The sequence below is a fragment of the Rutilus rutilus genome (genome assembly GCF_951802725.1).
Source record: "Rutilus rutilus genome assembly, chromosome: 12".
In the NCBI taxonomy this organism is placed as follows: Eukaryota; Metazoa; Chordata; class Actinopteri; order Cypriniformes; family Leuciscidae; genus Rutilus; species Rutilus rutilus.
In genome coordinates, this window is record NC_140217.1 from 11,874,648 (window position 1) to 12,116,989 (window position 242,342).

Below are 242,342 nucleotides of genomic sequence, written 5' to 3' on the forward strand. Positions count from 1 at the left end.
ACATATTTATCTTATACATTGAATACATGGGAGTACACATAATATTAACAATTATTTTCATGTATTCAAACATTTTTCATGTATTTTGTTATAAATTTTAATAATTAACTTTGAGCTAACTTAGTCTTGTAATAAAAAGGACAAATGATTTATATTAAAAGACTGCAGGGGGTTTTGCACGTTGGTTGCAACACATGACTTTGAGGACGCACCACATGATTTTGCAAATATTAATACACAGTTTTGTTGATTTCATAATATATATTTTTTTTATTATGTCAAAAAAACATAAGGATTATCCAAAAAAATAATAATAATTCCGTTTTTTTCTTCATTATGATATCAGAACAGCTGCATCACTCTGCCATATTTTATGCACCCTGCATTTTAATGCATTTTTGAATAAAATAATAAAAAAGATAGATATGACAAAAAACGAGTCACATACTATTCGTCTGACAAACTGCTTTTTACATACCATATAGTAAGGAAGTGCACAGTCATATGTATACTCATACATACTATACATATTTAGATGCAGGGATAAAAACAAGAATGTTTAACAATTGCAGAATCAAGAAACAGAGCGGGATGCTCTGAAAGAGAAAGAGAAAAAATGTAAAGCGAGACAGAAAGCACCCCAACAGCAGGTTAAGTGTCGGCAGACCCCTGCTGAGGTCTCAGGCCAAACCTTGACTCACAGATTAATGAAATAATTATACAAAACTTTAATTGCTCTGAATCCGGGAAACATTATCAATTTTACTGCACGCTGCATACATAATGAGAAGTGTACACACAGACACACTTGCATTGTGTGGGTGAGGGTCGGGCCCATATCCTGAGGGCAGCTTGTGTTTAAGAAGTGTGCGGCAGTGGGGGGAGGTGTGCGTGTCTGACGGTGGGTTAACGAGAGACTGACGATGACAAATAGTCACTGGCTTCTCCCCTCTCTTCTCATAAATGGCATCAAACCCATAACCACTCATTCATTCATCCCCCTCTCCCCCTCAAACCTTGCTGGCTGCTATTCATTTCTCATTGTGCTCTCAGCAGAAGGGTTACAAGAGATCACAGTTGTTTATACACAAGTCAAAACGCAATTTTACTTGAATATGTGAATAATAATCATCCTCGACCATATATGCAAATAAGCAACTACCTTCTTCACGCATACACAATTAAGCTTCCCCCACATTAAATGGTGTCGCCACCGACACTCTTCGAACAAAGAGCCCAAAAATTAGTTTCAATCAGAGCAATTAAGGTCAACTTCATCATCTCAATGAAAGTGTTACCAGTGTCTTCACAGTCAATACTCATAATCCTGTTCAGAGGGAGGATGTTTTCAATTTCAACAAGACTACAGATAGTGCCCAAGTAACTCGTCTGACTGGTTATTTTACATAGTCTCCAAGATAAACATCAGAACATTTGGGGGAAACCCCTCAGAAACTTGCAATATCCTGTGAACAGGCCATTCGTTTTTTCTATGGTCCATGAAAGCTAAAAGAAATGCATTTTATACAATTAATATCCGAACATTCTGTTGAAAATCTGTCGACGAATGACAACTTCCATGTACGACGACAAATGGTGGAAGAAAACACTATGAATATTCATGTTTGCTTAAAAAGCCCCGCCCTACACACATGCGCCACACGCCATAGTTCCGGCTGACTTCTTGTTCCACAGTGTCTCCCGAAAGCGAGACCTATCGCCATGAATAGCTTTCATCAGTTAGCCGCCTGCAGCTGTTGATCCGGCCTATTGTCAGCTAAACAATAGCCAAACAAACAGTGGATATCGCCAGCCTCAAGGGTCACTCTGCAGCACCCGGAGGAGAGAAGGGAGCCAGGGCAATCCGTCAGTTAATTGTAAGCCCCAACCAGAGAGAAAATGGTAACGGGTCATTGAAACTGCACTGGACCACCACCCAGAATTACCCCATCCCCCACATTTCTGTTATCGGGTCCCGTCATTATCCAGCCTCTTTCCATCTGAGTTGAGTGTGGGACGTTTTTCTTCTAATGCTGGGCAAAATCATGTTTCTAAATGTTTGTAAATTCATCCTCATCAATCAGTCACACAGAGTGTTTGCGTTCGCCAGCTGTTTGCTATCAATTGTGGCGAGTGCGGTTTTGCACAGGCTGTTGATTGACAGCTCATGGAGGGCAACCAGGGTAGCAATCAGCCAGCTGTATCTAAAATCTCGGCAATACCGCGGAACCCTTTCATTGGTTGCTCCTGCAAGTCTTGTTTACCACCAAGGTCAAAACTGAACCAGTGGTTGGGGCAAAAATGCCACACAAAAATGACAAACTAGCTATCTAATATGACAAACCTGATAACTTATTCTAGGCCTATCTACTTGTAATTTAGTATGGGTTTAGTATGTCTGCAGAGACCATAGAGACCTAAAGTGGCTTTCAGATATCGTCTATTTGCTGTCTCAGAGGCAAGTATTGTATACATAAGAGTGTGTGTACACTGTGTGAATTCCTACAGTCGAGAGTCACAAAACATACAGAAGCAGTGGTACACGGATTGACTGTACGACCAGGTGAGTTCCAATGGCAATCACAATAACTTTTGTGCAATTGTTCGAGGCAGATCGCAAACAATTCAGAGTTCAAACACTCTGAAATACATGCCGTCGGTACCTGAAACATTAGAGAATGTTTAAAAATGATCAGAAGCTTGTAAGTGACTTGGCTCTGCTAGCAATAACACTGCGAGTCAGGATCATATGAAATTCAACACATTTTTCACATGATTTCCAGCAGAAAAATAGAGCAGGCTAAACTAACTTGTACATAAGTCATTTGTAATTAAAAGATGCATAAAACACTCCCAACGCATTGATTATATCAATCAACTGTGACAGTAACCAGAAGAGTGCTGAGATTTGAGATCAAAATAATTTTATTTGTTAGGATACCTTAGGAATTATTTACAGTTGTTACAATTATTTAATTGATGTTATCGATAACCGCCATAATTATTTAAATATAATGTGATTATTGACTGAAGTATTTTTTTCTTAAAAAAAATCAATTACAAGTGAAGAAATGAACCTAAAAAGACTTCGGTAACACTTTATTTTACAGTGTCCTTGTTACATATGTTACGTGTACTTACCGTAGTAATAACAGTAAATTATGCATAATTACATGCAATTGACCCTCAACCAAAACCTAACCCTATAGTAAGTACAGTACTAATTACTCAGTACTTAAATATATAAATACACTGTAACAATGACACCTTAAAATAAAGTGTAACCAAGATTTCCATGTCAATGAAGGTGGAGCCCCAGAGTACAATTTACACAATCGCCATGGACAGTCTGAACTCTGAAGGTGTTTAACAGTCAGCTTAAGTTTTCTAAAAAGTTTGCAATGGCAAAACAACCTTCGTTTTGGCCAGATTTTGTTTGAAATTACCTCATACGTGTTAGTTGTTCGATTCCACTCTAAAGGGTCAATGAGGACATTTGTTCTGTACCAGCACATTACAAAAAAGGTCTTCATGCAGGCCATGTTCTCTTGGGCTGGCAAAAGGAACACTGCAAAGATGCTTCTGAAAAAGCAAGTGAATCATTCATGAGAGTCATAAAGGCAGGCACTCTAAAAGTCATCCACTGGAAATGCTCCTTGTACAGTAGAGCCATTGTGACCGCTGATAGTGAACAGGCAGACATCAAGACATCTGCTAGTGGCCAATCAGGGTCAATGCGACCATAATCTACCAGGCACAGATCCAGATCCAAGCATGGAAAGCTTGCAGATAGATACAGCAGCCAAAGACAGGAAGAACGGGACCAAGAGAATGAGAAAACAGAGTTGCAGGATGGATAATGGCAGAAATGCTTGGCTCAGTGGAAAGCCAGTGGCTCTTTGGGAAGGAATGTGTAGAAAATGAGCTCATTGGCAGGATTAGAAGGGACACGCTGACAGAGAAGGGAGAATTAACACACATAACACTCACCTGTACAAGCAGTAATAACCTGACTGCAGCTTAAAAGAGGATGTGACCTCTTCAGAAGGTGAACAAAAACATGAAGAAAGCAATATCTACCTAGATGCACACAAAAAAAGGCTGCAGGCTGCACACAAAACAATCATACAACGCAACCAGCGTAGTCTGGTTGACGGGTAATAAAAACTATTCCTGATTTCCAAAACAATTGACTCATGAACATTCTTTTAATAAAACGTTAGAAATACGAGTCATTTATTACAGTACCATAGAATTTCTTTCATCGGTAAGCAAAATGGACATTATAATTGAAATATGAATCAGAATCAAGTCAAACTTAATTAGAAAGCCTGAATCGATACCCAGCCCTATGACCTCCTCATATTGTTGCTTCCACCTTTGTCTTCTGCCTTTTTGGAAAACGCACGGTTACAAAAACTGGGCTGCACGTGCACAGTCCACACACACGCACACCTATTGGTGACAAAATTAGAACCAAACAGAAAACCAGGTATACTTTGGCTTCAACCTGCTTCAATGAATGTTTTGAGCTGTTGGGCAATCTGGGTTCAAACTTTTGATATCATTTTTACAGGGTTTTGCTTTAGGGAACCCTTTGGTTGCAATTCATTAATCACTTCTTGTAGGGTCAAGTCTAGACTTTTTGACCACCTGGGAGCATCTCATCCCCTTATAAAGACGCTGTTTCTACAATACAAAAAAATCAACAAAACTGACCGGAAGTCCACTTCAGTGAGATAAGTAGAGGTCAAAAGCAGTCTGACCACTAAGTACACCTGTGCACAAAATCGAAAGGCAAGACAGGACACTGATTAAGCAAAAGACATGGAGACAAACAGAAAACTCTACACTAAGCTCACGTCTCGTCCTCTCCTTCGATCATCTTGCTCGTCGACAACCTGAACAGGTGACACCTGCAGCAAAGCAAAGATATGCCAACTGCTCTCCCACACACAGAACCATGAATTCTTAAAGCCACACAAGATGCTGTGAACCCACATCTGAATGCAAGCCACAGAAATGCTTTGGTGTTGCTATCTGTACTGTGCAGCTGCAACACACACTGGGAAAACATGCAGATGTGGCCTAATTCCTTGGCACAAGTGTCCTGGCAGGCACTTACAGGGATGCAGAACATGAGCCTGAGAGGTGGCAGACCACAGCTGTCCTTCTCTGCAGAGGTGACAGACACAGCACTGAGTAGCCGTGGTGAGATCAGAAAAGAGACAGAGCTTAAAAGTATGCAGCTAGAGCTTGTGCACAATAATGCAGTGACTAAATAAAATGATGATTATAATATAATAAAGGCCAAACATATCAACTTATCTGGTCATAAATGTCAGAACATTCCACTTTCTATGGATTTATCACAAACAAAAATTAACTGGGTTCTAGTAACCAAAATAACCTATATTTTAATCAGTTAAAAGCAATAAAAAAACATTTTTGATAAATAACTTTATATAAAAACAAATACATAAATAAAATGCAAAAGAATGCAAATAAATAAATAATTAAATAAAAAAAATAAATAATTGGATTATTTACTGATACGTTTATTGGTTATTTTTAATTTCAGAATATTACATATTTATCATTCACATTCGCTCATTAATTAATTTATTCTTATATATGGTCTTCAATATTTATGCATTTGGCACACACTCAACAACAGTGCATTTGGTCAGCATTTAGGTACATAAGGTATTCATCTTTTGTTTCTGAGGAAACCAGTGATCTTGGCTTTGATAGTGAAATGCTCACGACTGCTACAATAAACAAAGATTTTTCTGCTGGGAACAAGATGTGAACAGCTGTCTTTTTCTCTATCTCTCCTCACCTCTACATCTATTTTCCAAACTCTTGGGCAGCCAAATCTCAGCTGGCACACCCAGGCGGGCTTCCCCCACCTCCAGTTTCACATTCCCAGGCAAAATCTCACCGCTCCGTCCCTCTCTTCCTTTATTTTCCATTTCAGGCCCAGATAACAGGACAGAGAACAACCAAACAACCATGGAAAAAACTTAGTGGAAAACTCTTGTATTTTGTTTTTTTGCTATGACCCCTCATAACACCCACACACGCGACAGACAGATAGGCAAAAACTCCTATAGGTTCCTATGCAAAACAGCAACTGAAAAGGGCTCTGTCTGTGAGGGACATTTTCTTACTACAGGTCAAGTCTTGCAGTTTAACACAAATGAAATGGACCTTATCCTACATTTCAATAGCAAATTAACGTTAGTCCATTTTCTTTTCATCCAATATTGTTTTGTCAGACAATAACAGATTTTGTCTGAGTATACAGTATTATGAGTATTCAATAACCAATACACAGAACAGAATTTTAATTGTTTAATTTCTTCTATTTGCCGCAATATTGACTAAATGATCATAATAATGCGATAAAAACATAAATATATCAAATGCGCCGAACAGTTCGATGACTAAGACCGGGAACCTGCAGAGAAACCGTATCAGTGGAAAAGGAGAATGCCTTTCCGATCTTAAGAAGAGGAGTATAAGTGCTAACCGTGAACTAAAGTGTTGTGAGGTCAGGTGGGGGACAAGGAACTAATGTCTGCCTGATTCATCCAGTATGGGAACTGAGCTCTGTGATCAACACGATCACATTCATCTGTACACACACAGCTGTCTAACCACATCTAATAACAGCTACTGAAGGTCTCACACACGCACAACATAACCCCCAATATAAAATTCTAGCTAATGATCACGACAATGGTCACAAACAGTGCTGCAAACGGAGGCGAAAACTCCCTCCCGCTGTTTAGCATCTGGTTTCCTCCGAGCATGTGGCACAGCTCTGATTTATCCTCTCTCTCTCAGACACAAACACACACACACTGACCTTAATACCAGCTTGGATCACATCAGAGTCTATAAGAGTATCAACACTCAGAGAGAAGACGACATGTAATCTGCTTCCGGACACTCAGTAGTCATCATAAAGCTGTAAGGATGCTTGCTCTTCCTTCACACAGATCTCTCTGTGTTGTGGCTCACACACACAAGCAGGTGTGTATTCAGACACAGCATGTGTTTAATGGGATCGTGCTGTGGTGTCTAAGGGTAATGAACCTTAGAATGGGATGCATTAACGACAGAGAGAGAGAGAGAGAGAGAGAGAGAGAGAGAGAGAGAGAGAGAGAGAGAGAGAGAGAGAGAGAGAGAGAGAGAGAGAGAGAGAGAGAGAGAGAGAGAGAGAGAGAGAGAGAGAGAGAGAGAGAGAGAGAGAGAGAGAAACACTGCTGTACATATTGCTGCATGCAAAAACACAGAACAACCAGAGTAGTCTGATTCACAAGCACATGACTCATGAACTCAGGAGTAAGGGGCTTAAATTAATCCGACATTTCTTTTCTTTATTGCCCATCCATAATATTAACACTACAAATTCCATGATTCGTCTGTGACTTTGATTTTAATCCCTCTATTCAAGGCCAATATATTACCAATATCTGCCATTTTTTTATTATCAGCATCAGCCTTTTATTAGGACAGTGCTGAAAACTCACAGGAGCTCCCATTCTGAGTCAAGTTCATTTGTTTACTGTCTTTGTTAAACAGTTTTGTCTAATAATTGAAACGCAAATGCTATAATATTCTTTTTTCATATATTGTCGACATTAAGTAAAAACACATTTGTAAGCAAGTCTTTGAATTTCTATTAAATATTTAATGCCATGAACCAGGCAAACTTCAGCACACAAACTCACCAGGTTACGGAGTACACTGTTGGCTACAGTTTACTTTATTTGAGAAAAAATACAATAGGCTTACAGAATCAAGAAGATTTCACAGATTGATCTACCATGTTCAAATTAATTTACACATTTTCTAACTATTATGTAAAATAAATACAAAATGATAACACATATCGTTGCATGTGTTAACTAATTTTAAATTAGTAATAGAAATAATATGATATTATATAGGACTATATCAGTTTTTTATCAATGCCATCCTGCTCTCCAAGATATAGGCTTCAGCCATTAAAAAAATACATATCAGTCAACCACAAATTAATTCCCATGACTTTTCAGGCCTGTAAATCACATTTTTAAAATTCCATGATATTTATCAATGAACATCCATGAAGCTATAAGTGAACATAAGAAAACGGATTATTGTACATACTCATTATTTGTTAATATTACCTTTTGAAAGTGTTATTTTAGTTCATATTACTCTGCACTTATTTGCATTTCATGCAGCAACCTTTCGGCAATACAAAATGTAAAGTTGTCTGTCATACAAATAAAGCACAACAAACTGAATTTGACATGAAAAAAAAAAAGCAAGATGGGGAAAAAAAGTATGCATTGCTTCAGGTATCTATTTTTGTGTTCTCTTCATCCCTCATCAGAGAAAACAGCATATAGTTAGTGAAGGCACATGTGCGTGTGAGTATTTGTGTAGTGTCCATGCTCCACTGGTCAGGTCAGTATTAATGCCTACAGCTATAACAGTCTTTCTCCCTCTGTCACAAACACAATACACACACTGACACTACTACCATTTGAATGTGCATCACTAAAACGCACAGAAGCAACACTCATTTTGTAAACCTTGTTCCTTTCCGTGACCCCCGTCAAATATGGGGAATTTGAAATGTAAGAGGCATTAAACTACTTCATTAAACTTTAAGGATTCTGCGCATAACAACGGCAGCTCTAACTACCACATTGCGGATGCAGGCAGAGACTGACCTACAAAACACAGACTGCAGGATGAGTGCATCTGAGTTTCAGACGCGGTCCACTCCACCCCCCCATCCCTGCTCACTCGGTTAGGGCTTGTTATTTTTACACAGCACTGCTTCCGTAGTGGTACGAAGTCAGGAGTAGCCACAAAGGACTACTGCAAAAATGTATACGCACACTTGCACGGGTGTCCTAGCCAGATGTGATGCGATAAGATTCCAGCGACAAGCAATTTGTCTGGCCACACCAGATGCAACACGACTAGGAGATCAATCGAAAATCAAAGCCAATCAGAAGAGAGTGTGGGTGGGATCTCTTTGCAAGCGCACTGCAATCACAACAACATGGATAAGTAAGTACCATAATTCATAGAAACTACACCATTTAAACATTATTCAAAATACATAGTGAGTGACTGAAACAATCTTGTAAATAAACCCTTTAATTTATTTAAGAACTAAGGTGAATTATCTGTTATACTTTCAGTATGGCAATAAACGCAAGATATTCAAACTCACATTCAATTATTTTAACATAAAGACCCCTGTAGTCAATAATTGTATCCCTTAAAACTAATCTTTGATCACCAAAATGACATTTAAAGTTTTTCCTTGAAAAATAAAATAAATTCTTCATGCCTTAAAATAGCGTGATTTTCACCACAAGGGGACTTTAAATAAAGTACATAATCAATATCCTTCAATACTTTGTATGTTGTTGTACCAACCATTGCAGGAATAGAAACGAAAACAGCCGTTGTGGCTGGTTAGGACAAAAACTTTGATTAACATGGAAAAGACACCTTTAACATGTTTCACAGCATCGTGTCCAGTTAGGACACGGTGTTAGTGCAACTTTCTAAAGTTGCTCCAGATGATGCAGGTTTGAGTCTGGCCTGCAGTGAGTCCCTCCCTGCTTTTCCAAGTTGCTCTCTGCTATGTCTATATGCCTGTCCAAATCATGTGTCAACACTCCACCTTCTAAGAACACAGACCCTCTCACACACAATAATTCACTACTTTAGCCCAATCCTTCTCCTTTACTTCCTACTCCCGTGCCGCATGGGAAACAAAAGCCACATTTAGTGTGTCCCTGCCGTGTCTTTGTTCTGGAGTGGATGTTCTACAGCACACTGCATTGATGACAGCTGCATGGATACAGTACAACTCAACAATCCATCGCTGGCTGCAATCCACAGTTAGCTACATTTCTTTCACATTATGTATTTCTCTTTATTAGAACTATGCACCATTAAAAAGGAACCAGAGCCAAAGGATTTTCATGACTTTTGGCTCTTCTAATGATTCCTGAATGTGGATTCTTCCACTGATGAGGACAGATCACGGTACAGAAATAGTTTAACTGTTTCTTGCACTACAATTCAGCAGCACCACGAATTGCATTTATTTTATATATTCATCAAAAAAAAAAAGATACATTAATGGATTCATTACATTCCTTATGATTCCCATCCTTACACAAAAGTCTTTTTTGTATGTGAAAGTGTGTGAGGCACGGCATAATGTAGAAAAAGGAAAAAGGTGGCAATATGATATCAACAGAATAAAGAGATGTTCACACAGAAAGCTCTTTTCTGTTTTTTTAAGTAAAAACGCACTAGACGGACCTCTTTGACTTTTGCGCTCATGTCTCGCATCTTTCGTATCATCTTGCGATGAGCACTGTGTTGTTAGAATGCCGTGCCAAGTCAAAAGTAGTTCAACTTGTCTCAAGACTTTGCATTTTCTTTTTATTCCACTGCCCCATTTTTAAATGCAAAAACTCTTTCTGTGTAAATGGCCCGTAAGAATATAAAAGTGAATATTCATACAATATTTAAACACTTCTTTAAAAAAAAATCAGAGCAGTGTCTGACTCAGTCAGACAATGACTGTCTGAAAAAAGACGTTCCAACTTCTGTCTATGAGTGAGTGTTTAAGACAGTCTGCTTCCATTCCACTGTCAGACACTAGTCCCATGAGAAGCTCCAGCTATGCTCTTATCACATCCAGCATGTCACAGTTCCACATGCAACCGGCATTACTTCTGCATGGCTGTAGATGTAGGTCACACACACGCACAACCCCACCCACTCATACCTGACACCAATAGATGGCTCATGTTGAGGGTGGAGCAGTGGGGCAGATAGTCACAGTTCAGACCCTCCAGCCATCCCATATAATACAAATCTAATAACATACAATATTATTCACTCTACCAACAGTGAATACCTGAGCAGAACACTGAAACAGACACCATAGTGATCACACTGTTCCAGAGGAAACTGAGAGTGACTTCTATTTTAAAAAACTGTCGTCCATTACTTCCTCTAGCCACTTCAACATGGGAGCATCAATGATATGGGGTAATACAACTTCTGCTTTTCATAAGCATTAGATTAAGAGTTCTGTGAACAGAGGTCTGAGATCTTAAAGTCCCCCTGTGGTGAAAATCAAGTTTTTAATGTTGTTTATATGTCTATGTGGTGTTTTTAATGTGCAAATTCATAAGTCAATACCATTGCTGAGTATTTTCTCCTTAAAACTGCAGTGAACCAAAGACAGTCTCAAAAACACGGTTTGAAATCAATGGTGTTTCTGAACGTCGCAAACTACTTTGTAACCAATCACGTCAACGTGTGATCATCAACGAGTGGATCTCTCAGCTGGTGTGAGTGAGTGGAGGTGGGGCAAATTTGCATATTCATAGAACGTGTATAATAAATGATGTACGGGTTAGTGCTGCACGATTAATCGTATCGCAATCGCAATCGCGATGTCAAGCCTACGCGATTATATGACGCAAAATGCTGCGATTTTATATTAAATAAACAAATTAGCGCTGTTAACGCACTTATTAATGCAAATGCTTTTAAACCATTCATGCGCGATAAGACATAAAAGAACGAGCTGCCTGTGAATGTCCTCCTGACACACACACACACACACAGATAGACGCGCGCCAGTATCAAGTTCTCTTTCGCGGTAGAACGTTCAACACACATGTATGCCAAAATGAACGCGCTGCCTGTGAATGTCCTGACTGTAACAGACAGAAAGACTCGCGCTAATATCGTGCGTGCGCACAAAACAGCATGACAGTTCTCTTTCGAGCTTGAACGAACAATAACACACACAATTATGCAAAAATGTCTTTTTGTCGAGTGTCTTCATAACATAAGAGTAGTCTTATGATGAACATGAAGAGTTGTGATGACTCGTGAAAGAATGAGGCGCGTGTGAGATCCGTGTCTCTGACAGCGGCTGGTCTTAAAGGGACATACAGTAGCCACAAATGTCGCTAAAGTTATTCTTTGTTTATTTTTTTTATTTTTTTATTTTTTATTATTATTTTTCTTTACCCCTGACATGTATGGTTATATGTACTCTTGTATGTAAATTATGTTTTGTTATTGTTAAAATGCAATAAAAAAAATAAAAATCTGTCCTAAAGTTAATCAAAGAACAAAGGGAACAGAGAAAAACACTCACTGCTCTTGACTAAAGATCTTTTTTCTTTAGGCTGATTATCACTAATCTGTGTGTGCATTTATTTTCCTTGAGAACCAAGCAAGTTGACTCATGAAACCATTTGTTTATTATATCGCATATCGCAATCGTAATCGCAATATTGACCTCAATTATCGCAATATGACATTTTCCCCAAATCGTGCAGCCCTAGTACGGGTGTAGAGTAACATTCATACTATTTTAAAGCATGAAGAATTTTTTTCAAGCAAAAAACTTTGTCATTTTGGTGATGAAAGATGAGTTTTAAGGAATAAAATTATTGGGGACTTTAAAGGGTTAGTTCACCCAAAACGCACGCGCTGCGCAAAAACACTACGTGAACCAACTCGAGGCCCAGATAGAAGGAAATGAATAGTGGAATAAAGTCGTTATTTTTGTCGTTTTTTGCGCACAAAAAGTATTCTCGTCGCTTGATAAACTTAAGATTGAGCCACTGTAGTCACTTGGACTATATTAACGATCTCTTTAATACATTTTCTGGGCCAGCAAGTTTCGGTCACCTAGAAGTCTATGGAGGAGTGAGCCAGCGCTCAGATTTCATCAAAAATATCTTAATTTGTGTTCCGAAGATGAACGAAGGTCTTATGGGGTTGGAACAACATGAGGGTGAGTAATTACTGACAGAATTTTCATTTTTGGGTGAACTAACCCTTTAAAGTTGCAATAAAAAAACAAAACTGCCCCTTTTTACTTCATTAATACACATTCACACTCTTATTATGAATGACTGAACGCTGTACCATTCAAGCTATAGGACAATAAGTGTTGTATGAGGGCAACAGTCGCCTATAAATTTATCCATATGCAGGGCCCATCTGGGAATATCCCCTGCAGGACTATATAACGCTGACATTGCAGTGCCATCTCACATCCTGCTCACCAGAGCCAAAAGAATGAAAGTCATACTCCATCCGGCTGCAAGCTAACACAGCAATGCTAACTGAACTGAAATTAACTAATGACCCCAAGGTTGCATGCCGAGGAAACGTCAGAGCTACGTCCACACACGCTGAGTCATGAAACAAGCAACTGACTAAAAATAAACCTCAAAGGAGGCAGGTGTGTTCTAATGCGTCACATAGTTTTGCTAAATGAAAATGAAAAAAATGAAAAACATTCTACAAATGCAATCAATCAGAAATCTTGACTTTGATTTGATTCCTGTCATTAATTTGAACAAAAATCACAAACAATCAACTAATTTCACAAAAAAGGTGATACTGTAAAATAAACCTATTTCAATTAACATACATTGCTGGTAAGCCCTCAGAAACACCCAAAAATGTAATAACTGTCATTACTTAGTTCCCTTGTGTCATTCCAAACCTGCAATTCCTATTATGTGGAAAACAAAAGATTTGATCTGGATTCTCAAAGACAGAACTTTAAAGAATTCTGGCCACTCACTTCATCATAATTAAAGAGAATAAGTATTGGTACATAATTCAAAGGGTTCTGAGAACATACTGAAATGGTTATTATTATTATTATTATTATTCATAACCATTCCCACCACATGTATACATTTTGTATGAAGCCATTTAAAATATCAACCCTGAAGTCTCTGCTTAAGACAAATATTAGTCAACAACAATTGATGGATCGGTGCATCATTGAACAGTTCTAGGTAAAGCTGCTCATTTAAAAGGAAACATGACACTGTTCTAATGTCAGATTATTATCTAAATGGCAAGAATGTATTTCTTCTAAAGAGTCCGCGACGCCTCTGGAATGTGAGGAATGTGGAAACGGGTAATCAGCTAAGGTGCTGTCTCACTAAAGACACTAAAGGTTTTACTACATGCCGTGTTACGGGCATTAGCGCTGACCTGATCATTAACACTGTCCTGAAATAACTCCCTCTCTGACACAAATGTAAAAAAAATATATATTTCCAATTTAATTCAAACCTGCATCAGCATCATCTTACATATTTCAAAATGTAATACTTTACAAACAGAGAGGAACTGTCCAAAACCCTTTTCCTTTGGGTTTAATATCCTGTCTAAGTTTGACCATTCATTAAATCTCCACAGGAACTGACACTATGACAAAGATGACAAGGTTTTCAAAAAGTGCAGTATTTTTGGGGTTGTCAAAGTAACAATCTTAAGACTTCAATTAAATTGGTTTTAAATTACTTCAAAATCATGAGTTGTATTCTACTGACAACTCTAGTTTTAACAGGTAAGAAATATGTGATTTTATTATTATTATTAAGGATTATCTAACATTATTCTAATAGTGGTTTAAAAAAAAAAAAAAAACAGTGTCTTTATAGTATGACTGTTAACAACTGTATAATTCAGTCTTTTTGGTTTGATTTCATAGCTGCAATTATATTTTAGGAAGGGGGTCCATTGCAAGGGGATCAATGTTAAGGGATGAAAAGATTGAAACCTCTTAACCAAAAGGCCTGTTTTACAGAGAGTGGCGATCTGTCTCTCAGCAGGATCTGTTCACCTCACATACATTAGATGGTGAGGTAATTCATTAAAATCTCTATGAAACAGTATCTACCAGCAGCTCTACATTACCATATTAGTGACAGGAGAGGGTGGTGGCCTTCTATCTCCAGTAACACGGAGAGTGAGATAATGCCTTCAGAACAATAGAGAAGAAGGTGTAAATGTGAATAGTGCAATCCCCTTATATTAACTCCAACCATTAAAAAGAAAAGACAAATGGGAGAAACGGTCACTCTGACATTGTGCATTGCCAGCAAAATGAACAGAGCAGGCGAACAGAACCGATACAGCACTAAATTAAAAGAATTCAAGAATGTAAACACACACCGTTGCAAACAAGGCTCGGGATCTCGGAGTAAGCTGCAAGCATGCAGCATAATGAAACACAAACACAGGCGGCCGGCAAAGTGCCAGCTAAACATCACCTTCCTGGCCAAAACAAACATGCATCCCTCTAGCCTGTCCTAGGACCACAAAAGCAAACAGAGCATCCTCCTGCCTAATAACATGTGAAGTAGAAGAAGAAAAACAGCTATTACCGTCCGGTTGGCATCCATTAACACTCTCACTGCTGGACTGCGAGTAGCCCATTTCAGATCTGCGCTGAGTTCCCAGCAGGCCGTTCTTCCGGAGAGCTCGATTACCGGGGCTGCTAAGCGGCGTGGACGTCCCATCTCGCTTTGAGAAGATACCGCTGAAAAATCGAATAAGTTTCCGTTCCTGCCCGCTGGAACGGGAGCCCGTCCCTCTAATAAATCCCTCCTTGTCCACCAAAGATTTATCCGACATCTTGAGAAGATCACTGTTGTCCAATGTGCGATTCTTGCCCTTCATCCTCTCCCTGCGGCCCGGCTCCATCATAGAGTCAGTTTTGCTCAGAACCTCACCCACATCCAAAGTGTTTCGCTTCTCAGAGGACTCTGACTCTGCGAATGCCATGTTTTGCAGAACCACGCCGGTTTGGGCCTGACTCTCCTCTCCGTTACGGCCGATGCAGCCCGAGCTGCTGTGGTGCTTCTCTTTGGAGAGCGCCCGTATGCGGATCAACTCTCCACCCGTCCAGTGGCGAAAGCTGAAACTTCTCCGCAGCAGGCTTGGGTGCTTCTTCGCCGGAGGGGTTTGAGGCGCAGGCTTGGGTGACTTCCCATTCCCTTTAGCCAGCAACGAGATGCAGCTCTCCTTGGCCGTCCTGCCACCCTTCGCCTCCTCAGAGGTCTCATCTGACCACGTACTGACCGTCTCCTCTGTGCTCCGGGAGGTCTTGAGGACTTTCTTTTTAATGCCTGTGTTTTCTCCATTAGCAGCAGTAGTGCTGCAGATTTCTCCACGCTCTGCATCACGTTTCAATCTGTCACTTTCATCTATATCTTCTGCCCTTTTCTGCACTGGTGCCCCATTTTCCTTCCTCTGTCCATTCTCTGGCAGGATGCACGTTTCATTTAATTCTCTGTCTTTAAGTGAATGCTGCGCCCTCCTTGAGATTTTCAACCTGCCCAACTCCAGATGTCCAGTACTAAAGGTCCTGAAGTTCCTCATGTATGAGTGTGTAGAAAAATCGTCCGTCTCGTCCTCCACTTCTTTGAGTTCTTCCAGAGCAGAGCTCCGCTGAGGCTCAGAGACCCCCTCCCGCCGGTACGCGCTCACTTTAGGGTTCTCCAGCCGCCGGTGCGCCGAACCTCCGCCATCCTGCAGGTTTTCTTTCTTCACTAATGTCAAAGATATCCGGTACACGGTTTTTCTTTGTGGCGTACCCCGCTCCATCCTTTCCGGGTAATTAGAATCAAGTAAGTACATTCTTCAGAAACCAAATCCAAATAAATGAATTAACGTCAAATACGTTTCTAGTGTGATTCCACCCACAGTTGGTGATTACCAGAGCACATAATAATAATAATAATAATAACAGCAACAACAAAACAATAATCTTAGCTCTCTGTTGAAAAAGTTGCTTTTTACAAAATCCAAATAAATGTCCCTTTGCTGTGCCGGTGCGTTCTGACTACTTGAGCGTTAAAAAAAAAGGATCCCCGTCAAGTCACCTAAACGTCCAACGCAAAGCCCGTCATCATGTTCACAGAAAAGTAAAGTCCGGCTTCAAATTCCTGCTTCCCGCTGCGAGGCTTGTCTGTCTGGGGGGAAATGTTATTGCAACACCGTCCTCCTAAAGCAGAAGAGTGTGGTCTTCCCTATTGTGCCCGTGCATCCCCCGCCGCGCAGCCAGCTTGCACCCTTTACACAGGACCGGTCGCGCCTTTGTTTCCCGCCGCGGTGTGTTCCTACTCTCATTCAAATGTAACATGCACGAGCACGACCCGAAGCTCGCAGAACGAGAGTCCCGGGAAACGAGACAGACAGCCGCAACAGCCACGGATCCATACCCGTCTCTCTCCTCTATCAGCCCCGTGTGCTCCGTATCCACACAAATCATCCAGTTAGAGCCGAAGGAAAACCCGGAACGGATTACTCCAAAACGCATTCCACACTAGTGCTGTTACATGCGACTTGCATCATTTAATTGTCATACGGAGAAAAGGCAATAAATCAATATAAAATACAAGCATTATACATTAAATCACCATGCTAAAAACTCATCTTACCCAATATTGTGTAGCTACCTGTAATGTTTATTATCGGTGCCCAAGACTAGAGCAATATCAAACACAGGATTATCCTGCACGCATAAATGTGTTACATAGCAGTAAACCTATCCAGAGACAAAAAGTTGTGATTCAAATAAATGTAACTGCTATGCAAGCGTGTGTATTTGCTTTGGTGTGTCAAGAAAACCCGTAAATATGAGTTTGAAGTGAATCTTCTGCGTTGGATGATCCACTCCGGGACACCGCGTTATCTTGCGCACGCGCGGGGGTGGGGTTTCTACTTCTCTGTCCATCAAAACCTTTAAACCCACCCGGGCTCACAGAAGAAAGAAGAAGCGTGATACAGTGCCCAAAGTAGTTTTCTGTGCAGATGTTATCGCTTTAATTCACGAATATCGTTAGCAAAAGTTGTTTTTTTATTATTATTATTGATGCTTTGACACTAAATTAGGGTAAAAAGTATCACTGCATGAAAGGAAGTGGGAACATTTTCATTTAAATAATTTATTTGGTTTACTTATACAATTATTAATATTTATTCAAACGGTTCACTGCACTTCCACATACTTAAAAATCCATATATTCTCTCAATGCATATAGTATGATGTGACAGTATAAAACAGAGTATTAGTATATATGGACTAATCACGTTTCATAAGCAGTCAGAGCACACTTGAGGTCGAGGAGCGCTTTCATCTGCCCTCGGGCCACCTCTCCATCACCCCCCTTGTCTCTCTCTGAGGAGGGAGGTGTGGATGTGGAAGATTACCCCTCTTATCTCGCCGCTCAAATCCCTGTGTCTTCCTTTCGCCTTCAATCCAGGCCTGACATTTGTGGAATCTTCACAGAGATTTAGGAGGATTAGAAGCAGCTCATTAGGATCACTTCTGTACAGCTTTTCTCACCATCACCTCTCCCCTGTCCTCCCCATAACTCAGCAATGGAGCTCCACCAGCCTATGCGAGGCTTCCATCTATACTCCAGCAGTCTTCATCTACTCACCTGTCCAAAGACCGAATTTTGTTCATCTTAATAATACAAGATACAGAGATACACGTTGTGAAACCTGTTTTGTCAAAACCATAAAAGTTATTAAAGCTACAATATGTAATTTTTTTGCCGCCAGGGGTCACATTTTCAAAACAACAACAAAGACGAAGCTTGATGACGCTATGAAGAACAGTGGAACTATGGGAGATGTATAGAATTCACGAATCATAAATTATATATCAGCTAATAAATTAGTTTTTGTATTACCTGTAAGTTTGATCACACTATGTTATGTCATCGTAATGAATTAGCTGCCAGGAACGTGAAATGTAATGCTATATTAGCCTGTTACTAATATGGGACTATTTGTCAAATTATTGTGTGGGTTAATGCTGCGGATAATAAGCGGAAACCGAGGATAACGCGGATATTACGTCATTGATAGGCGAGACAATGACCAGGGATGAGCCATTATTAAAAACTGGAATTTCTCTGGATTTACAAATCCTTGGGAACTTTTGAGATAATGTAAGTACACAACTGCATTAAATATATCACACTGTGAAAGTGTTTTTTGAATATTTTATTAAATTTTTTACATTTTGTACCTTTAACATTAATCCAATGACTGGAATAGTTTCAATTTCAAATAAATGTAAGTGTAGACATCTTAATCATGTATAATACAAATATATATATATATATATATATATATATATATATATATATATCTATATATATATATCTTTCTCTCTCTATGGTATATATATATATAAAAATATAAGCTTTGGGGAGTTGCACCACATGACACTTTACAACTACTGTGAACTTATCTTGTCATAAAAGGTCACATTTTTCTTCTTTCTTTTTAACTTATTGACTTTGAAACATAAATCATAAGACTATGAAATAATTTCTTTTTTTCTGCACGTTGGTTTTACCAAATTTTTTTGGTTGCACCATATCATTTTGATTTAGCGGACAAAAGGTTTTGAAATATGAATACAAGTTGTGACACACTCAAATATTAATATTTAAGTAGTGAAAGTCTTGTTAAAATTTTTTAAGAAATAATAATAAAAGACGTGTCAAAATAGTTTTCTTTTGTAGTACTTACTTCTTGTAACGCAATGTTTTTCTTCATTAAGATATCAGGACAGTTGTATCACACTGACCTTTTTTATGCCCCCCAAAAAATAACAAAATAATTTAACTTCAGAAATTAAAAACATGATCATCTTAGAAGAGGCGTATTCAAGTCAGTACATGTATGAATAGCATTTTGAATATATTTTTGAATAAATTGATCTACAAGACATGTCAGCTTCAGCTTCATGGACATAGAACCACACACCAAACGTGATCCAGTTCCTTCAATATTGCTCTGATCGTAGGACTTCAAAACTCTGCACTAGCGAGGCTATAGAAAATCAGTTTAGGCAAATTATACACTCTACAAGAAGTCCAACTTCAAACAAGCCTCGTCCTTTCATCACATCCACAGGACTGTCATAAAGAGACGCAAGCTTAAAAGCCTAGCTATGCACTTATACGCTCTTGATGCAACATCGCCCTTCACGTGTTCAATCGTCAATGTGACTGCATGACTTCATACCTCCTGAATACTTTAACACAGAGAATGGAATATAAAACAGGCACATATGAAATATATAACAGAGGTGAACATCAAGCATGTTTCTATCTTCACCATCATATGCAGTTGAATAAAAATGACGATGGGGTACAGTTATTTGGAAAGGCATGTGGCACCGCTGGCGACCCAGGAGCTTGACTGATTGCAGAAAAATTCTCCAGTGTAGGATTTCCCACTGTATGCCATGAAATAAAAGGAGCACTGCTTGCCTAAACACAGACAATTTGCCTAACGCGTCTTCAAAACATGCATAATTCAACTGCACCAAATCAATGATTTCAAAATCAGTTTCTTATCTGAATGCGCAAACCGTAATATCCTAAAATAACACAATTAGACATCATGCTTGCAAATGTAGAGCATTGGCAAAAAGAGTTGGATATCTACTTCAAAGCCAACATTGTCTAGAGTATTCTGGATCTCATTCTCTTTCTTCATTCTCATTCTTTTTTTCTTCATGGCCAAGAAAAACACAGGCTTCAGATAATTGCTGTGCAGACCATGAAAGCTGCTTTAATGAAATTATGTTGGAGATCCCTGGCCTGAAGAGGATGTTCCGTGAAGAACCACCTGTCTTCTCAGGAGGCCCAAAAGAGCCCACACTGTTTTAGTGAGCTCTGCGAGTGCCTTGGGCTTCAAATGTACTACACAAGTAAATCTCCCACATTCACCATAAAACCGCAAACCAGAATGCTTTGTATAGCAAAAACCATAGAGAGTATTAAATGTGTGAAATTTCAATTTTACAATGTAAAAATTGTGGCTATGGCAAATATGATAAACCAATAATTACTTTCATATTCTGGTCGATAACCAATACATTGTTAATATTACAATTTCACACCATTTTAATAAATATTAATAATAAAAACACAAACTCAAAATCAAGCTTTAAAAGTCAAAACTAAAACCAATGTTGATTTTAAGTAAATTTAGGCATTGCAACTGTACAGATTGAAAAATTGAGTTATTATGATTATTTACTAAAGAATACTTGAAGGTGTTATCATAAATGGGTACTTCACTGCTAGCAAAACTGACTTTCAATAAAACTTGGCTGCTTATACAGTAAAAATTTGGTGATAACTATTGGTGACAACAAGCTGTTGTCTTCTGTTTAGCTGAAAAGGCAGGAAAAATTCAACACCCATAATGCAAAGGGCATGTTGCTGTCCGACCAGTCTGCTACGGATTACCAAATACTGCTTTGCTTTAGTAGTAAAATACTTCTTAGCAAACTTTTAGTCATAATATTGTCGACCCTGGTGCAAGTAAACGTTTAGTGGGACTGAGTTACTTCCAGAGCCCTGTAGGCAGACGCTAAAGGCTGCAAACAATCGGAAACATGGAGAAAACAGTGACGAAGATAATATTTCAAACTGGATGACCACGACCAGTGGCCAAATGGAGGGAAAAAAAACTGAAAGAAACTGCCATTCTTACAGTTCCGCTCAACCCCCCGAAGCAAAATGGCGTCACAAACAGGTAAGAAAGCTGTTGCCATAGTATTAAATTCTTTCCATAATGTTGTTTAAAAAGTAGACAATGTACAATACATTTTTTTGTGTTAAAGCTACTCTTACAATAACTGTTCTGTTAACAACCCTCTGTCAATCTGACTGTCCGTGGGCGGGAATACAAAAATGAGGATGTAAATCTGTAGTTTTCACGAAGTTTTTTTTTCTGACTTTGACAAATAAATGTGAATATCTCGGTCCAGATAACACGGAGAATGAGTAAACATTCTTCATTTACATATACCAACATTGTAACAATACAAAGCGGGTTGAAAATCAGGGAAGGTAAACTTTAAATTATTAGAGTTTTTAAAGATTAACTTTAAGTGAGCTTTAGATGATGGCAAAGGTATTCAAAAGTTTAGGGTTGATTTGATCAAAAATCCAGTAAAATATTATTACAATTTAGAATAACTTTAAAATGCATTGTTTCCCTGTGATGGCAAAGTTGAATTTTCAGCAGCCAATACTCCAGTCTTCAGTGTTTAACACAACTCATTGGAAAAACATTTGTGCAAAATTATATAAAGTTATGTCTTGCACGTTCTGCAACATTTTCACAGCTAAAAGTGTTTTCAGTTTTATCTGAAACAGAGGAGCGTGATACGTGAATCTGGCACCATTTTATTATGTTTGCTTTTCTACGTATCGTGGCAGTTCTGGAATTAAATGTCTGGTAAGAGGAGCTCATAGGCTAATGCTCTATAACGTTTGAAAATCATGTACCACTCTGTTCCAACTCGGGTTCTGTTCTTAACCAGTATTCACATAATCAGTGTTCAACTTGTGGACTGCACTTTACTTTCTATTAGTTGAAACATGATGATTTCTCTTTCTCTCACTGTCATTCTCTAAGTGTTTCTTGATGGTAAAACAGTGATAAAGACATGGACCAGATCCTTGTTCTCTCGCTCATTCCCATTGAGAGCTGTGGTTCTTTTCCTTTTAAGCTTTAGCTCAGGGGTTTTCAAAGTATAAGACAGTGGGACCCTTTTGACACAACTTACCCACTAGCAATGTCAGACTCTTAATTCCTCACTTTTATCATTGTTTGTGTTAACATGAAAAGTGCAGGCCTCGTTTACACTGTCAGTGAAATGTGACCCAATTCAGATTTTTTGCTCATATGTGGCACAGATCGGATGTGTTCTATGAACGTGTAAACAGAAAAAAAATGCATGCATTAGGATATTTCGAGATCGGTTTCAGGCCTCATTCATATGTGGAAATAAATCAGATATAAATCATATATGTGCCAATGTGACTGTCATGTAAACAGGCAGATCGGATTTTCTGAGGCATTAGTCAACGTCTCCGCGGTGTAATGACGAAAGAAACCCCGACGTGCTTCTGCAAAGGGACGGATGGACCGACGAAACGTTGTGTCGTCGTAGGAGAGGAATGTGGACAAACGTTGACACAACGGGTGCTTCTCAATATCCCTCCTCGTCTCCTCTCTCCTCCGTCCTCCATCCTATGACCCGGAAACCGATCGAGCACAGCCATCTTGAAGGACATCTCAATTCTCTAATTGCACCGCGAGGAGTCGAGGATCGAGGAGTGAGGAGGCTTCCAGAGGAGTCATGAGCGAGGATACACGGGTGTATCCTATGCGGAAGAGTTTTATCGACTAAAACGTGACGCACGTATAAATTCTCCTCCCCCATTCACATCGGTCACAATAATTTTGATTTATACTTTACTTTTGCAGTTTATATAAACCACACACCTCACATATTTCAACAGGGTATCTTTCTTTATTTTTATTTATTATGAATTTCTTAAATAAACAAATTTCAACAACATGAGGGCAGATCCTCTGAGCGCTGCTGATGACGCGATGAAGTGACGCTCGAGTGATCAAGGATTCCAATGTATAAAAAAAGCTTTCATTCGATCCCTCCGTCCTCGCGTCTTTTCCTTGCAGCCTTCCCTCGCATCCTACAGGGGGCGGAGCTGAGGCGCGAGGAAAGGAAGCGAGGAGAGGAAACGAGGATGCACAAATAAGAATTGAGAAGCACCCAACATATCAAAGGTTGGCTTCCTCAAATTTCGGACCCACTGCTCCTCATTAAAGCAACACTATGGAACTTTTCCTCTGCGGTCCCCCTACAGGTTGGAAGCAGAATTGTCCATTACCGCTGTCGTAAGTAATTTAGCCGCACGCACGCCCACTGTTTATCCAGCACCGGCTTTGGAATGAACGATGTCCACAGACAAGGTAGAGTATGATGCATGATTTTATGAAAGTATGATGTATTGCGACATCAGAAACGAAGAAAAACAAAATAATGACTATTGTAACGCTTGCCGTAAAGCAAGTCAAATTTGTAGTTTTCTTATGTCTCATTAGAACTACAGAAACGCAACCCGATCTGGCAATCTTACATTGTGTGGTTATAGCAGATAAAGGACCGCAAAGCGGAGGCATAAGTGCCTTTCACCCTGTTACGATTTTGGAAACATTATTTTAAGGTAAGCATAGTGTTGCTTTAAAGCCAATATTTAAACACAATATGCTCCCACCAGTCCTGAGATCTCTCTCACACACAATAACTGAAGCATATGCGCAGGCTGCAATGATGGCACTTTTCGTCGTCCTCCGCCTCAAAATCATGGTGATGTTTGGCAAACTTTGCATTTATCGCAGAGCTAGCATCAAGCATATTTTGCGTTCGTCCATCTGTGCAAGAGAATTTAACCCTTTAAGCACGCGCGATGGAAAGTGTAAACATGAATCGGATATGGGTCACAGTTGAAAGAACGTGTAAACGGACGATCAAAAAAATCGGATAAAGGTAACAAATCAGAAATGGGCATCACGACCTGCAGTGTAAACGAAGCCTTATTTTCAGAATAATAACAATTTAACTTTTTTAATTTATTAATTTAAACTAATTATTAGGCTATAGTTTTTACCACTCTCCACACCTCCCCTGGCATGCTCTGGCGCCCCCGTGGGGAGGCGCGACCCACACTTTGAAAACCGCTGCTTTAGCTAATAACATGGACCAGAGATTCTGTGCGGGCTGCACCTGTGAAGCTCTGTGGTCTGTATTCGGGATCTTACATGATGCAGGAGTGATGAAACCCTCCAATCATGGGGCCTGTCGACACCCTGCCACTGGAGCGCAGCAATAAACATGGCTCTTTTCCACCTCAGCCTTTTATCTCAGATGAAAGTCTCTCCCCTGTGAGTCTTGCCAACCCTTCCAAGTGCAGCAAATGGGCCAGAGAACACCTGCTAAAGTCAGCATGTTTTTCACATCCCTCACTGTTCCTTCCATCTCGATTTCTTTTTATTTTCTTTCTGTCTGTCCACCCAACTTACTCCTGTTTCTGGGATCCTGTTTTCTCTCAGGCCTGAGCCTTCATTGAGAATGTTAAGTTGGCACTGGGCATCTGCGTCATAGGTCTGTCATAACACAAATAAGAATTGGACATTCTTTTCAGTTCCACTGTTGTGGTTTGTTGGTTGTTTTATGAGCTCCTTGTGAAACTGCTTCTGCGGTGCCAAAATATGCAAAACAGTTAAATGCTATTTGCCTTTGTTTCTATACTATACATAACTCTGCCGTTTAAATTAGGTGTTTTGTAGGGTTTGTAGATGATTTTAGAATTTTATTTTATTTTAATCCATTGATAATGGTTAATATTGTATATTTAAATATGTATGCTAATTTCACCTATTTTTACATTTCAAAAATACTACAAAAATGATTTTTTGGAACAAGTTTAATTCTTAAAAAATGGGGTCAAATATTTTTTCCCCCAAAAAATAAAAATTCATGCTATAGGGTTAATGCATCCTTAAATTGATCAGTAATGACAGTAAAGACTACAACAAATTACAAAAGATTCAAATAAATGCTGTTCTTTTGAATGCTGTTCTTTTCTTCAAATAATCCTGAAGAAATGCTTTTTATCTCACATTTGCTTTTGTGAACACTATCGGATAGGTTTAGAGTTGGGTTTGGTGTGGGTTAACCCAGTGTGAACCTCAATTTGATTGTTTTTACATGATACTAGCAAATATGATATTACTAAACCGTTTTGAATGATCTTGTAATGGAACATGTTTCTAACTGTGATCAAAAAACAGCAAAATAAGCAGATGATACGCTTAAATTCAAGAAACTGTTCAGGTTCTTTGTCAAATAAGTTTTCTAATTAACTGAAATTTTATTTATGCAAAATAAAATAAAAATCAATATTTGTTACATTTGTTAATATGCAACATTACTATTCAAAATAATAATAAATTATATACATAAGTAATATTAAAAACTATATTAAATATAAATATATAAAATGTACAATTATTTTAGTTATTAAATTGTTCACAAAAGTTTTCTAATAAACTGAAATTTTACCTCTGCAATAAAGTTATGTTATTTTTATAATAAATAAGATTTATTAATATTTGTTAAAAGGAAACATACACACATACAATACACACATACATATGTGTGTGTGTGTGTGTGTTTCCTATTAACACATATTAATAAATATTTATTTAAAAATAACATATATTATAATTATACATAATATTAAATTAATGGTATATTAAAATATGATATAATAAATAATAAAATAAACATTAAATACAAATATATTAAAAGTCCAATTATATTATTTAAAAATTATTTTTAATTTGTTAATAAATAAAGTTAAAATGTGTTACATGTGTCAATAGGAAACATAAATAAGTATACACATTTAATTTATTAATAAAATGTAATATAATAAATACACTATATAATATTCAATATAAATATAAAAAGTAAAATTATGTCAATTAAATTACCTGGTTACAGACTGTGAATGTTAATCCAAGAAAAGAAAACAAATTAATACCAACTATTATTTTATTTATTGCCAAGTCAGTTGTCAAGAGAAATCCTTGTAGGTGCACACCACCTGCTGGCTCAGTGAGGAAAGCCTTTGAGAAACCTCTTCTGTAATGTAATATGTGTCATGACCTGATTAACACATAATCTACTGTTTACATTTTATAAAAAGGAGAATGAAACCACCCACAGTGTTCAGTGGCTGCGGATGAGAAACAGTGTTTATTTGCCATGGAAAAACAATCAAAACTTGACAGTGTATCTGTGTTTTTTGCAGAAAAAGCTAATAAAGAGCTAATTCCATAGAAAACAGAAGAAATCCACTGCCCCATGGTCTGCTTTCATGCTGTAGTTCTGAACTATAATAGGCTTGTCATGAACATGAAACCACTAGAAGCTGTTTATTACAATAAAATCAATAGTAGTTCCAGACTGAGTTCAGAAGACTTACAGCACACACAAGTCAATTGAAACCGTGTCCACAGCAGACACAAGAAGAAAAAAATAAGCAGCCTGAGGGCAGATTTTACTTTCAGGACTTGACACTACAGTTCAGGAACTGAAACAAAATGGTGGTGAGAGACTCGTTCTATGTTAGCATTTTTGCAGGTCACTGCTAAAATGGAGATCAGAAAACTAGCAAAGCCAAAAGGGAATTGACACTGCAGTGGAATATAAAAGACATTTAAAAAAAAAAAAAAGCGTACCCTCAGTTGCAGCTTCCCTCCTACGCATCGACACACACACTCACACACTCTCCGCATTGCATTAAATATGAATCGCAGCCCTGCAACACAGCAGAAACGCTTGGCTTTTCAGTGTCAGCTCACGCAAACCCGTTAAAAAACTTTAAACGGTGGTTGTTTAGACATTAAAAGACAGTTATGAAGCCACCAACAGAGCTGTGCTGGAGCTGATGTGGGGATGCTGGGATAGAGGGGTTTGAACAGTGAATAAGGTGCGTTTGAGCAGCTCTCATTCTCTCTCTTTGATGCAGAGAGAGATTGAAAGAGCGAAGCACCGCGCTGCCTTTCATCCCCCCCATGAGGCTGTGGAAAATGGGTCAGTTAGCAGAGAGTACAGACCCCTGCTGGAATACACACACGCACACATACACACACTGGCATATGGGCATGAATGTAGGTACACAATTCACACAAAAGCACAATTTAAAAAAAAAAATACAAAAGGGATTAAGATTCGTGCAATGCCTCGGCAAGCTATAAATAGTCAAAGAACAGATCAGAACATGATACTAAACTAAAGGAAATGCAGATAATACTATACATTACATATACTGTATGAACATCAGATAATGCTAAGAATGACAGATAATATTAAAAACACAGGAAAATCAGATAACACTAAGCATAGGAATAGAAGCTCATACCAGGAAGAGGCAGCATAATGCTAAACATATGAACATCAGATTATACTAGAAGAACAGCAGAAATTACTAACAATCCCACAACGTTACAGACACTTAGTTTCGTAATTATTGCTCAACAATTTGGAGGTTACGTTCGCACCGTCAGTCCAAATCTGATTATTTGTGTAGCCGATTGGAATCTGATCTGAATGACTGAGTCTCACAATGTGTCTCGCAAATGCTCAGATCTGATTTGTGTATCCTGTGGTGCTCTGGAAAAAATCTTAATTGGTTTTTAATGGCGTCACAATGACGTTGTGTTGGTATACCTATGGCAAAAAACAACAGCAACAACATGGATGGTTTTACATGTTTTCTTACAACATGACAATGTTATTCCCTGGTGCTGGCTCTGCCGGTCTCAGAATTCAAAGAGCTGTGTAGACCAGGCCGACTAATAGTATTTTTGCTCGACCTGCACTTTGCAACAACACAGCCTTGTTTCTGCATTTATTTTCCTACAACATTGTCTGACATGTTTGGGCCGTGACACACCAAGCCGGCGGTGAGCCTCTGTCGTGCTAGTTTCTGCGGTGTGTTCCACGCGTCGGCGGCGGGTTCACCCAATAAACCATGTTGAATCAGCGTCGGGGCCGTCAGTGAGAGAGATCACTTTTGATTGGCTGTTCAGTTAAGCGAACGAGTCAGTTCATGAGAATAAAAGTGACGAAATTGAGCAAAGAGGTCAAGACGGCACAGACAGAAGGCTGTTCTAATTTTACGTCATCTTACCTTAGCATTCTAATACGCTAATGGTGTCATAACAACATGAGCCACATGGAATGAAGAAAGTGATGAACATGAGTTATAGTGAAAATGGTAAGCAAGCGCTGATTTGTTTATGGTTTGTATATCTGCACTATTTTCAGTTTCCTTTTTGAAAGATAAATTTAGACTATTGATACCTGCTGATATAAACAGTAATTTACTTACATGCAGGCATAGAACACAGATGCTAGTTGGCAGTCTGCTGTAGTCTTTGCGGTGTGTTCAAGCGCAGATTTTTGGCCCAGACGCAGCTGACGTGAGGCGACAACAGTCTGCTGTGTTACAGCCTTTTATGTTTTACGTAGCTTAAAAAAAAAAGTGACTTAGAAAGAAAAGCTACACAAATTCAGATCAGAGCTGATCAGAAAAACGGATTTCCAGAAATGTGATTTTAATAGGACTGCAAACCACATATGAACGTAGCTTGAAACTAATTTGTGACATTCACACTTGCTAAATATAATCAGATTCCAATCGGATATGCACAAAAATCTGATTAAGACTGACTGGAACATTTTTTACATTGTGTCGTAAGCAGTCATCACAAAACAAGATTTCAGCACTAGAAATTTGTTTGCCCACACTGAATAATAAATAGTGTGATAATCAAGCATAATTCACAACAAATGAGAAAATAATAATAATAACTTTATAAACTTTAAAATCACTAGCTTCCGGTAATGTCCGTCTGTCTGAGAGAGTTGAGTTCTGGCGTATGACGTAGGCATAGCGTAAGCTTAGGTGAGAGTAGACGCGGTTCAAACAAATAGGGTTGGGCAACAAACTCAAGGCCCTCCGACATTTCTCTTTAAAAATTCTCATTTTAGACTTCTTATTCGCGACTGGCGTTTTGTTTTGCTCCATCCTCTGTGCATCTGCATTCGTCAGTACGTCCTGTGTCGGGTCTGAGGTCACTCTTCTGCCGGAACTAGACTCGCGTAGGGAAGCCAGTGATTCTAGTTTATAAAGTTGTAAATATGGAAATTTTTCTAACAAAAACGCATTGCTTCGCTTCAAAAGGCCTTTATTAACCTCCTGGAGCCGTATGGATTACTTTAATGATGGATGGATGCACTTTTATTTGGGCTTCATTACTATTCACTCCCATAAAGCTTGGAAGAGCAAAGATAGCCTATTATATTTAGTATAACTCCGATTGTGTTCAGCTGAAAGAAAAAACTCATATACATCTAGGATGGATTGAGGGCGAGTAAATTATGGGATAATTTTCATTTTTGGGTGAACTAACCCTTTAAGTCACCCTGCAGCCTCCCTGGAAGTTTTCCGGGGCTCTTTCTGAGAATCATAGCTCAAAGAGAGAATATATTTGATTGATTTAAACAAATAAAACATCTCTTACCTGTGAGGATCACGACAAGGAAGCCAAGATTACATAAAAGAGAAAGAAAAACATTCATTAGTGTACGATATTTATACTGTACACAAAACATTTATAAAACAACTTTTAAGACACAATTTTCTTGCTAGGCAAGGCTAAAAGTCAAACTAGGTCTTAATATAGTGATCAAAAGTAGCTATGTTTCCATTCACCTATTTTTATGCACATTTTGGGATATTACATAAAAAACACTGGATAGAAACACTAAGATACACAAATTCTAAAAATGTATGTGCTCAACTGAGTATAACTAAGAAAACACGCACATAAACTACGATGGAACCATGTTTATCGAATAAATTCATTGATGCGGATCAAAAAAGACATACAGGACCAACCAGAGGACCGATCTCGTTGCCACTGAAACGCTGTGTTGGTCATTCTGAAATGCCTAAAACAAAGTCAAAGTTTGGTATAATTCCCTCCCAGAACTGTCTTACACGACTATGTTGCACTTGCATCCGCCTCAGAAAGCAAGTTTACTTTGCAATAGTGTTGTCACGATACCAAAATTATTGTTTCGATACCGATACCAAGTCAAGTATTGCGATTTCGATACTTTTTCGATACTTTTCCTGAAAAGGGAGAAACACTCTCAAATATCATTGCTGTGCTTTATTTTAAAAACGGGACAACATTCTAATCATATAACACACTAATAAATGAACATATGTACAGCAGATATATTAAACATTTGAACAAAATATGAAATATAAAAATATAAAAAAATAGAGCAATGACATTCAAGGTAAAAAATAATAATACATTTAGCAGCATTATCTCATTTATCATAAGAAACATAAGAGTTACCAGTAATAACTTTATCTTGATTCTGAACTTTGAATAAAAATATGAACAGCGATTATATTAAACAATGTTTAATATTGGTAACATGATAAGCCTCATTGGTGATATATTTGACATATGGGGAGAGAGTTGTGGAAGGCCTATACTTCATGTTAAACATAAATATATAGCAGCAAAGACAACGTCGGCAGTGTTGACGGCAAAATAGGCTACAGAATATTTCGTTCTGTATTGAGAGGTGCAATATTTGAAAATCGATATTATTTTTTTAAATTACATTTATATTGTATTTATGTCAAAAACTAGAGACTTTCAAACATCAAAATGTCATTTATTAATATGTATTCGTGTCAAAATGACATAGAAACATCTTTTCATATTCTATTTTGCCTGGAAACGCTTCCAACACGCTTGCGTGACGCGTGAAAAATAGGCGTCGGTTCTATTTCTAGCATGCACGCGTTTTCCGCGCGTCTCGAGCTGTGCCTGAGACTCGTGTGTCACGCAGGCAGTTAACATGGGAGCCGAAATAAAAACGGACACGACACGCAGCCAGTGTGTCGCCGGCCTTACAAATCTGGAACGCGGTCATTCTTAGAAGTATCGATACTAATAAATTTAGGAATCGTGACGTTTTTAATTTCCGATTTAATTTTGAAGTATCGGTGCACCGTGCAACAGAGCAAGGTAGGCAAAGTACTTCCATATGTCACTCCTCGCGTCATCTTTTTCTACAATGTGGACCACTTGTGCTCTCACATGCAGCCATCTCGCTGTAGTGTTTTGTCACATGACACTGACAGCGGCAGCTTCTTTGGTGCGTGCGTCAGGAAAAAAAACACAGACGTCCATAGGGAGGCGTTTTTTTTATTTTTTTTTAAGTATCGATACTGATAAATTTAGGTATCGTGACGTTTTTAATTTCCGAGTATCGCGATACTTTTGAAGTATCGGTACACCGTGCAACACTACTTTGCAAGTTTATTGCATTTCATTTGCACGCTCTGGGGGGGGTAATATATAACATTATTATATAGTGGCTTCTCCAACTGCATCAATTTCCATCTTTCTTAGTTTATCAGGAAGTAACGATTTTGTTCGCTTTGAATGACTGGATGGAAACGGTGCTTTATTCGCAAATGTTATGCGATATTCCAATTCTGCACATAAGTTAAATTCACAATTTGTGTCTGTTTATAGGAGCTTTGAGGTCAGCTCAAGGTCTTCAGACTAGCATTTGAATCATGTTGTTACATTGATGCATTAATTATTCATGAGCCATGTAGTTTCAATGTGGCATTTAGCACACACATTACATATTCATGAGCAGGTGGAGGAAGGGCTTGAGTACAGAGGCCAAGTTCACAAACACACTTCTGCCCGTGAGTAAAAGAGCATATCACAGTGCATGATCTGATCCTGCTCTGCTTATCCAACAAAGTTGAATCAGACTGTAAATGTGTGCGTTTCTCTCTAATATTGGTAATCTTATCAGAACTGAACAGCCGCAATGCCAACCAAAAAGTGGGGCAGGAACAGAATGCCATTTCCTGTCAGAGTGGCAGTACAGGCAGCAGCTGAGCAAAGACCCCCTGGGCATCCCTGCAGTGCTCCTGCCTTCATCCAGCCTTAATCACCCTTCACAGATCACACCATATGCTCATTCTGCCTTTCAAAGCCACCTTCCAAGAACAACCTGCCTAAAAAAACATCCTGAACTCACTCATGGTTCACGTTCACCCTCAGCTGTACACTGCCAAAATACTGACTCAGCTCTCACACTCTAGAAATGTAATCGTGTGCAAGTTTACACATAAGAAGGTATGGTATAAGGAATGTAATCGGCCTAATAATTAAAGGGCTGCACAATTAATCAAAATATAATCGAAATTGCTGTATGACCTTGTTCAATTATTAAGTCCAGTTGACACCAAGACAAATATTTTGTGCAAAAAAATTGAACGACTTTTTGGCATTCACGAACAGTAGTGTTGTAGTCAAGACCCACAAATTTTGACACAATTCCCCTTTTAATTTCTGACCCGGCACAAAAGAAACCAAATTAGAAATAAGTTATTGTATTAGAAGCAGGAAGCTTTATATCCAATCATTGGTAATGATGTTAGCAAATAAATCAGACAATGCACCGGCAATTTAGTGATATCCCCGCAGTTGTGGTCTTGAAATAAAATCCTAAAATCCTGAGTCCTCTTAGGGGCCATTTAACATTTTCAACTAAAAGCAGAAAAAAAAAATTTGGCCGTTCATTTACATGACAACAGCGAAAGTGCACGTTTTTTTTTAACCATACCATTATGGTCTCGCTTATAACCTTATATACAGTGACGTCATGCACATGCGTATGCGTATTACGTGTTGTTCAGTCTATAGGTGCGTAGTGTTTCTTTACAAAGTGACATCGCCAACTACTGGCCTGGCAGCATAATACAACGGTTTTAGTCATTTTCGCAGATCCGAGTGAACGGAGATCGCATTGTCATGTTATGTACCCTTAGTCTGTGACCAAGACCTTTGAAAAAATACCAGTCTCGAGTACAACAACACAAACAAACAGACTATTTTGCTAAGCGACAATGAACAGCAGAGAAAGAAACCGGAACTGGCTCTCATCTCTGTAATCTTGCATTTGATAAACACCACAGATATAAAAATTCGTAATGACTGTTTGAAAACATTTAAATACTGTTTGACTTCCTTTCTCCTCCGTGACAAGCTGGTGTCAGAAAAAAACAAACAAAAAAAAAGTTATATAGTGCCTTGTCTCTAGGAGTAACCAGGATATTTCTGCTTTTCTAAAACCAGTGTGCTTTTAGAAAAGCAGAAATACTCGGTTCCTCCAGGAGACAAAGCAATATAACTTTTTCGTTTGTCAGAAATTGAATTTGCATGTTCATTTAGCCCACCTGACTTACGCATTGCACATTTACGCATTGGTCTGAATAGACAAATCACATGCAAAAATCTGACAAAATTTTCATGTCAAACATTCGTGTCCGTGTGAACTGCCCTTTAAACTGAATAAATATGTAGTCCTTACAGAATTACTATTCCATGTATTGTGATGCTTATATCCTGTTTGTTGTTTTTTAACACGTCTCGGAGCAATGTGCCACAGTGTCACAAATGGTATAACATTGTAAATGGGAAGCTATCAGATCCACTTAATTTTACAATTTGCATAATTACTAAAACATTTAATAAATACAAAAGAAAAAATGTAAAAAAAAACGTATTGATAGTTATTGATTTGAGACAGAAAAGGATATAACAGCGTGTAGCCAGATTTGGAATAATGGTTATAATAGCCGCTTTCCGACCAAGTAGTTACAGGAACTTAGTTCTAGGAACTGTCCACTTCTAAACAGTTCGAAGAACTAACTTACTCTCCCCCAAACTCAGTTTTGCTGTTTGCGGTCACACTGGCCAAGTGGCCATAGGAACTGGTAGGAGGGGTAAGGGCGTGACGCAAGCACGGTGACTTTTATTTTGACGGCGCGACGGACCTTTATTTTGGCGGCGCTGAGAACGCCAGAGCAAACAATGCTCGCATTCTCTGTGTTTATTAGTTAGCGATCTGTCTAACAGTACTGTTTAATATGTTATTAGATAGAACTGTTATAGAAAGTAGACAGTATATGAAAAAAAGGTTATTAGCCTATGCCGTGTGGTTGATGTCCAGTGTTGCTAGCTGGGCAGATACACATAATCATGTTTGGCTTGGTCCCCTCAAAGTTGCGTTGGATTTTCTCTTCAGCATAAAGGTTTAGAGACCCATCTATCACTGTTTTCCATGTTTGTGTAGTTAGTTTCTGGAGTAAATATATAGGCTATAATCTGTGTGTTTACATTCTAGCTGTTTTAAAAATGGCGGGTACTGGTGTTCCGCGTGCGTTCGGTCAATCAGCGTACACTAACGTCACGGGTAGTTCCTATAGTGCTGGTTTAGACCCTACTCTGAAGTAGGACCTAAATTAGTTCCTCCAAATGGAGTTCCTAGAACTAAAATCGTTCCTAGTTCCTGCGGTGCGAACACGCCGACATCCGGGTACTTTAGCCAATAGTTCTAGGAACTGTGAAAAGGTTCCTCCGGTCGGAAAGCAGCTATGATTTACAAACACTGAAATGAAATGCCTTTCAATGATTTAGTCAAAAAAGCCTAGAGGTTTTTAGAATAACACCTTAAAAAACTTTCAATGTACTTGCAGTGTACTTACCCACAAAACTAGTGTAAGTACATGGGTTAAGTTAAGGTTTAGCGGTTCAGGGTTAGTAGGCCTACCTAGTTATTACCCAGTTAGTGTCATTACTAGTACTTAGTATGTTAATGCGAAACATAAAATGTATTGTTTAAAATAACATTGTAAAATAAAGTGCAACGGACCGTTATTATTGTTGTTGTTATTATCATTGTATGAGAAAATTAGCAAATGTATAGTAGTTTTTACATCTGATTCAACATAGCTGATGTCTGCGTAGTAGCAATATTAGATAAAAAAATAAAAATAAAAAAAAGTTATCCTATTGCAGGTCAGATTCCATATTTGTCGAAATTAAGGTTGTTGTTTTTTGCCAAATGATGCATATTATAAATCTGTTTGTTTGCCATAAACAACAATGTTAAAATGGCTTGTTATACCAGATTCTAGTCTAATTCAAATGGTTTTGCTTAAAAAAATAAAAAAGAACCTTTCAAAACACTCTAACAGTGGATAAAGTGTTACAGATGCCACCCTGGCCTGGCAACGGAGAGGACGCGGGGCTGATGAGGTGATGCAGGAAGTAGGATTAAGCCTCTTGACGTGATCACAATTTAAAGAGGATTTGGCCAGCTGTACAGCGCACAGCTGATCTGACATTGAGCATTAGATTTAGACCAGATAACCTAAGCTACAGCCCAAATCCCTGACAAGAAACCATCCTCAGGATCTGAAGTGGAAGTGCTTCCTTCTAGGAATGGAACTGAAAAGTAATATGCATTTAGCAGACATTTCTAAATTGAAATCACTTCAATTATATTGAACAATATTAGGCTAAATATGAATTGAATTAGAACATCCATGTCAGTAATGGCAGGGTGAATCTGTGAAACCGGCCACTCTGAACAAACAAAGCCCCACAGTCCAGCCTGCTGCAGGTCACTCAATATGCTGATGCCATCTAGCTGTCGCTACACAACACAGCTCCGTCACAGATGTTAGGGACAAAAGCCAAGCTTCAATTCATCTCCTTTAAATCCATCTGCACACCAGTTGCCAGACTTCCTTCTGTCAACAGATAGATGGCAAGCATTACCAATCTAACAATAATGTTTCAAATTCAGGATTGCATATAAACAAAAATGGCTGTTTGAGTGAGTTTGGAGCCTATAATTACACTGCGTCCTGCGGCATTGCTGCTTATTACGTTACTGAGAAAACAACTTGCTCCGTTCCATTTTTTGAAGACAAAATAGTTTTGACTAAATCTCTTTGGTATTTGTTGCTAAATCAGAAAAGCTTTACAGAACATTGCATAGCAATTAACAGTAGATTTCTATAAATAGCATGATTTTCAGTAAACGCTGTTCATAAAGTGGTCAAATTAATTGGACAGGAAAGAAGAGACATTGCAAAATGGGAAATGCAGGATTAAATAAAGGGATTAAAAACAATAAATAGTTATAATAAGTAATAAATTGTTCTTACATATTAAATGTGTGTACACATTAAATATCTGAAATTTGAAACATTTGAAATTGTTAAAATTAAGTAAAAAAGTGTTATAAATCATAAATATAACATTTTTGGGAGGTTGCACCTAATGACATCTGATATTTTAAAATGAGCGCCACATAATTGACCCACTATCTAGACTATCTACCCACAACTGCTAGAATGATTTGTATCAATACAAAAATGTACCATTCATTTATCTTGTTGCAAAGTAGCTATTTTTACTGATAGATGTTTATTTGGGATTGATTTTATGTTTTTAATTTGGGATACTTTAATCCGTAATAATTATTTAAAGAGTTGGAAGAACAAAATATTGCTTATATCCTCTCTCTCTGTGTACCTTGTGTCAGTATTATCCATCCACATTATTTTGAACGCGGAATGAATGTGCACAACTTCCGATTCATTAGCCATTGATGAACCCTTGGTTAACGTTTGAAAAAGAATGTCTGAGAAAATGGAGGGACCGCGTTGCTAAGGTAGGACTGGTGAGTAACGTTTTAAATGCAGGGTTTAGCGAAGGGTCAGTTGGCTAATGGTTTGAATCAGGTGTATTATATTACAGAGACATCTAAAATTTGGTAAACACTGGTCTAAATTATTTACGCAGGGAGGAGAAAATCCAATTCTTCTTGTACAAAAGTCAACAGTGTTGGCTATGCAATCGCAGTTGAATTATTCAAATGTTCTAGATAAGAGAGAGCACAAAAACCATGGAGGCGGCGAGAGGAAGTGCTTGGTGTTCAGAAAAACAGGACATTAAGTTGGCTGAACTCCATCAGATTCCTTTAGAACACAGGAAGCCTTTCAAGATGTCAGCGATGCAAGCTGGCAGACGGTTTTTCCTCAAAATATATCTATAAATCACATGAAATGAAACATCATAGAACAAAAAAGATATTTTTAAACAGACCGCTCACCCCTCATGCACACCTGGACAAGGTGCTGTTCATATTTAAGTGTATCAGAAATTAGCGGTCTTGTAGCTTGTTTTCTTAATTGTTTTTAACTTGTCACTACATCTTAAAAATCACTACACTCATAGCATAAGACACAATGTGTGTATAGACCAACAGTTGTGTAATGTTGACTAAAAAGATCACTAAGAATCTGGGGCCGGTTGCACCAACTTAACCTAGTTGTTGCATAAATGAGCACTCTGCAAACTAATGCACATCTAATCATTTGACTTTTCTACAGTCATTTACACATAAGAGTGAGACCATTGTGAATACCGGACTCCTCAGTACAAAACTGATAAAAGGTGTGACTAAATAGTGTGTGCATCACCCTGTGTAACTCCTTATGCATGTCAAAACAAAACAATTTTAATAAAAATACATGTACATTTTAATTCTCATAGTTTGTTCATTAGTTTATGCAATTCCATTCAAAAATGTTTTTGAAAGAAGCCTCTGATACTCACCAAGGCTGAATATAAAAAAAATACAATAAAAATATTGTGAAATATAATTACAAATATTTTGAAAATGTCATTTATAAGCCAATACTCCAGTATTCAGTGTCACATAACTCTTCAGAAATCATTGTAATATGCTGATTTGGTGCTCAATAAACCATACTTAATTTTTCTGAATTATTTTCTGAATAGAAAGTTAAAAAGAACAGCACTTTTTTTGAAAGACACTTTTAGTAATGATGTAAGTCTTTACTGTCACAATTTTAGGTTTCTTAATATTTACTTATTTTATTTCATGATTGCTTATATAACTTTTGCAAGGCTTCTGTTTGGATCAGTATAAGTTAAGTCATAGGCGACTATATTTTACTTTATGGAGATAGTTACTAACTAACTAACTAACAAACAAACAAACAGTCACTAAGTCGCTAATCTGCACTTTATTTCCCAACTTAAGAAAGACCTTATAGACGGCTGGTGCGACCTTTCCCTTGTGTCCATGCGTGTTCCATTTTATGAAAGCAGAGATTTATGTCATGAAGAGTTTAAAAGAAAATGTCCTGGACTCATCTCAAAGAGCTGCTTATCTCAAAGTCCTTTCCACATTCTTTTGGGAAAAAACAGCAAACAAAACAATGACATCCACTGTGTTAAGACCCCTCCACATCAGCCGTCACGGAAGCCCAACACCCACAAAGAGTAAAGGCTTTATTGAAGTGACTTTCACTCTCATTAAGCAGCTGTCAGTCTTGTGTCTGGCCCTCCCATTAAACAAAGCCCCTCACACACACTCAAGAACCAGACGTTCTGAATGTTAACAGAATTCCACCACTGTCACCTACATAAACACACCCAACGAATGCAGAACGGGACGCCGACAGTACCTGACACAGGCAATGGTGTGCTTGCTAAAGGAGACCGCTGCAGGAAGAACAAGGGTGAGTAATGGAAAGCACGGTTGGAGAGAATGAGAGGGCAAGGAAGGATAAAAAAAAAAAAAAAAAAAAAAAAAAGTTAGATATTCTATTTGTCAAAGAGAGAGAAAGAATGTAATAAAGAAGGAGCTGTCAGTGAGAGGAAGAACAGCATCCTATGTAAACACACACATTCTCCTGCCCTCGAGACATCATTAGGGAGCTAGGAGACAATATTGTGTGTGTGTGTGTGTGTGTGTGTGTGTGTGTGTGTGTGTGTGTGTGTGTGTGTGTGTGTGTGTGTGTGTGTGTGTGTGTGTGTGTGTGTGTGTGTGTGTGTGTGTGTGTGTGTGTGTGTGTGTGTCTGTCTCTCTCTTTACAGGGTTAGTTCACCCAAAAAAGAACATACAAATACACACAAATGAAGTTATTTTTAATGAAATTGTAGCGATTTTATGTCTCTCCGTTGACAGCCTACGCAACTACTCTTTACTACTTTTCTGGGGCTTGAAAGTGGCACTTGCGTAGGCAGTCAATGGAGGGACATTAAGGTCTAAAATTTCATTGAAAATAACTTGTTTTCCGAAGATGAACGAAAGTCTTATGGGTTTGGAATGACACGAGGGTGAACTAACCCTTTAAACTCAAGATTATGATAAGCAACGTTAAATTTCAGACACATGCTTGAGGTGTCTGGCCAATCACAACACACTGGGTTAGCTGGCCAATCAGAGCACTCTGGGCTTTCTGGAAGGAGGGTCTGTGTAGAACCCGGAAACCCAGAGCGTTTCAGACAGACTAATAGAGGTGCTGAAATAATTGTAGAAAATGTGAAAAATATTTTTTTTTTCTCTTAAAAAAATAAATCACCACAATTCATTTTGTGATTCCAGAAGTTTCAAAAACTGTATGTCCTTGTGGTGTTTTTAATGTGCTTTAACACAAACCATGTACAAATGCATAAGTCAACACTATTGCTGAGTATTTTCTCTTTAAAACTGCAGTGAACCAAAGACAGTCTCAAAAACACGGTTTGAAATCACTGGTGTTTCTGACGTCACAAACTGCCTTGTAACCAATCACGTCAACGTGCCGGCGGGCTTTAGCATATCATTAACTGCGAAGCAGGGGAGTCTCAAGAGAAGCCAGGTTATCCTTATCCCAGTATAATTTTTTCTTTTAATATGAAAAGTCGGGTAGCAATATAGCAGGTGAATTATGAATATGATGTATATTATGATATTATTATGAATTAAATGACTTTCTCGACTGACGTTCTAAGTTGTTTAAAGCATTTCTAGGATGTTGATTTTTAGAAGGCAGCTGTCTGACTGAGATGGCGAACGGGAACATGGTTTGTGTAACATTAGCAACACATTATTAGCGATTTGATAAAGATAGTCAAGCAAAAGGCTAATCATATTAATTACCGTTATGTGTCCAACGTTGTAGAGAGCGATACATAAAACGCATTACCATTCTGATACATCGACTAGTAGACGATCCTGAATGAGTGAGTGGAGGCAGGGCTCATTTGCATATTCATGAATCCATGTATACTAAATGAAGCAAGGGTGCAGTAGAGTAACATTCAAGCTATTTTAAGGCATGAATAATATAATTAAATAATTAAATATGTCATTTTGAAGAGATTAGTTAAGGGATTTATTGGCTACAGGGGGACTTTAAATAATACTTATTGAGGGGAAAATATAATTTGCTTTATGTTTTATGCAAGTTAGTAATATAATATTATTAATATAATCAAATAACAATTCCCCTAAGGCACCCAAGTTGTGAACCACACAGCTTTTCATGTTAATTGTATGTTAGATTACAGATCTCACACCAAAAAACATGAGATTTATTTCATTGTACCATATTAATATATGTATTACAGAAAAAAAATATCTCTTTTGAAGATCAGTATCTTCAACATGATTATTTATAAGAACACTAAGTGATTCATAAACAATTAAACATTAATGCTATGGGGATCAAACAACCTAACATACACACACACAGATTTTTTCAGTGCACCAACAAATTTAGGCTAATAACTGTAAATTGGCCGGGCCCCACGCTCCACAGTAGAACCCCTGGTGCAGCGGTGTATCAACATGGGAGATGTGGCGCCGTCTTTTAGCATGCACAAATAATGGGAGACGGGAGCCTGCAGCCAAACTGAGACCCACTGATTCACTCAGCATGTGTAAACAGGCAAAACAACCACGCATCACAGAAAAAGAAAGGGTCAGATTCCACATCAAAACAACCACATGCACTTTGTGTTTTATAAAACAGTATTTGTGAACACAAGAAGCCTTAAATGTATGCAAACTTGCAAACTCAAAGGACAAAGAGCAGAGGCTGATTGGATGCCAAGACAAATAAACTGAGAAAAAAATGAATACAGTGAAGTGTATATCTATAGGTTTTCATACTTGTGCATGAATCTATACTGCTGAGTGCAAACAAAGCTCACTGCCGCCGCATAGTGGTGTGAATTTGCTACTACACATCAGAACAGAGGCTGCTTTTGTGCTGCATATTTTGAAGGCCACATATCTAATTTGTATTCATACTAACAGTGTGTCCTTACAAGTCTATAAATAAACCCATGAAGACACACACAGGAATGAGACGGTTTTGATTTCATATTATGAGGCATTTGGAGGAAAAATGGGAAGCAGGCAGTAATAGACTTATTGCAGTAAGGGATCTTACTCTTTGAACACTATGTCTGTACCTAACATACAGCTTAGCTTTTCGAGTCACCAAAAAAAAAAAAAATCCAATACACCCATAGAAATGTATTTTGCATCTGACGTACAACAGCGGCCCAAACCTACTGTAGCGTGTGCATTGGGGTATGGGGTATTCTTAGCAATTATCAGAATAATGAAAATTGCATGAACGGGAGTGAAGAGGTTTGCTCGTGTCATGTAAACATCTTACTGCAATTAAGCCCTTACTCTGAATTTTGGAGAGAGAGAAAAAACTGACATGAACTGAAATTTCCAACACATTGACAAACAGAACAAATCTAACTCCCTGACTCCCTGAACAAAGGGGGGTTCACTATAAAAGTAGCAGTCAGTCTCTGCCTCCCTATCAGTCCTCATGCCTCTACAGCAGGTCTATGGCATGTTCACACAAGTGATCAGGGACCCTGGACATTTCTCCTGGTGTTTTTCAAAATTAGTAGAAAAGACTCTTTAGTGTCCTAAGTGCTCCACAGGTGCATGTGCAGTAATTGTTTATGGTTCACTGAACAGCCATGAAAAACACTATTTAAACCCTTTCCAATTTTCGGATTTTACACAATTATCTTTAAAATAAAGAATCCTGAAATCTTTTTTGCTGATATACAGTATAGTTTCTTTTTTGGGTTAATTACACTTAAGTAGGGCTGGGCATTGACACAAATTTCACAATTCGATTCCGATTCATAATCTTGCGATTAGATTTGATTCCGATTCCATTCGATTTCGATCATTTTGTATATATACCAGGTGCAGTACATGGCAAATTTTCTACTAATGCTGTAAACCAGTGGTTCCCAATTCCAGTCCTCGTGACCCACTGCTCTGCACATTTTGTAGGTCTCTCTTATCTGACACACTCAGTTCAGTTCATGGAGTCTCTCCTAATGAGCTGATGATCTGGTTCAGGTGTGTTAAATAAGGGAGACATACAAAATGTGCAGAGCAGTGGGTCACGAGGACTGGAATTGGGAACCACTGCTGTAAACTATACAGGAAGTCAGTTGGTAGAACTTTTTATAATGAAGTTTTTATAATAATAAAGTTAATACTAACTATATATAAATTACATAATTATGTTTCTACTCCAATTCATTTTTGAAATATAAACATTTCAATGTTGACTGTCATAACTTCATTACTTATATTTTTTCAAACATCAAATATTGAAGAACAGTAAAAATTATAATGAATATGTAATATGGTGCATATATTTGGCAAAATGCTCCTCTCTAGAGTTAACTTTTCCAATTGTATGGTTTATGGTTACTGAATGGCTTTTCTGAGGTAAATGTAACATTATATGACAGACATAGCTGTTTTATTTACATCTTTCCAATGATTGAGCGATTACATGTGACATAAGAATTTTGGAAAGTTGTACTGTATCTTTTAACATACCTTCTGATGTTCATTCAAGTTCATCTTGCACTGTAACTAGTAGTAAAGCGGAAGAGATGATCAGTTTCAGTATTTTGTTACAAAATTGACAGAATTTGAAATCTGAGACTTTGTTTCATATAAAAAAAAGTAACACATACTTACTGCAATTTATTGGATAGGAGAGACACTACAATGTTCCGTTCATTCATCAACTGAAAATAGCATTGACTAAAAGATACATTTTTGGGATTTTGCGATATTGGTTCATAAAAATAAGAATCAATTAATATTGAGAAATCAATGTTTTTACCCAGCCCTACTTTTAAGGATATAGAAATTTTTTAATTTTTAGACAAACAAAAACATCATGACGACACAAATAACGGCTTCACAGAGCACAAATAGCATGAGGTTGCAAGAGGCCGTCTTTACTCTCATTTCTATTCCAAGCGATGGATGGCATGATGGACAGACACAGGCATGCATGAAAACAAGCGTGCACAGGCCAGAAAAATTCAAAATGACACAGGTCAGGCAGGCAAGGCAGAGAGCTCCAGGCTGCCTGAAGGTGATAGACACTGACATAAATGCTTCACACAGACTGCAGACTCACAAGAAAGGAAGGTTGATGCCACTGTGGTCAAGTCAATGAGTATGAGAGAGCATGTGAATCTGTGTGAATGAGTATAAGTGGGCTTCCACACTGGGTACATTTGCTGCAATCAAATCTGAGAACAACTGTTCCCGGTGTCCCCCTGCAGCGTTGGTCTGGTTTCACACTAAACTTGATTCTATCGAACCCCTGGCTCGTCTGCATTCATCTTACGCAGGGGTGTGAAGTAGCGAATTACAAATACTCATGTTACTTAATTTTTAAGTAGTTTAAAAATTGTGTACATTTTAAGTAATGTGTACTTTTACTCCGCTATTTTCCCTCCATTTGTTGTCGTTACATACTTGTTTTTATTTTTATCCATCAATGTGATTGGATAGAGAGAGAGTATTTAGTCTCGAGACTCCGCCAAATCAAATCGCGCATAGAAAGCTTCATATAAAAAAAAATATATTATATATATATATAAAAAGAAAGAAAAAAAAATCATGCTTGCTGGTGAAATCCATGTCTATATAATTTCTACTGCATTTTATTTCTGGCATTAAACATTATAAATTAATTTAAAATCAGTTTTTAAGCCATTTAAATAATTTTCAGTCTGATAAAAATATTGCCATAATAGTCTAACATACTATTATGGAACACCCACTTTTCAAAATCCAACACATTTCCAATGGATGAATTCAAGTCCCGCCTCTGCATTCCCTCTCATTGAATAGGCTCATAGACGTCACAATATGGAATTAAAAATGGTCCCTGGACACATAACATGACCTTAACATGACCCCGTTAACCAGATGCCAGATGTTGTCACAACATCATTCCCCATTTGGTTATTCAAAATCAACCATGTATTCTGACTATCAAAAGTTTTTAAGCAACATGTATATTGCTAATTTGTGATCAAAGTATACTTTATAGTTATATATACACACTATAGTGATATATATATTATGTGACACCAGCTTTTTGGACTATTTTCCTGTCTGCTGCCTTTGACATAGCTCAGGATAGTCACTACTAGTGAAAGGTTTGGGAATATGTGAGTTTTTGTGGTGTCATGAGCGAGTCAGCGTTGTCATAACATCATTTCCCTGCAGTTCCACAGTGATTCGTCATATGGTGATTTAAAAAAAAAAAAAAAAAACTTAAATTAAGCAAAGATATAGCCAGTATAGATTTTCTTGGTCGCGAACAGCATTTTATCTAGAGTCTATACATGTATTTGCAAGATTACAAGATTACAATATAGCAAGTAACATGTTCAATTAATATTTGATAATTGTTTCAATATTTAACCTCCAGGTCAAGTCAGCGTGGTACGTCCTGTAAACCTTTCAACAAACCACACCCTAATTAATATGAACTTCCAAATTAATAAATTGATTAAATGAATAAAATTAATAAAGTTATAATCATAATTTAAAATAACTCTAAACTAAATGAAAAAGCTAGAAACAAACAAAAAGACGTAAACTAAAATAATATTTATTTCCCCTTCAATAGAACAGTTCAATACATTTCTGTTTCAGTAATAACACAATAATTATATTTATAAAAAGGATTTAATAATTATATAATAAAAAGAGTGAGAACCACTGCTCTACACTGAAAGTAGATATTTGTGAATTGCAGAGAAGCAGCACAGGGTTCTGCGAGCCTGAAAGGAGAATAATCACGGGTCTGTGCGCACAGCTAACCTACGTCTCCTGGGAGGAAGAACAGCCAGATGCGATTTACAGCATAATTCAATTGCATACTGTATTTTAGGTCACAAAGGGCGACTAAACTCATTCCTCTACACAGATCTCCAAAGCACTCAAGACAGCCATCTAATGTCTCGCCCCCTCCTGCGCACGTCCTTCTCAATTTTACTCCACTGCTTTGGCTCTATCCCTTTCTAAAAGTGAAACTGTGATGTGCATCTAGCAAACAATGTACCATTTCACCGTTTTCCTCAGACAGAGAGAGTGGGAGAGATAGGGGTAAAGAGAAGTGTCACAGCAACAATAGCCCCATTCGCACTGGATTAGTATTATCTGGGGACCACGTGTGATTTAGAAATTACCCACCCACATCTGAATTTCGTGTGGTGCATTCGCACGGGATAAGCGAAGCCTGTGAGTTTACTCGAGTTTACTGACTTATCTCCTGGATATGATGTCAATAGGCTATTGCTTGGAAATGTCTAGTCGTTATAGGTCTAACTGTATCATATAACAAACAGAAGAATGTTCCTTACCGCATGATACATGTCATTCATTTCCATAATCATTCTTTTTGTTTTTGCTCTTCTGAAGGTTTTCTGCAAATAGTTGTATGGTGTATACAACGCAGCCTCCATTCTTCAAGAAAGATGGATAAAAAAAAAAGCACACAGGAAACAAAACCTTGAAAAAAATTTATATACGACCCCACCAAATCACAGAGATGCCAATTCGCACGGGACTAATAAAAACTGGTAGGTCATTTGCGGGGGAATTTTTACTTTACAAATGACAGACATGGCCGATTCGCATGGGTTAAGATCACAGACAACCTCCGCAATTATTACAAATGACTAGAGGTCATCAGGTAATACTTGTATGTCTGAACACACAGACACCACGCCACCTGCGAGTCCATTCAGTTTCCTAACAAAGATCAGAGAGAAAAAAAAAAAAAACTAGGATCCTCTAAGAAAATCCCAGGATAAAATCACATCTCAGTCTTTTCCCTCCACTCATGTTCAGACAAGAATGATGCAAGCAGAATTCAATTATTCACTGGTCAGCAAATTGAGTTAAGAAACATGATGTATGTGACGCAAGCACTATTTTAAATGTGCCTCTGTGAGAGAGGCAGGGAACTGGACTGCACCAGAGATTTTATTCCGAGGAGGAGGAGGAGGAGGAGGAGGAGATGTCAACCTCCTCCGTCTGTATCGCTGGAAAAGAAGTCAACAAGGCTCAAATTGGATAAAATCATATAATGGCATCACTGAAATGCTTTCTTTCAAATGGCCTCTGGTCTCCCTGCTAACTATTAAGGCCCTTTCATAGCAAACGCAATGTGAAAAAAGTTAAAAGAATCAGATGTATGGTCTATTTACACCTAAAGCAAAAGAAATTTAACACCTAAAAAAAGAAAAAATGCACACGGTAAAACAGATGGAGCAATGCACTCTGCTCTACCACACAGCTATCAGAAGCAAGTTTAACGCTCTAATTTAATAAATAAAACCAATTATAATAAAAATTTAAAATAGAAAACAGACATGACCTTGTACTAAAGCCATTAGTATAGTGAATTTTAATCATCAAGGTCAGCAGCAAAAACATTGTCTTTCAGTGAAGCTGTCTTCTGGTAGCAGTGCACTGATGCCAGCATTTAATTTACCGACGTCGATATCAGTGGTCCATAAAGACCATTCCTCCATACAGATATGGTCTACGATACCATATATATGAAGCAGAAGCATAAAGGAGGAGCAACGACAGTGAAGATCGAGAGGACAGGCCTGGACTTGTGTTGTGTTTGTTTTATTATATGTGACAGTAGTCATCCGTGAGGGACTGCTGTCTTTTAGTATTTCGTTTTGTATTTGTTTATTTTATTATTAAACTGTGTGTTGAATGTTCGCCGGTTCCCGCCACCTCCTTCCCACAACATCTAACTGCATTACAGTTACGAATCTGCCGGGAAGAGGACATGTGTCTATATTGTCTTAATGCACAGTGAGGATGAAAGTTTGAGTGGCCAAAGACTCACAGATGGAGAATTGCAGAGATTACTTGAGACTTGAGGGTCAGAAAGCCCAAAAAAAATAATTAACTCCAGCATATTTATTTGTCAGACACGAATGGAACTTCAAATGGGACCGGCTTCTATGGTTAGATGATATAAAAAAAATATATATATAAAAAAAAAAAGAGCTTTTTGCCAGCAAACCCACCAGATGTGTTTGGTGCAAACAAGGATAAAAAGTACCCCATGCCTACGGTTAAATATATTGCTGGATCTTTAATGTTGTGGGCCTATTTTTTTTTTTCTGGAGGTCCTGGACATCTTGTTCAGATACATGACATCATGGATTCTAGCAAATACCAACAGATAAAAAAAATCTAAACCAGACCACTTCTGCTAGAAATGTTATAATGGGTTGGATCTTCCATCAGGACAATGATCCAAAACAAACATCAAAATCACCAAAAATGTGTCGCTGAGAACAAAATGAAGCTTCTGCCATGGCCATCTCAGTTCCATGACCTGAACCCAAAAGAAAATGACTGAGGTCAACTGAGGAGAAGAAGCATCAACATGGAATCTGAAGGATCTGGAGAGATTCTGTATGGAGGAATGGTCTCTGATCTCTTGTCAGGTGTTCTCCAAACTCATCAGGCATTAAAGAAGAAGACTCAGAGCTGTTATCTTGGCAAAAGGAGGTTGCAAAAAGTATTTAATAAAAGGGCGCCAATAATTATGGCCAACGTGTTTTGGAGAAAAGCATTTATTTCATAATGTGATTTACCCCCCACTTTCAATTATTTGACTTCAACGAAAGGCTAGATTTTTGCAAATTTTTTGAATGAAAGATCAAAAGGATAAACAATGCAGATTTATTTTTACAGCCATATTTGATTATATTTACCATGGGTGCCAATAATTCTGACCACAACTCACAATAGGGAAGAAAAAACTCTCTCAACACAGAAGTGCTGGGAAACGGTCGGATACCATGTGACAGGCATCAGAGTCAAAGTTATGGCTGCCACTGCGTGTGTATAATTTATAGTCACAGTTTGTCCCCCTTGATCACCGTTCCAGTCTCTGAGTCGAGCGCAGTGCTGCAGTATGACAGACAGGTGGCGGACAGAAAGACTGACGGGCGATTGGGAGACGCCATCAACGTACTGACAGTCATATCACAGATGAAAGTGCAGCGAGCAAGAGATGTAACCTCAACACACAAAGATGACAGACACACTCGCTCTCAAACAAGCACAACTGGATGACTGACTCGAGAGGGGAGATGGCGTCAATCCTGCGTCACCAGACCACTCACACACCCCCTCCCTCAAAAGTGAGTCACTGTTGTTCCTGAGAAAACTCTCGCTAAGTCAGCAAAGTGATAGCAGCCAGCAAAGTGGAGGGGGAGAGGAGAGCAAGGGGAGTTTTGGACCTTCAAATTGCAGAGCACTGAGGAATTTACAGAGCCAGTTTTGGCTGTCAGAAAAGAGAACAGGGGCCTGAAACCCTGAAATGCAGTTCTGAAAGTGGGGGCAGATCTCCTCCTTAAATGCCTCATATGGAGGGGACCAGTAGTTTTAATGGCATCCTAAATGTTATAATTAACCTAAATGATTGTATATCTCATGCAGACCTGCTTTAGTCAGTTCTTGCCTGTAATTTTACTCAAGTGAAAGAGCTGAAACTTTCTTCTCCTTTTGAGTTCTGCAAAAGAAACAAAATACATACAGGTTTGTGTCTGCGAGTGCTCACGTCTGCATTTGCATAATTTCGTTATGTTTCTGGCCTTAAGATTAAGCACGGGCGGGTTGTGTTTTAGTTTTTTTACTCGTTTTTTTCAATATGTCAGTGATCCTGTTGTGTGTTCCAGATGTTCTGTCGATGGTTTGGAATCTAAACTAGCAATGAGCACCAGGTAAATGATTCTCTCAAGTCGGTTTCATCCAATAAACTATAAGCGAAACGGTCTAACTCAGTTCATGATTTAAACATCATTTAGTCCGTGTATGCTCTGAACCATTTGGCATGACAAAACTACAACACAATAAAATGCTGGATGAAGTGAAATATTTACCTAAAATCTATTGAAATCTAACCTGAAATGCATCTGAACGTTTGCCATTGATGAGACCATTTTCATTAAGATCAATGCCTGCATGCATGGCTTCTGAACGACTTTGGTAAAGGCATTTTCCAAACAAAATAATTAAAATACTAAACGAAATAGCACTTAATACCGCAAAATAATTACTACTTTTATTTGGACATAGCACACACACAGTGTACATACCATTTGGTACTTGAATCTGATAATCAGAAGTACCACGTTTCTTTTTTTTTTGTAAATACCATGGTACATGAATATGGTCAATTTAATTAAGTAAACACACATTAGGGTATTTTTTGAAAAGCAGAGAAAATTCAGTACATGGTATAATTTTTTGTATATGTTTTGTCTTGACAGTAGGCTATATGCATATTGTATCTGGTTCATTCATTGTTAACCACTAACAGTCTTTGCTCATTATACACAACCATTTTTGTTGTTGATTTTTTTATTTCCTAATTTTATAGTAATCATGTATTTATTCTAATTACAGCTGCTTGCCTTCATATTTATAAAAAATAAAATGGCTTAAATGTAGCAAAAATAATAAGTTGTTATCTCTGAAGCCATTTTTTTGGACTAGCCACATGACGTGCACAGTAAGATTTAATGACTTTTGTTATTTTTCTGCTCAAAATATAGTTCAAAATAATCCTTTTCCTGATTTTCTTTAACTCATTTTAAACCTTGTCACTTAGGGAAGACTGGCTGAGTTGTCACAAGGTCTAGTTCTATTTATACAATTAATGCCATTTCATGGTAATGTGGTGTAATGAAAATAAATAAAAAAAATATGCAAGTTTTGATTAAAAATGTGTTTTCTAGATATTACCAACTATCATCCGAACGTGTGTTGTGGCTTGTTTTCGTTGTGTTGTGAACTTATGTTTGCTTTTTACATTTTGTTGTGTTGTGCACTACTGAGCCACCGTAGTTTAACACCATACCAACACACACTGCAAGTAAGCAGTGTGATGTAACGATAAAACTAGACAGTTCTGACATTGTAATAAGAGCGTGCCCTAGTTTTGCCACACCTTGCCTGTTTCTTCATGTAAGACACACCATTTGCGTGTCTAATTAATATTTATCTCTTGTTCCATTAGTTGTTACATATACACTAAAGAACACTTCGCAAACTGAGCAGCTTATTATTGATTTCCATGAGTATATTAGTGCGTTTAGTTAAGGCACTTCCTGTAGTATGGGAATAATAATAATAGCATAAAACAGGATACTGCACATTCACACTGAACTCATCAAGCATCCAATGAGCTGTTTTTGCGCAAATACCCACAATACTGTGCAGACATGCAGACCCTGGAGGGAGAGGCTCTACTCCCAGAACACCACTTTTGAACGTACAGCTTATCTACCACAGAGAGCTTTGAGAACAGCTTCAACTCACAATGAGATATAACTGCTAGCAGGCAGCGCTAAATAGGGGTGTAACAATACATTTATGGCACGATTTGGTTCGATACATGATACTGATCTTACGATGCAATACTCTCATGATATGCCAAAAGAGTTCAAATGGTAAGTGTTTTTTAATTACTACTAAGCAGTTAACAAAAAAGTACAGTTCTTAAAATGATAAATTTGGTATTTCATCAGGAATGTATTTGAATAGGATCCGCATGCACAGGGTAATAGTGACACCAGAATAGAAATAGCCCTATTCATGATTCGGCTTAGCTAAAAATATAGAATTATGTTAAAACATATGCTTGCACTCTGTCCTTGACTACATTTAAAATGTTTGAAATATTGTATTTTATTCATTAATGTGTTTTATTTTAAATGTATTAATAATAATGAATAAACATAGAAGCTCAAATGTGTGACCTTCTGGGTTTTCCATATTTGATGCTAAATTCAAAAATGTTTGGCAACTATATATAGGCCTAATGTATTGTTGCAATCAAACCCTCAACAATGCGAGTAAATTACTCTCATATGAGACCAAATTTCATGCTAGGCAGCTAAAAAAATATCTTTATTAGCCAATGGCTAGTAAACCGTACAATTTCACATAGAGGTCGACCGATTCATCGTTTTTGCCGATATATCGGTACCGATAGTTGGTTGGTGGAACTCTCGTTATCGGCAAAAATCCATACCGATAGTTTTTCCGGGTTGCGTCCGTTGCTGGAGCGGCTGAGAAGGGTGCGTTGTCATTACACAGTACGAGAGCACTGAGAAGAGACTGCTGGCATTATACAGAGTGAGAGCGGCCTCTACAGGACAAATAAACCATCACTGGCACCACGTGTTGTTTATTGTAACACGTGAGGCTACGCGCAGCACAGAGAGATCACAAGCTGCACATGAGAGCGCTGACACTTCAGATGCGCATTTAAAACACAGACAGTGAAACGTTATAATCATTATAAAGTAATTAATTTGTTGACTAGATGTTGCATTAGCAGAGAAAGAATAGCAGTATGCATGCCGTCGAGTCTGAGAAGAATACAATTAGTATGGCTACCTCAAGCGGTTAAAACAATGTGACAAAAACACACGCAAACCTCACCCAAATGTTTAATGTCGCTATTGTTACCATCTATTTCCATTAGTTTATATCCAGCTGGTCACTTTTATGCATTCGTTAGCCGGCGAAGCTGCATATTTAAAACTAGTGACGTGATTGCTTTCTCAACATTGATATGTTCATGTAGCCGACAGAAACAAACAAATCAGAAACACATCCGATTTAAATTCTTTTTTACCACTACAATACATATTGTTATTTTGATTAGATAATCATCAAGTGTTCTAAAATAGAAGCAAAATAAAGTGAGAGACTATACATGTAATAAAGGCTTACATTTATGTAATTTTAATGTTCTGGCCTTTGCATATATTTAAAGGTGCTCTAAGCAATGTCACGTGTTTTTTAGGCCAACATTTTTTTTTGTCACATACAGCACACATCTCCTCACCATCCGCTAGCTGCCTGTCCCCTGAACACACTGTAAAAAATGCGGTCTCTGTAGACACCACAGGCTCCACAAACTGCAAGAAAAACAAACTGGGCTCACCCGCACCACGAAACATAAACTGTTCCAGCCAATAACCGACAAGAATGATTTGGGGGTGGGGTTTGGGGGGTTAGTGCGCGGATGAGGAGGGGGGAGGGTCTAGCTAGCCTCCGTTTTGTTTGACAATACTTTGAACGTCAACAAGAAGTGACGTCACCCAACATCACTTAGAGCACCTTTAAAGATGGCCATCTTTAAGAAATACTTTCGATTTATATGAAATGGTAACTTTAGAATAAGATTCTATTTTATGCATAACTAATTATAGTTAATAAATGTTAACATTTACTAATACATTTTAAATTGAGTTTTAATTTTTATTTTATCTTTTAACGAATGATCAAGGTACAATTGTATTGCTTAAATATTAATACATGCTGTAAAAATGTATATTGCATAATGCATATAGTTTATGAAAGCTAGCTAATACATCCTTGTTAACAAATAGGACTTGCAAAGTGTTACCTATGAAATTTACGTATGTTTCTAGCTTATAGCTAAAGAAACACACATTTGACCTGTAATATTTTAATGTTTAAATTATTTTCTGTAGAATTCGTTTTGTAGAACTTGTTCATATTTATACATTTATTTCATTTAGCACATCTAGTTCAGCACTGGTTTACTTGGTGTTATGTTTTTTTTTTTGTTTATCCAGTATCCATTAAAAAAATATATCGGTTGATTAATCGGTTATCTGCAAGTATGGTCAAACCTAGTTATCGGTATCGGTAAAATCCACTACCGGTCGACCTCTAATTTCACTTGCCTGTGATTGATTAAGAGGCCAAAAATAAATTTAGCTCAGATATAAATTTCATTGCCTGCTGAGCACCATCGCTTGGCTGAGAGCGCCCTCTGTCGCTTTCACTCACACGTGCACTCAACACGACAGAAAGAGAGAGGCTTATAGAATTGACATGCTAGATATAAATGCAGGACTGCCCAATGGCCAAGAGTTGACAGAACTGTCACTGTCCCGATCGGGCCAGTGCTGCATCGTCATGAAAGCCATTCCAATTTAAACATTCAAGCACAAGAAGATACAAAAGAGAACTTAATGCAGTACTCAGAAATGTTGTCCTCAGAAATTTTGTCAGCACGCGAATACTGAATTGAGTTCTCTTTCACGTCTTCCTGCACTTGAACTGACAACATCACAAAATGATGTCAAAATGCCCGTCTTGGCGAGTATCCTATACATAGCCAGTTATGTCTTAAGTGAACATAAACAGTTGAGAAAGACAACGGATGTGTAACAGTATCAGTGTACTGGATTCGAGCATTATGACTTAAAGTGACAGCAGCCTAATATTCCTACTGCTGTCTGTATTTTTTAAATGTTAATTAAACAAAAAATAAAACAAATTACTCACTGCTCTTGATTGAATAACTTTTGTGGCGTTAATTATAATAATTCATCTATATTTAATTTATACAGTGAAGACTATGGAGTGTTATTTTACATTTGATTACTCAATTTCTGTACCTAATCTAATCTGCATGTAACTACTGTTAGATCTACCTGAAAAAAAAACTGAGAAGCAGTTTATTTCATTTGTATCTTTGTTCTATTGTGTTGTATTGCTTGTAGTTTAAAGGTGCAATGTGTAATATTTGTGAGGATCTATTGACAGAAATGCAATATAAGATCCATAACTATGTTTTCAGTGGTGTATAAAGACCTTACTTAATGAACCGTTATGTTTTTATTACCTTAGAATGAGTCATTTATATCTACATAACCGCGGGCACCCCCCTTCTATGAAGGTCGACATATTGTGACGTCATGTTTCTACCGTAGCCGACAGCGAACTAACAGCGCTATAGAGCGCGTTTCGTCACTAACTTGAATGAGAAGCAGCAGAAAAAGACGCAGCAGAATACTCAGGTTGTCCCTGACTCTGCAAACGTGGAGAAAAACATGCTGTCTGAACGACGCCTCGGACATCGTAACGTTAGCTATTTCCCCTTACCTAGCTGCTTTGATGCTCTTATCTTATACTAACTAGAATGGAAACAAGCTATGGTAAAGTCAGTGAATAAAAGACTACACAATGATGAACAAGTAAAAATAACAATCGCAATAACATGTGGTTTTACTTAATAATTAAGTAAATATAATTGAATATAAAATATAATATAAAGAAACCTCATTGCTTGACTTGACTTGCTCAGACGACGGCATCTTCCGATCCTACGTCGGCCACCGTAGCTTCTCCTTCGAGTTTGCAATTTGAGGGATAGGCCGTGAGTGACTAACTGTTTGCAATTCGCAAACCTCACCACTAGATGCCGCTAAAAATTACACACTGCACCTTTAATTATTTGTTTAATAATAACTGTTTACTTCTCTTTAATAATGTTAAATATTTTTCCATTTGTTTTATTCTTGCATTCCATGTAAAAAGTCTGGCGAGTAAAATACAAAATTTACTAGCCAATGGCGACTTGAGCTTCAGTGTGTAGAGGGTTGCTATCCACTCTATTGTTGCATTTTTTGTAAGGCAATATATTGTGACAATATATTGTTACACCCCTAAGTGCTAATGTCATCCTGAGAAACTCTACAAATAGAATCAAATTCTTAATGCAATCATTTTCACCATACAACAAGGAAACTGTTGTTTTACACTCAACATCACAATTTAGGTGACAGTGAATTAAAGGGATACTCCACTTTTTTCGGAAATATGCTCATTTTACAACTCCCCCAGAGTTAAACAGATGAGTTTTACCGTTTTAGAATCCATTCAGCCGAACTCCGGGTCTGACGGTACCACTTTTAGCATAGCTTAGCATAGATCATTGATTCAGACGAGTCCAGTAGCATTTCTTTCAAAATGACCAAAGAGTTTCAATATTTTTCCTATTTAAAACTTGACTCTTCTGTAGTTAAACCGTGTACTAAGATCGACGGAAAATGAAAAGTTGCGATTTTCTAAGCCTATATGGCTAGGAACTACTCTCATTCCGGCGTAATAATCAAGGAACTGTGTGGCCGTAGTACCATGGGTGCAGCAGGCGTAGTGATATGACGCAGCGCCTGAAAATAGGTCTAATAGGTTAGACAAACTTAGTCCCGGTCACGTTGGAAGAAGTTACCGAGCTGGGGACTATTTTTAGGCGCTGCGTCATATCACTACGCCTGCTGCACCCATGGTACGGCCGCACAGTTCCTTGATTATTACGCCGGAATGAGAGTAGTTCCTAGCCATATAGGCTTAGAAAATCGCAACTTTTCATTTTCCGTCGATCTTAGTAGAGTTCTCAACGGGCCTGAAAATAACAACCCGACCCGACCCGGCCCGTGGCTTTTAAAGCCCGGACCCGATGTAACCCGACACATCGACATGAATTATCTGCCCGAACCCGGCCCGCGGCCCGACGCCGCGTCGGATTTATTTTTTTCTCATACACGTATTATCATGACCAGCAGACGGAAATTCAAATCAACCTTTAATGTTCACGCCTTTTAACAATACAAACAACTGAAACAATAAACTTTAAATATATAAATAGGCTGTAGTAGCGACGGTGAATTCACCTGAGGCAAGTTTACTTTTCACCAACTCCATCTTCTTCTCCAGGCTAAAGGCGTGCACGCAGCGGCGTCAGGTCTGCCCCCGCCCCTCTCCGTGATGCGCTTGCACGCAGCAGCCAGACTTTCTTTACGGTGAACAGCAGCGATGATTAATAAATGTTTGTTTTTTTTCACTGACTGGAAAAGATTAAGCCCGAGGTCCGACCCGACCCGAGTCATTTGATTATATTTTCGACCCGAACCCGCGGGTCCCATCGGGTTTGTCGGGCCGACCCGACCCGTTGAGAACTCTAGATCTTAGTACACGGTTTAACTACAGAAGAGTCAAGTTTTAAATAGGAAAAATATTGAAACTCTTTGGTTATTTTGAAAGAAATGCTACTGGACTCGTCTGAATCAATGATCTATGCTAAGCTATGCTAAAAGTGGTACCGTCAGACCCGGAGTTCGGCTGAATGGATTCTAAAACGGTAAAACTCATCTGTTTAACTCTGGGGGAGTTGTAAAATGAGCATATTTCCGAAAAAAGTGGAGTATCCCTTTAACCTTTGATTAACTCGATGTATCAAACAGGCAAGTTTTTGGTTAGTAGTCACTAGGCTACACCACCCACATATTCAAAACAGTACTATAATGTAGGGCTGGGCGATATATCGCATGACATTGTTATGCGCATCTCGTCAGTAAAGCCGGTTCCTTGATTAGTAGTAAATCGCCATCACCTGCTTTCAGATGGAGCGGCATTTACTACACAGAGCCGTAGTTCACTGACAAGCTGAGCCATATCGCATTAATTATCGCAGGCGACCATTACAATGTCATGCGATATATCGCCCAGCCCCACTATAATGTACTGAATATACATAGTACTACTATAAATAATAATCACACCATAACTTTTGATCATTTTTAAAAGATGAAATCAAAATTGAAGGATTAGTCCATGTCTGTTAATGTAGTCCTACAAGATCACTAAAACTTTTAGTAATTTGCAAGGGGAGTATCTAAGTTAATGCAAAGTTAAATATACATAACATTTTATATTTATAATATTGGAATTACATCACACTGTGCATGCAAAATTAGACAAATTATAACCTGAATTTGCAAGTGCGTTTGAATTTTGACCACAGCAGGCACATGAGTCTCAACTTTAACACAAGCTCTTTCTGGCAATATATCACCATCAATCAGTGTTTCCATAATTAAACCTGGATCATTTCACATGCAAGCTGCTTTTCTCCATATCAAAACTTTGGTTATCAGAGCATCCCAATATCAAACCATTTCATGGAATCTAGTAAATAGGCCTATATAATGTACACAAGCTACATTGTACACCTTCAGGCCTTTCTTATCATAATTACGTGCTGTTACTACATCTCTCGCTCTGTGAGAAAATGGCTATCATTACATGGCACGTCTTTCACTTCATTACTAGCTACACATTAAACAGCCTCAACAAAAACCCAGATATGCAATTGAAATATCTAGCTTCCCCCTCTGGCCTCCCACGCATAATAAACAATTGCGGCAGATTTTTTGGCACGCAACTTATGTATTGTTAAAACGTCTGCGGGAAGTTGTGATACTGTGATAATGTCACACCGCTGGATCTCTTTTCAACAAGACCGCCATTGCTGCACCAAATCATAATGTGACCCTTTTATATGAAAACTCCTCAAGTACACTTGACAAGAGCTGGAACAAGTGAAGTAAAAGGAGGACTGGAGTGTTTTGGTGCAATTCCCAGTCAGCAAAGATGACCTAGAACACCACCACCGCCGCCCGCAGGCAGATGCATCCACAGGGGTTAATTAGCCCAGCTCGAGCACCATGGCAACCCCAGCACACCTGAGCACTGTGTGTGTGTGTGTGTGTGTGTGTGTGTGTGTGTGTGTGTGTGTGTGTGTGTGTGTTTTGCACACTCATCCCTCTCAGTGCCAGCTTGTCCACGCTAAACAGCTTAAATAGAAATTCTATATTCTGATGCCAGGGGAGCAAGTCTACAGCTGACTAAACATCAGTGGTGAATTTCCAGAGACGGAATCTCTAACTACAGATGAGATGGATCAGTGCAGGCTTTTGCCTCACATTACATTATTTACATTGTTTACCTGAGAACGCATAACCTACTGAACCCAACGACTTAATCGCACTGATGGATAACGCAAGCCTCTGCCAGCGGTTCCCTTACCTTTGTAATCCAGATGCCAGCAACATGCCAAGACAAAAGCATGACCTCTGCAGCTCACTAGTATTTTTTTTCTTTTATTTTTTGGTGAGGGCAGATCTCTCCACAATTTTTCAAATTTTAAATGCTGTCTATAAAGGGAGGGGTTAGGTGTTGTGTTAGGAACTAAGAAAATAAAGGTGTAGTGAAGCTTAATTAGGGTAGAGAAAAGTTTAATTTATTGTATTAATTATTTATTTTAAAAAAATGTATAGTTTAATTATAAATTATAATTTGTTAAATTTAGCGCTTTTCTTTGCACTCAAATGCTTTACATGGAAGGGGGGGATCTCCTCAACCACCAGCAATGTGCAGCATCCAACTGGATGATGCGACGACAGCCATATTGCGCCAGAACGCTCACCACACACCAGCTTATTGGTGAAGAGGAGACAGAGTGATGAAGCCAATCAGCATATGTGGGGATGATTAGGAGGCCATGATGGACAGAAGCCAAAGGCCAAATTTGGTCAGGATACAGGGTTTACACCCCTACTCTACTTTTTTCAAAAAACATCCTGGGATTTTTAATTACCACAGAGACTCAGGACCTCGGTTTAAAGTCTCATCCGAAGGACAGCGCTCTTTGACAGTATAGTGTCCCCATCACTACACTGGGGCGTTAGGACCCACACAGACCACAGGGTGAGCACCCCCTGCTGGCCTCACAAACACCTCTTCCAGCAGCAACCTAGTTTTCTCAGGAGGTCTCCCATCCAGGTCCTGACCAGGCTCAGCCCTGCTTAGCTTCAGTGGGCAACCAGTCTTGGGCTACAGGGTGATATGGCTGCTGACTTATTCACAATAGGAGACTGGCAGGTTCTCGGTAGGTGTACACATGTGCAAAAACATGGATGGATATATGGATGGACGGACAGACAAAACAATGCAGCACCAGAAGTCGTGCTAATGTTAAGTAGTGGTCAATTTACACTGAGACAAACCGTTTCACAAATACAAATTCTTCTGTCCATTGGAGTTGACTAAAGAATGATACTCGTCTTTTTTTTAGCCATTTCACTTTGTTAAAAAAATGAAGACAGTGGCTGTATAGTTTTAAACTGATTTGTGAAAAAGACCAGGAAATTACCACTTCACATTTTCCAATGAAATTTGAGCTTTTCGTACCACATCGCAATTGATTTGTGTATTATACGTGACAAACATCCATCAATTAATTATGTAACATTGTCATGGTAACGTCAATATAAATAAACAAGAATTTGAGATTTGCTATATAGTATGTATTGCCATGTATTAATGTATAAATGCATTATGTATTAATCAATGCTGATCAAAACTTGATTAACCCGACACCACAGAAAAGCCACGAATCTCCTCTTTATAAAGCATACAGATTGGATTAGCGGTTCAAAAGTTATTAAACATTTAAGAACAATGTTTTTTTTTAGCTGCCGGTGGCTGTATAGGTCTTTAAGGGTTAAGTGAGTCTGTACGCACTGTATTGTGCTGGTGCCAGGCTGCTAAAGATTCCCAATGGAAACTGTATTGAAACTTTAAGTAAAGAACAGTTCCTTTAGACTGAATGTTCCAGTAGTACAGGTTGCAGGAAGGTTGAAATGAAGTCAAGACATATTAAACTGTTTATCTACACAAACTATGCAAACATCTTGGTCGACGCTCACAGGCTGTGTTAGCACACACACTCTCGAGGTGTAGCAGAAGACATTAATTACTCCACTAACACTGAAAGCGGAGTCTAGAACTGGCAGATGGTGACCTAACACAAGAGGACGGTCCTGAAGGAAAGTGCCATTGATTTTCCGCTTCCCTTCTAAGCAGGGGCCAGATGGGAACAGTGCCTCTTATTGACGCAACACTTCCACTTTCAATGCCAATTCAGCCAGTGAGCTTCACCCATTGTAAGGAGGCAACCCTAAGATGTAGTGACAGAGGCTCAACTAATCCGTTTGTTTTCCATACAAAGTTGGGGGTTGGGTGGTTGCAGATGGCCTGATTGCGGATACAAATGTTTAACTTTAAAAGACCAGGTAACGTGCTTCCACCATTCTACAGGAATTAAGAGCAGGCGTAGCAAGTGTGCAACTGGAGTATTCCCTACTCTGACTGAGACTTCCTCACAAACCACTGCATCACCAACAAATGATGCCCGACAACACGGATAGTCAGACAAAACAAATGTACCCTAGGCAGTTATGATGAATGAATGACAGAACAATTTTAATATTGTATCAGCGAATATAGGACACAACATACATTGACCCCATTATGTGAATTTCTACAGAAGAAACAAACCATCATTTTTCAACAATGTCTTTAAGCTAGAAAGTTATTTTTAAATGTACATCATATGGAGAATTGTAATTATTTTAAGGCCAAGTGACAAAAAAAGATTAATGGGAATTACAGTAAAAAAAAAAAACAACAACAACAAACTGGAAAAAAGACAGACTCAAACTAATGGCTTACATACATTCTAAAATGAGATTATTTCTGCATTAAAATTCATTTTGATGTTCATAAATGTAAGGGTGTCCTGATGTCATAATGAAGAAAACTTATTTTTTTAAACTCTTTGACAAGAAAACATTAAGAAAACAATATATTTTAATAATAATATTATTCATAATATTTTAAACTATTATTTAGAAATATAAACATACAAATCTGCTTCAATACTTCACTACAACATTCAGAAACCTTTTTATGACAAGGTAAGGTTAAGTCAGGTGGTAAAATGTCATTTGGTGTGACTCCACAAAGAATGATATTTACTTGCAAATTATGTATAATATATTTTTTTAACTGTATGTGATTAAGATGTGTACACTCACATGTATTCAAGGTGTAAGGTAAACAGTATTACATTTTACTTAATGGTTACACCGCATAACATTTCTATAGTCAATAAATTCTGAAAAAGAATGTATTGGTCTAATGTGACTAAGACAAAGTGACTGACAGCAAAGCCACCGGGACAGGTTGCAGCTGGAGGACATCCACCCGACCCACAACAGAGCGATCGATGCTGAGGAAGTGACATCACTCCCCTGGAGACATTAATGGGGGGAAGCAGCACAGTGAGCAGCAGGAAGGCCACAGCTCAGGAGGCTATTTCTGCCTCCCTGAGATCTGAATCAGAGCACCGCTATTGTTTGGGTTGGTGTCTGCCCCCTGACCAGTAAGATGAGCGATATCAGGAGAACGAGGGCCAGAAGGTGCTGCTACTTCTGCTGTGCTCAAGCTCTGACTGTCTTCAAATACAGAAACACAAAGTCCTGCCTCCCTCCAGTCATGCGAAGGAGCCTTTTCAAACTTTATGCTGCTCTAAATGTTGAGAAGTGACCCCATTAAACTTTTCCTTCTGGATAAGGCTGATAGTAAATCAAAGATTAAATTGAAACCTCAAACACACATGATATGTTCTGCAAAAAAATACAATTAAAATGACAATAATAACCATGTGAAAAGTTTTAATGTAAATGTTTTATATTTGATTAAGTAAGAATTCGATTTTGATTCATATTTGAATTACCAGCTAAAATAAGTCTGTTTTGCCTGGCTGTCTACAGTGTTCTGCTCTGAGCACAGACAATTCATTAATGCTTTGTATATGAGGTTCTGGGTGTTTTTAGTTTAGTGGACTTTTTAGGAACAATAGGAATGAATGAAGCCATTAATATAATATAAAGTTATAATATAAAGTTATTATTATTATTATTATTATTATTATTATTATTATTATTATGTGAAATTGTACTGGTATTGGTACCGACTACAGGAATTTTGGTATAAAACAAACATATTTTGTCCTGTAAAAAACAATCTTTCTCATGTTTTGTCTTTTTTATATTTCAAAATAAAACAAATGCAATGCCGTTCAGACATTTGAAATCATAAAGATCTTTTGTTTTCAATAGACGCAGATGCTTCTGTTTGCCAAAGTAGCATTTTATTGATAAAAAGCATAGAATGAAACTTTACCTGCATGTTTAAATCTAGAATGCCCAGGTCGAAAAAGCTGTCAGTGCTGCAAGAGGAGAATCAATTGATGAATAGAGAATGTGAAGAATACAGCATTTATTTGAATCAAATAGAAAGTCCTTTGTAACATTATAAATGCCTTTTTGATAATATATCAAACATAATGCATTCTTATTGAGTAAAAGGCTCAGCTACTTTAAATTCACCATGAAAAACTGACTAGTCTTATTTTTATGGAATATTACAGTTATCATCATCCATTATTTATCAGTGCACAATTATTTTTTTATTCATGTGCCCTCATAATCTTTAAACAAAACAACTTCCCCTCCATCTAGCAGAACACAGCAACAGCAAACCACAAGAATCCAACGATCCAATCAATTACCAATGGACAAAATCATGTCCCGCCCAACATTGTTTTCTTGTTCAAGAAGCCGCTTCACTTGGATATACATCACGACAGAGAAGAAAAGACTATCGCAACTTTCGTTTCATCAAGGTTCATTGTGATTTCAAACATATGAATGGTAATGTATGTGCACTTCCCCTACAGTCACAGGAGAGAGTCCTGGCTACATTGGTTTCTGTTTGCTGTTCCATAATCACTGACAGCAGACTCACCCACAAAACACTGCACCACACTGACACTGTAAGATCTAAATCACTAACTTACAAATGAGGTCATGTCAAAACAACATGTGAATGACATCTGGGGGGAAAAAAACACCCGTTTACAACCATTCCAGTCCAATAAAGAAAAGAAGAGGACAGGGGAATTAAGCAATTGTATCGCCGTGTGAGGTCATCAAACAGGTAAATCACATGGTGTGGTATTACAAACAGAATTCAGCTTTAGCTGTCTGGATGAGCTGCTTTTATGACAAGAGATACAAACCCAACCCATCAGCAGAGTGCGTAGGCACGCAGAGGACAAAATGACAACAAAGCCCTGTGTCTCTAGAGACATTACATCACCAGCGTCCCCATATTACACTCACTGCGACGGTCTGGTATTTCCTCTATGATGATCTTCAAAGACAGTAGTGACACAAGGTTTCACATTGGCTCCAATTCTCTAGTGTAACCAATATCACTGGCAAACTAGATCTACAACATCATTGCAGATCAGTCAACAATATGAACTGAATCTGAGGAATTTCTGCAAAGGACTAAATCAGCCAACAAACTGCTTCATGGTCCTTCATCGGTCTTAAGATAATGTCAGAGAAAAGAATGGCTTATGAACCCACTGGAAAAAAAACCTTCCTTAAATTATCAGGTTTACTCTTAAAAATAAATAAATAACGTTTCAAAAGTTTTTTTTATTATTATTGTTAAATAATTGAGTTTGTAATACAGTGTAGCCATCAAGCCATCTTTGTTTGTTTTTTTTACAAATGCCATGATTTAATAATTCATAAATATGTTTTTGGGGAGTCGCACCACAATACATTTTACAATCCGAATCATGTCATGATAAAAATATCAAATAATGTAATATTTTAAGACAATTACTGATCTTTAAACATCATGAGGGTCTGTGGGGTATCATGTTCTTGTTTTTGCATCACATTACTTTGTTGGTCACACAACATTATTTTGATATGGCAATTATATATATATGATATGAAATATCATTTGATATGAAAACTATATATAGCCAAGTGGTTTTGTTGATAGTAATAATGGACGATTAAGCTAAACTAAAGTGGGGTTTTAAGAATGTCATTCTTTTAATACGATTTTTTTCTTCATTATGATTTCAGAACAGTTGTATCAGCCGGGACATGAACATAAATACTTCTCTGTGAAGTGCATGTTTTTTAATTCAAGTTCAGGCCATTGAAATTATTGTAAGAATTGCATTTTATAGGGCAGCACTATAATGGTTAAACTGATGATTACGATTATTTTGTTAAAAAAAATTTATATATAAATATATAAAAAGGGGTAACGGTAAATTGAACATTACTTAACTTGCAATTGCATTACTTGCAATTCAGTTGCAAATGAGACAAACCTCAGATTCAAATTGCCCCATAAACGCACATTCTACAGACAGACCACAAAGATGCTTTTTTCCTCTCTTTCTTTCAGCCATGTTCATCTTTGAAGTGGCTAAACACTGCAAACTGATGGTGGCTATGTAGTTTCCAACTGCTTTAGATCATCTCAAAAGCTAAAACATGAAAAAGTGAAATTCCTAATATTAATTCCAAATTGTTTTACATTTTTACTTTGTATTGTTCACCAACCATGATCACAAACAATATGGTCAAGAATCATGTTTGGATTTATTAAAGTTTGTCACAGAGAAGTTTCAGATTTAGTAGCAGCAAATGGCAAACGTGGTCTCGTGAAGGAACAAAGAGTGGCTGTATGGCGCTGTCATTCAAGCAGAATTGCACAATGGAGTGTGTGCATGGTTGCTAGATTGAGAAAATGAAGTAAAACACTGGTTAGCAATGCAAGATAATAAAAAATAAAAAGTTTTCAGGACAAATAAATCAGCAGGGAAAATATTGTGACGATTATTTTTAATTAAAGCAGAAATCGCTATCACTATTATACTAAAATACGATTAATCGTGCAGCCCTAGTATTTTATGTACAGTATTTTTGCACAAATCATTACAGTCATATATAATTGACTCAATTATGATCATGAGGTGCATTGAGTAATGAAATTCATAGACATACAATAAACAGCAAGGTGGAACAAAAATGTGATGATCAGCATAACCACATTATACATTAAAAGCAAAAGAGGAAGCAAGTGACTTCCATCTAGAGTGCCTGCTGAGGGATTTCCCCACAAAACTGGACAAACAGGTGGATCTTCCTCCAGCTCATCTGAATACATCAGTTTTAAACAACCTAACAACTGACTCTTTTAATCAGAAACGCTCTAACACCTGACACTTCCTCCAGTGTCAAATGTCCTTTGAGAACTAGGTTAGTCTATACGAGGAGGATGGGCTAAAAGAGTTTCCCATTACTGCACAGTAAGAGGTGAATATTTTCCACTTCCAGTTTCACAAGGATAGACAAAAAAAAACTTGAGTGTTGCCCTAGAGAACACCACTGCAGAAAAGATTGTTGGCTATTTATGAGGAATGCATTTCTGGATAATGCAGATGGCAGTGGAGTTACTAATTACATGTAACAATACTTGAATATCTTGTCATTTAAATTCCCACATCTTGATCTTTCTTATTATCTGGCATCTGGTCTATTATCCGAGAAAAATGCAGAAACAGATTCAAGGCTCAAACAGGAATGAGACAACCATTGTGAATCACCCAGCACATTTTTTCAGAGGGCACGGGTGCACAGGTCTGCTGAAAGGATGACAATGTGGAGTGATAAAAGCAGTAAGAGAGGGATGAGGGTGTTGTTTTCGCTTTAGACTGGAAAGAACAAATCGCTATTCAGCTGAGAACTTTTGCTCACTCACCACCCACACTGAGAAAGAAAATGATAAACCGAGGGAGTGAGAGGGAAAGGGATGGAGAGAGAGCTGATCTCGACTCGAGACTCTTTACAGCTTTGCCTGTGGCAGTGTTTCATCTCTTTCCTTTGAAAGTGACTTAGAAGAGCTCAACTTCCTCTACTGCCTTCTACTATCACCAAAGAAAAAAAAAGGCCCTTGGGACTGACCCATCATGCTACTGATGTTTTGTCCCACTTACTGCAAGAGAACCAAAACCCCAAAAGATGTAACATCTTGGTTTTGAGAACAGCAAATAAACACCTTGAAAAATCAGCTCTATATTAATCCAGATACATTTGAAAATGCGTATTTTTCTCTGCATTTCCTGTTTGTCCTGCAAAATCAGAGCTTTCGGAAGATGCGCTCCAAAATGGATACACTTAAAAATGCCATTTTCACATTATAGTGTGGACCGTGAAAACAAAGGTATTCTAAAACGTTTCTTCATGTGACGCATATTCTACCAACACTCTCAGAAAAAAAAAGAAAAAAAAAATGCAAAAAACAGCTTGCCCCCCATTAAAGTGGAAATCAAGCAGTCAGTCAATTTAACATTATTTATATTCAGTAAATGGATTTCCACCTAATCAAAAATTGTCTAAACTAAAAAGATATTGTTATAGCTTTTGTAACAATGGCGCCATAAATTGTAACAATTAATGAGTATCATTAGTTTCGATTCTGTTCTTTGATTTTTCTGCTTAGTTGCTATAATCGTTACTAGTAATAGACAAAACTCATAATATCCGTCACCAAGTAGATAACCAAAAGAGGGCTCCAGTGCTATTTGCAAGACAATTCCAGTCTGATATAAAAAAGAAATTATAATAATTCAGGACTCCAGCAGTGAAGGAAATGTTGGTTCAAAACTTTATTGCACAAAATGCTAAAGAATCAAAAAAGATGGCAAGGAAGATGACGGGATTATGAATAATGTTTGGAGATTATCCAACGTGTGGAGTCCTGATGATTGGTAAACGTGGAATCACGATAAGAAATATTATTGCGGTTTGTATCAGCTTTGATCTCTGCATGTTGTGGAATGACAAACGGGTGTTTATAATGGTTGTGGTTCATTTTAATTTATGACAGTCATTTTGGCTACATATTGTATAGCCAAGTATAACTATGGAAATCTTGAGGCAGTGGGTCTTGTGCTGGAATGTGTATCGGGAGGCGAAGTAGTAATGTTCTCCGTTTCAGCTGCAATTTATGCAAACAGATTCTTAATTGTCCTTTGCTTTAACACCGTAAAACTTATTTTTACATCCAGGAGCAATTCAATAGTAGCCTCCCTTTTGTCTTCTGATGCCCTGTAGCTTTCCAGTTTCCATCTTTCACTGTCCTTATCTTTCACTGTCCTCTGCAGTCGGCCTTTAACGTTCTCTCTACCGTCGAGTCTGTTGAACTCAGGCAAAACAACCAACCCAGTGACGTCACAGGTCATAGTACTGCAAGATGGCAGCGCCCTTGCTACAGAAACTATACCAAAAGAGCTGTAACAAAAGAAAAAAAAAAAATAAACAAAAAAAAATATCTGCCACCCTACCCCCCAACAGTAAGGGAGAATAACAGATCAGAACATAACTTACATTTAAATAAACAAATTTTTTTTGTCAGCAACGCCTCACAAGCTTACGGTTTGTGCCCACTGGCGCAGGGTGAGCAGAGCAGAGTGAGCTTTTTCAATTCATTCCTATGGAAGTTGAGCTTCATGCTCACGTGGTGCATTGTGGGATTGACAGCAGACCAGAGAAAGCGTTGAGAGCGTTGTCAAAAGGTTGGGCAGTTCTTTCGTTCTTCGACTTTATGCAAATATCAAGCGAAAAATGCGGTCGGCGGCCAATCGCTGTGAGGTTCAGGTAGTGACGTCTGTCTTGAGCGTTTAAAAATAAGCAGGTTGTGCCGGAGTTGCTAGATTTAGAGCGCAAATTATATTGTTTACAGATTGGACACTTTGCAGTTGTTATATATTTACATATGTTAAATATCGCAGTTTGGATGATTTCATTGATTATACTGATCAGTAGTGATCTACTGATAGTAGTGGAAAAAACCGTTAGCTTCTTGTACGTCTTCTCGTTGGAACACGGCAGCTGAGCGGCATATTAACCATAGAAGCTTGTGATGCCGTCTGCAGAAGAGGTGCTTTTCTATGGCGAGGAACTTTATTTGCCCCCTCCCCCTGCATGGCACGGCTCGGTAGGGCTCGCTTTGGCTCGCTTTAAATGGTACCACCTCTGTTGAGGTTCCAAGCGTGCCGTACCGATACTAAAATTGGACGTCACTACCAGCGTCATTGGATTTGCAACACGAGACACAAAACCCGCTAGATTTAAATAGTGAACAACAGCCACCACAGTAAAAAAAAAATTAATCGACTTGTTTGAAAAAAGAAAAAAATAAACTTGAAAAAAGAAATGGCTGAATCGTGGTCAGTAGACGAGGAGCAGACGTTCCTCTTGTTGGTAGCCAATCAGCGGATCCAGCGAGAGCTGGATGTGGCGACCAGGAATGAAAACGTTTTTCAGCAACTCTAACGATCAGTCTTAAAATCTAAAGTCTTTAAAAAAAAAAAAAAAAGTCTATAATCCCATCCACTTTAAAGCGGTACTAAACTGCAGTGGAAAACCAAAGCGAGCCGAGCCGATACCACGCAGTGGAAAAGCGAAGCAAGCCGAGCCGTACCATGCAGTGGAAAAGCGTTTTTTGTAAAATCTTCATATTACATTCCTGTAAAAATGACAGAAAATTTGCTTGCAATTTCTGTCCTGTGTCAAAAACAGAGTAATTGCATTTTAGCCCATACGAGGAATGGTGATTGAGCTCGACCTGGATGCACCAATAAGTGGTGGGATATTTTGCTATTAAAATTATCATGCCAGAAGAATAACATAAGAACTTTATTATGTCTGGTCATCTCAGTGAGCTTTTGTTAAGTTTTACACATGCACAGTAAGATGATTTTTATTTTCAGTGTAGACAAGAGACTTTTGGAAAACACTGGTGTGGACAGAGTTTTGAAATGAAAATCCATGTAGACGTAGCCTATGTGTGAACCAGTGAAGGTCAAGTAATCTACTTTCTCTCATAACTAGAAGAGACAGTTACTGCCCCTAATCTGCCTCTTTATTGTTTGTGTTCAGAACCCCACTGAGCCATTTAATTCAACTGTACTGGTAGCTTGTTAATACCTGAAACCAGTCTAGACTTTGCACGCTTTTCAACATATGGCCCCCCCATATGCTGCCCCGTTCCTCTCTCCTGGCTATACGGCCGTGCTTCAGGGCCTCCTAATTAAATATAAACAGATATATGGTCTCCTTGCAGCCATTGCTCTGGTTAGCATTCTACTGCACCAATGCTTAGTTCAATTTGAGTAAAATGCTGACCACAGTGGCTGACAGCTCTGAGAAATGCCAAAGAGATGGCCAAAATCTTTAACGTGCCAGACAGACGGGCCATAAAAGCAGAGTATGACTCAGCAGTAGGATGTGAGATGTAATTTTAAGGATGGACCAATTTGACAGTCCAACCTTGTTGCCATTCTCGGGTGACGCATGCTCCTCTGTACGCATTTAACGAACTTTATGGATGGCTGTGAGTGACTACATCTCCCTAATGGTGCCCTCAACACAGATTGGATGGGAGGGGCTGTGTTTCTGACATCTGCATGATGCTGCGACCTCTCATTTGGAGGGGGTGTGTTGAGAAGCACTGTTGCCCTAGCACAATAACCCCAGCCATTAGATCTGCCAGATATTTCCTAGCTAACAATCACAACAGGGAACCTGTCCTGCATTGCAAAAATGGACAGGCAAAATTTAACCAGACACACAATGAGCTTCTCAGAGTGCAACAGAACTATGAGTCCGCTTACAATCAAATATTTTCTGGCTTTTTTAGCTACTTTTATTGGCAAATTAGGAGGGACAAAATGTCTGCAAACAGCAATTATGGGGCCAAGCACCGGTGCCGAGAGACATCCTCCTTTTTGACGTTTTGCTATCATATTTACCGCTGTGTTATATGAAAACAGCTGCGATAAACAACTACAGGAGTGAAATTCAAACCGGCTTGACAACAGACCAAATTGGTAACCTCAGCGTTTTATGACAAAATTAATAACTGAGGAACACTGGGTATCTATCAACTTTGTGTGGCCAATAAAGTATGAAATTAGGTAGAAGTTTTCGAAAGTTATATAAAATTCAAAATATATGCGGCAGAAATTGATGCAATTCACACTAAAAAGAATATGAGGAATAAGTATTTGTAGTGCTGGGCGGTATGACCAAAAATTTTGGTGTTCAGTATTTTAAAAAAGTATTCCGTTTTCGCGGTTTATGACGGTATTTTTTTTCCCCCACGCATGACTGGGTGTTAATCACATTTTCTACTGATTGAGAGAGGAAATACTGCAGTAGATTGACTTCTGTTTTACTGTCATGAGTGAATATTGTAGAAAAATTCCACACTAGTATTAATACAGGTTTGCAAGGCCCCACAAAATGATGCTGTTTACAAAGAGGTGCCAGCATGAGGCACTTTAGGAGCGCAGAAACAGCGGTTTCCCTGGTAACGGCTGTACACAAATCAGCGCAGCGCGTTATCAGGAAAGATTCAATGAAAATGGCAGCGAAACTTTTCTAGAGACAGTCAGTTCCCTTCAAAAATACATTCATATAAAAACACCCGCGAAGCGTTTTGACTTTGAAACGTGCAGTGCTCATGTTTATTCAACGATGTCAAAGCCTTTTGGAAAATCTATTTGTGGCGGGCAGTGTTGATATTGTGAACCAATGTATGGGAAACACAAATATAATTTGACAGCTATCAATTATAGTTTAACCTATCCATCTTTACCGTCACGCTTAGTAACACATACAGCTGTGCCCTCACCACAGTGCAAGTGAAAAGGGACCCTCTCAAACAGTGTCGCGCCGCGTTCTGAACGTTGTTTAAGCGACATACACCGGTATAGCGGTATATAAAGAAAATTCATATCATAACAAAAACAAACACCGGTATTCGGTATGAACCGGTATACCGCCCAGCACTAATTATTTCTAGGCTATTCAGTTCACAAGTTACCAGCAAATGAAAGGTCAAATTTCAACTGTTGGTGGCAATATAGAGTAGAAATGACAGATTCAAAACTTGGTCCGGACACTTGTCATACTTTCCCCAAGCAATATACCACATTTCACAACATTACTCCAAATTTGCATAAGACATTTTTCATTTTATTTTTATGCACATTTTTGGGGCATTACATCACAAATGCTGGATAAAACATTTGCAAATAAAATGCTCACAAAAGCACATACGCTCACGTTTGCCTTGACCGAGTATAAAATCAATATGAAATCAAACCTGACCACCATTTACTTTAATACTTGTATATGATTGTGCATGATAGCTTTCTGAATTTTAGATTCTCAGAAGGTCTGTTTTATCCAACATTCATACAACTCTTCTTTTCTATGCACAAGCTACACTATTCATTCTTATAAATGTCATGCCCTTTATGCAAGAAACAGGGAGGCCAGAGTGTCACAAACATGCCTTGCATAGAGAGCGATCTGCTTAGGCTCAGACCAACCCGTCCCTGATGTGTCAGCGGGCATTTGTGTAAAATGAAGTAAAGTGCACACCAATGTAAATGCAACACCAGTCTAATATCTGAAGACAGACAAGCTTCAGATCACAGGGCGTGTTAAGTATCGCTTTTCAGCTCAGATTTGCCATCTGTTAAACTAGAGGGTCAGTGAGTAGTTAATGAAAGTGGCATCAAAGTAGACATTTAATCCACCATTACACATTCAATTCCTAAATCCTGATTATTCTGCACTGCAGATTGTTTTTGGAATATTCAGATTTTTTGCATTAAATTCACTACCAAGAACACATAGCTAGTAATGACAGCAGTTAGTTAACACTTAGCTAACATGATTAGTAAAACACTGCAACGCCAGAAGTCAACCAGTTTTGACAACAAAACAAACATAACTTCTGTCAAGTTCTGCTTTTAGAATGCCAACTTTGACTCATGACCACATGCAACATAACACGCAGGCCTATGATGCCTTTAAATTTAAGGGATTATAAGTAAAGTAACTATTCACTTTTGATTCCACTAAGCAAGTAAACGCTCCATTCTCAAGTCTGTCTTGGTTCTTAAGGAATTAGACAGGCCGGGGTCTGTCGAGGGGGTGTGCTAAGGGAGTGACAGGTTTGTCTATGTCAGGCTGATCCATGTGCATGTCTCAGCAAGTCAAGAACCATTTTACTTTCATTGAAAGGGGTCAAAGATTCATACATCAGCTTTGACAGAGACATGTCACTGACCACACACAGCCGAGAGCCCACTTATTCATTATCAAAACACTCACTGCAATCTAGTGGAACATTGAGTTTCATTTCAAGCACAATGCAGTTTCTCATTTTGCCATTATATAACCTACTGGTAAAACTGACAGCATTTGCATTTGTGTGTAAAAACCATGATGATGATCTCTTAACTACAGTATTATATTAAAACAATGACAAGGCATTAAACCTCACAGGCCATGACAGCCACTCTCCCACCACCCTGCAAAGAAATCTTCATTGCAAACCATACATAAACACTACCTTCAATCCTCTACAAGGAGCAAGAATGAAATCTGCATCTGACACAAACCATCAACAATTCCTTGTGACAGTACGGATCTTATTCAGAGTAAATTACATTAAGGTTTCATGAATTAACTGAGGCTGTGACTGGCAGATCAAAGGGTTGTACTGCCTAAGTATCAATCAAATACTATACAACCTATCGAACAGACTGTAAATCTATGGTTATATAATGAAAAATTACTTATGGGAAAGATCTGGCAGACTAAAATCGAAACTTCTCTGTTTAAAGTTTGACTCAAACCTCTCTCACGCTTACAATGACTAAATCTGAAATCTCAGATGTCTTGAAGACAAGTAAATGGTTTAAAAAACAACTACAATAACCAATAAAACATTGGAAATAAGATTTACTACCTCTCATTTCTAGAAGCCAAAGGTCCAAAACTTTTTCTCAGATTGAAAAGAAAGTGCACTCGTCACGTGAAGAGAGAGAACTAATAAATCACCCTTTGGAGTGGCTTGATTTGTAATGGCATTATTCATTATGTAATATAATACTCATTGTGTATTTTTTAATGACACTGGGAGGGAGTGGACACAGATTTCATAAAAGTGGCATGCTATAATTTAGGTTTGTCGTACCATCCCATTTTCGTTGCCACCAAATATACAATTAAAGATTCTGAAAACTGGCTCTTGAAGGAGACTCAAATGCCCTTGTTGCCCTTACCTTCGATGGCAATGACGTGCTCTCGGATCTGGTTCTGCAGCAGTGGATCCTCCACCCGCTCCAGCAGCTCGTAGATGGAGTAGATGTTCGGATGGACGGACTCGAACCTCTGGATCTCAGCTCTGATCGCAGCTGAGTTCGCCAGGTGCTGCTGATAATTCATGTTTGCAATGTGATCTCTTACAATGGAACCCGATATGCAATTATCTAAAGAGTGTTTGCAGGTGATTTAGGGACAGTGATGTGCTGCAAACACAGCAGTGAGATCAGATGTCCACATGAGGTCTGAGGTCAGCTCTTAACGATTTTGGTCAAAACCAAAACAAAAACTATATATCCCAAATGTACACTGTATATATACACCATAGGATGCAATCACAGATGGCAGCAAAACGAACTAATGATTAGGCGTTAAACCACCTAACACTTCATGCGAGACTGACTATCAGCGGCTTTGATATCAGTGCATGTAATATTTGAGTATGTGTGTAGGCTACTACAACAGAAGTCCAGACGCTGGAGGGAGAGCTGCAGCTGTCCGGATTGGAAATCCCAGGATACAGTCATATGCCCCATATCCTCGTAAATACAGCATAAAAACAAAGAAGCTCCACCAAATCACCACGCATCGTCATTACGGACTATAATAGGCAAGTGAAGGCCATCTCAGGTCTACAGTCCGAGGCGAGGAGAGTCCACATGGTCGACTCCGGCTGTGTGCTTCATACACACTGACCAGTTTCAGCGGCAAAAAGGGGTGAGACGAAGATAAATTATTCAAACTCAAACTCGCCGAGAAACTACAGTTCGCACAGACGAGCTGGACACGGTATGTCTGCTGTGTTCCCAGCACAGTCAACTCGCTCTCTCCTGTTGTTCACTTCGGCTCATGCTGACATTACAACCAATGAAACACTTTCTGCGGTCTCGATGCGAAACCACAAAACCATAGAGGGGCGCCAACCGCAACGAGATACTATCGCCGGGGTTTTCGGGTATCTCTCTTGTTTTATCCGCAAAGATGGGTGCATTCCCTTTTCTCCCGCACTGAGGTCCGTCCCGTCTGTATCCTCTCAAACATCATTGCGCCTGCTCCTTCCTTTGGACGCTTCCTACTGGAAAAAACGTCGGCGCTTCGGAGCCGTCGTCAAGGTCGTAGCTGCGCTAATTCTGCGCAGTCCGTTGTTATAAAAACGCATACAGGTCGCCACACACTGGATGGGGGCGCTATAGGGTGCACTTATCTTACCCTGAACACATGTGTCGTTTGATTAGACCCTGTAAACCATAAGAATGACTTGTTGGTCTCAGTTCTGTGACACACTCTGATATGACCTCAGAATCTTATGCTAACATGGGTGTGTGACCATCCAATAAAGGTTAAACATGCTGGTTTGGTTTTACTGGTGAACTGACATGGGTTTAAAGGGTAGATGCAACCCCTTTAAGTGTGTGTGTGTGTGTGTGTGTGTGTGTGTGTGGGTGTGATAGAAGTTGTTGGGTCAAAATGTCCCCATAAGATGGCAATATCCAAAATCCCTGTCCTTGTTGGTAAACAGCTTATAAATTATACTAAGTGATGTTTTTTGAAAATGTAAAAATGCAGGAAGTTTTCTGTGGGTAGGTTTAGGCTTAGAGGATAGAATATACAGTTTGTACAGTAAAAATCTGGAATGCCCCCGTAAAACAGTAAAACTCAATGTGTGCGCTAAATCAACTAAATTGTGTTTTTGATCATTTAGATCAATAATTGAATAACCAATAACAGACAAAGCAGAATTCCAGTATAAGACATTCATCTGAAAAGTACATTTATTCTAAGGCTTGGGCATATAAATATACATATTTAATTTCCCATATTTTAATTGAAGATATGTCATAGTAATCAAACTGGATGATTTCACTCATTTAACCTAGTTTTAATGAATAGTGAAGACATCTAAAATATATCTAACTCATGGATTTACTGAATAATAACCCTATTAATTACAGTAAATATAAAAAATAAAAATAAAAATCCAGACACACAATACAGAAATCTCTCGTCTCAGGGGGACATGAGGGAGGGAAGCACGGTCATTCGAAAATACTACCGGGTTTCTACTGATACAAAGCTTAATGCTAATCGGTGAAGTATCCCTTTAAGGTGGGGATGGGTGTCATCTTGCCTCAAGGTCATCTTACCCCCATCTTACCCTGGTCTTGATAATAAATAAATTAATTCTCATTTTCACAAAATGTGTAATTTATTTACATTAAATGGGATTGATTGTGCTTTTAACGATACCTAAGATCTTTAACAACTTTAAATGTTCCTGTCCATACTCTGAACAAATGCCAACATACTGGATTTATTGAACAGAAAGAAAAAAAAAACTTTTCAGTGCCATCTGTATCTAATTCTGATAAAGTAGACTGTTGGTAAATGTCTGGCACATCTGAATTCTATTAGCCTCCATTTTACTCAATGGCCTCTTCTATCCTGATTCCATCCACCAGTAGGGAGTGAACTATTCCATTCCGTTTCCTTCCACTAGTTGTTGCTTTTATGCAGCATTCACGGTTCCCCACTGCAAAGTGTGTCTCGGTTCCATTCTCCGTAAACTCCCCCTGCACACAGAAATCAATATAAACATAGGCTTGTAACTAAATAAGCACAAGCCATGGGAATGCTGTGCAACGATTAAGATGGTGTTTCATATTTCCACAGTGTTCACTGGTCACACAACTGCTCCATTAGCTGACGCCACTCAGACTTAACGGACCAAAGTGTATCTTTCACACATCTAAAGGCCTGTGCCAGTGTGAACTGCAATATTAAAAGTTCTCACCATGGTCTCCATTTTCTGTCCATTGCACCATACATCCATAGTGTCTTTCTCTAGTGAAACAGAAAAAAAAAACACATAATGGTTTGCTAATGTTGTCTTAATTGTCTTAACTTCAGAGATTACAGTTAAACTGTCTGATGCCTGCCAAATCAAACAAGCAAATTAGAGGATCACTTTTCCGGTCTCTTAGTACTGCATGCGCACTGTATAATTTAGTCTATAAGGGTTTTCAAACTGATGCTTCAGACCCCCACGGTTTTCATGTAAAAAAGCCCTATTTGTACTGTCCAATAAGTTGACCTTTTTATCTGCTGACCCCCTAATTTGAAAACCCTGATAGTCATTATCTTCATACACTGTGGCTATAAATGACCTTGAGAAGAATAAGGGCTTTCAGAAAAACTTAAAGAACATCATTTTGCATCATAAATCAAGAGGGATGTTTTCACTGTGAATCTTACCTAGAACTATCCTGTAATCAGCATCATCCAGTTTCAGCACCCATGTTTTGGAAATCTTTGATCGGTTGTCCAAAAATGTTTTGAGACTTTTTCCATTGATCTCCAGTGTGTACTCATAGGAAAACCCAGTGACCGCCTCAATAAGTATGGTTGCTTTTGTGTCTGTATTTCCAACAGGGAATGTTTCTTTGCCCACCAGTTTGAACAGCCAATCCCTCCTCAACACCTCCTTAAAAACAAGACTTGATAAGACTTATTATAATTATTTGATATGATCTCATTCATCTTTATATTAGATATTATCTTATAGTATTATCTAAATGAATAAATTCAAGATAAAAATATTATACAGAAATATAAAAACTTGAATCAAAATGAAAATAAAGAAAACATTAATAGGGCTACATGTTCTGCTTCTGGTTTTATATACTCATATTCTGTGTATTCTATAAAATAAAATAAATTCATTCAAGTTTTTTTTCATTTATGTATTTATATACTTTTTGTGTAATATATATATATATAGGCTATATATATATACACACACTCACACATATCATTATGAAAATAATATAACACAATGCTATAGCCTATACTATAGTATAATAATAAATAAATAAATAATTGACTAGATCTCACCTTCCCATTAATGTAAATGACCCGTTTTCCTGTTGTTGTTCCATGTTCAAACTCAATTCGGTAAAACCCATCACTTAGCGACACATCCCACGTTCCCACAATGTCTCCGGACATTATTCTGTAGGCCTTGATCCACACAACCCAAGCACTCTATACTATGTTTATTTCTCTGTAATATTTTAGCCTGAGCCTGGTAATAATAGCCATCGTCATGTGTAATGGCTGATTAGATCTCTGTATATTCTTGAGGAGGTTGCCATCCTGTGCTCGCTCAGCAACGAGTGCATTAGTGTAAGAGGCTTAACTCAAGCAGAGAGTGCCTAGTTGTGTGTGCGAAGACGGGTTTTTTTTTTATTTTTGTTTTTTTTATTATTATTATTTAAAGCACATTTAAATAGACATTAGGTTTAAGAGTTAAAAAAAAAAATGAAATGAAATGTTAAAGAGCGTAGATTCTTCCCCCTTTTTTGGATCCTCTCTGGTACCAATAGATGGCAGTCCTCTCTCTCTCTCTCTCTCTCTCGCCTTTATAAAATATTCTTGATCCAGAAATATTTTCTAAAGATGGTAAAAATAAATAAAATAAATACAGTTTTTGTTTTTTTCGGCCTACGTTAAAACCAGAAGCAGCTGATTACATGGCAAGAATACATAGTAGGCTATTACGTAGGCTATGTGATCAATAAAGTTTAGTATTTCATCTTTAAAAAAATGACATATAAATCCCTTCACAACCCTATTTTATCCAATGTTGTGCAATATGATGTTATGCTAATTTGATGTAGAACACATTAGCAAGGCAGGCACGCTATTAACATATCAAAAGAGAGTGGGCGTGGTCAATCTGGCTGCGAGCCCCGCTTGTTGAGAACTTTCTTCCAGATCTCAGTAAAAGTGCCGGAGCTCAGAGAGCAGTGAGAAGTATTGGACACGAGGCTCTTTTCACGCCATTCTTCAAAGGATACAGAAATTTGACAAAGTGTGGTGGAGTTCTGCCTGTCTTTCTTGGAAACTACTTGACGTAACTGAATATTATAATGAGGGAATGCATACGGAATTATGCATTTCTCGCAATCATTTGACAAACTCATTCGCTTTGGATTATGACATTATATTTTTCCCTCGAAGACGAGTCGGAATAACTTTTAGTTGTTTTCTTTATATCTATTTTACGCAGTTTTTCTAAGTATTAATCTGTCTTTTGTTTACTATTAATGTAACACGATTGAGCAGGAATGCAGGGTTAGTTTGTGTCTCGCTGCTGTTGGATCAAATTACCCAAACCTTTTGCCTATTCAATGTCATCATTTTTGGATTGATTTGTATTTATGCTGTAGTCATATTAGCAGTATTATTGCAATGAAAAATCATCAGGTACATGCCATTTTGTTTACTCTGACGTGGATTCAAGCATCAGAATTGGTCCTGGATTACACAGGATCAGAAGGAGGAAATGCACAATTAGAATCAAACACTTTTGTCAAAAAGTACACAGATGATGTGCAATCTAGTAGAAGATTTGCACAGTTATCCACCTCTGGAAACACACGTATACTCAGGAAACGTCAAAATGATCAGAATGTGGAGTCCTCACGACCCCCAGCCAGGAGGGTCCTGAAAGGTCAAAGACAAGTTCCATACAGGAAACCCAGTGTGACTTACAGCATTCCTGCTCAAGAACCTATTTTTCAATCTACTCCATTGGGCACAACTAGCTCCATAAACATCCTGGCTGGTTTTGCAGGTAAAAAACGTGTTCTGGTCATTTCAGCTCCCAACAACTCTGATGGCTATTACAGGTTAATGATGAACTTGCTCAGGCCGGACGTGTACTGTGAGATGGCGGACAGACACATGCAGCAGATTATAATGTTCCATGAAAAGGGGAAGATGGGAGGCAAGGTGAGCCGTGTTAACAATCAGGGATCTCTGGTGGAGGAGCCGTTGGATCCAGCCCTGGTGCCCAGACTGATGGGCTTCCTGAAGCTGGAGGATGGTAAGTTTGGGATGGTGCTTCTAAGAAAGACCCTTCAGGTAGAGGAAAGATACCCATACCCTGTTCAGCTGGAGGCAATTTATGAAGCGATAGACCAGACTCCTATGCGTAGACTGGAGAAGGCCAGGCAAAAGGGCTTTGTGCAAAAGTGCAAGACCGCTGGAGTTGAGGGCCAGGTGCAGTCTGTTGGCTCAAATGCAGTTGGTTTGCAGCCGCAGGTGAACACGACAAAAAATACTGGGCGACACAGGGTGAGACCAGTCCCTCAGCCCACCCAGATAACTCGGGCACAAATATCAACTACCATCAGTACCACTACAATGACTACAACCAAAAAACTTACAACAATGACTACCTTGAAAACTACAACCACAACACCTCCAACTACAACTACTATAACAACAACAACAGCACCTACTACCAACTTTTTTCCCTCAACAACGACTACTATGACCACAAATGCACCCTCCACAGTGGTGCAAACGCATCCACACACAACCGTACCCTGGAACACAGCTGTGCCCAATACCTCTGAGCGGGTCTACCGGCCCTCACTACCAAACCGTCTGAGGGACACAGATACTCGTCTCGCTGTTACTTCTAACTTCTACAAACAACATAAAGGAAAACACCTAGATCACACACAAAAGATTTCAACTGCAATCTCACCAACACAAGCATCCACACAGAAGGGCAAACTGCCTGTGGTAAAACATGAATGGAGTGAAAAGCTTAGTCAGCACACAAGAGAACGAGACACACAGAGGCCCACTGCTAATAAACCAGAGACAGAACTTATTACCACTCAAAAGGGCAAAACTAAAGCTGACAGTGCCGACCGGAGGAAGAAGGTGGATAGACCTGAAAAGCCTTTAAAGAAGATACCTGGAGGGGAAAAAGGCCCAAAAGTGACCAATGTCAGTGGTCAAATAAAAAATGCTGTGCAAAAGCCAAATGTCTTTGAAGAAAGGGCTGTTGTGGACCAGGCAGCCAATGCCAAGAAATCGTTAGAAACTTTTTTGAGTTACTTTCAGAGAAGACGACGGCTCATAGTACGTATTGTATCTATGAGACACATGGAAACAGTTACATAGAGATATAGGTTAGGGCTCAACAATAAGGATGACCCGTTGTGAGAGAGTTTCGGGCCTGTTGTCGAAACTGTCACATGCCCAATGCGTCATCGCTATATCTTACATTTTTTATTACACATTACTCATCACCAAACTTTTTCTGAAATTTGGTGACATGGAATTCTGTTTATCGACTTTTTATACTCATCAGATAGATATATAAATATATATATAATGTATCATTTTTATCTATTACTGCAATGTGTGAACACTTTTAATAAGGTCAGTGAAAATGTGTGAACATTTGTAATCATTTTCAAATGAATATTAAATAATAAATGTAAATATTATACATTTAAAATGAAAAATAGATAAATGTATACATTTAAATGAATAATTTTCCATTTATTTAAGAAACCTTTGGAAAAATCCTTACTGTTGAGCCCTCTTAAAAATAAAGGTTCTCTATGGCATCTATAATTCCAATATCTATTGAACTTTTCTATGCACAAAAGGTTCTATATGTTGCAAAAAGGTTATTAAAATGTTCTTCATATTAAGAAAAAAATCATACCAAAATGTGAACCCTCCATTTTGAAAACTTTGTTTGCTCATTATGTTCCTGAAAATTAAGAAGCATTTTGGCACTGAATCAATGTCTAAAAATGTTGGGTGTTTTATTAATCGTCTGCAGGTAATAACTGCTCCAGATGAGCAGAATCATATGTACAGTGAACAGAGGGATGAGTACCTGGAGCAAGTGTGTGATATGGCCCTGCGTAAAATTTCCATCATCAGTATCTTTGGGCCCCTCACAAACAGTACCATGAAGATTGAACACTACCAGACAGGTCAGTGCTGCTTACAGTCTTTGTGTGTTTGTAACATGTCCTATCAAAATGTCCCCATTCTTTTTTTAACAGAACAGGATAAGCCCTTACGAGGCCTGCCGGACAGTGATCTCATCAACCAGGACCTCATCACTGCATTTCGGAAACATTTCGGGATGATTTATAATGATTTCAACATGTTGCTGACTGATTTTGACATGAAAGTCAAGGTGTGGCGTAAAAAAACTTTTGTTTGTGTATATGAGATGTAGATGTAATCATTTCTGACCTAAAATTATGCATTCCTTGTTTTCACAGCAACGATATGAAGTCCCGATTGTTATGCAAGCAGTGTTTGATTACATTGACACATTGTCAACTCGCATTAAAGAGATAGAACAGCAGAGGCAACTTGCGGTTATGTGCAAGAAAGAAGACAAATCAAGATCTCTAGAGGACTTCCTATCTAGGTTCGAAATAACCACTGTCGGTGTCTGAATTTATAATTTATATAATGCATTAACGTAAGGAATGTGCTCATCTGCATGCTTTCTCATGTCATTGTCTTTTAAGATTCCGTTGGAGGCGGAGACTGTTTGTAATATCCACCCCTAATGATGAAGAATGGGCCTATCAGCAACAACTCTACGTCGTTAATAGCCAAGCTTGTAATCTAGGTGAGATCATTTGGATAAACCTTAGTGACATTTTTATCTTCCACTGTGAAATAAACATGTGCTTTTAAATGTGAACGTAGGCCTACTACTAGCACTACTTACAATAGACTACAAAATGCTATAGACAAATCCAGAAGCATGCAAAATGAGAAATGTTCAATTTCACTATCTCTAGTGTATGGTCAGTGTTTTTCAACTCCAATCCTCAGGACCTACGCCCAAAAATGTGTCTCCCTGTTTAAAACACTAAGCAACAAAAACGCAATTTTGTGAAAATAGTGACGTCTTGCGTATTACGTGTTCAGTCTATAGGTGCTTAGTAGTGTTTCTTTACAAAATGATATCGCCAACTACTGTCCTGGCAGCATAATACAACGTTTGTAGTTGTTTTGGCTGATCTGTGTGAACAAGGATTGTTTTATCAACGTTATCGTCTGTACGTGAAGAACACAAAGGAATTCGTTTCTGTTTTTAGTAGCCTACATCATTGTCTTGTAAACGTACCCTAAGAAGCTGATGAGCTGAATCAGGTGTTTTAATGTGTGAGATATCTAAAACATTCTAGTACATATGTGCGTCCCCAGGACTGAGAAACACTGTTGTAGGTAATATACACTATTACAGGTGTCCAAGAACGTTTTGGTCTGCCAAACCTCTTGGAGGCAAAATATTTACTTGGAGTAGCCTACCCATCAGATTTTAGCTCAAATTCGCATATTCACGGGTTTCTGATGTTGGTTAATGGTCAAATGACATGCAGATTAAATAACAGATAAAATATGTGAAAATCTTTCAGAAAAAAACATTTATTTGAACATTTTTATTTCTATTTTAAGTGTCAGCGAGTGATTACAAATTATAAAAATAAAGTGCAGGATTTAGTCACGGCAGTTAGTTTTATTTAAAAAATTGAAAAGAAAAAGTGCTCAGGCAAAATCTTCAAAAACAGAAACAGAACAATCAACGTAACTAAGGGTCTGTTTACATGACACCGGTTTAAACTAAAACCGTAAAACTTTTTATCCATTTTGGCCGTTTTTTTACACGACAACAGCGTTTTGGTTTTGGTTGGCTGAAAATGCAAACTTTTGAAACCGGGTTTCAAAGTGTAAGTTTTTGAAAACAGTCTCAGAGTAAACAACAAAAACCTGAATCTCTGAAGACGATGACGTCATGCACATGCATATTACGTGTTCAGTCTATGGTGTTTCATTGCCATCTAACGGCCTGGCAGCAGAATGCAGCAGAATACAGCATTTTTTGTTGTTTTTGTGGATCCGTGTGAATGGGGATCGTTCTGACAACGGTGTCGTCTGTACGCGGAAACCTCAAAGGAAAAACCTCTCCGTTTTAAGCATATCGTTGTCGTGTAAACACCCCCAAATGAGAACAGACAATGAACTGAACAAAGACAGAGTTTAAATGCACAAGGCAAACTAATCAACTAAATGAATAACAGGTGCACATGTTAATCAAATCAAAGAGAAGCCATGGACTGTGTCCTAAATCGCCCCCTATACCCTTAAATAGGGCACTATTTGAAGGGACAGCCATTTGTAGTGGTGTCGAAACCATAGTGGACGATATTGAGTGCACTCATTCAATCCCACAATGCACCGCAATAACGAGTGTACAACTGATGAACGCTCAACGGTTAGAGAATACCCATAAAGCACTGTGAAGGAATTCCTGCGTCTCGCCAGGAGATGGCGCCGCAGCTAAATCAATCATCCATCCATTTTCCAAACCCTGTAATATCACACAGGTAGAAATTCCTTTTTAATTGATTATTAAATTGTTTAATTACGGTTTATACATGCTAGTTTCCATAGCAGAGTGCAGGATAAATATTTTCATTACTACTGGAGCTACTGGAGCAGTTTGCTACGTTTCAATTAATTATTAAACAGCAAGCACAAACTGCAAAAGCGGCAGCCCTTCCTGCCCACTCAGTGTCCGAATTCACTCACTCGTTTTCATTCACTCCTTCAAGTGGGACTATATTAGTGGACTAATGTAGGGAATAGTGAATGAGGGTATAGGGGGCGATTTCGAACACAGCATTGGTAACACAGAAAACTCAAACATGTGACAAACCCACCCAAAATAGAAACTGACACAGATACCCGTAACCACAGGTTACCAATATTTAAATGTTTTAAATGCTTCACTTTCAAACATTCAAGTCCTCAAACTTTATGTCTAGGCTAAATAAAGTGAACCAAGAGCACACAGCATCCTCAAAATGCACATAAAACAGAACCAAACCGCTTTAAGATACTGATACAGCTCATCAAAGCTACTTGAGTGTAGAAAACTGCTGCTCTTCACTCTAAAACACGCAACTCAACAGACTATATTTATTTAAACAACACCTCTGATAAGCTATATCGCAATTTCTGTTTTATTTTGATTCATTGTGAATCCCCATTTAATAATAAAAATTTGACAATTGATTTAATTAATTATTAGATTTTCATCAACTCAAGAACCCCCAGGGGTTTGCGAACCCCCTGATTTGGGAAACCCTGTACTATTATATCTAACCTATAATGTAAAAAACCTTAAAGGTATAGCGGAGGATTTTCTTTTTCCGGGTGGATCATCAAGACTATTGGTCCTCCTAAGTGTCAATCATTCTGGTGATATGTTTACGTAAGGCCGTCGTACGTGCTCGTGCACACGATTCACACGATGGCGTGCGCTCAAAACACAGGTTGGGCTTTCCACTGATGCCTCAGTCGCGAAGTTTCTACTTGACAGGTAAAGTTTGGCATGCTATTTGGAGAAATCCATTTAAAATCACTGCTAGTAAAAATTAATGTAAGCTATGATGATTAGCTCGTGCATGCTCTCTCGTGCACACGTTTAATAGGCGTTCCCTGTCGGGAGCAGGTAGAGTGCTGCGCATGTGCATTTTTTCAAAAAGTGGAGAGGGCGGTTCTTTTCTAAAATGCGGGAAAATCCTCCGCTATACCTTTAATGGTCATAATATAGTTCAGGCAACATACACCATAAAATGATTTCTAGGATTTCTAATAAGCCAGTGGAATCATTTAATTTTTCATTAGTAGAATTGTTCATGACACAGTTGTGTAAAACCAGCCAATCTGAGAATTTACTAGATTAAGAAAAAACAAGAAAGTTGAGACTATATGACACCGCACTCAAACTTTCAATAGTAGTACTTTTTTGTGAACTGTAGCTTTGCTGTATCAACAATCACTCCTACTTGTTTATGTAAGTCAGAAAATAGACACTTTTTGTTTTCTGAAATTCCATGTTAAGCATTTGTAAACAAATTTTGGGGTCCGGCCCGGTCATCACCCTATGCGATAATGTCAACAGCTGTGATTTGTTTGGACGTTCCAATCAAAAATGCGTGGCTTAAGTGCATTCTACACTCTGGATGTCTTAACCTTCAAACAACCCCATAATTCCAATTTGACAACTAACATCAAGGAAATCATCAAGTCAGATGCCAGAGGATTCCCCAGAGAGCTGCCCGCTTATAGAAATGCACATATGGTATTGATACTTGTCTTTTAATTGGAACCAGCTCTCATCTGCACAAGAGCCCTCAATCACAAATGGCTCTGAGGAATGGCACTAATAAAAATAGGATGACGCAGTCCATTTACAGCTATTTTGTTAGCTATTTTGGCGGTAGGAACATTTTTAGGAATCTTTCTGTGCATTCTTTACAATCCAGCAGGACCTGTGGATGTTTGAGTCGTGCGTAGCGATCCAACAGAGACCACTTCCTCTCTGGGGCATGACAGCTTGATTGATGCCTTCATAAACGAAGGCCCGTTTTAGAACAAAAAAACAACACATTTTCAATGCAAATCACATGCATGTTTCAGAGAACATCTCTGCGAAAATTCTGTTGAATCCATGAGTTCACCTTTTGCAGTTTATGTTTAGTCTTTCTTTTTCCCCCAAATTCACAGGGCTGCGTCACATATCTGTACTGAAAATTACTGGAAAAACGCTGGATGACATGAGTGGAGTCCTGGAGCTTTACCCCATAAATGGTGAGATTAGTGACTTGTTTCGCAGTGAACAAAACTCACTCACTTTTATTGCTGGAATGCAGATGTACTAGTGCTGTTTTATTCTTCAAAGAAAACGAGGAAACTGTGGTTCGTATTGCAGGAAGTGCATCAGTGGACCGTGAGGACCTGTCTGCCTCGCTGGTGCAGGACATCAGAAACTACTTCCAGATCAGCCACGAGTATTTCTCCATGCTGCTTGTTGGGAAAGACGGCAATGTGAAATCCTGGTACCCCTCGCCTATGTGGTCCATGTCAATCATTTACGAGCTGGTGGACTCCATGCAGCTTCGCAGGCAGGAGATGGCCATCCAGCAGTCTCTCGGCATGCGTTGCCCAGACGACGACTACAGTCACCACGATGGTTACCATGAGGGCTATCATCGGGGTTACGGTTATTAAGAACAGTGGGAGATGTCTTTGATCCTGTGCACTCCCTACAGGGAAAAGTGTGAATAGTTTCAAATGTCAGAACAGAAGACTTTGCCTTTGCAGTTTTCTTACTAAACAGTACCATGAGCTCCTCATTTTATGTACCGTTTTGTGGAAGCTGATATTTAGATTTGCTCTTGTCATGAATGATTTGGTAACACTTTACAATAAGGTTCATTAGTTAACAATACTTCTACAGCATTTATTAATCTTAGTTAATATCAGTTTCAACATTTACTTATACATTATTAAAATCAGAGGTTGTATTTGTTAACATTAATTAATGCACTGTGAACTAATATGAACAGCTTTATTTTTTATTAATTAAAGATTAATAAATACTGTAACATGTTTTGTTCATTGTTAGTTCATGTTACTTAATGCATTAACTAACGAACCTTATTGTAACGTATTGCCAATTATTTTAAAGTGCTGTTAATGTTTTTGATTCATGTTTTACAATTTGAATGTACTTGTATGCAGTTTCTTTTAGCTATACATTTATGAATTTAACATAATAAATATTCATTGCTAATAAGGAAAAAAAATCGAAGTTATTTGTTTGTGTGTATTTTGTTCCACAATTAATTATCTATATATTTTGTTGATAAATTGAGTCACAAGCAAACATTTTTTATTCTGGGAACATTTTGTATGGGCCATTTTATCTGGAATTTCTCTACTGCCCTCTACTGGGCATTAAGGGGTAATAAAATATGCACTAAGACATTTAGTAAATTAACATTATTTTCATACATTGCCTAATGACATGGATGATTTCAAATTTATATATATATATATATATATACAGTTGTGTTCAAAATAATAGCAGTCCAACATCACTAACCAGATCAATCACTATTTTTGGTAGAAATTATATTTCTACATGGCAAATAATTTACTAGTAGGTGTAGTAGAATAATAGAAAAACAACAGACCCAACAGTCATGACATGTATGCTGCTAATTCTATATAATTGAATCATTAATTGAAAGGGGTGTGTTCAAAATAATAGCAGTGTGGAGTTCAATTAGTGAGGTTAATTATTCTGTGAAAAAACTAGTGTCAATAAGTGGCCCTTATTTAAGAACGAAGGCAGTACTGGACTGTACATGGTGATTATAGTGCATTTCTCTCTGAAGATCTGAATAAAATGGGCCGTTCCAAACATTGTTCAGAAGAACAGCGTACTTTGATTAAAAAGTTGATTGGAGAGGGGAAAACTTATAAAGAAGTGCAGAAAATGATAGGCTGCTCAGCTAAAATGATATCAAATGCTTTAAAATGGCAACCAAAACCAGAAAGACGTGGAAGAAAACGGAAAACTACCATTCGAATGGATCGAAGAATAGCCAAAATGGCAAAGACTCAGCCAATGATCAGCTCCAGGGTGATCAAAGAAGATCTAAAGTTACCCGTGAGTACTGCAACAATTAGAAGACGCCTATGTGAAGCCAAGCTATCAGCAAGAAGCCCCCGGAAAGTCCCATTGTTGAAAAAAAGACATGTGCTAAAGAGAATACAATTTGCCAAAGACCACATTGACTGGCCTAAAGAGAAATGGCGCAATATTTTGTGGACTGATGAAAGTAAGATTGTTCTTTTTGGGTCTAGGGGCCGCAGACAGTTTGTCAGACGACCCCCAAACACTGAATTCAAGCCACAGTACACTGTGAAGACTGTGAAGCATGGTGGCACAAGCATCATGATATGGGGATGTTTCTCATACCATGGTGTTGGGCCTATTTATCGTATACCACGGATCATGGATCAGTTTGAGTACATCAAAATACTTAAAGAGGTCATGTTGCCTTATGCCGAAGAGGAAATGCCCTTGAAATGGGTGTTTCAACAAGACAACGACCCGAAACACACCAGTAAGCGAGCAGCATCTTGGTTCCAGACCAACAAGATTAACGTAATGGAGTGGCCAGCCCAATCCCCGGACCTTAATCCAATAGAAAACCTGTGGGGTGACATCAAAAATGCTGTTTTTGAGGCAAAACCAAGAAATGCAGAAGAACTGTGGTCTATAGTGCGATCGTCCTGGGCTGGAATACCTGTTCACAGGTGCCAGAAGTTGGTCGACTCCATGCAACACAGATGTGAAGCAGTTCTCAGAAACCGTGGTTATACAACTAAATATTAGTTCAGTGATTCACAAGAAAGCTAAATCTTCAAGCATTTTTCAGTTTATACAGTAAATGTTTGACTTTGTTAAGAAAAATGCAGACACTGCTATTTTTTTGAACAGCCTAATATTCCCTTTTCTTCACTTTCTATAAAGTAATAACAAATTTGATAAAAAAAAATTCTTGTTTTGATCTTGAATAGAATGTGCAGTGTTCCCAATGCATTTTTGTGTATTTAAATAAAAGTTATTATTAGGATTTTGAGCTTTACTCACTTTTTTAAACACACTGCTATTATTTTGAACACAACTGTATATATATATATATATATATATATAAAAAGGCTAAATGTTAAATGTGTTAGTATATGCAATTATGCAATGTGAAAACATTAAAATGAATAATTTGTACAAATCTTAAATATTTCATACCAAAAGAAATGCACAGATCCACAAAATGTGAACAGGTTATTTTGATTTTATTTGAGAAAACCTCTACAGAAAAATACTTGTAAAAGCAAAAAATAGCAGCACTAGAAGATCATACTTATTCAGTATCCAACATCAGAGCACACAACATCTAAAACCAAATATAAAACATATACCTTAAAGATGTTAATTCCACACACAAAATACTCGCACAACCCTGTTTTGATTTCAAATTTCCACAATACTATACAACAAGACTGAAAATAAACAAAAAATAAATAAAAAACAACTTAAAAGTACATTTGTTACAATGTTCGCACAATCATGACTGAATTTTTTAGTCCATCAAGACAATCGTATGTTATTGCTTTAACATTTAATATGTTATTTTTAAAAGAAGGCTGAATAGGTATGAAAATATTTCTAATGACAGTGTTACTGCATGTAACTTATGCACTGCATATTTCTAAAATATCTTTCTACTGTATAATTTTTCTGTAAAGCTAGACCCTAGATAAAGATTTATAGATCTTTGCCGGTATTTGCAAATACGGTACAATGGATGGTGCATGGTCATGGTAAATGATGTCGCTGTTTAGTGTAGTCAATTGAATATTGTATATATACAAATTGTTAAAACTGAATCTTTTCAAACGATCTGATCTTGAAACAATCTGGTGTTCAAACGAAATGAAAATGAATCTGTAAATGAAGAAATGTTTTTTAAAAAATAGTGTATTAAACAAAACATAGATGGGATGTTCAACAAAACGTGTAGTTTTTGTATGGAGAAACGTAATAATTTAAGTCTAGCAGCATACATTGATAAACTGTTGCAATATTATACAACAGTTAGTGTTCCAGTCCTCAAATGATTAATCAAGTGACTGTTTTTGATTGAGTCCTTGAATCATTCTCTCTTTTCAATGGTTCAGTCCAGAACAAAACACAACCACTGAGTTGCACAAAGATGTGCACAGGATAATTCTGCTGTGGCTTCATTTGGAATGATTTTCCTAGAATAGACAAAAAGTAACTAAAACGTTACATCTCTCTTTCTTTACAAAAACAATCTGAATCAAAAAGGCTTTGGGTGCTTTTCCTTTTTTTTTGTGCATCCTCCCTTTCTTTCCTCATGTCCCAGCTCCACCCCACTTAGGATCCAAGGGAACGAAACAAGAAAAGAGGACGAAGAATCGAAGGAAATATTTCAAATTGGAATATTCTTGATCCCTCGAGGGTCACCAGCTGCGCTTAAGGGATCTGCCCTCATGCTGTTGAAGTTTGGTTTTTTCAGAAATTCATTAAGAAATAATCATAATAATAATAATAATAATAATAATAATAATAATAATAAAGTAAGATGCCTTGTAGAAATATGTGAGATGTATGGTTTGTTTAAACTGCAAAGTCGACATGAAATCAAAATGGACCCTATTTACTTTGTTAGCGCATATTACTAGTCTTGTGGTGAACAATTAATCGGTGCAAGTTAATACGCAGAAAAAAATTGTTTGCAGTGGTAATCTTTAATCAAAATCTGAAAAGTTACTTCCGATCTGGAATGGCGTTCCTTTTCTGATGACGTCACTTTGACGGCTTGGGTTGAAAACGCTTAACCACTCCCCTCAAACCTTTAGCCTGCTATGAGCGAGACATGGAGAGGAGGAGCGCTGAAGTAAAACCCTGCCCTCTGTTCAATATTATGTTTCACTTGGAAATACGTCACAACACTGGAGAAAAGTTTCAGCATAGGATAGACCGGACAACAGCAGGCTGACAAAAGAGCTGTCTGTGCGCCAGCTTGATGTGATGTGATGTGATGTGATGACAAAGAAACATTTTATACAGTCAATGAAGGCCAAATAGTGGTTTTTTGATGGTAGGCAAAAACTGGGTATAATTGTTCAAAATCTTGTTTGAGCCAAACATTTTATGAATTTGCAGTGAACGTGAATTAATTCTGCACACGTGTAAGAAAGTTGAGATGGCAGATTCAAACTTGTGCTTGCATCCATAACGTGATTGTATGCGCTGCGCTAACAGTCTGACTAGTATTAGCCCAAATCTTGTGACTAAAGCCGGGTTTTCACCGCAGGAACTAGGGTCTAAATGAAGTTCTGGGTAAAAGTTTCCGCACAGAAACTTGCTTGCGAGGTAGTACTTTTTCAAAGTTCCGGGGCCTCATTTATAACCGTTGCGTACACACAAAACAGGCCCTGAAAGAGGCGTACGCCGTAAGTTGTGATTTATAAAAACAAACTTGACGGGAAAATGTACGCACCTGCACGCAAACTCTGACCCATGCGTACGAACGTTTTGGAGATTGAGCAGTTTGGCGACACCGATGGTGAGCTGGAGTTAAATGTCTTTTTGGTCACTTTTAGACAGAAAATCTAAAGAAAATTAAACATATACAGAAAGATAATACAAATATAATTTCACTCACCAAGCCTGTCACTTGAAGCAAATATCCATCCCTTCTTAAATGTCCGCGCCAGCGAGCGCGTTGGGCCGTTTAGTGAAACTGACGCAAATAACAGTTTAAATAAATAAAATAATGATTTAAACTATGTTTTACTTCTGATATAAACATTTTGATTAAATATGCCATTCAAATTAATGGAGTTAAACACTTAAACATGAAATCCTTACTGAGAAGTTACAACATTTTTTATATTCAATCAATAGAAATATTTGTTGTGGATGCGATTGTTTTTGAACACTTTTCCTGTGGCGTGCTTTAATGTTTTAACCACAGAGATAATTGCTTATCATGATAATACCAGATTGTCTGAGAAAATAGTTTCGTGCAAATAATGCCCAAGGCCTATCTGTTTCCATTAAAAATATAAATCAATTAAAAATACAATTCGGCCAGTGGAAAAGATTGAGAAAAACTTTCTCTGAAATGTATTTTACACTATTTGATTTATGTAGGCTATTCAAAAACAAGGCAAGGATAGGCAACTACTTGATTTTTATTAATGTAATGTGTCTTGTACCGTTAAACGTTATCACGCGGATGAATAATCATATGCAAATAATATGCAGATGAGGATCTGCATAGTAAAACTAGGCGTTGTAAGCTCCATATATGGTTATTTCGGGGAGGAGACGCATGTGCGCACAATCTTCCGCTGAATGGGATTTATAAAGTGAATTCTGAGCAGGTTCTGGCGTACGAACGGTTTTATAAGTCTGAATATTTTTTTGCGTACGCCATTTTTGGCTTTCGGGCGCACGTACACTTTTAGTAAGGTTCCTACGCACAGTTTTGTAAATGAGACCCCAGGTACTTTCGGAGATGGGTCTTGGGCACTGAACATGCTGATTGGTTGAGTTCATGCCGCATTTGGATTGGTTGACTCCACGCACCATTTCATTTCAACCACCATTTTTAAAAATCTGTTGCGGTGCGCGCAGTCACCGGACTAATTTGCCTAATCTTCACGGTACTTAACCGTGGTGGAAATGCAGATAGCAGCAGGTCTGGGGGGAAAAAGTTAATGGGACACATTGTTCCGGGTAAATTCGGTGGAAACGCGGCTTAAAATGATAATTCATTACAGCCATTCTGGACTAGAAATTCAATTGTAAAACGGATAGTTCTGGTCCTTGATTCTGATTGGTTGAGCCGCGTTTGAAGTCGTTGTAAATAGGCCTGTCGGTACACGATCCGTTCCACCTGCACGATCCGTTCTACGCATGCGTATAATGGGATTTTAGCAATATTGCGATTATGCTTTACCTCATGTAAACACAATACTTAATAATGTGATAAGCTCATAATGGCATTAACTATAATCGTATTAAAACAGGTGGCGTACGCCGTGTTTAACCATGTAAACACTTGAATCGCACTAACTGAAGTGCGCGTGTTTTTGTCACGCACCTTAAGCGCGTATTCATTTTAAACTTGACATTAGGAAGTTTTCCCTGAACTCTGTCAACATGACTCACTGTCAGCAGTCTGCCTTCATCCAGAAACAGCTCAAATAAAGTGACAGCAGTGTATAAAACTGTTACAGGCACCGACATAATATTTCTGTCTTCATCACGGCACAGAATAACAAAATACGTCCATAATAACCCGTTTGTTATTTAACGTACGTAATTACGCGCATGCGTGAAACCAGAGCCCGTCTACGGAGAGCCTGCCCACTCCCTATTAAGCCCTATTGTACCAAATTTGGTTGTAGTACCACCAGAGTTCCACTGGGGGGCGATCGCCATGAGTGCAAAATGAATGGGAGTCAATGGGGCTAGACAGCTAAATTTGTCTCTTTCACCCGATTGCCGTTGAGAAATCTCAGATCTGATTGTAGATTTTGCAAGTTCAACATGGGTTTTAGGTCGAAAGTTGAATGAACGAGTACTTATGTCCTTTCGATTTCTTACAGGTTGAGTTGTTGTTGCCCATAACACGCTAGCATTCTGCTAATGACGTCAGCATTCTGACGTCATTGACATTTTGAAAGACTTTTTAAAGCAAATAAGTGACTCTAAAAAATCTAACACCCAGCAATGTGTAATTTCTTTGCATCTCCTTTCGAATACAACATTCAAATTACTAGACAAAAAATTATATCCTGAGAAAAGTGGATTTTGAGGGGTATACCGCCATTGACCTCCATTCATTCTGCACTCGTCCTGTGAGCGCCCTCATATGGAATCAGAGTGGAACTGCAACCAGTTCAGAAGCCGGAAGTGTAGTGAGAGTGAAACTTCTCGTCATATTAGACATTCTCTGGTGAAACGGATCGTGCAGGTGGAACGTCACGAAAAAATTGAAGACCGGAAGTACGTCTTTTAGTAGGGATACGGCTCTTCCGGTTAGCTTTTTACAATGGTGGAGTCCGATAGATACCGCTGGACCAAATCTCTCCGCAACCTGCCTGAAGTCAAATATGACGATGTGGTTCGGATGGTAAATGAAAACTCTCAAGTGGAAAAAGCGTGTAAGCTGAGGTATGGCTGTCTACGTCCTGACGCAGAGCAACCCGGTACACTACAACAACAGCAGCGGGCCATTCGCCAGTAAGGTAAACGTTTCTATGGTAACAGCGAGTTGGACCAATCAGCAGACGTTGCTGCTACGCTTAGGATTGTGGGTAGTGTATTTTTTTTTTTTTCATAAGATCGCGGATAAAACATGTTTTTCTTAAAACAAGGTTGATTTCATACGAACTTATAGCTTCTACAAGAGCAAAAACCTTCGTTTCACAACCTCATAGCTTGTGGTCAGTCTACCTCGGCTGGTTTAGACATTATGGCTGATCATCTAAATCCTTATCGAGAAATAGGCCTACTGTTGACCAGAAGTTCTGAATCCCTACTCCACGTTCAGGAAGCAGGAAGTGTGACATAGGCCTATTACTCAAACATACACCTCTGACCGCATTACATAGTATTACTGCGTGTCGCTACTCGATCCGTACCGGTAACACGATCTGTAATGCGCATGTGCGAGAACGAAGTTTTTCTGCCACTTCCTGTCATCGTGAATGTTTTTACGACAACGTCTCTGTCACTACTCGATCCGTACTTTACTGTCACGATTTGTACTGTACTGTCCTGCATGTGCGAAATAAACATAAATAAAAAGGATAAATAAAAGTAATAAAAGTCAGTTAAGGGGCTTCAGTTACGATACGGATCGTGTAGTGTCGAACAACAACTGCCGTAAATGGTTTCGACATCAGACAGGAAGGAGACGCGTTCTCGCACATGCGCAGTACAGATCGTGTTTCCGGTACGGATCGAGTAGTGACACTGCGCATTGCACAACTGCCGTTTGTGATTCTTTGTTGCTGCATGTGTTGCTTGGCAACCTCTTTGGAACTACATAGAGATAGAGCGCATTTAGGCCACTACATTTCCCCCTTGGTGGGCGTGGTCTTCAGATTATGACGCGTTGCGCTCTGTCTCTATTGCTTGGCGGAGGAATAAATGTGCTATAACGTTATATTTGTTGTTGCTGGTGCTTATTTTATGAATAAAATAAATATTTCATTTCATGTAACAGCCATAAAATAAGGCATCATAATGGTTTCCTTTAAATAAGTGCATTTTCTTCTACACAATCTGTGACTGACAATGGCCACTTACAGTGTATAATTGTGAACTAAGTAATAAGAATCATAATTATCAGTGATTATAATCTAGAAAGCTGGATCAATCAAGTATGACTGATTTGGAAATGCTGCTAATCTTTTTTTTTTATCAATTTTTTTCTGTTCAGTTGGACAGAGGTTTATTCCATAACCTTGCGTTTCATCCCACTGGAACGGACTCTGTTGTGGGTAATTCATTCTGTCCTCCAGATCTCCTTCTTTTGAACAGTTTATACAGCCCAGCAATGAAGAATATCACTGCTACTGCAGCAAAGTAACTGGCATAGATCATAAACTGTGGAAAACAGAAAATTGCACAGGATATTAGCAGCTTTCATTAGTGATGCAAAAGCATTATTACTCGCTCGGCTGGATTCATGTTGTACTTTACCTGTAGAAAAACGTCCAGGCCCAGTCCGGCAGAATCTACTACAATCACTGTAAGAAGCGTCTGCAGTAAGAGTGCAATGAAAGTGTTTACTCCAAAAACCAAAGCATATCGTTTCATGCTTAAGTTAGCAGCAATCTGATACCTGCAATATAAAAAAGACAAATTAATTTGATCTTTCCCAACATCGATTTGAAGTGTTATGCATTTAAATATTTTACAAGGATTTTTTTTAAAGAGTAGACTTTTAAAGAAAAGAAAGTATTGTCAGGGTCCAAGTGCACATGGACAACTCGACTGAAACAGCCAAACGAATTTCAGATAAATGAGCGGAAAGACTACAGTTTAGAAGGTAACATCGCTAATTCAAAACTCACTTCAGATTTAAACATGATTATTTGGAGTACTGCAGCAACAAGATTGTGCACAAATTTAACAAACACTGACAAAATATAGATGGAAATGGAACCAATGAATGAGTTTGGGCTCTCTGTGATTTAGGAATGCAGAAACAGTGTTTATTCATTTAGCCCATCTTCCAGAGAGTAAATATGCACTTGCTTTGTAATTAATTCTTTCAATCATGCAATCAAATGAATCAAGAGTTTTGGAGTTTTTGTTCATTTTGCTGTTGTTACGCCCAGAGCCGTAAGGGTTTGTTGTTGTGCCCAGGCTGTGCTCTGTATTCTCTCTTTGACTGTTTAACTCCACTCTAACTTCCCTAAGTACTTCCCCTCAGAAGAATCCTCAACGGCATTTTGAAGTGTGTTAAACTTCGTAAAGTGGCTGAGGGACGTTTATATGGACACACTCGACCCTTTGATTTTGACAGAGGTTGCGAGTCTACTCAATGTACACTTTAAGCAGAACCATAGACCACAATGCACCATGGTTGGGACATCACAGCAGATCGCGCTTAAATTTACCACCACCCCACACAACTCTAGTGTATTGACATTCTATTGTATTGACAGTTATTTTGACATTTAACCGCATTTCATACTTGTAGCTACCTTAGGCTGACTCTTTTTTTTACACAATTATAGTTCGTTTTAATCTTCGATTTTCGATTATATAAATATATTGAATCCATATCTCCACAGCAGATTCCAAGTGATCAAGGGCTTAAGAGCGTTACATTAAAAACCCATTGCAAGGGTTCAGCCTGTAGTGGACACACATGTAACGCAAGCAATGACGTACATCCAAGTGAACGTAATATTGTGATATTGTGTGATATTTTGAAGAATATGGGTAACCAAACAGTTAATGGGGCCTCATTGACTTCAATAGTAGGGAAAAAAAATACTATGAAAGTCAATGGTGCCCATCAACTGTTTGGTTACTGGCATTCTTAAAAATATCTTCTTTTGTGTTCAACAGAAAAAAGAAATTCATACAGGTTTGGAACAAATTGAGGGTGAGTAAATGACAGAATTTTAAATTTTGGGTGAACTATCCCTTTAAATTTACTCACCCCAATGCCATCCAAGATGTCCATGTCTTTCTTTCTTCAGTGGAAAAGAAATTAAGTTTTTTGAGGAAAATATTTCAATGGCAACCAGAATGTTGAAGTTTAAATCAATGTCGTTTCAAAGGGCTCTGCACGATCCCAGTCGAGAAATAAGGGTCTTATCTAGCGAAACGATCTGTCATTTAAAAAAAAAAAAAACTTTTTAACCACAATTGTTCATCTTGTTTTTTTTTTTGTTTTTTTTTACGAACTTTATTATGAGCAATACACAGTACAATAGGTACAGAGACAATTGTTCATCTTGTGCTGGTCTGTGATACACCACATATTACGTCATCACGTTGGAAAGGTCACGAGTCACGTCATCTTACTAAGTTATTTGTCTGTGTACTCCGGTTCAAAAAGGTAGGGCGAAAAATTCCATCTCATTTTCTCCTCCAACTTCAAAATCGTCCAACATCTTCGTTTTAATTTATTATTATTTTCTTCTTTTTTTTGTGACCTTTCCAACGTGATGACGTAATACGTGGTGCGTCGCAGACCAGCAGAAGACGAACAATTGTGGTTAAAAAGTATATACATTTTTATTTTTTTTAGAAAATGACCGAACGTTTCGCTAGATAACACCCTTATTTCTCGACTGGGATCATGCAGAGCCCTTTGAAGCACTTACGAGCCCTTTGAAACGGCATTAATTTGAACTTCAACATTTTGGTTGCCATTTAAGTGTGTAGAAAAATCCTGAAATGTTTTCCGCAAAATACTATGGGTGGAGTAAATTATCAGGAAATTTTCCTTTTGCGGTGAACTAATCCTTTAACAGACAGCTCTGTTGCTTAGTTGCATGCATTCTGTCACTGTTTAAACTGCCCAGTCAATCATCTTGACAGTTAAAATCCTCCACATTAAAATACATTTAATTTCCTCCTGTTTAGGAGAGAAATGTTGTAGCACGTTGATCTACCAACCATGGGTCTTTCATGCAGACTCTCCTCATGTGTTTTCATAATGATGCATTTAAAAGTTAACGACTAAACACATTCTTTACAAAAGATCACAATGCTGTTGCAAATGTGGATAACATTAAGCAAACATCTTTTCGTCAGGTTAGATACTGATTATTAAAGGGATAGTTCATCAAAGGTCTTACGGGTTTGGAACGACATGAGGGTGAGTAATTAATGACAGAATTTTCATTTTTGGGTGAACTGACCCTTTAAACACTCAAACCCCTTTATCTAAACCTCTCTACTTAACTAACAACACGCAATGGGGTTGTGGGCAATATTAGCCGTTACAATGTGCATGGATCTGCACTTCGGATTCTAACCGGAAAGAGTAACGTTAGACAATCCGGGTATCTTTGGAATACTCATTTCTCCTTTTTTTCTTTCGCTGTCATAAGTTCTTAGAACGTTGTGGTCCGAACAAAATGTACCTTCACAAAATTAAAAGTTATCCAGCGTAAAGCTGATTTCTAAAGAAAATGTATACATATTGACAGCTTTACTTACGTTGCTATGGTGATAAGCAGCATGTAGGTAGCTCTGAAGATAACATAAGCAGTGTAGCAAACCCAAATATTCCTGATGGTGTCCATGAGGCACACACACACTGCAATTACCACAGAGAAAATGCAGAGAGCAAGTTCTCCCCACACTGCCCAGGACACTTTCACAAAGCTTACAACAAATGCAGCAAAAGCACCTAGCGGGAGAAACATAAGTCATTAAAAGTGCCCATATTATGCTAATTTCCAAGTTCATCATTTTATTTTTGGGGTCTACTAGAACAGTGGTTCCCAATTCCAGTCCTCGTGACCCACTGCTCTGCACATTTTGTAGGTCTCTCTTATCTGACACACTCAGTTCAGTTCATGGAGTCTCTCCTAATGAGCTGATGATCTGGTTCAGGTGTGTTAAATAAGGGAGACATACAAAATGTGCAGAGCAGTGGGTCACGAGGACTGGAATTGGGAACCACTGTACTAGAATAGATTTACATGATTTAAAGGTGGGGTAGGCAAAATCCAGCCAAAAGTCGTCATATGAATGTAGCTTGAAATGGATTTATAAAAATCAGATCATGTTATTTTTTTCCGTTCACACTTGCTAAATATGATCGGATTCCAATTGGCTATGCACAAAAATCGGATTTGGACTGATAGTCTAAACAAGGCTATAGTGAAATCACTTTCCCAACTGTTCTTTGAGGACAGGCCAAATTAGCCAGTAGTCAGGCATTTTGCAAATGTGTAACATGTTTATGTAGCTAATGGAAATAATATCAGGACTGCAAACAAGGAGTTTCAGACAAGCTAAACTCTACAGGGCTGTGGCCCTCCAGGAAGAAAATTAAAAATAAAAAGCATAATAGGTGCCCTATTATTGGGAATCAATTTATACAATTGTGCATCTATTGTTATTTGATTGTTGAATTTGTGTTGATAATTATGAAAATGCTGGCAACAGAGAACGCATAAAAGTAATTTTAGAATGAGCTTATAATAAAATGAATTATAAACCGATTACCATACCAAGCAAGGTAGAAATGGTCTCCACATATCCATTGTAGATCTCAAACTCATTGGAAGGCAAGATTTTCTCCCAAAGTGCTTGAGTGTAATTAATCACCTGGAAGTAACCACATGTGGACAAAGCCCACCACACTGACCAGGCCAGTAGGGTAGAGGAGGAGTAACACTGCAGGAAGTCTGCCCAGAGTATTTTTAACACTTCCAGTAATCTACTACTGCTAGTGTTGTCCCTGAGAGTCTAAAAAAAACAAAAAAAAACAAACAAATGAGTCAAATCAGGTCATAACCATGCATATGACTGTGAACATATCAGTATCTGCAAATATTAGCTTTTTTTAATGTTAAAAAAAAAAGAACATTCAGTTATCATTTAAAGACTTAGGTTAAACTTTTTCTAAGTTTGGGTTATCTGGACTATCAATGGAGGGACAGAATGAAACCTCTAAGGATTCAATAAAAATATCTTAATTTGTGTTTCAAAGATGAACCAAAATCTTTTGAGTTTGGAACAACATCAGAGTGAGTAAATTAAAGAATTTGCATTTTTGGGTGAACTATTCCTTTAATAGTAGCAGGTAATACTAGGGCTCATTGTGTTCAAAGATCAGATGTAAGCCTATGATGCATAATAAATATAATATTATTATAACATAATATACAATAATTACATCATACTAGATATCAGTCATAACAACAGAATAATGATCTGAATTCAATTCAATTCACATTTATTTGTATAGTGCTTTTCACAATACACACCATTTCAAAGCAGCTTTACAGAAAATGCATATTTTGAGTCCACATTACAATTTAGAGTGTTCTGTTATCAGAGGTAACTGTCTAAGTTATGTATTTCAGGAATGTACATATACAAAATCACAGTTAGCCAAAAATGTATTATTTTTAAACAATGTAATAATTTAAGACAGAAACATTGAAGTAATGAATACTTGTTCATTAATTTAAAAGTAGCCTATATGTTTTTGATTAACATAGTATAATCAAACATTTTGGAAGAGCATACAAATAAACCGGACACATTTTTAAAATTGTATTATCATTACATAAAAACTAGTCTACTCACCGTTCTTTCATCTGCACTAAGCTGCATTTTGGACTCTGGATCCTCTGGCTTCTCGATCAGCTGACCACAGTTCATGGGTTCCAGTACTGCTTCATCCTGAGAGCTGCGCTCTCTCTCATGAAAGAACAGGCTCTTACCGGGCATGGGTAGGAACCAAGGGGCAACAAAAGCTATGCAGGAAGACACCAGAGTGATGACGCTCAAGTAAAGAAGAGGTACCTGGGCTACAGACACCAGAATCTGTCCCACGAGTGAGCCAATGGCCGAGCCCAACAGTGTGACGCTGCGACAAAAACCAGTCACCCTCTGATAATGAGACGGCTCCACAACACTGTAGATATAGGAGTAGTACGCAACTTCAGTGGCAGAGGCCAAACCGAAAAAGAACTCCAATAACTGCATGGCCCGCACACCCTGGGCCTTCATGAGCATAGCATATGTCACTATGAAGCTGGCCGCCTGGAGAATAAGCACAGGCTTGTAGCGAAGGTAATCCGTGACCAGGAAAACAGGAAAAAGCAGGACAAGGTAGGAATATGTCCATAATGGATAGATCTCATTCACAACCTGTGATAAAAGTTAAAGTAGTTAGAAGAGTCAATAATACATTAGGCAACATTTGAAAAAGTTCAAAGTTGTCGCAAGACAAGAACGGGTTTTGTTCAAAATTCATGAAAGGTTTTGATCCACTTCAAATGGTGTACTGTAGATAACAGTGTTTATGGTGAAAAAAAAGATTGTTTTAAAATCTAGCTTAAAACACGTGCCACGTCTTAAATCGAACACCAAAAAATGTAATGTGGTGTAACCATTCAATAAAAAGTAGTAACATATTTTCCTTACAATACATGTGAGTGTACACATTTTAATGAAGTAAATTTAAATACAACATAACAGTAACATCTTTTTTTATTTTTTATTAAAGAATATAATTCATTTCGGGGACATTTTACAACCTGAACTAATTAAGTTTATTGATATTGTACTTAAGATTATTATTATTATTATACTAAATTTCTCCTCCTAAACTGTTCAAGCTACGTCCACCAAACTCAGAATATACCTTCAAATTGTTCTGACTCGAGTTGCTTCATCTTTTTAGACTGATAGGACTTACGGTTTTCCCAAAATTGCTGATCAAAACTCTCAAAAATCCCATAGACTCTATTCAAACTTCAACTGTCTAAATTCAAATTTTTACGGCTGGAGAGGCCCATTAGACTCCATTAACTGCCATTCTATGTACTATTTCTAATCAATCTAGACTCATTTGAGCTTCCATTCTATGTAATATTTCTTATCTATCTATCTATCTATCTATCTATCTATCTATCTATCTATCTATCTATCTATCTATCTATCTATCTATCTATCTATCTATCTATCTATCTATCTATCTATCTATCTATCTATCTATCGCTAGCGGGCGGCCTCGTGTCACCAAGGTCAGATAAATCCCATCACATAGAGCCTCTTTCACCTAGATATCATCATCATATAGAGACTGTGTCTGTTCCCCGAATTTGGAAATCCAAAAAACGTCCAAACCCATCTAAGGTTAAAAATGTAATTGATGTTCAACAAATAAAAAACAGATATAATACAGATGAGCAAATGCTAAAGCTTGGGTTGCTGAATATTGTTAATGATATGATTTCAGATAATAACCTAGATGTGCTGTGTTTGACAGAAACCTGGCTAAAACCAAACGAGTTCACCCCGCAAGATTACTGTTATAAACATGAACCTCGTCTGGAAGGCAAAGGGGGTGGTGTTGCTGTAATTTATGGTAATAGTTTCAAAACCACTAAGAAATCTAGTTTTAAATATACTTCTTTTGAAGGGTTGGTGCTTAATGTAAAAATATATAGTGTGAACGATAAATCACGTTTGAGATTTGTGCTGGCTACTGTATACAGGCCACCAGGGCACCATAAAGATTTTAATCAAAGAATTTGCAGACTTTTTATCAGAATTAATATTGACTGCAGAATAAAGTACTAATTGTTGGTGATTTTAATATACACATAGATAATGAAAAAGATGCATTGGGATTGGCATTTAAAGACATTTTAAACTCTACTGGAGTTAGACAACACGTGTCAGGACCTACTCATTGTCGTAATCATACTCTAGATCTAATATTATCACATGGAATAGATGTTGATGCCGTTGAAATTCTGCAGCAGAGCGATGACATCTCAGATCATTATCTAGTCTCATGTAAATTACATTTAGCCAAGGCTGCAAAGCCGACTCCGTGTTATAAATAAGTTAGACCTATTCACTTCTGCCACTAAAGATTGCTTTATCAATAATCTTCCTAATCAGTTTCATCATCTCAGCATCCCGGATAGCTTAGAAGAACTCGATATTGCAACAGAAACTTTGAACTCTCTCTTTTCCAGCACTTTAGACACAGTTGCTCCGTTGCACTTAAAGAAGATTAAAGAAATTAGTCCAACACCGTGGTACAACGAGCACACTCGGGCCCTTAAGAGAGCAGCCAGAAAAATGGAGCGCAACTGGAAGAAACCAAACTAGAGGTATTTCGGATTTCATGGAGAGAGAGCTCGATTACGTACAGAGAGGCTTTAAAAGCTGCTAGATCTGCTTATTTTTCAAACCTATTAGAATAAAATAAACATAATCCTAGGTATTTATTTGAAACAGTGGCTAAACTAATGAAAAAGAGAGCTTCAAACCCAGAAGTTTCCAAGCAGCACAGTAGTAATGACTTTATGAACGTCTTCACTTATAAGATTGATAATATGAGGGACAAAATTATAACTATGCAACCGTCTATACAGCATCGCATCAGGCAGTGCATTGTAGTTTCCCTGAGGAAAAATTATTCATTTATTGCTATAGGAGAGGAAGAATTTAGCAAACTTGTTAATTCATCTAAATCGACAACATGTATGTTAGACCCTATACCGACTAAGCTACTGAAAGAGATGCTCCCAGAGGTCATAGATCCTCTTCTTAATATAATTAATTCGTCTTTGTCTCTAGGATACGTACCAAAAACCTTTAAGCTGGCTATGATTAAACCGCTTGTTAAAAAAACGCAACTAACAAATTTACCCTTTCTGTCAAAGATACTAGAAAAGGCAGTATCCTCACAACTGTGTTCCTTTCTTGAAAGAAATGATATCTGCGAGGATTTTCAGTCCGGATTTAGACCGTACCATAGTACTGAGACTGCTCTCATTAGAGTCACAAATGATTTGCTCTTATCCGATCGTGGTTGTATCTCTCTATTAGTGTTACTTGATCTTAGTGCTGCATTTGACACCATTGACCACAACATTCCTTTAAATAGACTAGGAAACTATGTTGGCATTAGTGGAATTGCACTAGCATGGTTTAAATCATACTTATCTGACCGTTATCAGTTTGTAGCAGTAAATGAAGAGATGTCTTATCAATCACAAGTTCAGTATGGCGTACCACAAGGCTCAGTACTAGGACCGTTGCTGTTCACTCTGTACATGCTACCATTAGGAGATATCATTAGGAAACATGGAATTAGCTTTCACTGTTATGCTGATGATACTCAGCTGTATATTTCTTCAAAACCTAACGAAACTTACCAATTCACAAAACTAACGGAATGTATAGCTGATATAAAAAATTGGATGACTAGTAATTTCCTACTTTTCCATCTTAAAAATATATCTAAATTACACCATATGCTCTCATTGACAAATGCGGAACAATTAGTTCATGCGTTCATGACATCAAGGCTAGATTATTGTAATGCTCTACTGGGTGGTTGCCCTGCACGCTTAATAAAACTACAGCTAGTTCAAAACGCAGCAGCGCGAGTTCTTACCAGAACCAGGAAGTATGACCATATTAGCCCGGTTCTGTCAACACTGCATTGGCTCCCTATTAAACATCGCATACATTTTAAAATATTGCTGATTACTTACAAAGCACTAAATGGTTTAGCTCCACAGTACTTAAGCGAGCTCTTAACGCATTATAGCCCTTCACGTCTATTGCGATCTCAAAATTCCGGCCAGTTAATAATACCTAGAATATCAAAATCGACTGCTGGCGGTAGATCCTTTTCCTATTTAGCACCAAAACTTTGAAACAATCTTCCTAACATTGTCCGGGAAGCAGACACACTCTGTCAGTTCAAAGCTAGATTAAAGACACATCTCTTTGACCTAGCATTCACATAATACATTATAGACTTCTATAATTCAATGTTAGGCTGCATAGATTAGGTCAGCCGGAACCGGGAACACTTCCCATAAATCCTGATGTACTCGTTACATCATAAGAAGAATGGCATCTACACTAATTTTAGTGTCTTTGTTTATCCCGAGGTTTTCCCGCAACCTGCCGGATCCAGGCCGTATCCAGATCTGACGGAGGACCTTCGCCTGGACCCGATGACAACGCAGTGCTGAAGTGCCAACTAGTTTCTCCCTATGGAGGATCCCTTTTAGCCTGGTAATCCCAAACTCTGCTACTTCGCTTTGCTTCGTAGACAGAGTCTGGAATGGCATAATAGAGAAGTGTTTTCTCTCTCGCGGGGGGCGCTTGTCTGAAGTTTAAAAGACATTGGTTACCCGTAAGCCAATCACATAACGTTTGGTTATGGCGTGTGTTATGCGCATGCTCAGCCGCATCTAACTTCCACTGTAAACACATATGATGCGAAAACAAAACCATCGAGCGAAATACCGGAGTGAACATGGCTGTGTGCGACTTTTGCAGATTATGTGAAGTAAAAATCAACGCATCCACGGTAAAATCAGCGTCTACGTCACGGCTCTCAGCCCGCCCTCTGTTCGTTGATTGGCCCGGCTGTTTTCAGGCCGGAGGCAAACGGAAAGCTATTACGCTGTATCAGACTGACTACAGAAGCGAAATGAAATTGAGCGGAAGTAAGAAGTCTGACGTAGTCAGGCTAGATCCCTTTACCACTCTACAGATAAAGCGTTGTCGGGAAAATTCGTTTCGCGTACCTACCCCGAAGTGACAAAATAAAATAAAATTCTGTATCAAAATTTATAAAAAAAGACCAGTACTTTGTTTAGGCTTGGCTTGTAGGGAATTACAAACCTGCGCACATATATTAAAACGCACATAACTATAGAACCAATTCTTAATGCGCATGTGAACGCCATCAGCGTTTATCACAGGTTCGCGTTTAAAGTCTGTGTAGAGAGAATGGTGTCGTCTTAGCGGCCCCTAATTTAATAACAAATGATCGTTGCGACGGAAGCGAATCAATCAAAACGAACCACTATAAAGCCAGAACAACCTTACCTTAAATTATACGTTTATCTCTGTAAAGCTGCTTTGAAACAATCTACATTGTTAAAACCGCTACATAAATGAAGATGACTTGACTAATCTTCCCTTCTTTCTTTCACTCTCTTTCTTTCTCTCTTTTTCTTTCTTTCTTTCTTTCCCTCTTTCTTTCTCTCTTTTCTCTTTCTCTTGTTTCTCTTTTCTTTCTTTCTCACTTTTCTTTCTTTCTTTCTTTCTAACTAACTAGACCAGTGGTTCCCAATTCCAGTCCTCGTGAGTCGTGACCCCTTGCTCTGCACATTTTGTAGGTCTCTCTTATCTGACACACTCAGTTCAGTTCATGGAGTCTCTCCTAATGAGCTGATGATCTGGTTCAGGTGTGTTAAATAAGGGAGACATACAAAATGTGCAGAGCAGTGGGTCACGAGGACTGGAATTGGGAACCACTGAACTAGACCATTAGAGACCATTAGACTCCATTAGCTGCCATTCTATGTAATATTTCTGATCAATCAAGACTCATTTAAGCTTCCATTCTATCTAATATTTCTAAACTAAAACTATTTCTACTATAAACTAAAACTACTATATATTGAAAACATTCAAACTTTTAAAACTACTAAACTAAAACTTAAACTAATTAAAACTATTCATGCCAACTTAAAGCTTGTCTTCAAACTTTTTTATCTAGTTCTCTCTATGATGTATATATATATATACATAATAGAGAGAACTAGATAAAATTATATATCATCTGCCAAATCAAGGTCATGGTGTGCCACCAACATGGCGGGAAACTTAAAACAGGAAGTGTCCTGTTTTAAGTTTCCCGGTATGTTGGTGGCACACCATGACCTTGATTTGGCAGACAGATAGATAGATAGATAGATAGATAGATAGATAGATAGATAGATAGATAGATAGATATGGATAAAAAATGGATGCAAGCTCACAACCTACAATTAGCATTTCTTCAAAAGACACGCACTCTCTGAAGCCTAAAAACATCTTGTGATTCAGCTTTATTTATTGCAGGATTTTGCTTTGGAAAAGAGATTAAGCTGCTAGGATTAGACAAATAGCCAGTAGATTTCCCATCTAGCTGATGGGAAAAGTTTACTTCCAACACCCAAGTATATTCTTCACATTGTAGAATATGTAGCTGTGTCAAATTAACGCACGTGTTCACATTTATTAATATTTTACCATAATTTATTGTATTTCACTCTCATAAAATCGAGATGCCTCATTTTCTTATTTATTTCTTATTTTTTATTGCTCCATGGTAAAACACAAAACATTTCATTTTCTTCTTTAGATAGTTAAATTCCCATGTGCAAAAGGGAACAGAAAGAAGATAAAATCTTATAATATCTGTCCCCTGTCCATTCTATTCTAGCGGCTTCGATATTGAAATTAGTTGTCGGAGACCTGCCTGCCTGTGCCTACATGTGATGGAATCTTACATCGTTCACCGCCGTAGATGGTTCAGGGCAATTCCACGCAAAACTGTCACATCCATAACGCCAACACAATGCCATGGTATTTAGTTGGCGTTATGGATGTGACAGTTTTGCGCGGAATTGCCCTTCACATGCTTTCATCAGCCTACCTACAGCACTTAACTTACCTCTATCTCCGTCAGGTTTTTGTCAGGTCCCATCAAAAACCGTGTTAGAAAAGGCTCCAGTGGTCTGTGGCTGGAGAAAAATCCATAAATGCACAGTAAAACGGTGGGGCAAAGCCACTGCTCAGACATAATCGCTTGCGCCTATTGACCTTAACACTAAAACGTGGAAGATCTTGGAGCATTTTGCAATAGTTCTCGCTCACCGGTTTGACCCACCATGCGACTTGTTCTTCTTCTTGTAGGATGCCGGTAGTAGACGCTGAGAGCTTTACTGCCCTCCACAGGTCAAAGTTTGCACTAAATTCTCACATACAATATACTGTGTCATGCAAGAACTGAAGAACTGAAGAACTGCCTTGAAGATCAGTTTATGCTTGTCATTGGGTCCAAACAAAGAAAAAAAAAATAGAAAAAAAACTAAACTCCAAGTCCTGCCAGTTTAACAAAGAATATATTTCTTTCTGCCCTATACTTTCTACATTCCAGGAAAACATGCCCTGCCTACTGTCTCAAGACTCCCACATTCACACAAGCCAGTGATAGCGCTTTCCGTTGACACTCCCCACTCAGATAGAGGAGCATCACCAAAGATATTGCTTAAATGGTAGCCTACGACTAATACCAGTGCCAATTTTATATACAAAATAAAGCTACAGGAAAAGTTCAATACATTATATAGGTATACACAAAGAGAGCTTTGGAATACTGACAATTATTGCAGGGAAAACTACATCTCCATCATCTCTGTGAAACATGGTTTTATGGGACTCCTCAAGGAAGTGTTTTACTGTTCATCATCATGATTCATGATGTACTCTCAGTATTTCATAGGACTATTGTTAAGTCATTGTTTGCAGATGATAGGGTTATTTGGTACAGGCAAGAAAACAGAACATTCTCCCTCGGTTTCACACACAAGGCTTAAGTCCCAGACTTAAATGCATGTTTGTGCTGTTTTAACTGAAAGCTATACTTGCACTGACATATCTTAATATTTGTCAGTGCCATTGTTTTGTCTCAAGATGCACACCACCAGTTAGTTAGTTTTTTTTTCTAAGGCACATTTATAAAAGCTATACTTAAATGCCGTATTTGAACTAAGGCCTAATCCTGACTTAATCTAAGTCCTTTCTGCGAAACCAGGCCACTGTTTGACAAATGAAAATAGACAAATAAGAGTTTGTATACAGATTTGAAGTTGAGACAATGTAATAAAGTTAGATTGGGTATTCATTGTAAGGTTCCTTGGGTTATGGTATAAGAAACTACCATAAAGACAAATACATTTTGTATACGGTAACCTTATTTTGTTATTCAATACAGTCTGTACGGACAGCCCACTGTGGGCCCCGATGCTGGTGTGGAATGCAGGGAACATCTGGACCCCATGGGGCACAGGTCAGGTGTCTGATATGATATGGTTCACAGAAGTGTTGATGCATGGTGATAAAAGCTTTTTGGCTGAGCTTACAAGATTTGCTGATTTGAATAACTTGGCTGGGTTTATCCACATGTTCAAGGAATGAAAGGATGGGCTTATGTAGAAGAGATCGACTACTAGTGTCATTCTTTGTTATTTTAAAGGTCAGAAGGAAAAGATCCTAACAAGGAAAGTGGAAAATGCCAACTTTGGACGGGTCATTTGTCATTTGGTAAAAGAGTATTTGGTTACACTTTATTTTAAGGTGTCATTGTTACAGTGTAATTATATATTTAAGTACTGAGTAATATTAAGCAACTACTTGTACTAATGGTTAGGGTAGGATTAGGATTCGGTTAAGGGGTTACTTGCATGTAATTATGCATAATTGACTGTTATTACTATGGTAAGTACATGTAACATGTAACATGTAACAAGGACACTGTAAAATAAAGTGTTACCGAGTATTTCTGGTCAAAATATGATAACTTCACACAGATGTTATTATTCATGCCTCAAAAGATCCAAATGTGAGTCAAGATAGACCATAGTCAAGAAAAGGATATCTGATCATGGATATAATAATGGTTATACTGGTATAATAAAGCAAAATAAATCATATACAACCAAAAAATAAACGGAAAATTAAAATAAAAAAGCATTACAGAAAGCTTTTTCTACCATCTGCAAAGTTTTAATCAATATCGAATATTTATGGTTGGAGACAGTTATTGGAAGTGTTGAGCAATAGGGAGTAATAATCCAACTATTGTCTCACAGTTCCTGGAATGTACGTTGTTAACAGAGTGGATGTAGTATCATATTAGTGGACAATTTTTTTAAAAATTGATTCTTAAAATCAACAAGGCCTGTAGATAAAGAAGCACCCAAATGTAGATTTTGTTTATTAAAGCATTGTTTTATAGTTTGCTATAATATTGCATTTGTGGGTCATATACATCATGAAGGCTAGCCTGGTAATACCAAACTCTGCTAGAGTCTGACAGAGTCTGGCATGGCATAATTGAAAAGCGTTTTCTTTCTCGCGGGGAGGCGCTTGTCTGAAGTTTAAAATCACTGGTTCCCGTAAGCCAATCACATAACGTTTGGTTATGGCGTGTGTTATGCGCATGCTCAGCCGCATCTAACTTCCACTGTAAACACATGTAGTATGATGCGAAAACAAAACCATCGAGCGAAATACCGGAGTGAACATGGCTGTGAACGACTTTTGCAGATTATGTGAAGTAGCCTAAATCTATGCATCCACTGTACAATCAGTGTCTACGTCACGGCTCTCAGCCCGCTCTCTGTTCGTTGATTGGCCGGCTGTTTTCAGGCCGGAGGAAAACGGAAAGCTATTACGCTGTCTCAGACTGAGTACAGAAGTGAAATGAAATTGAGCGGAAGTAAGAAGTCTGATGTAGTCAGGCTACATGAAGGCTGCCTCATTTCAGAAAAGTAGAGTAGGCCAGACCGGCTTTATGAAAGGACATATTAGGCGTATAAAGGACGAAAGGACATATTAGTTGCAATACTCGGCTTGTTTTGGGTCTTATTGATTATAAAGAAGAAATTGAGTCTGATGCAATTATCTTATTCCTTGATTTTTATAAGGCCTTCGACACTGTAGAGCACCAGTTCCTTATAAGCTCTTTGGAGGCTTTTGGATTCCCATCCAATTTTATTAATGCTGTCCAAATGTTGTACAAAGATATTGATAGCTGTATAATTTTAAATTCACGAACATCACCAAGGTTTCCTATTCTTCGCGGAATTGCCCTTTGAGTCCATTTTTATTTTTATTGGTTGTAGAAACATTATCCATTGATATTTTGTTTCAATAATAACTTTGTTGGTCTTAATGTCTTTAACAGAGAGATTTGAATCTCACAATTTGCAGATGATACCATTTTATTCAAACTTAATTTATCCAAGTGTGAAATGATTTGCTTATTTGACAATGTAGAAAATGAAATTGAAAATATACCAATTAAAAATGAAGTGAAATATTTGAACGAAAAATGTAATTACAGTTTCTGAATTTTTCTCAGCGACTATCCAAAACAAAATATATTTTTAATAGTTGGCTACAAAGAGATCTGACAATTTTAGGCAATTTTAGTCTTTTTATCCAAAGCAGATGGATTATCCAGATTTTATTTGGAAAAATAAATATATTTTAGCAAACAAAAGGAGTGAGAGGGGTCTTGAAGTCCTGAACTTTGATGATACTGACCACACATTCAAAATGAATTAGTTGAAGAGAGGCTTGCTTGGGTCAGATTCGATGTGGTATTTTATCCCTAATAATATATATCTAAAAGGGTAGGTGGCCTTTATTTTTTGATGAAATGTAATTACTCCACTGGTAAATTAAGCTCTGTTAAGCCTGGAAATTGGGCTACCACAACCACAACTTTTCCCTCCACAAAACCATCTTATGGAATAATTCAGATACTAAAATTAGAAGCTGATCTATTCAACTTTGGTGATCTGTTATCTTGAGTTTTATGAATATCTACCAATATCCTGTCCCGTTTAAAGAATGTAACTCTGTTATAAAGGCTATTCCAAGTGGTTTAATATGTCTGATGAAAGCTTCCCTTACCCATGAGTCATGTTAAACAACTATCCTTGTTATGTTTGGGTTAAGCAAAGATTGTAATAATAAATGTATTCGTCACGTCAACTCTCTCAATCAAGAAATGTATTTACTCCAAAGGGGAAATATTTCTGGAAAACATGGTTACTACCATTTAAATATTGCATACCCAATAAAATGAGAGAAGTGCATTTTAAAATTCTGCATAATATATACCCTTGAAATGCACTTTTGTCCAAATACAGCTGATATATGCACCTTCTGTAAGAATGAAAATGAAGACATCTGTCATTGACATCTGTCATCTTGTAATGTTTCATCAATTTTCTGGAATGATTTGAGCTCTTATTGTTTTTCTAAAGTTAATATGAACGGTAATCTATGTATTAAGGATGTCATTTGTCTTTTTGAAAACCCAAACAAATCTTTAGAATCTACTGTTAACTTCCTTATCTGCCTTAAGTTTTACTTTCACAAACAAAGGTTTCTAAAGAAAATTCCTACTTTTAAAGATTTCTTATGTGAAGTAAAATATTTGATCAAATCACTAATAATAATTGATAATAGAAAATGTTCTTTTAAAAAAAAGAATGAGATATTTCATGTGCTGTCCGTTTTTGATTGTGCAAGAATGATTTTACTTGTTTAATATAAAATGTTCTAGATTTCTAAAAGATGAGTGTTTGCGCTAGTGTAATTTTTTTCTTGAGGAAAAAAAAAGTAGAGTAGACCTACCCATTATATTCCAAAGCAAGAAAGAAATTAGTGTAATTTACAACTCTTGAGAATAACAGTCAATTTCATAATGGTTATTTTTCTGAAATTAGACATCTTCAATGACATATGTGGCTGACAAATGCGGAGAGCACAGCCTTCGAAATGAGACAGATTTTTTTTCTCTCAATGAAGTTTGTGGTGTGTGCTTGTGCATGAGAAGGGCCAGAACATATTCAGCGTCTGAGCTTTGAGCTCCAGGTAGGCTATAGTGTCTTTGCTCCATGCTAGCAGAAGGTGGTGGTAATGAACTATTTTAGTTTGTCCTCCGCCGGAAACAGCAAACGGAAGAGAGAAGAAATTTGTCTGTTGTTGTTTGGTAGTAACGGACTACACGATATTTGGATTACGTAATTAGATTACAAAAATCAAGAGTCTGCAAATAGAATAGGATATATATTTTTTTTAATTACACGATTAAATAGTAAACAGCAAAAATAATTTACTGTTTTTGTTCTTTCGTTTTAAAAGAGCTGACCACGCCGGAGCCTCGTGTGAAGATGGAGCGGGCTCGAACAGCTTTTGACCACTGGATGCACAGACACCACTTCACGTTCAGGGATACAAGAGGGAGAAACATAACCGTTCAGTGCAACCTCTGCCTTCCAAAGATCAACATCTTGTCCACTGCGAGGGACTCTACGTCTAATCTAAAGAAGCATTTGGAGGTACATTTGCGTGTTTTCTCAATTTTAACATCCAAAGATTGCTTTTTTATACTGTATAACGTCATGAGTTTGTGGAGCGAACATGCAAAAGTAGACTGTTTTTGGTAGATTCGCGATCGAGCACAGATTAAAGCTTTTGTTACATTTCTATATGTGAATACAAGGAGGCACGAGATAATATAATTATGTGACATATAAATACAGGTAGCAGCTAGGCACTGGTTTTACTTTAAATGCTTTCAGGCAAAGTTTCAAACGAAACGTGGGGACAGAATCAACAAAAGTGGGAGTGGTTTTGAGTTTGTAGCCAACAGATTTATTCTATTAAAAAGTGTTAAGTTAGATGTTAGGTGCTAAATTAGGACTAGTTACCCGCTAGTAATAACGTAGCAGCTACAATATATCCAGTCATGGAATAAGAAAGCATCATTTGAAATCGATTGGCGGTTTGGCGACGGTGAGCAGAGCTGTTCCTGTTTATAATGTTTCTAACGTTACAACGCATGTACTATTTGCAAACTCTTTAGTTAGTGTCGACTCTAAAATGTTGTTAAAACGTTTGTAAGGCTTATTGTTTACTCTTTATAAAATGTTATTGACGTAATACGTGTTCATTTGTGAATGAGGGGTAATACCGCGTGTACGTCTCACGGTTTGTTTGTTGTGCTTTACACAAGGAAAATGCCGCTTGCGTTACAATGATAAGATATCCAACAACTCCATCTTACTGTATGTTTGTAAAATATAGTCTAAAACTTAGAAACATGCATATCCTCGGTAGACTTCTATTTAAAAAAGAAAAGAAATAGCTCGTCTGAGAAAATGGCGGACGGCTGCAGTTTCGAAGGTGGGATTGGTCAGTAATGTTTTTAAGGCGGGCTAGCTAGTGTTGTATACAACTTTGTTGTATGTTGTGTCCAAAATAGTCCCCTATCCCTTTAGTGAATGTCTTATAATCCACTACACTAGAAAGGGGTGAATGAAAATTGGAGAGTGTATTCAGAAAACGTTTCTTTATAAAAATGGAAATGAAACATTCCTTTGCAGAATTGTTCATATACATTAGTATAATGTATCCCCCTCCCTGTTCCTAATTAATAAATTCAGTATTCAAATGTTCGTATAGTTAAAGGGATAGTTCCCCCAAAAATTAACATTTTTATCATTTAGGCCTAACGTTACTCACCCTGAAGTTGTTCCAAACCTGTATGAATTTCTTTCTTCTGCTGAACACAAAAGAAGATATTTTGAAGAATATGGGTAACCAAACAGTTGATGGGGCCCCATTGACATCCATAGGATGGGGGAAAAAATACTATGGAGGTCAATGTCACAATACATGTTTAGTTACCGACATTCTTCAAAATACATGGTTTTGGAACAACTTGAGGGTGAGTAAATAATGACAGAATTAAATTTTTTAGGTGAACTATCCCTTTAACTATGCATTCTGTAGTAGAGCTTTATGGGATTGAATGAGTGCACTGGATAATTTCCACCCTAAATAATGCACAATATATGGGATTGGTGTGATTTTAGACACAGCTACATTTCTATATGGCATGGTTTGTGACATGTTCATTCCTAACATGATGATTGATTATTATTATTCATCAAAGCACTTTATCTGTTCAAACTAGCAATGTAATGGTATGACGGTTTTACGGTACACGGTTTTAAATAAAGACGTTTATTGGAACACAAGTTAGGGTTTTTATTTTGAATAAAACCAAAATAAGAAATTTTTCTATTTACTATACGTTTAATTAAGAGAGAATCATAAATGTCTAAATTGCGACTTTCTCCTCTTTCATTTAAGTGTCACTCACCTTGCCAGATGCGCAAACGGCAGCACACCGAAATGTCGGAGCCTGAGCCTCTTTTTCTCCCACCCAAGCGGCTGAAGTCCGCTGTCTGGGAGCATTTTGGGTATTTAAAAGACCCAGGAGGCACCATCACTGTTGATGGTTATCCAGTTTGTAGAATGTGTCGGAAAAAAGTGTCGGCACGGTCGGGCAACACTTCAAACATGATGCACCATCTCCGTGACCACCACCCCAAGGAATTTGCAAAGATGAATGTAAGTGACAATACTATAAATCGCCAACTAATAAATTATAGACCGCCTTTCATAAAATACATAAGCAAATGGAATACACATCAAGTTTTGAAATGAATAATTTTTGAATAATTATGTTGGTGCATTCTGTAAGCCCTAAATGCAACATTACTATAGGGCAACATAAAAAAAAAAAAACATCAAGAGTATAATCGTGTTATATTGTACCGTGAAGATCTCATACCGTTACACTTCTAGATCAGCTTGCCTGAAAGTTACTGTCCCACTTTGTCCAACATATTAAAGGATAGGCCTAGTTCACCCCAAACAAATTTCATCATTTACTCATCCTGATTCCAAACCTGTATAAGTTACTTTTGTCTGTGAAACACAAAAGATATTTTGAAGAATGTTTTGAGTAGGGATGTCCTGAGTCATTGAATTTTAAGTATCTGCCGATACAGAGTCCCGATCCTATACTTGTAATTTCCTAGTGCTTGGTGTACAACTTCCAGTACATTTAAGTTATTAAAATCAATCTAATGTATGGGCCGTGCAGAGAGTTTCTCGGGGGTAGGGACTCAAATGTAAAAAGGGGCAAATGCAAATTTCTTTATAAAAATAATAATAATGCAAACAGGTCATTGGACGATCCACATTCACACGGATCCGACTAAAAATGCTGTATTCTGCTATAGACACTATAGACTGAACACATAATACGCTTCTGCATAACGTCATCGTCTTCAGAGATTCACATTTTAGTTGTTTACATGGAGACCGTTTTCAAAAGTTTGCGTTTTCAGGCACCCAAAATGCAGTTGTCATGTAAATGAACGGCCAAAACGCATAAGTTTTGCGATTTTAGTTGAAAGTGGTGTCTTGTAAACAGCCCCTAAGCACAGACACTAATGAAATTATTTTAATTAAACCATATTGTTTATTAAAAATAAAGGAGCAAAAAGTGCTAGTTTTTGGAAAAAAAAAAAATCATAAATTAATACTTTTTCAAAAAACAGCAGTGCTGTTTGAGCTGCATGCGCTCAAGCTGAAGAGCTAAATGAACAGTCTTATATGAGATTAATCATATACAACATAAACATATTATAACTTATCTACACAAAATGATGCAAATGCACAAGTGAACTTTACATACTAGTCAGAATGTGTGATCCTGTTGTGCTCTTCTCGTAACAATGCTGAAACATGGCAACTAGACACAAAGAACTCACAACGTTTTGTTAAAATAGTGTTCTCTTTATAATGTTATGTAGGCTATATGACAGTCCCAATCATAGTTATTGATGTGCATTGCAAGTTGAGCTGCGTGCGCTGAAGCTAAAGATGATCAGTGATCACACTGGTAAACTGGAGTGCTTTACCACAGCGTTAATTAACTTAACCAAGCTATGTAAGATTAATCAGATATATATACAACATAATATTACAACTTAAAGGGATACTCCACTTTAAATTGAAAATTCTGTCATCATATACTCACCCTCATGTTGTTTCAAACCTGTATGAATTTCTTTCTTCTGCTGAACAGAAAGGATGATATTTAGAAGAATGTCAGTAACCAGACAGTTTCTGGTCTCATTGACTTCCATAGTATATATTTTTCCTACTATGGAAGTCAATGAGACCAGAAACTGTCTGGTTACTGACATTCTTCTAAATATCTTCCTTTCTGTTCAGCAGAAGAAAGAAATTCATACAGGTTTGAAACAGGGTGAGGGTGAGTATATGATGACAGAATTTTCATTTTAAAGTGGAGTATCCCTTTAAATCTGCACAAAATGAAAATGAAAATGCACAAGTGAAATTGAACTAAGTTACGTAGTCAGAATGTGTTACTCTTATTGTGGGTGCACTCTTTTCGTAACAATGCGCTGAAACAAGGCAACTAAATCCAAAGAATTCACTGTGTTTTATTACAAGTGTTCTCTTTATTATGTTATGTAATATGACATTCCCAATTATAGTTATTAACATTGTGCATTGCTGTTTGAGCTGCGGGCTAAAGCTAAAGATGATCATAAAAGCGCCCGGTAAACTGAAGCACTCTTTTACAGCATTAATTTACTTAACCAAACGCATCCTATATGTGATTAATCAGACATACAAAAAATTTACATATTAGCCTACAACTTACTATTGCACAAAATTTTGCGAATGTACAAGTGAACTTGTGAACAAGTGAATGTGCTAGTCATGAAGGCGTTACTCTGTTGTGGATGCGCTTTTCCCGTAACAGCACAAAACATGGGCGAACAAAGAATTCACAACATTCTTTTGCAGTAGTTTATCATTATAATCCTATGTAGCCTATATTACAGACTTGTGCTGCACATGTTGCCTGGCTTACCTGGCTCTGATACATCATCCCTCCTGTATCCAATATATGCCCAAACCACAGATCTTTTTTTTTTTTTTTTTTTGTCGTTATCCTGCCCTGAATTCTCCTTACCTGTTTCTTCCAAGAATCCCACTGTGTTCTGTTCTTGCGCTATATTAAGGCGTGTTGCATTCAGATTGCACACGGCTGTTCACATGTTGCGTCTAAAGACGTGTGGAAAACGCGAGAAGGGTATAACTGCAGCCTGGAGATCTCCAAATGGGGGTGAGAACACCAAAATGGGGTGGGAGCTCCAAAATAGGGTGTGGCTTCCTCTCATTGGCAGATAGGCACATGACATGCATGCACAATATTTTCCACAAATCCAGTTTAGCGCAAACTCCGCCCCACGGCCGATTCTACAGTGCTGATTTTCTACACAATGCTAGGCTACAACAAATTCTAACCCCTAAACCTACCCTACATAACCATAACCTTAACTAGTGAAATAGACTGCATGGCAGTTAATAAGCTTATGCGATATGAGATCGCCGAGCCGGGCAGATCCGTAACTCCCCAACTGGACCTCACCGGACAATGGGACCTTTTAAGTTGCACTCAGCGTCACAACCCCCTCCTTCCCTGCGAATCTCGAGCCCTGGGACACCCCCTTTGCTTAGAACACAGTGATAGAGTAAAAACTTTCCCACATGCTGCGCTGAGACGGCTCGCGGGAAGTAAACTTCAGTCCGAATACCATTGACTTTGTGACAATTGGCTGAAGCCAGAGCCAATGGTGAAAGTCTCTGTGCTTGAAGACCCCGCTCCATTTTGGAGGTTCTGTCCACTTTTGAAGTTCACACACCATTTTTGGAGATCTCCGGTCTGCAGTTATACCTACTTGGAAAACGCCGGCTAAGCCACTTTCTCCTCTTCTCAAAAGCGCTTGCTCTCCAGTGGTGTCTTCCGTTGCTAAGCAATCATAAGCCGCTTTCTCCATGAAGACGAAGAAGTTTCAGCAAAGGATAAATGGATTTCCAGCCCTTGCCTTAGCTCTACTACTACATATATTTATGGAGACGTGCAATAAAAAACCCGCCCCTTACAGCTATGATCAGTTTTTCGTCCATCTTGGCTGAGCTTTTGACGTTGTTATGGAAAGGACGAAGCTGATCGATTGGTTCTTGTCACAAGACCTGCGGTGCGCTTGCGGGATTCTGAAAAGTTGAGATTTTTTTCATCTCGTTGTGGTGTAGATGCGCCTGAAAAAAAGAGCGCACTGCATGAGTGTCGCGGCACCGTTGCTTTCTATTACACATCACGATTTTATTACGATTTCGATTAATTGCACAGCCCTAGCTAGAACAGACCTCATTGGTTCTTGCGTGTCACGCACATTTGAGCTTCTTTTCCTTTTAATGGCGGTTGGCAAACCCACAAGAAGGTCCATATAGCCACTTACTGCATGACAGCTGACGTAAAATAAAGGATCTGGCTTAGGATAGTCTATACTGAACATTTAAAAAAAAAAAAAACCTTAATCAGCTCTGATACTGATCCTTAGATGGCTCGGGACATCTCTAGTTTTGACTATACAATTAAAGCCACTCGGGTCCAAAACAGAATTGAGTCCCATTGACTTTTATTGTATGGATAAAAAGTTCAAGAAGGACTCGTATCCTTCATAGGACATTCATTCATTTTTGTTTTCGAGCCTAGAAGAAATAAGTTCCAAAAGTCCTTTTTAAATGAAAAATAATGAATCTTTCATCTTCTAGGGAAAGACATACCTATCAGTTAATGTTTTAAAGTGTTTCATGTGTCTTGGTTTCACCAAGTTTAAGCAATGAAAATAAATGTCTTGTTTTAATTTTTCTTTGTCCTCCAGAGAAAGCATTCTGTGCCGTGTAGGAAGAGAATAAGGGATGCACAAAGCAGTGATGGACCAAGCAATTATGGACCAAGCATTTTGGAAAATCAAACGGAAGAATCCTCCGAAGCAAAAGAAGCTAAGGCCGATCCCACCATTTATTATCAAACACAATCCAGGCTAAATGCACTGGTTTTTAATTTTATCGTGGAGGATGTGCAACCCATTTCAATTCTAGAGCAACCTGGCTTCAGAAAGTTGATTGAAGCATTAAGCAGAGGCAAAAAAGTCATGAGCCGAAACGCTTTTGTCACCAGGCTTGATGTAGCGTTTGATAAAATGAAAGGGGAGATAAAAGCAAAACTCGACAAAGTACAGACATTGTGTACAACTGCTGACATATGGTCGGTGCAGGACAGAAGTTATTTCGGAATGACTTGTCACTGGCTTGAGGACAATCTCGAAAGGAAGTCTGCTGCTCTTGCCTGCACAAGAATCCCTATCAGCTACACTTGTGAAACCATTATTGCTAAAATTCAAGAAATTCACTCTTCCTATAACATTGAGAGCAAAGTTCAGGCCACTGTCACTGACAATGGTAACAATTTTGTGAAGGCTTTTAAAGAGTTCTCATCTGAGGACGACCAAGAAGTGGAGGACAGTCGTTTTGAGGATTTGGGCAGTATTCTTTGTGATGGAGAAATGGGTGGAGACTTCTTTCTGAGTTATTTCTTACCTCCTCACCAAAGGTGTGCTGCCCAAACATTGAACTTGATTGCATCAAAGGATCTAGCAGATGCTGTCTCAAAGGGACCGTCAGGCAAACTGCACAGTAGCGCAACTGAAAAATGTGCAGCGATATGGCACAAGACCCATTCCTCTACGGAAGCTACTGAGGCAATGGAATCTATTGCAAAAATGACAATCACAGTACCTTGCCTGAATAAGTGGAGCTCAGAATACTATGCCGTTAACAAACTGATGTCACTTACTGATTCACAGCTCAACGAATTGACTGAAGCCTTGGGTGTCTCGGGTTTTACACCTGATGAAACTGCGTATCTCACAGAATATACAGATGTCTTCAAACCAGTGGCTTTTGCGCTGGACCTTTTGCAGGGAGAAGAAAAGTGTTTCCTTGGCATTGTGATCCCAACGTTGTTGACCCTTAAAAGGAAGCTCGAGGAGAAGGCAGCAAACACCCGCCTTTTCTCCAAAGTCATTGAGGACACCGTTAAGGCAATTGACTCTGGCTTCAAGCAGGTATTTGACAGTTCTGATGCCAGATTGGCTACAGCCACCATGCCACAATTTAGATTGTGGTGGTTACCAGAAGATGAGAGGGAAGCTCTTCGGGCACAGTTGATCACTGAGGTAGTTCAGGTAGACCAAGGGACTGAAGAAACCGAGACCAATGGAGGCTCTGTTCATGAAGATGAATTCTTCTCGTATGGACCTGGAAGTTCTGGCAACAAAAGTGGTAAGAGGGAAGCAGCAGAAGAGGTATGGCTGTATCTCCAGGGCACAAACAAAGATCTGAAATGCCTAAATGAATTTCCAGGTGTGAAAAAGGTGTTCATCAAGTTCAACACAACTTTGCCCTCAAGCTCCCCAGTACAACAGCTCTTCAGCAATGGGGCCAACGCTGTGACCCCAAAAGGAAATCATCTCTCCGATGAACATTTTGAGCGTGTACTCCTTTTACGTTACAACAGCAAAATCACCACTGCTTTGGAGTAATTCATGGAGTAACTTTGCTGATGTTTATTGTAAAATAATTAGTTTATTTTTTTGGTCTTTTTTTTTTTGTATAGTTCATAGGATATATGTTCTGTCTCCGCCCTACCACCCCCCAAAATATTACAACTATTCCACACAAATGCATGTGCCACCAAATACAATTTGGAAAACATTTATTTCGTAGTAAATAAATCGTGTAAACAAAGAAATGTTACTTTTAAACTTTGGACTAGTGGTTCTAGAACTGTTCTTAGAACATGGTAGTCTTTGAATAATTTAGATGGATAAGATTATAACCTACTCTAAATTAAGTTTTAAGTCATGTTCGGAGCTGTTGTAAAATACTTAAAAGCATTACTGTAACCACACATTAATGCACCAAGTTGCTACATTGCTTAGCAACTGTAAACAAACAATATCACTTGGTGGAGGAACTGTTTATTCTGATTCTCATTAGTAATAAAAGTGTTTTTGAACATTGGCCTCTCTTATTTAATGATTTCTGCAATTTTGTGAGAGCATGAAGACAATTGAAAACACAGTGATTTTACCATGATTATGTGGGTTTTAGGCAGCTAATCTGTGTTTTTACCTGTGGTATAACCCCACTAACACACAGCCTTAAGTTGTGTATTTCTTTAACTTGTTCTTTTGGGATAGAAGGTATGCTTTATATTATTAGACTACTTAATTGTTTGACCTTTTAATGTTTAAGAAGCTTATTCCAAAGAAATATGTTTGGCTACAGTTAAAAACATAACACCTAAGGAGAAATGTTTTTTGTACTCTGTAGAGGCCGTAATTCATACACTATGTGAATGCACTTCTGACTCATGCAAGATACTATCATCATACAGAGGTGTCAAACTCAGCTTTTGGAAGGATACAGTCCTGCAGACCAACCCTAATCTAACAGCAGCTGCCAAAGACCTTGATTAATTGGTTCACTGTTGGAGGTCAAGTCTGCAGGAAGGAGGTCCTCAGGAACAGAGTTTGACATCCCTAATCTTATCCACTGTATTTTGCAATGTGGAAGTAGGATATTTTCTATGAATATTCAAGACTTCTGATTCATTAGCCACTATTGACAAATATTGTTTCCAAACAATGTTTGGAAGCAACGTGACATTAAAATCAAGGGGCTGAGCTTCTTTCATAGATCTTTTCTGATGAATAATGAATACAATTCCATGAGTCTGAAAAAAAACATTTACTTATTACCCAGTTGATTAGTTCCCATGATTCACAAGCCCTTATCATTAAGAACAAGGAGTTTGCCTATATGTGACATTCATTTTGTTGAAAATGATATCCCAGGCATATCTCAAACCAGGAAGAGAGTACAGTTTATGAGAGCTGCCGTATGCAAGAACAGTACTGCGAGCAATACCAGTTATACCGGTTATAAGAAACGAACAGGTAAAGATCTCGGTGTGTTGCTTCTCTATACCAATGGAATAAACAGTTCAATCAGAATCCAATTAACAGCTCTGTCATTAAACCATATTTTTACAGATTAAACACTATTACTAATAAATCAATGCATGAAGAGAAAAATTAGTTCTGTACATTTTCATCGAAACTCCAATCCAATCAGATATTAGCCCCGCCAATTCAGCAAGGTATAAACTCCCGTATGAACATGCCTCAGGAGTTCTGATGACAAATTAAGCTTTAATCCTTGTACGCTTTCATGTTTATCGAAAAATAGAATGAAATAAAAAAAAACTGAACGGCAGTTTACTGTATGAATGAAATGAAATGGTGTTATGTATGGATTCCTGAGTGACCAACTATAATTATGGACAAACTTTAATTCAATGGAGTTAACTTGAGGTTCGGAAGCGGGACCACGCTTCAACCTTCTTATATCGGGCCGTCCCTTACAGTACTGTTTGTCTAGTTCTTTCAAACTTCCCTTCCCTCTCTCATCCATTCAACCATCTTTACCAACCCCTGTTCTCTTCCCTTCCAGGTTGTATCAGGGGGTCCTAATCACTCTGCCTACATTTAACTGAGATGGGCCACCAACACCAGACTACCATCCCTTTCCCCTTTCCCCCTTCCTCTTCATCCTCTCCCTATTCATCCCTATCTTTCTTCAATACATTTTTGCAACTGTTTAATCTGTAGAAATATGGCGAATTCATTGACAGACTGTTAATAGGAATCTAATTGATCCGTTTATTTGATTGTTCTAGTTCAGGGTTTCCCAAATGGGGGTTCATGAGGGAACTGCGTGTGGAGTTGATGAAAAGCTAAATAAATGGAATTTGAAATGAATTAATCCACATAATCCTCTAGCTCCTCCCCACTAGACATCCAGTGAGGAGGAGCGAATGCAATCTGGGCCTAATGGGTGGAGCTAGAATATCCAACCACACCCTAACTCTACCCACAACTCTATCCCTCCACCCCATGAGACGTCCAGAGAGGAGGAGCTGGATGTCTTTTGACTCTGCAGTGAGTTGCCTACCACTTGAAGCTGGGTCGGGCCTGGTTTGAACTTGTATGGGAGATTGCCTGGGAATACCAGGTGATATAAGATTTAGCTTTATCTTCACTGCTCAGCTAATACACTTTATTGCTCGGCTCTGACAGTTTTCCCTTTATCCTTTCAAATTCAATTGTTTTATTTATTTTCTTTCATTGTAGCAAAGGACAGCTCAGTTTCGTCATTCTTCTTTTCCCCTCCAGGGGGCGATCGACAAGCTTTTTTCTCTCTCAGTCTACAACTCAGCTCTTGTTCTTTTAACCACTCCTCTCGTCAGCTTCAATTAAAACAGAGGTTCCCAAACTTTTTTTAAGTGTTTTTTAAATTGGTTTTATTTTAATATTTATATATATGACTCAGTATAGGGCCAATTAATATTATTAATATATTATTATTTTAACTAATTCTAAAAATGAAGATATAAATATATAATTGTTGTAAATTACAACTGTTCCGTAAAAAAATAATTATCGGCCTCATAATTATTTGATTTTACACTGCAAGTTACAATTCTAAAGTTCTACAATTCTAAAGTTCTTTACTTTCAAACTTTTAGATCTTCGAGCTTATAGAAAACAGAACAAAACGGTTTCTTTTTTACGTGAATTGACAACCGAGTCAATTACATGTAGCTTTTTATAATAAGCTCAGACTCTGGGGTTTTCTCTTGATTGTGTCAAGAAAATATTTAAACTAAGCCTCAGCAACACAGCGCAAAATTACAACAGCCTGGAAATACTGTCACTGCCGCTTGCATTGGCCACTCAGTCCAGCCAGCCTATATTGAGCTCAGTTTAACACATCCCCTATCACTCACACTACAAGGATTTGCATTCATTTATTGTTGTGCATCTTTTTATATGACTCCATTCTTTTACATGATCTGTGTTTTATTGAGTTTTATCTCAAATAAAGGGTCAAATGTCTGTGATCCAGACTTTTGAGATGAACAGCATCTTGAGACTACACTGGATGTGTCCATGCGACCGCTGCAAATCCATGGCCACGTACACACTGCAGCTAAATTTGGTTTTCAATCTCAGGAGGATAAAACTCCATTACTCATGACACTATTGTTCTGGGAAAAATCAAATCCCTGTTTATGTGGTAAATCCTTTCTGGTAGTTTGGCATGAATTACCTCATCTGTCCCAATACTTTAAAACATCATAGAATTAGACCACTTTTTCTCTCTCTGACCACATAACAAACAAATGAGTAAATATCAGAATTTTTTATTGAACAATTCAATCTTTCTGTCTCAATTCAATGGAAAGGGGCAAATTCTAGTTCAGTACAAAAAAAAAGGGGGTCGCAGGACAGGAAACACAGCAGTAGTCGTTTTCTCTAGTCCATTCTGGCCTTCAGGGTGCGTGTGGTTATCTTATCCTTCTCACTGTGAAATAACCACATACACCAATTAACTCATTGAATTCAACTAGAAATGTACAAATAAAAACACTTCATAGTCTGAATCTGTACCATGCATTACACTTCACACTTCAAGAGTAATCAAACTAAATGAATTACCCCGGGGGTCAAACATTTGGCATAACTAAGATTTTTTATGTTAATAAATAAGTCTCTTATACGCACCATGGCTGCATTTTATTTGATCATATTGTAAAAAATTACATTAAAAAAAAGTTTTCTATTTGAATATATTTTTTATATAGTAATTTATTCTTGTGATGGCAAAGCTGAATTTTCACGTGATCCTTCAGAAATCATTCTAATATGCTGATTTAGTGCTCAATTATTAATAATGTTTCTTATTATTATCAATGTTGAAAACATTGTTTTGCTCCTTAATATTTTTGTGAAAACTGATGTTTTTTAAGAATTCTTTGATGCTTGAAAGTAAAAAAAGAACAGCATTTATTTGAATTAGTAAAGACATTTATAATGTTATGAAATATATCTGTCACTTGAATCAATTTAATTGTCCTGGTTGAATAAAAATATAAATTTTTACTTTAAATCCGTTTTTAACAAAAAAAAAAAAAAAAAAAAAGGATTACTTTCCCTAAACTTTTAAATGTTTAATTTCTTTGTTTAAATTCCCTAAACTCCCTAAACATCATGGTTTCCATCAAAATATAAAGCAACAAACTGTTTTTAACATTAATAAGAAATGTTTCTTGAGCAGCAAATCAGAATATTAAGAATGATTTCTGAAGGATCATGTGACACTGAAGACTGGAGTAATGTTGCTGAAAATTCAGCTTTGCCATCCCAGTAATAAATCAAAATTATAAATACATTAAAGTAGAAAACAGTTTTTTTAAACTGTATTTTTATGTAATTATGTAATATTACGGTTATTACTGGCATCCTTGGAGAGCAGAAGAGACTTCTTTCAAAAACATAACAAATCTTAAATATTCCAAACTTTTGACCCCCAGTGTATACAGTGAATAAAATAATTTAATAATTTAGTCTTAATGTTTTAAGTTCAGTAAAAATGACAATCTTCACATAATGCGTTTTGTGCAGTTTAAAGTCAGTTGATTAATGATTTTCATACTATAACTACAGTTGATGTTTTGATGATACACTTACACGACATGAACAACAACTCCCATTCCAGACACTGCGTCTCTGTCAACAGCGTTCAGCATGGCCTGTGAGATGGTCTCAAACAAATCGTCTGGTTTCTAGAGAACACAATCAACAGCATCGTCTATGAGACTACCAGGTCTAGATCATAAACCAGCCTTCATGTCCAATACAGTGATGCACACGGGTTCTATTCCACCTACCATGTCAGGTTCCCATAGCGACTCACACATGCCGTACATCTGCTCTGAGCAGGTACCGCTCACAACAAAGTCTTCTGTTACCATTGGGCATCCAATAAGATCAAGGGAGCAGATGAAGGGTTCGAAGGTCTTTGGGTCTAGACCAGCAATCACAGGCTCAATATAGTACGGCCCAAACCTGAGAACGGGACATGAAAGGTTGGAATTATGTACACAGTGTGCATGGGAATGTTATTTCAGAGAAAGACAAAGGTGTTAAACATTACATATCAGGGCAGTGTGTCCTGTTCCCTGTGCCTGGAAGCACACCAACAGCACACATTTCCCAACTCTTCCTAATCAAACACACCTGATTCAACCCATCAGCTCCTTAGTAGAAATGAAATGGATGGATCAGACAAAATGTGTACTGTTGGTGTGCATCCGGAGACAGGGCTGGAAACACTGGAAGGACACGGCTGTCTTTCCTGTCTCCCTGTAACACTGTCTTAGCATCTTAGATTACGGACATTGCAGTTTATTGCTCTGACCACATCTGCAGCATGTTCACACAGGTGATCAGGGACCCTGGGCATCTTTCTTCTGGTGTTTTTCAGTAGAAAGGACTCTTTAGTGTCTTAAGCTATTGTAATTGCCTATTATCACCTGTAAACTGTAAGTGTCTTATGGACCGTTCCACAGGTGCATGTGCAATAATTGTTTATGGCTCACTGAACAAGTGTGAAAAATATAGTTGAAACCCTTTCCATTAAAGATCTGAAAAGCTTATTTGGTTTTTACAAACTTATCTTTAAAATACAGAATCCTAATAAAGGGATTTTTTTGCTGAGCTTATATATTTTTATACATTTATGGAGTAATAATAAACAAATGGGTTTAAATAAAATATTTTTGTTATAAGAGACAATAAAAACAACTTTGTAAATCAAAACCACTCCTTTCCTGGTAAAAATAAATAAATAATAATTAACTTGATTTTCAAAAGTCTGTGACAGTTTAATGTAACATTTTTGACAAGCCAAACTTATCCGTGTCTGAGTAACATCGAGTCCGGGTCGAGTGGACATACCTATGGTCTGTTTTAACTTATTTTGGCTTTGGCTCTTGCTTTATTCACATGATCCAGATTTTATATACTAACTCCTGCACGGGTCCCAACAGGTTTATGCTTTTCAAGAGCATTTCAGTTGAGTAGAGGCACAAGACAAGGGTGCCCATTATCACCATTGCTATTTGCAATTTCATTAGAGCCTCTGGCACAGGCAATTCGCCAGGATCACATAATCTCCCCTGTCACTATAGGCGGTTCCAAACATTACATTTCTCTTTTTGCGGATGATATCTTACTGTATAAGTCTAACTTTTCCACTTCTCTCCTAGCCTAGAAATCTAGACGCACTCTAGCGGCAGCAAAATGTATTTTGCAGCCAGGGCAGTCTAGCAACTCTCCATTGACTTTCGAGCTGCAAAAACCTAAATTGGGTCAGGCCAATCACGTCATGTATAGAGTAGGCGGGGCGGGCTTAACATAATGACGACCTGCCACTTGAAAACAAAGAATGACAGCTGCTGCTGGAGAACAGTCTTTCGAATCGGCTTTGGCCGCGACTCTGGAGGACTTGGAGTTAAGTTTTTCTTTGAGAAAAGAGCATAGAACGGCACTCAAGTCATTCTTAAAAAAAGGAAGATGTGTTCGTAGTTTTGCCGGCCAGATATGGCAAAAGTTGAATCTATCAACTAGCTCCGCTGTTGGGAAAACGCTCTGGTTGGTTGAAGCGCTGCCCTATTGCATGCAGAGGGAATTTGAAGGACAGCCGTTTATCCCACCCCTCGGATTGAGCCATGTCTATGGTGAGTTGCCAGACCCAACATCTTGATGTAGGTCTGGCTTGCCAGGCTACTTCTCTCCCTCAATGTCTTAGAATATTTAAAGATTTTAGCAATGTGAGTGGCTACAAAATTAACTGGGAAAAATCTGTATTCATGCCCTTGTCAGCATCAGCCAATACTGCATTAGCGTCCTCCTCGATTCCAATTAGCAAGACATTTAAATATTTAGGGAGTCCGATTTTTCCCACATTGCAGGATATTGCCAAGGAAAATATTAGTTCTTTATTTACTGCTATTCAGTGTTTTGTTCACTGAATGCATTTGCTGTTGACCTACATTTTCCAACAAATAGTTTTTTGTATTTGGTGCAAATTAACAGTAGCTAGCCAGAAAATAAGTGCATTTTTTACCTCCTCTCATACAGAAGATTGGACACCATGCTCATGAAGGTCTTCGGCTTGATCTGACGACCTTCCTTCAGCTCATACAAGTTCAAGCGGAACTTCAGCCTTTGAGATCTAAAATAAAAGGGAAAGGTAAAAGCCAAAAAGTATTAAAGGTCAAATCACAAGTTTTGTTTAAAATCATAAGATCATAATGCATCTAAAATTGTATTCTTACACTGTCTGTACATCTGTGGCAAGACCTGCCAGTCCGATGTAGAGTCGATCTCCCATGGGGAATAACTTCTGGAAGTCTGTGGTAACCAGCTGTGCCTGGATGCCAAACCTCCGGTCTGATGCTATTGCCACACATTCCTTTCCCCGCATCGCCATGACAGCACCTCCATTATATGACATAATAGACTATTGGCAGAAGACAGTAAGACTAAGATTAAGAAACTGCAATTTATATACATTTTTCAAACAGTTATTATATAGAATTAAATACTAAAACGTAGTTTTGATCAAATAATATTGTACCACTAGGAACACAGCAATTGTTATCCAATTACACATCTGAAATCTTTATAAATGATCATATTTGATTTAAAAAAAAAAAAGTTCAAATACTGAATTTCCATTCTAATACCGATACAATTATGAAGGTTATGATAGCCTATAGCACGTCTATGCATGATTAATCCACCATCCATATTTGGCCCAGGCAGCCAAGTGCAACTGTTAGTTTCGTTTTAAACATGACTACGGAATAATAATAATAATTCAGCATAATAATAGCACTCACTCGATATAACTAAAGCGTATTGTGCGTGTGGAATGCTCATATATATATATACAAAAAAACTTAAGATTTATAGTTTGCAGGTTAGGATACATTATTTTATAACAACTTCCAGTAAAGATGAGAAGGCAAATGAGCTAACGTTACAGTGCTAATAAATACGATCGCATTCAGCAAACGCAATTATTTCTTCAAACGTGTTCACTTACCATGATGACAGATGTAAAGCACGCACTAATACGAAGAACTATTTGAAAGATTTGATTATGTTATGCAGAAAATATAGCCGCAGACCGGGTAACACACGGTGACTACACACTTTCTTTCAAGCGCTGCTAACTTGTTAGTTGTTCCTGCTCGCGTCACTTCCTACAGTCGCAACCACTACAGCGCCCCTGCTGGAGAAAATCCTCAGCTGATGTCTCATTAAACCACTTTTCTCCTTACTTTGACATTAAACGCATAAATAATTAAAATCGTTTTCGAATCGTGCCAATGTAACATATTATATAGCTTTTTTGAATTGTGATTTATTTGAAATCAGTCACGGAAACCAACAACCAACTAAAACAAGCCTGTTGCATTTGACGATAGGGGGCGCTAATGCTGTAATTCACTCTCACCCACAAGAGAGAAAGAACAGCAGAAGAAAACAATGCTAAACAAAACAAACAAATAAAATGGGTTCGGAAGAAGGAGTCTTTAAATGCAAGTAGCACGTTTTTTATGTCAAAGTGTTATGTCGGTTTATGATTAGCCTGATTTCTTTACTTCCAAAAAACGTAATGCTTCAACAATAACAACATGCTGATATCATAAAATTGTCAATGTATGTGATTAATTCCCTTTTCAAGTAGTGGTAAAAGGCTAAATATCGTTACCAGTCGTCTCTATGCATTTAGGGACTGATGCCAACACGGCAGATCTGATTGTGTGGAGAGTCAGAAACAACAGTCTCTTTACAGGCAGAAGAAATGCAGCCATTAAAGCCTTTGAGTGAGTGAAACCAGTCCTGACTTTACTGAGTGCTATTATGCCTTCTTCTTCTTCTTACTTATTTGATGCTGTTGATCTGTCCATCTACAGGCTGTATGTGAAAGAGAAACAGCTGGAAGGGAAAGTGACCCCTGCATGGGTTCGAAAGAAGTGGGAGAATCTAAAACAAAAGTATAAGGTGATGACATGCTTTAAATTTATTAGCTTGTTTGCAAGTCACATGTCTGCAGAAATCAATTAAATACAATAGAAATACTAATGAATTACTCTGCTTGAAGGTAACTGTTAAATGACAGTTTATTGTCATTTTTGTCCGGATCTATGGGTGTGAACTGTCCCAAAGAAAAAAACTTTATTGATATGAAAAAATGATTGATAAGAAAATCTCATAATAATTTTTTTTTTTTAAACAAAGTGCTTCATTGCCAAATCATGAGGTAACAACCACAACCACAACCACATGCAAATATAAATAAATAAATAAACATTAAATGATGGTAAAATGTGTCAGTGTCAAGGTCAGTAATTCTCTTAACAGAGAAGGTAAGGTTGGTAGTTTTGGTTGTAAAATGTCACGTGCTGTAAGTCCCTCTATTTATTAATTCATTTATATATATATATATATAAAACATAATAATCCATGATAATTGTAAAAATTATAGAATATGTAGCCTAAGCTATAAAAAAAAAAAATTAAACATAGGGGTGTAAACAATATATCGTATCACAATATATTGTAATACAAAAATGCAACAATAGTGCATCGTGGATAGTGAAAATATGTATTGTGTATTTTTAGAGGACAAAATTTAAGTTTTCAGAGTTTTAGTGTCAGTACTACATTCAACCACTATATACAATGTTGAATATAATGTATAATAATGCAATTGCTGAATATTTATGTTACCAGTAAAAAGTGCCTTACATTATTTTAAACATATCTAGTCAGTATGTTCAGCTTCAGAATCATGAATATTTTTAATCTGGTGTTACCAGCACCAAGTCCAAGGCTATTCATTTACACCCCCAATCTAATACCAAATTTAGCATACATTTTTTGTTCACCTTTTACTATATGTCTTGGAGTATCGCAATAATATCGTATCGTGGGTTCAGTATCGTGATATGGATCGAATCGTGACATGAGGGTATCGTTACACCGTTTTTTTCTCATTCAAGATGCAAGGAAAACATCTTAAAACTTGACTGATAAACTGAAACCTTTCTTGAAAATTATATAAAAGAATCAGACGAATCAACACGAACATAATATGGACAACTGATGGGAAAATGCTTAGAACGTCTCAATTTAAATACACTCACCTAAAGGATTATTAGGAACACCTGTTCAATTTCTCATTAATGCAATTATCTAATCAACCAATCACATGGCAGTTGCTTCAATGCATTTAGGGGTGTGGTCCTGGTCAAGACAATCTCCTGAACTCCAAACTGAATGTCTGAATGGGAAAGAAAGGTGATTTAAGCAATTTTGAGCGTGGCATGGTTGTTGGTGCCAGACGGGCCGGTCTGAGTATTTCACAATCTGCTCAGTTACTGGGATTTTCACGCACAACCATTTCTAGGGTTTACAAAGAATGGTGTGAAAAGGGAAAAACATCCAGTATGCGGCAGTCCTGAGGGCGAAAATGCCTTGTTGATGCTAGAGGTCAGAGGAGAATGGGCCGACTGATTCAAGCTGATAGAAGAGCAACTTTGACTGAAATAACCACTCGTTACAACCGAGGTATGCAGCAAAGCATTTGTGAAGCCACAACACGCACAACCTTGAGGCGGATGGGCTACAACAGCAGAAGACCCCACCGGGTACCACTCATCTCCACTACAAATAGGAAAAAGAGGCTACAATTTGCACGAGCTCACCAAAATTGGACAGTTGAAGACTGGAAAAATGTTGCCTGGTCTGATGAGTCTCGATTTCTGTTGAGACATTCAGATGGTAGAGTCAGAATTTGGCGTAAACAGAATGAGAACATGGATCCATCATGCCTTGTTACCACTGTGCAGGCTGGTGGTGGTGGTGTAATGGTGTGGGGGATGTTTTCTTGGCACACTTTAGGCCCCTTAGTGCCAATTGGGCATCGTTTAAATGCCACGGCCTACCTGAGCATTGTTTCTGACCATGTCCATCCCTTTATGCCCACCATGTACCCATCCTCTGATGGCTACTTCCAGCAGGATAATGCACCATGTCACATTGGTTTCTTGAACATGACAATGAGTTCACTGTACTAAAATGGCCCCCACAGTCACCAGATCTCAACGCAATAGAGCATCTTTGGGATGTGGTGGAACGGGAGCTTCGTGCCCTGGATGTGCATCCCACAAATCTCCATCAACTGCAAGATGCTATCCTATCAATATGGGCCAACATTTCTAAAGAATGCTTTCAGCACCTTGTTGAATCAATGCCACGTAGAATTAAGGCAGTTCTGAAGGCGAAAGGGGGTCAAACACAGTATTAGTATGGTGTTCCTAATAATCCTTTAGGTGAGTGTGTATTATTGTTATTTAATGACTTTTTTTCCCCATCTACCTTTTTTCCAATGGAAATTGGCAGGTGCTGTGAATTCTGCAAACAAATATTTGGCAACAAACTTTGCATCAATATTATCTTAAAAATAATTTAAGGAAGTTTTTCAAAACCATATGAAACCAACTTGAATACAAAGAGTACATTTCTAATAACACGGTACACGTACCCGCAATTCATTTGTCTTTGATTGTTTATTGCAGGACCTCAAAAGCCTCAGTATGGTGGGAGGAGACACAGCAATTGCAACCTGGAAGTGGTATGCAATCATGGATGGTGCACTGAGTGGCGAGATCCCCCTCAACCATTTCATCAAGCCGGACCAAGTGTCCTCATTTGCTCAGGACGCTCCTCCCATCAAGCAGAGAAAGGAAGAGGATTGGTTGATAATCCTGCGGGAGATGGAGAGGAGACAGGAGGAACGAGAGAGGCAAGCGGCGGAGAGGGAGGATGAGAGAGACAGACGGGCTGCAGCGAGAGAAGAAGAGCGAGACCGACGGGCTGCAGAGAGAGAGGTGGAAAGAGATCGAAGGGCTGCAGAGAGAGAAGAAATGAGAGAGGGACAGGCGCTGGAGAGGGAGGAGAGGAGGGAACGGGAAATGTTTGCCAGAGAGGACCGGTGGGAGAAAGAGATGCTGGCTAGAGAAGAACGGCATGAAAGGGAATGGAGAGAAAGAGAGGAGAGGAGAGAAAGAGAAGCTGATGCTAGAGATGAAAGGCTCTTTAAAGTCCTCGAGACATTTGTGGCCAACAAGTAAAACTTACTGATAGTTACATTCCAAGAATCGCCTATTTTCTGCTAATAAACTGTTTTGCATTGCCATGATGTGTCTAGTTCTTTTGAATAAAAAAAAAATGAGGTAAAACTTTACAATAAGGTTTCATTAGTTAACATTGGTTAAACTACATTCGTTAACATGATCTAATAATGAACTGCACTTCTACAGCATTTATTAATCGTTGTTAATGTTAATTTCACATGTACTAATACATTATTAAAATCTAAATTTGTATTTGTTAACATTAGTTAATGCACTGTGAAGTAACATGAACAAACAATTAACAACTGTATAAAATTAACAAAGATGAACATATACAGTAACAAATGTATGGTTCACGGTTAGTTCATGTTAGTTGATACATTGACAAATGAAACCTTGATGTAGTGTTACCAAAAAAATCAGTATTACTCTTTCACAAATCCAACAAATCCAATTCATTTAGTAATTATACTAATTAAAATAAACCAACAAGACAACACCAACATGTCATGATTTAAATTTTTATCATTGAACAAATCGAACAGATAGCAACACATTCGACGAAAAAACAATATACCCACAAAGCAGCACACACAGAAACACAATACCTGCTGAGCTTTTACATTCTGAGGGTATTCAGGTAACACAGGGTTTGTTAGGGAACACAGAGTGAGACATTCAGTGAATTAAGTTCCTATTTTAACATTGAACGTTATGTAGAAGAATTTGTTAGGTATCTGAAAAAAGGTTATAGAGTCAGATTAAGCAAAAGTTGAGGTAACAAGTAACTAACTCTGAACCAAACCATAACCTTAACACTATAGTAAGTACATGTAGTTAATTAATATCACTCAGTACTTACAGTATTTGAGTAATAACAATATAACAGCGTCAACTTAAAAAAAAGTGTAACCAAAGTTGAATTGGGCTTCAATGAACAAAGGCATCAACACTAACACAATCAGGACAACATCTGGGAAGATGCTTAGAATTTTTCTGTTTAAATATATTTATGTTATTTAAATACTTTATATTGAATTGCTTATTTTCCTTATGTCTATTTGAAAATGTGTCTTTGCAAACAAATATTTGGCAACAAACTTGGCATCAATATTATACAAGCATCGTTTTTTTTCTGAAAATAAAGCATTTATAATATTTATTCTAAATATCTCATTTTCATATAATCCTCTAAATAAATACTTAAAGAGATGACAAATATTTAGAATACATCTATATAATTACACAATGAGTTTCTGTAGTTGATATTTGATTATTAATATATGATTTTCACAGAATACTTCATCTTATTTAATTTAAAATTATGTAATTTATCTAAAGACTGAATGGTACAACACAGGTTAATCAGCTTTCATTGATTGGTGGAATTAAAGGGATAGTTCACCCAAAAATGAAGATTCTGTCATCATTTACTCACCCTCAAGTTGTAACAAACCTGTATGAATTTCTTTCTTCTGCTGAACACAAAAGAAGATATTTTGAAGAATATGGGTAACCAAACAGTTGATGGATCCCACTGACAATCCAATATTATGGAAGTCAATAGGGCCCATCAAACTTGAGGGTGAGTAAATGATGGCAGAATTTTCATTTTTGGGTGAACTATCCCTTTAAGCACAGTGCTTCATAAATACTTCTATTGATTGCAAAGCATGGCACATCAGCTTATTATGTTTGACCAGAGTTGACAAAGAAAAATTCAAGTTATTCAAGAAATCTGATCACAGGAGAGCCCTGCCACTTCCTGTTACACTAGCACAGTATTGCACATCCCGAAGCGGGACATTCTCAGACGTGAGACTCGTCCAGATCCAGGTCAACAGGGGACAGGAGGAGCGGAGAGCGGGCATGGGGTATGAGCAACGAGGCCAGGAGTGGGTTCTCCGTGCCACGGTCCTCTTCTGTACTGTTGGAGGCGTCAGTGTTTTGCAGAAGCCCAGAGGTCTCCTCATCCTCCGGACTTTCTCTGATCTGTGTTGGGACCAGCCGGGACGGTGTACTCAGGACAGGGAGGGGAGGAGGAAGAGGGGAACAGGCTCTAGAAGTGGAGCTGGAGGCGGCAGAGGGGGTGGGAGACAGACTGCTTCTTACACTCTCCTGATCTTTCCTTTCTTTATTCTCATAGTGAAAGACCTACAGTCAAAATAGAGCAAGTGTAAGTTGCAAGCTGTTGAATTTAGAGGTATAAATTCAATTTTAAAGACACAATGTCTCCACAACAGTCAGAAATGGACTTTTCCAATATTTGCCCCCTGGAATTGATTTCCATTTTTTTTTACCTGTGTAATTATAATCATTTTTAGAATTACCTTATTAAATATATTGTTTTGTCTTTTATGTCAAATACTTGAATATAAATATAACCAAAGTATCTTTCTAACAATATAAATATGATTCAGCAGATTCTTGCATTAATTGCAAATGCACAAATACATGGTGATTAAACATTTAGGTGTGATACCTGTATAAAAAAAAAAAGAAAAAGAAAAAAAAAATAATTCTGAAATATGCCCCCCCATCTCCCCCTGAAATTAAAAAGGTAATTCTCCCCCATTTTCCGAAACGTATTTTCCGAACTGATTTTTTGAGGACATTCTACAATCAAAAAAATGTGTAATATATCACAAAATGTTATCAGCATAGCGCAAAATGTTTAAAATCGCAATAATGTCGTATTGTGGCTTAAGTATATCGATGATATCGTATCATGGGGCCTCTGGGGAATATTATGACAAAAACATTGTCAATTATTGCTCTTCTTGATAATGTAATAATGATTATTATTGTTGATTAACAGAATACATTACAAATATTTTTGTGTGTGGGAACATATTCTAGCTACACTGACAAAAGTTAAAGAACCATTTATGAATTACTTTGATAATTGCATATTATAAAATCAAGACTTCACATTGGTTATTTCAGTAGCATGAAAAACATAACGGTTATAACATACCTGGGAATAAATGATATACAGAAAGCATGATTTCAGTTTTGCATGCTCGGCGACAACTCCCTTTACAATCACTGAAGCTGCCTACACTGCAAAATGAATCACTTACTGTGACTGTAATCGGCACTTTGTCATTTACGATGAGAGAATTCAAAGGAGTACAGATTTCAGTCAGTGAGCGATCACTGAAACAAAACTCCAGAATCTTCAGCGGTGACTAATCTAAATGATTGGCCATAAGCTCAACAGAAACATGTGTGATTGGTTGTAATTCCCAACGCTGCAAAAAAACAAAACATATAAATAGAAATCTAATGCAATGTGAGCAACGTAACGTAATTCATTTTCACATTTCGCTTTATTGCGACAGACAATAGATTTAGTAGAGTCAATTGAACAGATGCAGTTTTTCCCCCTTCTCTTGAGTTTGCGGGGCATGTGATGGCACTTTTACTCCAAGCTACTATTAATTTCCAACCCTGGTCAAGTTCACTCAATGCACCCAAACTTTTCATGTATATTTCAAACTAGAGCTTATCAACGTGTCATTTTAAACTAAGAATGTGTGTAACCCAACAACTCTGCAAGCTTTCATTTGAACACTGTTCTTAATCAGACCTGTGGCAATGCTGGTTTGTGCTGAGCAGTTTTGATGCTAGGTGATGAGGACTCAGATGCGGTGGAAGGACAGTCAATGCTCAGCTTCCCGACCTCTGTGACCCCTGCTAGGCCACTGCTGGGGCTGGCAGTGGCAGTGGGAGATCTGCCCGCTGCTTCCTGGGTCTCAGTGAAAGTCACAGACCTCTTTTGGTCACCATGTACTTAGGAAAAAATAAGAGATTTATTTGCATTTATGCATGTGGCAGACACCTTTATCCAAAGTGACGTACATTGCATTCAAGGTGTACATTTTAAGTGCATGCGATTTCCTGGGAATCGAATCCATAACACTGGTGTTGTTAGCACCAAGCAAGCACTACTGTTTGCCCTACAGACTCTTCCATATATAATTCTCGTAGTGGCCATTTGAGCTGATGTCATAAACCCTATACCATATTAATTAAATTTGATACATGGCTTTCTAAGGCCTCTACATCCTAAATGTGACCAATGCTTTTCCAAAATTACCTTTTTATATGACCTACTACATATCTTCTGCCCCCTGGTGGATTATTAATGCTCTTCAGGAAGTAGAAGAACTTTCAATATTATTTCCATATTTATTGGAATATGTATATTGGCATATTTATTATTTCACTTTTTGCTCAGACAAAGTATTGCAATATATTGATATCTCAAAATGAATATTAAGCAACTTATAGACATTAGGTAGATTTCATTGCTTATAGAAAAATCACATTGAAAATGTACTAAATTACACAGTAGGTATTTGAGGTATGTTTTTTTTAAATATACTATGCCCACCACAATATCAGAAAAGTACTGATCTGTACTTTTTTATATATGCAGCCTGCTCTGTCATTATTAAAATCTTAACTACAACAATGTTTTTGCTATCACCAATTTTTTTATTTAAATTATTGTTCATAATAATGTTTTTTTTTAACATTCTTATACATGCTATATATATTTAGTCAAAAGACTCAATAGACTAGATGATTACATTTATTTTCTGGATTATTATTTTATATATCAGGCCTTACAGGGTTAAATATGCCAAATGTTGTGCACATTAGCATCATAGGCGTTAATTTCATTTTTCATGTAGTCATACAAACATACCTCTGTCGATTGGTTTATTCTTAGGCTGAACGCTCCTGCGGGTTGTTGAGAGTCTGGCTCCCTGACGCCCACGAGACTCGTCCTGCACCCTCGGGATAGACAGCAGGGGTCGCCGCAGCTACAAGACACAGCGCCTTAATTTCATGCCTTAACACAATACACCGAATACAAATAAGATTATAAATAAGACTGAAAGCTCACCTGCCTAAGTCCTCTCTTCCGACCGAGAGGCGGCTGAATGAGCAGATTCTGTCCTGGTTCACTCTGCACACTGGCAACCCTGCAGAATAAAGCCAAGGGAAAGACACACAAACAGAGCGGATGAGCTTGAACTCCTTGGAGAGCTGAACACAATCCCTGTTAAATCCTCCTAATAAACGGGAGAGTTAAGAGGAAATGTGTCCCTTCCACAAATCCCCATCAGTCCATAGCCCTCCACCAATCAAACACAGGGACAGGGACGAATCAGAAAGCATGAATCACAGGTCAGAACCTGCAATATCATCAACAAAAAAACAAAGGGGAATAGAGAAGCTGGTATAGCAGTGTGAGCAGGACGTAACCCCCCATTTGAACTAAGCCATTTCTGGCAATAAGTGAATTTGTGAGTTTCATATGATGGCAGATCAGAAAACGCATTTTTAAATGTCTAATTGTCCACTTTAAACCTGCTAGACCAAACCCCCCCAGCCCCACAGATTGGCCCCCCAAAGAGGAACTCCAATTTGAGCAGCAAAAAGCCTGAAACATGAGTGGACACCATGACACCATGAGGATCACTGGAGATGACATGAGTACCACAGAGTGATAATACGTAAACGGGCATCATTGTCTCTTGCCGAGAGAGAGAGAGAGAGACAGGAAGAAACAGTGACTTGGAGAAGATGAGAAGAGAAAGAGAGAGAGAGATCCTAGTGACAATTCAAGTTGGATGTGATGAACAGGGAAGGCAGGCCCAGCCCCGGCACACAGACGGTGAGACACTGCACACACAGGGCCGTGACACTGTACCTAGACAGGTTACCCTCCTCCAGAAGCCCCTGGGATTCATCTAGCACATTGGGTTCACTGTAGAGTTGGGCAGGGAACAAGATTAGGGGAATAATAAGAGAGACATGCAACCCCCCAGCTGTAGATCAGCCCCCTCTTAAAGGGAAAGATAAGGTAAGATTGGATAAATAAGGTTGTTATAGACAGTTTCTGTTGCTTTCAGTCTACATGAGCTTTAGTTTTGAAGTGGGGTGCTTGTTTACCTGTGACTGGGCAGCATGGTGCTTATGCCTGGTTCAGGCTGAGTGGCGGCTGAGCCCGTGGCGTGACTGGAGAAACGCCGCTGGGAAATGAGCCTGGGGAGGAAAGCTTCGTGCTCACTTACCACGCTGGGGATGCTAATGGAGTCATCTGAAAATGACAGAGTAAGAGTTAATATGGATCATTCAGTAATAATAACATTGGCAAGTGCTTCTAAAATTCCTCAGCAATGAAACCCATCAATTTTACATTAAACTCAGCATGCTGCATTAAATAATTTCTACCAGGTCACGCTAAATAATTTAGCATTAATGACTGTTTTAAAATGACATCTTTGATTAAAATAATCTACATTAAAAGTAACACTACTCACAATAACACAACTGAATTTCATGATGCCATTTAATGGAAGGCATTACAAAAATACTAGTTTTGACATCCATACCATTATTTACTCATCGTTGTGTCCATGGGCATAGCTTGACATCTGAGCTTGGGGGGTCGGGTTTTTTTGGGGCAGACCGTGCCAGTCGCTTTAGTCAGTCACCATTTTAGTCACATTTGAGCTTTTCTATAGTAAACCTACATATTCACACTCCGTGTAACTCCATATATAATAATATTTAAGTGATTTATACTATGAGTACAGAGAGCATGCAAATTACTTGTAAGGGCTGCCATGAGTCTGTTTTGCCAATGTTAAACTAGCGTGCAATAAACACTTCTCAGCAAATAAAGGAGTCAAGAATTACTCACCCTCTGCTTTAAAACAGACATTTACATTTACATTTTTACATTTTACATTTACATTTACATTTATTCATTTAGCTGACGCTTTTATCCAAAGCGACTTACAATTGCTATATATGTCAGAGGTCGCACGCCTCTGGAGCAACTAGGGGTTAAGTGTCTTGCTCAGGGACACATTGGTGTCTCACAGTGGATTCGAACCCGGGTCTCTCACACCAAAGGCATGTGTCTTATCCATTGCGCCACACCACCATCTGCTGGGCTGTTATCCAGCAAAATGCAGATTCATCACAAGACAACAACTTACACAAATGAGATTGGGGGAGAAGTTAGTACGTTTTTCTTAAATTTATTTACGAAATAATTCAAAACTTATTAAAATACCTACATTATATGCATATTTACTTTTGAGATGAACATATCATTTACTTGTAAAACTACATAGTAGCATCTTTCAGTCACCTCCCTGCAAGCTACGCCCATGGTTGTGTTGCTCTAAACCTACATGACTTTCTTTCTTTTGAAGGAAAGTTTCTTTCTCTCCATGCAATTAGCCTACAAACAATTTGGATGGTACATAAAAGCACCATAAAAGTAGTAAATTTGGTCATATATACACGTCACATATATATTTATGAACAGAGACTGGTCTTTTAAGTCAAATCTTTTCAATCAACAGGTTTAAATACGTTACGAAGAAAGAAAGTTAATGTGATTTGTAATGAGTAATGACACATGGGTTAATGATGATAAAATAAAAAAATTCTGAGTGAACTAGGCCTTTAAGCATAAACTAAAGAAGAAGAATTACACACTTTCCTCCTCCTCCTCATCGGTACGACTGAGTGTATCCTGTGAGGGCTGGCGTGAGGGTTGGCTCTCCTGCTCCCAGACAGTTCCTGTACCAGTGTTGGAGCGAGACATGGTGGCAAGACTTAACCTGTATGCAGAGGTGGACGTGCCAACAGTACTGATGGAAGTCTTTCCCTGGTATGCTAAATAAAAAAAAGGGGGAGAGATAGACAGAAAACCATTTCACGTTACATTTAATCCTAGGTTAATGTCTTTCTTAACCCTGGGTAAAGTCCAGTTTTAACCCCGGGTTAAATCTGAGTAAAATGAATTACAAACGCAGGACCATTGTGAAACATGATTAGCCCATGGTTAAGGATGACCCAGGGTTAACAAAGTGTGACAAAACCTGACAGATGGGTAGGTAAACTTTTGATTTATAAGTAATGCTGTATATCAATTAAGCCAGTTCTCACCGGAGCCGCTGTGCACAGCCTCTTTCAGGATCTTGAGCTCGTTGCTGAACTCAGCAAACAGAGAGCTCTTGCAGAGGGAACGTGGGATGAAACGACGCTCTAGTTGCTCTGCAATATGGTGACGGGCTGTGATCTCCTCCTGAGACTCAGCCGGCTGGGTCAACAGCTGAAAGTAGAGATATGAGGACTTGTTCATGAGCATCAACTTTATGGAAGCAAGGAAAGAAAAGTGGCAGAAGATAGATCAGAGAGATCAGAGATATAAACTAGTGGTTGACCATCATATCACCAAGGCTGATATCTTTATAGGAACGTCCACCTGAAGGGCAAAACAAGGCTTTCTTCTGCTGCCTGCCAGTTATTTTTACCAGGTTTGTTTTATCCAAAAATGTTGGATAGTTGTTCATTCATTTGCACTAACCAAGCCTGTGTTAGGTCAACATTAGGTAGCTAGTTAACATTAGCTAATTAGCACTCACTTTTGCTCTGACACAAAGTTGTGTGGTTGTAATGACAGCTCTCAAACTGTGGTTAGAAGCATATTTTCTTGGTTTGCATGGCATGTGTCACGCAAATAAATCCTTACCTTGAGCAAAATAAGCAAACTGACATTCTATACAATCTATATCTTTCATTTTGAATACATACCAATGTCATAAGGTCCTTTAATTTGTCAAGAGATTTAAAGCATTGTTTTTGAAGAGTACGCATGTGTGTACGTGCTCGAGTATGTAAGAACGAGCCTATGATTGAATCTGGAAATAAAGCAAAAAAAAAAAAGAGTAGCTATTAGTCTTCATGTGCCATGTCTGTAATTCACAGCAAAAAAATCTAGCATTAATTAGATCTCAAATGGATTCATTAAAAACGATGCATCATACTATGGTAGAGTCATGTTGTTGTGCGGGAAACGCACCCCAGATTGCAAATTCATATAATCTGTACTTTTGTACGTTTTCATGCTGGTGGCAGTATAAGGGCAGGGATTCTGCACAAGCTATGTAAAAATTGCAGAAGTGGATTTCTGGCAAGGACTTCGCTGTTTTAGTGATTAAAATTCTGCAGCAGGTGGTGTTTATGGATTGCAAGTGCTCAAAACTTGCAGTTTGTTTACATATCTTTTTTTTTTTTTTTTTTTGAAGATTTTTCAATTGAAGATTGAAATTTGACAGGCCTGTGCTGCATTTCTATGGATGTTTTGCGACAGTCATGTGACAAAACTATGCATATATGTATAGTCTTAGTTAGTATCTTCACACAAAAAAAAAGGTTTTAAGTCAGTTATTTATATATTTGGCTGTAGTGTGTCAGTAGGAAATATCAGTTTACATTTCCAAACATTCTTTTTGGAATTAATTGTAATAATCAAGTGAGATTTTTGTATGCACAAGGAGTCTGACAACAGCCGGTATGATCCACACGGAGATCTGGGGCCTCATTTATAAACGTTGCGTATGCACAAAAGAAGGTGTACGCCGCTCTCTACGCAATAATTGGTATTTATAAAAAGCAAACTTCTTGTCTGAAGTTTAAAATCATTGGTTACCCGTAAGCCAATCACATAACGTTTGGTTAAGAAGTGTGTTATGCGCCGACTCAGCCGCATTGAACTTCAACTGTAAACACATGTATGATGCGAAAACAAAACCATCGAGCGAAATACCGGACTGAACATGGCTGTGAACGACTTTTGCAGATTATGTGAAGTAAAACTACGCATCCACGGTACAATCAGCGTCTACGTCACGGCTCTCAGCCCGCTCTCTGTTCGTTGATCGGCCGGCTGTTTTGAGGCCGGAGGAAAACTGAAAGACAGGTCGATTTCTCAGACTGAGTACAGAAGCGAACTGAAATTGAGCGGAAGTACGAAGTCTGACGTAGTCAGGCTAGACCGTTGTGTAAAAGAAATGGCAATACTGCCTCTCATAAATAACATGAAGACTTCACAAAGCAAGTCTTACAATTAACAGCCTACACAAAATCCCGTTTGATCGATCTGCAGTGTAAAACAAACAAAATCAAACGAAGATTACAACAGAAATGCAAATTAACACATATTTGCAAAAAGAAAAGTGAAATATGTTCTGCAATAATATTGGCATGTTATGCAATTCATCCTCATAACACATTGGATCTGTAGCTTTTCAGATGCAATCAAATGGATGGTAATAAAATGCCATGATGCCATCACAATGCATAATGACACACAATGGCTGATCTTGCGCTCTTAGAAGATGTGGCAAATGGAAGGATTCGAAGTGAACGCATCTTCAGACAGCAAGAAGACTTTGATGTCCGACCATTTCTTTTTTATTTCGGCCACGGTCCGAGGTTGTGAGGCTGCAGCATTAAAGGCGTCTGCAACCTTTTGCCACTCAAGTGCCTTTTTGGCATTAGTAATGCCCACACTGTGCCCTCCAAACAACATTTTACTCCTCTTTTCCACCTCACCAACGATAATTTCTACTTCACATTGAGTGAAGTTACGTTTCTTGGTTTTCCTCTCTGTGTTTGCCATGATTTCACAATCGATGAATATTAACTTGTGGGCGTTTCACGGACTATTTATGGGCAACTATGGGCGTGACATGAAGCCGCAAAAGCTGCGCTACATTTAGAATTGATTGTGATTTATTAAGGGAAAACTGCGTAGGATGTGCGTGCGCACGGTTTTATAAATCCGAATATTTCTGTGCGTACGCACGTCCTATGTTTCATCCGTATGCCACTTCTGACGCAAATCCTTCGCAAAGTTTTATAAATGAGGCCCCTGATCTCACCATCTATCTGTGATTACATGAAGAAAAAGAAAAAACTGAGACAGACTAAATCCAGAAGAACTGCGGCAACATCTCCAAGACGCCTGAAGAAACCTTCCTGGAAAGCCACCTGAAAAACTATGCACTAGTGTACCGAGGACAAAAACTGTTTTAAACCCAAAGGTTGTCACACCGAGTATTGATTTGATTTATATATATAGCCCATTGGCATCAGCCATTACAAAACATGTTTTGGTCAACCACTAATAGAAACTTCAGAAAGGTAGTGCATACCCTCAAAATCTCTTACCTTGCACTGTATGAAAGGACGTAGTAGAATGAAGATCGGAATCCGTGTGCGAACAATGAAGTCAATAAAATCCCAAAAAGCCAGACCGCCGACTTTACGCAGAGCCATTTCCTTGACCTGTAGACTCAGCTTGTACCACTGATTACCCAACTGTCGCTCAAAGCAGACTAAGACCACCTTCAGAGCTAGAGGGAGCAGATTTAAAATATTTATGTAAAATATATAAACACATTTTTAAAATGAAATGTTTCCTTTCTAAGGCTCTAGTACCAAGATAAGCTGCCTGGCTGGTGGATTCAGCCAGTCCCTCTCTACGCAGGTCTTTCCCAGTGTCCCCTGGGGTGGAGCAGTGGGCAGGGGATGCGTCCAGAACAAAGTTCTTACTGCGGGAGGTGCTGATGATGCGTGGAGGTAACAGGATGTTAATGACTGTCTGCAAAAGGAGAAAAACCTCCGGTTGTTCCAGATGAGGGCTGTCTGTGAAAGGAAAACAAACAAACATATTCTAAATTTCATCCAATCGCATTATCTCTTTGAGCATATTTAAGGGGCCATTCACACATGCGTTTTTGCAGTTAAAAGCTTTGCAGAGGCAGGTCAGTGGAAAAAAAACATGCAACGTCTAGAGATGGGTTTTTAAAAAGTTGAACATCTTTTAACATGAGCGCCGCATTTCTAGATCGTCGTGTCATGCACAAGACATTACAAAAGGCAGAACACGCGAGAGCAATGGTCAAACAAATGCGTCTACAACGTTTACATAGAAACAACAGAAAAGCATGTACAGTGGAATGTAAAAATGCGTTCTATGTGAACTGTCCCTAAATGTTCCTGGTTCTGTTTGATCTCTGAGGCAGACCTTTACTTCCCGAGCCCACAGTCAATACAAATGGAATCAAGAGGTTAAGCAGCATGCCCTCTCGTCTCTCCTGATTGGTGAAGGGGGAGATCACATGACTGAGCGGGAAGTCCTCCTTTAAAGCCTAGAATTGGAGGAAGACATTAAACATATGCCCATGAATGCAGGCAAAAAATATGTCAATGAATTGAAATGCACATTAGAATAATGGTTGTAAAATAGTAATGGTAATAAAAGGCAACTACATGGGTTACGGTCAGGTTTAAGGGTAGGTTCAGGGTCAGTACCTAGTTATTACCCAGTTCTTGTAATTACTATAAGTACATAGTATGTGCATGCAGAAAAGGACTGTAAAATAAAGTGCTAACGAAATTTCCTTAGGAAGGAATAGATTATACCTGGATCTGCATGGCAACCAAACGCACAACTGCAGTACTGAAGGGAAGGGGAGGAGACAGGTACGGACTCAGATGCAACAAGGGAAGTCCATCTGCCACGCTAGACGGCCCCACAACCCCCATCACCTTAACACACACATCTATATGTAAACACATACATATCACACAGAGCATAATCAGCAACAGGTGTTTGGGACTCACCAGGTTGACACAGACATTGATTAGAGATCGCAGGTGAGGGAGGAAGGAGATGATTGGCTGCCGATGAAGTGTCAAACAAATCCCTTCAATCAGACTGCTAGCCGCCTCCCATTCCACCTGCCGCCTGCAAAAACAACACACAGAGATCACAAGATAGAAATCAACAAAGATATCATGTTTTCTACCACTAGTCATTGAATTATGGAGCACCTAAAGTAACAATACAACATTTCACAAACATAAGCAAACTAAAAGTATTTACACAAATTACTTAAGCAAGATACGTAAGGCAAGCAATAAGGTACGAGAGGCTGTGCTGTATGGTGAATAAGTCATGACTGAAGGGCATTGTTAGGCACAACGCGAAGCAACCCCTTGAGCCGTGACTTATTCACGATACAGCGCAGCCTCTCGTACCTTATTGCTTTTATAAAACGGTTACCACACAATACAAATATTAAAGCCGAAAAATATGTATCTATGCAACTAGCATGAAGTAAAATCACTAAAAGCCTTCCTTCCACTTGAAAAAATAGTCCCTGACCGTAAACAGCAACAGAAGTTACATAAATCTTTTCAGTCAGTAGTGAAGACTTTTACATTGAAAGGACTCAAACTTGTGAACTGACAAATGACTAGGGCACGGGAAAACCCCTTAACTGTTAAAAGGACAAGATATCTCAGCGGACATCCAAACAGATTTTTTTATTATGAATATAGGACTGACCTGAAGCAAAATGTCTACTGTAAATGCAGGTACACTCGCTTACTCAATCTCTACTCTAGCTTCAATGAACAATATCAATGAGATCAAACATATGTTTAAGTTGCTAAGAGTGGTTGCTAGGGGTGTTGTGTAGTGATAAATAGAACCGTTGGGTGAAGCGGTCATAGCTGTGTTTTATCGTGAATAAAACACAGCTTTTGACCAATCAGAATCAAGGATTGGAACTAACCGTTTTATAAAGCATAATTAGACATACTTGTTGCTTTACAACATTTAGTCCACTAACCATAATGGAGACAATGGAAGACAAACACAACACCAAAGCACAAAAGCAGCAGCCATCCATCACATCTCAGAGATGTGATACCACTGATAAGGCCCACCAGAGCAGACAGAAACACAGATGGTGGAGGGCTAGAGATCAGTGTGAGGACATACCTGGTGCACAGAGCCTGAGGGTGAACGCACCTGAGTGTGGGCATTTTATGAATCTTGTTAAACATGCGGTCCAGCCTCTTCAGAATGAGGATGAGGGCGGGACGAATGGCCTCTGCCGACCAATCGGTAATGGGTAACATCTCTGTAATGTAGCGGCGCAGCCCTCGGCTTTCCATGGTCAGTGTGTCATAAGGGGCCAATTTGAGAAGGGAGTGGGCGATTTCTGCCAGTCTGTAGAACATAAAGGGTAAAGTTATAGATGCATGCTATGACTCGCTTGCTCCATAATGCTGTGGACATTTAATTACTACTGAATGTTCAAACTTCTTTAGGTAGCTTTTGTTTCACCTCATATGAGACTTGATGTCCAGCAGTTCTAGAGCAGTGACTCTGGGTTCTCCTGCCACGTTCTGCAGGATTTTGAGGCGCGGACCACAGTGCTTGTAGAACTCCGTGCAGATGTTAAGCAGAGACTCGCGGGGGCGACGGAACTCTTCACGGGCGATGCGCTCGTCCAGTTCCTCCCTCAGTATACCCTGACCCTCCTCCAGCAGGTGCAGGTTATCCCTGCAAAGAGTCAAATTACAGCAATAATTGCTTTTTTTTTTTTTTTTTTTTAACCATATCAATAGACACTATGTGTTCAGGAAGTTTGGTCATTTTCTGCTATATTACTTGGGTTGCTATAGTAACAATATACAGTAGGTGTCAGCATGGTGCCAAGTGACCTTCTTCTACAGCAACTGGGTGAAGTAGGAAGCTGACATGAGAATGTTGTTTCGAGTGAACAAAACATAAGATATTTAGTTAAATTGACCCAAATACAATTATTTGATGAAGGTATCCTTTTTAATTCATGAAATAAAATTGAGGCTGAGTGACACTTATTGCAATGAAATCTGCAAGTAAAACTTGCAAAGTGCCCCCATTATGCTATAAAGGTTCCTAGTTTTGTTTTGGAGGTGTCCTACAATAGGTTTGCATACATCCAAGGTCAAAAAACACTTTCATTTTATCATTGCAGCATTAGATCTTTTCTCATTGTCTGAAACGGTTCGATAAAGGATTCAGTTTCTCTAAACTCCTCCTTTCCAAGAACCTACTCTACACTGATTGGTCAGATGGGTCAGTCTGTTGTGATCACAGACTGCGCATGTCGGAATCAAAATGCCCATTACCATATTTGAATTTCAGCTCCGGAGGCTTCCTCAGCACAACGATGGCATCAGTTTTAGCTTATCAATTCAAGTCAGAGTCCTCATCCTTGCAAGGTGCATGCTAAATAGGTTTACTTTCACAGCACAGAAAACATTATCTTTATCTGTCAAAAACAAATTCTTCAAGACCTCGGCTACAACTGCAGTGTTTGAGGGCGGGTCAAAGTACACATTGTTCATGGGCAGCCAATGAAGACTATAGGTGACTGTTATGCAAATTTATTACAAATCTACGTAGGTTTGAGCAGGAAGTAAGACTGAAATAACTGATGACTCATTTCAATAACTCAATTTCAATTTGTGACACGTGCTGGCAAAATGAGTTCCAATGAGCAAATTTACAACAAAAAAAACTTCAAATGATGTATGATTTGTTGGAATCAGGCAAAATAAATTAATGAGCTACACCCGTTTTGAAGTCGACAAAGTAAATTTTGAGAAAAATCAAGTTAAAGTTTTCTGAAGGTTTCAAAACAAAATCACCTAGCAACCATACCTTAAAATCACTGGTAATGACACCAAATTTGGCAAACACCCAAGTCAAAACCAAATATCTATAGGAAAAATATATATTCAACTTTTTTTTTCCATGATACGACAATTTAAATTAACAAAGTTTGCCAGCACGGGTCACATTTGTTATGCACTTTGATCGTTAAAACTTCAACTTTTTACCTTCACAAACACTACATCAAAGGTAATATCCAAAAAAGCATAACAGGGGAACTTTTAAAGATTTATATGGTGAGGCACACAGGCATTAATGATTCACTATGGAATTCTGGGCTCTCAAACGACATCTGTGGTTGCAGCATAAAAATGCAATTTCTGTTACTAATGCATATGTTTTGCACTGCCCCTCTGTGTGGATGATTCAGATGGTTTGAGTTATACTGTTTCATTGATAACTATATTAATGCAGATATTAATAGCCATACCAAGATCACTGATTGTAAGAGATGTTTTTCAGATTTATCTCTTGTAGGGCTTTGAGTTAGAATGCAGCAGATCTGCTGTCATGGTAACTGATTCCTCTTTTCTTTTCTCTGAAACTTCCTGCCTAAACGAACCAGAAAGCTCTGAATAAAGGTCATGATTGTAGGCTTTAAAACCTTTTTAAAAAGTTGGGAAGGAGAAGGGATATGTTTTTTTTTTGTCTCAAAAACGTAAAATTGGACAGTTTCTCTGTGACAATTTATTATTTAGTTCTGATGCCCCAATAAAAAGAAGAAACTTGAGAAATGTCAAACTGTATGGTCGGTCTTCAAACACTGATCATGACTTTATACACTGTATCATGCTCTTCATACTATAATGTTTTTTGGTACACAGACGCATCATAAGCCAACTATATCTGCCCTGACCTGGTGTTTGGTCCTCCAGACATGGTGTGGTTGGCTGTAGTTGCTCCCTTGTGGCCTTGATCACATCGACTCATCTGAGGTGCGGTCATAGGTCTAGAAATTCAAAATCATGTGATAACACCATAATAAATTATACATGACACAGGGAATATCTAGGACTTCAGAGCAGTAAGTAATTACAGTAAAGGCTTGTGTTCTGGGACTGACCGTGTCAGTGCCTCCACGCTATAGAGCAGAGCCTGCAGAGAGGTGGCCAGAGCAGCTATGGCAGCAATCTCATCCCTTGCTGCAGATGCAGACTCCAGAGTCTGTGTGTTACCCTTCATCTTCTGCAGGTAACATGGAACCAAAGCCTCCAGAACCATTAGCATTTGCAGACTGACAAAAGAAACAGAGAAACCAAGTTTATTAAAGGTTGGAATACACTCCAGGACTTTTCATATCTTAATGGATTTGTAAATGGTTACAGAGAAAAGAGAATGTGCATCATACACTAAAGTGTTTGATCCTCAGTCATTTAATGTCATTACAAACACAACAAAAACATGCGCCTTGCTGCTAGCGGACTTCTCATATCCTTCGATCCTCCAGTTATCAGTCAATAATTACGTTCATGTTGTTGCTGATAACTGGTAAATGGCTGATATTAAAATGATACTGTTTTGTCTAAATCAATTGAAAATAAAACATTAAAAACTAAAATGAAAGATGTATATAGTACATCTCTAAAGAATTTGATTGAAATCTGCAAGTGACAAACCTGCGGTAGGATTCTGGGGCATAAGCGACCACTGTGACACACAGCTTAATGCCTTCACTTATTGAAAAAGCCAGATCCTCATTACCGTAGCAAAAATCTGAAAAAAGAAAACCCAGAACAATAGCAATAGCCAAGTCGAATAGAGTTCACATAAAACAGAGGACGAGGGTAGACCTGTATCCTCCAGGAGCCCTGTGTGCCATCTTACCCAGAGAGCGGAGAGGTTTCTCAGCCTTCACCAGCTCCAGAGCATCCAATGAATCTGCAGTCTCTCCCTCTAAAGATACCAGCAGGTCAAAAAGACATTGTGAAGACACGCCCTTCGAAAGACCAGTACTAGTGCGAGTCTGTAAAAAAGTCAGTTCATACATTCAATGTTTAATGATACTGTAATAACACTGTAATAACAGTATGTATAAATGAAGGGTTGTTAAAACCATGAAATCTTAAAACTCTTACAGTGAATTCCAGCAGTGGTGCCACACTAGCAAAGAGCTGCAATATGAATGGTTTACGGTGGAGGATATAGAACTGTCTGCAGCAGAACTCAATCCCTCGACGCAACAGTGGGTTACTCTCATAATCCGCATATGTCTTCAACAAAGAAAAGCAGCAGCACAAAGCCGAATAAGCATAATAAAAAATAAGAAAACATTCCTAAATCATAATAAATGAGGAAAATAACTTAATATGTGTGCTGCTAACCTGGAGCATAGTAGGAAGGATCCATTGATAGCCACTGAGAGAGAAGAGGTGGTTGAAGTGTACAGCTGTGTTGATGGCAGTGGCGCTGTATTGCCTGAGGAGGGCACTGTCCTCGGGGTGTAGGAGCAGGGCACCGTTAAACACATTCAGAAATAGCATAATCTCATCACCCCAGGGGTATTCACTGGGCATGCCTAGAAACATCTCCTCCAGCAGTTTGATCCATAGGACCTTGTGTAAAGTGTCCAAACCAAAAAGCTCTTTGCCTGAGAAGGGGGAAATATATTGATTTACATATTAATTATAATGTGTATTACATGAACATGCACACATTTTTTAACATAAGAACTGTAAAGGAGATTTTCTAAACATGAACTAATATGAACATAATTATTTAAATGTAACCAGGACTGTAGCGCAAGGGGTATGCATTTATTTTAAATAACAAAATATGAAATCTAATGATGTTTCACATTATGGGCCCTATCTTGCACCCAGCGCAATTGACCTTGTACACCGACGCATGTATCATTCCTATTTTGCACCCATGCACAGCAGACTTTTCCCTCGACAGACGCACATCGGTAAATTAGGGAATGAACTTGCGCAGCGAAAAGAGGAGGCGTGTTCCGGCGCAAATGTTCCCTGATGCTATTTCGCAGGTTTAGAAAACAATTCCGCCACAATTCCGTTGCGCATTATTCATATGCTATTTTAAGGGTGCATGCTTGGCCATAATGTAGCATGTGCACAACGTGCATAAACTTTGATTCTCTCATCTACACAGAAGCAGCAGTTTTCATTTTTGCAAATCATTGTTGTGTCCATGAAGATGTGAAAAAATAGGCATAAATCTAGCTTACACATTTACCCAAATTATTATACGCCTCTTTAACCAAAGCTAATTTGGGTGGGTTTCTCCCATCCCCAATGTCACTTCTATGTCTTTTACGGCCCTGACGAGAACCACTCCTGGCGTGCGCCTGGCAAATCCGCCGTTATAACCATAGACAGTAGGTTATAACAGCAATCCGCCATGGAACAAGCGCGCCTGCTCTTAAAGGGAATGTGAGATGATGCTCTGATTGGTTTATTGCACGTTACGCCCAAAACCACACCTATGAATAATGAAGCTACTTCAGACCAACCCATTTTAGATTTGCGTCGGGCGCAAGAGTAATTTTTCCCACCAGTATAATAGCAACAGCGCCCAAGACCCGCCCACAAAGTTACTTGCGTTTCGCGTTTGATACTTGTGTTTCAGATCGTTAAAATAGGGCCCTATAACTATGTAAGGAACAATCCACGGCTAGCTGTGCATTTAAGTATTTTAATGCAATACGTGGAGGCAAAGAACTGCCCGAAAAGCCATGGATTATTCCGCTTATAACATGGTCATTTACCAGCATTGACAATTTAAAGCTGTTATTAATGTTTGCAGAGCAATATTTGACCAGAAGGGTAAATTTGACGGTTACTTATCATGATTTTCCCTGTTCGTTAAAACGTTATGTTGTAAGTGTGTAGTGCTATTGGTCATTAATCGTCTATCATCTATCTCTGTGGATTATCTATACTGGAGCACTGTGACAAATGGAATAATTTCTCTCTTTTTTTTTGTTTAAAGTTACCATGAAATCAAAACTTTTCATATGGAATGTTGCAGTGTTGCTGATGAATGCATTTTTAAAAACTGTGTCCACCTGATCTTTAATCTAAAACACTAACATGCATTTATTTTTTATTTCTTCGGTTGTTCTACAATTCAACTCAGCATCTTGTCTTGTAATATTGAATTAGTCAAATTGAGCCGCCCTTCTAATAGAATGAATAAAGATGTCTTGGATATATTTTAAGATTATAGTCAACCATTAGATGTTATATATGCCAATTTTATGGTTAGAAAGGATTAAAATGAACAGGAGTTTGAAATTGTCAGGTAATATTGTAAGATGGATGAAATCATCAGAACTTGCCATATTCAGATTTTTGGACGAACTGACACCACTTGTTAAATTGTTGGACTGTTAGTCAAGATTATTAGCTAACGTAAAAGAGGATCAAATTATTTTTCTCAATTACCTAGAGGCTCATTGAAGAGGGTGAACTCAGCATCAATGGCAGAGCGAGGAAATGATGGCAGTCGCAGAAGGTCTTCTTGAAGCATGGAGACGTGGGATTGCTTGTGCATGGCAGGCATACGCTGGGTAAGCGAGATGATGAACAAAACTCGGCCAATCTCTTCCAGCTTTCTGGAAAACACCTGAAATTTTTTTTAATAAATGATTGGTAATTTGTGCTATATTTTTCTTAATTGAAATGTTTTTTTTTTTTATGTTATGTTATGTACACTATATAGATTCAGCAATAGTTCAGAATTCTAAAGTGACCTTGATCTTACACAAATTCCATTATGTGAACCATTAAATGGTTCAGCAAAAACACTTTCTCCCTTGACTGAGATTCATAAAGCACACCTGTTTCTGAATGAGCTCTTGACCCTTCTCTGGAAGCATATGAACCAGGTTGAGCTGAGGAGACACTGATCTTCTGAAAGGGTAGATGTCTCGCACATAGGTCTGATGTAGAGATGCATACCAAATTTCAGCCAAAATACAAACATTCTAGTGTTTGCTACCAAGAATATCCAGTATGTATCTTTTGAAATGTCTAGATCTGTTCGAAAATTATAACCCACCTTGGCATAGTGGATAAGGTTCCAACGCTTATCCATTAGAAAATAGTTAGCAGATCGAGCCTCTGGTATATTGAAGAACTCTAAACACTCCTGGCATGAAGACATTAAGCAAAAAAAAAGGGGAAAGGTTGTTAAATTGTGAAAATATAGCAACATCATTTGATAGCATGTCCATATTGAACAAATCTACAGCTATTACAATGACCTTTAAAAGAGCTTCAAACTGGGTGTCTTCATGCACTGGTAACTGGGTAGGAATGTCACACTCATTCTGTCCATGAACGACCAGGGTTTTGGTTCCTAGGCACACAATTACAGGTTCAGTTATGAACATGAACAGGACACTAGTAAACTTATTTTCTGTATGGAGCGTAGCTGAAATAAGCAACCTGGCATGGAGGCAGTAACCAGAAGCTTGACCTCACACTGTTCTTTCTTCATAGTCTGTTTAAGGTCTTTGAAAAAGAGCCCTTCTACATAACCCACCACCTCCCACAGAAAGGTCAATGTGGCTGATATGGCATCCATGCCCCACTCACAGGGAGTCCTTACGAAATACATGATCAGGCCCACCTTGGAAAAAATGAGAAAAATATCAGTCTAATATGAGACCCAGATCTGCACAATGAGATCCCCGAATCTCCATCCTTCACTCTAAAAGGGATAGTTCACCTAAAAAGGAAGATTCTGTCATCATTTACTCACCCTTTTGTCATTTCAGACTTTTGTTAATCTTCAAAACACAAATTAAGATATTTTTAATGAAATTTGAGAGGTTTCTGTCCCTCTATTAATAGTCCAGGTAACCAAAACTTAGAAGATCCAAAAAGGTTATAAAGGCATCGTAAAATAAATCCATATGAATCAAGTGGTACAATAAGTATGAATCAAAGTCTTGTGAAGAAATATGATCCCTTTTTATATGATGTACAGATTTAATTTAGGCTTTTATTCACATATAAAGACACATACATTGAGCTTTCATGTTTGCCATATGTGATGCGCTCTAACGAGAACCTATGAGTTTTTTTCTAGCATGCACAAGCTTCCATGTTTTCCATATGTGATGCGCTCTATGTTTGTGTTTATACGTGAATAAAAGCCTAAATTAAATCCGTTCATCATATAAAGCGATCGTATCTCTTCACAAGACTTCATATGGATTTATTTTACCTTTATGAACTTTTTGGATCAATTTTATTCAATGGAGGGACAGAATCCTCCCAGGTTTCATTAAAAAAAATCTTAATTTTTGTTTTGAAGAATAGCCAAAGTCTTCTGGGTTTGGAATGACGCGAGGGTAAGTAAATTATGACAGAATTTTCATTTTGGTTAAACTATCCCAAACAAAGATTCTTAAATGGTACTTTGTGTGAAGAACCTTTAACATTTTCTGTAATAGAAAAGTGTGCTTTACACTATAAAAATAATATTATATAAGGTTCCCTATGGCACAAATAAAAATGGTTTCTGGAATCCAAAATGGTTCTTCTATGGCATTGCTGTAAAACCCCCTTTTTGGTTCTTTCTGCTGGTTGGTTTTCTTTTCTTCATGCTAAAGTCTCACCAGATAGTTGAAAAGAATGTGCGAGGTCTGTGCAGGCAAATCTCCAATGTTAAGAAGCAGTTTCCTCAGCATGTACATCAGCTCATCCTGAGAACAATAACCATGTTTCATCATATAACAGCAAACATTCATCTTTTATTCTCTGAAAGAATGACTACTTAAGTGGTCTTACCTGTCTGTTACTGACTGTGAGCTTCTCCAGGAAGTGTCTAAGAACCAATGCTGGATCTTCAATCAGACAGTTCCACAAGACCTGCTGAGCAACAGCACATACTGTGGAAACACAAAACAAAGAACTAGTGTGAGGCTCTAAAAGAACAGTGGGTAAAAATGTTAATTAAATGGTTTGTCGGAAGATTCTTCATTGCCTCTCACCTGCAACTCCATCTTCCCGAACTCCTCCATCTTCCATCAGGTGCACAATGGGCAGCACGGCAGCACATATGCATGGTGGGAAAACAGCCTGGGGCGGCTGCAGCATGTGGTGTGTTGGTGTGAGTTCCGTTGTGTTCTCATCATCTTGTAAGGTAAAACAAACCACATGAATAGCAAACAATAAAATCAATATGATTAAAGGGATACTCCACTTTTTTTGGAAATAGGCTCATTTTACAACTCCTCCAGAGTTAAACAGTTGAGTTTTACCGTTTTCGAATCCATTCAGCTGATCTCCGGGTCTGGGGGTCCCACTTTTAGCATAGCTTAGCATAATGAATTGAACCGGACAAGACCATTAGCATCTCTCTCAAAAAAATGAACAAAGAGTTTCGATATTTTTCCTATTTAAAACTTGACTCTTCTGTAGTTACATTGTGTACAAAGACCGACGGAAAATTAAAAGTTGCGATTTTCTAGGCTGATATGGCTAGGAACTATACTCTCATTCCTGCGTAATAATCAAGAAACTTTGCTGCCGTACCATGGGTGAAGCAGGCGTAATGATATGACGCAGCGCATGCCGCCTGATAATAGGCTACTGAGCTGGGGACTATTATCAGGTGCTGCGTCATATCATTACGCCTGCTTCACCCATGGTACGGCAGCAAAGTTTCTTGATTATTACGCAGGAATGAGAGTATAGTTCCTAGCCATATCAGCCTAGAAATTTTGCTAATGGTCTTGTCCGGTTCAATTCATTATGCTAAGCTATGCTAAAAGTGGGACCCCCAGGCCCGGAGATCGGCTGAATGGATTCGAAAACGGTAAAACTCAACTGTTTAACTCTGGGGGAGTTGTAAAATGAGCCTATTTCCAAAAAAAGTGGAGTATCCCTTTAATGACTTTACTCCTAAATCTGTTGTAAATATGGAGAAGGTGACGCAGCTTACCTTCAGCACTGACCACTGAGCGCACTGACCACACGGAGCCTCTGCGAAAGGAGTAGTTTCTGTGAGAGTTACTGGAGGCACAGGAAGGGCTGGCGGACAGACGACGTGATGTCAGGTTCATCACATCTTCTACTGACAGAGAAGAGGATACCACAAATTACATTTGCACATAGTCAGCTCATCTCTATGAACATGTTCTGAAAACCCATATTTCAGGATTGATCACTGGGCTTAAAGTGAAATTAGTGTTTCAAAATCTAAAGAAGTCATGTCATTCATTGTTTTATTATTTACGTTTTATTATTTTAATTTTTATGAAGTCCATCTATAGATTATATATTTATTAATTATTTAATTACCACTTTCTACTCTCTTTCTGGCTCTCAAAGAGAAAAAAAAAGGATTGTTTAATTCGAAGACTATGTAAATACATTCACGTGAAGTGTCCGTGCGGTATTTACACACAAGCTGTGGGTTTGCTGTTGAGTCTAATTTAGTTTTTTATCGTTCAGTAAACAATCTATGCTCAAACAGTTCAGGAATTAAACCTGGTTAAAACATTTGGTAACACTTTATTTCGATAGTCCACTTTAGACCTTTTATTAACTATAAGTAACTTTGCAGCTACATATCAACTAACTGTCATTAGAGTATTAGTAGACTGCTTAATATTTTCTAACACTTTATTTTGTTGGTCCCCCAACATACATTCTACTGACTATAAGTAACTTGGCAACTACAAGTCAACTTATTCTCCTAACCCTAACCTAACAGTCTACTAATACTCTAATGAGAGTTAGTTGACATGTAGTTGAAAAGTTACTTATAGTTAGTAGAATGTCTAAAGTGGACTATCGAAATAAATTTCAGCTGCTCATTTCTAATGTTGGGATTCTTTATATGCAGAGTTGCAGGTATTTCAGGGGAATTTGTATAAAGCATTGCTCAAACAGAATTCACTTTCAAACCGAGAGGCTATTTCAGGTATCCAAGACCAAGTCCTGTCTACTTGAATGGGGGAATCCTGAAATCTCAATAACTGCTTGTCGAATTCACATTTAAATAACATATTTCAAATCAGCAACACAATCTGACATGAACTGTCCCATAAACTGTTAACAAGCATTAAAAAAAGTTCATTTTTCAGGCTGGACCAGCCAATGCGCATGTCTCAAAACAGTCCAAAGCGCGCGTCTCAATACACTGTTTCTATGGCGAGCAGAGATTCTGACAGCAGCTGCAGTGATGCTATGACTTTACCAATCATCGACTGGCTCTTTTATTTAGAAGGTGGAACTTGTTCTGCCATATTGCCTGTTGCACTTTCTCCTATTCATAAATAATATGAGTTTGTAGTCTTTGTACATCTAAAGTCTTTGGTTAAAATCAATGTTTTTCTGGACTGGGTTTTGAGTTATGAAAATTTACAGTATGTTTTCAAGTAAAATGAACCATTTTTTGTCACTTTATATTAGGTGTCTTTAACTACTACACACTTGCATAAAAAAACAGGTACAATGCACTTATTGTGTTCATGTTGTATTGTAAAACACTTTTGCCTCAATTGACTTTGGATACGGGTAAATGTTAGGGACAGGTTTGGTATGGTTAGGTTCAAGGGTTAGTTAAGGGGTAGTGTCTCAGCCTCAGACGTCACGCCCACAGACCGTTGGCTGAACGTCTGATGCATATGGCACACTTTTCTGGAAACACTTCAGGAGTTTTTGAAGTCGCAGTCTGATTGGTTGAATTCTACAGGCTGTCCAGGAGACGTGTGTGTCGCGTTCTTTATCGATCCACCTGGAAACAAATGCCGTGACGCCAAAACCCCTCGTGGAAGAAGAAAGCCGTTGTGTTTACAACTGTGACAATGAGCGCTTACTAGGCTCAACTAAACGCTGGATTTTCAAAAGTATGTGAAGTTCGTGGCTCCATTGTTGTAGTAAACTTGCACAACGTTCTTGAATGAATAATTTATAAGTATTTAATCATTTAATTATATTTATTATTAAACATGACGCGGAAAAAAAAGAACTGTGATTGATTGCGTTACATGTCAGTCAAACGTCCTCTTGGGCGGTCCTTGACCAAGAAAATCTGCGATAGAGTCCAGACCTTCTGCCGTCAGTCTGAAGGTCTGGCTACGCGAGACTAGTTAAGGAGTAAGGGAATAGTCAACAGTGTCATTATAGATGTAACGTTAATTACAACAATTAATTGCAGATGTAATTACATGCAGGTCTTTTTTAAATATATGTACAGTGTGAAATCATATATGTACACATTAAGTGTATTGTATCAAATGATTCATTTAAATGTTAGTACATAGTAGTTAAAAATGTAAAGTGGGACTACTCTTTTATCTGAAAAGATCAGGGAAATTAGATTCCTTATGATATAACCCTAACTAGTACAGCACAGAAATAACACACCCTCTTCTTCCTGCTCGGGCGGGGGACTACATGTAGGCTCATAGCAGGCCTCTTGAGCGATAGGGATGGCCGTGATGATGCTGGCCTCACGACCGAGCCTCCTCTTCTCTTCCTCCTGCTGCATGTTCTTCAGGATGTGCTCTGCCCGTTGGTGAGAGCGAGACACTGCACGTGCCGAGAATGATTTCTGAAATGTACAGGGAGCAGAGGAAGAAATTAATGAGTGGCTAATAGGGAAATATCTTCTGTAAAATCTGTGCATGACCATTTTGCCTTAAGGCAGGATATGTTTGGTGTGGTGGGCCACGAAAACCTACAGACTGATCTTCACTAATTGCATCCGGAACAGTGCCTGCATTAACAGGAACCCATGGAGGGTCAAATATGGGCACACAGGGCATTCCCAGGATAGGAGAGGGCAGCGTGAAATTAATGCTGGGTGGAGGAATCTATGAAACAACATGCACGCAGAGAGAGAGAGAGAGAGAGACTCAAAAAAAGTTTTGATTTTGCCAATAATGATATTGTAAGGATGTAAAACAAAATAATAACAAAGAATAATATGCATAGAAATTAGAAGTAGCATACTGCAGTAAATTGCACTGTAAATTGGTTTTCCATCAATAATACCTTAAAAATCTGCTGAGCCCCCTCCTCCATCCGAGGCCACACTTGGTAACGGAATCTCCAGACAGTGTAGAATTTCAAAATGGAGTTAATTCTCTGACACGCTTCCTGGTGCTGAAATTCAGCCATCATCATCTCGGTCACTCCATCCGGCACCTTCACCGCGCACAGCAGGAACAGGGCAGCTGTGTGTGTTTGTATGATAATAATTAATGTACTGTATATAGAGAGAGCCCATTTAAGAAATGGATGGATAAGCATATACCTGCTCCCTTCCAAACCCTAGGGAGTTGTCTTGCTGTCTACATTCTATATATTTAACATCCTAACCAAAATGTCAACAGCCACGTGTGGCAAACTCTTACAGTTCCAGATTGCAGCAAAATTTGATGTTGCTGCATTTGATACTCTTATAATTAGCACAATTATAAGAGCACAATTTGATACACTTATTATCAGCACAAAAAAGGCATACACGGAACCTAGGTGTCCTAGAATATATTTAGTTACATTATATGAATAATTTGATTTTATTTGTATAGCACTTATAGAATTTTAACTAATGAGTTAAATATAACTAATTTCTACTGATACTTTCCAAGCACTGAAAATACCTATATAAAATATTGTTAAAATTAAGCTTTAGTCATGTAAAGCTTAATTTATAATAAAATTTAAAGTTGGCATGAAAGTGAAGTTGCGGTAGTCTGTTCTTTCCTATTGTGATGTATATCCAAGTGAAACTTCTCGGACAAGAAAAAAATGTATGGTGGGACTTGATTTTGTCCAACCAGAATTGAATGGATTGCTGTCATTTGCTAGTGCTGTGATTTTATGTGAATGACAGGTTGTCCCGTCCTCGTGCCAGTAAACATGTCATCAAAAAAAGAGAAGGGATGTCATTGCAAGAGGGAGATTAATTTATTTTGATTAAAGATTATTAATGCACATGAATTAAAAAAATATTAATGTGCATGGATAAATTATTTATAATAAATATTGCAAAAATGTTTTTTTGTTTTGTTTTTTCATGGTGACTTTAATAGTGCCCAAAATACATACTAAGTAGGCTGCACACTATGATTTGGAACATGGTACATACATTACAAAATGAAAATTAGTTCTGCAATGCCTTAAATAGGAATAAAATCCCCTAGCTATAAAACGCTGTCACAGTTTCATTTCAAAGGCTAACTAACTAATAACTCTGAGTAGATTCCCCAGCAAGGGAGGAGCCAGACAGACCTGCAGCTGCAGCCATATGCTCATCCACACTCAGCAGAAGCTCCCATGCTGCAGGCAGAATGTCTCCATACATGTCCTCAGTCAGGATAGGGGCTGCTTTTATGAGCAAGGACAGAGGGGCTGGAGACAGGCTCATTACCTAAAAAAACAGAACATAGCATACTTAACACTACTAACTCACAGTCTTTATGCATATGTAACAATAGCAACAGCTTGTACACCAGTAAAGTTCTCTGTGTAGTGGACAGAAAGGAGAGACCTGGTTGCGGATGTACTTTAGCATGCCAGTGTCTTTTTTCCCCTCAGCACTGCTGTCAGTGGGGCGTCTTTTCATGGATGGGGTCCGGAGGCAGGATTTGTCTGAACACTGAAACAAAAACAGGCAAAACTTTATTTTGATGGTCCCTTTTGAACATTCTGTTGACTATAAATAACTTTGCAACTACATGTCAACTTTTTCTAAAACTAACCCTTCCAGTCTACTAATACTCTACTAACACTCTAATGAGAGTAAGTAGACATGTAGGTACAACGTTACATATAGTTAACAGAATGTTCAAAAGGGACCATCAAAAATAAAGTGAAACCCAAAAAGCAATTATATTCTGTACTTGGGCAAGCTGATCTAAGAGGGCTCAGTTAGGTTGTCCCTGGACACCTTTAGTCAACACATACTCTACAGTGCCAAAGCTCTTTAACTGTATTTACTTAGATATGGAATGAATATCTTTACACTGCAATGACAATTGCATAAATAATGTTAGGAGATTAATGTTTGTAGAATACTAGTTTGTACTTGGAGACCCCCCTCGCACTGAATCATTTTAACCACCTCTTTGCTTTTTTTGGCACGGCCGCTGATATTGCCAGTGGCGCTGTTCTCTTTCAGGCTGTCCACCGTCTCTCCGTATAAAAGTTTGATGGCACGGACGAGCCGAGCGCAGGAACGGCTGTGGTGCTGATAGCAGCGAGGGTGGCAGAAATCCACATGAGTGCAGATGAAACTCTGCTGGTTGCACAGCAGAATCATAATCTGGAAATTGAGAAAGAGGAGCATGATAAACAAATATCCCTCACATTTAGTTCACACAGGGAAAAGTCAGAATGCTGGCTCTTACGTGCAGCCATGACATGTTGCGATGGTAGTTGTCCTCTACACCCCCTGTGCTGCCAGGACCTTCAGGTTCAATGCTTGGCTCGCTAGCGCTCCAAGGGCTTCCTAAACAGATAACGCATACACTACTTTTCTTAATGTGTTGTACATTTTTTGTTTACTTATGTACAGGAAAGCCATTATCTGTATAAGCAAATTTGTATAGTATCTGTGACAAATCTTTTTAGATGAATCTGATCTCCATTTACTTTCCAAATATGACTTGTATAATTCATTAAATTATTTAATATTTAATTTTTATTGCAATCTGTATGTAAATCAAGCTAAAAATTCTAAAACAAAGGTTGGTAAAAAAAGATTTAGCTTGAATCAGAAATATAACAGCACAGCAGGCTGTTCTTTTCTTTTGAGGGTACTGCTTTCACTTAGAAAGAAATGGCTCTTATTTATTTGATTATTATTTTTGTTTTTAAATTTCACCCTTCCTTTACCTCATACACTGCATACAGAAATATGCTATATATCTCTCACTCTGAAGGTTTAAAACAGCAGCACAAACATTTAAAAAAGTGGAAAATATCATAGTTCAATATAACTCTTGACAAGCTTAGATTTCTGAGACACATTAAATAAAATGACTGCAAAATAGCCATCCAATTTGAACTCCCTTTACACACCTTGGGCTCTATCATACATCCGGCCCAATGCAGCGCCAGGCGTAAGTATTTTTTGCTAATTTCAGCCCGACGCAGTTATCTTTTTCGCGTCCTGCGCCAAGTTGTTTAAATAGCAAATGCATTTGCGCATTTTTGTGCGCCCATGGGCGTGCTGGTCTGAAAACGAGGTGTGTTCAGGCGCATTAATGGCGAGTTACGATTTTGAAGCAACTGAAATAGACTGCGCCATTGACCAACAAAAACCTGATCTAAAGTCAATGGCGCAGAATCTTTATTTTGTTATTTAAAGAGCTTATTACACACACAGCGACCCCCAACAGCACACAAACTAGCCAAATATTAAAAATAAAAGGATTACAATGTAAAAGATTAATATTGTGTACATAAAGATATGGTGGAATCTGGCTTGTCCCGTAGATGTTCTGCTTGCACGCTTTAACTTCGCGCACAAGCAGATCCGTTTCCTCTCTGGAGACGCATTCAGTCTTTCCGCTTGCAAATGCCACCATGTAAATAGCAACCCGCCATGGTGCAAGCACAACTGGCTTTTAAAGGGAATTGGAGATGAGACTCTAATTGGTTTATTGCACGTTACGCCCAAAACACACCATTACTCATTAAGAGAATAGGGACATCCCTTTTAGACCATGCGCCAACCATTTTTCCTGTCGTTAAACTAGCAAAAGTGGATTTGGACACGCCCAAAGTGCACTTGCGCAGAGTGCTTTAGACCATGCACTTAGATTAAATGATAGGGCCCATTGTGTATTTTCACTTATAAAGTTCACACTTTAGTCAGATTACCTTTACAACTGACCATTAGGTCATTACATGTACGATTAGATATGTTTATTAAAAACATTACCTTTGTGTTTGTTGGATCAGCCTAACAAATATTTTTTTTCTTTTAACCCGTAAAGGTTATTATTGATGCCATTATTAATGTCTTTCTAAATAATGTATTCTGCTTTGTCCATCTCCCCAATAACTGCATTTACAAATGTAATAATAAAATAACTATAGGGCTGGAGAAACATTGTCTGACCTATATCAGTGACAGTATCTCTACTCTGGGAGAGCAGCCGCTCCGAATCCACGTCATTCTCAGACTCAGAGTCCTGTCTGGACATCTTAGTGCTTTTCAGACTCCCTGCCCGGCGGATAGAAGACAAAGAGCCTCCTTTCTTTATTCGGAAACTCCTTGCTCCTTTAATCTGTAGCAAACGAGAGCCACCAATACGGATCTTCCTAATCGGAGCTAGGGAGAGGAGATGAGACAAAATAAAAATGATAAATCATATTTTCAGCCTCTATCAAACATGTACATGCAGACAATTATTCCTTTTTCATTTTACCCAGTGGCTCTTGTGATGATTTCTTCTCCTCACAGCCAGTGTCAGACTTGAGGGTGTGGCTGCTGCTGTTCAAAGAATCGTGTCCATCTTCATCATCCAGGATTCCTGCAAAGCTGATCTTCCTCTCATAGCGGTGACGGCCTAGCTCAGGGTCCAGACGCAAGCGGCAGCTCTCTAAATCCTATAGGAGCCAAAAGACAATCTGGGTTTGGCAATTGTTTAGCTGTGTGATGTAAGATCCGCTTACTATTCAATCATCAGCCAAGTAAACATATACACCAGGGATGTGCGCTATTAAGAATAGAATTGAGAGATTTAAATTCCAAATTCATTTCCTGCATTTGAAATATAGGTCACACTTTAGATTAGGGTCCAATTCTCACTAACTATTAACTACGACTTTTGCCTCAATAAACTCCTAATTACTGCTTATAAATAGTTAGTAAGGTAGCTGTTAAGTTTGGGTATTGGCTAGGATTAGGAATGTAGAATAAGGTCATATATAAGTACTAATAAACAGCCAATATCCTAGTAATATGCATACTAATAAGCAACTAGTTAATAGTGGGAATTGGACCCTAAACTAAAGTGTTAACGAATTTTCTCTGCAATATTAATTGTGAAGCCCCACACATGATATGTAGAAGATATTGTGGGGACAAATTAAGGATTTGTTCTCATGACATTAATTCATGGCCACGTTTATCAATTATTTCCCTCGTTTTAGTAAAATCATGGCCAAGTTGTACTAATTTGCTAACTCAATTTAGTTAAATCATACCCATGATGCATGATGTACTAATTTGTTCCCTCATTTTAATGTAACTAAAACAAGGGAACCAATAAGTACAACATGGCTAAGTTTGAACTAAAATTAGGGAACAAATTAATAATTTGAGGGAATCAAAGGGGCGGTCACACAACACTTTTCATAACATTGACTTCCATTTAAATGCATACAATTGCAAGAGATAGGACACACAAATCCAAGTGAAGAAGTTATGCATTTTTGCTGCATTCAAAAGTACAAGTTTGGTGAACTCTGACCTGCAAATTCATGGAGATGTGTGACCAATAGAAGATTGATACGCCACAGAGTGACCTTTTAGCTGAATGAAAAGAACACAAACTTTAAATCTGCAGGATTGCAGTAAAGTGAAGCAGATTGCATATTTTTTAAATTTTTATGTATTATATGTTGTATTATGTAAAAAAAAAGAAAAAAAAAAGAAACATTTTGCGACCATTCCAGTGTCCGTAGAAATTTTGCATGCTCAAAGTCTAGTGTGACTGCAGTTTAATTCCTAATTTGTGTCCACAACATCCTGTTTTTCCCCCTGCATGTTTTACTTCGTAGTTAAAGGGATACTCTAACCAAAAATTCTCTCATTTACTCACCCTCATGCCCTCCCAGATGTATATGACTTTCTTTCTTCAGATGAACACAAACTGAGATTTTTAGAAAAATTATCCATTTCTGTGAGTCCATATAATGCAAGTGGATAGGTCTCTCATAGTTGACACTTCAAAAACAATGCCAAATGAACATGACGGTAATCCATACGACCCAAATTGATGAATCAATGTCTTCTGAAGTGAAATGATAGGTGTGTATGTGCGTTGTAAAACTCTGGTGACCATCTCCTTGATGGAGAAGTGACCATCATCTGTGCTTCCGTATCACTTCTAGAGCAAATTTCACAACACGTTTACGTCACGCTTCACAACATAAGCTTATGATAAGTTTAAAATATATATATAAAAAAAGTATTTTCTACAACAAACCTATCGTTTCTCTTCAGAAGACATTGACCTATTAAATAGGACCATTGTGTTTGTTTTGCGTGGTTTTTGAAGCCTCAAGTTTGAGGGAACCATCAACTTGCATTATATGGACTCAAAGAGATTTTTCTAAAAGATCTGAAGAAAGAAAGTCTTATACATCTGTAATGACATAAGGGTGAGACATGATGAGAGAATTTTCATTTTTGGGTGAACTATCCCTTTAATCATGTCACATGAATGAATCTGGTCAGAGGGAGACAATACCAAAACTGACCACAAGGGGCTCTGTTCTGGGTCTGGGGAGACAGGGAAAAGTCTCCCGCAGGAAAGTGGTGATCTCCAGAAGCAGCTGACAAGCAGCCATCTTCAGAGCAAAAGGGCAGCCACACTTTGTAGGGTTGACGGTGTCTGTTGAAAGAATCATAAAAAAAACAACCCATTAGCTAAATGCCGAAGTATTATTTTGGTTTTGAACATCATCTATTCGTTTAATCTGAATTCATGTCATTTTCACTCTTACTGTCATCCAGATAATCTTCCTCCTCATCCTCCTTTTTCACACGCCTCTTGCTCTCTTCATCATAGATAAAACCCAAGATGTTGGCTGGACTCTCACTGTCTGAATGGCAAATTTCACTCAGCCGAGTACCTATTGCCTTTTTGAGGACACGTATATTAGATGCAACCAAATGCCACAAATGCATTTCTCAAAAATGATATAAGAAGGTTTTCTGCAGGAAAGGCAAAATTTGCATATTTTTCAGATTAATGTGACTCACATCTCCCCACTGGTAAAATTGTTTGGCTGCGTTCCACTGGAGCTTCGTGTTCCTCTTGTTTCCTGCTATAGGCGATCGTCCTCTAGACAGTCCTCTCTTAGTGATGTTCACATGGTGACCTTTCATCCACTCTGGCCAGTTACCACGGTTACAGCGATGCACAAAACGGGCACACTCCAGAAAAAGCGAGGCCCTTGCCACCACAGGGGCTTCCTGGGAAAGACATTTATCAAAATCAACATAATGTTCAGGTCCTTATTTTCTCTGAAAGAATCCAAATACTGATCTCAATTTCAAGCTGCAAAAACTTCATAAAGCTAACCACATAACAAAGATCTGAAAATACATTTCAGTACCCCTTTAAAGGACATAACAGGTTTCAAGATTTTGGTTATCATTTTATCTCTTTAGTCTAGCAGGTATGCTTCAAAAGTAATGTGACACCATTTTGTATATAAACAGAAGAATCCGAACTGACCAGGTCCAGCGCAGCAGCTAAAATCGAAGCATCTGGTATGGTTCCCGGCTCACAGCAGTTCAACAGGAACTGAAACCTCTTCATCCCCTGTCTGATTGCACCTAGATTCACAATATTCTTATTCTTTATGGCCTCCTGGCTGGCAGCCAAGCGCTCCTGGAATCCATGGCAACCTTGTCGGTGGTACAGAATAGTGTCAGTACAAGGAGTGTAGCATCTGACAAGGTTTTAACAACTGAAAATAGCTGGTGGAATATGCATCTGGTGATATCGAATGAACATGCAAGTCTGTTTTTGTCCTTACAAGACCTACAAATCAAACCATGACTTGTGTATTTCCCCAAATATATATCTAATAACTATTAACTATTAACTTGGAGAGCTGAAGGTTCACGACAACTCTGACAAAGCTGTGGCGGGTCATGGTGCCAGGCCATAGGTCAGAAAACCACAGTTCCTCTTCCAGCGGATGGTTCTGACAAAGATGGACAAACACACAGAGAGCTGGCATGGAAGATGGTAGAGGAGTGTACCAGAAGCACAAGACACGTCAAGTACGGGCACACACACAAACAAACAGAGCGAATTGTGGGCGGGGGCGGGGGACGGCACCGAGGATTCTACCATCTTTCTCTTCTGTGTGGTGAATCTTGGAAGGGTTCCTCCGACCAGACCGCCATTTACCGAGCCGCTTGAAGAAATTCTCCTCTTCCTCTCGCCCATATTCAATAGCGTTACCCTCCGACAGCTTCACGGCACTGGTGAACTTGACCTGAGATGTACGGGAAAGACTCGGATCAAGGACTTGATGTCTAATAACTCTAGTGCAAAGCAAAACTGATTTTCTTCCATGAAGAGGTTCAGATTTATTCCCAAGAAAGACATTAGGAGAGGCAGAAAAATGATATCATTAATGATCACAGTAATGATGGCAATGGCATAGTTTCTGGTGGGACCTAATGATTATAACCCTCTTTTCCCTCCTTGTGTGTACATGATCATAAAATATTAGAATGAATTCATTTATTTGGTTTTGTGTGTGACTTTGTATAAAGTTTTAGTTAAATTATTGAATATGTGTATGTTTTACAACATTATTGTTTGTTTGTAGAATAAGAAAACCAAATTAAGTATAAATCATAAAAAAGAAATCAGATCAACTGTTTCTTGGGTGAATGTAATTATGCAGTTGATTTGATTTGATTTATTTTATTTTCACAACAAAAGCATAAAAACAGTGTTATACGTGTCACAAAAAAATGTGATGGACAATTGCCGAAAAACCCTCAAGGGGCTTAATTAGTGGCAATCTCCATAGAAACAAATTAAAAACATATTATAAAACAATTTAAAATTGGATTTAGAGCACAAACCCATATGGAAAGCTTAGTAGCAACAATTTTACTCTCTGTTTAAACTGTTCTTTAGAAACCTCAATAAGTGATGTGGGAAGACTGTTCCATACATTTGACCCTCTGTATAATACACTAAACTGTGTTTGAGTCGTACGAGAGTAGGGAGGCCTAATAAGACAACTACTACGAGTCGGATACTGGTGAAATTCATTATTAAAAATAAAAATATTACAAAAGTGCTGGGGAAATAACTTCTTTATAGAGCTATAAACGAATTAAGCAATTTGAAGTTGATTCACTTGGTAAACACTAAGAATACTTGCCTGAGCAAACAGTGATTGGGAGGGGTGTCTACGATTTACACAAAATATTATTCTTAAAGTTTGCTTCTGAAGTCGAAAAATAGATTCCAGTTTAGTTGGGTGGGTACTAGCCCAAGCAACATTACAGCAATTGATATATGGGTACAACATTGAGTAATACAACATAACTGCAACTTTTTTGTTAATCAAGTGCCGGATTTTTCCCAATATACCGACCACTTTGGCTATTTTTGTACTTATGACACTAATATGAGGTTTCCAGGATAAAGAGTCATCTAATATAACGCTGAGGAAACGAGCAGATCTAACATTGTTAATGGAGATATTATCAATTTGAATTTTCATTGAAGATTTAAATGTGTCAGACTTAATACCGAACAATATATAACTTGTTTTTTTATGTTGAGTGACAATTTGTTGGACTTGAACCAAGTAGATAACTTGTCAAGTTCTTCATTAATTACTTTTATTAAAATTTCAGGGTTTTTATGAGAGTAAAATACACTTGTATCATCTGCAAATAAAATTTTTGAAAGTTTATCTTAGACATTAGGGAGGTCGTTAACATAATAAAAATAACAAGGTACCCAATATGGAACCCTGTGGTAAGCCGCACTGAAGGGGAAGGGGAGGGGATTCTGTCCCATTATAATTGACAGTTTGATACCGGTCTGAAAGATAACTGGTGAACCAGAGTAGTGATAGTTTTTTGGCTCAGTCTAATAATTTATTAAAAAATGCAATTCATACAAACAATGATTAGAATACTCATCTTCTAAGATGAATATGGTTTGGGGCATAAAGTAAAAAATGTCAAGGCAGTGTTATTTTAGTATCAATGATATACTATTATAGTTTTTGTTAATATTTTGAAATATCTAAAATTTTTGTAATTTTCTTTTCATTATATTTTAGTTTTCAGTTTTAGTTTTGGTTATTTACTTCAACTTAAACTAAACAAAAATTAGAAATGTAATTACTAGCTGGAATAAAATAAACAGGTTATTTTATATTTTATTTGATTCCAGTTAGTTTAGTTTATTTCAAGTAATGAAAATGTTTTTTATTTTATTTATTTTTTAATAACGATAATAACCCTGTGTCAAGGTGATACAGTTGCAGTCATATTATAATGGAGAAAATAGCATATTATTATTATTATTACTATTATAATTTAGAAAAAAATATATTTTAACAAAACTGCTGCACTGCTTATTAATATTGGTCAAGTTGTGCAACCAACAAATTCATGTGGTTTATCTAGCATGCAGAAAAATATGAAATATGATAGCATATAGAGGATCCCTGCGATGAGTCTCTGACAAAATCAGATTATTTTACCTTTTTATGACATGCTTAGGTTAGTTCGGGTTGTAAAATTTGGTGCAACTCTCCAAAGCCAAGTAATATATATGAACTAACAACACATAATATTTGTAAAATATACTTTTTACCTCGAAAAATATATATTTGAAATCTTGTTTGAATACAATGATTAAGTAATGAACAATAAGAGAGAACACTCACATGCATTCATAGTATAAGGGAAGTATGTTATTACTTTTTACTTGATGGTAACACCACATGACATTTTATTGAATGTAAATCATTAAATGTAATCTCTTCATGGATGCATTTCTAAGAACTTTGCAGATTTTTACAAGATTTGTATTACTGTGGACACTCTTATTTGTCATTGACCCTCTTATCTTAACATTAATACACTGTAAATTCAGAGTCCTCACCTTGGAGCTCTGTCTGATAAAGGACAGTCTGTCCACTGAGCTGATGTCCAGCAGGTCCTCGACCCCATCAGCCAGTCCAGATAGAGAGGAGCGTTTCAGCCAGTTACCTGTACCACAGGTTCAATAGTTACATGAAAAAATAAAAAATAAAAGTGAATTTAGCATTTTGGTAGCATGTTTGAACTCTGGTACCCTTTAAATGGAAGTGCAAACAAGCCAAAAGGAATGTAAGAGGGAATATTTCATGCTGGTTCTCCGGCTCATACAGCTTATACACAAAAATAGACAAAACAACACATTGAATCTCACAGCAAGTACATAAAAGTAAAAAAAGAAAAAAAGAAAGATAAATCTTGAATGCATTTTTTTTTTTTTTAAACTAAAGCTTCCATAAACACACTGTAAGATGAGGCTGCATAACTAAAACACAACACACATACGTAACATGGAGACAGTGAGTGGATGGCGAACTTTCCTATGGCATGCTGGTGACAAAAAAGGAAAGAACAGAGAAGTGAATGACTTTTCATAAAATGAATATCCCCAACACACCAATGAACCAATCAACTCACAATTCACATACTCTCATATTAGAGGTTAATTTTTTTAAATAAGTTTACAAACTTACCTATGTATGGCATGCACATTAACACATTTAAGGGAAACCTAAATCTTCATTTGTTTTTCGAAAGATGAATGAAACGACATGAGGGTGAGTAAATGGTGACAGAATTTTCATTTTGTGAATCCTCTGTGTATGGAAATTAGAATTTTGTAGATTTTAGTCTACAGAGAGCAAATCACTATAAATGTGAGTATTCTCCCAATCATGCATATTTGGTCATGGTTTTACAATTCAGAAAAATAGAGGGCTGAGTATACAGAAAGATTTACATTGAATTGTTTAGATAAATGTATTTACTGTACTTTGCATTTTACGGATGATTTTGATTACGATTTAATTAAAATCTTATGTAAAATGCAGGGTACAGTAAAATGCAAAGTATATACACACACAGAGACTCTCTCACACACACACACACACACACACACACACACACACACACACACACACACACACACACACACACACACACACACACAGGAAGCTACTTTATTATGGAATATTATTAAACCTGAATCCTGTTTATACAGCAATTCTGTAATGAAAGAAATTCTGAAAAACTGGGTAATAGCATGTATACCAGTGATGAACAACAGTATAGGGATAAGAAAGGGAAGTATTGGTAGCCAAAGGCTGATGTCATCCTCTGATCATACTGATCACACTGTTGTTTATCATAGTTAAGTCTCTATTTATCTGCTTTGTATAGGACAAATCTGGTTATGTTTGTAAAGAACTTCTCTCTCACAAAAACATACCTATGGGCAGTTTGAGCTTCTTGCGCAGTGAGATCCGTCGAGAACGTGATCGTGAACGCCGGTCTGTGGTAGTACCAGAGTGGGCAGTGGTGCACTCAGAAGTGTCCTGCTCTGATTGGCTGCTCGTATCACTGGCGGCACTCTGAGACTTGAACATCTTCCTCCAAAAGTCTTTCCTTCCTAAAAGAGCTCCTGGAATCTGCTCTTCGCTGATACACAGATACAGATGCACTCAATCCATGCATATATTTAATTTATGCATTACAAAATGTGTGTTATATTTGTGTGTGTACTTTTTTGCTGAAGATGGCTTGGTTTCCTCCTTTTCGTCAGTTTTTTTAGTGGTATTAAGTTTTTCTGCGCTGTCCAGGAGAGCACTGAGAGCCACACGTCGGAAGACATTTCCATGAGACTCCTTTATAAACTGAACCAGCTGCCGTATGTCACAATACAGACCCTGATTTGAGTGTGTTTAGATGTTAGGAGAGAAATGTGTGAAAAGAAAGAGATGGGGAAAAAATAGATTTAAATGGTCACTCTTCTTTGAACAATATAGTTCTTTACCTGAGAGCTGCTAAACAGCTATTCATTTGACATAATCCATATACATAGAAGCACATAAAGTATAACTAGTATTATACCATATCCCAACCAGATGCAATACGACAAGATCCCAGCAAAGAAAAAATATTCTGTACAGACGAATGTGAAAATGGCGTGTATTTTTTCCCTTCCATACTGTGACCTACATCCAAATGAAATGGATAATCAAAAAGTAATTGTGACTTTATATCTCATAATGCAACCTTATTCCTTGCAACTGACACTTTATATCAATTTATACCAATATATCAAATCTATATATTTATATCAATTTGCAAAAAAATTTTTTTTTATTTCTTTATTTCTTATAATACTTATTTCTTATTATGCGTCCAGATTTCTCGCAAATTCGCAGATTTCTCAGAACTTTACATCTGATCTCACAGTGTGACTTTAAGTTGCAATGTAACAGAAGTAACGACAGATAATTTCTTCCACATTGTGACCTACATCATTATGAAACGGATTATCAAAAAAGTTTATAAAAATGTAGGACGGGGACTTGGTTCTATATATCTGTTGTTGATTGGATGGAGGCAGATTGGAATGTGAATGTATTTAGTTTGCATCCAGATCTACTAAAGGCATGTTATTGATCATAATAAGATCAATAATGTGCCTTAAGAAAATAGATAGGGTGAAGTTTTTCTTTTCCCCCCTTTTTTTTCTTTAATTTTTTAAATCAGATTTGGAAATAGGCTTTCGTATTTCCTTTATGCTTAAACAGATGGCAAATTTAACAGAAAAGATGCCTTTTCACTTCTTGTTTTAAGGGGAGACACCCCAGGTGAATAGAAAAATATACATCAGCATGAAACTTCTCCAGTTGATTACTGACATTAAGACAAATATCTTTTGTATTACAAGTTTTTAGAATATTTATGTTGAAATATGCAAATTAGGTAGTATCTCATTAAATATGCGCTAATTTGCATATATTTCCAGAAGAGAAATCTGAACTTTGGATAAAGCCAGATTCAAAATTCTTGTTTCATTTTGTTGACATATTAGAGTCAAAAGTTTTTACAGAGGGGATTTTGGATATCTCTTTTTATCACTCCATTAATCAGAAAAAACTGTCAACAGCCATAAAAAAATAAATCTTCGCCCCGTTTTTAGGTATAAAATGTTGTATAAATCAGAATCTGAATGATATATGACCAAACCCCTCAGTAAAAACCTTAAGAATATAGATAGGAATACAACTGGAAAGTTTGGTGTATGTAAGTGCTGCTGAAGTGGAGATTTCTGGCTCAGAGTATGAAAAAAAAAAAACATTTTGAGAAAATGGCCTTTAAAATTGACATCAGCCAATGAGATTTCGCGTTTAGAGTTAAATGCCCCAGTGTACTTTCACGATTGGTTGCTGATAAGAAGGAAATGACCATATTTGGATCCGACAACATTGTACAGGAGAGAGAGAGAGCTTTCTAACGGTGTATGTGATGACAGGGTGCAGACAGCGATCGCGGAGCAGCATGTTGATTTAGAACGCCAACTTTTGTTGAATTTAGGAGAAATCTACAGACGCAAATAGACAAAGTGTAGTAAAATAAAGACCTAAATGTGTATTCTGGACTTTTTTTCACCACAAGTCTGAAAGAAGACATGTTATTGAAGACAAATAGCCCAAAATCTCAAAATTGACCAGTGAAAAACACAAAATTGACCAGTGCCTGCCCCGTGTCTCCTCTTAATGTATTGTGCCTGATTAGTACACAGCATTATTAGCGTCACCAAACATAAACTCAAGCCCAAAGTTGTGTCTCTCACCAAGTTCTCAGAACTGTGAAGCTCATGTGTAGTGGAGGCACATCTTGTGATAAGAGACTTGAACATGCAGCCCACCACCACAGTCTCCATGCTGTGGGCCAGAGACTTATCTCCTCCAGTGGTGAAGTTGTTCCCGAAACCAGCTTTGTCTGCAAAGACAATCAAGTCATCTCCGATGAGAAACTGTGACCTGGATACCATGTCAGGGCAAAATCACTGAGGCTTAGCCATAAGCACCAAAAAATAAGGGAAGCAGGAAGCATTGATGTTTACAAGATGAAAAGGGGGAAAATTAATAGCACATATGATAGGAAAACCTAAAAAGTGATTGCGGGTTTTGAAGGTCTGCATACATGCAAGTGACTGTGGCCTGAGAGATAGTGATAGACCTAACAATCAGGTCATGCTCTGATTTCACAGCAATGTTGAGTTTTGTTTAGCTGGATCTATTAAGCCGATTTTTTTGATTGTTTATTTGGCAAGGCCTATGCACTGTTTAGCTCTACTACAGGCGAGAACATCACCCTGGACATTGTGAGGGGTGCAGGAATGGGTGTAATGCCTAGTTTTGGCAGTAACTTTAGATATTGAGTATCTACCGATGTTTCTTTTATTCGCCCTCCTGGACCTCTCACCTGCACTGCCGTACTCTGAAAGAGAAAAGATGGTGGGCAACATTGGTGTCAGGCCAGCACAGACATGTACTCGTAAGTCAGGAAACACCAATTCGCTCCAAAACACACCCACACACAGACACATACCCACAGATGCAAAAAAAGACACCCCCCCAAAAAAACATAGGGATATAATTTTTATAACATTCACTCATGTTCACTAACTTGCCAGAAATCAATCGAAATTCAGCTTATCTTGTTTTGATACCATAAAATTGAAAATACAAACAAATAAGAATTGGCACTGTCAATATGATGTTTGGCAAGTCTGCTGAAAGGATGAGTGATGAACGTTTGGGGTACAAACAGTGGAGTTTGACTTGCAGACATGTAGGTAGGTGGTTAGGGTTAGGAAGGGGAAGGAAGGAAGGAAGGAAGGAAGGAAGGAAGGAAGGAAGGAAGGAAGGAAGGAAGGAAGGAAGGAAGGAAGGAAGGAAGGAAGGAAGGAAGGAAGGAAGGAAGGAAGGAAGGAAGGAAGGAAGGAAGGAAGGAAGGAAGGAAGGAAGGAAGGAAGGAAGGAAGGAAGGGAGGAAGGGAGGAAGGGAGGAAGGGAGGAAGGGAGGGAAGGTCATATTACAGGCAGACATGAAGGCAGAAGACAGAAGAGGCCAAGGAGCGAGAAACGAATGACATTAAAAAAAATGTAAAGGCAATCTGTATCTCCAAATTATTTTGTAACATTTGCATTATGTTTCTCATTTAATACTTTGTATTAATGACCTTTGTATTATGGCCTTTTTAATGGAATATAAGACTATTGCTGGCATGTCCATTCCAAAACCAAATAAAAATTTTGGGTAACACTTTATTTTACAGTCCTGTCCTTGTTACACATAGTTACTATAGTAATAACTCTAAATTATGCATAATTACATGCAACTAACCCTTATTATGCATAATTACATGCAACTAACTGTTATGGGTGTGTCTTGTTTTCTTTGTATTTTTTGGTTTTGTATTTCTCTTGGTTTTGTAGGTGGCAGCGGAGATAAGGAACACCTGATTCAAATTAGGAGGTGGAGATATATGTGTTTCGGTTCTGTGCATGGGGAGGGAGTACGGAGGGGTGACATCATCTACGGCTGGCCTCTTGTTTCCTCACTAAAACGTAATCTAGCATCTGTCGGCAATTTGGGACATTTCAGAAAACATAAAATGTATTATTGCACTTTGTGAAACCCCTAGAATTATGTAATAAACTTTATTCATTATATCGATCTTCTGTTTTGATTTCCATATTGTTGGGGCCACGAGTCGGCTGTAACAACAAAAAAAAGTTTTCCTTTCGAGAAAATATCTTTTTTATCTTTTTTTTTAATCTTTGTAGGTCACGTAATAAGAGACTTATGTCCGCTTGTTTCGCGTGATAGACATTTATGCATTTGTTTGATTTTGTATTCGTGTTGTAAGATGCGTGGGTAATTAGAAACACCTGTTGGTGTTTTCAGCAGCTCTGCTGTTTGCAGGTGAATGTGCATGGGCTAACCCACTGGGGGTCCGTGTGGGTTTTCTGTGGGCCCACAGAAAGCCCACATGGGGCCCCAAAGGGTTTGCCCTTGCCCACACTGTCCCACAGAAAACCCACACTTACCCACAGTGGGGCCGCACTGGCATGTTTGCTGGGGCTGTTTGCAGGTGAATGTGCCGACAGATCGATGTGTAAGTTGGATAGTCACTGTTTTTTTCAGTAGTTGATCACAAATGTTCGTCACTTATCCATGTGATATGAGGGGAAAGTGAGGTAGGGGAGTTAAACTTTAAATTGACCTACATTTGGAAAGTGATACAGAAATGCTGTTGAGGTAAATGTATGTTTTACTCTTGTTTGGCATTTGTTTGGTAGAGTTGAGATCTGGTGTTGCCATACATGTATTAAGGTTGTTTATAGTACCTTTTTTTGCATGGCATATGTACGTTGTTTGTTAGTCTCCATTAAATTTGCGTGAGATTATAGCAAGGTCAAATTGATGTTTGTCTTCCCATATTGGTAACGTTCCCTTGTTAGGCTGAAGCAATGCTTGCTTTGACTCTTTACTATTTTATTTTGTTATTTTTGTGCTGACGGTGGGTTGAGGGCACTGCCGCTGTACAGTTGGTATTAGAGTGCTTAAAGTCACTTAGCCCTTGGTGGAAGCACGAAGCTTAGGGTTGAGGTAGTTTTGTGTGTAGGTAGTGGGGAAGGTCACTAAATGTGAAGTTTGAAAAAATAAAAAGTAAAAAATAATGTTTTGGAGGTTGGTAATTGTGCTTTTTAAGATGACTACATTATTAGATGAGTTTGAGTATCCTACTGAGGAGAGCTTTAATAAGCTTTCTAAAAAACAGTTATTGGAAGTAGCAGAAAAGTATGAAATCAGCCTTACCACTAAAGAAAAGAGTTTAAAGGAGGGAGCGGGATTTGTTGTTAAAGCTGCTCTTATTGATTTGGATATTCTTGTATCTGAATCAGAGAGACCGTTAAGTGTTACTGGAGAAAGTAATGTTCCTGTTCATATTCCTTTATCCCTGTCGTTTGAAGAGCAGAAGGAATTGTTGATTTATTCTACTCTTCCCCTATACTTCCAAGAGCAAGAAGTTGAGTTGGGCAAGTTGGATATTTAACTTGCGCAAAGGTTTGCTCAAATTAGAGAAGGTAAGTTGGGATACCACTCAGAGAGTTTACAGGCCCAAATAGTTAGTTCAGCTCAAGAAAAGTTTTTGATGTTGCTCGTTCTCTTAACCTGTTAACCTGTTAACCTCATGCCAAAATTTGATGAGGACGATTTGGATACTTTCTTTACTTTGTTTGAGCGGTTGGCAGATCTTATGGGGTGGGAAGATTGTAAGCAAACGCTACTTTTGCAGTGTGTGCTTTATGGTAAAGCTCAAAAAGCCTACTTTACTCTAAGTGTCCAGGACAGTCAAGTTTACAGTAAGATAAAAGACGTGGTGCTGAAGGCATAGGCCTATGAGTTAGTTCCGGAAGCTTACAGGCAACAGTTTCAGACTTTACGAAAAGGTATGCAGCAGTCTTTTACTGAGTTCGCAAGAGAGCTAAGGATTCAGTTTGATCGTTGGTACTCTGTTTCACAAGCGGGTGATTTTGATTCTCTCTATGAGTTGTTACTGTTGGAACAATTTAAAAACACCTTACCTGAAAATGTGGCTGTTTTTATAACAGAGCGTAATATTCAGAATGCAGAGGCCGCTGCTGTCCTTGCTGATGAATATGTTTTGACTCATAGAGATGTTAAAAAAAAATCATTGGCGTCGTTTAAATAGCTTTGTGGAAAGTGCTCCTATGGAGACTCGTTTTTCTTTGCCTGGTAATATGAAGCTTGAGAAAAAGCCAAGAAGTTCGGTAGATAAAAGTGATCAGTCTGCTTACTGTTTGAATAAAGGATACTGTAAAAAAGATTGTCCAGCTCTTAAAGCAAAAATTAACCGTTCTAAATTTGAACCAAAATCTGCTCTTGCTGCGTCTTCCGTTATTGAAGTGGCTGGTGTACCTGGTGTTGATGTAAACTCTGTTCAGGAAAGTGCGGTGTTGGGTAATGTAGAAAAGTTGAGCTATGCTCCTTTCATTACCGACGGCTTTGTGTCTCTGGTTGGAAGTGATGAAAAAGTCCCAGTTAAAATTCTCAGAGATACTGGAGCTTCAGAGACCTTTATTTTAGAGTCCGTTTGAACCTTTTCTGAAAGTTCCAGTACTGGAAATGAGGTGTTAATAAAAGGAATTGTGTAATGGAACAGGCAGAACTTGTAACCCAATGTCGTACTTGAGTCAGATTTGGTCGTTGGTCAGGTTACTGTAGGCGTGAGACCTTCTTTGCCAGTGGAGGGCATCTCTGTTATTCTGGGTAATAATTTGGCTGGAGGTTCACCTTCACGCACTCATTTGATAGAGCAAGATATAGATGTCGGCGACGCAAAACCAATACGCCAGCGTTTTTATCGTGTTTCTTTGGATAAACAACGTCATCTTGAGTCTGAAATTAAATATATGGCCGAAAATACCATCGCTAAACCTTCCTTTTCAAGCTGGGCATCACCTTGTTTACTGGTGGGAAAGCCAGATGGGTCGTACCGTTTCTGCTCTGATTACCGAAAGGTGAATAACATAACAAAACCAGATTCTTTCCCATTGCCCAAAATGGAAGATTGAGCAGATTTACTTCTGTCAGTAAATGTGATTTATTGAAAGGATATTGGCAAGTGCCTTTAACCACTCGTGCACAGGAGATTGCCTCATTCATTACCCCTTCTTGGCTATACTCTTATTCTGTAATGAGTTTTGGCCTTAGAAATGCGCCCGCTACTTTTCAACGCTTGATGAACCATGTAACCTCTGGGTTGAATGGTTGTGCTGTTTATTTAGATGATGTGGTTGTATATAGTGACACGTGGGAGCAGCATCTTTTACGTATCCAAGCACTTTTTGAGCGTTTGGCAGAAGCTAGGCTCACGGTCAACTTGGCAAAGTGTGAGTTTGCCAAGGCGACTGTGACCTATTTGGGGAAGGTAGTTGGGCAGGGTCAAGTCCGTCCAGTCTTGGCCATTGATCATTTTCCTCCACCTAACACGAAACGAGAGATAATGCACTTTCTGGGTATGGTGGGCTATTACTGAAACTTTTGGCCAAATTTTTCTTCAGTGGTAGCTCCTTTGACTGATTTATTGAAGAAAAACTTCAAATTTGAGTGGACCTTGCAGTGTAAACAAGCTTTTGACAATGTGAAGCTGTTGCTTAGCACTGCCCCTATGCTGGTTGCCCCACGCATTGGACAGCCTTTTCAGATCTAGGCTGACGCCAGTCAAGTTGGAGCTGGAGCTGTAGTGTTGCAAACTGATGAACAGAGTATAGAAAGACCAGTTTCCTATTTTTCTCACCAGTTGCATTATTCCACTATTGAAAGTGGCATTATTCCACTACACCATTGGCATTGATTTGGGCTTTGCAGTTTTTTGAAGTCTATGTAACAAGTGGTATTTTTTCAATTGTGGTATTTTCAGACCACAATCCACTTACATTTTTGCACTCTTTGCAGAGCCCAAACCAGCGTCTCATTCGATGGTCTCTCTTTTTGCAACCCTATCTTTTGGAGAACCGACACATAAGGGGTGTGAAAAACGTACTGGCTGATGCCAGAGGTTTTGCGACTGATTCAGTTGATGTTTTTTTTCTTCTGTTTTCTCTCATTGTGACTATGGCTTTTCCTAGGCGCCGGGAGTTGCTGTATTCAAGTTGCAAGGGGGAATCAGATTAAAAAGGCACCATACTGGGTTTGCAGTCTGTTATAATGAGTTTGGGTTAAGTGGTAATATTTTGTTTTTTTGTTAATTAACAATTAATAATAATTGTCTAATTTGTTTCAGAGATCCTTTGCAAGGATCCTCTCTCTTAAGAGGCGAGGTGTTATGGGTGTGGGTGTGTTTTTTCTTTTCTTTGTATTTTTTTGGTTTTGTATTTCTCTTGGTTTTGTAGGTGGCAGCGGAGATGAGGAACACCTGATTCAAATTAGGAGGTGGAGATATATGTGTTTCTGTTCTGTGCATGGGGAGGGAGTACGGAGAGGTGACATCATTCAAGCCTCTTGTTTCCTCGCTAAAACATGATCTAGCGTCTGTCATCATTTTGGGACATTTCAGATGGCATAAAATGTATTATTGCACTTTGTGAAACCCCTAGAATTATGTAATAAATCTTATTCATTATGTCAATTTTTTTGTTTTGATGTCCCTATATTGCTGCGGCCACGAGTCGTCCGTAATCCTAACCCTAAACCAAACTCTAACTCTAACCCTATAGTAAGCACATGTAGTTTATTCTTATTACTCAGTAGTTAAATGTATATTTACTCTGTAAAACAGATACCTTAAAGTAAATTGTAACCAAATTTTCTATGTTGGATAGATGTACCCAACCTCTAAACTATTTCGATTTGCAATATATTTGGTGGAATAGTTAATTATAAAAACTACCGAAAAGACGGGGATGAAAAAGCCCGGATTTATGACACTAAATGGCTATATTAGATGCTATGATCTGTTCTGATTGGTCATGGCTGTGTTATTAAGCATAATTCCTGTTGTGTATCATGGGATGTGTGGTATGACACAGAAATATTCAGATGTTCTGATAAATGGCAATGTGTTTATAGGAAAAGCTACTCACTCCATTCATTTCTATAAGAAATGAGACTTGATTGCATAATGCTAGTAATTTTTGCAACATTAACCCAGACAGGGGATCGAATACCACCTGTTTAAACCTGAAGGGGTTTGTTTAGCTATAAATAAATAAATACATGTGTATAAAATAATTAATTGATTTTATCTTACTACATTAGCGTAAAGCTTTTGACATCCTCCTGAGACCCAGCCACAGACTTTTGTCCATTGTAGAGGACATTCGATTTTAGCGAATTTCTGTGAGACCATACATGTCAAGGTTTTAAGTCTGGATGTACAGTATTGTAAAGAGCACATTCAGAGATACTAAATGTTTGGAGGTTTGACCATGCAACTCTCTCTCCTTGGTCTGATAAATGACTGACATTGACTAAATGACCAACTTTAGCACTCTTATGGAAATGTAATAATATTTTGTAATTATCATTTAAAGTCCCCCTGTAGTCAATAATTCAATCCCTTAAAACTCATCTTTGATCACCAAAATTACGTATTTAAAAATGTTCCTGTGAAAAAAAAAAAAAAAAAAAAAAATGCCTTTCATGCCTTAAAATAGCTTGAATGAAACTCTACACCCTTGCTTCATTTAGTATAAGCGGGTATATGAATATGCTAATTAGCTCCGCCTCCACTCACACCAGCTCAGAGATTCACTTGATCAACTTACTGAGGTAAACGCTGCACAATGGTATCGTTCTTTACAACGTCGGACACATAACAGTAATTAATATGATTAGCCTTTTGCTTGACTATGTTATCAAACAGCTAATAACGTGCTGCTAAAGTTACACAAACTATGTTCCTGTTCGCCATCTCAGTCTGCCTTCTAACAATCATCAAAAACGCTATGAACAACTCCGAACGTCAGTGGAGAAAGGCATACATTTCATCATAACATCGTACTATACATCATATACCCGGCTATATCAGTAAATCTACCCGATTTTCATATCAACAAAAAAATATACCGGGATAACCAAGCATCTCTTGAAACTCCCCTGCTAGTTTGCTGTTAATGATATGCCAAAAGCCAGCCGGCACGTTGACATGATATTGGTTACAAGGTGGTTTGTGACGTCAGAAACACCAGCGATTTCAAATCGTGTTTTTGAGACTGTCTTTGGTTCACTGCAGTTTTAAGGAGAAAATACTCTAACCATGTGCAAATTCATAGTCAGAACCATTGCAGTCTTAAAGCACATTCAAAACATCACATAGACATATAAACAACATTAAAATCTTGATTTTCACCACAGGGGGACTTTAAATCGTACAAATTTTCTAACTGTTTTTCATGAATAAACATTTCAGGAAAACGTAATGGAGCTTCAAATCAGAATACGACTTTCTATTACGAAACAGCATCGATTTCAGTCAAAACAAAACAAAACAAAACAACATTGTTTTTCCCCATACATGTCTTTTCATTTTCCTAATTAGTCCTGGTGTCCTCTACAGAGGACACAGCATAAAATATATTTAGTTTCTTAGACTCCGAACAATGTAATGACAAAATTATATATATATATTTTAAATGAAATAAATACATTTACTTAACTTTTTTCTGGATCTCAGGAAGATATACAGAAAACCAGTTCAGCAACTAAATAAATGCTGCTACAGTATTATAATATTAAGTCATATATTATTATTAATCTTAAGTCTAAGTTACTTTTTTATGGACTAGTTAATTAACATAATTAGCTACAATGTTACATGCCTTCATCTATTTTAATTTCTCTCTCATCCAGCTCTTTATGTCTCTTACCGGTTTGTTGTTCTTCCAAGCAATGGTTTCATTTTCTTGCTTTTTCTTGCTTCTAGTCATCTATCAAAGGTTTTTCCATATATATATTAAAATTAACATTTAAGTCTTCCAGTTTTGAGTTACAAGATGGCAACAATGAGCTATTCTAAGCTGTGTTGGTATGAAAACAGACGCTGAAGTTATACAAGAGACATGAAAGTAGCACTGGTATCTTGCCATCGACAACAGTCAAATATACAGTTTAGCGGTCATTATAAAAAATATTTCATAGCTCAGTGACCAATTGGAATCAGGTATTTCAGATAGCCATGTAACATATTCTGAATTCAGTCTTTTATGCTCACCAAGGCTGCATTTGTTTGTTTAGAAACACAGTAAAAACATGATGTATTGTGATATATTATTACAGCTGTTTTCTATTTTAATATTGTTTTTTAAATGTAATTTATTCCTGTATTGCAAAGCTGAATTTTCAGCAGTCATTACTTTCAGCATTCTTCAGTGTCACATGATCCTTCAGAAACCATTCCAATACGTTGATTAATTATTAATAATGGTTCTTATTGATTAGGAATTATATACATGCTCATCCACCTTCCTTGGATAATACATCACCCTCAGTTATTGACAAGTGTTTTGATCAGTGTAAAGGAAGTCAAATTGAGTCATTAGTATAATATGACATGTTGCAATCCATTAACTCTCCCTCAACAAAATGACTTAAAGAAGAATGGGAAAAAGAGCTGGGAAGGGACATTTTTCAATCCTGAGGAAACTTGGCAGAGTAGTTTAAAGGATATTAATGAACACTCCCAATTCTAGAGACTGTCTCGGTCACTTTAAGGTGAAAAAATAAACTGAAAAGTATTTCACCTCTCTGTGATAAATGCAGCTCAGTTGATGCTTATTTATCACATAGAATTATTTTCTGCACTAAGGTACAGAGTTATTAGTATACATTATTTGATGTGCTTTCAGAAACACTCTTACTGCACTCTTACTCACTCAATTACAGCAAATAGGTTACTACTGCTGTTCTGGAAGAAAAAGCATGCTCCCATGGTCAAGTATTTGTCAGTTGAGTTGTGTTTTGGTTTAGTTTCCATTGTGTTCCCTGTCCCTATTAGTCGGAGTTCTGTTTGCTAGTTTGTTTCCTTAGTTACATATTACAATTCACCTGCTGTTCATTATTTCCCTCATTATCTCTTTATTAATTTAAGCTTTTTGTTTCCCCTTATGGTTGAATTATATGAGTTTCTCCTTGGATTTATTATTAAATACTGTTTGTTTCTCTCTGAATCTCCTGAGTTACAGTTAAGGCTTTGAAAGTTGTTTTCTGCTTTACCTTTCAGATGATAATTGGTTACAAGTGTAAATTTGGACAGTTTGATAAGATCTGGCACCCTTACCTTGATGGAAACCTTTTTGACAAACACATCATGTTAGCAATGTAATGTTTTCATCATATTCAATGTTAACAGGTCTGGTAAGGGATGGTTTTTAAAAATGTGTTTTTCTTTGTATTTGTATAAATGAAATGGAACCTGTAAATCTCACCATTCTGTTTAGTTTTTGTTCATGGACTTTCAGTTTGTTTTTATCATAGACAATATGGTTTTTATTTGTCACGCGTTTCCTTGTTCTGACTCACGCCACTTGTCTGTCTCCATAGTTACCATCATTATTAGTTCATTGGTTTCAGCTGTGTTCTATTAATTATCCTCGTTTGTGTTTGCTATATAAGTTGATCCATCACATTCATCCTCTGTTTGGTCTATGTTACATTTAGTGTGTGTTGCCCTTCCTATCTCAGTATTATTTGTATTATCCTCATTAAATTTTGCATTGGAATTTTATTCATCTTCCCAACCACCTGTGACAGTAAGATTGCAAACCTTTCTTTAAAAAAATGTTTTCCAATCAAACATCTATAAAGCAGCAAAAACTGGTTTCAACACTGATAAACCTTTTTTTTGTCTGTTTGTGGAAAACATGATACCTATATATATTTTTTTTTTCAGGATTCTTTGATGAATAGAAAGTTCAATGAACAGCATTTCTATCATGACAACTTTCAAGATTTTTAGCATGGTAATGGATATGACAATGTTAATGTTTTTGGTCTTGGCGGAATATAACTGCTACGCTGCTGTTGCTGCTAAATTTCTGCTGTTGTTGATTATTGCTGCTGCCGCAGAGCAAGTACAGGAACGTGCTACTGCCAATACATACGCCAAAACGCTGCTGTATGTAAGAAATCATTTAATATCAGATCTATACAGGTGGAGCTAGGGAAGGTGGAGGGTTTAGACAAACACTGAAAGCACGCTGCAAACTGCAATAGTAAAATGGTAACCAGCCATTTAAATGTTGAGCAGCAAGCTCATTGGCTGCAGATGCGACATGAACCAATCAGCTTGTGCCAAGTAGTTAACACTATGAATATCATCAGCTTGTGTCAAGGACCCATCAGCCTGCGCCACCTAGAGTTTCATGGAAGAACTATACATTTATTTGAATCAAATCTTTTGTAACATTATAAGTGTCTTTACTGTCACTCCAATGGGTCCTTTGCTAGAATAAAAAGTACTTTTTTAAACATTAATACTAATAAGCATATTAAATAAATAAGCACCAAATCAGCATATTAGAATGATTTCTGAAGGATCATGTGACGTTGAAGACTGGAGTGTCATCGCAGGAATAAAATACATTCTAAATTATATTAAAATAGAAAAGTTGTAGTAATATTTCACAATAAACCTGTTTAAACCTTTACTGTGTTTTTTTTTTAAAAAAGACAACATAAAAATAATAAAAAAAACAGCCTTGGTGAGCATAAGAGACTTCTTTCAAGAACCAAACTTTTGACGGGTAGTGTTATTTTAATGTAAAATGTATCATTTTACTGCATTCATAGTTTTAAATAAAAGTTCAATACACCGTTTAATAATCAAATTGCAAAATCAAGTTCATCTCTCTTTTAGGAAAATATAAATACATCTCTGTTTCTGATGCATGGAAATTGGGCCCATGCTGTATATCTTATTTCAGAATAAAACATAAGCCTGGGCATGTTAAAGACATGCACTTAATAAGTGCAGCTCAGCCCTCTTACTGTCAGTGATTGGCTCCATGCAGAAGCCAAGTAGGGCGTGCAGGAAATCCACAATGTTGTTGAGCGAATCCTTGTTAACGTATTCTTTCATAGTCTGCCGGAACTGCACTTTATCCAGCTTGTACATAGTAGTCAAACAGTTCTGAGCCTAAAAAAAATAGGACAGAGCATCTAGTAATTTACCTTTGTTGGAGACAGCAATTATTAGACATGATTAACTAGCTCTATGAACAAATGTAATATAATGCATTCTACATGTATTATAAAATCTATGTCATCTGACCATATGACTTAGTCTGACAGTAAATCAACATATTGCTGTGTGACAGAGGTCAGGACTTAATCTTCTTGAAAAATAAAGGTTAATTTGCACTGTATTGCACAGCTATATTGACCTGCATTCGAAGGCGGTCTCCAGAGAGTCCGCGATGGCCTTCACCACAGCCGTACGCGCAGCCGAGCGATTTTACGATCTTTATAAGCATGGTGAGAGCCAACCTGTGAGTGCTGAGTGAAGTGTCTTCATCCTGTTGATGATTAAAAAAAAATGCAAATCTTGCATGTGACAATTACACTCAGATATTCCTTTACACCAGATATAGTAATAGGCTTACCTTGTTGTCCTTGTTCTTTATATCATCTCTGCTTCCTCCACGACTCTCTCCTCCCCCTCCTCCCCCTCCTCCTCCTCCCCCTCCTCCTCCTCCCCCTCCTCCTCCTCCATCACCTCCACCACCTCCATTAGGTGCTGGTCCTGTGCCTCCAGCTGCCTCCCCCTGAGCGCCACCCACACTCTGACTGGCTCCCTCCTTCGGACACTCCGCCTCTTTGTCCTCGGGTTTGGAGAATTTCTTACTCATGCTGGGAACCACACCCAGCTGCAGAAGGCAGTCGATGATGTTGAGCGCCACATCGCAAATCCGAGAGCTGATGTCATGGGTGAGTACGGAATACAGGGCCCGTAGAACAGCCTTGAAAAACAACACAGTGGTAAACAAGAAAGGTAACATTAATAATAATAATATGAACCATATGGTCAGATCTTTTAAACTATATCTAAAATAATCAAATTTTCCTTAGAAGTTATTGGCCAATTATAACATTAGCCAGTTAAAAGTTGTAATGTTTTTGAAAGAAGTCTCTTATGCTTACCAAGGCTACATTTACTTGACAAACAAGTGCTCTACAGTAGAATCAGATATATTGTGAAATATTATTAAAGTTGAAAATAACCATTTTCTATTTTAATATATTTTGAAACGCATTCTATACCTATGATGGCAAATCAAAATTCAGTCACATGATCCTTCAGAAATCATTCTAATATACTGATTTGGAGAATAATAATCAAAATATCAGTTGAAAACAGTTGTGTTTTTTGTGGAGACAGTGATGCACTACCATTTAAAGCTCTGAGTTTGAGATTAAATGTATCAAACCAGAAAGTAAAGAAAAAAAGTTTCAAATAAATGCAGCGTATTGAACTTTCTATTTATCAAAAAATCCTGCAAAAAACAAACATGCTTTCCACAAAAATATTAAGCAGCAAAACTCTGTTCAACATTGATAATAATGATAATAATAAGACCCATTATAAATAATTGAGCACCAAATTAGAATAGTAGAATGATTTCTGAAGGATCTTGTGACACTGAAGACTGGAGTAATGATGCTAAAAATGAATTACATTTTACTATATATATTGAAGTAGAAAACTGTTATTTTACTGTATGTTTGGTCATGAGCATGAGGGACTTCCTTTAAAAAAAATTTTTTTTTAATAAATTATTCCAAACATTTTACCGGTAGTGTATACGCAAATCTATCACTCTATGACAGTAAACCCCTCTGCTCAAGGCTCCACTCCTTACCATGAGGTCCAGCATGCCATTCTTCAGAATAAAGTTGTTGGTGCCCTCAATGGTGTCTCGGTCCTCCAGGGATGTGTAGTTGATGCAGGAGTCTGTCAGACTTCGGGGAAGGTTGGAGCAGGCCAGCGGCTCACATGGCATCTCAGGGATGGGAATGGGGTTACACAGTTTCTTTATGTGCTCCGTGAAGAAATCTGTGTATCCCACATTAAAGGAAGCCACAGTTGTGTTAAATGTAGCCATAGTGATGGTGGAGATCTGAGAACGAACTGAGAAAAAAAAAAGACTGTCAGTCCACATTACTGATTAAAGAGGCAGTCACGCTACACTTTTCGTTCCATTGACTTCCATTCTTGCGCATATGCATGCGAGAGACCGAAAACACAAGTTTAGTTCTAAGTTTTGGTGACCTTTGAATTCGTATCACGTGAAGATGTGAGACCAATAGAAGAATGGACGTCACAATGTGGCCTCTTAGCTTAATTAAACGAACACAAACGTTAAAGTTGCGGGATTGCAGCATTGCAGGAAAGTATACTTTTGCATTTTGTATGTATCATTATTTTATCAAATATGTTGAATTTATGTTTTTAAAAAAGGCACGACAGAGCATAGTGGTCAAGTCATATCTCATTAGTTTCAGGAGGTTGCAAATATTTTGATTACACAAACGCTCAAAATTCCTATATTTTTTAAGACGACTTATTAATACTGTTAGGGTAATAGTAAGTGTGATATTAAAAACGAAATATTTGCTGTTTATGTTGTCATTTTTCTAAAGCTAAAATCAGTGATAAATATTATCTGTATAATATTTTTAATTCAAAATAATTATTTATTTGCATAGCGCTTTTCACACGAAAACTAATTTCTTTGAAATGTTCCATGGATCCCCTAATGCCACCTTGTAGCTTCAATTAAAAAAATAAATAAACCTTCTGTTGTATTTTATGATTTTTAATGAATTTTATGAAATATTAACTGTTATGGATTTAGGAACTAATAGTGTGATAGTGCTTATTTGCTTACCACCCTCTTTGATGGTATTGTCACTGTGACTGTTAGAGTGTTCAGGCAAGTTGTGGTGGGAGTGAAAATGTTTTGCTCCAAGACTGTCCACATCTCCAGTAGTATCTGAGCTTCCACGACGTGTTAACTTCCCTGCAACACAACAAAACAGAGCAATATGACAATACATTTAATTATATGACAATAGAATATTACTTTTAATTATATTACAATACAAAAATTATTAACATTTTTTAAGTTTTATGAATTCATGCTTTTTGATGAAAAATAATAACGAATTTCATAGGGCCCTTCATACCCATGATGGTGGAAGGCCAACCTCCGCGGTCCAGTGTGCGACGGTCATCTCCCAGTCCAGAGAAGCTTCCGAACGAAAAGGTGCTGCGTGTGGGTGAGACGTCCAGGTGATCCTCATGCATTAGGAAAGGTACACCCATCCGCCGCTGCCGTTTTTTCCCAGTATGGTGGAATGGGATAGAGCCTTTTCTCTCCCGATCCTCTCTACGGTTCTTCAACTGAAAAAGCAGTAACAGGATAAAACTGTCACGTGTGTGGCTATATCAAGGAAACGCACAACGAATGAGTAGTCAAAATGAAAGTCTTTTGTTACTCAAAGAGAACAAACAGGAGCATAAACATTGACATCATGGAACAAAGAACAGACTGAACTGAGGGATTATAAACACACACACAGAGATTGTTAACGTAACAAGAAACACCTGCTTAATCAATGACCATAGAGACAAACAGCACAGGCAAACAGGAACTGAGTACATGTTATATTAATAAGTGGTTAGAAAAATGTTTAGCTTTCAAGCAAAGGTATTCCTTCTAGAGAACTAGGACGTTTTAAAAGGGGTTTTGCTTGATCTATATACATATTGGTTTACGCTCTTAAACTATGCATAAATAAAATAATCTGCAAACCTTTTTAAATATGTTCATGCCCATCTCAGCTGATAGATCAGGGACTGCTTGTCTCCTGAGGTTAGTAATGGACACCTTGGTGAAGGTCTCGGAGCTCAAAGATCTGCTCTCCTCGTTACATTTCAGAGTCATATCCTTAGAAAAATAGGAAGGAAAAATAAGGGTTAAATAATTTTGGACCAGAATGTACATACTGGGAACTATATTCTCAGAAGGCGAAGCAAGGCCAATCACTCCGCCCAAGTAGCAGTGCTTCGCCTTCTGAGAATATAGTTCCCAGTATGTATACAGTTAGATGATGTCTGTGTCTCATGTGACCTTGTTATTTTACCAGGGTTTATGTAAATTGTAGGGTTAGTGATGTCACTAACCCGGGATGAGTGTTGTGTAGTCCCTATCAGCCGTTGGTTGTAGTCCTTAAAAAACGATTTCTTTAAAAGCAAATATCTTCCATTGCTTTTAACTTAACTTTGCAGATGTTGTTTATGCTCAAACAGCAACATTACACACTAACTAAAGTTAGAAAAGTGAAATCATAATCAAGCACCTCTTTAAAGGGGTGTTTGATTATGATTTCACTTTTCTAACTTTAGTTAGTGTGTATTTCACACCCTGGACCTGTCCCAGTTGCACCACTGCCAATTACCATCTGAAACTGTCTCACAGTCAGCTAACTGACGTGTTAATGATTGTTTCTGTGCTGGATTACCTGTGTTTTGTGAGTATTGACCAAAGATGGGGTAGCAGCCACCATGGAGCTACTGCGGGGCCGTGGTAAGGGGGGTATCAGGGGCTCGGGGGGGCGTTCAGGCTTCTCCTGCAGTATCTGACGCAGCCGCTGCAAGTAGAATATGAGAGCCCAGTGCACACCTTCTTCCGTCCAGTGAGGCTGCATCAAGCAACGCAGCACTGCAACGTCAAAATAGGTGGCATACCTTGCCCGCTGCGATACAGAGATGCCACTTGGGACTGAGAAACTTTCGGTGAAAGAAAGACAGAGAGGTTGTTACAGAAAATGATGGTCAGAAAGAACGGAAGTTCAGACTGAGGTTGCTGAGAAGCGTTGCTTGGCAACTGCACTGCAATCACATGCACAGACTAACACTGACAGATGGGAGTCTGGCTGGAAATGGACGCTGTTTATCTAGCCAACATAGGATGAGTTTAAAGAAAAACTGCTTTAAGATCATTCTAGTTTTAAAAGATTATAATGGATTTTTTTTTACTTTTCTGCCAACACATTACAATAACGTTAAGGGCAAGATTTACTAACAGCTTGCGCCAGCACAAACTGTCTTTTGGCGTTAAAAAACTACTGTCAGGATTTACTAATAACACGCAGTGAAAAATTAGCGCTGAAAAGGCGTGGACAGGGTTATTTTTGTAGGAGTTTCCCTTTCAGGCGCAAAAACTATGGGAGGAGAGTATTTAAATGAATCATGCAAGGTGATCTAGTAAGGTTAGTCAATTTACTGGTATTTGTACCATTATTTACTGCCCCAAAAAAGCACATCTTAAACCAGACGCTAATTTGTGCTGCGCTTGGTAGATTGCATCGATCATATGATACGGCTGCGTCTGTGTTCTTTAATTTGCACGTCGTCAGTAGATCACGAGCAGAACTTTCCACACCCATCAGCGCTTTTTTGGAATTGCGCTCACGCTAATTTTAGTAATCTAAGTTTAGTAAATCTGGCCCTGTTTAGTAAATGATAACGTTTTAACTAATGATTTAGTTAATACGTTATCATGAACAAACAATGAACAAAATTTTACATCATTTATTAATCTGTTAATCTTAATTTATAAATGTATTATTTTTTATTATATATAATATATTAATATGCATATTTCTAAATGTATTATTGGTAATTAATGTTCGTTCATACTTAAATTGTTAATTTATAGAATTAAATATGTGAAAACTGTATTTGTATATGTAAAAAGTAACATAAAGAATAATCATTTCATTATTATTTCATGATAGCTAATGTATTAACTAATTGATTAACATTAACCCAGGTATTAACCCAGAACATTGACCCTTATTGTAAAAATTTTGTTCAGTGTAGAGGAAAACCACCCAGAAATTAGATTGTTTTCTCCCCTATATTTCAACATAGAATGATATAGTTCTGCTATATGTACCACCTGTGTGTACAAACACTCACTTCTTCTGTTGTGAAAATCCTCTCTCAAAGGCCTGCTGTGAAGACCCTCCCTTCTCCACAGAGTTGCCACGACGACAGCCCTGTCCTGTCACTGAAGGGGAGGAGGAGTCAGGCAGGGCTGATTCACATACCACCTGAAAGCCGAGACAGAAGAGGAAATCACATGACCCCAGCAGAACAATAATGTTAATGTATTACGAGAGGAAATTAATTTAAGCCTGGACTGAATGAGCCACAAGGGGCTGTGCGGCTGCAAATCAGTCTGAATACTCACTGCGGGGCATGGGTTACTGGTATCATGAGGACTACACTGGTTATTCACTGGAGAATTCCTCTTTGCTGTGGAGAATATGAGAGAGAGAGAGAAAGCAGATGTTTGAAACAAACGATTTGCACACATAAAGAACAGTGCCACTGGTAAAATGGATCAAAAATGACATTGATGTTGAGGACAGAGGTGAAAGGTGAATTTACAGAAATCGGACCTGTAACAATATTACGCATGGGTTTGACAAGGGCATAAAAAGCAGGAACATCAGGTTGACGGTGCTCCCACATTGGCTGCCAAATAACAAGCCCACCAGCCAGTCGAAAGGTGAGGTCCGACTCCTGCCAAATCCAAAAATATCAACAATGTTAGCAGTTTAAACTAATTCATAAAAAAAAAAAAAAAAAGGAATATGCAGTCAAAAAATTATGATGGATTTTGAACTGATGAAGTAGGGCTCAACAATGAAGATTTACATTTTTTACTTGCTTTGTACTGCAAATTTTAAATTTAAAACCGCCACAAAAGAATGATCTATTTCTATGATCTATGATTCTATTTTTGCTAGAATTATTTATATTTTTCACTCACTAAAATATTTGTATTATTTTATTATTTCATTAGAATTATTTAATAATAACAAAAAATAATTAAAATATTTAAATTTTTATAATAAAAAAAAACTAGGATGGAAATTATACAGCTGTAATATAACTCCATAAATTCATAAACACACTTCTGCTAACCTCATCTATGTAAGCCAGCTAGATAACATTATCTAATGACAGATCAGAAGATTCTACAACAATAATAATATATCATAGAAAACCAAGACACTATAATTAATGCATCAACTATCAATGAATCCAAAATTTACAGTGGCAACGCAGCACTTGCACAAAAAGGCAAGTGACTCAGCAGGCCATCCTTATTGTTGAGCCCTGTCGGAAAATCGAAACAATAAAGGTTCCAACCTTGATCCGGTTAATGAGGGGCGCAAAGAGAAACACAAAGAGCTCCACAGTGGCCATGTTTTTGTGGTAGAGTTTGGCACGGGCATACTCATTCTCTTCAGTGGTGCTGCCATTGCGGTCTGTGAGACCCTGGTTCCCTACAGGCTGAAGGTAGGCACTACTGCCGCCACTGCTGCCACCAGACCAGCCGTGTCCCAGGCCAGGCTCCTGGTGACACTCCTGCGCCGCTTCCAGAAGCATCCAATGTAGAGTGTGAAGGAGTTTTGTTTCAGCTACCCCGAGTTTATCCTGGTGTCCTGGTGAAGAGAGATTGTGGACATGCTAAGCTATAAAATGAACCATAAAATGAATTCACCCAAACACACATAATCTAGCAACCGTAAATTTAATAAGTGTTCCTACCCAGCTTGTTGCGGTTCGAAAGAAGGATGGCAGTGCAGTGAAGAACATGAGGTAGAGCAGCCTGAACCAGCTCCCAGCGAGAGATGCTCTGGATGGCTTCAGTGAGGGCTGGAGAGAGCCCATGGAGTTTGTTCTCCACCAGCACCCGCTCAAATGACTAGCCAGGATTAAAAGCGTGAGACATAATCCCCAAAAGCACTTATTAAATGATTACTTATTCTTGTTACAATATTATTTGTACACAAGGAAGAGAACAGAATAAACCAGCCTGACTGTCAGTTATCTGGCATAATAATGATAATAATACTAATTTATTCTTATTTATTTATTACAAAACTATATGCAGATTTGCTTTATTTCTTACTGGTAAAACTCTGCGTCTGTCAATAAAACGAAGTATTCACAATTAATTCCATGATTTCCAGTCTTGCATAGTCTTTGAAAAGCAGAATTAAAAAAGAGCAATGCACAATTCAGTAGTTTTTATTGTTTATTTTTATTAACCCCAATTTTAAAAACCCAGTTAGGGACCTTTATTATTATTATTATTAGTAGTAGTAGTAGTATTCACAACCTCTTCCACGTACATCTTAATATTTACAGTAAATTATGTTTAAACTTATGGATGTACACGAACCTCTGATTTAGGCTTATGGTATTGTTTTCCGAGATAGAGGACAGATTATTCACAGCACAGGTGACAGTGTTCACTTATGATTATTACACTCACCACACAGGAGGCTTCATACTGCTTCCCTAACTTCGGCCGCAAAAACGCGCTGAAACAGATACATATTTCATTTAGTTACGTTACATGTCTGTAATAAAACTGCATTTAATAACAGTCGAGCTGGCAAGGACAATCAGATGATTTTAACTGAAACTGAATTATGACGAACTCTGGCTAAAGCACTGACAGCAGCATTGCTCTATGAAGGTTAAATATTCGATTGAATATTCTGCAAATTTTGTTTAGGGGTTCATAATAAGACACACAAGGTGCGGCGGTGTATGAAAAGATGACGCACGAGACACCAGCGCAACAGAAATCAATTCAGAAACCGGTATGAGAGATGCATACGAATGAGAAAGGCTCTGCGGGAGCCATATACAAGAGAAACAGACTAATCACTCAAAAAAACAAACAACAAGAAAAAACACCTGTTATGCCACGACTAAATCACTGACCTGGTCTGTCTCCATAGGAAGGTTTGGATCGGAAACGGGATTCCCCGGCAGTTTTCCTGGTCACTGTCATCCAAGCTCTTTCTTTTCACCATTTTTTGACCTGCTGGATTCAAGGGTGCAGACGTTCTGCTCAGAGATGGATTTGATTCACGGCATCACAGTGATATTTTACATCGGCTCGTAAAATGGCTGCAGGTGTTGACTTGTGTCGACACCACCCCGCGGAGCAGCGCTGAAATCCACTTGTCAATTAAGGGACACTGACCACCGGTTTGAAGACTCGGCTTGAAATACGTAATCAATGAGAAGGAGCGATGGACCCCCTCTGGGTCTTAAAAGCTCGAGTTTCGCGCATAATTCAGGGTATAACAATTAATACTGCATGTTATATATTTGCTATATTATTACACAAACTGGCAATTCCGCCAAAATGTTACAGTTAAAGAAATAATATATGAGAACTCCTTGTAAGAATCTTTCAGAAACCCTTTATTTTACAGAGTCATTGTTACATGTATACTATATAACTATCATAAAAACTAAGCATAGCAATTACATGCAATCAACCCTAAACCAAACTCTCATCCTAACCCTAACCTAATAGGCTGGATGTAGTTGATTATTATTAGGCTACTCGGTACTTAAATGTAGGCTATAATCACTGTAATCCTGACAACTTAAAATAAAGTGTAACCTCCCTTTACTTTTAATTTCGTTTTCTCTATTTCTTTGGTGGGTAACACCAAATTATCACAGTTTTAGTGTTGTAATAATAACTTTAGTAATTGACAAAAACTATGCTTACCATACTCGATTTACGCCACACAAGTGTAATAAAGAGCACAATTACATAGTAAGGACATGTTTATTACTTTTGTAATTACACTTCACAAATGTAAGGTAAAATGTGATCCTTCATGTAACAAAAATGAATCTCTCCGCGACAGGGCTTATAGCTGCCACAGTAAGTAGGCTACAACACGTTTCACAAATTGCAGTTCATGAGAGTAAAGCAATACAATGTATGTCACCTCAGTTCTCCTTAACAACATGTCAGACAAACACACAAGGTAGTAGCTATTCAGACTCTGAAGAGCATCAATAAATGTGATATATTCACTTTCATCAATCTGATTTCAAAAACATAGGATATGTTAAACATAGGTATTAATTATATCCTATGGTTTCCCACACACACATCTTGACCATGTCACTAAATCTTCTCTCAACACATTTATAGAATTAACAACTTATTAATTCTGATTTTCCATCTGAACTTCCAATTCTGATTTTGCATCTGAACTTCCAATTGAGTGAAATAATTCTATCAAAATATATTGTCTATGGTAATAACAAAACCTTCAAATAAACATACAAATATAATTCCTAGAATTATATAGTGTAATTCAGATGTATCTCTTTGGCTGATTTGTTTTGTCTGCCAATATTTACAACAATATTGCCAAAATGCATACATTTGCATATAACATTTGATCATGTTTTTTACACAAAACCCCTCCCACCCCCACCCCCCCACACCCCCACACCCACACCCACCCCCACACCCACAATAAGCACAATATATAGTTTAGTAGATTCCAAAACACTTTATTAATTTGGTTCTCTCTATAACCAGACATGTTATCACATTATTTACTGTTTAACGAAGTGGAATGAATATGTACTAAATCCATCAAATGGTAGGGAATTGAATTTTTTTTTTATCTTTAGGATATGTCGTTGCATTTAAACAAATGAAGGAAACCAAAATATGCATTTAAACAAATGAAGGAAACCAAAAAATCTTATAAAATGAATTATTTAGTGAAAACAATATCAATGTTTATTAAACAAATCTCTATTTTAAAATGTAAGGGTGTTTACAAATTCTAGTAAGGTTATATAAAAAAAAACTGAACTGATAAATTTTGTATGGGAGTGTGGGATTAATAAACTAGTAATTCAGGACACTACCGGAATCATCAAACAAATCAATTTCTTGGGTTCTTACTCTGTATACTAGTGGAAAAACAAAAAACTGAAAAATAACACACACAAAAAACACACACACTACAGTGATTTGTAGTCTTTTAAATCAGGCGTCCTCCCTGAGCAATCTCACAAACATACACAATCTCAGAGCCACATTCACATGTGCTAGGGACTGTAAATTATAGGGATCTGTGTGACCATGGATACCACAGGCAAGGAATCTTAAGTCATCTGAGATTTAAATATGTCCAAGAAACTTTGGCGACTCCAAATGAGGTTGTTTTTATAAAAGGATTTTATGATCAGACCAACATGGTCTCATGTGTTGTCTGACACTGGATGCCTGTGAGATCTGAATGCAGCGATTGGCTTTGCCTTCATATTAGCTCATACTGGGGTTTCATGTACGTCTTGTCTTTGGCCTCTTTGACTGTCGCTTGGCTTCATCCATAGGGATTCCATCCCCGCTTGTCTGAGCGAGTCCTAGAACACCCTGGATCTGATTGAACAGCTGCAGAAGAAGTGGGATCACCTTGGAAAGACAAAATATCATTATTTACATAATGTCCTAAGAACTGCAGCTATTGTAATGACAAGAATCTAAGTAGCTTTCAACCATCCTGAAAAAAAAAAAAAAAAAAGCATACCCGCTCATGATTATACACCGCAAGTAACAGCAGCAATGTCAGAGGAAGGGCGATGAAAGATCCTTGGGAAACATCTTGATCTGGCATTTTCCTCTGTTGAAAGCCGAAAAAGTGTAAACAAATTAGGGCTGAATGATACATCAGATATAAATATATATACACAGTTGTGGTCAGAATTAATGGCACACCTGGAAAATATGATCAAAAATGGCTGTAAAAAATAAATCTGCAATGTTTATCCTTTTGACCTTTCATTAATTTTGTTTTTGCAAAAATCGAACCTTTCATTGAAGTAAAATAATTAAAAATGGTGGGGGGGTTGTAAATTCACAATTTATTTATTATTATGAAAACACGTTGGCCACAATTATTGGCACCCCTAAAATTTTTTTTTAAATATCTCTGAAGTACACTCACCTAAAGGATTATTAGGAACACCATACTAATACTGTGTTTGACCCCCTTTCGCCTTCAGAACTGCCTTAATTCTACGTGGCATTGATTCAACAAGGTGCTGAAAGCATTCTTTAGAAATGTTGGCCCATATTGATAAGATAGCATCTTGCAGTTGATGGAGATTTGTGGGATGCACATCCAGGGCACGAAGCTCCCGTTCCACCACATCCCAAAGATGCTCTATTGGGTTGAGATCTGGTGACTGTGGGGGCCATTTTAGTACAGTGAACTCATTGTCATGTTCAAGAAACCAATTTGAAATGATTCGAGCTTTGTGACATGGTGCATTATTCTGCTGGAAGTAGCCATCAGAGGATGGGTACATGGTGGTCATAAAGGGATGGACATGGTCAGAAACAATGCTCTCAGGTAGGCCGTGGCATTTAAACGATGCCCAATTGGCACTAAGGGGCCTAAAGTGTGCCAAGAAAACATCCCCCACACCATTACACCACCACCACCAGCCTGCACAGTGGTAACAAGGCATGATGGATCCATGTTCTCATTCTGTTTACGCCAAATTCTGACTCTACCATCTGAATGTCTCAACAGAAATCGAGACTCATCAGACCAGGCAACATTTTTCCAGTCTTCAACTGTCCAATTTTGGTGAGCTCGTGCAAATTGTAGCCTCTTTTTCCTATTTGTAGTGGAGATGAGTGGTATCCGGTGGGGTCTTCTGCTGTTGTAGCCCATCCGCCTCAAGGTTGTGCGTGTTGTGGCTTCACAAATGCTTTGCTGCATACCTCGGTTGTAACGAGTGGTTATTTCAGTCAAAGTTGCTCTTCTATCAGCTTGAATCAGTCGGCCCATTCTCCTCTGACCTCTAGCATCAACAAGGCATTTTCGCCCACAGGACTGCAGCATACTGGATGTTTTTCCCTTTTCACACCATTCTTTGTAAACCCTAGAAATGGTTGTGCGTGAAAATCCCAGTAACTGAGCAGATTGTGAAATACTCAGACCGGCCCGTCTGGCACCAACAACCATGCCACGCTCAAAATTACTTAAAGGGGTCATATAATGGTACATGCACTTTTACAAGTTGATTGCACTGAAATGTCTGTTGGCAGTGCCTGTACACAACCATCCTATCATGATAAAAATCCATCCAGTGGTTTTGTTTTAATCTCCTTATATGTTTGACCATCTCTGAAATCAAGCCGTTCGATATTGTGACGTCATAAGATCGTACGCCCCTCCCGCTATTGTGATTGACAGCCGTGTTTCAACACAAGACCTGCCCTGAGCAAGCTGTGACAGCCGTCGTCATAGTAGTCCGCCATTGTTGATATGCTGGAGTAGAATGGCGTCTAAGCGATTGTGGTGTTCTGTTCTTAGATGTAATAAGGAACACAGCAGTCATTTGGATGTTCCTAAATCCGAGCCGTTGAAGAGTGGCTGAGTTTTGTTTTTGAAGCGATATGCCCAAAGGATTGACGCGGGGATTCCCTCACGGGGATTCCCCACGATCGTCTGTGCTTTCATGTTTGCGCGAATCATTTCACACCAGACAGCTTCACAAACGAGAAAAAACGGATCGGTACCAACGTGTTCCTGCTGAACCTCCAGAAAATGTGAGTGTAATGTTTTATTAACCTTTATATTAGTATTTATATTAATCTTTGCGAAATTTGCAAACCTTGCTGCAGGCTTCACGATGAATGCGTCTAAGGTTTACACTCAGGGTACATTGCGGCATGTTTTCTATTTACGACGTTCTCAATATAATTCATAATCCCACGTTTATAACGAATAACACGTGGTTATTGTGTTAGATACGGTCAGAGAATGTCTAATACGGTGTACCCACAGAACAGAGGGGCGGGGTGAGCAAAGCTCATTATCATTTAAAGACACATGCACTGAAACGGCGTGCTGAAAACAGAGCTGTTTTTGACCAGGTAAAATTAGTGTTTTCTTACAATACTAATGAGAATTTTTAATTAAAGTATATTACAAACTTTTCATTTAGACCCTAAAGAATCATATTAGCTTGTACAAAAATGGCATTATATGACCCCTTTAAATCACCTTTCTTTCCCATTCTGACATTCAGTTTGGAGTTCAGGAGATTGTCTTGACCAGGACCACACCCCTAAATGCATTGAAGCAACTTCCATGTGATTGGTTGATTAGATAATTGCATTAATGAGAAATTGAACAGGTATTCCTAATAATCCTTTAGGTGAGTGTATATATATATATATATATATATATACACACACACACACACACACAGTGGGGAGAACAAGTATTTGATACACTGCCGATTTTGCAGCTTACAAAGCATGTATAAATCTGTCATTTTTATCATAGTACTCTTCAACTGTGAGTGACGGAATCTAAAACAAAAATCCAGAAAATCACATTGTATGATTTTTAAGTAATTAATTTGCATTTTATTGCATGACATAAGTATTTGATACATCAGAAAAGCAGAACTTAATATTTGGTACAGAAACCTTTGTTTGCAATTACAGAGATCATACGTTTCCTGTAGTTCTTGACCAGGTTTGCACACACTGCAGCAGGGATTTTGGCCCACTCCTCCATACAGACCTTCTCCAGATCCTTCAGGTTTCGGGGCTGTCGCTGGGCAATACGGACTTTCAGCTACCTCCAAATATTTTCTATAGGGTTCAGGTCTGGAGACTGGCTAGGCCACTCCAGGACCTTGAGATGCTTCTTACGGAACCACCCCTTGCCCTGGCTGTGTGTTTCGGGTCATTGTCATGTTGGAAGACCCAGCCACGACCCATCTTCAATGCTCTTACTGAGGGAAGGAGGTTGTTGGTAGGGATGCACGATGATATCGGAACAACATCGGTATCAGCCGATAAAAGCTTTAAATGACCATCATCGGCATCGGCCGATATGATCATTTCTGCCGATGAGCCTTGCCGATAGGATGGCGTGTTTCCTATGTGCACGTGACGACCGTGCATGAGGGCCAGCAACTTAACATGTGGAGGCATTTCGAGCATGGGCGTCAGTTTGGTTTGAGATGTGCTGGGGACAGAGACGCATTCGCAAGTGCATTTTCAGAAGTGCTGGGTACAATGACGCAGTAAATTTTTTTCTCTTTCGTGCAGGTCATGTTTTGAAAGACGATGTCCTGTAGCTTACTAATGTAAACTCTCCAAGCTACTATGCTGTCCACAGAGCATAAAAATATTCATTTTATTTTATTTTTCGTGTTTGCATTTATGAGGAAAAACAGTGACAGTTCTCGGTTACGGACGTGAGCGCTCTGAAAGCGGCACTAAAAGAGACTGCTTTAAAACTTCCACAGAGACCTCAAACAGAAAGCACAAAGCCTTTCTAAGTGAATTTCATTTTGTATTAATTGTATCTTAATTTGAATCAATGTTTCATCAACCAATTGCCTGGATTTAATAAATAATAAGTAAAGCAGATAATAATAGATATCACGACACGGAGGCGCCCGCGATTGAACTGGAGCTAGTCTCATAAATGAAACGAAACTCAGCATAGCCTACTTGCCTCACAGACCTGGGAAATATATCTATTATCTACAGAACGCTTGAAATCATATTTTTAAACCGAACAATTAGAAAGCTATATCCGAAATGTGCATTTCTCTCTGGCGCGTTCACTACTGCGAAGATCGCGAGTCATCGTCAACTTCATCTTTGCAGCCGACACAGAAAACACTTGTTTATTAATAAACAATTAAAATGTCTCCTTGCTATATTTGACATATTCATAATTCATTACTTTTGCGGTTCGTTGTGACTGCTTTTAGCTGCTTTATTGGCAGCGCCACCCTTACATGTTACATGAACTGCCACTGCATCAGCACCGAAAACAGGGGAGCATTTGGTAGACCTGTTCAAGTAGAAGATGTAATTTTTTTATTTGAAAATTTATTTTTATTTATTTTACTCCTAAGGACTGAAGTTTGAAGTCTGAACTTAAAAATAAAATGTAGCACTGGCATATCATTTATTCTCCAAGTGAAATAATTTGCCTATTTTTCAGGGGTGAATGTCTGTCTACATTTGTAAAATTATACCTTTATGGTAGAATCAAATGTTGTTTTGTTTGTCTTGTGTATTGCCTTATCTACAACACATGAGTGTAATACGGTAAAGGTAGTACAGGAGAGAGACTTGGATTTCTCTTCAGTAAAATTAAAGTGTAAATATATCAGGGGGAAAATGTGTATATGTATCGGTATCGGCATCGGACAAAATTAGTTTGAAAATATCGGCATATCGAATATCGGCCAAAATGCAATATCGTGCATCCCTAGTTGTTGGCCAAGATCTCGCGATACATGGCCCCATCCGTTCTCCCCTCAATACGGTGCAGTCGTCCTGATGTTTCCACCTCCATGCTTCACGGTTGGGATGGTGTTCTTGGGGTTGTACTCATCCTTCTTCTTCCTCCAAACACGGCGAGTGGAGTTTAGACCAAAAAGCTCTATTTTTGTCTCATCAGACCACATGACCTTCTCCCATTCCTCCTCTGGATCATCCAGATGGTCATTGGCAAACTTCAGACGGGCCTGGACATGCGCTGGCTTGAGCAGGGGGACCTTGTGTGCGCTGCAAGATTTTAATCCATGACGGCATAGTGTGTTACTAATGGTTTTCTTTGAGACTGTGGTCCTGCTATGTAGTTCTGGGCTGATCCCTCACCTTCCTCATGATCATTGATGCCCCACGAGGTGAGATCTTGCATGGTGCCCCAGACCGAGGGAGACTGACCGTCATCTTGAACTTCTTCCATTTTCTAATAATTGCGCCAACAGTTGTTGCCTTCTCACCAAGCTACTTGCCTATTGTTCTGTAGCCCATCCCAGACTTATGCAGGTCTACAATTTTATCCCTGATGTCCTTACACAGCTCTCTGGCCTTGGCCATTGTGGAGAGGTTGGAGTCTGTTTGATTGAGTGTGTGGACAGGTGTCTTTTAGACAGGTAACAAGTTCAAACCGGTGCAGTTAATACAGGTATGAGCGGAGAACAGGAGAGCTTCTTAAAGAAAAACGAACAGGTCTGTGAGAGCCGGAATTCTTACTGGTTGGTAGGTGATCAAATACTTATGCCATGCAATAAAATGCAAATTAATTATTTAAAAATCATACAATGTGATTTTCGGAATTTTAGATTCCGTCTCTCACAGTTGAATGATAACTGAATGATAACATAGAATGATAACTATGATAAAAATTACAGACCTCTACATGCTTTGTAAGTAGGAAAACCTGCAAAATTGGCAGTGTATCAAATACTTGTTCTCCCCACTGTACATATACATACATACATATATATATATATATATATATATATATATATATATTTATATATATATTTATATATATATACACACACACACACATATACATATATATACATACTACTGGTGTAACGATCATCATCGATACAATCATTATTTGAAGTGCCAAGTTATTTTCAAAAGGTGATTTATTCGCTCTTATTTTGATTGCTACCTTTGACATCAGTGTTTATATTTGAACTATAGACTTGTCTTATTACTGCTGTGATAATATGAATATTTGTAACAGAAATAATGAATCTGTGTGGTTGAAAAGACAATAAAGCTGTTTACCTATACTATACATGACAACTGCTCTCTCTTTTATCCTATTACTTCTGTGATAATCTGAGTATTTTGAACAGAAGTAACAAACTGTGTAACAAAAAAACAAATTTGTAACAAACTGTGTGGTTGAAAAGTCTATGAAGCTGTACCTATACTATACATGACAACTGCTCTCTCTGGCTCAGCAGCAGCACAGATTTGAATGTTCCAGTGTGATTTTGTCAAAGGTTTAATAGACAGGCAAATTGTTGTCATTTAGGAATCGAGATTGCAATCTTTTATCGATTAATCCTGCAGCTCCCATTAGCAAATGAACTAATTGTAGATGAACAATCTATTCACACAAATCTAATTATTCTGAATCTGCATGTTTTCATCACCGAACATAAAATAATAATGTATGTTTTGTGCGAAAAGGTTCTTACCTTAGGATTAAAGGTTAGTGTTACATGTTTGTGGTAACCAGAGGACGTGAAAGAGACCTGTGGGAGTTTGATGTCATACTGGGACTGTGAAAGTGATGTTTGCAGCATCAACACATAGCTCTGCAAGAGGACAATAAAATGAAATTAATAAATGAAAATGACCACCAATTTTTAAGCTGGTGGAAAGTACTGGCAGAACAATATGAATGTTGTGAAACAGATTCTAAAAAATAGGAGTAGTTTAGATAAAAAGACAAATTGTATATGGAATAGGGGTGATAAGTAATGATCTACCTCTCCATCACGTGGTAGGGGGGCAAAGTGGAAGAACAGGGACTGGCCAAGAGACACAGTCTGGAAGGGATTGTCAATGTCAAGATTGTCACTTTTGTAGAGCTTCACCTTTAGAGAGGGAGGAACAACAATGACTTCAAGATTTCATCAAATATGAGACACAGGAGATTTAGAGTTATTGCACCTACCCAGAGAGTGGGAAGATGATCAGGGGAAGTGATGACATTGCCACTCAGATCAAACTGGTTGATCTGTCTAAAGGCAATTATGTTTATTCCTTCAATATCAGTGTTGCCCACCTAAAAGTAAAAAAAAAAAAAAATGAATGAAAACTTCGCATCCACCTTTTTCCTAACGAGCCAACAGCCGTCAGCTTGACTGAATGAACTGTAAAATCTCCTTCAGACGTCAGGAGAATAACGTAACGATTGGTATTTTGATGTGACGTGGTATAAGAAGAATATCTATGGCAGGAGCTCTTTTCAGTCTGTGTATTCTTTTCCTCCTGGTTATTTTCTTTTGCATTCCACAGTAACAGTATGAAAAAGGACAACATATACTGCGCATTTATGGTCTGCTCTCCAGATTTAATTGATGATATATATCCCATTAATAATTCACTGGAATGCACAAAGAATCTCTTGTTTATCTCCCCAAATCCTAATGTCTCTTTCCAGGTTTGTTTTCACAAGTATGCTTTAAAATGTTTGTCTCCCCATTTCCATTTCACTTCTTATCCCTAATAGGAGTGTTTACTGGAATGTGTCTAAAGCAGGTAAATACAATATTTATTGTCTGTCAAAATGATGGAAATCACTTACAATTATTTTAAATCACTCAATGTTTCAGTTTAATGAACAATTTTGACTAATGACTAATAACAGACATATATTACTACAGTGATATTTAACACGTCCGTATTATTACTGTGGAAATAATCATTCATGGATATAATGTGTAAAAAAAAAAACATAAGGTTAATAAATTCCAATGCTCACCTCAATGGTTTTGTGTGGTGGCAATGCTCTCTCTATGTGATCATTTCCTTCTTCTCTCAGCTGAATATTGTAGTTACACCCAGGCTGACAATGAACAAAGAAAAGGCAAGCTTTGTTTAGAATCTTAAAAAGTAGTTTTTGTGAACATTTGTCAGTCGTATTGTTTATCTGAAGAGTTACTCAAGTAAAGTCTCACCCGCAAGCCTCTGAGTCTAAAGCGTCCCTCTTCATCAGTAACGGTGTCCTCACTGTACATGCCACACTCTCCCTGCCCCACTGCCTCCACGGAAACACCCTGCTCCGCATCGCCACCTATTGACTGCACTGTTCCATAGCAGCTAAGATACATGTCAAAATATACAAGTGGAAAATTTACTTCACAATGGAATGAGCATGTTTCGAAAATTACATTTAGAAACAGGAAAAAACTGAGATAGACTGTGGCAATGTCTCCAAGACGCTTGAAGAAACCTGACTGCAAAGCTACCTGAAAAACTATGCGCAAGTGTATCAAGGACAAAAGCTGTTTTGTCCTTGAAACGCAAAGGGTGGTCACACCAAATATTGATTTGATTTAGTTAACAGAAGTTATTTGATGAATAAAAATCTATTTATGACAGTATTTTTGAAAGCATCCTCACTTTATAGCATTTTTACACAAATGCCTACAACTTTTCACAGTTTTGTAGCTTTGCAGGGAGGTTTCTTCAAGCGTCTTGGAAACATTGCCGAAGTTCTTCTGGATTTAGTCTCTGTTTTTTTCTGTTTTCTGTTTATATACAGTACCAGTCAAAAGTTTGGAAACACTACTATTTTTAATGCTTTTGAAAGAAGTCTCTTATGCTCATCAAGCCTGCAGTTAAAAACAAACAAAAAACAGTAATATTATGAAATATTATTACAATTTAAAATAATGGTTCTCTTTTTTAATATACTTTAAAATGTAATTTATTTTTGTGATGCAAAGCTGAATTTTCATCAGCAAGTACTCCAGTCTTTGGTGTCTTATGATCCTTCAGAAATCATTCTAATATGCTGATTTATGATCAATGTTGGAAACAGTTGTGCTGCTTAATATTTTTTTATAACCTGAGATACTTTTTTCAGGATTATTTGATGAATAAAAAGTTAAAAAGAACTGTATTTATTTAGAATAGAAATCTTTTGTAACAATATACACTACCGTTCAAAAGTTTGGGAACAATAACTATTTTTTTTTAAAGAAATTAGTACTTTAATTCAACAAGAATGCGTTAAATTTATAAAAGGTGATGGTAACGATTTATATTGTTAGAAATGTTTTTATTTTGAATAAATGCTGTTTTTATGAATAAATGCTGTTAACGTTTTACTCATCAATGAATCCTGAAAAAAGTATTCCAAAAAAATATATCAAACAGCACAACTGTTTCCATCATTGATAATAACTGAGTATCAAATCATCATATTAGAATGATTTCTGAAGAATCATAAGACACCAAAGACTGGAGTACTTGCTGATGAAAATTCAGCTTTGCATCACAAAAATAAATTACATTTTAAAGTATATTAAAAAAGAGAACCATTATTTTAAATTGTAATAATATTTCATAATATTACTGTTTTTTTTTTTTTTTAACTGCAGGCTTGATGAGCATAAGAGACTTCTTGCAAAAGCATTAAAAATAGTAGTGTTTCCAAACTTTTGACTGGTACTGTATATATATATATGCTGCTTTGTACTAAGCATTTTTACTGCCAGTGCATACTGTAACACTGAACTGCTGACCTGTATGCAGTTTTGAAGCCAGTGATAGGAATATGGAGGACCTGTCCTTCCTCTACTGTGATCATTTGTGCTGAGGGCTCAAAGCGGAACTCCTTCATCATGGGCTTGAAATAGTACTGGCCAGGACTCTGAGATGGAGGGAGGAGAGATTAAGAAAATCTAGGTATTTCATTTTTAACAATATTTTTTATGGAACTCAATATATATTTATATATATAAAATAATCTTTTTTTTTTTTTTTTACATAGATTAAAAGTCAATGTTGTTTTCAACCCCACTGACTTTCATTGTATGGACAACTGTAGAGTGCACAACTGTTACAACATTAAAAAAAAAATCTTATTTTGTGTTCTACAGAAGAAAGTCATACAGATTTGGAACAACATAAGGGAAAGTTAATTACGCCTAGTTCAATTGAACTGTGTACTGCAAATACATACGAGTATCAGATGATATGATCAAACTGACGACATTATTAACGGTCTTCATAACTGCTTTTGAAGCTGAAGCTTGCGATTACCATTACATTTCCGACACAACGCTTGAGGTGTTCGGCCAATCACAATGCTCTGGGTCAGCTGGCCAATCAGAGCACACTATGCTTTTCGGAAGGAGGGGCTTTGTAGAAATTGACACGTTTTAGAAAGACTGGGCATAGAGGAGCTACAATAATGTACTGTATGTGAAAAATGATGTCTTTTTTGAACATTTAAGCATGTTAACATATTCTATTACATCCAGTACACAAAATAATGAACTTTGAAAATAGCATCATATGACCCCTTTAATGACAGACTACAGCAGGTATATTAGGCAGGGCTTCTGTCACTTTAAGAGCTAATGCACGGATCCAATATACTGTTACACACGTGTTTAGGCAGGGTATCCGAAGCCCATTTGCTTATCCGCGTTTGGCTCTGACTCGGAGCACGCACACAGAAAGCCGCCTGGGGAACAGTGTCTCTTTTGCGGCTTAATGTGCTTTTAATAACACGGTTTAATATAAAACCCATCCTGCAGTTTAGCAACAGTAGACTGCATTTTACAACACTCACGTATTTGGCTGATGTAGATGATAAGCTTGGGTTTTTAGGGAGGAACGAAAGCACACCACTGTGAATGAAAGGAAGGTGCGCTGGATGGAATGTGGCAGTGGCACAATAATAATTTTACCGCCAAATTCAAAAATCAATTATGATTAATCGCACAGCCCCAGGGAAACAATGACAGAATTTTTGGTTTAAATAAATTATACCTTTAAAACTGTAATTTTTTTCAGTATAAACTTCTACACCAATGTGATAGACACATCAAAAAGATGCCCATAGTCACTGAAAAGACAGTACCAGGTTGTTGAAGGTGAGGAGGCCAGTGTCCTGAGTGAGTAAGTTTGAGCGGAAGCTGGCTCCACTGAGAGACAGCAGAACCCCTGATAGAGGAACACCATCCTCTGCCTTTATCTGAGGGGCAAGAAAAAAATCGTGAACAAAATTAACCATTTGTTTCCTAGAAATGAAAATACAAGATGAAATGTGATCAACTAAGCTTGAGAAGACGTTAATATGGCACTGACCTCAAAAGTGACCCCTGCCAAGGCAAACGCTTTGAAGTCTCCTGTCTTTCCCTCCACTGGAGTCAGGACAAAGCCCTCTTTACTGGCACTGATGTCATACAGAGAGTCACTATGTAGGGGTCCAACACTGGTTTCAAAGGGAAAAAGGGATTTTTAAATTTTTATTGATTAGAACACTAGAGTGCACTTACGTTTTCAGCCACAATGACTGCACTTAATTTCTAAATATGCCAATAGTCATTCACTTTCTAAACCATACTTTTATGCTAATATGCATTATCAAATAAATAGATAAGAGAGCTATTAAATAAATGAATGCGGTATGTTCGTAAATAAGTGAGATACCTGTAGGATCCGGTTTCATCCGTGAGAACTGTAATGAGAGGGTTAGTAGCTCCACTCTCCTTAATGGAGATTTCCACACCCTCCAGTGTAGGCGACACCTGCCCCGTGAGGAACAGCCCTGCCCTGCCAGCAATCTCCACCATTTGACCAGGACAATTCTCTGTCAGAACAAAGGATTGTATTACAGGTTTAGATATAATAAACTGGGGTAAAACTGTAACTGTTTTCTGAGATACATTAGTGAGGCATTTCACTATGGGACGCACATATGAAGAAGTTTCTTACATTCTATGATAGACCCATGGGTTGAAAGAGAGTGAAAATACTTTTTTACAAAACTGATTTATCAATATTTCAGATATATGAGTTGAACACACCAAGTAATATCCAAATGTCATTTTTCACGTTGAATTTACTAAAACCCCAATTAATAACCATCAACAACAATTTATAGTTCTCATAAGCCCATATACCTGGTCTTGGCCTATATCGGGTGTGTCCAAACCTGCTTTAGGAGGGCCATTTTCCTACAGAGTTTAGTTCTAACAACATCCTGAACCAGCTAATCGAATTTGCGTAGTTTCTCACTCTTTACTCTTAGTAAAATGCACCCTTAAAGGGATTTTAAAAAAACATGTCATCATTTACTCATATTCTTCAAAACATCAGAAGAAGAAAAAATGTATACAGGTTTAGAACAACTTGAGACAGAATTTTCATTTTTGGCTGAACTATCCCTTTAAGGTAAAGGTACTAATATGCACCGTTTTGGGGGTAAATAAGGAATAAAGTTGTTCCTATACGGGTACTGCCCCAGTGACAAGCTGTTGTTCCCCTAAAGGTGCATTTTGCTCATTTCTTCTGAAAGTGTAGGTTGCCTCATTTTTTGTACCGATATTAACCCCATGAATTCGGTTATCAGTCAGTGTCACCTTATGTATAAGTGTGGATTTGCTTTTGATGTAGCTTGACAAATGTTAATTCCGTCCTTTGTTTGAATAGAACTTATCTGCAATTTGTTTTGTATTTGTTGTGAAAGTGCTTGGACACAAAATGCATTTATTATCATAATATACAAAGCTTAAAAAAGGGTTCAGAAGTTTGTATTGCACTCTAACCTCCAGTGATTGTAGCCTCTACTTCAGGAGGGTAAAACAGAAATTCTTTGGATGAAGGTGTGACTGTGATCTTCTCCCCAGCCCTGAAATAACCAACAGAGTCAAGATATAAAATGAATACCAAGAAATTCATGACTGGTACGAAAAGACAAGGTAATACACTTTCTTTGAACATATGATTGTACAATTTTTTCCTAAAGCCCCCAAAGTATACTTTGGCCGTCCACGTTCCATGATGGTCTGTGCACTGTCCGTGTGACGTAATTTTCATCATCAGGAGGGTCTGTGGACGTCTGCGCACACTGTCCACGTGCAGCCGGATTTTTGTGTCCGCATGGACGATGTGTGTACAATAGCACGTTCGAGTGACTTGAGCGTGTGATAGAAATATTTTATGTAATGGCCTCAGAAATGGTAAAAAGGGTATTTTCAGTATGAAATTTACAGAAAAATGCAGACTAAGTAAGTATGCTCAGGTACGTCAAAGACCATGTAGACTTACCAAAAAAATACTTAACACAGTACAACTAACAGTCATATGGTTAGCTTAGATAATTGAGTGATATTGATTTTTACTCAACTGTAAGATTTAAATTCACATGTATCTTTTTGTTGTGGCCAGAGAACTCCTCGGCCGTGAATAAAACTTTATTCCTGCAAAGAGCAACTTGGGAGTTGTGTCAGATATATGCTGTGCAGCTGAGGAATAGAAGTACTAAAGATTCTATGCTCAAAAGACCACCGTAGAGACAGTGATAGTGTTGGAAGACTATAGAGCCGCCCTCGGGGTGAGGCTGTAATACTCTGGGTTAGTATTAATGATCCTCTGTCGGTCCAGCGTACACCTGAGAAGGACGGTGAGAGTGTATAGATGCGAAAGAACTGTGTGCTCATGTGTGATTGAAGTAGTGATAGATAGTAGTGAAGCCGTCACCATACTTCAGGGAAGTATTATATTGTATTGTAAGTATTCAGGGAATACTATTATATTAACAACTGGAAGTTTTTTGTCCTTGGTGAAGAAGTCAGATTTAGTAGGTTGTATTTGTATTGAGAATTTCCACGACAAGCGCTTGAAAACAAAGTCCACTAGATGCCGAACGTGTCTTTCCGTGCTAACGGCCAAATGAGCATACTTTGAAAGGCTCGGAACTTGAAAAATGAAACATACCTGGGCTTCTGTAGACAGAAGTGGAAAATTACAGCAAACATTCCTCAAAAGATCTTACCGTGCCCAATAGGAGAATTCATAGTGGAATGGCTCATGGAGTTCATCTGGTTTCTCCTCCACAGGAGGGCTCTTCTCCTCTGCTCTTTCTTCCCTCTCCTTCCTGCGGGCAGCTATTTCCAGAAGCTGCTGCTCTCTTCGCTCTTCCTCGTTTGAGCGCAGGGGCCCCAGAACCAAAGCAGGCTCACTCTCAATGGAAGATCTGCCAAAATAAAAAAAACAAAGAATACCGGGATTTAACCTTTAACCTGTTAGAAAGCAACAGACGGACTTGCTTTATACTTTCAGAAATGCATTAACAATGTTCCGCCGCACTCACTTGATGGTGACCGTGACATCCAGCATCTTATCAGTGGCGATTAGTCCTGTCATGTGGTGTCTGACAGCAGTCAGGGTTAAGATGCTTGGAGCAGACCTAAGGAACAGGATGAAAAAAAACAGTGTGGATTAGACTTCCTTCAATGATGTTACACAACAAGCACATACTTCAAAAGAACCGGATCAAAGGATATAAAAAGCTGTGGCAACTACTTTGATTATAATAAAAAGCTTGGCACCGGCAGTCACATACGTGTTGTAGGTGTAGTAATCCTGTTCAAACTGGTGACAGGAACGTGGAGTCACTTTATAAACACCTTAGATTGAAAAGAAATATGTTAAGTACTTTAGCCTCTATAAACTTCACCAACAAAACTGAAGGAAAGACTGAGCTCACCTGGTTTGGACAGACAGAAGCGATTGACTCCTTTGGACAGATTGTAAATGCCAACGTTCTCTGGTGAACTGCCATCTTGGAAAAATTCCTAAAATTATAGACAAATAATGCATCATAATCATCATTACCATTTTAGACTAGTAACAGCGTATTCTGGCAACTATGTGTTCAGTCATCATTAAATATAGATTTTTTTCAGGCCTCACCAGAGTAATGGCGTGGGACAGTGAGCAGCGCAGCAAGTATCCAGTTTGTCTGAACTCCACTCCTTCTACATATGTGTCAAGTACATCGATCTCCACTGACTTATGCTTCCAGCACCACTCTTCTTGGGTGATAGACACTGTGATAAACAGAGGTTGTTCATCTTTTTCTTAAACTGAAAGGCTGCACGATTTCCAAAAATAATAATATGATTAATCTATAATATATTGCAATATAATAAAACTTCAACATAATTATAAACATACAAGCATATGCATATGTGGAAAATGGAAAAACTGCAATTTGGCAAAAAACTGGTGGGAACATGTCCCACACGCAAATGACATTCTCTACTAAAGAGCGATTTTATTTGATTTAACATTTAGTATTATTGTTTTCATTAAAACATATTTAGAGAAATTTTTGTAATGAAAAAATACTTTTATAAATTATACAAGGCATTAACTATAAAGGGATGCATGTTAATTACCAAGGGAATTTAAAAAGGGCTTTTCATATAGTTTGGACAAACTTCTGGTTTAAGGCCAAACCACATCTGATTTTATCCAAATACAGATACAAATAATTTTGTCATTGCAACAGATACAGATATTGGCTTTTCTGCAAAACACTAATTATCACTACTATTATTATTTTAAAAATTAGCATATATTTTGTTATAAAGTACTATAACTAGACCAGATATTACTGTAAAATGTAATAACCTTATTAATTTGACTCTCTTTCAGCTGCTCCCTGTTAGGAGTCGCCACAGCAAAATGATCAGCACATCTATTTAACAGAGCTTTTACGCCGAATGCCCTTTTTGACTTGTGCAACCCCAGTGCGCACGCGCGCATACACACGCACACACAGTGGGGGACCTCTTGCTGTGTGGCAACAGTCCTACAGACTGAGCCACACAATTTTTCTTTTATTTTTTTTACATTTTACTATACAATAATAATTTTACAATAGTAATTTCTGTTTACATTTCTTCAGTTTCTTAAAATTTTTAATTAATTGTGTAGTAATTTATACATTGCCAAAGACAGCAATAGGTGAAATCTGCAGGTTGACAAGGTCTAGCTGTTTAGAACCTACTCAAGGTTAAAACGGGTAAAACCCGTAAGACCTTCGGAACACAAATGAAGATATTTTTGATGAAATTTGAGAGCTTTCTGCCCCTCCATTGACAGCAACATCTTTGCAACTTTCAAGGCCCAGAAAGGTGGTAAAAACATCGTTAAAATAATTCATGTGACTACAGTAGTTAGTAATTAAAAATTAAATAATGACTTTATTCAACAATCTCTTCTCTTCCATGTCATTCTCATACGCTGTTGACGTAGTGTAAACAGTGCAGCGCTTCTGGGTTCTACGTCAGAACGTTGGCTCACTATTGTCTCACTAGGCCGACGCTGGTCATGTGTGATGCTGGCCAATTAGTCAGCCAACGTTCTGGCGTATAACCCAGAAGCGCTGCACTGTTTACACTACGTCAACAGCGTATGAGAATGACATGGAAGAGAAGAGATTGTTGAATAAAGTTGTTATTTTAGTTTTTTTTTTTGCGCACAAAAAGTATTCGGTAACACTTTATAATAACTACACGCTATTAATCATTAGTTAAGCATTAGTAAACAGTTAATTCATCATTTATAAAGCATTAATAGACATTAATAAGCAGTTTATAAATACAGCTATAAATACTTTGTTCTTGATTTATAAGCATATCTATAGTGTGTTTAATAATTGTGTTTTCATACTTTATTAATGATCAATTTGTAATTTCTAAATGAAGTTTTGCATTATTTACAAACCGGTTATTTAGGAGTTGTCAGTGATTCATAAGATCACTTAGAAAGTGTAAGTAAATGATCAATAAACTGTTTAAATACATATTATTATTCAGACATATAGTAATAGTTACTTAGTGTGTTAATACATGCTTTATTAACATGTATTTCTACTGTAATTCAGGGTTAATGCAGGTAGTTATAAAGCGTTTAGTAGTGGTCAGTGAACTATTTTTGTGAGCTAATCTAAAGTGAGGACTAGTTATGCCTTGTAAAGCATTTACAAAGGAGATTTAAAGACTGTTAAATATTTTTATGTTCTGTATTACTGTGTGTGTTTGTTTCCTTTTTCTGTTTAGAAGATCAGTGAGCCTTTAAATCTCCTTTGTAAATGCTTTACAAAGCATAAATAGTCCTCACTTTAGATGAGCTCACAAAATAGTGAACTGACCACTACTAAATGCTTTATAACTGCCTGAATCTACTACATTTACTAACACTTTCTAACTGATCTTATTAATCAATGACAACACCTAGTTTGTAAATAATGGTAAATAATGTAACTGGTTTGTAAATAATGTAATACTTAATTTAGAAATTATAAATTGATCATTAATAAAGTATGCAAATACAATTATTAAACACAATGTAGATGTGCTTATAAATCAAGAATAAAGCATTTATAGCTGTATTTATAAACTGCTTATTAATGTCTAATAATGCTTTCTAAATGATGAATTAACTGTTTAGTAATGCTTAACGAATGATTAATAGCGTGCAGTTATTATAAAGTGTTACCCAGTATTCTCGTCGCTTCATAATATTAAGGTTTAAACACTGTAGTTACATGGACTATTTTTAACTATGTTTTTACCACCTTTCTGGGCCTTGAAAGTTGCAATGACATTGCTGTCAATGGAGGGACAGAAAGCTCTCAAATTTCATCAAAAAATATCTTCATTTGTGTTCCAAAGATGAACGAAGGTCCTTACGGGTTTGGAACGACATGACGGTGAGTAATTAATGACAGAATTTTCATTTTTTGGTGTACTAACCCTTTAGGACCAATTCACACTGCACCAACAGACTTCGACCAACACAAGGTAAATCACCAGATTGCAGTATGTCGCTTCTAAGACATTCCACGGCCCAACAAACGGTGACTGAACACGTTTACTCGGCTAAAACTATTTGCATACATATTTAATAATCATTTTAATAGTCTCTATTGCTCATTAAAATCAAAACAGGGCAAAACAGTGCTTACCTTTGTACTTGCCGGGTAGCACATTGTTGAAAGTAAAGCTGAGTGTTTCACTGCTGCCAGACAACTGGAGGTTCTGCCTCTCTCCCTGTCTGCTCACAGGCTGAAGGGTGACTGTCAGATCTCCACATGCCACTGATGGCACAATTCAATCATTGAGACAAAAACAGAAAACACACGTATCGAATTTGATAGCGGGTATGAAAAAATATCTCACCAAGACAGGACACAGAGCCGGAGACAGACGCTATGAACTGAGTGAAGAGAAGATCGGTGATAGGATGGTCCACCAGTGAAATATCGAGAGAGTATGGCTGAAGAGCGAGCCCAGCTTTTACGTCACTTTCAGGGAGGGTCACCTGCAGTACAGCACACAGCACAACATAATTTAATTAACGTGCAACTACAATAACTTTAAAAGTCAAGTGGCGTTACAATAGAAATGATCATTACCTGCAAGCTGTAGTCCCCTGGTTTGACTTGAAAGCAGAATGCTCCATGACTATCACTTTCAACTGTGCGGAAAAAGCCCTGATCCTGGGCCGAGAGAGTAACTTTGTAGTGCCCAAGCTGTTTAACAGTCTCAGGAAGATGGGTGACTAAGATGTGACCACACACGCTGAACCTGAAAATGACAAAGTGGGGCAGATTTTTTTTATCAATCCGATCAAGCGGAAGCCTCAAACTAGAGGGCAGAGACCTAAAGTCCTTGTTCTTCCTCTGACCACAGTTTTCTGGCTGGAACTTCTTTTTTAAGGTGAAGTATGTAAGATATTTTATGTTAAAATACATTCTCTTAACCAGGTTTATTGTTCATTGGCTACTGTTAGTATGCCATTCATGGGTTTATCTTCTACCCCAAAAGTGTAAACATTGAGCCTCCCAGGCACCAAAACCATCAAAAGATTGAGAGCAGTCCACTCAGATCTGTCAGTCTCTTTCCAGCTTAACCTACAGTATAGCGAGAGTTTGGGGCGTGGCTACTGTAGTAGGCGGAGCCAGAGGGTGTTTAGCCGGTGTGGGACCATGGCTGATGCGTTACATGGGAAAAAAACATTTAGCTTCGATTAAACAGGTCATGACCACATCAAAGCGAATGGGGCATTGCGATGGTACATGCTACAATGGATGAACCATACAGCATAGTTATGCACCCGTTCAGAAAGACAAATGTACCATTTTTATAATGTTTCCTTTCATGTTGGAACTTTTATTAAGAAGTTGCCTGCTTGAACTTGTTGAAACATGCCTTCCTAATAGGGCTCCACGACATTGCACTTAAACAGTCTTATTGCGATTATGAAATTGCAAAGGCTGCGATTATTTTTTATGCGCAGCTTGTCAGTGACGTACGGCTCTGTGATCCATCTGAAAGCACTGCAGTTTGAGTCGCTTATAACATGCATTTCAACACACGTCAAACATCTTTCCAAACACGAAAAGCATTTATGAACCTCTTGTCCAACAAAAGACAACGTTTAATAAATCAATCAAAGCGCTTCAATCTTCTGTTTATTCAGCTACAGGATAGTATTATGCCCATAGGGATTTCCTGGGATAATGTGCATCATCTACTTCTGCAGGGCAAGCAGTGTTTGCGCGAGAGCGCCCTCTGGCTTTCAGATGGAGCAGCATTTACTACTGATCACAGAACCATGCTGCACTGACAAGCTACACATAAAATAATCGTGCAGCCCTACTTTACAAGCACCTGTAAGATCTGTGTTTTTGATGTTTGAATTGGGGGAAATAGGGCTGGGCAATATGACCAAATTCTTATTTCACGATCACGCTATACATAATAATATAATTATTTTGTGTTATTTTCTCAAATTTCTGTTATAAAAAATAAGAAAGAAGCAAATTGCAAACAATAGGACATATACATTAAATATTAATTAAACAAATGAAATGTATCAGGTACAGTAGGTTTATTTAACATGTAGTAGGCTATACAGAAATGTAAAAATCAAATGCAAAAATAAAATATCGCATAGTCTTCACTGTATGAATTCAATTTAAATGTATTCTTACTAAAGCTAAAAAAGTTATTCAGTCAAGAGCAGCAAGTTATTTTCTCTTTTGTTTGATTCATATTAATGACACAGAACAGCAGGTAGGTATATTAGGCTGCTGTCACTTTAAGACCAAACGCACAAAATCAAATCCATTATACTGATACACATCCGGTTTACACCCAACTGTTAACTGTCCTATGAGACACAATGCCCTTCTGTAAGTTGTACTGTAGGCTATCTTATACCTTTTGATGTTCGTATTTCGTCCCGTAACTGTCAAAAAAAAAAAAAAAAAGAAGATTGCTCCATGTGTGCTTGATCTGCCGCTTACACTCAGGTGCTACAGAAATCTGTCACATCGTATTAAAGAGCGACATCTATTAAACTGAATTTGAAAGTTGAGACCCTTTTTCATAAGGGATGTCGTGTTTTCACCTCTTGGTTGAAACATGAATATTCATTATAACCCCGTGATCAAGCTGACAATAATAATAATAATAATAATAATATTGCAATCATTTTGACACAAAATAAAATTTGACCATTTTGACTCACGACTGTGCTTTGAACTGCACAAACTGGTTGAAAACAATGCGATCACTTAGACACAAAACATAAAACTGACATGATTGCGAGTCACACCTACAGACAAGTGTCAATCAGTTCACCTGACTGTGGAGGAAACCTGCGATTTGAACTCATATATGTTAATCATTAATATTAGTTAATGTATTTTAGCAAGCAGTTCAATTGGTAGGAAAACCATGGTCTATACAGTATATTGAGTCTTGAACAACAAGGTGACACAGTTGACAATATGAGAAATAATCCATAACCATTTGAAATAGAGCGATTTAGTATAATAAAGTTGATTATTATGCAATCTTACCATACTGATATGGCAGATTTCAATATAATCAAAAAAAAAAAAAAAAACTATTTTATGTTCTGTGGAGAGTCAACCCTTCTTCATTCGGTGGGTAGTATTACTTTTGGTTTGCGCAGTGTAATTCACAGAATTCATAAAAAATCTGTTGCCACCTTAAACTTTTTTTTGTCACGTCCGTTGTGCATTTATATTTCCCTCATCTAAAATATAAAAGGCGTGTGTAGACTGATATTTTTCGAATGTCTGGACTCCTTTATTAAGGGATTATGGATATATAAACAGACGTTTCAATTAGGGCTGCAACTAACGATTATTTTGATAATCGATTAATCGGTCGATTATTTTTACGATTAATCGATTTATGTACTTATATTTTAGTTTTGCCCATTTTTCCCAAGTAAATTATTAACAAAGGCTCTTTATCATTCAACATAGATTCTTTTTTAGATTTTAACCATTTTGCGTTGTCATATCCTCATCAAAAACATACCTGGAGTTGTGTTTTATTATGTGTTAGTAATCCTTTGTCGAACTCTTCTGCAATCAAAACACTGACCCATACGTACTCTGGCAAATTTCACAAGGAGATTTCAAATAATGTTTTCACCATGGCTGTCCTTAGGGCTACTAAAGTAGTTTAACATCCCGTACAAAGCTTATTAAGGAATCTTTCAGAACATATTTTCATGAAGAATAAGAATAAAACAGAATTTCATAATTTTTTTCCTGTAAACACACAGCTTATACCTGGGAAACAGCTTTATAGCTTATGCTGTGAAATTGTAAACAATCCTTCGAATAAAGTGCCAATGGCATGAAACCTGAATGGAACTCACATTTTAAAGTAAAATTTAAAGTAAAATCCATCAGAAGGTTGTCCAGAAAAAAAATTGACACACACACAAAAAACCTGCTGTGTGAAAAAGAGCAGTGAATACTTAGAAAAAAAAGTGCATTTCAAATACATTTAAACATTTACCTCTCTCATTCAGTCATAATTAGGCTGCAAGACTGAATTATGAACTGGTAAACGACAAACTGATCACAGAACATGTTTGTAAAGCTTTAAACAGCAATGTTATCAGCTTTTACGACTAAACATTTGCAAACAACACTACTGCAGAATCTGCGTATCAATTGATTTTGATTAATATGCGCGAGGGAGAGAGAGAGAGAGCAAGACAGCGCTCGGGTGAGTGCGCGTGCGCGGCCGGGGCTCTCTCTCTCTCTCTGCTCGTTCATATGCCCTGTCAAGCACGCCCTGTTAAACTGACAGGACTTATAAACACATGCAAATGATACACTTTCACTCTATGATGGTTAGACTGTGCAATTAATTATTTTTTCTGAGAGAAGCCAGCTTCCATTGAAAATGAATGACTTCCGGTAACTTTGGAAGCTCAAGTCGGCGGCGGTGTGAACGTACAGTTACTCTACTGCCGCCTGCCTCCGCCATCTCGCTGAATGCTCCAGAGACGCTGTGCGGGAAGCACGTGACATACAACGAGGCCAGCTATTGGCTATTCGCTACTTCTCCTGCTGTACTGGCTGAGTAAAACCTCCGGTGGCTCATTTACTGCCCCACTTTGGTCACCGCAGATTTAAAATATGCACGAAATGAGCCGCTTACGGCAAATAAAAGTTATTTAGCAACTAATCGATGACTAAATTAGTTGACAACTATTTTAATAATCGATTTTAATCGATTAAATCGTTTCAGCTCTAGTTTAAATATATTGGTATTAAATGCATTTTCTGAGAATTTATATTATATACTATACAGCGATATACAAGATTTAGCAAAATCTCTAACGATAGACATTTTATACAGTGGTAACAATATATATCATCATACCGCCCAGCGCTATTTGAAAATATGCTTTATTTTTGTAATTCCGCTAGGTGCACAGAAATTACATACTTCAACTTTAAGGACAGTTCTTATATGCATACTCACCCTGCAGTGATGATGTCTGGCAGCTGAGGGGTGCTGGGAGCAATCTTCACAGTGACTGGCTCAAAGAACATCAGCTCCTTTTGCGTATTGATGGTATAAGTGCCTGTGGTCATATTCTCCAATCGGAATGAACCATCTTCATTAGTTTCCACTGTGAAAGAGACCAGGGAGGAGGCAAAATATAAATGTTCATTTAGCATACATTTGTTTATTAAGCATAAGTTGTTGGGTTCTTAGAAGTATACCAATGGCTAATTATGTTAATTTTACTTAAATAAAAGCGTATCATCACAGTTACCTTTAATTTGGTTGTTAAGCGTAACTACAGCCTCTGCAACACCCTCTCCATTGGGGCTATTCAGAACTCTGCCCATCACAGAGAATCCCATGACCCGGAATATTGGCTGAGAGAAAAAAATAGGAAAAACATGTTAGAAAACAGGTTAGGCTGCTGAGCAATTGTTTCATACATGAGTTAATTAATTAAAAATGTTTTGTTCATTAATGATTTAATGTCCATTTGAAGACAGTACGTAAGCATTACTACAGTTCTTTTAATTGCTTTGGTTAAATTTTCACAAGCAAGTGGTACATTTCCAAAAGTCTTAGTACTAATCCTAATCCTACAACAGATGATCAAAAACGCACTTAAAAAAAAAAAACATTTCAGCATGTTTTCAATTATGTTATGTACAACACAGAAAATAGGCGTTTCATCTATATAAACATTTCAGATTGATCAAAAATGCATCAGAAGGAGATGCATCAAGTACAGGCATTTAATATTACAGTGTGCAACATCATTATAATATAAACAGAGGGCTTACCATGGTAGAGACAAACAAATTACTACAACTCATCCGGAAAGGGTTAACTACACTATAGTATAGAGTAGACTCTGTATTGTACTGTTTTGACAGCAACGTTATAGCAACAAGGCTTATTTCAAACATACTGCATATCTTGCATTATTTGCTACCGAATTAAATGATTGTAAAAAGTACTGAATCATAGATCATATTTTTTTGTTCCGGCGATTAAACCAAATGTTCTCATTACATATTACAATGAGATTTATTGTGTTTTGAAACAATGATTCTGTGGCAAGAAAATGGTTTTGAAAATGTACACTTGTGAAAATAGTACCAAAGCAAATTAAAAAAAAAAACTGAATAACAGTCTCTAAACCATAATTAAACAAGTCAGAGAATTGAGAAACTCACCTGCAACATTAAACTGTTGTGTTGTACTTTGAAATCCATACGAGAAGGAGCAACATCAAAAGTAATTCTCTCTCCTCTGTAATATGGGACCTGCAATTCAAGAAGAGACAAGCTCTGACATTTGTGCTTTATCATTACAAATGATTTAACTAAGGCAGCATGAGATGGAAATAAATGTCACATTATTTTAATTAAAAAAAGACAGGTGTTTATATATTATGCTTCAGTGTGCCAGTAGTTCACAATTCACATTTCATATGGAAATTTGTGACAATAAAAGTAAAAACAGCTTCTTACCACAGTGTATTCACCACTGGGAAGACAGGGAAAGGAGAAAGTGCCATCCTCACGAGACTGGGAGCTGCACAAATACACAAGGGAGGGGTCGCCGATTAAAGCCCCATCCACAGGAGCCACACTGCAGCCATTAATATCCTGGATAAATAACAAATTTGATTAGGAAAAGTTTACCAGATAATAGATGATGATTCTGTGCATATTTGTGACGACATTATCATATTATAGAATGACATATACGGTTGGCTTTTGAATCTAATAAAACCATTTACCTCCTGTGTTACGCTGGCAGAGTAAAGGAGGAAACTGACTCCCTTCATGGGTTCACTATCACTCTGCACCTCTCCAGAGACATCATAGCCCTTTACCACAAGAGGAGCTGCAGCGGGGGCATTTTCATTCGACACAACCACAGTGGTTGAGCTCTGTGGGGAGGGGAGAGTAAACCAACAAGGTTTCTTAGAACAATATAAAAAGCTGGATCAAATCAGAATTTTCTCCAGTTAAATGATAAGAAAATCATAACTTTTGGCCCTAGCGATGGAAAAAAAAAGAATAATACAACAATCGGTAAATTAAAACCAGTTCTTTTTCTTACTGATCTTAAAAAAAGTGATCGATGCCTCGATTATTGTAATGCTTTATATAATACATATATTGTATACATATATACAATTTTATCGATTTTTATCGTTACGCCTACAGCTTGTTCAAAATGCATCAGCCAGGTTGCTAATAAATACAAGAAAGAGAGACCATATTCCTCCAGTCTTGGCCTCTCTTTGGTTGCCTGTCAAGCAGCGAATAGAATTTATGATGTATGTTTTAAAGCTCTTCACAGTTTGGCCCCAGTTTATATTTCAGAGCTTATCAATACATACTGCTTCTCAAAATCCCTTAGATCGAATAATCAGCTGCTTTTGGATAATCCGCAGACTCGGTCAAAATGTAAGGGTGATCAAGCTTTTGCTGTTGCTGCCCCTAGGTTGTGGAATGGGTTACCACTGTCCTTAAGGTCATCAACATCGATGTACATGTTCAAGCTGCATTTAAAAACTGACTTGTTTTCAATAGCTTATACTGTACAATAGTAGCATATGTGGCTGTAGTTTTTGTAGTTTAGACTCTTCTTTTATTATACAGCACTTTGGTAAACCTTGCCATTTTTAAAAAAGTGCTTTATAAATAAATTTGATTTGATTTAACAATAAACTCCAAGTACACAAAACTGCATTTATATTTAAATGAGATTCTCTGACATAAATGTAATGTATGAACAAACATAGTAGTATGAAATGTAGTGGCAGCTTTCTTTGGGTTTTGACCTATTTGTCATTGAGAACTATTTTGTCAACAAGCTAGTTTGTACTTTATACCTGCTCCAGGGTCCATGAGACATGAGAGGCGGTGATGTCATAATTTCCTGGAAGCACCTTGAGAAAAGAATACCTGTAAAACAAGCAAGATAGATAGGGTAACATGTTTTTGTCTATTTGTTAATGGAGTATTTGTGCAGTAAAAATCTGAAAATGATTTTGAATTGAAAAGTTAAAGAGAGAACCTTGGGGTAAAATAACCCCCTGTGGCATATTGTTTGCCATGGGGGGTCATTTTACCTGGTGTTTGTATTGTTAAATTTAATAATTATTTTATATGTCATGGATATATTATTTTTAATCATTTCAAGAATTCATTGCATACTTCAAACAATTACTCATAATATTTTTAAACAATAATTTATCACAATCTATAGACCAGTGGAGTGAAATCTGAATTAAATCTGTACATGCAATAGTGTAAATCAAAAGTATCAAAAAAGAAGGATCAAAGTTTCATATTTCGCTGCATTCAAACTTTAACTTGCAAATTCGCATGATGTTAAATGATCTAGGGATTACGAGGTGTTGTCTTGGCTCAATTATATGTTGAATTTTCTTTTTAGACAAAGCGGTGCAGAGCGGGACAATATTAAGCCCATTGTGTCAGAAGAACTAGGGGATCAGGATCAGTGTCTAGTCAGACCGTGCCTTACCAGTTTATGAAAAAAAAAAAAAAAAAAAAAACCTCTACTCACTGGCCTCCAACTTGGGTGAGGACACTCTGAAGACCATCATCTTCTCCTGCTTTTCTCAAACTTACTTCAACGCCAGCAGGCCCCAACAAATGCCCTTTACTCAAGACCTGAATGAGTGAAGAAAATGAGCAGATTCTCTTTTTACCTTACCAAAAACTGATTTACAAAGTCAGATGTACAGAATTTCAACTTACAGTTCCCAGGACTGAAAACCCTGTAAAAACGAAGTTGATGTCTTGTTCTTTAGTGCAGATGTCAGTAATTCCATCCACATGTAGGTCCACAGTTGTTGGTTCTGCATACAGATAATGCATAACACAATACATCACAGGTGAATGGTAAGCACAAGTTACACCATGGATTGATAAAGAGCAGATTTAAGAGTATACATGACCTTGAATTATTGAAAATTGAATTATTATACGATTTTATCGCATGAAATCATATCGATTTCTTACCAAAGCTCCATCCTGACGGTGGTTCTATCTTTAGAACAAAATCACCCTGTAAAAGATGGTAGTCCCGATTAGTGCAAACATACACATAAGCTACGATCATGAACTTTGTGCTGCAGATTAATTGTCATACAGATAATTGTGATTAATGATTTAATTCTGTTTTGTTAATGTTTTGATCAGTTTGTACAAAATTCTGCTGCTAGAATCCTTACTAGGACCAAGACAAAGGATCTTATCACTCCTATCTTGGAGTCCTTACACTGGCCCCCTCTGAGGTTTCGTGTTGATTTTAATATTCTCATGCTTACCTTGAAGGCTTTGCATGGTTTGGCTCCACAATATTTGTCAGAACTCTTAACCCCCTACACCTCAACGCTTGATCTCTGCTTGATCTCCGCTCCTCCCAAGCTGGTCTTTTAACTGTTCTGCTAACTCGTTTGAGATCTATGGGTGATAGGGCTTTGGCTTCTTTTGCTCCAAATCTTTGGAACTCTCTGCTTTCTGAGATTAGGGCACACCAACTGCGATTTTAGAGTTCCGGCTAATATTTGGCACTAATTCAAGTGTACTCGGTTGTAAAGGCTAAAAGGGAATTTCCGTTTAGGACAGCAAACTGCTGATCGACCAACCTAAATAGGGTGAGTTTTACCTCTGTTTAATGTAATGTTACTTTAGTCAAGTGTACATGGGAAACCATGGCATGACCAAACCAAAGCTACTATCAGAGAAGTATATTGGTCTGCTTATATCTGTAGTAGTGGTTATGACCTCTGTCTAAAGAAAACTTTACTTTAATTTAAGTGTATACAACCGAGGGGGCTATATCAAAAATATCTTTGATTGTGTAAGCGTGAATGCGACCGTCTAAGGCATTAGCCAATTACCTCTGTTTAGTGACTTGAAGCTGGCGAGTTTGTGATCATGGGCCCACATAATATATTAACGGCCGGTGCGAGGACCTTGTGCGACTTTGGCACCCGAATGAACGATTAATAAGAGTGAAGAGTTAAATAGAACAATCAAATGTATTGCTAAACTATTATATAAATGACCAATAACAAATTGGCATTCCAACTTAAATCTGAGGTTGTGGTAAAATGGAGTCAGATAAAAGCTTAATTGGAATCAAATTACTTTGCCACGTGGAAAAGACAGTAACATGCAGTAAACCTTCACCCGCTTAAGTATCTTCACCGCTTTACTGTTGTTGGACCGATTGGGCAGGCCTTACAGGTTCACTGCAGTTTTAAAGGAATAGTTCACCCAAAAATGAAAATTCTGTCATCATTTACTCTCCCTCAAGTTGTTCCAAACTGCTGAACACAAAAGAAGATATTTTGAAGAAAGTCGGTAACCAAACGACTGATGGACCCCATTGACTTCCATAGTAGGAAAAAAAAAAAGGGATGTACTATGGATGTCAATGGGGACCAGCAACTGTTTAATTACCAACCTTCTTTAAAATATCTTCTTTTGTGTTTAGCAGAAGAAAGGAAATCATACAGGTTTGGAACAACTTGAGGGAGAGTAAATGATGACAGAATTTTCATTTTTGGGAGAACTATCCCTTTAAGGAGAAAATACTCTGCAATGGTGCTGCTGACTTATGAATTTACACATGGTTTGTCTTAAAGCACATTAAAAACACCACATAGACATATAAACAACATTTAAAAACTTGATTTTCACCACTGGGGGACTTGTTACAGTCACACTTGTTACAAGCACCATGTTACTTTCAAAAGGTGATTTACTCCCTTTTGATCGCTTCGGTAGACAAGACGTTAGTGTTTGTTTATATACGAACTATACACTTTTATCCCAGTTTTTCTGAGATAATATGAATATTTATAACGATACTGTGATGTTGAAAAGATATGAAGCTGTATACCTACAACTGCTCTCTCTGACTCAGCGGCAGCACCAACACAAACTCAGATCTGAATGTTCCAGTGTGATTTTGTCAAAGGTTTAATAGACACAGGCTAATCGTTGTCATTTAGGATTAAGACCTCGTGGGTGTTTGACTGGAGATCGTGATCTTTTAATGATTAATTGTGCAGCTCTACAGGAAACTGCTTCTCTGATGGTGTGAATTAAGGTGAAGCTGCAGATATAAGGATGAAATACTGCATTGTAAGAGCCTGGCAGGCGGTCCCTCAGCCTGCTCAACTCCTGTTCCAGTTAAAAATAGACGGGCCTGTCAAAAATGAATTTTGCCCCAATTTACACCATCAGAGAAGCTTGCAGCAATTTGTGAGTCCTATGACAATACATGATTAGTTTAAACTCCACTGGGAAACTTTACCATTCTGCAGATTAGGGCTGCACAATATATTGAATTTCATGATGCATTACAAATTAACTCATCAAGGGTTGCATATGCATTGCAATTTGATTTTACTGCATCAATCTGGAAAGATGGAGATGAAAAGAGCAGAGAAACATCTAGAAATGCACCCGTTTTCTGGAATGTGCATTGAGCGGCAGCAGTGGTGCATGTGTCAAGTAAAGAACCTGCAACTAACCCTAACATATGATAGCTGGACTGTCAAGGGAACTGGCCTGATGCTGTCATCTATCTTCAAGGTAGCAAGGTGTTTTCCTCCAGTGCACTTACATTTTCCTGTTATATTCTTATTTGAATAATGAATATAAAGTCATGCAACTTCAGCTTGCCCCAAGTATCTTTATAATACTATAATAAATATTTCCTTAAATATAGGCTATATGAAAAATCATAAGTTAACTAAATATAATTTACTATGAGGGATCTACCTCTAAGTTTTTCTTTAATATTATTCATCATTTAGTTATTTAAAATAGTCTTGCTGCCAAAGAAATATTTATGCAAATAGAAAAAGCGGAAAGAAGAAATTAATAGTCAAATAAATTAAAGCTCCACTCTCCACATAATTTGCTTATATTGATGTTGTAGATGTAATTTTGCACAAGTACATAATGTAAAATAAGCATATTTTTCCATTAATGCTAGATGATACTTTTTAAAGAGGGTCATTTTTACTTAGTTCTTTAAATAGAATGAACAGGAAACATGCATGTTGGAGATGTCAGTTTTTTATGGCTTAAAATCTAGAAAGAAATAGTGGAATCATATGTTCCTCGATATTGTGTAGCCCTACTAAAGGTGAGGCAATCTGAATGTTCAAGAAAAAGATTCAGAATACAAGACATTCTAAAGAGTTACAGTACCTTGTCATAGAGGGGGACCATGAAGTAACCATTGATTGGTGCACAGTCAGTCTGATATTTCAGAGAGCCCTGCTTAGTGTACAACTTTATCTGTAAAGAACACATACATAGTCAAGGTTGGCCATGAACTCATTTTAAATTCATTTTACTTTTTACAATGCCATTGCATTTACATATCTCAGTCAATTTTCATCAAAATTGTAATATACACTATCACATAGCTGCCAACTTTTGAGTTTTGAGACACATTTTTTTTATTGCATCACAATAAGTGTATTGTGATTGTCAAAACATTTTAGTAACTAAACTGAATTTTATTAGCTTTAGTGACATGTTACAATGTTTAAATGGTAGGCTACAATTTCTGGTAAGCTACGCTTTTTTTTATTATTTCAATTCAATTATTGTGCTTTGATTTAATATTGACTCATTTGGATAAATATTAGGTAGGCATTAATTTTTCTCAAGAAAAAAACAACTCACCTAATGCTGTAAACATACAGAGTATGTCAGCTGGCAGTATTATTTAAGGTTAAAATTTTTATTAAATATAATGCGTTTTTTTATTATAATAACAACAACTTTATTTAATGAGTAAAAATATACTAAATATGTAATATAGTACACATATCAGCCAACTACCGTGCTATAGCCTATATTATGGTCATCAAATGTCTTTCCTGAGGTAAATGTTATGTGACATAATTGTTCTCCAGCTGTTTTATTGCCCCCTTTGTTTGATTGATTGGTCGATAATATATTATGTATGAGGAATATACATTTCGGCAAATTGTACTGTATCTTTCAACAGTGTTCATTCGTGTTTATTTACTATTAACTAGAGATGATCGGTTCACGTGCCGCTAGGGATCTGTCGCGTCACATTTACAAGTGCCAAAACGGTATTTATTGTTTGAATTTCGTAATAAAAGTGACAGAATCCGAGAGCTGAGATTTTTTTTATATCATAACTAACCTGCTCTGTCTAGTCTGTCGGTCTCCGTGTCCTCTTTGCTTCGCGATTTTTCTGTGCGTGAGAGCGTGTGAAAAGTGTCAATTGCGTGTGTCTCGGACGGTGAATGCGTGAGAGCTGGCAGCTCTGCACTATCATACTTAATCTTAAAGAAATTGAAACACTGGCTAATACTGAGAACAACATGGATTGCTTGACTACCTATATGCAGTTAATTCAGAGAGTTTCAGTGATTAACTTGAGTAAGGCAAATCTAATTAACCGAGACAGATCTGTGATAATAATATTAAACATGCTTGAACAATTGCTGACATTGCTTGACAGGTAGGTAGCTGTCATGCAACCTGCTAACGTTACATTCAAGACAGACGGATCAACAGATTATGCGATCTACAACCTACAGGCATTACTTCTTAGGAAAGCAGATGACATATAGATCAGATAATCAGTTCAGTTCCGGAACTGCATGCGCTAGCTAGCCAGCTAACCATTCTTAACCCTAAATCTCAAGTCTTTCTTACCTCAATGACAGAGTAATTAATTTCCACGTCTGACTTGACAAAACCCCCACAGCCTACCAAAATATCATCAGTACCATTCACAAATGTCAAATACAAAAAAGGTAGAATAAGAAACACTAGCTCTTTAATTCCACCCATCGTGCAGCGCTGGTGTAGCGTACTGACGTACGGTGAACATGGCTCAAATGAATTCAGCCAATCATTTTAATGGCAAATCATTTTAGCTTATTCCTATTGGTCAGTCACGACCGGTGCCTATATTAATTGTTTTCATTGGCTGTTTCAGGAGAGGAACTCGAAAACCAGCATGGGTAGATAATATTCGTCAGAATAAGGTCCCTATCGCATGAATATCTAATAACTATAACAGTGGCGGCTGGTGCTAAAAAAATTTGGGAGGGCACAACAAACTGAATTTTTAATTCAGGACTGAATGTAGGCTAATTGATAAATAACAATTTAACAGTGATAATGTAGCTATCATTAGCCTAAAGTTTAGCTAAAACTTCAGCCGGTAGGGTTGGGAAATAGCCAATTGCCAAATAAATCTGAATTTTTGGGCTAAATGGCGATGTATGGTATAATCTGAGTATTTAATTATTATTTTTCTATTTGAATAAAAAAAACCTGTATTTAATTTTTTAACTTTTTATATTTAATATCCTGATCGATATTGTCCTACAAACAATGTTTATATTGAAGGTTATAAAAACAAACATAGTGTAACCTTGCTGTCTATCTGCAGTCTATCCAAAAAAGGGGTCAAATCACATTACATTCTAACATTGCAACATTACAATCTAAAAACAAAATAATGTTTTTTAAAGAAGTAGGCTAGTTAAATTTACTAAACCAAAAAAAAAAAAAAAGCTAATATCATAAAAATACACATGTAGGTTTGAAATTCTCTAGCACATTTATGTTCACCAACAACAACAAATATTCAACAACAAATGTTTTAGCTAAATATATTTATAATTTAGTGCTAATGTATATTTTAGTCAGAATAATTGCGCTCCTATTCTATTGCGCTCCGTCTGTTCGGCGCGCATGCACGCGGCGGCGCTCGTTCACGGAAGTATAGCTTGCAGAAAGCTCGCCCACTCATGACAGCAAACTGGACTTTCTAACATTTACAGATGGAGAATATGTCCGTGAAATGTAAATTATGCACTGAGGAAATTATTGCATGTCACTTCAGCTTATGGCTAAATACTAATAGAGGTACATTTGTTTCCACCAATCGCTGCACAAGCTAAGGTTACGTATGATGACGAAAGCACGTTAGTGCGAGCCCTCCCGGAACCCATAGAGAATGCATTGCAGTGCCTGCAGTTCGAAAAAAAAAATCTTTGAATGTAAGTCTATGGGAACACTCTGGGCGATTCTCAGCCAGAGTGAAATCGCCCAAAAAGAGGCGGTACTCCACAGAACGTGACTCGGCGCTGATTGGACTATATCCAGAGGCAGAACAACAGTGAGTGACTGCTAGCGTAACTCTGTGGTTGAATGAGATAGTGATTGAAAGTCCCTTTCACACTTTGGTGGTGCGTCGCCCGATCGCCCTAATGAAGAAACCGCCGCTGAAATAATATAATAATAATAAGGTGAATGGTTATATCTCGATAAATACTATCCTACTTATTATTTGTAAAGGCAATTTCACACATTTGCATATTTAACCAGTAAATATTTAAATAAATAAAAATCACACATCATTTTAGCATTTAATTCAATAATAAATATTCACATTCAAAATATTATGTTTTTAGAAACCTGAAATGACTTTACCATTCGCTTGAAATAGCAGGAAAAGCAGTCCCCTCAATCTCCACGTGCTGCTACAAACATAACCAGTAGGTGGTGCAAATGGGTGTTGATCATAGACTGGTGTTGATAAAGACTACGAGAAACAGAAAAAGAGGCCGTCAACAAATGACTTGTGAAATATGGACCAAGCAGTGAGTATATAGACCTTATTCAGAGCAGCTCCATGACAGGTATGAAAGTGAGGCTGTGAGGGATAGACTTGCCGTGTTTTCCACAGCTTATATTGTCGGGAGTTTTTTGTCAACTGAAATTTCTTGAAAATATATTTTTCCAGTGTTTCATGAGCAGAACAATCCAAAAACACATTAAATAACAGTACAGCCCATTGAAGAGATGCATGTCTGTCCCTCACAGCCTCGCTTTCATTCCCATTAAAAATCAAACATGGCGCTGCCGTGAATAAGGTCTATGGAATTTAGGGTAGAGTGGGGGAAAACGCCCCCCTTAAGGAAAATGTGACATTACAGTGAAACAAAACATAAATGTGACTAGAATTGCCATCCCGGTTTTGAGTGACTATGGCAGGAGTTATTCACCAAATATTAAAATTGCTCAGCCTTCATAATTAATTAGTATTTTCACTTAAAATATTTTTGTACAAAGGGGGCGTTTTGCCCCAGCAGTGGGGTAAAACGCCCCCCAAGGTGGGGTAAAATCAGTGGGTAAGCGTTCCATATTAGTTTGAAGGTACCCCCGGGCGCCGCCATTGGCTAGCGGACCATCACCTGCTGTTAGCATCCCATTGACTCCCATTCATTTTGACGTCACTTTGACAGCGAATATCTTCACATCTGAAGCGTTTGAAGACTCCATTTGTCCATTATTTATTTCTAAAGAAACACGAAAATGTATAAAAGGCTCCATTACCTTGTATGTTACGTTATGGCCCCGTAGAAGCAGTTTTTGTAAAAGTAGGCTAACGATTGCGTCATACCCACGCGACTCTCTGTCGCACAGTAGAGAATTACCGTATGGACAGGAGGAGAAGCTCGCGGGCAATCGGGGGGATGTGGAGGCAAAATGACAAAGTAATTAATCAGAATACTTAGCAAAAGTTTCTCCTGCTGCTAGCTCATGGACAGCTCCTACTCACACTCTCCGTCTCTGCGAGTTTCGGAAGGGAATGATTCAGATTTCGCTTGACACAGCCACTAGAAGACAGACGGTTTGCTCACGTCACATCTACGTCGTCAAGCTCAGTTTGAGTCTGCGCAGTACGCTCGACCATCAGGAAGTACGAGCTTCTATTTGCCTTCACTTGTCTCCGTTGAATCCAATGGGGTCGCTGTGTCCAGTTTATATACTGTCTATGGGTAAAATGCCCCCTTTCTTACCAACCAGTTTGCTTCATAGATCAACAGCAAAATTAACAGACAATAGTTTTTAATCTCTAAAGGTAAAAGGCAAGTAATGTATCAACGTATATATATTAATATTTATTTCAGCAATGTTCAAAATAGGCAAAATGAACTACCTTCCATCAGTGAGCTAACTTTGCTAGCAAGCTAGCTAGTTAATGCTCACTTGAGGTAATTTTTTCATGTTTTGTTCAAATATTTTGATTTTACCACCTAGTTATACTGCATTAAGTGTAAAACAAAGGATTTGATAGACAGAAATATTTTATTATAGAAGTTATGATAGAGAGAAACTATGCCCCCAGGGGGGGCGTTTTACCCCTCAGCGTAGGGGGCGTTTTACCCCACAAGCTATGAGTTTTTTGCTAAAAAAATGTTTAATTTTTAAAATATAATTATATTCCTTATAAATAATATATGATCTCAAACTACATACTTCACTATTCATCTATCATACATCACTGCGATATCCTGCAGAACAATATTCTCTTAAACGCTTGTTTACTAATATCTGAAAATTATAGCATTTACCATGTAATCCTCTTATCTTCAAATATGTCGCTGGTGTCAGCTTCTCCATAGAGATTTGAATATCCCCGTTATCAACGTAGTGCATAGCAACAGTAAAAATGTATCTTGACTACTTTTAGTGGTTATTTTGGGAAAAACAGGTGGGGGGCGTTTTCCCCCACTCTACCCTATAATATGACAAAATGATTTGAATTTGAATTGTGTAAATTTGAATTATTGTAAGTGTAAAGTGTAATCTAACAAAATTGAATATTATGTGGAATTTTAAATAGTTCTGAATTTGATTTCTTTAAACTAATATTGAACATTTGAAATTTAACAAATTGAAATATGGCTGAATTTTATAGACATGTATTTTCAAAAAGCTATTTTTTTGTTCTGAATTCTTAGACTGCAAATATTCCGTTTTAAAAAATACAGATTCAAGTTTTCAAGATGAAGAAGAAATTCGGAACTTCAAATTCAGTTTTCTAAAATTCAAACCGCGGAAAATTCAGATCGTACAGAGAGTAGGTCACAGGTCATCCACAGGGAAGAGTAGAGGATCTCAGAAAAGTCGAACGGAGCATTTTGACTGCGCTGTAGTTTTCTGCCGCAAACGTGGTGGTGGTTCAAGATAATCCGTGTTTTTGATTTAATATTAAGATTAGAAAAATGAGAAAACAGCTTGAATATTAGATTTCTAATATTCTAATAATAGTCTTCCGCTGCTGCAGTTGCACGTATTCTTAACGTGTTTATTGCAACTACGTAGTAAAATGTACAGTGGGTACGGAAAGTATTCAGACCCCCTTAAATTTTTCACTCTTTGTTATATTGCAGCCATTTGCTAAAATCATTTAAGTTCTTTGTCCATGTCAGAGCAAATGAGAATCATGAGGTCAAAGGAACTGCCTGAAGAGCTCAGAGACAGAATTGTGGCAAGGCACAGATCTGGCCAAGGTTACAAAAAAATTCTGCTGCACTTAAGTTTCCTAAGAGCACAGTGGCCTCCATAATCCTTAAATGGAAGACGTTTGGGACGACCAGAACCCTTCCTAGAGCTGGCCGTCCGGCCAAACTGAGCTATCGGGGGAGAAGAGCCTTGGTGAGAGAGGTAAAGAAGAACCCAAAGCTCACTGTGGCTGAGCTCCAGAGATGCAGTCGGGAGATGGGAGAAAGTTGTAGTAAGTCAGCCATCACTGCAGCCATCTACCAGTCGGGGCTTTATGGCAGAGTGGCCCGACGGAAGCCTCTCCTCAGTGCAAGACACATGAAAGCACACCTGAAGGACTCCAAGATGGTGATAAATAAGATTCTCTGGTCTGATGAGACCAAGATAGAACTTTTTGGCCTTAATTCTAAGCGGTATGTGTGGAGAAAACCAGGCACTGCTCATCACCTGTCCAATACAGTCTCAACAGTGAAGCATGGTGGTGGCAGCATCATGCTGTGGGGGTGTTTTTCAGCTGCAGGGACAGGACGACTGGTTGCAATCGAGGGAAAGATGAATGCGGCCAAGTACAGGGATATCCTGGACGAAAACCTTCTCCAGAGTGCTCTGGACCTCAGACTGGGCCGAAGGTTCACCTTCCAACAAGACAATGACCCTAAGCACACAGCTAAAATAACGAAGAGTAGCTTCACAACAACTCTGTGACTGTTCTTGAATGGCCTAGCCAGAGCCCTGACTTAAACCCAATTGAGCATCTCTGGAGAGACCTGAAAATGGCTGTCCACCAACGTTTACCATCCAACCTGACAGAACTGGAGAGGATCTGCAAGGAGGAATGGCAGAGGATACCAGGTGTGAAAAACTTGTTGCATCTTTCCCCAAAAGACTCATGGCTGTATTAGATCAAAAGGGTGCCTCTACTAAATACTGAGCAAAGGGTCTGAATACTTAGGACCATGTGATATTTCAGTTTTTCTTTTTTAATAAATGTGCAAAAATGTCAACAATTCTGTGTTTTTCTGTCAATATGGGGTGCTGTGTGTACAATAATGAGGAAAAAAAAAGAACTTAAATGATTTTAGCAAATGGCTGCAATATAACAAAGAGTGAAAAATTTAAGGGGGTCTGAATACTTTCTGTACCCACTGTATGCTAGAAGTGCAGTTTATTATTAGTTCATGTTAACTAATGTAGTTAACTGATGTTATTATCACATGGCTCTGTGGAATACTTGATTCTGATTGGGTCAATCACGCCATCCAGCGGTATGTTATTCCCAGAAAACAACCGCTCAAAACAGATATTGCAGGCTCATCCGGGTTACTGAAGTCAGCAGCGCTATACATTGCTAGGAACGTTTTTTCTTCATGGAAGTTTTGCATTTGGTGAGCTAATAAATTATTAAAATTCAGTCGAATCAATATTTTGTGTACAGTTATTTGATTATGCCATCCAGTATCGGATGCAAAAGTTTGTACTTTACATGAACAGAAAAAAAGAAAAAAAAAGAAATACGAGCTTCTCACGTCTTTAAATTCACATATAGCATTAGAGTAGAATAGCATAGAGTAATGACAGCAGGAGGATTATTAAGAGTCATTGGCACATTATTCAAAGTGATTCTCAGTTACTAAATGTATTTAACAATAAAACACTTTGTATTTTTTTTTAGAAGTTCTAGCTTGAGGGATAAACTTGTTCATCCGGATACAATTACTTTTGTTGATGCCCAGGGTAACTTTCCTTGTTACAATTCTTGTACCTCTTGCACTAAATATGTCAAATGTAAATCATTTACACATCCTCGTACATTGAAAACATACAAGGTTGGATAATTAATTACTTGCGAGAGTATATAGTAGGCTATGTGATTTATATATTATCATTGGTTCATTTTCACTGCTATTTGTTGGCAAAACCACACGTGTATTACACACAAGAATCAACATACAAGTGGAGACAGGATGTCACATCTGCAATTTATCATCACTTAAAGTTTGTCAAACATTCTTTGTCTGACATGAAGTTCCTGGGTATTGAGAGGTGCTTGTTGGTATTCCTCTCGATGCCTTCTACGATTGTTACGGGGAACTCATAGACTGTGAGGAGCCAAATAAGCCTGGGCAGAAGGCCGTGCTTGTACAGCCAAGTTTTACATTTTCCGGGGAGTCCAGACCTGTCAATCTTCTTCAACCATTCTTCAGTTTGCTTCACAGCTTCTGCAACATTGCCACCATCTTTCAGTGATGCATTGAACCACTTTCCCAAGCACTTTATGGGGCTGTCCTCAATGGATGGAATGACCTCGACTTGAACTTGGAGTCTAAACTTACTCATGACCCTGCCCTTCCTGATCACCAGCCTTCTGGACTTCCTGGCCTTGAATGACAACCTTGCCCAAGTGGTTACGTTGTCCAGGGTTTCCAGTATCCATCTCGCTTGGACATGCGTCACAGTTGTTATTGTTAGGTCGTCCATGAAACCCTGCAGAACCGGCTGAATGATGCCTGACTCCAGGACGGGTTTATGCCTTCCGCTGCTAATTGAATTCAGCTTATTATCCCTAATTGGTCATCTACAATGAAAAGGTGAATGTTTGTTTGTAATGTGAGCACTGAAGTAAGCAAGGTCTGCTCGTGCTTGTCTAGCTTTTAATCCGCATGCACATTGCACTTTTTGGACTATGCAGTTGTAAGGACTGCCCAATCGGTCCAACGACAGTTTCCTGATAAGTGGGTGAAGGTTTCTGCGCGTTACTGTCTTTTCAGCTTGGCAAATTAATTTAATTACCACTTTGTTTCACCTGACTCCAAAAATGAAAAAGGTTTAAGTGATATTTGTTGCTTTAGGTGAATGTTTGATTATTATATTTAACTCTTTATTGAAATTACCCCCATTCATCCGGATTCCTATAACACTTCGATTCTCGCACCGGCTGGGTATACGATCTCATAATCACAAACTCGTCAGACTCGGTCATTAGACTGAGGCGATTGACTAATATCCTAGACGGCCGTCTTTGCTCATTCTAGAACATATTATTTAGTCTCCATAGATCTGAACACACGTAATTAAGGTAAGATTATATCTAAGCAGAGGCCACGACCATTACCATAGAACCAAGCTGACCAACGTAACTACTTATAATGGTAACTTTGTATAATCATGCCGTGGTTTCCCACGTACACTTAGATAGAATAATACTATTTGTTGCACGTAAAGCCCTAAACACACCCACTACTCATTAAGAGAGTAAGGACAACCCTTTTAGACCATGCACCTGGCGCACCGACCATTTTTCCTGTCGTTAAACTAGCAAATGTGGATTCAGACACACCTTAAGTGCACTTGCGCCGTGCGCTTTAGACCATGCGTTTAGATCGTTAAAATAGGGCCCTTTGTTGTTCTAAACGGAAAACCCATTATTAGCCTCTACAGTAGTATATACATTGACTAATGCCGATGTGTTAGTCGGATCTCTGAAATTTCAGTCGGTGTGCTCCTCTGCTTCATTGGTAGTAGAATATAAGCTGGATTTCAGTCCATTTACTAACCTGATCGTAGAATTGTGGTGTTATGGACTTAACGTAATCTGCAAGAGTTAATCATTTCAGAGTAGCCTAAGTCAGAATAAATCCAAATGTAACAATTTATTATTAGTAAGGTAAATGTATCATGCCAATTACATAATCAATTAAAAGACAATCAATACAATAACATCAAATGCTCAGAGTCAGAGATAAAGAGAAAAGTTGTATAAGCTACCTGACATTAGAAAAATACATAATTCTGAGTGTCTGGACAGTCAGCATTACGGGCTGATCTGGCTATAGAATCGCCCAGAGCCTCTTGTGGCACTTCTTTAAGTACTCAGACCAAGACAAAAGTTAAAACATCCCCCAATGTGGGGAATTAACTTAAAATAGGAATTTGCATTAACTAGAGTTATAGATACAGTGAGTTCAGCTTCACACCTTGTCAAGGAACAGGAGGTAGTTTGGATGAAGGACCCTGGGAAAAGGTGCACACTCAGTAAGCAAAGTATCTCTAAACCATTATTACCATTTGGTTTACTTCTGTGGAGATGAGACCATTGTACCAGTCGCACTGAGACATTTTAAATGATACCAAACATGACTGTTAATTCACTTGAATTGACATAGAACATTATAATTTTTATATAATCTTTCTAAGTAAACTGAGTGAAGAGAAGAATGTGTAAAGCAAAGGAAGTGGGGGGAGAAGGAACAAATGTTAAGGAAGGACAGGAGGGAAATAAGCTTTCCCGCAACTTCACTCTATGGGGTATAGATACAAATGGCAGTATGCGTTTGTGTTGTCCATATCTCAGGAGATCAAAGTATGCGGTTTTCTTTGCCTTACAGTTTATATAAAAAAAATGCTACTTTTTTAGTCTGGATTGAATTCAGTGTGCTGTTAGCATTTTTCTTGTTAGTGTGTATTCCATTATGTTAAAATATTATGGTGTAAAGAACTGCTAAGGGAGTTGATAAAAGATTTAATGTTCTCTATTAAGTTATGTATCTGATCATAGGAGACACAGGGTGGTGATGTTCAGCACAGAGTGCTTCCCCTTGCACAGCTGTCACATACGCATGCTCCACTTCTCATTCGAATGCTCTGTGAAAACACAAATTAAAATACAACCAAATATGACACTGTTACTGATTTAACCTGAGTCTGACAAACAGATGTTCTTGAAAAAATTACTTTGATTATCGGATATCAGCTTTTCTTTAAATCACACACTATACACAGTGACTAAAGCCCTGAGAAATTAATAATTAATGTGAGAAAATATCTTATAGAACACTTGATATGGTTTAATATACACCAGTTTGTAGCATGAATTTTAGGTAATCTTAATTATGACAAATGTCTGAATAACCTAAATAGTATTGAAAAATGATTACTATCAAAGAAAATAAACTGCACCCATGCGAGATCAAGAGAGTTTATTAAAATAAAATAAAGAATATGCAAATGAAAGCATTCTGCAAGTCAAAACATGAGTCATTCAGCAGCAAACATATAAACCTACATTTCTTTGTTGGAAATATTAGACTGTAGTCAGCATGGAAAACTTCCCTTGTTTTTAAAACCCCATAAAATAAAATAAATAAATGAAATAAATAAATAAAAAACACAAAAGCCCAGTGTCATAACCTGTTATGTCAGATGTTATACTGTATAGAAAGACTGCCAAGAGTGTCAAGACATTCAGAATAGCAATGCTTGTAAATCCAGACCATATGGGAATGAATATACAAAAGTCAATGTGTCACTGTGGCACAATTAATGGTCTATATAGCAACTAGAAATGACAGAAACAGTTACATATTCACATACATGAACTTATTGGCTTCCTATTAAGAACTCTTGCAATGCAATAAAATTAGATTTTATGACACATAAAAATTATCACATAAAGTCTTAAATACAAGTCAACACCAAAATGCATACATGGAATAATTATACATTACATTTTAACTCATCAAAGCCCATTTCTTTGATATAAATAATAAACATTCTGAACAGAGAACTGTTAAATAGAGCATAAAGTAGATATACAACTTATGAATCCAACTCACAATGTAATCACTATCTATTGAAACAAGGTTTAAAAGAAAACCTAAAGACCTTGAGTAAATGTATGTACATCTGTCTGGATCTGGGTGTGCATTTGACAAGCTAAACAGCAAATTACCTGTTAAAAAGAAACTTCATTACATTCAAATCAACTTCTATTACTTGCTCCCTTACTGTATAATCACAATTGCATTGCCAAAAAGTGTTGATTCTTGAAGATGTGGTACACTGATGATTTAGTTCAACTTTATTAACTATGTCTTGTCTGGATTAATGTGACAGTGTCACACTTTCAATTATTCACATTATTGCAGTGCACAACACAGCATTAAATAAGGATGTAAACAGTAGCCTACATTGCTTCATAAACTATTAAAATTACTTGAAGCACAGTCAACATCAATAAAGTTTAGCTAAGTAAAATGTCAAAAGTTAAACAATCAGTATTTTCGAAAGGCTCCAAAATCATTAAACCACACATGACTAGCTCACCTGGTTTGTAATTGAAGAAATGGTGAATAGACAATTTTTTTCAGGACCAGAAGAAAAAAATTGATAAAACTTTACAATAAGTTCTCATTTGGTCATTTTAGTTAATGCATTAACTAACATGAACCAACAATGAGCAATATATTCAGTTACACTTATTTTTATTTTTTTTCACATTTATTAACCGTTTTAATACTGTAAAAAAATTCACGGTGGTTCACAGTGCATTAATGTTAAAGGGTTAGTTCACCCAAAAATGAGAATTCTGTCAGTAATTACTCAACTTCATGTTGTTCCAACCCCATAAGACTTTCGTTCATCTTCGGAACACAACTTAAGATATTTTTTATTAAATCTGAGAGCTGGATCTACGGAAGCCCTGAACCGCAACGTAAAAAAAAAAAAAAAAAAAATCTGTAAAAAAAAAAATTTTATGTAAAAAAAAAAAAGTATGTGTAAAAAAAAAAAAAAGTATGTAAAAAGAAATTTATGTAAAAAAAAGAAAAAAAAAGCTATCATTTCGAGATTAAAGTCGAAATGTTTCGAGATTAAAGTCGAAATGTTTCGAGATTAAAGTCGAAATGTTTCGAGATTAAAGTCGAAATGTTTTGAGATTAAAGTCGAAATGTTTCGAGATTAAAGTCGAAATGTTTCGAGAATAAAGTCTTCCGTAGAAGTTGTGTATGTGCTTGCCGTTATTTCACATTGCCGCACAGGCATCCATGCGTGTGCGTGCGTGTGTGTGTAAACTGGATCTACACAAAATAATAGCTTTTTACTTTTATCTGGGCTTTCAACAAAGGGATATTCTACAGGTCTACCAACATGACATTAGGCTATAGGACTTTATAAAATATACTGTCAGACTGGATCAAGATATCCAGCTTTATGAATGAATGAATGAATGCATGAATGAGGCATTTATATAGCGCTTTCATATACTGTAGGCCTACACAAAGGGCTTTACAATCATTTCAGGGAATCTTTCCTCAACCACCAGTGGTTATCATATTTGAGGAAATCACGGGATCCGGCCAAATGATTGGATACAGAATGATGCACTTAAAATGTATCCAGAACGTACAGTGTCTATTATAGACGGCAGTTCGACTTCACAAGCGCATGTATTTACACCTTACACACACACACACACACACACACACACGCGCACGCACACGCATGAATGCCTGTGCGGCAATGTGAAATAACGGCAAGCACACACACACAACTTCTACGGAAGACTTTATTCTCGAAACATTTCGACTTTAATCTCGAAACATTTCGACTTTAATCTCGAAACATTTCGACTTTAATCTCGAAATGATAGCTTTTTTTTTTTTTTTTTACATTTTTTTTTTTTTTTTTTTTTACATACTTTTTTTTTTTTTTTTTTACGTTGCGGTTCAGGGCTTCCGTATGGATCACTAACTTACTTCATAGGCTTCTTTAGGGGTTTAGGGGTTTGAGTGATTAATTATCAGTATCTAACCTGACGAAAATTTATTTATTCAATGTTGTCTATATTATATTGCATCTGCAGATGCATTGTGAACTTTTGTAAAGATACGTTTAGCCATTAACTTTTAAATGCATCATTATATTCATATTGCAAGCACATGAGGAGAGTCTCCGCATGAAAGACCCACGACTGGCAGATAAACGTGCAAATACATTTCTCTCCGAAACGGTAGGAAATTAAATTAGATTGAATGGAGGGTTTTAACTGTGACAAGATGATTGACAGGGCAGTTTGCGGTGACAGGATGCACGCGACAGATCTGTCCGTTAAGTAGTATGTCCCAAAGCTTGCCTACTCTTTTGCTAAACACTCAAAAGTATGTACTTTTTCTTCACAAAAAGAATACATACTTTTAGGGCGTAGTATAAGTAGGCGAATTGGGACGCAGCATATATAAACTGGACACAGCGACCCCATTGGATTCAACGGAGACAAGTTAAGTCAATTAGGAGCGTACTGCGCAGACTCAAACTGAGCTTGACGACGTAGATGTGACGTGAGCAACCCGTCTGTCTTCTAGTAGCTGTGCCAAGAGAAATCTAAATCATTCCCTTACGAAATTTGCAGAGACGGAGATCATGAGTAGGAGGTGTCCATGAGCTAGGAGCAGGAGAAACTTTTAGTAGGTATTCTGATTAATTATTTTGTCATTTTGCCTCCACGTCCCCCCGATTGCGCGCGAGCTTCTCCTCCTGTCCATACGGTAATATCTCTACTGTGCGACAGAGAGTCGTGTGGTTATGACGCAATCGTTAGCCTATTTTTACAAAAATTACTTCTACGGGGCCACAACGTAAGCTACAAGGTAATGGAGCCTTTTATACATTTTCGTGTTTCTTTAGAAATAAATAATGGAAAAATGGAGTCTTTAAACACCTCAGATGTAAAGTTATTCTCTGTCAAAGTGACGCCAAAATGAATGGGAGTCAATGGAATGCTAACAGCAGGTGGGGGTCCACTAATCAATGGCGGCGCCCGGGGAAGCTTCAAAATAATATGAAACCCTGCCCCCCTGGTCTCGATGTAGTGTTTAAAATGGTTCTAAAGTGTGTATTTCCTGGATGTCCGAATCGGGAGAAACCAACGAGAAAACGTAAAAGTGCCATACCAATGCCGCAAAATGAATGGCTTACCTTTCACATTTTCCCATCAAATGAGCTTGAGCGTCATCTTCTCAGTTTTCGCGCATGCGTCGTGGCGCTCTCGTGAACTCACATCATAGGCCCACACAGAAGAAAATTAATAGTTGAATAAAGTCGTTATTTTCTTTTCTTTTTTTTGCGCACAAAAAGTATTCTCGTCGGTTGATAAACTTAAGG

The 242,342-nt window shown here is 37.8% G+C and overlaps 8 protein-coding genes and 1 long non-coding RNA gene across 11 annotated transcripts; 4 read left to right on the plus strand and 5 right to left on the minus strand.

Annotated features, from left to right (window-relative positions):
• Positions 1–74,839: 74,839 nt before the first annotated feature.
• faimb (Fas apoptotic inhibitory molecule b) lies at positions 74,840–77,257 on the minus strand. Its single transcript, XM_084426956.1, has 4 exons — positions 76,975–77,257; positions 76,336–76,564; positions 75,875–75,924; positions 74,840–75,653 (listed from the first exon to the last, which is right to left on the minus strand). The coding sequence occupies exons 1-4, from the start codon at positions 77,086–77,088 to the stop codon at positions 75,504–75,506; spliced, it is 543 nt and encodes a 180-aa protein (XP_084283082.1). The 5' UTR covers positions 77,089–77,257; the 3' UTR covers positions 74,840–75,503.
• Positions 77,258–77,923: 666 nt separating this feature from the next.
• Positions 77,924–86,316, plus strand: ccdc80l1 (coiled-coil domain containing 80 like 1). The gene is made up of 7 exons (XM_084426964.1): positions 77,924–80,022; positions 80,738–80,894; positions 80,967–81,103; positions 81,192–81,343; positions 81,447–81,550; positions 85,504–85,587; positions 85,709–86,316. Exons 1-7 carry the CDS (start codon positions 78,334–78,336, stop codon positions 86,005–86,007), a joined length of 2,622 nt encoding a protein of 873 aa, XP_084283090.1. The 5' UTR covers positions 77,924–78,333; the 3' UTR covers positions 86,008–86,316.
• Positions 86,317–93,732: 7,416 nt separating this feature from the next.
• slc19a2 (solute carrier family 19 member 2) lies at positions 93,733–107,323 on the minus strand. The gene is made up of 6 exons (XM_084425924.1): positions 107,103–107,323; positions 100,196–100,762; positions 99,112–99,349; positions 98,090–98,282; positions 95,105–95,246; positions 93,733–95,008 (listed from the first exon to the last, which is right to left on the minus strand). Exons 1-6 carry the CDS (start codon positions 107,229–107,231, stop codon positions 94,874–94,876), a joined length of 1,404 nt encoding a protein of 467 aa, XP_084282050.1. The 5' UTR covers positions 107,232–107,323; the 3' UTR covers positions 93,733–94,873.
• Positions 107,324–112,189: 4,866 nt separating this feature from the next.
• zbedx (zinc finger BED-type containing X) lies at positions 112,190–121,057 on the plus strand. The gene is made up of 4 exons (XM_084424830.1): positions 112,190–112,220; positions 112,373–112,569; positions 114,389–114,649; positions 118,855–121,057. Exons 2-4 carry the CDS (start codon positions 112,402–112,404, stop codon positions 120,574–120,576), a joined length of 2,151 nt encoding a protein of 716 aa, XP_084280956.1. The 5' UTR covers positions 112,190–112,220; positions 112,373–112,401; the 3' UTR covers positions 120,577–121,057.
• A 3,231-nt stretch (positions 121,058–124,288) lies between these two features.
• psmb3 (proteasome 20S subunit beta 3) lies at positions 124,289–129,225 on the minus strand. Its single transcript, XM_084424831.1, has 6 exons — positions 129,056–129,225; positions 128,283–128,467; positions 128,072–128,179; positions 125,832–126,009; positions 125,632–125,726; positions 124,289–124,465 (listed from the first exon to the last, which is right to left on the minus strand). The coding sequence occupies exons 1-6, from the start codon at positions 129,056–129,058 to the stop codon at positions 124,417–124,419; spliced, it is 618 nt and encodes a 205-aa protein (XP_084280957.1). The 5' UTR covers positions 129,059–129,225; the 3' UTR covers positions 124,289–124,416.
• Positions 129,226–129,443: 218 nt separating this feature from the next.
• On the plus strand, positions 129,444–133,217 carry LOC311300521 (uncharacterized protein). 2 transcript variants are annotated; one of them, XM_084424834.1, is made up of 4 exons: positions 129,444–129,554; positions 129,749–129,842; positions 129,933–130,020; positions 132,600–133,217. In XM_084424834.1, exons 1-4 carry the CDS (start codon positions 129,527–129,529, stop codon positions 133,152–133,154), a joined length of 765 nt encoding a protein of 254 aa, XP_084280960.1. In that variant the 5' UTR covers positions 129,444–129,526; the 3' UTR covers positions 133,155–133,217. The 2 variants fall into 2 exon arrangements, with proteins under 2 accessions (XP_084280960.1, XP_084280961.1); XM_084424835.1 differs by having other exon boundaries at positions 129,458–129,554; positions 129,704–129,842.
• A 119-nt stretch (positions 133,218–133,336) lies between these two features.
• Positions 133,337–194,968, minus strand: unc80 (unc-80 homolog (C. elegans)). 2 transcript variants are annotated; one of them, XM_084424833.1, is made up of 64 exons: positions 194,710–194,968; positions 194,252–194,300; positions 193,522–193,678; positions 193,120–193,415; positions 192,363–192,486; positions 192,152–192,216; positions 191,878–192,011; positions 190,416–190,683; positions 189,707–189,841; positions 189,078–189,294; positions 188,780–188,911; positions 187,751–188,019; positions 186,494–186,850; positions 186,275–186,406; positions 185,880–186,027; positions 174,748–174,798; positions 174,149–174,297; positions 172,066–172,229; positions 171,773–171,981; positions 170,390–170,496; positions 167,591–167,738; positions 166,967–167,139; positions 166,489–166,701; positions 166,230–166,365; positions 165,984–166,117; positions 163,925–164,105; positions 163,615–163,827; positions 161,897–161,997; positions 161,611–161,811; positions 161,038–161,145; positions 160,779–160,917; positions 159,537–159,718; positions 159,224–159,355; positions 158,907–159,093; positions 156,475–156,603; positions 155,522–155,665; positions 155,319–155,419; positions 155,147–155,233; positions 153,969–154,152; positions 153,785–153,879; positions 153,580–153,669; positions 153,359–153,460; positions 152,964–153,144; positions 150,882–151,147; positions 150,636–150,770; positions 150,385–150,523; positions 150,177–150,273; positions 149,624–149,794; positions 149,417–149,509; positions 147,184–147,402; positions 146,866–147,066; positions 145,671–145,794; positions 145,470–145,595; positions 145,072–145,195; positions 144,483–144,689; positions 144,213–144,397; positions 141,144–141,309; positions 140,691–140,870; positions 139,128–139,275; positions 138,886–138,942; positions 138,076–138,154; positions 137,875–137,992; positions 136,750–136,952; positions 133,337–135,311 (listed from the first exon to the last, which is right to left on the minus strand). In XM_084424833.1, exons 1-64 carry the CDS (start codon positions 194,799–194,801, stop codon positions 134,967–134,969), a joined length of 9,999 nt encoding a protein of 3,332 aa, XP_084280959.1. In that variant the 5' UTR covers positions 194,802–194,968; the 3' UTR covers positions 133,337–134,966. The 2 variants fall into 2 exon arrangements, with proteins under 2 accessions (XP_084280959.1, XP_084280958.1); XM_084424832.1 differs by having other exon boundaries at positions 156,475–156,606.
• Positions 183,736–189,154, plus strand: LOC311300522. Its single transcript, XR_014629343.1, has 4 exons — positions 183,736–184,642; positions 186,265–186,365; positions 186,625–186,818; positions 189,066–189,154. It is a non-coding gene; the product is annotated as an uncharacterized lncRNA (long non-coding RNA).
• A 1,911-nt stretch (positions 194,969–196,879) lies between the features above and the next one.
• On the minus strand, positions 196,880–228,937 carry nomo (nodal modulator). Its single transcript, XM_084426086.1, has 31 exons — positions 228,753–228,937; positions 227,259–227,348; positions 224,046–224,091; positions 223,782–223,882; positions 223,588–223,694; positions 222,890–222,962; positions 221,786–221,938; positions 221,514–221,651; positions 221,217–221,306; positions 220,292–220,397; positions 219,994–220,144; positions 215,583–215,754; positions 215,347–215,488; positions 215,133–215,264; positions 212,069–212,205; positions 211,863–211,950; positions 211,719–211,782; positions 211,467–211,562; positions 211,149–211,349; positions 209,920–210,002; positions 208,802–208,961; positions 208,457–208,583; positions 208,230–208,343; positions 206,884–207,011; positions 205,312–205,453; positions 205,116–205,199; positions 204,306–204,416; positions 204,118–204,225; positions 203,824–203,943; positions 197,349–197,441; positions 196,880–197,233 (listed from the first exon to the last, which is right to left on the minus strand). Exons 1-31 carry the CDS (start codon positions 228,888–228,890, stop codon positions 197,102–197,104), a joined length of 3,627 nt encoding a protein of 1,208 aa, XP_084282212.1. The 5' UTR covers positions 228,891–228,937; the 3' UTR covers positions 196,880–197,101.
• Between the last annotated feature and the right edge of the window lie 13,405 nt (positions 228,938–242,342).

Coding starts and splice junctions, on each gene's coding strand:
- ccdc80l1 (XM_084426964.1), top strand. CDS start 78,334: ATGAAAAATCATCAGGTACATGCCATTTTGTTTACTCTGACGTGGATT. Junction 81,551..85,503: donor TAGCCAAGCTTGTAATCTAG/GTGAGATCATTT, acceptor CCAAATTCACAG/GGCTGCGTCACATATCTGTA. Junction 85,588..85,708: donor GGAGCTTTACCCCATAAATG/GTGAGATTAGTG, acceptor TTCGTATTGCAG/GAAGTGCATCAGTGGACCGT.
- faimb (XM_084426956.1), bottom strand. CDS start 77,088: ATGTCCGGAGACATTGTGGGAACGTGGGATGTGTCGCTAAGTGATGGG. Junction 76,565..76,974: donor TCATTTACATTAATGGGAAG/GTGAGATCTAGT, acceptor CTTGTTTTTAAG/GAGGTGTTGAGGAGGGATTG. Junction 75,925..76,335: donor TGATTACAGGATAGTTCTAG/GTAAGATTCACA, acceptor CTGTTTCACTAG/AGAAAGACACTATGGATGTA.
- psmb3 (XM_084424831.1), bottom strand. Junction 125,727..125,831: donor CGCTATGGGAACCTGACATG/GTAGGTGGAATA, acceptor TGTGTTCTCTAG/AAACCAGACGATTTGTTTGA. Junction 124,466..125,631: donor GGAGTTGTTGTTCATGTCGT/GTAAGTGTATCA, acceptor GTTATTTCACAG/TGAGAAGGATAAGATAACCA.
- LOC311300521 (XM_084424834.1), top strand. CDS start 129,527: ATGGGTTCGGAAGAAGGAGTCTTTAAAT. Junction 129,555..129,748: donor GGAAGAAGGAGTCTTTAAAT/GCAAGTAGCACG, acceptor CTATGCATTTAG/GGACTGATGCCAACACGGCA. Junction 129,843..129,932: donor GCAGCCATTAAAGCCTTTGA/GTGAGTGAAACC, acceptor GTCCATCTACAG/GCTGTATGTGAAAGAGAAAC.
- slc19a2 (XM_084425924.1), bottom strand. CDS start 107,231: ATGTCTGAGCAGTGGCTTTGCCCCACCGTTTTACTGTGCATTTATGGA. Junction 99,350..100,195: donor TTAGTGCAGATGAAAGAACG/GTGAGTAGACTA, acceptor TGTTTTTTTTAG/ACTCTCAGGGACAACACTAG. Junction 95,247..98,089: donor CTGCTTATCACCATAGCAAC/GTAAGTAAAGCT, acceptor TTTATATTGCAG/GTATCAGATTGCTGCTAACT.
- zbedx (XM_084424830.1), top strand. CDS start 112,402: ATGGAGCGGGCTCGAACAGCTTTTGACCACTGGATGCACAGACACCAC. Junction 112,570..114,388: donor ATCTAAAGAAGCATTTGGAG/GTACATTTGCGT, acceptor CTTTCATTTAAG/TGTCACTCACCTTGCCAGAT. Junction 114,650..118,854: donor AGGAATTTGCAAAGATGAAT/GTAAGTGACAAT, acceptor TTTGTCCTCCAG/AGAAAGCATTCTGTGCCGTG.
- nomo (XM_084426086.1), bottom strand. CDS start 228,890: ATGGGTGGAATTAAAGAGCTAGTGTTTCTTATTCTACCTTTTTTGTAT. Junction 223,883..224,045: donor ACCGTCAGGATGGAGCTTTG/GTAAGAAATCGA, acceptor ATCTGTATGCAG/AACCAACAACTGTGGACCTA. Junction 215,755..219,993: donor CCAGACATCATCACTGCAGG/GTGAGTATGCAT, acceptor TGTCATTTTCAG/GTTCAGCGTGTGTGGTCACA.
- unc80 (XM_084424832.1), bottom strand. CDS start 194,801: ATGGTGAAAAGAAAGAGCTTGGATGACAGTGACCAGGAAAACTGCCGG. Junction 188,020..188,779: donor CAATACCATCAAAGAGGGTG/GTAAGCAAATAA, acceptor TTTTTTTCTCAG/TTCGTTCTCAGATCTCCACC. Junction 171,982..172,065: donor AAGCCATCTTCAGCAAAAAA/GTACACACACAA, acceptor TCTGTGTATCAG/CGAAGAGCAGATTCCAGGAG.